This window comes from Dendrobates tinctorius, unplaced genomic scaffold (assembly GCF_039654945.1).
Source record: "Dendrobates tinctorius isolate UK_male_01 unplaced genomic scaffold, ASM3965494v1 ptg000164l, whole genome shotgun sequence".
In the NCBI taxonomy this organism is placed as follows: domain Eukaryota; kingdom Metazoa; phylum Chordata; class Amphibia; order Anura; family Dendrobatidae; genus Dendrobates; species Dendrobates tinctorius.
The window spans coordinates 4,381,411-4,642,242 of NW_027361831.1; the positions used below are offsets into that span (position 1 = coordinate 4,381,411).

The 260,832-nt window shown below is 45.3% G+C and overlaps 2 protein-coding genes across 2 annotated transcripts; one reads left to right on the forward strand and one right to left on the reverse strand.

The window, feature by feature from the left end:
- Positions 1 to 37,845: 37,845 nt before the first annotated feature.
- LOC141052993 (uncharacterized) lies at positions 37,846 to 174,666 on the reverse strand. The gene is given in 15 exon segments (XM_073550316.1): positions 37,846 to 42,197; positions 118,083 to 119,084; positions 135,639 to 135,747; positions 135,939 to 136,033; positions 136,117 to 136,240; positions 136,319 to 136,498; positions 136,628 to 136,772; positions 136,774 to 136,815; positions 137,429 to 137,474; positions 168,374 to 169,534; positions 173,537 to 173,645; positions 173,837 to 173,934; positions 174,018 to 174,141; positions 174,225 to 174,404; positions 174,534 to 174,666. Coding segments are annotated over 15 exon segments (4,593 nt in total). The 5' UTR covers positions 174,612 to 174,666; the 3' UTR covers positions 37,846 to 41,097.
- A 54,867-nt stretch (positions 174,667 to 229,533) lies between these two features.
- Positions 229,534 to 232,301, forward strand: LOC141052912 (uncharacterized). Its single transcript, XM_073550238.1, has 3 exons — positions 229,534 to 229,881; positions 230,587 to 230,746; positions 230,853 to 232,301. The coding sequence occupies exon 3, from the start codon at positions 231,072 to 231,074 to the stop codon at positions 231,984 to 231,986; it is 915 nt and encodes a 304-aa protein (XP_073406339.1). The 5' UTR covers positions 229,534 to 229,881; positions 230,587 to 230,746; positions 230,853 to 231,071; the 3' UTR covers positions 231,987 to 232,301.
- Positions 232,302 to 260,832: the final 28,531 nt, after the last annotated feature.

The following is a 260,832-nucleotide window of genomic DNA, read 5'->3' on the forward strand; positions in this document are numbered from 1 at the left end:
CTGCTGGTGATTTTTCCTGCCTCCTGAGGTCTTAGTTTCCTGTTCAGTCCCTGCCTTCTCAAGCTAAGTGTTCTTTGCTATTGTTCACATTTGATTTGGTTTTGTCTATTCAGTTTTGTGTGCTCAGCCAGCCCCGGCTGGGGCTGTGCTGAATTTCCATTCTTATGTTACTGTTTGTGCCAGTTTGCTTTTTGTCCCTTATTAGATTGGCCTCTTTTTGCTCTGTTTTCAGAATATGCCAGAGTGCTGATATAGTGAGTGAAGTCGTGACTTCAGGGTTTTTTGTTCTATCAGAAGTGTTGGACATTTTTGCAGGGTTTTTTGGCGTGATTGCAGACAGTATCTTTCCTTACCTGTCCTTTCTAGTTAGTGTGGGCCCCATCGTTTGCTCAGCCTATTTTCCTACCTGTGTTTGTGTTTTCATCTTGTCTCACCGACAATACATGTTTGGGGGCTATTTCTTTGGGGTCTGCTCTGGGGCAGTTTAAATTTCCCCTTTTCTTGCATTAGGCTTATTTAGTCCTCCAGCTGTGTTGAGGCGTCTAGAATCATCGTAGGTACGCTTCACTGCTACTGTTAGTTGTGTGGCTAGGATCAGGTGTCTGCAATCCGCTTAGTTACCAACCTCTCTACTTTTCTGTGGCTTATCAATCATAACACCCACCTCTACGGTTAATATGTCCTTGCTGTGGAGAACTTAGAGCAGTGGTTCCCAAACTCTAGTCCTCGCGGACACCAACAGGTCATGTTTTCAGGATTTCCTTAGTATTTCACAGGTGATGGAAGTATCATCAAGGCATCAGGAATTCTCTCACATGTGTAACACTACGGAAATCCTGAAAAAATGACCTGTTGGGGTCCGCGAGGACTGGAGTTTGGGAACCACTGACTTAGAGCTACCTTCAGCATTCGATGATTCTACATCCGAGGATGATATAGCCGTTGGAATGTTGTTTTTACTAGCTAAAGCAGGATATGCTCTTTTTTCTCTGAATTCAATAGTATCCCTCAAAAAAACTCTTATGCTTCCTCTCTTTTATAGTTGATACTTTTCAACTGCAGTTTTAAGCTTTTCTTCCTTGATAGAGAAGTCCGTAGCCGTTTTAAATTTGAGGGTATTCTCTGTGAGCTCCTTTACTTTCAGAGAAGTTCTCTCCAGAGTTTGTTTTTCTTCATCCAATAATATTTGCATCAGACATAGTGAGGATGTGGTTAATTCCTCCTCCCACTTGTTTAACAGTGTTGGAGTCATACACCTGGGAGCGGGCGCATGTGTCAAATGGATCCTCAATCCACGTAGGACATTTTTTTGTTTAATATAATTTTCCAATGATTGTACCCCTCCCACCAAGACTTAATATTATCCTTAAATGCCTCAAGTAGTTCTCTTACATCTATGGCTGATAAGTATTGGCTTATTTTTTGTTTTTTGGCCGACAGACAGACTATTTGCAAAATGTATATTATTTCATAAGTTTATTTGTTTGGTGGGAAACTTTAACCTCTATGGGGTACATTAGAGACCTCTTTACTGTTGCAATATGTTTCTAGATCGACTATTATGTTCAAAAATATAGCTGGTTGGTTATTATGTTATTATGTATTGCTGTGCTATCATCCACCTGGTGGGTTTTGGACATTTGATTAATAATGAGTGCTTTATTGTGCGTTGCTTGTTCTAGTTTTTGAGACTATTGTTTGGTTTTATAAATATTGGAATATTCTGTCTCATGACATTTGACTTTTTTCTGTATACTTTTTTTTTAGATTTCTTTGGTGTGGACATTTATTCCACGGTCTGCCTTGTTTGCAGCACATAAGTATTTTTTACTACAAGATAAGGTTTGCTAGCTGCATGAATAAGAATTTTTCACTACGATAAGTTTACCCCATAATGATCCTCTATTACGAGATAAGTTTACAGCACTTGGGCACTTTTATTTGAAGAGACTTATTTAAGTCTCCCCACTAGGGGATTTCCTTTTTCGGGTGTATATTTATGGATGTTTTTTTTCTTTGTATCCTTCTGTGTTTGTGTAGGGTGTTTCAGGGTTTTCTAAGGCTACCAACGTTGAGCGGGGGCGCCACATCGTCAACAACTAGGGTGCCCACCTCCGCTGTCAGGAAGGGACGTGTTAGGGCCCAATAGGGTAAGCATAGCTTCCCCTGGTAATTTGATTATATTCATTTTGTGATTTACTGTTCTAGACCCTGTGAGTTGGGATTGTCTACTGTTTTTAATCATTGAATTAAAAGGTATTTTTTAGGGGTCATAATTGCTGTGCTAGCTTGGTGTGGGTTTTTTTTGCCGTAATTGTACATCCCAGTTATGGTGGCGCACAGGAGATGTGCAGGAGCCGCCTGTGAGTGGGCCCCTAGAGCCCATTCCCCTGGAGGCCCCAGACACCACAGTCCAACCATGTCCCCAGATGTAAGGGTTATCACAGTAATTCAGTGTTCCCCAACTCCAGTCCTCAGGAGCCACCAACACATCATGTTTTTAGGATTTCCTTAGTATTGTTGAGATGAGGAAATTATCATCTGTGCAGTACTAAGGAAATTCAGAAAACAGGATCTGTCGGTGGCTATTGAGGACTGGAGTTTGGGAACACTGCTGTAATTGTACATTTATTACTGAGAGATAACAGAGGAGCGGCCGTCTGTCTCCTGCTCACCAGATATATGTTAGATACTGGATCTAAATGTGCAGCTGGCAACACTGAGATCCATAGACAATATGGAAAGGAGTCTTCTGCTCACTGAGCAGATGCTCAATGGGATAGATGAGGGGGGGGATGCTAGGTTGGAGCTGCAGGACAATGAAGCAGCTAGCTGGGTGACAGTTAGAAGGTGGGGTAGAGGGAAGAGCACCAGGGAGGCTAGTCCTGATCTGGCACACCCCAATAAGTTTGCTAAGTTGGCAGATGAGGGGAGTGTTAGTGCAGGAGTAGCACTGCTGCAGCAAGGCATGTCCTCTGAAAGCCGGAGGAGTGTCTGCTCCAGTAAGGGGGGAAATAGGAGAGCAGGGCAGGCCAGACAGGTTCTGGTAGTGGGAGACTCAATTATTAGGGGAACAGATAGGGCAATCTGTCACAAAGACAGGGATCGTCGAACGGTGTGCTGCCTACCTGGCGCTCGAGTCCGACACATCGCTGATCGGGTTGACAGATTACTGGGAGGGGCTGGAGAGGATCCAGCGGTCATGGTGCACATTGGCACAAATGACAAAGTTAAAGGTAGGTGGAAGGTCCTTAAAGATGATTTCAGGGAATTAGGCTGTAAGCTTAAAGCAAGGACCTCCAAGGTGGTATTTTCGGAAATACTTCCTGTACCACGTGCCACGCCAGAGAGGCAACGGGAGATTAGGGAGGTTAATAAGTGGCTCAGGAATTGGTGTAGGAAGGAGGGGTTTGGGTTCCTGCAGAACTGGGCCGACTTCTCAGTTGGCTACAGGTTCTACGCTAGGGACGGGCTGCACCTCAATGGGGAGGGTGCAGCTGTGCTGGGGGAGAAAATGGCTAGAAGGTTGGAGGAGTGTTTAAACTAGGGACGGGGGGGGAGGGTATTCCTTTTATAGGAGGGGAAGACAGTGCAGATAGAGACCTGGGCACAAATAATGACATTGTGGGTGGAGGTGGCATGGGGGGTGGGGTTAGAACAGTTAATAATTTAAGAAAGAATAGAGGTACAGAGAGATACATAAAGTGCATGTATACTAATGCCAGAAGCCTCGCCAACAAAATGGAGGAATTGGAGTTAATGTTGTTGGAACATAATTATGACATGGTGGGGATATCTGAGACATGGCTGGACGAGAGCCATGACTGGGCGGTTAATTTACAGGGCTATAGTCTGTTCAGAAATGACCGAACAAATAAGCGAGGGGGAGGCGTGTGTTTATATGTAAAATCATCCTTAAAACCCATCCTTCGTGATAATATATATGAATCTAATGAAAATGTAGAGTCCCTGTGGGTAGAGATAAGGGGAGGGGGGAAAAATAATAAATTACTGATAGGGGTTTGTTATAAATCTCCAAAAATAATGGAAGCTACAGAGAATATCCTCATAAAGCAAATAGATAAAGCAGCGACTAAAGGAGAAGTCATTATTATGGGGGACTTCAACTACCCTGAAATACATTGGGGAACCGAAACCTGCAGTTCCAGCAAAGGTAATAGGTTTCTGACAACGATGACAGACAATTACCTTTCACAACTGGTTCAGGACCCAACAAGAGGGGGGGCACTGCTAGACCTAATATTAACCAACAGGCCAGACCGCATATCAAATGTAAGGGTTGAGGGTCACTTGGGTAATAGTGATCACAAATTAATAAGTTTTCATGTATCCTTTAATAAGATGTGTAGTAGAGGGGTTACAAGGACACTAAACTTCAGGAAGGCAAATTTCCACCGGATGAGAGATGATCTTGGTGCAATTAACTGGGACGATATCCTGAGACATAAAAATACACAAAGAAAATGGGAGACGTTTATTAGCATCCTGAATAGGACCTGTGCACAATATATACCGTATGGGAATAAACATGCGAGAAATAGGAGGAAACCACTATGGCTAAATAGAGCTGTAAGGGGCGCAATAAGAGATAAAAATAAAGCATTTAGAGAATTAAAGCAAGTAGGTAGTGATGAGGCATTAAATAAATACAGAAGAGTAAATAAATTATGTAAAAAGCAAATCAAGACAGCAAAGATTGAGACAGAGAGACTCATTGCCAGAGAAAGTAAAAATAATCCCAAAATATTCTTTAACTACATAAATAGTAAGAAGCTAAAAAATGATAGTGTTGGTCCCCTTAAAAATAGTCTGGGTGAAATGGTGGATGAGGATGAGGAAAAAGCCAATATGCTAAATGACTTTTTTTCAACAGTATTTACACAAGAAAATCCCATGACGGATAACATGATCAGGGATAAAAATTCTCCATTAAATGTCACCTGCTTAACGCAGCAGGAAGTACGGCGGCGTCTACAAATCATTAAAATTGACAAATCCCCGGGCCCGGATGGGATACACCCCCGAGTACTGCAGGAATTAAGCACAGTCATAGATAGACCACTATTTTTAATCTTTAAAGATTCCATAATAACAGGGTCTGTACCACAGGACTGGCGTATAGCAAATGTGGTGCCAATATTCAAAAAGGGGACAAAAACTGAACTTGGAAATTATAGGCCAGTAAGTTTAACCTCAACTGTGGGTAAAATCCTGGAGGGTTTTCTAAGAGATACTATACTGGAGTATCTGGAGAAGAATAACCTCATGACCCAATATCAACATGGGTTTACAAGAGACCGTTCCTGTCAGACTAATCTGATAAGCTTTTATGAAGAGGTAAGTTCCGGACTGGACCAAGGGAATGCAGTGGACGTGGTGTACATGGACTTTTCAAAAGCTTTTGATAAGGTGCCACACAAAAGGTTGATACATAAAATGAGAACAATGGGGATAGGGGAAAATATGTGTAGGTGGGTTAAGAGCTGGCTCAGGGATAGGAAACAAAGGGTGGTTATTAATGGAGCACACTCGGACTGGGTCACAGTTAGCAGTGGGGTACCACAAGGGTCAGTTTTGGGCCCGCTTCTTTTTAACATATTTATTAATGACCTTGTAGGGGGCATAGAGAGTAGAATTTCAATATTTGCAGATGACACTAAACTCTGCAGGGTAATTAATACAGAGGAGGACAATTTTATATTACAGGAGGATTTATGTAAACTAGAAGCTTGGGCTGATAAATGGCAAATGAGCTTTAATTGGGAAAAATGTAAGGTCATGCACTTGGGTAGAACGAACAAGTTGTATAATTATGTGCTTAATTGTAAAACACTGGGCAAAACAGTCACTGAAAAAGACCTGGGTGTATGGGTGGACGACAAACTCACATTTAGTGGCCAGAGTCAAGCAGCTGCTGCAAAGGCAAATAAAATAATGGGATGCATTAAAAGAGGCATAGATGCTCATGAGGAGAACATCATTTTACCTCTATATAAGTCACTAGTGCGACCACACTTAGAATACTGTGTACAGTTCTGGTCTCCGGTGTATAAGAAAGACATAGCTGAACTGGAGCGGGTGCAGAGAAGAGCGACCAAGGTTATTAGGGAACTAGGGGGTCTGCAATACCAAGACAGGTTATTACACTTGGGGTTATTTAGTTTGGAGAATCGAAGGCTTAGGGGTGATCTTATTACAATGTATAAATATATGCGGGGACAATACAAAAACCTTTCTAATGATCTTTTTACTCTTAGACCTTTGACGGGGACAAGGGGACATCCTCTACGTCTGGAGGAAAGAAGGTTTAAGCATAATCACAGACGCGGATTCTTTACTGTAAGAGCAGTGAGACTATGGAACTCTCTGCCATATGATGTTGTAATGAGTGATTCACTACTAAAATTTAAGAGGGGACTGGATGCCTTTCTTGAAAAGTATAATATTACAGGGTATATACACTAGTCTCCTTAATATTGCGTTGATCCAGGGAGCTAGTCTGATTGCCGTATGTGGAGTCGGGAAGGAATTTTTTTCCCCAATGTGAAGCTTACTGTTGCCACATGGGGTTTTTTTGCCTTCCTCTGGATCAACATGTTAGGGCAGGTTAGGATAGGATATGGGTTGAACTAGATGGACTTAAAGTCTCCCTTCAACCTTAATAACTATGTTACTATGTTATTAACAGTTATCAGTGCATTATATAATGTTACTGCCCCCTGTGCCCAATAATGGAGGGGTTACTGCCCCCTGTGCCCAGTAATGGAGGGGTTACTGCCCCCTGTGCCCAGTAATGGGGGGGTTACCGCCCCCTGTGCCCAGTAATGGGGGGGTTACCGCCCCCTGTGCCCAGTAATGGGGGGGGTTACCGCCCCTGTGCCCAGTAATGGGGGGGTTACCGCCCCCTGTGCCCAGTAATGGGGGGGTTACCGCCCCCTGTGCCCAGTAATGGGGGGGTTACTGCCCCCTGTGCCCAGTAATGGGGGGGTTACTGCCCCCTGTGCCCAGTAATGGGGGGGTTACTGCCCCCTGTGCCCAGTAATGGAGGGGTTACTGCCCCCTGTGTCCAGTAATTGAGGGGTTACTGCCCCCTGTGCCCAGTAATGGGGGGGTTACTGCCCCCTGTGCCCAGTAATGGGGGGGTTACTGCCCCCTGTGCCCAGTAATGGGGGGGTTACTGCCCCCTGTACCCAGTAATGGAGGGGTTACTGCCCCCTGTGCCCAGTAATGGAGGGGTTACTGCCCCCTGTGCCCAGTAATGGAGGGATTACTGCCCCTTGTGTCCAGTAATTGAGGGGTTACTGCCCCCTGTGCCCAGTAATGGAGGGGTTACTGCCCCCTGTGCCCAGTAATGAAGGGGTTACTGCTCCCTGTGCCCAGTAATGAAGGGGTTACTGCTCCCTGTGCCCAGTAATGGAGGGGTTACTGCCCCCTGTGCCCAGTAATGGAGGGGTTACTGCCCCTTGTGCCCAGTAATGGAGGGGTTACCGCCCCCTGTGCCCAGAAATGGAGGGGTTACCGTCCCCTGTGCCCAGTAATGGGGAATCTCCAGCACCTACCTCCACCTGCAGAGCCGCACTCCACATATATGGCTGCTCTGTGCGCACAGGACCTGGGATGAGGTCACAGGAGGGGAGGAGTCAGGGGTCACATGATCAGGGGCCTCAGTGTATGCAGGACTCTGCTGTGCTGGTTGTCATGGTGCTGGATGAGGGGAAGTTTCTGAGTGGGGTCAGGAGGGGTTTACAGGGGGGATGTAGCAGAGCCGTGTGTGTACGAGGTGTACGAGGTGTACGAGGTGTACGGAGCGGAGCCGCGTGTGTACGAGGTGTACGGAGCGGAGCCGCGTGTGTGCGAGGTGTACGGAGCGGAGCCGCGTGTGTGCGAGGTGTACGGAGCGGAGCCGCGTGTGTGCGAGGTGTACGGAGCGGAGCCGCGTGTGTGCGAGGTGTACGGAGCGAAGCCGCGTGTGTACGAGGTGTACGGAGCGGAGCCGCGTGTGTACGAGGTGTACGGAGCGGAGCCGCGTGTGTACGAGGTGTACGGAGCGGAGCCGCGTGTGTACGAGGTGTACGGAGCGGAGCCGCGTGTGTACGAGGAGTACGGAGCGGAGCCGCGTGTGTACGAGGTGTACGGAGCGGAGCCGCGTGTGTACGAGGTGTACGGAGCGGAGTAGCGTGTGTGCGAGGTGTACGGAGCGGAGCCGTGTGTACGAGGTGTACGGAGCGGAGCCGCGTGTGTACGAGGTGTACGGAGCGGAGCCGCGTGTGTACGAGGTGTACGGAGCGGAGCCGCGTGTGTACGAGGTGTATGGAGCGGAGCCGCGTGTGTACGAGGTGTACGGGGCGGAGCCGCGTGTGTACGAGGAGTACGGAGCGGAGCCGCGTGTGTACGAGGTGTACGGAGCGGAGCCGCGTGTGTACGAGGTGTACGGAGCGGAGCCGCGTGTGTACGAGGTGTACGGAGCGGAGCCGCGTGTGTACGAGGTGTACGGAGCGGAGCCGCGTGTGTACGAGGTTTACGGAGCGGAGCCGTGTTTGTACGAGGTGTACGGAGCGGAGCCGTGTGTGTACGAGGTGTACGGAGCGGAGCCGCGTGTGTACGAGGTGTACGGAGCGGAGCCGTGTGTGTACGAGGTGTACGCAGCGGAGCCGCGTGTGTACATGGTGTACGGAGAGGAGCCGTGTGTGTACGAGGTGTACGGAGCGGAGCCGTGTGTGTACGAGGTGTACGGAGCGGAGCCGCGTGTGTACGAGGTGTACGGAGCGGAGCCGTGTTTGTACGAGGTGTACGGAGCGGAGCCGTGTGTGTACGAGGTGTACGGAGCGGAGCCGCGTGTGTACGAGGTGTACGGAGCGGAGCCATGTGTGTACGAGGTGTACGCAGCGGAGCCGCGTGTGTACATGGTGTACGGAGAGGAGCCGCGTGTGTACGAGGTTTACGGAGCGGAGCCGCGTGTGTACGAGGTGTACGGAGCGGAGCCGCGTGTGTACGAGGTGTACGGAGCGGAGCCGCGTGTGTACGAGGTGTACGGAGCGGAGCCGCGTGTGTACGAGGTGTACGGAGCGGAGCTGCGTGTGTACCATGTGTGCGGAGCCATGTGTGTATGGAGCGGAGCCGTGTGTGTACGACATGTACAAAGCGGAGCTCTGGCATTTGAAGTTACACAGGCCCACTTGTCACATGGTGACTGTATAATATCTTTGTACACTTGTAGGTTACAAGAAGTGAGGGGAGTGTAACACGACTATATAACATATAATCACAGCTGTATCCAGTATTACATCAGTCCTATTTATTGCTTTTAGTTGCAGGACCAAGAAAAGCCGCTACTTCACCTACATAACTGGATCTCGTAGATCAGGGTTCCCCAACTCCGGTCCTCAAGGCCCACCAACAGGTCATGTTTTCAGGATTTCCCTTGTGTTGTACGGGTGATGCAATTATCACCTGAGCAATACTAAGGAAATCCTGAAAACCAGACCTGTTGGGGGGCCTTGAGGACCGGAGTTGGGGAACCCTGTCGTAGATAATGAAGGGACTCAGATGACCAAAGGCTCTGGAATCTCATTCTGATGCTCCATAACCTTTACCTACAGCCACTTTTGGTTCCGCTGCGTACGGTGACTCTGAAGAGCGGTGACATCAGTAACTCCGTAACGTCACCGCTCTTCAGATATTCTGGGGCTTGCGCTGCTCTCGGCGACTGTGAAGAGCGGTATTATTACTACCGTCACCGCTCTTCACAGTTGCTGGGTCTCGCCCGGTCTGGGTTAGTAGTGGGGGTGTCTGATAGACCCTTCTCCATTACTTACACCAGGGATAGATGGCAGCTGACATTATGCAGCTTACCTCAACCCTAAAAACCATTACACATACCAGAAATAAAAGCTCTGGCGGCTGGGAAAAGCAGAACAGTTAGCTCTATTCCCAGGCGCCGGGTGCTAACTACAACTGTGATCATCCTTGCCTGGTCTCCCTGCGATCAGCAAGCCTCGGCAACGCTGATGACAGTTGTAGGCTGGAGTCACACTTAATGTATAAAAAAATCGGTCCGATTTTGACGGAAGAGAATCGCATCAATGTTCCCTGAACAGTGATCCGTATGTAATCCGTTTGCAATACGAGGATGCGATTTCCTCGCATCTAAGTATCCGTGTGACATCCGTATGGTGTGATCTTCTCGCAGCCTTGTAAAATGGACATACAGTGGGGAAAAAAAGTATTTAGTCAGTCAGCAATAGTGCAAGTTCCACCACTTAAAAAGATGAGAGGCGTCTGTAATTTACATCATAGGTAGACCTCAACTATGGGAGACAAACTGAGAAAAAAAAATCCAGAAAATCACATTGTCTGTTTTTTTTTCATTTTATTTGCATATTATGGTGGAAAATAAGTATTTGGTCAGAAACAAGCAATCAAGATTTCTGGCTCTCACAGACCTGTAACTTCTTCTTTAAGAGTCTCCTCTTTCCTCCACTCATTACCTGTAGTAATGGCACCTGTTTAAACTTGTTATCAGTATAAAAAGACACCTGTGCACACCCTCAAACAGTCTGACTCCAAACTCCCCTATGGTGAAGACCAAAGAGCTGTCAAAGGACACCAGAAACAAAATTGTAGCCCTGCACCAGGCTGGGAAGACTGAATCTGCAATAGCCAACCAGCTTGGAGTGAAGAAATCAACTGTGGGAGCAATAATTAGAAAATGGAAGACATACAAGACCACTGATAATCTCCCTTGATCTGGTGCTCCACGCAAAATCCCACCCCGTGGGGTCAGAATGATCACAAGAACGGTGAGCAAAAATCCCAGAACCACGCGGGGGGACCTAGTGAATGAACTGCAGAGAGCTGGGACCAATGTAACAAGGCCTACCATAAGTAACACACTACGCCACCATGGACTCAGATCCTGCAGTGCCAGACGTGTCCCACTGCTTAAGCCTGTACATGTCCGGGCCCGTCTGAAGTTTGCTAGAGAGCATTTGGATGATCCAGAGGAGTTTTGGGAGAATGTCCTATGGTCTGATGAAACCAAACTGGAACTGTTTGGTAGAAACACAACTTGTCGTGTTTGGAGGAAAAAGAATACTGAGTTGCATCCATCAAACACCATACCTACTGTAAAGCATGGTGGTGGAAACATCATGCTTTGGGGCTGTTTCTCTGCAAAGGGGCCAGGACGACTGATCCGGGTACATAAAAGAATGAATGGGGCCATGTATCGTGAGATTTTGAGTGCAAACCTCCTTCCATCAGCAAGGGCATTGAAGATTAAACGTGGCTGGGTCTTTCAACATGACAATGATCCAAAGCACACCGCGAGGGCAACGAAGGAGTGGCTTCGTAAGAAGCATTTCAAGGTCCTGGAGTGGCCTAGCCAGTCTCCAGATCTCAACCCTACAGAAAACCTTTGGAGGGAGTTGAAAGTCCGTGTTGCCAAGCGAAAAGCCAAAAACATCACTGCTCTAGAGGAGATCTGCATGGAGGAATGGGCCAACATACCAACAACAGTGTGTGGCAACCTTGTGAAGACTTACAGAAAACGTTTGACCTCTGTCATTGCCAACAAAGGATATATCACAAAGTATTGAGATGAAATTTTGTTTCTGACCAAATACTTATTTTCCACCATACTATGCAAATAAAATGAAAAAAAAACCAGACAATGTGATTTTCTGGATTTTTTTTTCTCAGTTTGTCTCCCATAGTTGAGGTCTACCTATGATGTAAATTTCAGACGCCTCTCATCTTTTTAAGTGGTGGAACTTGCACTATTGCTGACTGACTAAATACTTTTTTTCCCCACTGTATAACAGTTTCTTGGCCTGCAATTAATTAAAATCAAAATCAGCAGCCCTATTTATTGGCTCTACAACAGGTGACAGCCTCCAATCTGTACATTAGAGTCCGTGCTTGTGTTGTGGTATTTCTGCTTTGTGTCAAACATGTCAGACAGGCTTACTTTCAACACTACTGAGCAAGTTCTTTCCACTGGGTTATCTCTCGACATTTTGGGGAGCCATACCCAGTGATTGTAGATCCGAGGTGGCGGAAAAGAATGTGGGTACATCCGCTTTTGAGGCGACGGCTGACTAAATGGCATTTCCACCGTCTATATGCTTCTCTAGGTAGCCATCCTGACAAGTTCTACCAGTATTGTCGGATGAGCATGCCCACATTTGACATTCTGATGGAGATAGTGCGCCCTTTAAGGACACCAAGATGTGCAAGTGTATTTCTGCAGAGGAGCGCCTTTTACTTACATTACGTTATGTATTCATTCTCTATGTTGATGATGTATTCTCCTTGTTTTAAATTTAATGCTCTCATCCATTCAATTTTTTTCCATGTTGTTTCATTATTTTTACTTATTTTTCATTATTTATTTTACATTATTTTTTGCGGTGCACCTTACGAAGACTGGAAAGCATGTATTTGGAAGTCGCCTTGCTACACTCTTCAGGAGAGATTTAAACTAGAACAATGTGGGAAAGGAAGCAAAAGGCCAGTAAAAGCCCTACACCTGACAAATGCTAGTGAGAACTCTGCTATTGGAAGTGGGAGGAAAGAACTGGGTCACCCTCCCAGGGATGTGGGGTACTCCGTACCGGGCCGGTCTCTCAGAGGGGATTGTCACAGAAGCGGTGACCCGGTCCGTGGCCCTGGGCGCCCATGTAAAAGGGGTTGAGTTGGGAATAAAGTTTATAAGTGATTCATGACGCCACCTGTGGTGTTCGGCAGGGGAGGTGTTAAGCCGACGCTGCAAGCAGATCCTCTGGGACAGATGGTGTAATGCAGCAATGATGGTGTAGCCTCCACAGGCAGGGCTGTAGTCCCAGGGCAGTGAGAATAGGTGTTTAGGAAGAGGGTGCAGTGTTTGGCACAGAGATGTAGCAGTGCTGAGGATGTTGCACGAAGGAGGCAAGGACACAACAGGGTGCAGTTTCTTTACCTTTACTTAGCAAACGCAGTCCAGGGTCCTGGTTACAGATGGCACAGGAGCAGGCTAGCCTGGAAGCAACTCAGGAATCTCTCTATCAGATGGGTTGTGTAGTCTCCTTCCTAGTGCTGGCTTGAGGTACAATCAATACTGTGTTACACTGAAGTTCCTCCTTCTTATCTTCTCTTAGAACTACCTGGTATGGCAGACAGCTGTAGCCCTCTATCTCTCTTGGCTCACCAGTCGCTGTTGTGCCTCCGAGTCTTAGTTGGGAATAGAGCATTTACAGCTTCCTATTCCTCTGTTTTCTGTTGCAGGACCTTCAGTATCCGTACAACCGTGGAGACCAGGCTCTAGATCATGTGCTATCACTGGGAGGGAGCTCTCTATCCTCAACTCAACCTCCAGCTTCTCTCCTCACACTAACTTATTAATTTCCCCTCCTGGCCCCCAGAGAAAAACTCTTCCCCTTAGTATTGGTTCAGAGCTCCCTCTGCTGGCCCGGAGTGGGAACTGTGTTGTATGTTATGGTTAACTGCTAGAGAGACCCTTCATTGCATCCAAGCCTGACATCACCCTCCCTGGAGGAAGGCAATGCAAGTGTGGCGACCTTAATCCTGGGGGCGCCACAGAACAAAGACATAAAAATCTAAATAATAAAAATATTGGAGGAAGAGAAGCCAATCACAAACTAAAATGTTTCTATACTAATGCACAAAGCATGGGCAACAAACAAGGAGAACTGGAACTACTAACGCATGAAAAGAAATATGATGTCATTGGAATCACTGAAACTTGGTGGGACAATACACATGATTGGAATACAAGGCTAGAAGGATATAACTTGTTTGCAAGAAACAGACTTGATAAACGAGGAGGAGGTGTCGCATTGTATGTTAGAAACGCGTATATCTGCACAGAGATTGAAGCTTCAGAGACTGGGAGTTCGGTGGAAACTGTTAGGGTAAGAATACAAGGACAGAACAATGGAAAGGACACCATTGTAGGCATTTACTACAGCCCGCCTGTGCAAGCTGAAGATATGGATGAACTCTTTATGCATTAAATGGCCAAGTTCTCCAAAAAATATGACATAGTTGTCATGGGAGATTTCAACTATCCAGACATTTGTTGGGAATCTCTCTCAGGCAAAACTAACAGGTCAAGGAAATTCTTATCCTCTCTTGCTGACAACATTATCTTCCAAAAAATAGGGGAGAAAACAAGGGGAACTGCTACCTTGAATCTAATCCGTATTAACAGGGAGGAAATGGTTGAAGAGGTAAAAGTGGCTGGGACCCTAGGAGGAAGCGACCATGCTATTTTAGAATTTTGGATAACTAGAGGAAGAAGACCTGTGAAGACTTAGACATCAAGGTTAGATTTTAGAAAGGCAGATTTTAAAGGATTCAGAAAAAGAATTGGAGGGATCCAATGGCTGGATATCCTTAAGGACAAAAATGTCCAGGAAGGATGGGAAATCTTGAAAAATGAAATCTCAAAGCACAATTGTTAACAATTCTGAAACGAGGAAAAAAGCATTTAAGGAAACCAGGATGGATGAACACAGAACTTAAGCACATGCTCAAAAGGAGGAAAGAAATGTTTATAAAATGGAAAGAGGGAGGCATATCTAAAGAAGAATATAATGCTGTCTGCAGAACTTGCAGGGCACAAATCAGATTAGCTAAAGCTGACAATGAATTGAGGCTTGCAAGAGATGTCAAAAGCCATAATAAAGGATTTTGGGGATATGTCAAAAGTAAAAGAAAAGTCAGAGATGCTATAGGATTTTTACAGGATGAAAATAATGAAATGGTAAGACAGGATGTTGAGAAGGCCGAACTTTTAAATTCCTATTTTGCATCTGTTTTCTCTCTGAAAGGAAATGTAACATCAACTGTTCTTCACTGTCCTATTAAGGGAATAGAAGAATCCGGGATATCTATAAACAGAAATATAGTGAGGAAACACTTAGCTAACCTAAATTAATTCAAGTCTCCAGGTCCAGATGAATTACACCTTTGAACAAATTATTAAACAACATGTATGTAGGTACCTGGATAAGAGTGAAGTGATTTAACAGAGTCAGCATGGGTTTATAACTAATAAGTCATGTCAGACTAATTTAATTTCCTTCTATGACAGAATCACTGACTGGGTGGATCAGGGAAATGCTGTAGATATAGTATATCTTGACTTCAGCAAAGCATTTGACAAAGTATCTCACACAATCCTTATTGAAAAAATGGCTAAGTATGGAATGGACAAGGCAACTGTTAGGTGGATTTATAACTGGCTTAGTGATCAGACCCAAAGAGTGGACGTAAATGGCTGCACATCGAGAATGTCTCAAGTGGGGCACCACAGGGCTCTGTCCTGGGCCCTGTATTGTTCAACATCTTTATCAACGATTTAGATGAAGGAATTGAGGGTAAACTGATTAAATTTGCTGATGACACAAAGCTAGGAGGGTAGCTAAAAACTAGAGAAGAGAGAGAGAGGATTCAAAAAGATATAAATAAACTGGAGCAGTGGACAGCAACTAACTGAATGGTTTTTAACAGCAAAAAATGCAAAGTACTACATCTGGGCAACAAAAATGAAAAAAGCATATACAGAATGGGAGGAATAGGGCTAAGCAACAGCACATGTGAAATGACTTGGGTATAATAATAGATCACAGACTGAATATGAGCCAACAGTGTGATGCAGCAGCAAAAAAGGCAAATGCAATTCTAGGATGTATTAACAGAAGAATACATTCTAGATCACGTGAAGTCATTATTGCCCTCTACTCCTCTTTGGTCAGACCTCATCTCGAATACTGTGTCCAGTTTTGGGTGCCACATTTTAAAAAAGACATCAACAAACTGGAGCAAGTTCAAAAAATAGCGACCTGTTATGATTGAGTCACCGTAGGAGGCAAAAACAGAAATGCTAGCTAAGTCCAGAAAACCAGAGAAGTTGGCAGCTATTGGATTGCAGACCCCTGAACCTATCAACACAACTAGCAGTAGCCGTGGGGGGTTCCTACGATGCCCTAGACCCCTCGATCACAGCCGGAGAATTAAATAGGCCTAAAGAAAGAAAGGGGAAATCTAAACTGCCCCAGAGCAGACCCCAAAGCAATAGGCAGCCCCCAACATATAATGGCGGTGAAGCAAGATAAAAATACTAACACAGACAGAAAGATAGACTGAGCAAAGAGGGGCCCAAGCTAACTAAATAGAAAAGGACAAGAAGGCTGCTGTCTGCAATCCTTGAAAACCCCTATGAAAATAAGAGCCAACAGACTGACAGTGAAAAAGGCCCTGAAGACGCTAGGCTTCAAAAAAGCTATGTCAGTACTCAGGAATATACTGAAGACAGAGCTACAGGCAAAAGGAGATTCAGCTCACCCCAGCAGGGAATGGCAGAATACTGAAAAGCAAGGGAAACAAAAAACAAAACAAAAAGCGAACAGGCAAAACAGAAACTTAGCTTTAGAGGAGCAGGAATCAGACTGGTGTCCTAGAAGTCCACAGAGAAATCACCCACAGGGCAGAAGGGCGCCGGCAGCCTTATATCCAGTCCGTGACTCCACTCGGCCAGTCATCCTCATTAGACTCAGGTGCCTGATAATCAGGCTCATTACCTTCCTTTACCAAAGGGGAAAATGAACTCACAACAGTACCTCCCCCTTGAGGAGAGGTCACCGAACCCTCAACCACGCCACCAGGGCTATCAGGGTGAGCCCGATGAAATGCACGCACCAATCTTTTGGCATGAATATCAGAGGCAGAGACCCAGGAATTATCCTCCTGACCATAACCCTTCCACTTAACCAAATACTGGAGTCTCCGTCTAGCCAGACGGGAATCCAGTATTTTCTCTACCTCATATTCCATGTTACCTTCAACCAATACAGGGTCTGGAGGTGCCACCCCAGGAACAACTGGTTCAACAAACCTCTTCAACAAGGACTTATGGAACACATTATGGATTTTAAATGTGACAGGAAGAGCCAAACGAAAAGAGACCGGATTAATAATCTCCAAAATCTTGTAAGGTCCAATAAATCTAGGCTTAAACTTAGGAGAAGCCACCTTCATAGCAATATTTTTTGATGATAACCACACCATATCACCAATCTTAAACTGGGGACCAATGGTCCTATGTCGATTGGAAAACCGCTGGGCCTTTTCCTGGGAGAGAGATAACTTATCCACCACTTGGTCCCAGATCTGGTGCATTCTCTCCACCACAGTGTCAATACCTGGGCAGGCAGAAGGCTCCACCTGCCCTGAAGAAAATCGAGGATGAAACACAAAGTTACAAAAAAAAGGTGACATCAAAGTGGCAGAACTAGCTCTATTATTTAAAGCAAATTCGGCCAAGGGCAAAAACGAAACCCAATCATCCTGATCAGCGGAAATAAAACATCTCAAATACGACTCCAAGGTCTGGTTTGTTGTCTCTGTCTGCCCATTGGTCTGAGGGTGAAAAGCAGAGGAGAAGGACAACTGAATTCCCAGCTTGGAACAGAAAGTCCTCCAAAATCTAGACACAAACTGAACTCCTCTGTCAGACACAATGTCCTCAGGAATCCCGTGTAAGCGAACCACCTGTTGCAAAAACAGGGGCACCAACTCAGAGGAAGATGGCAACTTAGGGAGTGGTACAAGATGAACCATCTTAGAGAACCTATCACAAATCACCCAAATAACAGTCATTCTTTGAGAGACCGGCATATCAGAGATGAAATCCATTGAAATATGGGTCCATGGCCTCCTGGGGACCGGCTAAGGCATCAACAACCCACTAGAGCGAGAACAAGATTTAGACCGGGAGCAAGTCCCACAGGACTGCACAAAATTCCTGACATCATGAGACAAGGTGGGCCACCAAAAAGAGCGACTCACCAGATCTCTAGTACCAAAAATACCTGGATGACCAGCCAATGCAGAGCAATGAACTTCAGACATCACTCTCTTCTTCCACTGGTCAGGAACATACAACTTTCCACTGGGACAACGCTCAGGTTTGTCCTCCTGGAACTCTTGCAGAACAAGTCTCAAATCGGGCGAGATGGCATAAAGAACTACCCCTTCGCCTAAGATGGTAGCAGGCTTGGTCACCACAGGTGAATCAGCATAGAAACTCCTAAAGATGGCGTCTGCCTTGACATTCTTAGTTCCAGGAAGAAGACAGTCAACAAAATCAAAACGTGTAAAAAACAAGGCCCACCTAGCCTGTCTAGGGTTCAAGCGTTTAGCGGACTCTAGGTAAATCAAATTCTTGTGGTCAGTGAGGACCACGACTTGATGCTTAGCTCCCTCCAACCAATGCCTCCATTCCTCAAATGCCCATTTCATGGCCAACAGTTCCCTATTCCCCACATCATAGTTACGTTCAGATGGAGAGAACTTTCGGGAAAAGAAAGCACACGGATTCATTTTAGATGTTACAGGATCCTTTTGGGACAAAACAGCTCCTGCACCAATCTCAGAAGCATCCACCTCTACCTGGAACGGGAGTGAGACATCAGGTTGCCGCAAAACCGGGGCGGAGGTAAATCTTCGCTTCAGCTCCTGAAAGGAAGCAACAGCCTCAGGAGACCAATTCAACACATCAGCACCCTTCTTAGATCAGTCAATGGCTTGGCAATACTAGAAAATTTTGCTATAAATTTCCGATAAAAATTAGCAAAACCCAAAAACTTCTGGAGGGCCTTCAAAGAAGTGGGCTGAACCCAATCATAAATGGCCTGTACCTTGGCCGGGTCCATTTCAATAGTTGACGGAGACAAAATAAATCCCAAAAATGAAATCCTCTGTACTCCAAAAAAGCATTTCGATCCTTTGACATACAGGGAATTCTCCCTCAAGATCCGGAACACAGTCCGAATATGTTCCACATGAGAATCCCAATCCTTGGAGAAGATCAAAATATCATCCAGATAGATAATCAAAAATTTATCGACAAAGTCTCAGAAAATATCGTTCATGAAGCACTGGAAGACAGAAGGGGCATTAGTGAGCCCAAAAGGCATTACCAGGTACTCAAAATGTCCCTCCAGAGTATTAAACGCCGTCTTCCATTCATCCCCCTGCTTAATGCGGATAAGATTATACGCCCCCCTGAGGTCAAGCTTGGTAAACCAGCAAGCACCTCTAACTCTAGAGAATAGATCCGAAATCAGGGGTAACGGGTACTGATATTTAATAGTAATTTTATTGAGGGCACGATAATCAATACAAGGCCTTAAAGAACCATCCTTTTTGGCCACAAAAAAAAAACCGGCACCTAAGGGTGAAGAGGATGGTCTAATATGACCCTTCTCCAACGCCTCCTTAATATAGGACCGCATAGCCTCGTGCTCGGGTACAGATAAATTGAAGAGCCGACCCTTGGGAAATTTACACCCCGAGCTTAGTTCAATTGCACAGTCATAACTCCTATGAGGAGGCAAGGACGCAGACTCATTCTCACTAAATACATAATAAAAGTCCGCCAAATAGTCAGGAACATCATGCGACTGAGGAGAGGTGGAAAACACCGGAGCCTCACTAAAGGCACACCGACAACCCCAACTCACCACAGACACAGATTTCCAATCCAAAACTGGATTATGAATTTGCAACCAGGGAAACCCCAGAACAACGGCATCATGCAGACCATGCAATACCAAAAATCTGCAATTTTCTTGATGGTCTGGGGCGACCCGCATGACCACCTGGGTCCAAAACTGAGGTATATTTTTAGCCAAAGGAGTAGCATCAATCCCCCTCAAAGGGATAGGCGTCTGCAGAGGTGTCATCGGAAATCCACAACGTTTAGCAAAATCCAAGTCCATTAGGTTTAGCGCTGCTCCCGAATCCACAAAAGCCTTGGCGGAAAATGTGGACAGGGAGCAGATCAGAGTAATTGCCAGAAGAAACTTAGGTTGAACACCACCAACAGAAAACGTGTGTGCAAAGCGTTTCTCTCGTTTAGGACAAACAGAAATAATATGCGAGGCATCTCCACAGAAAAAACACAGCTAATTACGCCTTCTGAACTCCTGAAGTTGCGCCTTAGACAAAACTCTATCACATTGCATAGGTTCAGACGTCTGTTCAACCGGTGGCAACACCTCTCGTGCAATCCTGCGTTCACGTAAACGCCGATCAACCTGAATGGCTAATGACATAGAATCGTCCAGACCAGAGGGAACAGGAAATCCCACCATAGTATCTTTTACGGCTTCTGACAAACCCTTCCGAAAGAGAGCAGCCAAGGCATTATCATTCCAGGTAGTAAGGACCGCCCACTTTCGGAACTTTTGACAGTACAACTCTGCAGAATCTCGACCCTGGTTCAATGCCAACAGGGTCTTTTCAGCCTGATCAATAGCATTAGGTTCGTCATACAACAACCCCAAAGCTTGAAAGAATGCGTTCACATTAGTCAGAATAGGATCATCTGGTTTCAAAGAAAACGCCCAATCCTGGGGATCGCCACACAGCAAAGAGATGACAATTTTAACCTGCTGCGCGGAGCTCCCTGACGAGTTAGGCTTCAAGGCAAAAAATAATTTACAATTATTTTTGAAACTCAAAAATTTAGATCGATCCCCAAAAAATACATCAGGTGTAGGGATCTTTGGTTCAACAGCATGCGAACGAGCAAGGTAGGCGGAAATTCCCCGCACTTCCGCAGCGAGCTGCTCCACACGATCAGACAATTGCTTTATCTCCATTGAGAGAGAAAAAAAAATTCCCCCTACGGCCTCAGAGATATAGAGGAAAGAATATACACACACCTTTTTTTTTTTTTTTTGTTTAAACACAATTCTTTCCTGCTATTGAGTACCCTAGGATCTGCGGTATGGCGGGTGATTCTGTTATGATTGAGTCACCGTAGGAGGCAAAAACAGAAATGCTAGCTAAGTCCAGAAAACCAGAGAAGTTGGCAGCTATCGGATTGCAGACCCCTGAACCTATCAACACAACTAGCAGTAGCCGTGGGGGGTTCCTACGGTGCCCTAGACCCCTCGATCACAGCCGGAGAACTACATAGCCTAAAGACAGAAAGGGAAATCTAAACTGCCCCAGAGCAGACCCAAAGCAATAGGCAGCCTCCAACATATAATGACGGTGAAGCAAAAGGAGATTCAGCTCACCCCAGCAGGGAATGGCAGAATACTGAAAAGCAAGGAAAACAAAAAACAAAACAAAAAGCGAACAGGCAAAACAGAAACTTAGCTTTAGAGGAGCAGGAATCAGACTGGTGTCCTAGAAGTCAACAGAGAAATCACCCGCAGGGCAGAAGGGCGTCGGCAGCCTTATATCCAGTCCGTGACTCCACTCGGCCAGTTATCCTCATTAGACTCAGGTGCCTGATAATCAGGCTCATTACCTTCCTTTACCAAAGGGGAAAATGAACTCACAACAGCGACCAGAATGGTGACCGGTCTGCAAACCCTGTCTTATGAGGAAAGGTTGCAGGATTTGGGAATGTTTAGCTTGCAGAAGAGAAGACTGAGAGGAGACTTAATAGCTGTCTACAAATATCTCAAGGGCTGTCACATTGTAGAAGGATCATCTTTATTCTCATTTGCACAAGAAAAGACTAGAAGCAATTGGATGAAACTGAATGAGAGGAGACACAGATTAGATATTAGAAAAAACTTTTTGACAGAGTGATCAATGAGTGGAACAGGCTGCCACGGGGGGTGGTGAGTTCTCCTTCAATAGAAGTCTTCAAACACAGGCTGGACAGTCATCTGTCTGGGATGATTTAGCAAATCCTGCTTTGAGTAGGGGGTTGGACCAGATGGCCCAGGAGGTCCATTCCAACTCTACGATTCTATGATTCTATAAACCAGATGACGGCAAAAAATTGTTGTATGTGATGAATATAATTTTTGAAATCCCTAAGATTAGAGAGTGGAAAGCAAAGTGCATGTAAAGTCAACAAAAATTATTATTCTGAACATGTACAAGACTATCCAGTTGCCGTCAACTGGTTTATATTTGTCTTTTCTGTAGTGTAATCATTCAATATATATTGTGCTCTCTAAAATCTGCATGTTCTAATATCCAGGCAATTTTAAAGACTTTTCTTCTGTGACCCATTTAAATATTATTGGGATAAATGGATTGGTTCTTTTTCTATTTTCTTGTTTCTTTCTATATTGGTGATTCTAAGATTACTAGTTTACACTAGCACGCATGCGACTAATACCCCTTGCGCGGTGTTGTTTATCTTTTTAAGCGTCGTATCAGACATGCATCATACATGTGAGTGGTTAGCGGTACAAATTCAGAGTTCCTTAAATGCTTACCATGCATGCGTGGTCACTATTCCTGGAACACTGTCTTTGTTTAGCCTTTATGCACGCTGACTAATAGTGGAGCCATCTCAGCCATAAACTTACAAATGCGCGTACAATCAGCTTATTGTGGCTTCTTATATATAGCGATCTCTATGTGTGGCGCATGCGTGATAACATTTGGACCATTACATTCATGAATGTATACAGTTTCAACATGCGTATTATTAGCTTATTTTTTGGCTTTCTTGTATACAGCGTTTCCTTATTGTAGCGCATACGCGTTGAATTTTTGATTATTATAGCCATGAATGTATGTAGCCTCTACGTAATGTGGCCTTCCTGGTCAAGATACAATACTTCTTTTATTGTGCATGCGTGGCGAGTGTTCACAGATACTGGCATCATGTTCTGTTCGGTCCACCTATTTGAGAGTGATCTACATCCTGTGCCATTGTGCATGTGCGTATTTTGCTCTCATTTCACTTTGTGAGATGTAGCATCTTTGGCTTTTTCCACTGAGCATGCGGAGTCATACTGGAGCTATAATAGCCATGAATATGCAATGCGCATGCGTGCAGTGTGTTCACTTTGGTTTCGTAGGTTACAGCGTGTTACAGAACCACTCAGCACCCAGAATTTGTTTTGCAGTTATATGTATATATAATAGGTTCCATGTGAGATGCATCAGCAGTGTCCGCCCTCCCCCTACCTTTGTAATTCCCACAGTAAACATACGCAGGCTCCAGCCACCTGCTGCTTTTGTAATGCATGTCTGGCCTGACGCTTGTCTATTGGCCGGCCATCTGTATCTGTGTGATATATTCTGTGTCCTGTGAGTAAAGTGTTGTCAGACTGGAAATACATGGAGAAGCAGTGATCTTTTATATGCGCCCATGCACTCAGAGGAATTCCAGCCAGCATCCTTCATTCAGACTCCAGCCAACGCAGAGCGGACCTCCAAAAACACGGGGTGGTACTGAAAGAGGTACCCCAGCTTGGAAGACCCCGTTACACTGGGGGCAGCCAGCGGGATTTGATACCCCTTCTACAGGAGGAAAGGAATGAATGGAAAATAATTACCAGAAGTTAAAGAGGACTAAATTAAAAGACCTGGTGGAAGCCCGAGGGTTGATCGCCAGCAACAAAACAAAAGCGGATTTGATAGCAACCATCATGGAACACGACAGTGCAGCGCCCCCCAATGTGAATGTGGAGGAGACCGAATTCCAGAGGGAGGTAAAGAACAGACTGGCGTTCTATGGCCCAAACCCTGCAGTAGAGATCATACGAGAGGTGATGGCTGATGTGCGTACTGATCTGAAGGAAAAGATGTCCGAGCGGACCAGGATAGAGCTAGCCAAGATGGAGATGGCAGAGCGGACCAAAGAGGAGCTGGCCAAGATGGAGATGGCAGAGCGGAGAGAGGAGAGTCAGCGAGCAGGGGGAGCTCTGGCCTTCGACCAGGTACTTTCAACAGTAAGCCACAAACAGATCCAGTACAATGCCTTCCGACAGTTGGGGGAGGCAGAGGAAGACATTGATGGCTTTCTGCAGGACTTTGAGCGGCAGTGTGCTCTTCATCAAGTAAAGCCGGAGGAACGGGTTCAGATTCTGGCCAGCAAACTGACAGGCCGGGCAGCGGACGCCTATCGCACGGTACCTGATGAGGACTGTATGGACTATGAGCGGATCAAAGAAGTGATCTTGGCCCGGTATGCGCTGACACCAGAGGCCTACCGCCAAAAGTTCCGCGGACTTATAAAACGCGTAACCGATACCCACGCTGAATGGGCCTGTAAATTACGGCGGTCACTGCTACAGTGGGTACAAGGGAGCCAAGCAACCACTAAGGAGGACGTCCTCCAGCTCTTCCTGTTAGAACGATTCTTTAATGGACTAAACCCCGAGACACAGGAATGGCTTCGGGACAGGCGGCCAACGACTCTTGAGGAAGCCGCTCGTCTGGCCGATGAACAGTCATGATGCCAGGAGGCCGCAGTTGTCCGGCTCAAAGGTGGTCACTAGGGGCCCGCCCATGAACCTGGAGGGCCCCAAACCACCGAAGATTGTAGGGGGACCAGCTAGAAACCCGGCCTACAACAGTTCCCCTGGGGCACGATGCCACACCTGTCGTCAGCTGGGCCACCTGCAAAGACAATGCCCCAACCGGACTCAGCATACCCAGTGGCCAAAGGCGGGAACAGCTACCTTCAGCCGGGCTGCTGTACACTGCTACCAAGGTGAAGCTGACCCGGCATTGGGAGCTACGATTAACCAAGGGGTGGAAGAGATGGAGGAAGTGCTGCATGAAGTAGACCCCGTGCAGGCAGCCCGGGCAGATAATCGACAACAGCATCGACAAGTCGTGTGGGTTAATGGGAAACGTATGCAGGGACTAAGTGATTCCGGGGCAACTTTGACCCTTGTGAAGCCTCATCTCGTCCGGGACCAAGAGAAGACGGACCGGACAGTGGCAGTCCGTGTAGCAGGGGGAGCCATACATCGACTACCCACTGCCAGGATTCACCTGAACTGGGGAGTTGGGGATGGCCTTATTGAGGTCGGCTTGATGGAGGATTTGCCTGCAGACGTCTTGCTGGGAAATGACTTGGGGCCCATGTTGTCTGCATTCTCGGTGGCCCCTCTGGCTGAGACATATCCTGTGACCACCCGGAGACAAGCTCGAGCTGCGGAGGCGGAATCACACTCAGAGGCCCAGGTAAGACATTCCAGCCCTACACGTATTCCTATAGCCAGACACATTTCATGGGCCACCCCAGATGAATTTAAGAGGGAGTTACTTGAGGATCCTTCATTAGAGGGATATCATGGGAAGGCACAGGAGGGGAGAGGGGTACTGAAAGGGGAACAGTTTGTATGGAAACAGGGACTCCTCTACCGGATCACAGAGCAGCACCACACAAGGACGAGCCCCACTATAAAACAACAGCTGGTAGTTCCCAAGAAGTATAGGCAGGAGTTACTGCGAATCTCTCATGATATACCCTTGGCCGGGCACTTCGGCGTCAGTCGCACCAGGCATCGTCTGACACAAAACTTCTTTTGGCCGGGGGTAACCTATGATGTTCATCAGTACTGCCAGACCTGTGACAGTTGTCAGCGCATTGGCAAGAGGGGGGATCGATGCAAGGCCAGATTACGCCCCCTCCCCATTGTGGAAGAACCATTTAGCCGAGTAGCGGTCGATCTGATAGGGCCGTTAGCCAAACCCAGTCCGTCCGGGAAAAAGTATATATTGACAGTGGTAGATTATGCCACACGGTATCCAGAGGCGGTTGCGTTACCTAACATACTGGCAGAGACGGTGGCGGCCGCCCTGCTCCAGGTTTTCTCACGGGTTGGATTTCCCCGGGAGATTATCTCGGACCAGGGTACCCAGTTTACAGCAGAGGTGACCAACCAACTGTGGAAGCTGTGCGGCGTAAAGTCCATTAGAAGCGCCCCATACCACCCGTAAACCAATGGGTTGTGTGAACGCTTTAACGGGACATCAAAACAGCTCATTGGGACTTTTACCAGGACCTACAGGGACTGGGAGAAATTCTTGCCACACCTCCTGTTTGCCTATCGGGAGGTGCCCCAAGAATCCACGGGGTTCTCCCCGTTCGAGCTGGTATACAGGAGACGGGTAAGGGGACCCCTAGACTTAGTGCTGGAACACTGGGAAGGGGAGGGCCTCATAGAAGGGGTACCTGTTGTACCCTATGTGCTGGAATTCCGGGACCGCCTACAGGAGCCGACCCAGGTTGTGCGTGAGAACCTGCAGGCGACACAGCGGCGACAGCGCTTATGGTATGATCGGAGGGCCAGAGAGCGCACTTTGGAAATAGGACAGAAGGTCCTGGTGTTAGAGCCTACTAAGCAGAATAAGTTTCAAGCTGCATGGCAGGGGCCCTACCAGGTAGTAGGGAAAATAGCCGACACAACCTATAATGTCGCCGATTGTAACGACCCCAGGGTTATCCGCATGTTCCACGTGAATATGCTGAAGCCCTACCAGGAGCGCCCTGAAGAGGTAGTGGCCATCTGTGCACCTGAAGCAGAGGATTTAGCCGGACTTCCCTTGCCGGATGTCTTAGGGGAAAGGACTCAGTCTAAAACATGGGACCAGGTACACTTGGGCGAAGACCTAGGCCCCCTGGAGAGACAGCAGGCGGAGGCGTTGTTGAGGCTGCGACAGAGGATGTTTTCAGAGAGACCGGGGTACACTCGCCTGGCACAACACAAGGTTGAGACCCAGGATCAGACCCCCTGCGACAAAACCCCTTCCGCGTCCCTGAGTCTGTACGAGAGGGGATGCGACAAAAGATTCAAGAGATGCTGCGTTTAGGGGTCATTGAAGAGTCAGATAGTCCCTGGGCATCCTCCGTAGTGTTAGTGCCCAAGAAGGATGAGACTACACGGTTTTGTGTAGACTATCGTAAGCTCAATGAGAAACAGTGACGGATGCATATCCCATGCAGCGTGTGGAAGAGTTGTTAGACCGGCTGGCGGGGGCAAAGTATTTGACCACCATCGATCTATGCAAAGGCTACTGGCAGATTCCCCTTAGTCCTGACGCTATTCCCAAGTCGGCATTTGTCACCCCGTTCGGCTTATTCCAGTTTCGAGTTATGCCATTCGGGATGAAGAATGCCCCGGCGATCTTTCAAAGGCTGGCTGACCAGCTTCTGAATGGTCTCCAGGACTATGCTTGTGCCTACCTGGACGACATCGCCATCTACAGTGCGACATGGGAAGAGCATCTAAATCACCTATAGACAGTATTGGACAGTATCCACCAGGCCGGAATCACCCGGAACCCAAACAAGTGTCACGTGGGCAAAGCAGAGGTTCAGTATTTAGGGCATTGGGTGGGAAGTGGGAAACAGCGACCAGAACCAGCCAAGATTGAGGCCATAGCCAAATGGCCCATCCCACGCACTAAAACCCAGGTCATGGCATTTCTAGGGACAGCGGGGTATTACAGGAAATTCATTCCCAATTACAGCAGCGTAGCCAAACCCCTCACTGATCTGACCCGTAAGAACCAACCCCGCCAGGTAACCTGGACCTCAGAGTGTGAGGAAGCCTTCCGCCAACTAAAGGACGCCCTCACCAATACCCCTGTATTGGCCGCACCTGATCCAACTAAACGTTTCCTTGTTCACACAGACGCTTCTATGTTTGAATTGGGGGCAGTACTGAGCCAAGTCGGGCCGGACGGCCAAGGACACCCGGTAGCTTACCTGAGTCGGAAACTACTGCCCCGTGAACTAAGCTATGCGGCCATCGAGAAGGAGTGCCTGGCGGTAGTATGGGCACTCAAGAAGTTGCAACCATATTTGTATGGACGACAGTTTTCCCTCCTAACGGACCATAATCCCCTAGCCTGGCTTAATCGGGTCTCCGGAGACAACGCCAGATTGCTGCGGTGGAGTTTAGCCCTACAACCTTTGGACTTCACCATCCACTACAGACCCGGCAAACAAAACGGTAACGCCGATGGACTAAGTCGACAAACGGAACTTGTACCAACCCCATAAACTTCGGTCATCCCCAAACCGATCCGTTGAGGATCAGACTGTGTATGCCGATCACGTCGCTGAAAAGGGGGAGCCGTGTTACAGAACCACTCAGCACCCAGAATATGTTGTGCAGTTATATGTATTTATAATAGGTTCCATGTGAGATGCATGTCCCTAGTGTATCAGCAGTGTCTGCCCTCCCCCTTCCTTTGTAATTCCCACAGTAAACATACGCAGGCTCCGGCCACCTGCTGCTTTTGTAATGCATGTCTGGCCTGACGCTTGTCTATTGGCTGGCCATCTGTATCTGTGTGATATAGTCTGTGTCCTGTGAGTAAAGTGTTGTCAGACTGGAAATACATGGAGAAGCAGTGATCTTTTATATGCGCCCATGCACTCAGAGGAATTCCAGACAGCATCCTTCAGTCAGACTCCAGCCAACGCAGAGCGGACCTCCGAAAACACGGGGTGGTACTGAAAGAGGTACCCCAGCTTGGAAGACCCCGTTACACAGCGTCCTTCACTTTATCTACGGCGCATGTGCAGCAGCTACTTCTAGACGCCGACTCCATGCTTCAATTTGTCACATCACGTGTAAGTAATTTTTAGCCATTTATACGCATATAAAAGACACTCGTTGGGACTACTGGTCCACTTGCACTTCTTTTTCCTGAGGAAGCCACACTGGTAGGTGGCGATACGCGTGGGGTACGCTCTCCCCCTCCTTTTTACATCTTGCTGGCAATTGGTTTCTCTTGATGATTTCTTGAGCATTTGATCCACCGATTTCAGTGGTTTGTAGTTTATTGGCTTTTTATTCTTTATATTTCAGCACTTTTTGTGCTTGTGCCTTGTCCTTTTAGGATCTTTAACCATCACATAGATTTTGTCATCGCATCATTCTGCTAGTCAGTGCCTTTTGTATGGTTTCATCTGTGATATGTGTTTGTGACCATCTGTCAACTGCATGTATTTTTTGGTCTTATTTATCATCTGGTTATACCTTACGGGTCTGTATTTTTGCTGTCATTAGTCATCATAACATTGGACAACAGCATGTGTGTATATCAAAATCGCCATTATATGTACAATTCACAGACCAGAGGTGTTAATTCATGATCAGTCTATATTCTCTATTGCCTAGCACATTAGAGGAGGTGAGCTTTAGGTCCTTACATGGACCTGGGGTGGTTTATCTATGGGGCCAATTTTTGGCTTTTTAATTGTTTTAAAATGTGTCTCTTTTGTGTGTCTTGTGTGTATCAATAAAAAAATATTTTTTTCTAATTATTGTCTCTATTGTGTGGTTGACCATGACCTTTTTTGGCACAATACTTTTTCTCGGTCTCTAGTCTATATGCATTTGTGTGTGATCTGTGATCCCCTTTAATATTTAGTAGTGCCCTCAAGTTTCTATTTTCCCAAGTTTGCAATTTTCAGAAGTGGTAATAGGAGAAAATGAACAGTACAATTTGTTATGCAATTTCTCCTGAGTACACCAATACCCCATAAGTGGTCGAAAACTACTTTTGAGGCACAGTGCAAAGCTCAGAAGGGAAGGAGCGCCATATTGTAGTGCAGATTTTACTGTTATAGTTTGAAGGTACCATATCACATTGACAGAGCCTCTGGAGTTCCTGAACAGCATAAACCCCAATAGGTGACCCCATTTTACAAACTACACCTCTCAATTAATTCACCTAGAGGTAGAGTGATCATATTGACACCACAGGTGTGTCATAGAATTTTACATCATTGGGCAGTGAAGAAAAAATAATTTACATTTTTACCACAAAAAATTATTTTAGCCCCAGATATTACGATTTTACATTGTCACATGGGAAATAGGTAAAAATGGTGGCACAATCTGTCAAACAATTTCTGCTATATTTGACAATGCCCCATATGTGGCTGTACAGTACTGCTTAGCCACCCGACAAACCTCGAGAGTGACAGAGAGCTTTTTAACTCTTAAAGAACAAATTATTGTAGAATAGTTTGTGGACTCCATATACAAAGCCGCAGAAGAGCAGAAGTGACTCCATTTTGGAAATTACACTCCTCTGGGAATTTATCTACAGGTATAGTGATGGTTTTGACTCCATAAGTGTTTCCCAGTGTTAAATAATAATCGGGTGTTAATTTCTTATTACACTCTTATTACAGTTCTGTACTGAACAGTGCCTTCCGCTGACACTGCATGTGTTATTTTTGAAAGTTTAACTCATGGTAAAGGTCAACTCCATATATATAGAGACCACGTGCTTTGAAAGACATATATAATTCATGGCTTACTCTAGGGGGGGCTCTCTCCTTCACCACCATGAGACACACTTGAAGAGTCATCTTTGCTCGAGGCACTATGGACAGCTGGTATGTAACTTGATCACTATGTGTAACTTCAAGAGAAGCCTAACAGAGACAGAAGCCATTTTACAATGCGGGATCCCAGGGAAAGATGGATACATGTTGCTTTGCTATGAACAAATGGACAATCTCTTTTTCACCTATTTTTATGTTTTTCTGTAATAATCTTTTCTTTGATGGAAGAATCCAAATAAACCACTACATTTTTTATAAGAACATTGTCATCTGGTAACTAGTCCTGAATGATATATAAGAATATGCTTTTTTTTACATTGGAGAGCTAGCCAGATCTGAATTTTTGCACTTTTTTTGCGGATTTCCCTCAACTTGCCCAAAAGGGGGAATGAACTTTGCTAACGTCATATGTGCAAGTTATCAGGAACTCCACTATTATGGACAAGTCACAAGAATCAGACAGAACCTAGAAGTGAGGACTAAGAATTGCTAGATGGATTGAGAAGTACTACAAGTGCCTGACGTGCTGAAGGTAGACGTGTGAAGACAAGAGCCCAGCGTTGTCCATCACAGGAACTACAAGCTGAGATATTTCAAGGTAAGAAACATGGATGTCATTACTTCTTTTTCTAAGCAGAGTAAACTGATATTTAAGTCTGTAGACAAGTCTAATGTAGACGTTTTATGGCTCAGCTTATATGCAGAATGTGAAGTGGAAAATCTAAAGTTAGATTCTAAGCTATTGACCTTTAGTAGAGAAAGAGAGAAATTAAAAAATATTTTACAAATGGTAGATGTATTTCACAAATTTGTGTCAGAGAAATCCAAAAATGATTGTTGTGTAAAGGAAAATAGTGATGTTCCCAAGATTCATTGTAATGTAGAACAGCAGTTACAAATAGCAGCAGCCATTGAAGGTGACCTTGCAGACGTGCAATAAGATGGAGAAGTAGGAAGAGACTTCAGAACTGACCTAGATGCCATACAAGGGAAAGACGTACCACTAAAAATAGACCACTCACAGGCCCAATTCCGAAGCAAAGTAACAAAAAATTTGTTAAAAATATGCAAAATCATTCCTGCATATGATAACAAAATCCATGTTTGTAGAAACTCTGAGGTTTTTGAAAGCTGTGTTGACAAATTTAATTTGAGCAACGAGGAAAGGAATCAGTTATTTAAAATGTGGATCCCTGTAAACTTTTCCAGGCGGTTATCTTTAATTATATATGGTGAAAAACATGAGAATTTAAAATGATAAAGACAGATTAAAAATTCTGATTTTTTGTGCATCAAATGAAAATTATCCAGATATTGATATTCTTCAAAAAATTACGGATTGGTCGGAAAGAATGTACGTTTACATTCATGTCTATATATGATCGCTTGTACAGAATGCTCTTTGAAAATGTCAAAACACAGTCACTGATTAAGAGTTTTGTAAACAAATTTTGGTTTCTAAATCCTGCATCTCGTGTTATTGCGTCACAAAAAGATTCTTTATTTGAATGTGCGCAATCCCTTGATTTTGCTAGAAGACATGAGAATTGTGCTAATTTTGTAAAGACAGGCAGAGTAAAATGTTATCAGAAGCCTGTATCAAAGCCTTCTAAATTGAGTTTTCCCCCAAATCAAATCTATGAAAAACAAAGAAAATCACATGTTTGCTTTAAGCCTTATGGAATGATGAGTTCTGATCTTTCTGTAAAAAAGATGGCAGAATTTGACTGTGAGCTGAAGAGTCCATCGGAATCGGACGGACAGAAGCAGGTGGTTAGTGACATCATGGCCTGTAAGCTGAACACTTTGCTCATAGAATCCATCAGCTTCAAAATCGCAAGAATTTTTCAGGACATTTTTTACAGAGAAATAAGATTGGGCTTAGGAATTGGCTAGAAAAAAATGTAATTATATGTTGTGTAAATGTGTTATACAATGTATTAGTCAGTTATATTTAATTATTTTATAGAATATAATTCTGTAGTTCTATAGTTTTGTAGATATGCATATTCATACAGTATATATAGAGTGTTTGTAGAAGTAGAGATTGTAGAACTGTATTTTTTAGTGAAAATTAAAATCTACTCCAGTAATAATATTTAGAATTATGAATATGATATTAACCTTATCTTTTATTTTTCCTTAGAATTTTCATTTCAAAGCAGGACTTAATCGGGAAAAATTCTCTTACAAGGATTTATGCCTTTATTTACACAGGAAGTTGTAATAATTGCATGATTTCATGTATTTAACACTTAAATATATTCATATAACTAACTGCATCTTAAATGTTACTATGATGTCTTTATTGCATGGCTTGACATGACAACCACAGCAAGTGAAATCTGAATCTTGTTCTAATAATAAATATACCATGTCCCTGTAGCCTTAGTGAAAAGAATTTTTAAGGAGTCTCAGCTTTTACAAATCAAATGAATTTTTTTACTAGGCCTAAAGTTTCAAGTGTATAGCTAATTCAGCATATATTTATGTTATGTGTATTTGGGGAATATTCAAAGAAATATTAAGATACTAAATTTAATAGTTTACAATGCGCCTTGATAATTAGGATAATTTTTTGGGTTATATTCATCACACCTTCGTATGTGGAATAATTTGGTTTGAACTTATACTGTATGTGACACAGTCTGAGTGACAGATGACAGATGCGTGTATGAGCAGCTGCTAAGCAAGTAATGTGATACGTGTGATGTATGAGAGGCCTCAGGATTCTGTATGCAAGAAAAAAAAACTTTGTCTTTATAAGAAACTAGCTGAAGAGCCCGGCGCTGGCTGGGCATAGTAACAAACTGTGGTTAGTTATAGCAAATTATAATTGTCCTCCATCCCATAGTCCCGTGCCCATATACCCATCATACATATCCACGATCCCATAGGCCCGTGCCCATATACCCATCATACATATCCTCCATCCCATAGTCCCATGCTCATATACCCATCATATTCGCCATCCCATAGTCGAGTGCCCATATACCCATCACACATCCTTCATCTCATAGTCCCATGCTCATATACCCATCATACATATCCTCCATCCCATAGTCCCGTGCCCATATACCCATCATACATATCCACCATCCCATAGTCCCGTGCCCATATACCCATCATACATATCCTCCATCCCATAGTCCAGTGGCCATATACCCATCACACATCCTCCATCCCATAGTCAACCATTATGACATCATAATGAGCGGCGGCGGGGCTTGCAACCTATGATGACATCAGCGTCGCCATGGCAACCATTGTGACATCATAATGAGGGGCGGGGCTTGATACGCACACAGTTTCCCCATTATGCAAATATGGGCATTATGACATCATAATGAGGGGCGGGGCTTGACGCACAAACACTTTTTCCCCAGTATGTAGAAAGGGGCAAAATTGTTTGGTGAATTGGAACGCGCGGGGTTAAAATTTCGCCTCACAGCATAGCTTTGGATGCTCTCGGGGTCCAGACGTGCGACTGTGCCAAATTTTGTGGCTGTAGCTGTGACGGTGCGTGTTGTGAGTTCATTTTCCCCTTCACTACTGAGGCCCGAGGAACTCCCTCTTCTGGTAAAGAAAGGTAGTGAGCCTGATTATCAAACACCTGAGGCTGATGACTGGCTGAGTGGAGTTACTGACTGGATATAAGGCTGCTGACGCCCTTCTGCCCTGTGGGTGATTTCTCTGTGGGATCCTTGGAGACCAGTCTGAATTCCTGCTCCTCTAAAGCTAAGTTTGCTGCTCGGCTTTTTGCATTGGTGCTTTGACTTTGTTTTGCTTTGCTTTTCTGGATTTCTGCCATTCCCTGCTGGGGTGTGCTGAATTCCTTTAGCTCTGTCTTCTGAAAATACCTGAGTGCTGATTTAGTTTTTGAAGCCTAGCTGCTTCAGGGCCTTTTTCATATCAGCTTGTTGGCTTATGTCTTTGATAGGGTTTTGGCAGATTGCAGACAGCAGCCTTCCTGTCCTTTCCTATCTAGGTAGTTTTGGGCCCCGTCTTTGCTCAGTCTATCTTTCTGTCTGTGTTAGTGTTTTCATCTTGCTTCACCGTCATTATATGTTGGGGGCTGCCTATTGCTTTGGGGTCTGCTCTGGGGCAGTTGAGATTTCCCCCTTTCTTTCTTTAGGCCTATTTAATTCTCCGGCTGTGATCGAGGGGTCTAGGGCATCGTAGGAACCCCCCACGGCTACTGCTAGTTGTGTTGATAGGCTCAGGGGTCTGCAATCTGATAGTTGCCAACTTCTCTGGTTTTCTGGACTTAGCTTGTATTTCTGTTTTTGCCTCCTACGGTGACTCATTCATAACAGGCGTGGATGCCTATCCCGGACATACACACACACACACACTTTGAGCTTTATATATTAAATAAACACTTTCTCGACTTGGTCTGAAATCCAATATGTTACACTGGATTTCAGCATTATATTCAAAACCAACCGCTTATGTAAAAGTCCTTTCTAAGGATTTTAGTATATTTAACGGCACGCAACAAGGGTGTCTGCTTTCCCCTCTAATTTTCAATCTCATATTGGAACCCTTTCTTGGAAGAATAAGATCTAACAAGAAAATAGCGGGTCCCTGCATTCGTGGCTCTCCTTACAAGATTGCGGCCTATGCAGACGACCTGCTTTTCTTCATCAATAAACCGACTAATTCTTTACCTAACTTGATGACAGAATTAAGTACATATAATAGCCTTTCAAACTCCAAAATTAACTTTTCCAAATCGTCAGCCTTGAATATTAATATTCCACATTCCGTCTTGACAGCCTTCAAAACAGCCTTTAATTTTAAATGGGCTAAGACAGCCATACAATATTTAGGAATACTGCTATCGAGTTATATAAAACTAACGTACTCTCTTAATTTTCCTAGGTTACTTAAAATCGGTGCAGGGGGGACTGCTCGAGATGAATGAGGAGTGCCTTTACATGGTTTTACAAATATGCATTTCCTCATCCTTCTTTTAAATGTCCAAACCAAATTCATATGGTCGGGTAAAACTCCACGTATTGGTAGGGCCACACTGTATTGTCCAAAGTCCTCAGGGGGTATATGGATACCTGATTTCAGATCATCATATATTGCCTCTCACCTCTCTAGAGTTCTGGATTGGTGTAGGAATGGATCTGGGAAAGCATGGGTTAGGATTGAAGAAAGTTTTACAAACATCCCTCTAATAACTACCCCTTGCCTTGATTTATCTACAATTTCTATATCCAAAACTTATCCCGTTAGTTGAGACCACTCTGACATGCTGCAATAATCCCTCGGTTTGGTCATCAATTCTGCCCCCATATTCCTCTATGTACCCTATCTTGGATAATCCACTTTTTCCCACGGGAACAGGGGATGACATTTTTCGTTCCTGGTTATAGAAAGGTAATTTTAGAGTGACACACTTTGGACAGGGAAACTTGTGGCCTTCAGAAGAACATCTTCAGGGTCTCTTAACTACTTCTTCCTTGGGACACTGGAGAATTGGCCAACTTTCATTTTTTTCAAATCTCTCACACCTAGAGCCATTTATAAAAACGATAAAACAATATTTGAAGTGGAATGTTCTAATACCGGCCCATTAAGAAATACTTTGTCATTCTCGTATTTTCTACTGATTGACCTCCTGAATCAGTCTAAAACATGCTTCCAATCTCATTGGGAGAGAGATCTGGGATGCACCTTAATGAGGGATCAGTGGAAGCGTATATTCACCTTGGCACATAAATCAGCCATCAGCTTGAGATTTCAGGAGGCCAGCTATAAACTGTTTTCTCGGTGATATAGGGTCCCAACTGGCCTATACTCTACTTCCAGATGCTAGTCCCATGTGTTGGAGATGTGGGAAGGAGGAGGGTGACCTATTACATAATTTCTAGACCTGTAAACTCCTTTCTTGGGAAAAGTACAACTAGTGATTTGTAAATTCACTGATCTTATGTCAGACCTTGACCCAGCTCTCATCCTTCTCCATCACAGCAACATCCCTTTAAAAACACAAAAATTCAATATTGAGACACTTGATCACTTCTGCTAGAGCATGTATTTCTTTGCTATGGAAAAGTAACACTATCCCGACAATCTCACTTTGGTTCTCCAATATAAATGAGATTATGTTAATGGAGGAGCTCATCTCCACGATCAAAAACTAACATAATAAATTTTATAAAATATGGTTCTACTAACTGGAGTTTAAATCTTCTGCCGATTACCTTGACTTTATAAGGGAGAACTAAAGGCCCCGTCTCACTAAGCGACATACCAGCGATCCCGACACCGATATCAAGGTGTCAGGATCGCTAGTAAGTCGCTATGTGATCGCTGGTGAGCTGTCACACAGACAGCTTCACCAGCGATCAGCACAGCGATGCCGAGCGCCCGGCATCGCTTGCCATCCTGTAAAAAATAGAATCAAAATAAAAAATAAGTTATTCTCACCTTCCGACGTCCCGTTCAGCCATCCCGCCTCTCTCCACGCTCCGGTCCCAGTGATCCTTTGCACGAATGACCGCGAGATGTCACGGTCTCGCGGGATAACAAAGTCTCGCGGTCATTCGTGCAAAGGATCACTGGGACCGGAGCGTGGAGAGAGGCAGGATGGCTGAACGGGACATCGGAAGGTGAGAATAACTATATTTTTTTTATAATTTTTTTACACCTGATCGCTGGTCTCCCGCTGTCACACACAGCGATGCGTGCTGGCCAGCGGGAGACCAGCGACCAAAGAAATGTCCAGAGATTTCTTGCAGCGATCAGCGATACCGGCAGGGGGGCCGCTCGCTGATCGCTGTCACACACAGCGATCTCGCTGGCGAGATCGCTGTTGTGTCACAAAAGTTGTGACTCAGCAGCGATCTCGCTACCGAGATTGCTTAGTGAGACGGGGCCTTTAGTCTACACGTCAGGAGCCTCTCTGAAGTTTCCCTTATCTTCTTACCCATACATCCCCTCCCCCACTTCCCTTTTTCTTTGTGTGTATTTATGTTTTTGGTTTTAACTTCTTCTCGTATTTTGTTTTATTACCCCTCAATGTTAATTCACATGAATATGTAATGACTTAATGTTTAAGTCTCAGTCACCACGTCGGCATATCCTAAAACACTGTGAACCAATGTACTACCAGTGACCAGTGATTGCGTTTACTTCTTTCATTTCATTTCCAAATGTTTTGGAAATACTGTTTTACCTACTAATTGTGACACAACTAGTACCCAGTGTTCACCTTCATATTTGTATTCCCTTTTCAAAAACTTATTAAAGATAAATTTATAAAATAACAAAAAACTATAGAGCTGAAATTTATAGTGCTGATTTTATTCCTGACAGTATCTGCTATTCACAGTGATGGTGAAGGTGCTATATTGTGTTCCCCCTCCATTCTGGGATGTTACATCACAGATTAGGGGAATGGCCTGCTCCTGGCTTCTAGCAACAGCCATCCCCTTGATAACATCTTCTTCTATTTAGTAGGCGATCAGGGTGTGTGGACAGCCTCTGACTAGCTACAGACATTTGTCTGTGCTGTGGTTGTCCTACCCTTTCCCTTGAGGAGGAATTTAATTTTTGTCAATATATTCAGGTACAACACACCTTCGTTGCTCAGAGTAGATTTTTTATGGAGTAAAATTATTACAATTGTATAATCATACTCGGCATGTTTGGCTGGAAACTACAAGGTTTTTATTAGGGTATGTAGAAGAACGGACACTGGACACACACGGTAAAACTGCGGTAGGACGTTTATTGTTTCTTGCACATAAATTTATAACATTTAGATGGATTTAGACGAACCCTCCCACAAAACATGATTAACAAAGTCATTACTACAGGACTGAATGATAAAATGATTTATTCTAAAAAAAAATGCTAGAACCAAAAATGAGAGACTACGGACACCATGGGTGGATACTCCAGGCCTGGCCTCCAGCATGTTAGTACAAGATGGGCTCTTAGTCCTTGGAGCTTCTCTACTCGGTATAAAGAGACACTGATCTTCTTCATATAAAGAGCATTTCAGAATAATAGAAACTACCTGAATAGGAGACTGATCTACATGTATAAAGAACTATGGAGATAGCGCCATTTATTATGATTAGGTAACCATGGAGGATAGCAGGGGAATAGGCTAGGCAACCAGATAACCAGAGAGGTTGGTAACTTAGCGGATTGCAGACCCCTAAACTGACAACACAACTAGACTTAGCCGTGGGACGTACCTACGATCCCATTGACGCCTCGGCACAGCCAAAGAATTAACTAAGCCTAACGAGAGAAAGGGGAAAGCTAAACTGCCCCGGAGTAGAACCCCAAAGTAATAGATAGCCCCTGAACATATATTTCCGGTGAGACAAGATGAGGCACAAAACACAGGCAGAAAATAGAGTAAGCAAATAAAGTAAGCAAATGATGGGGCCCAAACTGTCTAGATAGAACAATACAGGAAAGGATACTGAGTACAAAAATACTGAGGCCACACGACCTCTCCCCCACTAAATCAGAACTCTGGTGTGAACTGGACGCAAAACAAAAGATACTGATATAACAGGGGATTAGAAACACTGAAAAGACTGACATGAGCTGTGGCATATGGAACAGAGTCCAGCACAGGTCCCAGCAGGGAACAAGGCTGAACTCACACCAGCAAAGCAGAAATCAGAGAAAAGCAAAAAATGGATCAAATGCAAAAAGATTCAAGCAGACAAATAACTTATCTGAAAGATGCAGGACAAAGCAGGAGGCAAGCAGACTTCCAAAATGCTCAGGAAGAAAACCAATTCACCAGCAACAACTGAAGGAAGGTTGCTCACTTAAATCTCTCCAGTCTAACACCTGACCTCCAATCATCCTCCTCAGGTGATTGCCTTATGTCAGCCAGACCAGCTCCATTACCAGCAGCAACCACCAGAGGGAGCCCAAATTCAGAAGCAAGGTCAAAAGTGTTCGAAGCAGCCATTACTCTGTATAAAATATGTGATGTTGCTGTAGCCCTAATACTTTTGTACAGTGGTCTCTGTTTATATAATCTTACCCCAGAATTATGGATTGAGATTATGGAGATGGGGAGAGTAAGACATCCTATTTTAATTGTAATGGATCACACCAGATGTTCCTACAAAGAAGGAATTGATCATGTATGTAAATAATATTTTAATATGAACATGCTTATCACTGTGGTAAAGAAAAGTTAAATTAATTGTCAAACTACTGTGTTTTCGCTTTTTAAATCATAATGACCTTTTTTAAATGGCCTTTTTACTAGGTTCACTAAATGCTAAAACTGACCTGCCATTATGATTCTCCAGGTCATTGCGAGTTGAAAGACACCAAACTTGTCTATGTCCTTTTTTATCTAAGTGGTGATTAAAAATGCCAAACTTAGTGAAAAAAAAAAATGCGCCATTTTCTGATACACGTAGAGTGTCCATTTTTTTTAGTGATCTCGGGTTGGGTAAGGGCTTAGTTTTTGCGCATTGAGCTGTTGTTTTAATGTTACCATTTTGGTGCAGATATGATCTTTTGATCGCCCATTATTGCATTTTAATGCAATGTTGCTGCAACCAAAAAACTGCAATTCTGGCGTTTTTACTTTTTTCTCGCTACGCCGTTAAGCGATCAGGTTAATCCTTTTTGTATTGATAGATCGGGCAATTCTGAACACGGTGATACTAAATAAGTATGTTTGATTTTTTTTTTGTTTTATTTTGAATGGCAAAGGGGGGTGTGATTTAATCTTTTATTTTTTTATATCAAAAACATTTTTTTTCCTCTTGGTATGCTTCAATAGTCTCCATGGGAGACTAGAAGCTGCCACAACCCAATTGGCTGTGCTACATAGAGGTGATGATCAAATCGCCTCTATATAGCAGATTTACTCACTTGCTATGAGCGCCGACCACTGGGTGGCGCTCACAGCAAACCGGCACTGACAACCATTGAGATCTCCATGAGACCTCTCGTTGTCATGCCAACGAACCGGTGACCCACGATCATGTAACAGGGTAAAAGGTGGGCGTGTTTACGGCCCAAAGGTCAGAAGCGCTTGTTAAATGCCGCTGTCAACATTTGACAGGTTAATAGCCGGGGGTGGATCACGATTCCACTCGCAGACATTGCGGGCACATATCAATTGTTCAAAACAGCTGACATGTCCTAGGAAAGATGTGGGCTCACCGCCGGAGCCCACATCAAACAGAGGGAGTCCGGTGTCGGCGTACTATTACGCCTGACATCGGAAAGGGGTTAAAAAAAGACAATGAAAAACTGGAGCAAGCTCGAGAAAAGCTACCAGGATGGTATGCGAACTATAAAGTATGCCCTATGAGGAAAGGTTAAAGGATCTGGGAATGCTTGCAAAAAAGAAGGCTAAGAGGAGACTTAATAGCTGTCTACAAATATCTGAAGTGACAGCAGTGTAGAGAGATCATTAATATACTCATTTGCACATGGAAACACGAGAAGCAATGGAATTAAACTGATAAGAAGATACTAATTAGATATTAGAAAAAACTTTTTGACAGTGAGGGTGATCAATGAGTGGAACAAGTTGCCCGAGAGGAGGCAAGTTCTCCTTCAACGGAAGGCTTCAAATAGAGAGGCTGGACAGACATCTGTCTGAGATGGTTTAGTGAATCCTGCATTTAGCAGGGGGTTGGACACGATGACCACTGAGGTGCCTTCCAACTCTAACATTCTATGATTCTGTGAACAAAATATGATTTGAGTTATATATTTACCACTTAGGTATGAGAATGACTTCTCCCTTTGTGAGATATTTGATGTTTAGTAAGACTACTTTTATTGGTTAAATATTTCTCACATTCTGAACATGAAAATGGCTTCTCCCCTATGTGACTTCTCTGATTTGGTTTGACTCTCTGCTACGTATTTTCTTGTACAGTTTGTAAAAAATACACGGTTTCTCTCTGTGTGAGTTTTCCTTTGGTCAACAAAATGTGATTTTGGAGTAAAATATTTCATACTTTGTAGGTATGAGAAGGACGTCTCTCTTTGTGAGATATTTGATGTTTAGTGAGACTCCTTTTGTTGGCATAATATTTCCCACAATCTGAACATGAAAATCTTTTCTCCCCTGTGTGAGTTCTCCAATGTGCTAAAAGTTGTGATTTACGTGTAAAACATTTTCCACATTCTGAACATGAAAATGACTTATCCCCAGTATGAGTTTTTTCATGTGCCGCAAGATTTGATTTATCTGCAAAATATTTCACACATTGTGAACATGAAAATGGCTTCTCCCCTGTGTGAAATCTCTGATGTTTAATAAAATGTGATTTATATGTAAAACATTTCCCACATTTTGAACATGAATATGGTTTCTCCCCTGTGTGACTTCTCTGATGTACAACAAGATTTGATTTATCTGCAAAAGATTTATCACATTCTGAACACGAAAATGGCTTCTCCCCTGTGTGAGTTCTCTGATGTGTAAAAAGATGTGATTTCTGTGCAAAACATTTCCCACATTCTGAACATGAATATGGCTTCTCCCCTGAGTGACTTCTCTGATGTGTAATAAGATTTGATTTATCTGCAAATGATTGCGCACATTCTAAACATGAAAAAGGTTTCACCCCTGTATGATTTCTCTGATGTGTAACAAGCTTTGATCTAGATGCAAAACATTTCCCACATTCTGAACATGAAAAAGGTTTCTCCCCTGTGTGATTTCTCTGATGTGTAACAAGCTTTGATCTAGATGCAAAAGATCGCTCACATTCTGAACATGAAAAAGGCTTCTCCCCTGTGTGACTTCTCTGATGTGTAATAAGATTTGATTTATCTGCAAAAGATTGCTCACATTCTGAACATGAAAATGGCTTCTCCCCTGTGTGACTTCTCTGATGTGTAACAAGCTTTGATCTAGATGCAAAAGATTGCTCACATTCTGAACATGAAAAAGGTTTCTCCCCTGTGTGACTTCTTTGATGTGTAACAAGCTTTGATCTATATGCAAAAGATTGCTCACATTCTGAACATGAAAAAGGTTTCACACCTGTGTGAGTCCTTTGATGTGTAACAAGTTTTGACTTATTTACAAAACATTTACCACATTGTGAACATGAATATGACTGCTCCCCTGCATGAACTCTTTTTTGTCTATGAAGCTCTAATTTTTGGCTAAATGAATCAAAATATTGGACCTGTTTAAAATTATCAAATGATGGATCTTGGCTGTGAAAGGATGTTGGTATTTCTGGAATGGTGGCATAAACATCAGTTATATCTTGTGTGATATTAAGGTCATCAGATTTAAAAACTGAAGATGTCAGTAGTCCCTCTGATCTCCTGGCGCAGTCATCTGTCAAGAGTAAAGATTATTTTTAAATCAAATATCCTGAATTAGATTTTAAAATATCCATAAAAACTTATATTGATGTTATTTATCTAAATCCATTTTCTAAGACAAAAACTATGCACAATCTAACAGTAAACCTCAGAGCAGAAACCAGTAGAATAATATAGCTCTCCACCTCTTTGTTTATTCTTCCTCGCAGATATTGCAATAATTAGCCTCCAAAAAGTATTATGTAGAATAAAATATCAATAAAAGACTTCCAGTCCACCCCACCCCTAAAAAAGACTACATCTACACTCACCATCTGTCAATGGAAACATGGATTTTTGTGATAACTCACCGTAAAATCTTTTTCTCCGAGACACTCATTGGGGGACACAGGACTGTGGTGTATGCTACTGCTGTCAGGAGGCTGACACTAAGTGAATGAAAAAAAGGTTAGCTCCTCCTCCGCAGTATACACCCTCGCCTCGATTGCAGGCGAAACCAGTTCGGTGCAAAAGCAGTAGGAGATCACAACAAGACAAAATCAACCTCAATGCAGGTAACAAAATGCCTAGAACACCCACCTGGTATCATAAATACCTATTAATAAACAAAAAGGAGCCAATTGGCTAGCAGGGTGGGTGCTGTGTCCCCCAAAGTGTCTCGGAGAATTGGATTTTACGGTGAGTTATCACAAAAATCCATGTTTCTCCTTCGCCTCATTGGGGGACACAGGACTGTGGGACGTCGTAAAGCAGTTCCTGGGTGGGAAGTTGACTCACCAGTCCAAGCTACACGCACCTCCTGTCTAAAGGTGCGCCACCGCTGCTTGGAGAATCCTTCTACCCAGGCTTGCGTCTGCTGAAGCCTGAGTATAGACATTGTAATATTTGGAGAACGTGTGCAGGCTGGCCCAGGTTGCCGCCTTGCATACCTGCTCTGCTGATGCCTGGTGCCGAAGAGCCCAAGAGGCACCCACTGCTCGAGTTGAGGGCGCTCTGATCCCTGCTGGAACAGCTGCGCCTCTGATACGGTAGGATTCCTGGACCGTCAGCCGAATCCACCTGGCTATGGTCGCTCTTGAGGCAGCAAGTCCTTTCCTGCGACCCTCGGGGAGCCCGAACAGCGTGTCTGTCTGACAAAAGGATCCCGTCCGTGACACATACCGCCTGAGAGCTCTCACCAGGTTCAACGTATGAAGAGCTTTTTTCACCCAGTGTACCGGTGCCGGGCAAAAGGAGGGCAAGAAAATGTCCTCATTAATGTGAAATGAGGAAACGACCTTTGGCAGAAAAGGGGGAGCTGGCCTGAGAACCACCTTATCCTTGTGAAACATCAGGAACGGAGCTCGGAATGATAGAGCTGCCAGCTCCGAGACCCGCCTGATTGATGTTATTGCCACGAGAACACCACCTTCCAGGAAAGGTATGTCAAAGAGACATTTTGTAGTGGTTTGAAAGGAGCTTCCTGCAGAATGCTTAGGACCAGGTTAAGGTCCAAGGTGTCCAGAGGGGTCCCATAGGAGGGTGGATGAAGGTCTTTACCTGCAAATTGGTAGCAATTCTAAGCTGGAACAGGACGGATAAGGCAGATATCTGTCTCCTGAGGGAACTTGGAACTAAACCCGAGTCTAAGCCAGACTGGAGAAACGCCAAAATGTTGGGAATAGAGAATCTCTGTTGAGAACAACCGTGGTCCCGACACCATGAGAAGAAAATCTTCCAGGTGTGGTGGTAAATACGTGCTGAGGCGGACTTCCGGGCGCTAACCATTGTAGCAACCACATTGCGTCCGAACCCAGCCTGGGTCAGAATCCAAGATTCAATGGCCAAGCCATCAAACACAGGGCCCCTGAGTTCGGGTGGTAGATCGGGCCCTGGCAAAGTAGGTCTGGGTGCTCTGGCAGTCGCCAGGGAACATCGGTGAGTAGCTGCACCAGGTCTGCGTACCACGCCCGACGAGGCCAATGTGGGGCCAGCAGAATCACTGGAACCCCTTCTGCCTTGATCTTTTTGATGACCCTCGGGAATAGCGGCAGTGGGGGAAATAGGTATGGGAGGCGAAACTGGTTCCATGTCAGAACCAACGCATCCACATCGATTGCCTGGAGGCCATCAGGTCCACATCCAGCGTTCCCCAACGTCGGAAAATTTGCTGGAAGACCTCGGAGTGTAGTGACCAGTCTCCGGACGCAAGACCCTGCCGGCTGAGGAAGTCTGCCGCCCAGTTCTCTATGCCGGAATGTGGACTGCCGAGATCACTGAGTGGTTCTCTCGGCCCAGTGAAGGATGTGCCTCACCTCATGCATGGCAGCCCTGCTGCGGGTGCCCCCCTGATGATTTATGAAAGCCACGGCGCTGTCCAATTGAATCCGGATGGGGCAGCCTGCTAGAAGATGATGAAAACGTTGCAAAGCCAGCCGGATCGCTCGTATCTATAGCAAGTTGATCGGGAGGCGTGCCTCCTGCAGAGACCACCGTCCCTGGGTCGCGTGATGGCGAAAAACCGCTCCCCAGCCGAGGAGACTGGAGTTGGTTGTGACCACCAACCAATGGTCCGGGGGAAAGGGTTTCCCCTGAAGGGAGGAACTGTCCACCACCCAAGTGCCTGTCTGACCTGCACGGACAACCGGCACTGGTGGTCGAGTGTAAACGGGTTCTTGTCCCACGATGCCAAGAGGGCGTGCTGCAGGGGGCCAAGATGGAGTTGGGCAAATGGAATTGCTACCATTGCTGCCATCTTCCCTAAGACCCTCATGCAAAAACGAATGGTATGAGGGACTGGCTGGCGAAGTACCTGGACTCCCTGCCGAGGAGATAGGGCCTTGTCTCGAGGGAGAATTACCAACCCCCGGGAGGTGTCGAAGATCATCCCTAAAAAGGAAATCATCTGAGCTGGGACCGGGAATGATTTCTTCAGGTTGACCAACCACCCTAAGCGGGGAAGAGTATCTAGTGTTATGTTGACACTCTCCTCGCAGGCTCGATATGAAGGGGCCTTGATCAAGAGGTCGTCCAAATAAGGCAAGACGACTATGCCCCGGGAGTGCAGGATGGCCATGACATTTGTGAACACTCTGGGGGCGGTAGCTAGCCCGAAGGGAAGAGCTGCGAACTGAAAGTGTAGGTCGTTGATAGCGAAGTGTAGAAATTTCTGATATGTAGGGAAAATGGGGATGTGCAGGTACGCGTCTTGGATGTCGATAGAGGCCAAATATTCTCCCTGTTCTATGGCAGCTACAACCGAGCGGAGACTCCATCCGGAAATGTCTGACCCTGACAAATCTGTTCAGAAGCTTTACGGCCAGAATGGGCCTGACAGTCCCATCCTTTTTGGGGATCGTGAACAGGTTGGAATAGAACCCCTGACATCTTTTGTTTTCCGGTACGGGGATGACAACACCGTTTTGCCGGAGCAATTCGATGACCTTGAACAAGGCCTGTGCCCAGGATTCCATTTTGGGAGGACAAGAAAGAAAAAATCGTCTTGGGGCTGTTTGACAAAGTCTGATTTGTACCCCGAGGATACCAGCTCCCCTACCCATGTGTCTAGAACGACGGAGAGCCAGGAACTTGCCTCGAGTCATTTGGCTGAAGATCTTTGGGACCTAGGTCCCCTTTATCTGGGCGGTTGGGATCGCATTCTCCAAAATGGGTTGGCTCTATATGAGACCTGACGATCCCTGTCCTGGTTGGGGCGACCTGCAACGGCGGAGTTGGTTGCTGAAGCCCACCCGGGGTTGCGAAAGGACTGAAACCGTGTCTGAAGCTGGTGACGAAAAGGCTGTTTAACCCTTTGTTGAGGGAGAAAACTGCTCTTTCCCCCTGTGGAGTCAGAGATAAGCTGGTCTAACTTCTCAACTTCTCACCGAAAAGGCGGCCGCTCTGATAAGATAAAGAAGTTAAGGACTTCTTGGAGGTTGATGCCAAGTTCTCAACCACAGCCCTTCTAATAGAAATTGCATTTGCGGCAGCGAGTGCTGCACAGCTACAGTTAGGTCCATATATATTTGGACAGAGACATTTTTCTAATTTTGGTTCTAGACATTACCACAATGAATTTTAAACAAAACAATTCAGATGCAGTTGAAGTTCAGACTTTCAGCTTTCATTTGAGGGTATCCACATTAAAATTGGATGAAGGGTTTAGGAGTTTCAGCTCCTTAACATGTGCCACCCTGTTTTTAAAGGGAACAAAAGTAATTGGACAGATTAAATAATTGTAACTAAAATGTTCATTTCTAGTACTTGGTTGAAAACTCTTTGTTGGCAATGACTGCCTGAAGCCTTGATCTCATGGACATCACCAGACGCTGTTTCTCCACATTTTTTATGCTCTGCCAGGCCTTAACTGCGGTGGTTTTCAGTTGCTGTTTGCTTGTGGGCCTGTCTGAAGTTTAGTCTTTAACAAGTGAAATGCATGCTCAATTGGGTTGAGATCAGGTGACTGACTTGGCCATTCAAGAATATTCCACTTCTTTGCTTTAATAAACTCCTGGATTCCTTTGGCTATATGTTTTGGGTCATTGTCCATCTGTAGTATGAAACGACGACCAATCAGTTTGGCTGCATTTGGCTGGATCTGAGCACACAGTATGGCTCTGAATACCTCAGAATTAATTCGGCTGCTTCTGTCCTGTGTCACATCATCAATAAACACTAGAGACCGAGTGCCACTGGCAGCCATCCATGCCCAAGCCATCACACTGCCTCCGCCATGTTTCACAGATGATGTAGTATGCTTTGGATCATGAGCTGTACCACGCCTTCGCGATACTTTTCTCTTTCCATCATTCTGGTAGAGGTTGATCTTGGTTTCATCTGTCCAAAGAATGTTCTTCCAGAACTGTGCTGGCTTTTTTAGATTTTTTTTAACAAAGTCCAGTCTAGCCTTTTTATTTTTGATGCTTATGAGTGGCTTGCACCATGCAGTGAACCCTCTGTATTTACTTTCATGCAGTCTTCTCTTTATGGTAGATTTGGATATTGATACGCATACCTCCTGGAGAGTGTTGTTCACTTGGTTGGCTGTTGTGAAGGGGTTTCTCTTCATCGTGGAGATTATTCTGCGATCATCCACCACTGTTGTCTTCCGTGGGCGCCCAGGTCTTTTTGCATTGATGAGTTCACCAGTGCATTCTTTCTTTCTCGGGATGTACCAAACTGTAGATTTTGCCACTCCTAATGTTGTAGCAATTTCTAGGATTGTTTTTTTCTGTTTTTGCTGCTTATGGATGGCTTCTTTCACCTGCATGGAGAGCTCCTTTGACCGCATGTTTCCTTCACAGCAAAACCTTCCAAATGCAAGCACCACACCTTAAATCAAGTCCAGGCCTTTTATCTGCTTAACTGAGAATGACATAACGAAGGGATTGCCCACATTTGTCCATGAAATAGCCTTGGAGTCAACTGTCCAATTACTTTTGGTCCCTTTAAAAACAGGGTGGCACATGTTAAGGAGCTGAAACTCCTAAACCCTTCATCCAATTTTAATGTGGATACCCTCAAATGAAAGCTGAAAGAAGTCTGAACTTCAACTGCATCTGAACTGTTTTGTTTAAAATTCATTGTGGTAATGTCTAGAACCAAAATTAGAAAAATGTTGTCTCTGTCCAAATATATATGGACCTAACTGTAAGTGCCTCCAAAGATGCATTAATCAAATAGTCTGCGGCCAACGCAATCTGATTAGCAATATCTGCTACCTCTGCAGGCAGGTCCATACCCTGCAAGGCTCTGTTTAATGATTTAGACCAAGAACCCACGGCCTTAGCTACCCAAGTTGCTGCGAACGAGGGAGAGAGTGCTGAACCCGACGCCTCAAATACTGAGCGAGCCAGGGTCTCTATGAGACGGTCGGTGGGATCCTTGATAGAGGAACCATTAGGTATGGACAACAGGGTTTTAGAGGCCAAGCGCGACACGGGTGGATCTACCGCCGGGGATTCCGCCCACCTTTTACGGAGATCAAGGGCAAACGGGTATCTTGCCTCGAGCGCTTTCTAGCCTGAGAAACGCCTGTCCGGCCATTCCCTGTGTCGTTGTACTATGTCGTCAAACTCTGGGTGAGCTGCAAATATTCTATGAGGCCGCTTGACCCGCTTAAATGACACCTTGTGCCCTGAGGCCAGGGTGGATTCATTGTCAATCCCCAGGGTCTGGTTGATGGCCTCGATAAGGCTGTTTACTGTTTCCTGGTAACCCGGAGTAACTAAGTCAAGGAGCTCATTCGAGTCGTAATCTGAGCTTTGCTTGTTATCGACTACTGGCGAGGGAGAGAGAGGCAGAGCTCACGGATGCCAAGGCACCGGACGGACCGGGAGACGCTGTGTGGGTTCGTTTCACCCGCGTCTGCCTAGTGAGAGAGCGGCCCCTGCAGGCCGGAGGCTCCTGTGAGGTGGAGGACCCCTCTAAGACAGGCGAGCTGCTATCCCTGCCCCTATCTGGGGGTCAAAGGGCCTCGATTGCTCTCGTAAGCGATGCAATGGACTGCGACAGAGACAGAACCCATTCCGGGGGGGCTAGGAACACTGGACTCGGTCGCAGGGGAAGGCTCCTGGGCACGTTCGGACTCGCAGGCCTCACAGATTGGAAGGTGGACCGACAGGAGGTGCACGCAGTATACAGAAACATGTGCGTCTTAGCCTTTCTGGAACTGGTAGCCCCTGCTTAGGTGATGTCTGCAGGGGGGGGGCTACTGCTTAGCCTCTGGCAAAACACAGAGGGTGGCCTTCCTCCTTCAGGGGTAGCACTTACCCCAGTCCTGTGTTCCCAGTCCTGGATCCCCTTAGGTGTCCAGCCTGCCGAACAGCTGCACCTTTTTTCAGGCGTGTGGGCGGTCCTGCCGGAAGAGGCACCACTGGTGATGTCATATGGGCGGAGCTTCTGCCTGCGGCCTAAATTTTTTGGCGCCCGCCCGAGACTCCGGGGGCGGGTCCGCCTGAAGTACACGCATCACGGGAGCGGGACTTCCACCCACGACCTAGTACCGGCAGAATCCGGGGACTAAATTTACGGCACCCGCTCGGACACGGGGGTGGGACCGCGAGAAACAGAGGCCTGGGCAGGACATGAACTCGAGCGCTACAGCTGTGGGGGCACATGCTGGAGCCCGAACCCGTGATGCAGCCCAGGGATCCACAATGTGCTGACCCTGGAGGTCTCAGGAGCCCTCCCAGCCCACCTCCTTCCGCGCCTCACCCCTGGAGCTTCAGCTGTTCCTCAGGTTAGGGGGGGGAAGGGGGGTTTCATCAAAAAATCAAGGACGGTGCAGGCACCCTAACTCCATCCTCCCTCCAAGGGACGAGGATAGGGACCGTCCGCCTCTTTCTACTACCACAGTCCTTGCATTGGTGGTGCAGTGGGAGGCCGCACGGACTACCTGTGCCTCTGTACAGCCTAGGGTTTCAATACCCTAGTGGTCAGGTGGTCAGGGCGAGACGGCATCATGTCCTACGTCGAGGGAGAGGATACGTGGAGGCGACACTCACACATGCTCGCCCGTTGTTGGTTTGGGGAGATCGGACCCTTTCAATAGGGTCTGTCGCCCCTGTCTCATGTTCATGGGAAAAACAGAAAAAATGAAAAGAGTCTGGAAAAAGACCAGATGTGTGTGCCTCCTAGGACACTAAGCAAGAACTGGTTTCGCCTGCAATCGAGGCGAGGGTGTATACTGCGGAGGAGGAGCTAACTTTTATTCATTCACTTAGTGTCAGTCTCCTGGCGGCAGTAGCATACACTACAGTCCTGTGTCCCCCAATGAGGCTAAGGAGAAAAATACAGGGTTTCCACATGATTAGAAAATGGAGGACTCTTGGAAGAGCAGTACGATAGCATCTGCAAGAAGTTTGCATGTTCTCCCCGTGTTTGCATGGGTTTACTCCGGGTTCTCCAGTTTCTCCCCACACACATACTGACAGGAAATTTAGGTTGTGAGCCCCATTAGGGACAGCAATAACAATGTATGGAAAGACTGTGGAATGCAATAGAGCTATATAAGCAAAGCATAATAAATAAATAAAATAGATGGAGGACTCTTGAAAAGCAACATGGCTTCAATGATCCAGTCCAGCAAAATTTGTGCTTTCAAACTTAGCCAAATGTCCCTCTCGGCCTGAGTCCTGCAGTTTGCCAGAACACTGTTAGCGTCCAGATGTTAAGCATTGTAGTAACAGCAAGAAACCACTTAAACATTTACAGTGTGCGTGTCTCCAGAAGCACAAGCTTTCTTTATGACATATTAGACATTTAGAGAGAATTTTTCAACCATGTCAACTAAAATGGAGTTACATTAATTTATGATGGACCATTGGAGCTCCTATAAGTCCTGACTAGAAAGGTAGAAAAAGTATTAGTGCTCCTCGTTTCAGGAGAGATTCTACAGTAATTTTCATTCATTAGGATCGAAAAAATCATGAAATTCATGAAGAGTCATCAACCACACACAGAGACATATCAAGGCATAAGTATAGTGGGTTTTTCTGTTGCTTATTGTGAACTTATTTGAAGTGAATCCATTTGTTTCTAACAGAAACTGCTATAAAGCTATTGCTTTCAAAAAAGTCCCAAAACCCTGGAGTTTGTACGGAGTTGAACCCTTTTTGTATAGTAATTACCCTGATGTGACTTCTCTGCATTTTATGGTTATTACTCACCTGGATAGTCATATGTAGGAATCTCCTCTTTACAGTTATAGGTTTCCTCTTTACATCGCACATCATCCATCACACATGGCTCTATAGTAATTTTGCTCATATCGTTACCCTGAAATAAATATTGCAAAAGTCGCTTGAAATGATTCAGAATAACTGAAAAGATAAATTATTAACAAAATGTTTCTAATAAAATGGCCCTTCAGTGTGTAATTTGGGGGGATAAAACGAGACTGAATACAAGAACATCACAGCTGTCTACACATCATGGGGGAGATCTCATGACACCTTCTCTCCATCTACCTGATGATCCTGAGGAACATCAAGATTTTCTTGTTTACAGTCCCTTGGGAGAAGAGGACGGGGACATCTCTCTGGTGTTGTCCTCTTACTGGAGAGATCTGGAGGAAACAAATACAGGGACTGAATTCATTCTTTACATACAGATAATTATAGGCCGTATGTATTTAGTCCTGTCTATTACCTGGTGATGTGAGGGGCTGGGGAACCTCCATCATGAAGTCCTTGTACAGATCTTTGTGTCCTTCTAAATACTTCCACTCCTCCATGGAGAAATAGATGGCGACATCATGACACCTTATAGGAACCTGACACATACAATGATACCGTCATCCCCCGATACCTTCATACCATTACTGTATAATGTTCCAGCATTCCCAGCAGTGTCACCTCTCCGGTCAGCAGCTCAATCATCTTGCAGGTGAGTTCTAGAATCTTCTGGTCATTGATGTCCTCATGTATCAGGGGGTGGGGTGGAGGCCCAGTAATGAGACTCAGGGATCTTCCCCATCCCTCAGACACAGGGGCCTGACAGCGCTCATTAGAGATCTTCTTCACTACTGTGTAATCCTGGTTATGGAGAGACACATTAATAAATCTCACTACAGACATTTCCAGAGTCCTCACCTCTCCAGTTCTGTCCTTCTGTTATTCCCATAGATAAGAATGCTGTAATGTGACATCATCAGAATCTCTCACCTCTCCAGTAAGCCGGAAGAGGATCTCTAGGGTGAGTTGTAATATCCTCTCGGCCATCTTGTCCCTGTCCATATCCATCCTTGATGGATCAATAAGGAAAATTCTGTTATATAGAAGCTATTCACTTAGAGGATCCGATATTGTAGAGACCTGAATGGGAAGAAGATGACGATGTCACATCATAAAGATCCTGTGTAATAACACAATAACTGGGGAAAATAAGAGGAAACAGATGAGGAGATGTGACGTGAAGATTTTGCATTTATTATTTCTCCATTGTTGGAAGATCCCTTTCTTCTCCTCCTGATCTTTGCCGTTACTGTACAGCATGATGCGGAGGCCGTTTTCTCACTGTCACATACTGTTACATTATGCCAATTGCACGGGTTGTTTAACTCCTTGGATGCTGTGGTCAACAGCGACCGTCTCAACCAGATGGATAAACGTTACATCAGTATCTCGCTATGTGATCGCTGGGCGTCGATTCTTACCATGGCAACCACAAAAAATAGCAAATGTTCTGGTATTTGGAGACTGATGACATAAATATCATATTTCCTCCTAAGAAAAGAGATATTATTGTGGAAAAGTCGTACAACAAATATTCCCGAAAAAGGGTCCCTGGGACACCGGTGAAATGTCAGGTGTGCCCCAGAGAGAGAAGGAGGCAGCAGGCCCTTTAAAAGTGCAGGAGCGCATGCTGACCCGCTGCCATGACTAGGCCCGTGAGTCGGGGGAGCCTGGTGCTAGCGTTGACTCTGCAACGTCAGGGCAAATGGCGTGATGACGATTTGCAACATTATGGCTGGTCAGAACAATAAAAGCAATTGTTAGCTTCTAACTTTTGTGTCTCCCCTATTTCCTCATACATCAACAGATACCAAGAGGAATGAGGGCCCTGCTTGCAAGCTTACAATCTATGTGTTTATTGTTATGCTTAAAGTCTATTGTCTGTACAAGTCCACTCAAAAATGTAAAGTGCTGCGGAATATGTTCGCGCTATAGCAAATTATTATTATTATACTTTATGGAGCATTATATGGGGTCATTATACTGCATGAAGCACTATGTGGGGCCATTATTCTGCATGGAGCAATATATGGGGCCACTATACTGTATGGATAACAGTGTGGGGCCCACTATACTGTATAGAGCATTATATGGTGACCATTATATACTGTATTCAGGAGTATTATATGGGACCCATTATATACTGTATGGAGCAATATATGGGGCTCATTCTAAACTGTATGGGGCAATATATGGGGCCCATTATACTGTATGAAGCACTATGGGGTGATTATTCTGCATAGAGCAATATATGGTGCCACTAGACTGTATGGAGCAATATATGGGGCATACTATACCGTATGGAACAAATGAGGCCCATTATACTTTATGAAGCATTATATGGGGCCATTATACTGTATGGAGCATTATATGGAACCATTATACGGTATGAAGCATTATATGGAGCCATTATTCTGTATGGAGCATTTTTCTGGCCATTATACTGTATGGATAATTATATAGGGCCATTATACTGTATGGAGCATTATATGGGGCTCCTTACACTGTATAGAGCCATATAAGGGGCCCATAATACTGTATTGTAGGACTATATGGTGGCCATATACTGTAGGGAGGACTATGTGTTGCCCATATACTATATGGAGGACTATGTGTTGCCCATATACTGTATGGAGGACTATGTGGTACCCATACACTGTATTGAGGACTATGTGGTGCCCTTATATTGTACTATATCTGTATTTCTTATCTATGCATCAGGAATCGTGGTATATGTTAAAGGGGCTGAAACTCTTTCACCCGAGGTCAACGAAAACCTAGAGCTGGCTCTGGTGACAACGCACATCAAGATTAATGCCTGCTGCAGCTGTGACAGGGCACTGTGCTCTGTGACAGGGCACTGTGCTCTGTGACAGGGCACTGTGCTCTGTGACAGACCGTGCATCGACATCACATATCAGTTATGTTTAATAGCTGCCAGCCCATCAGAGGCCGCACGCTGACTCCTGCAGTCTTTGATGGGCCGGTGGCCTTTCATTGTTACTGCATTGTGACATCAGCGCACGTTCTGTCACAGAGTAAAGAACCCTGTCACAGCTGCAATCCAATTTAACCACCACGCCGAATATGAAACCACAAGAAGACGCCGGGGAGCACAGGAAATTGAGGCGAATCCCCCCTCTCTGATTGGAAAAGGTAGTGGACATAGGGGCTCACGTAAGGGCCCAGAATGGGGACATTATTAAAGTGGATAAAGGGGCCCATGACGGGGCGACAAAAATGGGCCTGAGATAGGGACATTGAATAAAGGGGCCCAGGATGGGGACATTATTACTGAAAGGGGCCCAGGATGGGTACCTTATTAAAGTGAACATTGGGGTCCAGAATGGGGACATTAAATAAAGGGGCACATGATGACACATTATTAAATAAAGGGGTGACATAATTACTGTTTGGTTTATGGTGGCAAGTGGGGACATAATTACGGTAGGGGCCAACCAGGTAACATTATTACTGCTGCAATCTAATTTACTTATGAAGCTACTGTCTTCCATGCGGGGGGAACAAAAGGGGAATTGTGTTTCTGTGCAGGGCAGAACTACGTCTCTTTTTTCTTCATATGACCTAGAGTAGAAGTTGGGGAAAAAAGTGGGGAATGTGCTCTGGAAGCAATTAGCTCTAGATAACTGCCTAATTTTCTGCAGAGATGAGTCCTGACTGGAAGAATTGATGGTGGTCTGCACTGAAAGAAAAAGTCAAGTGAAGATGAAGTACTTCAAGTACAGACCTCACTGCCGAGTCAGTGTCTTACTTATACACTTACACTATACACTGTATACTATGTACAGAGCTCCTATGTCACTGATAGTCACTGAATTACCTGTACATTATATTCAGAGCTCATATGTATAATGGCACTGGTGATCACAATCACTGTATTATCTGTAGGCTGACACTATATACAGAGCTCCTGTATATAATGGTCACTGGTGATCACAGTATTACCTGTACACTATACACTATATACAGAGCTCCTGTGTATAATATCACTGGTGATCCACGGTATTACCTGTACATTGATACTATATACTCTATGCTATATACAGAGTTCCTGTGTATAATGTCACTAGTGATTACTGCATTACCTATACACTATATACATAGCTCAGGTGTATAATGGCCCCAATGATAATATTAGGGTTATTAGTACTGTGGTTTTTATCATTATTGTCGTACTCAGTCACTATGTGGTGGTAATATGTGATCTGGAGGTATTTCTACCTTGGATGTGGTATTATTCAGTTACTATGTGGTCTGGTTATGATGTGACTGTATTTATCCCCTGTATATGGTATTATTCGGTCACTATGTGGTGGTAATATGTGGTCTGGTCATGGTGTGGCGGTATTTGTTCCTTGTATGTGGTATTATTATTATTTATTTATAAAGCACCATTGGTTCCATGGTGCAGTACATGAGAAGGGGTTACATACAAATTACAGATATCACTTACAGTAAACAAACTAACAATCACAGACTGATATAGAGGGGAGAGAGGACCCTGCCCTTTCGGGCTTGCATGCTACAGGATCGTGGGGAAAGAGACAGGAGGTTGGGGGGTTGCAGCAGTTCCAGTGATGGTGAGGCGGTAGCGCCAGTAGTGGTGAGGAGGCAGCGGGGATCATTGCATGCTGTACGCTTTCCTGAATAGGTGGGTTTTCAAGTTCTGTCTGAAGGATCCGAGTGTGGTTGATAGCCGGACGTGTTGGGGCAGGGAATTCCAGAGGATGGGGGCTATTCGGGAGAAGTCTTGGAGGCGGTTGGGTGAGGAGCAAATAAGTGTGGAGGAGAGAAGGAGGTCTTGGGAGGACCGGAGATTACGTGAGGGAAGGTATCGGGAGATTAGTTCAGAGATGAATGGAGGAGACAGGTTGTAGATGGCCTTGTAGGTCAGTATTAGTAATTTGAATTGGATACGCTGAGTAAATGGGAGCCAGTGAAGAAATTTGCAGAGGGGAGAAGCGGAGGAGTAGCGAGGAGAGAGATGAATTAGTCGGGCAGCACAGTTGAGGATGGACTGGAGAGGTGAAAGGGTGTTAGCAGGGAGGCCACATAAAAGGAGGTTTCAATAGTCGAGGCGAGAGATGATGAGGGCATGCACAAGCCTTTTAGTAGATTGAGGGTTGAGGAAGGGATGGATTCTGGAAATATTTTTGAGCTGGAGGCGACAGGAGGTGGAAAGAGCTTGGATGTGCGGTTTGAAGGACAGGGCAGAGTCAAGGGTTACTCCGAGGCAGCGGACCTCCGGTACGGGGGAAAGCGTGATGTTGTCAATTGTTATAGAAAGGTCGGGTAAGGAAGATCTGTGAGATGGGGGAAAGATGATCAGTTCAGATTTGTCCACAATGAGTTTGAGGAAGCGAGAGGAGGAGGATATGGCTCATAGACACTCTTGGATTCTGGAGAGCAGAGAGATGTCTGGGACAGAGAGGTAGATCTAAGTATCATCGGCATAAAGGTGGTACTGGAATCCGTGGGACTTTGAGTTGCCCCAGGCCAAGTGTGTAAATTGAGAAGAGTAGGGGTCCTAGAACAGAGCCTTGGGAGACTCCAATAGAAGGTGGAATGAGGAGGTAGTGTGGGAGTGAGAGACGCTGAATGTGCAGTTGGAAAGGTATGAGGAGATCCAGCATAGGGCGAGGTCTTTAATGCCAAAGGAGGAGAGGATCTGTAGTAGGAGGCAGTGGTCAACTGTGTCGAATGCAGAGGACAGGTCTAGAAGCAGGAGTATAGAGTATTGTCCGTTAGCTTTGGCTTAATGTAGGTCGTTGGTAATTTTGGTCAGGGCTGTCTCAGTAGAATGATGGGGGCGGAAGCCAGATTGTAGATTGTCAAAGAGCAAGTTAGATGAGAGGTGGAAGGAAAGTTCATTGTGGACATGCTGCTCCAGGAGTTTAGAAGCGAATGGGAGCAGCGATATTGGGCGATAGCTGGACATGGCTGTTGGATCGAGGGTTGGCTTTTAAAGGATAGGCGTGATTGTGGCATGTTTGAAAGCAGAAGGGAAGGTACTAGAAGTTAGTGATAGGTTGAAGAGGTGGGTTAGGGATGGGATTAGAGTGGTGTTGATGTTGGGAAGGAGGTGAGATGGGATAGAGTCAAGTGCACAAGTGGTGATGTGTGATTTGGAGAGAAGATGAGCAAGCTCCCCTTCAGTGATGTTAGATATGGAGGTTATGGGGTTTGGGCATTGGTCTGGTATACAAAAGGGTTGTGATGGTTGAGCAATAAAGACTTGCCATGTTTGGTCTATCTTGTTTTTGAAGTGTGAGGCAAAGTCCTCGGCAGAGATTAGGGAAGTCGGAGGGGGCAGTGGTGGGCGGAGGAGGGAGTTAAAAGTATTGAACAACTGTTTGGGGTTGTGGGATAAGAAAGATACAAGGGATGTAAAGAAGGCTTGTTTAGCAGAGGTGAGAGCTGATTTGAATGCAAGTGTTGCTTGTTTGAGTGCAGTGAATTCGTCTTGCAAATGCGTTTTCTTCCAGCGCCGTTCTGCAATTCTGGATGCTTGCCAAAGCTTTTTAGTGGTGTTATTGTGCCAGGGTTGTCTATTGATTCGTTGCACTCTGTTATGCATGACAGGGGCGACTGAGTCGATGGCTGATGCAAGAGTGGCATTGTAGAAACTAGTGGCAGTGTCGTGGAGGGAAGCTTTGGAGGACAGTGGAAAGATAGAGTCAGAGAGTGTGCGAGTGTCTAGATGTGCAAGGTTTCTGCGGGGGTGGCATGCTGTTGGACATGGGTAACAGGTGAGGAGGACAGGGATGAGAAAGTGAGTAGATGGTGGTCAGATAGAGGGAGAGGGGAGGTGGTGAAGTTAGAAAGAGAGCAGAGGCGGGAGAAGACCAGGTCTAGTGTATGTTGAGGTATTATTGGTCTTGGTATAGGGGATTGTATGGTGTATAGAGGTCACTTGTTCTCTCCGATATCAAGATTCTTGATTTCCAGTAGAGATTAAATACTTGGACCTTGCCCTGTCCTGTGACTATGATACAGAAGCAAATATGCACTTACAGGGGTTCTACGGTGAAAACAAGTAATGACCTATCCTAAGGCCATGGTCACACATTTAGTATTTGGTCAGTATTTTACATCAGTATTTGTAATCCAAAACCAGGAGTGGGGGATAAATACAGAAGTGGTGACGTGTTTCTACTATACTTTTCCTCTGATTGTTCCACTCCTGGTTTTGCACTTACAGATACTGATGTAAAATACTGAAAGTGTCCAAAGGATAAGTGATAAGTTATAGATTGGTGGGGTCCGATCTGTGGATGTGCAACTTATAACCCCATTAGAATGGAGCGGCATGTACAAATCAATATCTGAGCCATTCATTCTCTAAGGGGCTGCGCTTAGCTTTTTATGGAAGCCCCCAAAGAGAATGAATGGATCTGCGGTCAGACATCCCATCTGCTGCTCCATTTTAAAATGGGGATAAAAGTGTCCTGTGAGGGATGAAGATTCCCAGTTCTTCCTATCGGTGCGAATTCCAATGGTCAATAAATTATCACCTACCTAACCTGAGGATCAGTGATCACTTGTTTTCAAGAACTCTTTAACCCCTTAATGACAGCCAATATATCTTTTTACTGACCTTTCAATAAAGAACTCTTTAAAGAGAATCTGTCACCAGTAGAGTTGAGCGATACCGTCCGATACTTCAAAGTATCGGATCGGAATGGATCGGCCGATCTTTAAAAAAAGTATCGGTATCGCCGATTCCGATACCGGAAGTCCCATTCAAGTCTATGGGACTTCCGGTATCGGAATAAGAAAAACCCTGTTTTTGCCTTGTACAGCCTCTCTGGGGTCTGTACGGGCCTTTCGGGGGGCTGTGCCGGCCTGCCAGGGGGTCTGTGCAGGCTCCGGTGGTCTGTGCCGGCCTGCCGGGGGGCTGTGCCGGCCTGCCGGTGGTCTGTGCAGGCTCCGGTGGGCTGTGCCGGCCTGCCGGTGGTCTGTGCAGGCTCCGGGGGGCTGTGCCGGCCTGCCGGGGGGCTGTGCCGGCCTGCCGGTGGTCTGTGCAGGCTCCGGGGGGCTGTGCCGGCCTGCCGGGGGGCTGTGCAGGCTTCGGGGGTCTGTGCAGGCATCGTCCGATGGGACTACAAGTCCCATCGGGCGATGCCTGCTACCATGACAGTGATTGACACATTAGCCAATGATGGGACAGTAGTAGTCCCATCATCCGGCTAATGTGTTAAATGTTAAAAAAAAAAAAAAAAAAATACTACATACATACTACATGCATGCTACATACATACTACATGCTACATACATACTACATATATACTACATGCATGCTACATACATACTACATGCTACATACATACTACATGCTACATACATGCTACATACATACTGCATGCTACATACATATTACATACATACTACATACATACTACATGCATGCTACATGCATGCTACATACATACTACATGCATGCAACATGCATACTACATGCTACATACATACCACATACATACTATATACATACTACATGCTACATACATACTACATATATACTACATGCATGCTACATACATACTACATGCTACATACATACCACATACATACTACATACATGCTACATGCTACATACATACTACATATATACTACATGCATGCTACATACATACTACATACATACTACATGCTACATACATACCACATATATACTACATACATACAATACATTCATACAATACATACATAGACATACAGTACATATAACATAGAGTAACATACTTACCAATACTTGTCACATTGTTCCCCGAAGCCATTGTCTTTTCCGGAATAAATATTAACATAACAAACCACAAAAATACTCACCCACGATCCGAAGCAGTCCACGAGTGTGTCCCACGACGATCTTGGGTAGAGAACTGCAGCATCAGATGATGCTGCCGTTCTCTACGGGCTGCAGGAATCCAATGACGGAAGGTAGGTATCCTTCCGCACTGTATTCCTCCGCCACTTAAAAAAAAAAAAGTCCCTAGTCTCACTTTATGCCATTGCTGCGTGGGAAATGCAGTTCTCTACCCAAGATCGTCGTGGGACACACTCGTGGACTGCTTCGGATCGTGGGTGAGTATTTTTGTGGTTTGTTATGTTAATATTTATTCCGGAAAAGACAATGGCTTCGGGGAACAATGTGACAAGTATTGGTAAGTATGTTACTCTATGTTATATGTACTGTATGTCTATGTATGTATTGTATGAATGTATTGTATGTATGTAGTATATATGTGGTATGTATGTACCATGTAGTATGTATGTAGTATGTATGTAGCATGCATGTAGCATGCAGTATGTATGTAGCATGCATGTAGTATATATGTAGTATGTATGTAGCATGTAGTATGTATGTAGTATGTATGTAGTATGTATGTAGCATGTAGTATGTATGTAGCATGCATGTAGCATGTATGTAGCATGCATGTAGTATATATGTAGTATGTATGTAGCATGTAGTATGTATGTAGTATGTATGTAGTATGTATGTGGTATGTATGTGGTATGTATGTAGCATGTAGTATGTATGTAGCATGCATGTAGTATGTATGTATGTAGTATGTATGTAGCATGCATGTAGTATGTATGTAGTATGTATGTAGCATGCAGTATGTATGTAGCATGTATGTAGCATGTATGTAGCATGTATGTAGCATGTATGTAGTATATATGTAGTATGTATGTAGCATGTAGTATGTATGTAGCATGCATGTAGTATATATGTAGCATGTAGTATGTATGTAGCATGCATGTAGTATATATGTAGTATGTATGTAGCATGTAGTATGTATGTTGTATGTATGTAGCATGTAGTATGTATGTAGTATGTATGTAGTATTTTTTTTTTTTTTTTTTAACATTTAACACATTAGCCGGATGATGGGACTACTACTGTCCCATCATTGGCTAATGTGTCAATCACTGTCATGGTAGCAGGCATCGCCAGATGGGACTTGTAGTCCCATCGGACGATGCTTGCACAGACCCCCGGACATCAGCACAGCCCCCCGGCAGGCCGGCACAGCCCCCCGGCAGGCCGGTACAGACCCCCACAGGGTGCACAGACCACCGGCAGGCCGGCACAGCCCCCCGGCAGGCCGGTACAGACCCCCACAGGGTGCACAGACCACCGGCAGGCCGGCACAGCCCCCCGGCAGGCCGGTACCGACCCCGGGCAGTCCACACAGCCCCCCGGCAGGCCGGCAGAGACCCCCGGAAGGCCCGCATCATGATGACGTCAGGCCGTCAATCAACTTTGAACTTCCGATTCCGATGCCGAATTCCGATATTGAAAAAATATCGGAAGTCGGTATCGGAATTCCGATACAGCAAGTATCGGCCGATACCCGATACTTGCGGTATCGGAATGCTCAACACTAGTCACCAGTTATTTGGCCTATATCAACTAAAAATATCATCTAATAGAGTGTGAGGTATACATTCCCTAACTACTTGTGAAACGCCCTGACTCCCCATGAATAACCCATAAAAACCTTTTATATTGCCCTGCGAGGTATGGTAATATCCTCCGTCTGGTCTGATGGGCGTTGGTTCTGGTCCCTCTCTGCACCCCAAATCGGCGTGCTGTACACATTCTGTTCTGTGAATAGCATTGTCCGCATACAGGTCCTTCACGTGTGCATTCAAATTGCCTCCCGCGAGTGTGCTGTAAGCTTTGCCCATCTGCGGGCAAAGCCGAAAAGCATTAGTGCGCATGCGCCAGTGAACTATGTCCTGGAACACAGCCTAATACTTCCGGGACATAGTAAATCCAGCACATGCGCACTAATGCTTTTCGGCTTTGCCCGCAGTTGGGCATTGGATACTGCGCACGCGCGGGAGGCAATTTGAATGCGCACGCGCGGGACCTGTATTTCAATTTGCGTGTAAATAGACTGATATCCTTTATCCATTCAAACGAAAGTCCTCTAATAAGGACAATTATCTCCACATCAGACAAAACATGAGATGACAAATTTATAATCTGATTATCATATCCTCTGATTCCTCTTTCTTCTAAAGATGTACTCATTTGGGGTTTGTTTGATTGGTACTTTCCCGTAGTCTGTATGGGACCAAACCCTTGGATTCTAAAAAAGAAGAGGATGATGAATGATGAACAAGCCGAAGAAGAGGGCTGATTTGTGGTCGTAGGAGGGATAGTTTCTTGTGTTCTTGCATATGTTCTTGCATAGAACAGGTCTGTTTCTTGCAATCTTCTAAACCCACCTGTTGTGAATTCACTTTCTGGTCTGCCTCTGGTTGCTGGTGAGGGTGGTGGAGCTGGTTGTATTGACAGAGGAGTTGTGAGTTTTCTTTCTGGGCTCCGTCTGGTGGTTGCAGGAGGTAATGAAGCTGATCTAATTAACAGAGACCTGCCACCTGATAATGAGGACGAAGATTGGACATCTGGAGTCTCTGACTGGATTTAAGACAGCCGATTCCCTATACCCCCTGCTGGTGATTTTTCCTGCCTCCTGAGGTCTTAGTTTCCAGTTCAGTCCCTGCCTTCTCAAGCTAAGTGTTCTTTGCTATTGTTCACATTTGATTTGGTTTTGTCTATTCAGTTTTGTGTGGTCAGCCAGCCCCGGCTGGGGCTGTGCTGAATTTTCATTCTTATGTTACGGTTTGTGCCAGTTTGCTTTTTTTCCCTTATTAGATTGGCCTCTTTTTGCTCTGCTTTCAGAATATGCCAGAGTGCTGATATAGTGAGTGAAGTCTAGTGACTTCAGGGTTTTTTTTGCCATCAGAAGTGTTGGACATTTTTGCAGGGTTTTTTAGCGTGATTGCAGACAGTACCTTTCCTTTCCAGTTAGTGTGGGCCCCATCGTTTGCTCAGCCTATTTTCCTACCTGTGTTTGTGTTTTCATCTTATCTCACCGACAATACATATTTGGGGGCTATTTCTTTGGGGTCTGCTCTGGGGCAGTTTAGATTTCCCCTTTTCCTGCATTAGGCTTATTTAGTCCTCCGGCTGTGTCGAGGCGTCTAGAATCATCGTAGGTACGCTCCACTGCTACTGCTAGTTGTGTGGATAGGATCAGGAGTCTGCAATCCGCTTAGTTACCAACCTCTCTGGTTTTCTGTGGCTTAGCTTGGTCTTGTTTTCCACCTCGGTGACCCAATCATAACACCAACCTCTACGGTTAATATGTCCTTGCTGTGGAGAACTTAGAGCAGTGGTTCCCAAACTCCAGTCCTCGCGGACACCAACAGGTCATGTTTTCAGGATTTCCTTAGTATTTCACAGGTGATGGAAGTATCATCAAGGCATTAGGAATTCTCACACATGTGTAACACTATGGAAATCCTGAAAAAATGACCTGTTGGGGTCCGCGAGGACTGGAGTTTGGGAACCAGTGACTTAGAGCTACCTTCAGCATCCGATGATTCTACATCTGAGGATGATATATCAGTTGGAATGTTGTTTTTACTAGCTAATGCGGGATATGCTCTTTTTTCTCTGAATTCAATAGTATCCCTCAAAAAACCCTTATGCTTTCTCTCTTTTATAGTTGATACTTTTGAACTGCAATTTTAAGCTTTTCGTCCTTGATAGAGAAGTCCGTAGCCGTTTTAAATTTGAGGGTATTCTCTGTGAGCGCCTTTACTTTCAGAGAAGTTCTCTCCAGAGTTTGTTTTTCTTCATCCAATAATATTTGCATCAGACATAGTGAGGATGTGGTTAATTCCTCCTCCCACTTGTTTAACCGTGTTGGAGTCATACACCTCGGAGCGGGCGCATGTGTCAAATGGATCCTCAATCCACGTGGGACATTTTTTTGTTTAATGTAATTTTCCAATGATTGTACCCCTCCCACCAAGACTTAATATTATCCTTAAATGCCTCAAGTAGTTCTCTTACATCTATGGCTGATAAGTATTGGCTTATTTTTTGGCCGACAGACTGACTATTTGATTGCAAAATGTATATTATTTCATAAGTTTATTTGTTTGGTTGGAAACTTTAACCTCTATGGGGTACATTAGAGACCTCTTTACTGTTGCAATATGTTTCTAGATGGACTATTATGTTCAAAAATATAGCTGGTTGGTTATTATGTATTGCTGTGCTATCATCCACCTGGTGGGTTTTGGACTTTTGATTAATAATGAGTGCTTTATTGTGCGTTGCTTGTTCTAGTTTTTGAGACTATTGTTTGGTTTTATAAATATTGGAATATTCTGTCTCATGACATTTGACTTTTTTCTGTATACTTTTTTTGAGATTTTTTGGTGTGGACATTTATTCCACGGTCTGCCTTGTTTGCAGCACATAAGTATTTTTTACTACAAGATAAGGTTTGCTAGCTGCATGAATAAGAATTTTTCACTACGATAAGTTTACCCCATAATGATCCTCTATTACGAGATAAGTTTACAGCACTTGGGCACTTTTATTTGAAGAGACTTAATTAAGTCTCCCCACTAGGGGATTTCCTTTTTCGGGTGTATATTTATGGATGTGTTTTTTCTTTGTATCCTTCTGTGTTTGTGTAGGGTGTTTCAGGGTTTTCTAAGGCTACCAACGTTGAGCGGGGGCGCCACATCGTCAACAACTAGGGTGCCCACCTCCGCTGTCAGGAAGGGACGTGTTAGGGCCCAATAGGGTAAGCATAGCTTCCCCTGGTAATTTTATTATATTCATTTTGTGATTTACTGTTCTAGACCCTGTGAGTTGGGATTGTCTACTGTTTTTAATCATTGAATTAAAAAGTATTTTTTAGGGGTCATAATTGCTGTGCTAGCTTGGTGTGGGTTTTTTGCCGTAATTGTACATCCCAGTTATGGTGGCGCACAGGAGATGTGCAGGAGCCGCCTGTGAGTGGGCCCCTAGAGCCCATTCCCCTGGAGGCCCCAGACACCACAGTCCAACCATGTCCCCAGATGTAAGGGTTATCACAGTAATTCAGAGTTCCCCAACTCCAGTCCTCAGTAGCCACCAACACAACATGTTTTTAGGATTTCCTTAGTATTGTTGAGATGAGGAAATTATCATCTGTGTGGTACTAAGGAAATTCAGAAAACAGGATCAGTCGGTGGCTATTGAGGACTGGAGTTGGGGAACACTGCTGTAATTGTACATTTATTACTGAAAGATAACAGAGGAGCGGCCGTCTGTCTCCTGCTCACCAGATATATGTTATTAACAGTTATCAGTGCATTATATAATGTTACTGCCCCCTGTGCCCAGTAATGGAGGGGTTACTGCCCCCTGTGCCCAGTAATGGAGGGGTTACTGCCCACTGTACCCAGTAATGGAAGGGTTACCGCCCCCTGTGCCCAGTAATGGGGGGGTTACCGCCCCCTGTGCCCAGTAATGGAGGAGTTACTGCCCCCTGTCCCCAGTAAGGGGGGGGTTACTGCCCCCTGTGCCCAGTAATGGAGGGGTTACTGCCCCGTGCCCAGTAATGGAGGAGTTACTGCCCCCTGTGCCCAGTAATGGAGGGGTTACTGCCTCCTGTGCCCAGTAATGGAGGGGTTACCTCCCCCAGTGCCCAGTAATGGAGGGGTTACCGCCCCCTGTGCCCAGTAATGGAGGGGTTACCGCCCCGTGCCCAGTAATGGAGGGGTTACCGCCCCCTGTGCCCAGTAATGGAGGGGTTACTGCCCCCTGTGCCCAGTAATGGAGGGGTTACTGCCCCCTGTGCCCAGTAATGGGGAATCTCCAGCACCTACCTCCACCTGCAGAGCCGCACTCCACATATATGGCTGCTCTGTGCGCACAGGACCTGGGATGAGGTCACAGGAGGGGAGGAGTCAGGGGTCACATGATCAGGGGCCTCAGTGTATGCAGGACTCTGCTGTGCTGGTTGTCATGGTGCTGGATGAGGGGAAGTTTCTGTGTGGGGTCAGGAGGCGTTTACAGGGTGGATGTAGCAGAGCTGTGTGTGTACGAGGTGTACGGAGCGGAGCCGTGTGTGTACGAGGTGTACGGAGCAGAGCTGTGTGTGTACGAGGTGTACGGAGCGGAGCCGTGTGTGTACGAGGTGTACGGAGCGGAGCCATGTGTGTACGAGGTGTACGGAGCGGAGCAGCGTGTGCGCGATGTGTACGGAGCGGAGCCGCGTGTATACGAGGTGTACGGAGCAGAGCCACGTGTGTACAAGGTGTACGGAGCGGAGCCGCGTGTGTACGAGGTGTAAGGAGTGGAGCCGCATGTGTACGAGATGTAAGGAGCGGAGCCACGTGTGTACGGAGCGGAGCCGTGTGTGTACGAGGTGTACGGAGCAGAGCCGCGTGTGTGCGAGGGTTACGGAGCTGCGTGTGTACGAGGTGTACGGAGCAGAGCCGCGTGTGTGCGAGGGTTACGGAGCTGCGTGTGTACGAGGTGTACGGAGCGGAGCCGCGTGTGTACGAGGGTTACGGAGCTGCGTGTGTACGAGGTGTACGGAGCGGAGCCGCGTGTGTACCATGTGTGCGGAGCAGAGCAGTGTGTGTACGAGGTGTACGGAGCGGAGCCGCGTGTGTACGAGGTGTACGGAGCGGAGCCGCGTGTGTACGAGGTGTACGGAGCGGAGCCACGTGTGTACGGAGCGGAGCTGCGTGTGTACCATGTGTGCGGAGCCATGTGTGTATGGAGCGGAGCCGTGTGTGTACGACATGTACAAAGCGGAGCTCTGGCATTTGAAGTTACACAGGCCCACTTGTCACATGGTGACTGTATAATATCTTTGTACACTTGTAGGTTACAAGAAGTGAGGGGAGTGTAACACGACTATATAACATATAATCACAGCTGTATCCAGTATTACATCAGTCCTATTTATTGCTTTTAGTTGCAGGACCAAGAAAAGCCGCTACTTTACCTACATAACTGGATCTCGTAGATAATGAAGGGATTCAGATGACCAAAGGCTCTGGAATCTCATTCTGATGCTCCATAACCTTTACCTACAGCCACTTTTGGTTCCGCTGCGTACGGTGACTCTGAAGAGCGGTGACATCAGTAACTTCGTAACGTCACCGCTCTTCAGATATTCTGGGGCTTGCGCTGCGCTCGGCGACTGTGAAGAGCGGTATTATTACTACCGTCAGCGCTCTTCACAGTTGCTGGGTCTCGCCAGGTCTGGGTTAGTAGTGGGGGTGTCTGATAGACCCTTCTCCATGACCGCATATGGCGAATCCAGTTTTTCTCTCTTCTCCCAAAAAACCTCCCCGCCTCCTAGTATCCCCTATTCTTAAAATAACACAGACTACCATTTTTTCTTTGGATAATTATGGCCACAGCGGCCGATTTATTAACAAACAATCAAACATTAACAATAAACATCCAAATATTAAATGCAAATAATATGAGGGGAGGGTTCTTGGAGCTAAAAGATCTGGCTATAAAACCTTTTTGGCCCAAGACCAAAAACTAAACCACCATGTTACCCTCAGCCGTCCAACCCAGCTCAAGGGCACCGTAACTCCCGTTCCGGGAGACTCACCACCAGAGCTCCCGAGGTAAAAACCCCATCCAGAGCCCATAACCAAAAAGCCAGATCCCCCATACCATTTTTTAAAACTGTCGGGAATATTACATCCAACTCCTTCCTCGACCAATCACCGTCAACTCCAAGAACCCCACCCCCCGCCCCTTAGCCACTGTGACGACAGCAACAAGCAGCGCCTCGTATAGATTCCCACCAAAATGCCTCTGCTACTTTCTTCTTTTTTTTTTTTTTATCAATTACATAAATCCCCTAACACCTTTAATTCATTCCTGCTGCCTAAAAAAGGGAGGGTGGGTGGGTCTTCTCTCCTTCAGATTCGTTGGTGAAGTGTGGCTTTCCCGCACTTTTCCCTGACCAGGCTGCCCCCCCCACCCCAAACCCCTCCCCTGGCCCATCCCAGCCAACCATTATTGCCCGGCCATAACAAATTCAAAAAACCTACCCGCCCATTGCAGTCATGGGGGGCTTCCTTTAGGCTGTGCCCCCTCCAGCCCCCTTCTTTACTTACACCAGGGATAGATGGCAGCTGACATTACGCAGCTGACTTCAGCCCTAAAAACCATTACACATATTAGAATTAAAAGCTCTGGCGGCTGGGAAAAGCAGAACAGTTAGCTCTATTCCCAGGCGCCGGGTGCTAACTACAACTGTGATCGTCCTTGCCTGGTCTCCCTGCGATCAGCAAGCCTCGGCAACGCTGATGACAGTTGTAGGCTGGAGTCACACTTAACGTATAGAAAAAATCGCATCAATGTTTCGTGCACAGTGATCCGTATGTAATCCATTTGCAATACGAGGATGCGATTTCCTCGCATCTAAGTATCCGTGTGACATCCGTATGGCGTGATCTTCTCACAGCCTTGTAAAATGGACATATAACAGTTTCTTGGCCTGCAATTAATTAAAATCAAAATCAGCAGCCCTATTTATTGGCTCTACAACAGGTGACAGCCTCCAATCTGTACATTAGAGTCCGTGCTTGTGTTGTGGTATTTCTGCTTTGTGTCAAACATGTCAGACAGGCTTACTTTCAACACTACTGAGCAAGTTCTTTCCACTGGGTTATCTCTCGACATTTTGGGGAGCCATACCCAGTGATTGTAGATCCGAGGTGGCGGAAAAGAATGTGGGTACATCCGCTTTTGAGGCGACGGCTGACTAAATGGCATTTCCACCGTCTATATGCTTCTCTACGTAGCCATCCTGACAAGTTCTACCAGTATTGTCGGATGAGCATGCCCACATTTGACATTCTGATGGAGATAGTGCGCCCTTTAAGGCACCAAGATGTGCAAGTGTATTTCTGTAGAGGAGCGCCTTTTACTTACATTACGTTATGTATACATTCCCTGTGTTGATGATGTATTCTTGTTTTAAATTTAATGCTCTCATCCATTCAATTTTTTTCCATGTTGTTTCATTATTTTTATTTATTTTTCATGATTTATTTTACTTTTTTTTGGGGGGTGCACCTTACGAAGACTGGAAAACATGTATTTGGAAGTCGCCATGCTACACTCTTCAGGAGAGATTTAAACTAGAACAATTTGGGAAAGGAAGCAAAAGGCCAGTAAAAGCCCTACACCTGACAAATGCTAGTGAGAACTCTGCTATTGGAAGTGGGAGGAAAGAACTGGGTCGCCCTCCCAGGGCAGTGGGGTACTCCGTACCGGGCCGGTCTCTCAGAGGGGATTGTCACAGCAGTGGTGACCCAGTCCGTGGCCCTGGGCGCCCATGTAAAAGGGGTTGAGTTGGGAATAAAGTTTATAAGTGATTCGTGACACCACCTGTGGTGTTCGGCAAGGGAGGTGTTAAGCCGACGCTCCAAGCAGATCCTCTGGGACAGATGGTGTAATGCAGCAATGATGGTGTAGCCCTCCACAGGTAGGGCTGTTGGTCCCAGGGCAGTGTAGCGGAATGTTTAGGAAGAGGGTGCAGTGTTTGGCACAGAGATGTAGCAGTTCTGAGGATGTTGCAGGAAGGAGGCAAGGACACAACAGGATGAAGTTTCTTTACCTTTACTTGGCAAACGCAGTCCAGGGTCCTTGTTACAGATGGCACATTCTAGCCTGGAAGCAACTCAGGGATCTCTCTATCAGATGAGTTGTGTAGTCTCTTTCCTAGCGCTGGCTTGAGGTACATCCAGTACTGTGTTACACTGAAATTCCTCCTTCTTATCTTCTCTTAGAACTACCTCATATGGCAGACAGCTGTAGCCCTCTATCTCTCTTGGCTCACCTGTCGCTGTTGTGCCTCCGAGTCTTAGTTGGGAATAGAGCATTTACAGATTCCTATTCCTCTGGTTTCTGGTGCAGGACCTTCAGTATCCATACAACCATGGAGACCAGGCTCCAGATCATGCGCTATCACTGGGAGGGAGCTCTCTATCCTCAGCTCAACCTCCAGCTTCTCTCCACACATCTACACTCTTTGCCCTCCTCACACTAACTTACTAATTTCCCCTCCTGGCCCCCAGAGAGAAACTCTTCCCCTTAGTATTTGTTCAGAGCTCCCTCTGCTGGCCTGGAGTGGGAACTGTGTTGTATGTTATGGTTAACTACTAGAGAGACCCTTCATTGCATTCAAGCCTGACATCACCCTCCCTGGAGGAAGGCAATGCCAGTGTGGCGACCTTACTCCTGGGGGCACAACAGAACAAAGACAAACAAATCTAAATAAAAATATTGGAGGAAGAGAAACCAATCACAAACTAAAATGTTTCTATACTAATGCACAAAGCATGGGCAACAAACAAGGAGAATTGGAACTACTAACGCAGGAAAAGAAATATGATGTCATTGGAATCACTGAAACTTGGTGGCACAATACACATGATTGGAATACAAGGCTAGAAGGATACACCTTGTTTACAAGAAACAGACTTGATAAACGAGGAGGTGTAGCATTGTATGTTAGAAACGCGTTTATCTGCACAGAGATTGAAGCTTCAGAGACTGGGAGTTCGGTGGAAACTGTTAGGGTAAGAATACAAGGACAGAACAATGGAAAGGACACCATTTTAGGCATTTACTACAGGCCGCCTGTGCAAGCTGAAGATATGGATGAACTCTTTATGCATCAAATGGCCAAGTTCTCCAAAAAATATGACATAGTTGACATGGGAGATTTCAACTATCCAGACATTTGTTGGGAATCTCTCTCAGGCAAAACTAACAGGTCAAGGAAATTCTTATCCTCTCTTGCTGACAACATTATCTTCCAAAAAATAGGGGAGAAAACAAGGGGAACTGCTACCTTGGATCTAATCCTTATTAACAGGGAGGAAATGGTTGAAGAGGTAAAAGTGGCTGGGACCCTAGGAGGAAGCGACCATGCTATTTTAGAATTTTGGATAACTAGAGGAGGAAGACCTGTGAAGACTTAGACATCAAGGTTAGATTTTAGAAAGGCAAATTTTAAGGGACTCAGAAAAAGAATTGGAGGGATCCAATGGCTGGATATCCTTAAGGACAAAAATGTCCAGGAAGGATGGGAAATCTTCAAAAATGAAATTCTCAAAGCACAATTGCTAACAATTTCGAAACGAGGAAAAAAGCATTTAAGGAAACCAGGATGGATGAACACAGAACTTAAGCACATGCTCAAAAGGAGGAAAGAAATGTTTATAAAATGGAAAGAGGGAGGCATATCTAAAGAAGAATATAATGCGGTCTGCAGAACTTGCAGGGCACAAATCAGATTATCTAAAGCTGACAATGAATTGACGCTTGCAAGAGATGTCAAAAGCAATAATAAAGGATTTTGGGGATATGTCAAAAGTAAAAGAAAAGTCAGAGATGCTATAGGATTTTTACAGGATGAAAATTCTGAAATGGTAAGACAGGATGTTGAGAAGGCCGAACTTTTAAATTCATATTTTGCATCTGTTTTCTCTCTGAAAGGAAATGTAACATCAACTGTTCTTCACTGTCCTATTAAGGGAATAGAAGAATCCGGGATATCTATAAACAGAAAGATAGTGAGGAAACACTTAGCTAACCCAAATGAATTCAAGTCTCCAGGTCCAGATGAATTACACCCCAGAGTACTGAAGGAGATAGCAGAAGAAATTTTTGAACCCCTCTCCATAATCTTTGAAAATTCTTGGAGAACAGGAGAAGTCCCAGAAGACTGGAGAAGAGCAAATGTTGTTCCTATCTTCAAAAAGGGGAAGAAGGTGGACCCAGGCAACTATAGGCTGATGAGTCTGACTTCTATACCAGGAAAGATCTTTGAACACATTATTAAACAACATGTATGTAAGTACCTGGATAAGAATGAAGTGATTAAACAGAGTCAGTATGGGTTTGTAACTAATAAGTCATGTCAGACTACCTTAATTTCCTTCTATGACAGAATCACTGACTGGGTGGATCAGGGAAATGCTGTAGATATAGTATATCTTGACTTCAGCAAAGCATTTGATAAAGTATCTCACACAATCCTTATTGAAAAAATGGCTAAGTATGGAATGGACAAGGCAACTGTTAGGTGGATTTATAACTGGCTTAGTGATCGGACCCAAAGAGTGGTCGTAAATGGCTGCACATCCAGAATGTCTCAAGTGGGGTACCACAGGGCTCTGTCCTGGGCCCTGTATTGTTCAACATCTTTATCAACGATTTAGATGAAGGAATTGAGGGTAAACTGATTAAATTTGCTGATGACACAAAGCTAGGAGGGATAGCTAATACTAGAGAAGAGAGAGAGAGGATTCAAAAAGATATAAATAAACTGGAGCAGTGGGCAGCAACTAACAGAATGGTTTTTAACAGCAAAAAATGCAAAGTACTACATCTGGGCAATAAAAATGAAAAAAGCATATACAGAATGGGAGGAATAGGCTAAGCAACAGCACATGTGAAATGACTTGGGTATAATAATAGATCACAGACTGAATATGAGTCAACAGTGTGATGCAGCAGCAAAAAAGGCAAATGCAATTCTAGGATGTATTAACAGAAGCATACAGTCTAGATCACGTGAAGTCATTATTTCCCTCTACTCCTCTTTGGTCAGACCTCATCTGGAATATTGTGCCCAGTTTTGGGCGCCAGATTTTAAAAAAGACATCAACAAACTGGAGCAAGTTCAAAAAAGAGCGACCAGAATGGTGACCGGTCTGCAAACCCTGTCTTATGAGGAAAGGTTGCAGGATTTGGGAATGTTTAGCTTGCAGAAGAGAAGACTGAGAGGAGACTTAATAGCTGTCTACAAATATCTCAAGGGCTGTCACATTGTAGGAGGATCATCTTTATTCTCATTTGCACAAGGAAAGACTAGAAGCAATGGGATTAAACTGAATGGGAGGAGACGCAGATTAGATATTAGAAAAAACTTTTTGACAGAGTGATCAATGAGTGGAACAGGCTGCCATGGGAGGTGGTGAGTTCTCCTTCAATAGAAGTCTTCAAACAGAGGCTGGACAGTCATCTGTCTGGGATGATTTAGCGAATCCTGCTTTGAGCAGGGGGTTGGAGCAGATGGCCCAGGAGGTCAATTCCAACTCTACGATTCTATGATTCTATAAACCAGATGACGGCAAAAAATTGTTGTATGTGATGAATATAATTTTTGAAATCCAAAAGATTAGAGAGTGGAAAGCAAAGTGCATGTAAAGTCAACAAAAAATTATTATTCTGAACATGTACAAGACTATCCAGTTGCCGTCAACTGGTTTATATTTTTCTTTTCTGTAGTGTAATCATTCAATATATATTGTGCTCTCTAAAATCTGCATGTTCTAATATCCAGGCAATTTTAAAGACTTTTCTTCTGTGACCCATTTAAATATTATTGGGATAAATGGATTGGTTCTTTTTCTATTTTGTTGTTTCTTACTATATTGGTGATTCTAAGATTACCAGTTTACACTAGCACGCATGCGACTAATAGCCCTTGCGCGGCGTTGTTTATCTTTTTAAGCGTCGTATCAGACATGCATCATACATGTGAGTGGTTAGCGGTACAAATTCAGAGTTCCTTAAATGCTTACCATGCATGCGTGGTCACTATTCCTGGAACACTGTCTTTGTTTAGCCTTTATGCACGCTGACTAATAGTGGAGCCATCTCAGCCATAAACTTACAAATGCGCGTACAATCAGCTTATTGTGGCTTCTTATATATAGCGATCTCTATGTGTGGCGCATGCGTGATAACATTTGGACCATTACATTCATGAATGTATGCAGTTTCTACATGCGTATTATTAGCTTATTTTTTGGCTTTCTTGTATACAGCGTTTCCTTATTGTAGCGCATACGCGTTGAATTTTGGATTATTATAGCCATGAATGCATGTAGCCTCTACGTAATGTGGCCTTCCTGGTCAAGATGCAATACTTCTTTTATTGTGCATGCGTGGCGAGTGTTCACAGATACTGGCATCATGTTCTGTTCGGTCCACCTATTTGAGAGTGATCTACATCCTGTGCCATTGTGCATGTGCGTATTTCGCTCTCATTTCACTTTGTGAGATGTAGCATCTTTGGCTTTTTCCACTGAGCATGCGGAGTCATACTGGAGCTATAATAGCCATGAATATGCAATGCGCATGCGTGCAGTGTGTTCACTTTGGTTTCGTAGGTTACAGCGTCCTTCACTTTATCTACGGCGCATGTGCAGCAGCTACTTCTAGACGCCGACACCATGCTTCAATTTGTCACATCACGTGTAAGTAATTTTTAGCCATTTATACGCATATAAAAGACACTCGTTGGGACTACTGGTCCACTTGCACTTCTTTTTCCTGAGGAAGCCACACTGGTAGGTGGCGATACGCGTGGGGTACGCTCTCCCCCTCCTTTTTACATCTTGCTGGCAATTGGTTTCTCTTGATGATTTCTTGAGCATTTGATCCACCGATTTCAGTGGTTTGTAGTTTATTGGCTTTTTATTCTTTATATTTCAGCACTTTTTGTGCTTATGCCTTGTCCTTTTAGGATATTTAACCATCACATAGATTTTGTCATCGCATCATTCTGCTAGTCAGTGCCTTTTGTATGGTTTCATCTATGTGATATGTGTTTGTGACCATCTGTCAACTGCATGTATTTTTTGGTCTTATTTATCATCTGGTTATACCTTACGGGTCTGTATTTTTGCTGTCATTAGTCATCATAACATCATGTGTGTATATCAAAATAGCCATTATATGTACAATTCACAGACCAGAGGTGTTAATTCATGATCAGTCTATATTCTCTATTGCCTAGCACATTAGAGGAGGTGAGCTTTAGGTCCTTACATGGACCTGGGGTGGTTTATCTATGGGGACAATTTTTGGCTTTTTAAATGTTTTTAAAATGTGTCTCTTTTGTGTGTCTTGTGTGTATCAATAAAAAAAATATTTTTTTCTATTTATTGTCTCTATTGTGTGGTTGACCATGACCTTTTTTTGCACACTACTTTTTCTCGGTCTCTAGTTTATATGCATTTGTGTGTGATCTGTGATCCCCTTTAATATTTAGTAGTGCCCTCAAGTTTCTATTTGCCCAAGTTTGCAATTTTCAAAAGTGGTAATAGGAGAAAATGAACAGTACAATTTGTTATGCAATTTCTCCTGAGTACACCAATACCCCATAAGTGGTCGAAAACTACTTTTGAGGCACAGTGCAAAGCTCAGAAGGGAAGGAGCGCCATATTGTAGTGCAGATTTTACTGTTATAGTTTGAAGGTACCATATCACATTGGCAGAGCCTCTGGAGTTCCTAAACAGCATAAACCCCCATAGGTGACCCCATTTTACAAACTACACCTCTCAATTAATTCACCTAGGGGTAGAGTGATCATATTGACACCACAGGTGTGTCATAGAATTTTACATCATTGGGCAGTGAAGAAAAAATAATTTACATTTTTACCACAAAAAATTATTTTAGCCCCAGATATTACGATTTTACATTGTCACATGGGAAATAGGTAAAAATGGTGCCACAATCTGTCAAACAATTTCTGCTATATTTGACAATGCCCCATATGTGGCTGTACAGTACTGCTTAGCCACCCGACAAACCTCGAGAGTGACAGAGAGCTTTTTGACTCTTAAAGAACAAATTATTGTAGAATAGTTTGTGGACTCCATATACAAAGCCGCAGAAGAGCAGAAGTGACTCCATTTTGGAAATTACACTCCTCTGGGAATTTATCTACAGGTATAGTGATGATTTTGACTCCATAAGTGTTTTCCAGTATTAAATATTAATAATCGGGTGTTAATGTCTTATTACACTCTTATTACAGTTCTGTACTGAACAGTGCCTTCCGCTGACACTGCATGTGTTATTTTTGAAAGTTTAACTCATGGTAAAGGTCAACTCCATATATATAGAGACCACGTGCTTTGAAAGACGTATATAATTCATGGCTTACTCTAGGGGGGCTCTCTCCTTCACCACCATGAGACACACTTGAAGAGTCATCTTTGCTCGAGCCACTATGGACAGCTGGTATGTAACTTGATCACTATGTGTAACTTCAAGAGAAGCCTAACAGAGACAGAAGCCATTTTACAATGCGGGATCCCAGGGAAAGATGGATACATGTTGCTTTGCTATGAACAAATGGACAATCTCTCTTTCATTTCACCTATTTTTATGTTTTTCTGTAATAATCTTTTCTTTGATGGAAGAATCCAAATAAACCACTACATTTTTTATAAGAACATTGTCATCTGGTAACTAGTCCTGAATGATATATAAGAATACACATTTTTTTACATCCAGAAACTAGCCGCAGTGGATGTTGAGATGTGAAAAATGCAAACTGCCGCTGCAGTGACGAGTACGTTGTAATGACCAGTACGTTGTGCCGAGCTCATGCTTCTGGAGACATGCACTCATAAATTAGGTGGGTTATCCTCACTACAGAAATGCCAAATCTGTGATTTAGGTACATTCTGGGGCTCAGAAGGGAGGGGGGCATTTGGAATTGGGAGCGCAGAATTTCTTGGAATTCTTTTTGTGGGGCGAGGAGCTATAGCGCTTTTACAGAGCCTTTGTGCTACCATCGTGGAAGTGCCCTATGTTTCTTTCAACAGATGACGGACCTGAGTGAGGACTTGCTTTTTTTGTGGATTGAGTTGAAGCTTATATTGGGAACATTTTGCATAACATTTTGGATCACATTTATCTGGCGCTCTACACTGAGCACTCTGAGTGATGTGATTCAGATGAAACCCAAGAGGGATCCATTCACTATAATGAGACAGCAGAGTTACCCTGGACTCCATCTGGCCTCTGCTGCATTGTCTTTCTTTACAGAGGTGCAAGCCTAAAAGACAGACACCGCTGGAACACAGGTCGGACAGCGTCCATAGTGCCTCCATCTGCCTCATTATAGGGAATCTTCCGCCAGGGGTTCCATCTGAATCATGTATTTCAAAGATTTACACGGAAACCCTGATGTAAGTGTTCAGTGCAGAGCGCAGGATAAATGTGAGCCAAGACTTACTGGGATCTTTGGGAGGCAGAATGAACAAATCAACAGTCGGTGAAGAATTGGTTTTATTTACTTTTTACACCACTCTTCGTGCGATATAAGTGATTGGACGACTTTATTCTTCGGGTGGGTGCGATTACAGAGATACCAAATTTATACTTTTTTTATGTTTGGCTGCTTTCACACACAAAAAGACGCTTTTCTAAACAAAAACAAGTTTTTGCATCGCCATATTTAGATATAATTTTTCCATATTTTGGCTGACAGAGTCAAGTAAGGTATTGTTTTTTGCGGGACGAGTATACATACCATTCTGGCACATGACATTTTTTGATTGCTTTCTATTCAGATTTTTGGGAGGCAGAATGAATAAAAAAACAGAAAAATTAGAGAAACACTGGCGCTTTTTTTATTGCAGTTCCGTGTGTGGTAAAATTGATAAGGGAGCTTTATTCTTTGGGTCAGTATGATTACAACGATTTGTTTTTGCATCGCTTTATTCTGATAGCTATAACTTTTTTATTTTTCCGATGACGGAGCAGTATGGCGGCTTGTTTTTTGCGAGACAAGATGACGTTTATTTCATTGCTACCATTTTATTTCCATTTGAATTTTAGATTGCGTTTTATTCCACTGTTTGTTCAGCGGCATGATAATAAAGCATAGTTTTTTTACTTTGTGTTGTTTTTTTTTTACGGTATGCACTGAAGAGTTAGCTAGTGTGACAGTTTTATAGATCGGGTTGTTACGGATGCGGCGATACCAAATATTTGTTGGTTCAATATTTATTCTTTTCATTTATTTTGTGATATATATTTTTTTTTTCTATAAATGTGTTTATTAAACTTTTCAAAATAAGGTACAACAATCCAGAAAGATGATATACATATTAATACATCAGAATAGACAGACAGGTAAGATACAACATTGTGAGGGACAAAACAAGCTTGTAATCCTAGATATCTCAAATCAGACACGTTTTAGTAACCTTTGGACTAATCACTCTGAGATTGTGTAGGAAAAAGGCAGATATAGAGAAATAAAGTCAAGAAGAGGGAAAGAGAATAGAGAAAGTGTGTAAGAAATGGGGGAAGGGGAGGGGGAAATAAACCAACCTCGGTCCCAGCTACCCTACGAAAACTATGGAAACTCTGTTAACCAGTCCGGAAACTCCGAACTCTCCTTGAATGTCTCCCAGAGGAACCACATTTGTCCCCGCTCGGTCACAGATTCATCATCTTGAGCCATCAGCGACTCCATTCGGTTCACTCTATCCATCTCGGACACCCACTCCACCGCAGACGGAACCCTTGTCGCTCTCCAGTACCGGGGGAATTGTTCTGGCCGCTATTAAGCAGAACCTCATAATTCCTTTCTTTATGGTTGTTATAGACCCAGGAATCAATGAAAGGAGAGCTATTTGAGGGGATGGCTCACAGCGAACGCCCGTCATCAAGTGAAAGGCTCCAAAAACAGCTTCCCAAAATGGACGTAGAAGTCTGCAAGACCACCATATATGAAACATAGACCCCTCCTCATTGTCACATCTCCAGCATAAGTTTGAAATTGCAGGATTTATTTTATGGAGGAGCACAGGACACCTATACCAACGCGTTAATATTTTATAATTTTTCTCTTGTGATCTGCAAGATATAGAGGTCCTGTGGGTAATGATAAAGATTTTCAGATGGTCTGCCTCAGAGAGGGTGATCCGCAGATCTCTCTCCCAAGCTGTAATAAAGCTGGGGGTGTCAATAGATAACGTTTCCAGGATCAAACTGTAAAGCAAGGAGACTGTGTGAGTAGGACCCTCCGCAGCCAGCATCATGGACTCAAATCGGGTCGATGTGTTAAAGGAAATTCCCGAAAGGAAGTCCTTCAACTGTGCGAATTCAAGCCAAGATAGCGATTTGCTATGGCAGGTGTCCCACAACCCCCCCCCACAGTGGAGAGCCCAGGTTCATGTCAGGTTCCAAACCAAGCTGTGTCAAGGCAGATCTCATAAAGGTCCATCCTAGACGATCAAACGCCTTTTCCGCATCAATGGACAATAGATATGCTGGAATTTTATGTTTACGCATATGAGAGGCAAGGAGCAATGTTTTCACAGTATTATCTCTAGCCTCCCTGCGTTGTACAAAACCAACCTGATCCCTGTGAATGGAGCCAGGGAGTAGGGGGCTTAGTCTTTTTGCAATTGCTTTGGCGAATACTTTTACATCAACATTAATTAGGGAGATAGGCCGATAATTAGCGCATAATAAGGGGTCCTTTCCTGGCTTGGGAATAACGACAATCGTGGCAGCTAAAGTTTGGGGGGCAAAAGGGCAATTCTCAGAGATAGAGTTGAAGAGTTTCGTCATAAATGGAATTAAATTTGATGCAAATATCTTATAAAAGTTAGCCGGGAATCCATCCGGACCGGGGCTTTTGCCATTTGCCAGAGACCTGACTGTATCCAGTATCTCCTGTTCCGAGAGCGGGGTCTCAAGGGCCATTACGTCCTCAGATGGAAGAGTGGAAGAGGAGGAATCGGAGTGCTATTTACATAGTTATCCACTCTTTCCTGGAAGTCGGACACAGCCATGTCTGCCAGAGGTCCTCTAAGGTTGTAAAGGGAGTTGTAATAACCCCTAAATGAGTCTGCAATCTCCAAGGGGGAGTGGAGGGATTTACCTGACCCAGACTTAATGGTAGGTATATAGGTAGTAGTAATTCGTGGGTGTAAAAATCATGCTAAGGCCCTACCAGGCTTGTCAGAGTATTCGTATAGGTATCTGCGGAAGTGGTCTCTCTGTCTTGCTATTACTGTATCTAGCAATAAGCTTAAGTCGGTTCTAACTTTCAACAGGTCAGTCATGACGTGTGGATTTTGTGACCTTTTGTGTTCCAACTCTAAAGCTTGGATGTGTGTCAACAAATTAGGAATGGCAGAAGCCCTTTCTCTCTTTAATCGTGCCCCCTGTTGGATGAATACTCCCCTTATAACTCCTTTTAAGGCCTCCCACTGATATGACAAAGCTGTGGGGTCATCTTTGTGAATACTGAAAAAATCTGTGATGACCATCCTGATTGCCGCCTGACAAGAGGGATTTTTGAGAGGCCCCGGGTGTAAGGACCAAGTCCATTCGTTCGATGTGAGTTCTGGAACTGTCAAGGATAGTAAGACTGGGGCATGGTCCGACCAAATCATCGTGTCAATTTGTGTTGTCGGGTGAAACGAGAGCAGCCTATGACTAATTAAAAAATAATCTATCCTACTATACGAATCATGTACCGCAGAATAGAAAGTATAGTCACGTGTAGTTGGGTGGATCAGTCTCCAAATGTCAACCAGTCTATATTCCGTTAGCTTAGATCTCAGACTCTCCAACTGGGAGGGGGTGACGGACGACCTACCCGAAGATGTGTCCAGGACTCGATCCAATGTAAAATTGAAGTCTCCTCCGACAATTACCGCACCCTCTGCGAATGCCGAGAGGTCACGTAGGTAAGCTTTACAAATTCTGATCTGATCCTGGTTAGGGAGACAAAAACTAGCAATGGTAAATACATCTCTGATAATTTTAATCTTTAAAAACAAATATCTTCCTTGCGTATCAGATTTAGAGGCAATTGCTTGAGCCTGTAGCGAGTTGTGTAAGGCAGTACTAACTCCATTGGATTTTGAGTCTGGGTTGCCGCTATGGTACCAGTGTAAGTAAAATTTATGGTTAAGTGAAGGTATCCGATCTGATCTAAAGTGGGTCTCCTGCAGAAGCAGCACATGAACCCGTTTCTTGTGCGTGTGATAAAGAACCTGCAAGCGTTTTTCAGGAGTATTAAACCCTCTGATGTTCAAGAGGTTCAAGGTGGCCATCGTAAACTAGTACAAGTATCAGTAGTGGGACTAGGTGGTGGTAGGGGGGAAGAGGTGTTGGGTAAAGAAGAGAAAGCACTTTAGAAAGGATGTAGAAGGATGTTCTGAGGGAAGAATAGAAGAGAGCAGAATATATTGTATGAAGAAATATAAACAAAAATTTCAGACGGAGCAGAATATTCCGTCTTATTAGACCACAGGTAGCTACTCCTATGGGCTAAGAATTAAGCAGAGAAATTATCTGAAGAAAGTGTCAAAGACACACCCTAACTTGGGAGGTGACTGGACTCTAAAACAGAGCGAACAGCCAGGCCCCCATAGCAAGACATGTTAAACAACCAAACAGATTCAGTGCCCCAGGCCTCAAGGCTATACTATGTATTGGATCCAAACAAATACCCCACAAACACAACATAATACCAGAGGCAACTCGGAGGTGATGAGGATCCTTGTAGACTATTTTTCTAGTTATATTAAACCACTATAATGCATAATAAGGCTCCACCCCGAGGACACAAGGCCCCCCGTTAGAAAACCACCAATATTCCCCGACCCAAGGAAAAGGACAGTGGAGAGAGCAAGTGATTAATATAGGACAAACTCCTCAGTGCTCAGGCGTCACCCGAGGGACCACCGGAATCACGGCGTAGATTTCTTCTCCTCTTCTTCCCACGTTCCGATGGTACTCTCCCACCTCCTCGAACTCCCCAGAACCCAAAAGAGAAAAAACGGGGCCACTCCCCCAGGGTGACCGGTGGCAACCCCAGAGCCGATGAGAAATCCAGGAGATCCGACGGGGATCTCAGGATCATCGTGCCACTGTCCCCCCGAGCTTGTAGCTGAAAAGGGTATCCCCACGTATAGGCAATGTTTTTCACGCGCAGAGCCTCCAGGAGAGGTCGCAGGGCCCTTCTCTTAGCCAGAGTTATAGGGGAGAGGTCCGCTAGAAGTTGAATATTTAAGCCATGAAAGTCTATACCGTCTTTCTCCCTAGCTTTACGCATAATATCCTCCTTAATTTGGAAACAATGGATCCTGCAAATTACATCTCTCGATCTAGATGGGTCAGGGTGCCTTGGGCCCAGGGATCGATGAGCTCTGTCCAATTCAATACGTTCATCCGTGGATCTACTCAGCAATGAATTAAAAACATGCTGTAGGGCTGAATTCAGGTCCTGTGGGGCCACCGACTCTGGGAGACCACGCAGTCTAATGTTGTTTCTCCTATTTCTGTTTTCAGAGTCTTCTAGCATGTCCATAACTAGATCAAAATTCTGTGAATGCTGATCTAAGAGTTGCTGCTGAGTAAGAAGCTGGGAAGATAGCTCATCTACTTTAGCCTCTAACACAGTGATGGCAGAATTTATGTTGGAAACGTCCTCTTTGAGGGAGCCAATTTCTCCCTTGCAGACTGCCTCCAAACGCTGGATATAGCCTTCCATGTCAGTCTTGGTGGGGATGGCACTTAAATGGGCACGTAGTTCCCCTACATTCATAGTCAGGGACGAGGAATCCCCAGAACCCGTAAGTAGAGTTGAGCGATACCGTCCGATACTTCAAAGTATCGTATCGGATGGTATCGGCCGATCTTTAAAAAAAGTATCGGTATCGCCGATTCCGATACCGGAAGTCCCATTCAAGTCTATGGGACTTCCGGTATCGGAATAAGAAAAACCCTTTCCTGCCCTTGTACAGCCTCTCTGGGGTCTGTACGGGCCTTTCGGGGGGCTGTGCCGGCCTGCCAGGGGGTCTGTGCAGGCTCCGGTGGTCTGTGCCGGCCTGCCGGTGGTCTGTGCAGGCTCCGGGGGGCTGTGCCGGCCTGCCGGGGGGCTGTGCCGGCCTGCCGGGGGGCTGTGCAGGCTCCGGGGGGCTGTGCCGGCCTGCCGGGGGGCTGTGCCGGCCTGCCGGTGGTCTGTGCAGGCTCCGGGGGTCTGTGCAGGCATCGTCCGATGGGACTACAAGTCCCATCGGGCGATGCCTGCTACCATGACAGTGATTGACACATTAGCCAATGATGGGACAGTTGTAGTCCCATCATCCGGCTAATGTGTTAAATGTAAAAAAAAAAAAAATTACATGCTACATACATACAACATGCATACTACATACATGCTACATTCATACTACATACTACATACATGCTACATTCATACTACATATATACTACATGCATGCTACATACATACTGCATGCTACATACATACCACATATATACTACATACATACTACATGCATGCTACATGCATGCTACATGCTACATACATAACACATATATACTACATGCATGCTACATACATACTACATGCTACATACTACATATATACTACATGCATGCTACATACTACATGCTACATACATACTACATATATACTACATGCATGCTACATACATACTACATACATACTACATGCTACATACATACTACATATATACTACATACATACTACATACATACAACATGCATACTACATACATGCTACATTCATACTACATACTACATACATGCTACATTCATACTACATATATACTACATGCATGCTACATACATACTGCATGCTACATACATACCACATATATACTACATACATACTACATGCATGCTACATGCATGCTACATGCTACATACATAACACATATATACTACATGCATGCTACATACATACTACATGCTACATACTACATATATACTACATGCATGCTACATACTACATGCTACATACATACTACATATATACTACATGCATGCTACATACATACTACATACATACTACATGCTACATACATACTACATATATACTACATACATACTACATACATACTACATGCATGCTACATGCATGCTACATACATACCACATACATAACACATATATACTACATGCATGCTACATACATACTACATGCTACATACATACCATATACATACTACATGCATGCTACATACATACTACATGCTACATACATACTACATATATACTACATGCATGCTACATACTACATGCTACATACATACTACATATATACTACATGCATGCTACATACATACTACATGCATGCTACATACATACTACATGCTACATACATACCACATACATACTACATATACTACATGCATGCTACATACATACTGCATGCTACATGCATGCTACATACATACTACATACATACTACATGCTACATACATACTACATATATACTACATACATACTACATACATACTACATGCATGCTACATGCATGCTACATACATACCACATACATAACACATATATACTACATGCATGCTACATACATACTACATGCTACATACATACCATATACATACTACATGCATGCTACATACATACTACATGCATGCTACATACATACTACATGCTACATACATACTACATATATACTACATGCATGCTACATACATACTACATGCTACATACATACTACATATATACTACATGCATGCTACATACTACATGCTACATACATACTACATATATACTACATGCATGCTACATACATACTACATGCATGCTACATACATACTACATGCTACATACATACCACATACATACTACATATATACTATATGCATGCTACATACATACTGCATGCTACATGCATGCTACATACATACTACATACATACTACATGCTACATACATACCACATATATACTACATACATACAATACATTCATACAATACATACATAGACATACAGTACATATAACATAGAGTAACATACTTACCAATACTTGTCACATTGTTCCCCGAAGCCATTGTCTTTTCCGGAATAAATATTAACATAACAAACCACAAAAATACTCACCCACGATCCGAAGCAGTCCACGAGTGTGTCCCACGACGATCTTGGGTAGAGAACTGCAGCATCAGCTGTTGCTGCCGTTCTCTACGGGCTGCAGGAATCCAATGACGGAAGGTAGGTATCCTTCTGCACTGTATTCCTCCGCCACTTAAAAAAAAAAAAAGTCCCTAGTCTCACTTTATGCCATTGCTGTGTGGGAAATTCCCACGCAATACATTGTAGTATGTATGTAGCATGTATGTAGTATGTATGTAGTATGTATGTAGCATGCATGTAGTATGTATGTAGCATGCATGTAGTATGTATGTAGCATGCATGTAGTATGTATGTAGTATGTATGTATGTATGTAGCATGTATGTAGCATGTATGTAGTATGTATGTAGTATATATGTAGTATGTATGTAGCATGTAGTATGTATGTAGCATGTAGTATGTATGTAGCATGCATGTAGTATGTATGTAGTATTTTTTTTTTTTTTTTAACATTTAACACATTAGCCGGATGATGGGACTACTACTGTCCCATCATTGGCTAATGTGTCAATCACTGTCATGGTAGCAGGCATCGCCCGATGGGACTTGTAGTCCCATCGGACGATGCTTGCACAGACCCCCGGACATCAGCACAGACCCCCGGACATCAGCACAGCCCCCCGGCAGGCCGGCACAGCCCCCCGGCAGGCCGGTACAGACCCCCACAGGGTGCACAGACCACCGGCAGGCCGGCACAGCCCCCCGGCAGGCCGGTACAGACCCCCACAGGGTGCACAGACCACAGGCAGGCCGGCACAGCCCCCCGGCAGGCCGGTACAGACCCCGGGCAGTCCACACAGCCCCCCGGCAGGCCGGCAGAGACCCCCGGAAGGCCCGAAATGACGGCGCATCATGATGCGCACACACCGCGCATCATGATGACGTCAGTCTGTCAATCAACTTTGAACTTCCGATTCCGATGCCGAATTCCGATATTGAAAAAATATCGGAAGTCGGTATCGGAATTCCGATACAGCAAGTATCGGCCGATACCCGATACTTGCGGTATCGGAATGCTCAACACTACCCGTAAGGGTTTCAGGACCGTCCTGGGTAGCCTCACTGCTGATCCCACTATGCCAGTGTCAAATGTAAAGGATCCATTAAGTGTGCTGTCTGCAGTCCCTGCTCTCCTCAGAGATTCGTCTGGAGCAGAGGAATGAGTTAATTGTTTAGCAGCAGGAGCTGGCCTGGAGGGGGAGGGGAGGGTCAGGGAGTCTTCCACTCTCTGGATGCCTGTGACCTTATCTCCAGTTTTGTTCTGTCCAGCTTCACACTTTGTGTGTTTGTTTTCTCTGTGTGCGTCCTCCATGTGATGATCCGGCTGCAGCAGCAGCAGATAAGCGTGCACCCTTCTGGCCTCGCACATCAGATCTCTCTTCAGAGGCTGCCATAGCTGCACGTGTGGTCTGTTTTCCCGCGCTGCTTGGGGCTGTTAGATACCGAGTAATTCCAGGGTCAGCAGGTCTGGAGGAAGGCTCCCGTGGTGCCTGAGAGCGAAGACCGGCTTTATCTCTCATGTAGAGGCCGGGGGACTGCCTGTGCTTGCTAAATCTTTACTGTAAGGGCTCTGGGAAGGAAGAGCTCTCTCTATGTGTGTCTGCCCTGCTCCATGACCAGGCCACGCCCTCGTGATATCTTTTTTTAATAGTTTTACAACATTTTTTCACTTTTTTTTTTTTACTTAGTCTCTGTATGGGTCTTCCATTTCTATGATCACTGGTCTCATGCATTGCATTACACATGTATTGCATTGTATGAGAGCTTACAGTGTTGCACAGGCAGATCGCTTGTTAGACTCAGTTGCTGGCTGAGGCCAACAAGCCACTGTACCTGGCAGACCTGGAGGTCATCATGTGATCTCTGGGTGCCATGATAACGCTAAGATCTCCCATGATTTGTTGGTTGCGTCTAGATAGGAGTTGATTTTTTTGTCATCCTCATTTTAGCCACTCTGATCTAGACAGTTTAGTAGTGAAGTGACTAGATCAGAGTTGATTTTTTGTGATTCTCATTTTATCAACTCCGATCTGGATGGTTCAGTACTGAGTGACTAGATCGGAGTTGGTTTTTTTTTAGGGATCTCATTTTACCAACTCAGAACTAGACGGTTCAGTACTGAAGTGACTAGATCAGAGTTGATTTCTTGAGCTCCTCATACAGATTCAATGCTATTCCCCTCTTCTGGCTTTTACATGCATTTTTTATGGAATTTCTCAAGGTTTTAAAGCCACAGACATCACTGGTCAGACAGGAAGGTTCATTGCAATGGTCTATATTTTATGTATTTGATTAAAATAAAATTGTTTCCCTGATTTATAAATCTTACATTTTTATTGACACTTTCTGTAATATAAATAATTACATTAAGCGCTGATTGTTCAGTGTCACCAGAATGTGATGTTTCCCGTCTGTCACCAGTCCTGTCTGCAGCCGCGACATTGTGAGGAGTGGGCGTTGCTTCACGGGGAGAGGCATATAAGAACGAAACCAACTGTCATCATAAAAGAGGGCAACTGACAGTCTTCATAAAAGAGCACAACAGACAGGCATCATAACAAAGCGCAACTGACAGGCATCATAACAGAGCGCCACCGACAGTCAAAATAACAGAGCGCAACCGACACATTCATCATAACAGAGCGCAACTGACAGTCGCCATAAAAGAGCGCAACTGACAGTCACCATAATAGAGCACCACCAATAGTCATCATTATAGAGTGCAACCGACAGAGTCATCATAATATACAACACAGTGGTGATATGAATTATTACATTTTTACAGGAATGTCCAGGGTCAACGGAGAACATTTCTGGTGCAATTTTCAACACTTTTGTGATGTAGATTCTGGCAACTCTGTCCGCTGCGCCCCATCACTTGCCGAGACTTGTGCACATATAGGAAAATTTGAATTCTATCAAAACTGAACAATCAGAGATTTGTGTATTGTTTTATATTATGAATAGCGATAATCAAATAACAAACTTTATTAATTAAAAAAATACACAAAGTGGCTGCTGCTTGCTCTCTCTAACCCTTTGCTAGGCCTCTTTCAGACATCAGGGTGTCAGGTACGTGTGGTGACAGTTTTCACACTTACCGGAAACACTTATACACGTAGACCACAGGTCTCAAACTGCATTCCTCAAGGACCGCAAACAGGTCATGTTTTCAGGATTTCCTTGTATTGCAAAGGTGCTAATTTAATCACCTTCACAGATCATGATTCCAGCACCTTGTGCAATGCTAAGGAAATCTTGAAAACACGCATGGTTTGCGACCCTCGAGGAATGCAGTTTGAGACCCATGACAGCGAATGGATCTGTGCACACGTCAGTGTGTTTCCATGGACCGTGTGTCTGAGTGCAAAATACGCTGATATGTCCGGTTTTAACAGCAGCACGGGCCGCAAAACGTTGTGCACATTGATGACACATGGATGATATCTGTGTGTCATCAGTGTAACATGTACCGGTGCCTGGGAGCAGCACTACAGTTAGCTCTGTTCCCCGGCATCGGGTGCTGAAGATAGCTCACATCATTCTCCCCTGCTCTACCAATGATCAGCGCAAGCAGAGAAGATTGCTGACAGTTATATTCCTGTCATGGTTAGGACATGGTTAATGTCCTGTCCTCACAGGGTTAACTTTTGCCGGCCTCTCTTTGGATCTGGGAGGGGTATTTATACTCACTCCAGACTAGCATTCTCTGTCAGCTATACTGTTATTCTGGCTGTGTGTCTGACCGACACCCCTGGTGTGCGTGTATTCTGCATTGCTTGTTTGACTCCTGTGTATGACCCGGCCTGTTCCCTCACTCTGTACTCCGTCTCTCGTTTTGGTACTATTGTCTTCTCTGGTTCTGACCTCCTTGCTTGGCTATTGTTACTCCGTTGCAGTTTGTCCCTATTGTACCGTCCATTGCCCGTTCTGGTTTTCTGATCTATTGCTACGTCCTGACTATTCGCTCTGTCTAACCCTTTGGTACTGTCCTGCTATCTCGTGCTTTGACCCGGCTTGATCTGGTTTCTGTCTCTGTCTATGCCCCTTGGCAACATTGTCCTGTAGTTACCTTTCTAGGAGTTTCCCTGCAGCTCCTAGCTCTGTGGAGCTTAGGCCACGCCCCCAGCAGTCACGTGCTTTAGGTCCTGGAGCATGCATCGTCACCGCTGCTGCCCGTTCCACAGGTATCTTTGAGCACTGTTTTTGTACTCAGGACACGCGCACTGGGTCAGTGAGCAAGTGCAGTGCGGTGTTCCTGACAATTCCACTGAAAACGGCAAGAGTAGGCGGCAGCTGGTGGGACTACTACTCCCATCATCCTACACCTGCTGCCACTAATAACATTGAAAGCAGGAGGCAGCAGATGGGAGTATTCATCAGCCACAGCCTGCGCTATAAATAAATTTAAAAAAGGTGTGGTTTCCCCTGTACATTTCATAACCAGTCGGGTAAAACAGGGAGCTGGGGGTTGCAATCCCCAGCTTCAGCAAAGTTTGACATCAAGAATAGAGGGGTCCCTACACCGTATTTTTTAATTTAAATAAATCATTTAAAAAAATGCATGGGGTCCAACCCATTTTTGATAACCAGCCAAGCTAAAGCAGACAAAAGGGGTCCGGCGTTCTCAGGCTGGTAAAGGGCCAAGGAAATTAGCCCCCCAGCCTAAAAATAGCAGCCCGCAGCCACCCAGAAAAGGCACAACTATTACATGCGACAATTCTGGCGCTTTGCCCAGGCTCTTCCCACTTGTCCTGTAATGGTGGCAGGTGAGCTAATATTTGTGGGTTTGATGTCACCTTTGTATTGTCTGGTGACATCAAGCCCATGGGTTAGTAATGGATAGGTGTTTATAAGACACCTATCCATTACTAATCCTATAGTTATATTGTAAATAAAGACACAGCAAGTAAGAAGTACTTTATTTTAAATCAAAAGTTCCATTTTTATTTAAAATTAACAAAAGGTTATACTCACTTAACACCCATTCCTTTGAAGCCAATGTTTCCAATAATTAAACAAAAATGAAAAAACAACAATATCCCTTCACCTGTCCTATGTTCTGTCCCATACCGTAATCTATGTCTGAGGATAAATAGTTTTCAACCACGACAGTGCCAAAATGCGACCGTCCGGGCTGAGAACCTCTGATGAGTGAGCTGCTATGAGCACAGCATGAGTGACTATCGGTGACATCACTGAGGTTTCCTCCGGTCACTGAGGGTACGTTCCCAGCCAGGTTGAACTGCAACGACCTCAGCACCGTGAGAAAAAAAATCACCGAGTTCACCGTCATAATCTCAATGATTTTTTTCACACCGCGTTGAGGTCAACGCAGTTTAACATGCCTGGGAACGCATCCTCAGTGATCTGCAGTAACCTCGATGAGGTCACTTCTAATCACTGATGCTGTGCTCTCTGCAGTTCATTCCTCAGTGGTTCTCAGCCTGGACGGTCTCACCTTGGGACCATCCAAGTTGAAAACTATTTATCCCCAGACATGGATTGCGGAGTGGGACAGAATGTCAGACAGGTGAGGGATTTTTTTATTATTATTACAGGAGACGTTGGGTTCAGTGGAATTGGCGTTAGGTGAGTTCAACTGTGTTTATTTTTAAATAAAAGTGGAAAAGTGTGTTTTGTTTTGATTTCAAGTAAAAGACTTTATTCTGGCGGTGCCTTTATTTACAATATAAATATAGGATTAGTAATGTATAAGTGCCACAAATATTACCCCACTTGCCACTGCTACAGGCCAAGTGGGAAGAGCCGGGCAGAGCGCCAGAATTGGTGCATCTTATAGATGTGCCTTTATTGGGTGGCTGCAGGCTGCTATTTTTAGGCAGGGGGTCAATATCCATGGTCCCCTATCAGCCTGATAATACCAGCCCCAAGCTGTCTGCTTTACTTTGGCTGTTGACAAGAATGGGGGGAACCCCATGCTGTTTTTTAAATGTATTTAAAAAATAATAAAAAAAACAGCATGGGGACACCTCTGTACTTGATAACAAGCCTTTCTGAAGCTGACAGCTGAGGGTTGCAGCCCACAGCTGTCATTCTTGCCTGGCTGGTTATCAAAAATACAGGGGAACTCACAATTTTTTTTTAATTTATTTATAGCGCAGGCAGTGGCTGATGAATACTCCCATCAGACATCACCTGCTCCCACTCTTATTAGCGACAGCAGATTTAGGCTGATGGGAGTAATAGTCCCATCAGTCGCTGCCTGCTCTTGCTGTTATCAGTTGAATATAACTCTCATAATTCTCCCCTGGTCTGCCGGCAATCATGGTAGCAGTCTTCAGCACCCATATCCGGGGAACAGCGCCAACTGTACTGCTGCTTCCCAGGCGCAGGTACATGTGGTACTGATTCGGCAGACGTGTGGCACACGATTGCCACACGTGTACCCCAAGAATTAAACACACGGACACCGATATCGCTGGTACTAGTTTTTCCAGTATCGGAAATATCAGGACGTGTGAAACCATCCTTAAAGAGGATATCCATGACTATATGAAAAAACAAAAAATGTACCTAAGCACAAACATGCAGAAAATTGCTACTTACCTGCCTGTTGTGCACGGCACCGTTTTTCCCTGGCACAGAGCGGACACAGGTTGCTTCTCTGCTCGACTCTGTACATGGGGCAGGACTGACAACATCATTCTGATTGACAGCTGAATTTCCACTGCCTAACTGGAGGAGCTGGCTGTTAATCAGAATGAGTCGGAAGTCACACCCCGTCGCTTCAGCAGAGGCAGCTGAATCACTGGTAGGAGCTGTCTGTGACCGCTCTGTGCTGGGGAAGAACGGCGCTGACCACAACCGTCAGCTAGGTAGCAATTACCTGCTTGTTAGCGCATAGGCACATTTTTTGTTTTAAAATAAAGTTACGGATATACCCTTTAATACTGTCATACAAAATTCTGTTATTCATCAATTCGGATTGTAATCTTGTGTAACTTTTTGCCAAGAAATAATTAAATTGCATACAGCAAAACCATTCTAGCTGTCTCACTATAGAGATGAGTAGATCGGAGTTCCTGCACTGAGGCTCATGATTTCTGTGCACACAGCACTGTCTATAAGGACGTCCTCTATACAGCAACGCCATTCTAGCTGTCTCACTACAGAGATGAGTAGATCAGAGTTCCTGCACTGAGGCTCATTTCTGTGCACACAGCACTGTCTATAAGGGCGTCCTCTATACAGCAACTCCATTCTAGCTGTCTCACTACAGAGATGAGTAGATCAGAGTTCCTGCACTGAGGCTCATTTCTGTGCACACAGCACTGTCTATAAGGGCGTCCTCTATACAGCAACTCCATTCTAGCTGTCTCACTACAGAGATGAGTAGATCGGAGTTCCTGCACTGAGGCCCATGATTTCTGTGCACACAGCACTGTCTATAAGGGCGTCCTCTATACAGCAACTCCATTCTAGCTGTCTCACTACAGGGATGAGTAGATCGGAGTTCCTGCACTGAGGCTTATGATTTCTGTGCCCACATTACTGTCTATAAGGACGTCCTCTATACATCAACGCCATTCTAGCCGTGTCACTACAGAGATGAGTAGACCGGAGTTCCTGCACTGAGGTTCATGATTTCTGTGCACACAGCACTGTCTATAAGGACGTCCTCTATTCAGCAACACCATTCTAGCTGTCTCACTACAGAGGTGAGTAGACCGGAGTTCCTGCACTGAGGCTCATGATTTCTGTGCACACAGCACTGTCTATAAGGACGTCCTCTATACAGCAACGCCATTCTAGCTGTCTCACTACAGAGATGAGTAGATCGGAGTTCCTGCACTGAGGCTCATGATTTCTGTGCACACAGCACTGTCTATAAGGACGTCCTCTATACAGCAACGCCATTCTAGCTGTCTCACTACAGAGATGAGTAGATCGGAGTTCCTGCACTGAGGCTCATGATTTCTGTGCACACAGCACTGTCTATAAGGACGTCCTCTATACAGCAACGCCATTCTAGCTGTCTCACTACAGAGATGAGTAGATCGGAGTTCCTGCACTGAGGCTCATGATTTCTGTGCACACAGCACTGTCTATAAGGACGTCCTCTATACAGCAACGCCATTCTAGCTGTCTCACTACAGAGATGAGTAGATCGGAGTTCCTGCACTGAGGCTCATGATTTCTGTGCACACAGCACTGTCTATAAGGACGTCCTCTATACAGCAACGCCATTCTAGCTGTCTCACTACAGAGATGAGTAGATCGGAGTTCCTGCACTGAGGCTCATGATTTCTGTGCACACAGCACTGTCTATAAGGACGTCCTCTATACAGCAACGCCATTCTAGCTGTCTCACTACAGAGATGAGTAGATCGGAGTTCCTGCACTGAGGCTCATGATTTCTGTGCACACAGCACTGTCTATAAGGACGTCCTCTATACAGCAACGCCATTCTAGCTGTCTCACTACAGAGATGAGTATATCGGAGTTCCTGCACCGAGGCTCATGATTTCTGTGCTTACAGCCAATGAAAACCCAAAAGTCACTATCTCAGTAAAGTAAATTAGAATACTTTTTAACACCAGCTTGAAAAATGATTGTAAAATCTGAAATGTTGGCCTACTGAAATGTATGTTTATTAAATGCACTCAATACTTGGTCGGGGCTCCTTTGGCATCAACTACTGCATCAATGCAGCATGGCATGGAGGCGATCAGCGTGTGGCATTGCTGAGGTGTTATGGAATCCCAGGTAGCTTTGATAGCAGCCTCGTCTGCATTGTTTGGTCTGGTGTCTCTCATCTTCCTCTTGACAATACCCCATAGATTCTCAGGCTAGTTAACTGGCCAATCAAGCACAGTGATACTGTTGTTTTTAAACCAGGTATTGGTACTTTTGGCAGCGTGCACAGGTGCCAAGTCCTGCTGGAGAATGACATTTCCATCTCCAAAAATTTCCTGGTAGACGGCTGCGCTGACTTTGGTCTTAATAAAACACAGTGGACCGATACCAGCAGATGACATGGCTCCCCAAATCATCACTGATTGTGGAAACTTCACACTAGACCTCAAGCAGCTTGGATTGTGGCCTCTCCACTCTTCCTCCAGACTCTGGGACCTGAATTTCCAAATGAAATGCAAATTTTACTTTCATCTGAAAACAACACCTTGGACCACTGAGCAACAGTCCAGTTCTTTTTCTCCTTGGTCCAGGTAAGACGCTTCTGGCGTTGTCTATTGGTCATGAGTGGCTTGACACAAGGAATGTGCCACTTGTAGCCCATGTCCTGGATACGTGTGTGTGTGGTGGCTCTTGAAGCAATGACTCCAGCAGCAGTTCACTCCTTGTTAATCTCGCCCAAATTTTTGAATGGCCTTTTCTTAACAATCCTTTCAAGGCTGCGGTTATCCCGGTTGCTTGTGCACCTTTTTCTGCCATACTTTTTGCTTCCACTCAACTCTCCATTAATATGCTTGGATACAGCACTCTGTGAACAGTCAGCTTCTTTAGCAATGACCTTTTGTGACTTACCAATCAGGTTTCCTCTCTTTACGCTCTACTGAAACTGCCCTCACTAAAGCCTCTAATGATCTACTAACAGTTAAGTCTAATGGTCACTACTCCATGCTAATTCTTCTAGATCTCGCTGCAGCATTCAACACTGTGGATCATCAGCGCCTCATCACTATGCTCCGCTCTATCGGCCTCAAGGACATCGTTCTCTCCTAGTTTTCCTCCAGTCTCTCTGACCGCTCCTCCTCATCTCATCTTCCCCTTACTGTTGGGGTTCCTAAAGGATCATTCCTAGGCCCCCTCCTCTTCTCCTTGTATACTGCCCCTATTGGACAAACAATCAGTAGATTTGGTTTCCAGTACCATCTCTATGCCGATGACACCCAATTATACATCTCTTCTCCTGACATCATGCCTGCCTTTTTAGTAAACACAGTAATTGTCTTACCACTGTCTCCAACAGTATTTCATCCCTCTTTCTGAAACTGAACCTGTCAAAGACTAAACTCCTTGGGTTTCCTCCCTGTACTAACCTATCTATGCCCAACATTGCCATTTCCGTGTGTGGTTCTACCATTACCCCCCCAGAAACATGCCCGCTGTCTTGGAGTCATACTTGATTCAGAGCTTTCATTCACCCCACCACATCCGATCAACACAATAATCTAACTATCCCTGTGTTGCCCATTCAAAATTTTTACCATAACCAGGTTCCTCACATCATGTTCTCATGCGCTTTATGCATTTAATAATAGCCCTCTTACACTATGGATGGTCCAAACAATGAGAGCAATTGTTACCATCCACCTTTCGTGTCTCCCCTATTTCCTCATAGATTGTAAGCTTCCGACCAGGGCTCTCATTCCTCTTAGTATCTGTTGATCTATGTGTTTATTGTTATGCTTAATATCTATTGTCTGTACAAGTCCCCTCTAAAATGTAAAGTACTGCGGAATACGTTGGTGATATAGAAATAAAATTGTTATTATTATTACCCTCCTTGTGGAGTGTGTCAGTGACTGTCTTCTAGACATGTGTCAACTTAGAAGTCTTCCCCATGATTGTGGAGCTACTGAAACAGCCTAAGGGACGTTTTTAAACGCTTAGGAAGCCTTTGCAGGTGTTTTTTTGTTAATTATTCTAATTTAATGAGATAATGACTTTTGGGTTTTCATTGGCTGTAAGCGATAAGCATCAACATTAATAGAAATAAACACTTAAATAGATCACTCTGTTTGTAATGACTCTAGACTGAAAACACACATGAGCCATGCACAAAAGTGAACAAGTCGGTAGGACAGTGTTCACACCACCCAAAGACTGAAACAGAAAAAAAATTCAGAAAGGCAATGCTTGATGTGGATACGCTGTGCAAGACGGCTTTTTATGTGCATGGCTCAAAAGAGAGCGGCGAGGATCTCCCAAAACTTGCAAAAGCAAGAAACTAATAGATTAAAAACACACGAGCCATCAAGAGAATACCAAGAGTGTGCAAAGCAGTAATCAAAGCAAAAGGTGGCTACTTTGAAGAACCTAGAATATAAGACATATTTTCAGTTGTTTCACACTTTTTTGTTAATTATATAAACACACATGTGTTAATTCATAGTTCAATCTACAATTTTCATAGTCATGAAAATAAAGAAAACTCTTTGAATGAGAAGGTATGTCCAAACTTTTGGTCTGTACTTGTATGTATGTATGTATGTATGTATGTATGTATATATATATATATATATATATATATATACACACTCACTGGCCACTTTATTAGGTACACCTGTCCAACTGTGTGTTAAGACTTAATTTCTAATCAGCCAATCACATGGCGGCAACTCAGTGCATTTAGGCATGTAGACATGGTCAAGACAATCTCCTGCAGTTCAAACCGAGCATCAGTATGGGGAAGAAAGGTGATTTGAGTGCCTTTGAACGTGGCATGATTGTTGGTGCCAGAAGGGCTGGTCTGAGTATTTCAGAAACTGCTGATCTACTGGGATTTTCACGCACAACCATCTCTAGGGTTTACAGAGAATGGTCCGAAAAAGAAAAAAAATCCAGTGAGCGGCAGTTCTGTGGCTGGAAATGCCTTGTTGATGCCAGAGGTCAGAGGAGAATGGGCAGACTGGTTCGAGCTGATAGAAAGGCAACAGTGACTCAAATTGCCACCCGTTACAACCAAGGTAGGCAGAAGAGCATCTTTGAACGCACAGTGCGTCGAACTTTGAGGCAGATGGGCTACAGCAGCAGAAGACCACACTGGGTACCACTCCTCTCAGCTAAGAACAGGAAACTGAGGCTACAATTTGCACAAGCTCATCGAAATTGGACAGTAGAAGATTGGAAAAACGTTGCCTGGTCTGATGAGTCTCGATTTCTGCTGCGACATTCGGATGGTAGGGTCAGAATTTGGCGTAAACAACATGAAAGCATGGATCCATCCTGCCTTGTATCAACGGTTCAGGCTGGTGGTGGTGGTGTCATGGTGTGGGGAATTTTTTCTTGGCACTCTTTGGGCCCCTTGGTACCAATTGAGCATCGTTGCAACGCCACAGCCTACCTGAGTATTGTTGCTGACCATGTCCATCCCTTTATGACCACAATGTACCCAACATCTGATGGCTACTTTCAGCAGGATAATGCGCCATGTCATAAAGCTCGAATCATCTCAGATTGGTTTCTTGAACATGACAATGAGTTCACTGTACTCAAATGGCCTCCTCAGTCACCAGATCTCAATCCAATAGAGCATCTTTGGGATGTGGTGGAACGGGAGATTCGCATCAGGGATGTGCAGCCGACAAATCTGCGCCAACTGTGTGATGCCATCATGTCAATATGGTCCAAAATCTCTGAGGAATGCTTCCAGCACCTTGTTGAATCTCTGCCACGAAGAATTGAGGCAGTTCTGAAGGCAAAAGGGGGTCCAACCCCTTACTAGCATGGTGTACCTAATAAAGTGGCCAGTGAGTGTATATATACACACACACACACACACACACACGAGTTTGAATATATAAGTTTCACTTTTTGTATTGAAGAACTGAAATAAATTAACTTTTTAATTATATTCTAATTTTGTGAGAAGCACCTATATAGAGCCGACCGTTATCTAATATGGTTGAGGGTCTTAGGCCATGGTCACACTTTCGGTATTTCGTCAGTATTTTACCTCAGTATTTAGAAGCCCAATCCAGGAAAGGAACAATCAGAGGAAAAGTATAATAGTTTCGTGGTAGCCCCTTCCAAGAAGAGCTAATTTGGGTTGAGGTACAAAATGATTGCCAAATTAAAATTGGTTCAAAGGAAATAGATATGGTGCATCGGAGGCAAGAAAATAACACACAGCCTAATGGAATTCTGCTTCACGCCGCAGCCCTCGTTGCAACCACGGATTCTTCTTCCACTCTCATGTGCATACCCCAAAAGGGACTCTGTCTGCACGGAATGACTGTTGAAACCAAGCCCAGGCGCTCAATACAGCAGTCTTGGTGCAGCCAAACATTTTAGTGCTCCTCCCCACCTACTTGTTTTCCCATCTATCTCCGACCTTCTCTGGTTCTATAAAAGCAGAGCTGTCAATCAAAATAGAGGGAGGGCAGAGATAGAGAAAAAAACAAGTCGATGGGAAAGAGCTATTAAAGGGGTTGTCCACTACTGTATGATGCCCCCACAGGCTCAGCCACACAGTACGATATCCCCACAAAGTACAATCCTCTACAGCCCCAGCCAAACACAGCAACTTGCCCCTGTTTTGGTCCCTGTGGGAGACCAGGGTAAACCCTCTCATGGTAAAGGTTCTGCCGGGCGTAGCACCCAAAGATCTTGAAATACCTGCCAATGGGGTTGCCAACCTAGGGACAGAGTGTAATCCCGATAGGTACGCCCTAGAGGTTTTGGCAGGAGAGGTGAAGGATGTTGTTTCAGACGTAGAACCCAAAGATGTTGAGTCAGAGGTACCTGCCATTGGGGTTGCCAACCTAGGGACAGAGTGTAATCCCGATAGATACCCCCTAGAAGTATTGGCAGGAGAGGTGAAAAATGTTTCGGTCATAGAACCCGAAGATATTGATATATCTGCCACAGGGGTAGCCAACTTAGGGACAGAGTGTAACCCCGATAGGCTTCCAATAGAGGTTGTGGCAGTAGAGGTCGTGGAGACCCCATGGAACCCCAAGCTGGAGGTGTCCCCTTGTAAGTTTGGGACAGCTCAGTTCCAGGGTCCCACGCAGAGAAGCAGGTGTAAAAACCGCAGATTTAAAATGAACGCCGGGAAGAACCGGGAGTGTGTGGTCGCGGAGGCGACTGGGGACATACGCACAAGGAACCCTCTAGTACAGCCCAAGGATGTGGCTGTAGTGTCGTGATGTCGGCGATAAAGAATTCGGAGACGTACACTGATGTGCTGGTGCTTGGCTGCCAGGCCGTGCTTTTTCTTTATTGCTTACTTCCTCCTTCCTCTCCGCGTCCCTCCCCCGACTCCTCCTCTCCCCTACATCACTGTTACTAAGCAAAGAATGCAAACAAGGGCAACAGCCCACAAACAACAGGAGATGTGACAACATCACACCTCTTCTTTTCTCACAACAAAAAAAAACAAACATTTGAAGAATATTGTCGTTCAAACATTAAGTCTCACTGCAGAACATAGTCTGTAAGGTGGGCAGGTGGTCTTCGATAGGTCCTAGTCGGATAGCGGTGAGACAGCCCATCACCAGATGAGCCCTGAGTATCCCCGGGGACATCCCCTGTTAGGCTTACGGCATCTCCAGTCTCTGGCAGGAAGTCGTCGCTCTCCGCGTCCTCAATAGGCGTGGTTTTTGGGATGTGGCCCCGGAGTTTTTTAAAGTGGGACACATTTCGTGTGACCTGACGACTTTGATTCCGGGCAGTAACCATGGTGCCCTTAACGTCTATAACTTGAAAGGGTTCCGGATAGTACGGTGACGCAAACTTGCTAGTCGCTTTTAACCTTTGTGCCAGGACCCAATCACCCACCTGTATTGCCGGCTGTCTGCCTCGATGGTTGCGCTTATCTGCATACCGTTTCATCTTTTCCTTTGATATGGAGTCATTAATAGAAATCGGGGTCTGGACGGAGATTGCTGGAATGCTTGGAAGTTTGACCCGTAAGGGCCTGTTGAACAGTGCCGTTGCAGGTGGTATTCCCGTTGTAGAGTGCGGTGTAGCCCTGTCTGAGGAATGCGTTCAACTCTTGCTGTAAGTCCTTGTGCTCCATGGTAGCAATCCTTAGGGTCTTGTTGAGCGATTGCATGAATCGTTCGACTTCACCGTTGGCCTGAGGCCAGCAAGGAGTTATTTTCCGGTGTGTGAAACCCAGGTAGGTTGCGAAGGACTGAAAGTCTGTGCTATTAAAAGGCGGTCCATTGTCAGATTTCACGATCTCAGGTATGCCATATGCCGAGAAGATCTTGTCTAATTTTGGTAAAACAGCCTTGGCCGAGGTTGTAGAAACATGTTCGATGACTGGAAACCTTGAAAAGTCATCCATGATCACCAGCAGATAGGAGCTATCTGGTAGACTGCAGAAATCGATGCTAACAGCTATCCATGGGCCGGCTGGCAGGGGTGTCATTTGTAATGGTGCACGTCTATGGGCAACTGTAGTGGCTTGGCACGGTATGCATGTTTCAACGAGTGCCTCTACCTTTTTGTCAAGTCCGGGAAACAACACTTTCTCCCGAAGTAGCTGCTTCGTTTTCACGACCCCTTGATGAGCTTCATGCGCCAGATCCAGTACCCTGCTCTGAAGTTTCTGAGGTATCACCAGGCAATTATCTCTTAAGAGCATATTTGAGTCTGATACTGATAGTGAATGTCTCGCGTTAAAGAAAACCTCCAGGTACCCAGCCTGATCAGGAGGGTGAAGGCGGGCCTCAGCGAGAAAACTGCTCCAGTTCTTGGACCGAACCGTCTCTATCACAAATTTAAGTTGGTGATCGGCATCCAGCGCTTGCTTAATTTCCTGTATGGTCATAGCTTTCGGTACCGAATGGGCGACGACAAAGTTGACATGCTCCTCCGCCAGAATCGTCGCGGGGATGTCGTCTGTGGTGGGCTGTGGTGCTGGGTGTCTCGAGAAATAGTCTGCGGGATTTCCGAGGCTTTGACGAGGGCTTATTGAAAATTGGAACGAGTGGCTTGTGGTCAGTTATCACTGTGAATTGATGTCCAAAAAGGTATAAATGGAAATGAAGGCACCCCCACACAACTGCCAGGGCTTCTCTCTCAGTTTGTAAATATCGCTGCTCTGTATCCGTTAGTGTCTTGCTGGCATATGAGATTGTGGATATGTCGCCTGCGCTAGACACTTGTGTGAGAATTGCCCCTAGGCCTACTGGACTAGCATCCACCAGTAGCTGTGTGGGTTTTGACGGGTCAAAATAGGCCATGACAGTGTCGCTGGTTAGGTTGGTTTTCAATGCGTCAAAAGCTGCTTGCTGCTCAGTACCCCATGTCCACGGAGAGTCTTTCTTTGTGAGCTTTCGCAGAGGTTCAGAAACAGTGGCTAGGTCAGGTATAAATCGCCCACAGTATGTGACCAGTCCTAGGAAGCTGCGAACATCTGACACATTTTGCGGTGGGCTAGCCGATTTTATGGCAGCCACTTTCTGTGGGTCAGCTGAAACTCCTTGTTCAAAAAAGATGTATCCAAAAAAAGTTAATGTTTTTTGGTTAAATTCACATTTTGACGGATTGACAGTGAGATTGCAGGCTTGGAGTCTTTGAAACACTTGTTCTAGGCGATTGTCATGTTCCTCTTGGGTTGTGCCATAAATGAGAATGTCATCACTGACGTTGAGGACTCCTGCAATGCCAGACAGAACCTGGCTGACGATATTCTGAAAAATTTCTGCGGTCGATGAGATGCCAAAGTTCAATCTCTTAAATCTGCGCAGGCCCACATGCGTGCTAAAAGTTGTAATGTATCTGGAGTCTGGATGCAATTCAAGTTGATGATAGCCTGAGTTTAGGTCAATTTTTGAAAATACCTTCGCACCATTCAGGTCTGTGAGAATGTCATCAATAGTGGGCGTGATGTGCCTTTCTCTTTGGATCGCCCGATTGGCGTGGCGCATATCCACACATAGTCGGATTTTACCTGGCTGCTTCGGTTTAGGTGCAACAACGATTGGTGAAACCCAGGGGGTCGGGCCTTCAACGCGTTCGACGACATCGGACGCCTCCAGGTCTTGCAGTTCTTGCTCCACAAGCTTGCGGACATGGAATGGAATGCGCCTGTGGGGCTGAATAGAGGGCTGTACTGACGGATCTATATGCAATTTTATTTGAACATCCTTTAGCTTACCTAGGCCTTTAAAGAGATTTGGGTACTTCTGCATAATGTGGTGGGCCGAAGGACCTGTAATGCTGTTGACAAGGTTCACAAGGCCCAGAGATATTGCACTGGTACAGCTGAGAAGTGTGTCCGCAGAGCATTCTACCACATAAAAGGTGTCAGTGATGGACTTTCCTTCAGCTGCAACTTCTGACTGAAATTTTCCGCACAGGGGCAGTGCAGCTGCTGAGCCATAAGGAAAAATCTTTATATTAGTACTTTGTAGAGTAGGTTTGTTTAGGAGCTGGTTGTAGACTGTATGACTGATGACGTTGACTGATGCCCCCGTGTCCACCAGGGCTTCTATTGGATTGCCATTCACTAGGATTACTCGTTTTGGATTAGTAACTGCGTGCACAGTATTAGATCCCTCTTCCGTCACGGAGAATAAATAGGTGCTGTGGGACTCGTCAGTAATCTGCAGTGTTTGGATCTTCGGTGGCCTAGGTTGTGCGGTGGTATGAGGAGATTGTGGCTTGAATCTACACACCTTTGCAAAATGATTTTGCTTTCTGCAATTATGACAAGTTCCTCCCTTTGCTGGGCAGACATTCTGGTGAGGATATGATCCACCGCAGTTGTAACATGTGGCTGCCTGCGTGCGAGGCACATTTGGTTTCTGTGTAAGCTTTGCTATAGAAGATGTCGCGTCTGGCTCATGATCGATGTTCTCTATCAGTTTAGCTTGTTTGTCTGCAGCATCATTTATACGCGCTGTATCTAGCAACTTCGCTAACGTCATGGTGGGGTCTCTGAGTGCTTGTCTCCTTAACTTGGAGGAAATACATCCTTGTACGATCTGCATTTGGATTTCTTTGTCTACTTCCGCAAATTCACAGTGCGCTGCAAGGTGTCGTAGCCGGACATGATACTCAGCCATGCTTTCTGTTGGCGACTGCTTTGACTGCCTGAACTTAAAAATTTCAAATGCCGGATTTCTGTGAGGGGAGAAGTGCTTGCTTAATGCAGCTTTGCTGAGCTCATAGTCCTTGTCCTCCCCTGTATTCGGCAGAGTAGTGAATATATCGTAAACCTGCTCCCCTGCGTAGTGTAACAGCATGGCTTTTTTCCGGGTATCATCAGAGACATTCATGGCTTGCAGAAATATCTCGAAACGCTTTAGCCATTTATCCCAAGATACTGCCAGGTTTGCTTGGGACTGATGCACATCAAAAGCAGGAAATGCGGGTAGACAAGCCATAGTGAGTGCTGATAGCCTTGTAGACTTCGTGGGACTGAAATACCTGTGGCTGATGAATGAACGCTTCCTCGTCGCCAGTTGTAGTGTCGTGATGTCGGCGATAAAGAATTCGGAGACGTACACTGATGTGCTGGTGCTTGGCTGCCAGGCCGTGCTTTTTCTTTATTGCTTACTTCCTCCTTCCTCTCCGCGTCCCTCTCCCGACTCCTCCTCTCCCCTACATCACTGTTACTAAGCAAAGAATGCAAACAAGGGCAACAGCCCACAAACAACTGTAGATGTGACAACATCACAGTGGCCGGGGGTCAGGGTAAAGTAGATAGAGCACTCACAAGCAGTGGCGGATTAAGTGGACTATGGGCCCGGGGCTGTTCATAAAACCTGGGCCCCTGTACCACCCTTCCCACCTGAGCGCTGCGGTCCCCGTGCGGGAATTGACAGCCGTACGGACCGCAGCACTTGGGTTTGCTGCGGGTCCATACGGAAAACCCGCCACCATTCCACCACGTGTGGACATGGCCTAAAAAGACGTTGCACATAAGCTGTAGGCCTACGGCCAATACGCACAAAATCGCCCAACGTGATCCTGGCCATAGGGGATCTACTTTAATGTCCCCACTTTAATTTGAAGTCCCCTTACTTCATCCATTGCAGTCCCCTATCACCCACTCACTTCATCTGCAGTGCCACTTCATCATTTGCAGCCCCTTATCCCCCCTTCCATTTCATCATGTGCAGTCCCCTTCCCCCCAACTTCATGTGCAGCCCCACTCCCCCATCATCATGTGCAGTTAATTTTACCCCCACATCATGTGCAGTCCCCCTTACCCCCACATCATGTGCAGTCCCCCTTACCCCCAATTCATCATGTGCAGTCCCCTTACCCCCAATTCATCATGTGCAGTCCCCCTTACCCCCAATTCATGTGCAGTCCCACTTACCCCTTAATTCATCATGTGCAGTCCCACTTACCCCTTAATTCATCATCTGCAGACCCCCTTATCCCCCACTTCATCATGTTCAGCCCCACTCACCCCCCCTTCATCATGTGCAGTCCCACTCACCCCCCTTCATCTTGTGCAGCCCCACTCACCGCCCTTCATCATGTGAAGCCCCCACTCATCCCCCCTTCATCCTGTGAAGCCCCCACTCATCCCCCCTTCATCCTGTACAACCCCAGCCACCCCCCTTCATCCTGTACAACCCCAGTCACCCCCCTTCATCCTGTACAACCCCAGTCACCCCCCTCATCCTGTACAACCCCACTTAACCCCCCTTCATCCTGTGTAGCCCCACTCACCCCCCTTCATCATGTGAAGCCCCCACTCATCCCCCCTTCATCCTGTACAACCCCAGTCACCCCCCTTCATCCTGTACAACCCCACTCAACCCCCCTTCATCCTGTGTAGCCCCACTCACCCCCTTCATGTGAAGCCCCCACTCATCCCTTCATCCTGTGAAGCCCCCACTCATCCCCCTTCATTCTGTACAACCCCAGTCACCCCCCTTCATCATATACAGCCCCCAGTCCCCCCCCTTCATTATATACAGGCCCCAGTCACCCCCCTTCATTGTGTACAGCCCCCACTCACCCTCTCCCCCACTTAATTCATTTTATAAATAAAAAAAAAATAAAAAAAAAGTTCCCCATACTTACCTCACAGCCGGCTCGCTTCCCAGCAGCGCCTCTGCTTTCAGCATCCTCCGGGACATGTCGGCGCGTGCACGATGACGTCATCGCGCACGCCCGACATCTGACCCGGAAGTACAGCCGGAGGGAGCCGGAGCTGAGCAGCCGTCAAGGTGACGGCCGTGCACAGCTCCCGGCCCCGGCCTCATAGAATGTGACGCGGGCGGCTGTCTGCTGCCGGCGGCGTCACAGCACAGGGCACGGCCGGCACTGTACAGGTGCTGGGGGAGCGGCCCGGGGGGCATTTGCCTCTCTGACACCTGGCCCAGCCCGCCCCTGGGCCCCCAAAAAACCTTGGGCCCGGGGCGACCGCCCCATCCGCCCCTATTAAGATCCGCCATTGCTCACAAGACAGTAGTATCGGGAGGCTTGGGTTTGGGTGCGACTTAATACGGATGTATGCCCGGAGTCGCCGAGGTGGACCACGGTGTTTCAGTGTGACGTAGAGGCACAAATAAGGTTATGGAGGAAACGGTACCAGGAGCCCGAAGGCAGGTACTTAGGTGACAGGATGAGCTGCGGAGTTGTTGAACCCAAAATAAACAAGGTCGAGACCACCCAAAACCAGCCCAAATCTACAGTTAAACATGAAAGTGGGCATGGTGTCTGCAATGGAGAATGGGGAGGTGGGTGGTCCCATAATGAAGTATGGAGCAGAAACGCAAAGGGGAGGGGTGCATGTGCCGATCGATGGTTCCAGTCCCTACTTTGGATTCTTAGTGCAGTGTCGAGCAGGGATGTCACAGGGTCATGCTGATGCAACCCTACAGTATGAACGGGGAGATATGTGAGGCAGTGACTGGTGTCACAGGTAGGGGTCACTGTGTTCTCCCCAGGAGATGCATGGAGGCATATGAAGGCCATAGGAGTGCATGGCAGTCACGGGCCTAGCGGTGACTGCAATGCAGACAAGAAATAATAAAAATAAGTGTAGTCTTGGACATGCTAGTGTCCAAGCCAAATGTAGAGAAAACATGCTCTGGGATGTTGTGTTGTGAAACAGACTGCAGGATGTTAGTCGTGCAGTTCGTTTCATTGCAGGCCCGGGTTTTTCATGTGGCTGAAGGCCACTGGTATCTTTGTTAAAAGCCCTGCAGGAAAGGGTTTGGGTGTGTTTGGGGTGTGGTGTTTGGAGGAGGACAGAGCAGTAGCCTCTGCAGCGCTCCACCTGTGAGAGGCAACACAGGCCGGCGGAGCCAAACAGCCAGGGTAGCTGAGACGCCTGGCACCCACAGCTTGCACAGCAGTGCGGTTGCCCACGGCAACAGGTCAAAGGAAGACTTGCATGTTTAGTGACTGTAAACTGGAGGCTATCGCGGACTGTGTAATGCTGTGAGTAGAACATTGCCACAGCAGTGCAGTCGCCCATGGCAACTGGTCAAAGGAGGACTAGCGTGTTTAGTGACTATAATCAAGAGGATATGTGCCCAGCTGTGATCTGGAGGATATTGTGTGCTGTGTTTATGTGAACTGTTAATTTATGTGAATTCTTTGGAATGCACTACCCAGGCTAGTACGATTAATCCCCAACCCCCAGAGTTTTAAGCGTGCCTTAAAAACGCATTTGTTCAGACTGGCCTATTGCCTCAACGCATTAACCTAAATATCCCTGTGTGGCTCATTTCAAAATTTTTTACCATAACCAGGTTCCTTGCATCATGTTCTCACATGATTTTTGCATTTAATAGCCCTATGTGTCTGTACTGTTACATATTTAGACTGTTAACTGGTTCATGCAGCAACAGGAACACCTGATTCTTACACTATGGCTGGTCCAAACAAGAAAAACAATAAAAGCAATTGTTACCATCCACCTTTCATGTCTCCCCTTTTTCCTTATAGATTGTAAGCTTGCGAGCAGGGCCCTCATTCCTCTTGGTATCTGTTTTGTTCTGTGTGTTTATTGCTATGCTGTAATGTCTATTGTCTGTAGAAGTCCCCTCTATAATGTAAAGTGCTGCAGAATATGTTGGAGCTATAGAAACAAAATTATTATTAAATTATTAACAGAACATTATTGCTATGCATTTGTACGAGTTGGACATTAATATTGTGTGAAGTAAACAAATTAAAGAGACTTTTGCTTGGAACTTTGCTGGGTCACTGCCTCCTCACTGCAAGTGTGCTACCACTGCACTACAGTTCATTACTCATACACAAAACGAAGGCTGACCTCACTAAATGCCATCGTCACTATTATGAACATGGCAATAAAAGTGGGAAGTCTGGCTCGAGCCCCAAGAGTACAGAGAACTAATAAATATGGAAATTTATCAATCACAAAGATCAATCGCAAAGACGCAAGCACCTCCTCTCTGACATTATGGAAATGTTTAAAAATTTCTACTCTTCACTATATTCTGTAGAAGCAACTAATCCTTCTACACAACGTGCTGACTTTAATTCACACATTCAAACGTACATTGAGGAGCCTGGTTTTCCTTCTTTGTCTGAAGCTGCAACAGACTCCCTCGAACTACCATTAACTATAGTGGAAATACAAACAGCTCTAAGGGAAACTAAATCGGGGAAGGCCGCCGGCCCGGACGGGTTTTCTTTACCATATTATACAGTAGGTTGTTATTAGATTCTCTTTCTCCCCATCTTATCTCTAGCCTCTATGCTTTGTCCAAAGGCTCCTCTCTCCCAGGAGATTCTCTGCGAGCACACACACATCAGTTATACACAAGGAGGGGAAACAAACACCCAATGTGCAAACTACAGACCTATTTCCCTTCTTAATATGAACATTAAGCTGTTCACAAAAATGATTGCATCCAAGCTATCTCCACTATTATCAGATATTATCCATTGGGACTAGACGCGATTTATGAGAGGGAGAGAGACAAGGGATAATACAGCCAAGGCTCTGAACCTAATATATAGAACTAGACTTAAATCTCAGCCCGTAATGCTTCTGTCCACCTATGCAGAAAAGACATTCGATAGGGTGAACTGAAAATTTATGAATTAAACTAGCTGAAGAGACCGGCGCTGCAAAGGCATAGTAACTAACTGTGGTTAGGTATAGCAAATTATAATTATACTCCATCCCATAGTCCCGTGTCCATATACCCATCATACAAATCCTCCATCCCATAGTCCCATGCCCATATACCCATCATACTTATCCGCCATCCCATAGTCCCGTGCCCATATACCCATCATACATATTCTCCATCCCATAGTCCCATGCCCATATACCCATCATACATATTCGCCATCCCATAGTCGAGTGCCCATATACCCATCACACATACTTCATCTCATAGTCCCATGCCCATATACCCATCATACATATCCTCCATCCCATAGTCCCGTGCCCATATACCCGTCATACATATCCTCCACCCATAGTCCAGTGCCCATATACCCATCACACATCCTCCATCCCATAGTCCCGTGCCCATATACATATCCGACATCCCATAGTCCCGTGCCCATATACCCATCACACATCCTCCATCCCATAGGCCCGTGCCCATATACCCATCATACATATCCTCCATCCCATAGTCCCATGCCCATATACCATACATATCCTCCATCCCATAGTCCCATGCCCATATACCCATCATACATATTCGCCATCCCATAGTCGAGTGCCCATATACCCATCACACATCCTTCATCTCATAGTCCCATGCCCATATACCCATCATACATATCCACCATCCCATAGTCCAGTGCCCATATACCCATCACACATCCTCCATCCCATAGTCCCGTGCCCATATACATATCCGCCACCCCATAGTCCCGTGCCCATATACCCATTCTCCATCCCATAGTCCCATGCCAATATACTCATCATACATATCCTCCATCCCATAGTCCCATGCCCATATACCCATCATACATATCCGCCATCCCATAGTCCAGTGCCCATATACCCATCACACATCCTCCATCCCATAGTCAACCATTTTGACATATGAGCGGCGGCGGGGCTTGCAACCTGATGACATCAGCGTCGCCATGGCAACCATTGTGACATCATAATGAGGGGCGGGGCTTGATACGCACAGTTTCCCCAGTATGCAAATAAGAGCATTATGACATCATAATGAGGGGCGGGGCTTGACGCGCACACACTTTTTCCCCAGTATGTATATAGGGGCAAAATGGTTTGGTGAATTGGAACGCGCGAGGTTAAAATTTTGCCTCACAACATAGCTAAGGACGCTCTCGGGGTCTAGACGTGTGACTGTGCCAAATTTTGTGGCTGTAGCTGCGACGGTGCGGATGCCTATTCCGGACATACACACTTTGAGCTTTATATATTAGATAAACACTTTCTCGACTGGTCTGAAATCCAAAAGGTTACACTGGATTTCAGCATTATATTCAAAACTAACCGCTTATGTTATGTGGAATAAGATTCTGCAGGTGAACAACTGGCTACGTCGATGGTGCCGTCAGCAACGATTTGGATTTCTGGATCACGGAGTGAACTACTTATACGATGGACTACTTGCTAGAGATGGGGTGCACCTTACGAAGACTGGAAAGCATGTATTTGGAAGTCGCCTTGCTACACTTGTAAGGAGAGCTTTAAACTAGAACAACATGGGAAGGGAAGCAAAAGACCAGAAAAAGCCATACACCTGACAAATGCTATTGAGAACTCTGCTATTAGAAGTGGAAAGGAAGAACAAAGACGAAAGAATCTAATTAATAAAAATATTGGAGAAAGAGAAACCAATCACAAACTAAAATGTTTCTATACTAATGCACAAAGCATGGGCAACAAACAAGGAGAATTGGAACTACTAACACAGGAAAAGAAATATGATGTAATTGGAATCACTGAAACTTGGTGGGACAATACACATGATTGGAATACAAGACTAGAAGGATACAACTTATTTGCAAGAAACAGACTTGATAAACGAGGAGGGGGTGTCGCATTGTATGTTCGAAACGCGTATATCTGCACAGAGATTGAAGCTTCAGAGTCTGGGAGTTCTGTGGAAACTGTTTGGGTAAGAATACAAGGACAGAACAATGGAAAGGACACCATTGTAGGCATTTACTACAGGCCGCCTGTGCAAGCCGAAGATATAGATGAACTCTTTATGCATCAGATGGCCAAGTTCTCCAAAAAATATGACATAGTTGTCATGGGAGATTTCAACTATCCAGACATTTGTTGGGAATCTCTCTCAGGCAAAACTAACAGGTCAAGGAAATTCTTATCCTCTCTTGCTGACAACTTTATCTTCCAAAAGGTAGGGGAGAAAACAAGGGGAACTGCTACCTTGGATCTAATCCTTATAAACAGGGAGGAAATGGTTGAGGAGGTAAAAGTGGCTGGGACCCTAGGAGGTAGCGACCATGCTATTTTAGAATTTTGGATAACTAGAGGTGGAAGACCTGTGAAGACTCAGACGTCAAGGTTAGATTTCAGAAAGGCAGATTTTAAGGGATTCAGAAAGAGAATTGGAGGGATCCAATGGCTGGATATCCTTAAAGACAAAAATGTCCAGGAAGGATGGGAAATCTTGAAAAATGAAATTCTCAAAGCACAGTTGTTAACAATTCCGAAAAGAGGGAAGAATAGGAAGCATTTAAGGAAACCAGGATGGATGAACACAGAACTTAAGCACATGCTAAAAAGGAAGAAAAAAATGTTTATAAAATGGAAAGAGGGAGGCATATCTAAAGAAGAATATAATGCTGTCTGCAGAACCTGCAGGGCACAAATCAGATTAGCTAAAGCTGAAAATGAACTGAGGCTTGCAAGAGATGTCAAAAGCAATAATAAAGGATTTTGGGGATATGTCAAAAGTAAAAGAAAAGTCAAAGATGCTATAGGATTTTTACAGGATGAAAATGATGAAATGGTAAGACAGGATGTTGAGAAGGCTGAACTTTTAAATTCCTATTTTGCATCTGTTTTCTCTCAGAAAGGAAATGCAACATCAACTGTTATTCACTGTCCTATTAAGGGAATAGAAGAATCCAGGATATCTATAAACAGAAAGATAGTGAGGAAACACTTAGCTAACCTAAATGAATTCAAGTCTCCAGGTCCAGATGAATTACACCCCAGAGTACTGAAGGAGATAGCAGAAGAAATTTTTGAACCCCTCTCCATAATCTTTGAAAATTCTTGGAGAACAGGAGAAGTGCCAGAAGACTGGAGAAGAGCAAATGTTGTTCCTATCTTCAAAAAGGGGAAGAAGGTGGACCCAGGCAACTATAGGCCGGTGAGTCTGACTTCTATACCAGGAAAGATCTTTGAACAAATTATTAAACAACATGTATGTCAATACCTGGATAAGAATGAAGTGATTAAACAGAGTCAGCATGGGTTTCTAACTAATAAGTCATGTCAGACTAACTTAATTTCCTTCTATGACGGTATCACTGATTGGGTGGATCAAGGAAATGCTGTAGATATAGTATATCTTGACTTCAGCAAAGCATTTGACAAAGTCTCTCATACAATCCTTATTGAAAAAATGACTAAGTATGGAATGGACAAGGCAACTGTTAGGTGGATTCATAACTGGCTTAGTGATCGGACCCAAAGAGTGGTCGTAAATGGCTGCACATCCAGTTGGAAGAATGTCTCAAGTGGGGTACCACAGGGCTCTGTCCTGGGCCCTGTATTGTTCAACATCTTTATCAACGATTTAGATGAAGGAATTGAGGGTAAACTGATTAAATTTGCTGATGACACAAAGCTAGGAGGGATAGCTAATACTAGAGAAGAGAGAGAGAGGATTCAAAAAGATTTAAATAAACTGGAGAAGTGGGCAGCAACTAACAGAATGGTTTTTAACAGGGAGAAATGCAAAGTACTACATCTGGGCAATAAAAATGAAAAAAGCATATATAGAATGGGAGGAATAGGGCTAAGTGACAGCACATGTGAAAAAGACTTGGGTATACTAATAGATCACAGACTGAATATGAGTCAACAGTGTGATGCAGCAGCAAAAAAGGCAAATGCAATTCTAGGATGTATTAACAGAAGCATACAGTCTAGATCACGTGAAGTCATTATTTCCCTCTACTCCTCTTTGGTCAGACCTCATCTGGAATATTGTGTCCAGTTTTGGGCACCACATTTTAAAAAAGACATCAACAAACTGGAGCAAGTTCAGAAAAGAGCGACCAGAATGGTGACCGGTATGCAAACCCTGTCTTATGAGGAAAGGTTGCAGGATTTGGGAATGTTTAGTTTGCAAAAGAGAAGACTGAGAGGAGACTTAATAGCTGTCTACAAATATCTAAAGGGCTGTCACATTGTAGAAGGATCAACTTTATTCTCATTTGCACAAGGAAAGACTAGAAGCAATGGGATGAAACTGAATGGGAAGAGACACAGATTAGATATTAGAAAAAACTTTTTGACAGTTAGAGTGATCAATGAGTGGAACAGGCTGCCACGAGAAGTGGTGAGTTCTCCTTCAATGGAAGTCTTCAAACAGAGGCTGGACAGACATCTGACTGGGATGATTTAGCGAATCCTGCTTTGAGCAGGGGGTTGGACCAGATGGCCCAGGAGGTCCCTTCCAACTCTACGATTCTATGATTCTATGATTCTATGATTCTATGTAAAAGTCCTTTCTAAGGATTTTAGTATATATAACGGCACGCAACAAGGGTGTCTGCTTTCCCCTCTAATTTTCATTCTCATATTGGAACCCTTTCTTGGAAGAATAAGATCTAACAAGAACATAGCGGGTCCCTACATTCGTGGCTCTCCTTACAAGATTGCGGCCTATGCAGACGACCTGCTTTTCTTCATCAATAAACCAAGTAATTCTTTACCTAACTTGATGACAGAATTAATAGCCTTTCAAACTCCAAAATTAACTTTTCCAAATCGTAAGCCTTGAATATTAATATTCCACATTCCGTCTTGATATCCTTCAAAACAGTCTTTAATTTTAAATGGGCTAAGACAGACATACAATATTTAGGAATATTGCTATCGAATGATATAAAACTAACGTACTCTCTTAATTTTCCTAGGTTACTTAAATCGGTGCAGGGGGGACTGCTCGAGATGGATGAGGAGTGCCTTTACCTGGTTTTACAAATATGCATTTCCTCATCCTTCTTTTAAATGTCCAAACCAAATTCATATGGTCGGGTAAAACTCCACGTATTGGTAGGGCCACACTGTATTGTCCAAAGTCCTCAGGGGGTATATGGCTACCTGATTTCAGATCATCATATATTGCCTCTCACCTCTCTAGAGTTCTGGATTGGTGTAGGAATGGATCTGGGAAAGCATGGTTTGGGATTGAAGAAAGTTTTACAAACATCACTCTAATAACTACCCCTTGCTTTGATTTATCTACAATTTCTATATTCAAAACTTATCCCGTTAGTTGAGACCACTCTGACATGCTGCAATAATCCCTCGGTTTGGTCATCAATTCTGCCCCCATATTCCTCTATGTACCCTATCTTGGATAATCCACTTTTTCCCACAGGAACAGGGGATGACATTTTTCGTTCCTGGTTATAGAAAGGTAATTTTAGAGTGACACACTTTGGACAGGGAAACTTGTGGCCTTCAGAAGAACATCTTCAGGGTCTCTTAACTACTTCTTCCTTGGGACACTGGAGAATTGGCCAACTTTCATTTTTTTCAAATCTCTCACACCTAGAGCCATTTATAAAAACGATAAAACAATTTTTGAAGTGGAATGTTCTAATACCAGCCCATTAAGACATACTTTGTCATTCTCGCATTCTCTACTGATTGACCTCCTGAATCAGTCTAAAACATGCTTCCAATCTCACTGGGAGAGAGATCTGGGATGCACCTTAATGAGGGATCAGTGGAGGCGTATATTCACCTTGGCACATAAATCAGCCATCAGCTTGAGATTTCAGGAGGCCAGCTATAAACTGCTTTCTCGGTGATATAGGGTCCCAACTCGCCTACACTCTACTTCCTGATGCTAGTTCCATGTGTTGGATGTGGGAAGGAGGAGGGTGACCTATTACATAATTTCTAGACCTGTAAACTCCTTTCTTGGGAAAAGTACAACTAGTGATTTGTAAATTCACTGATCTTATGTCAGACCTTGACCCAGCTCTCATCCTTCTCCATCACAGCAACATCCCTTTAAAAACACAGAAATTCAATATTGAGACACTTGATCATTTCTGCTAGAGCATGCATTTCTTTGCTATGGAAAAGTAACACTATCCTGACAATCTCACTTTGGTTCTCCAAAATAAATGAGATTATGTTAATGGAGGAGCTCATCTCCACGATCAAAAACTAACATAATAAATTTTATAAAACATGGTTCTACTAACTGGAGTTTAAATCTTCCGCTGATTACCTTGACTTTATAAGGGAGAACTAAGTCTACATGTCAGGAGCCTCTCTGAAGTTTCCCTTATCTTCTTACCCATACATCCCTTCCCCCACTTCCCTTTTTCTTTGTGTGTATTTATGTTTTTGGTTTTAACTTCTTCTCGTATTTTGTTTTATTACTCCTCAATGTTAATTCACATGAATATGTAATGACTTAATGTTTAAGTCTCAGTCACCACGTCAGCATATCCTAAAACACTGTGAACCAATGTACTACCAGTGACCAGTGATTGCGTTTACTTCTTTCATTTCATTTCCAAATGTTTTGGAAATACTGTTTTACCTACTAATTTTGACACAACTAGTACCCGGTGTTCACCTTCATATTTGTATTACCTTTTCAAAAACTTATTAAAGATAAATTTATAAAATAACAAAAAACTATAGAGCTGAAATTTATAGTGCCGATTTTATTCCTGACAGTATCTGCTATTCACAGTGATGGTGAAGGTGCTATATTGTGTTCCCCCTCCATTCTGGGATGTTACATCACAGATTAGGGGAATGGCCTGCTCCTGGCTTCTAGCAACAGCCATCCCCTTGATAACATCTTCTTCTATTTAGTAGGCGATCAGGGTGTGTGGACAGCCTCTGACCAGCTACAGTCATTTATCTGTGCTGTGGTTGTCCTACCCTTTCCCTTGAGGAGGAATTTAATTTTTGTCAATATATTCAGGTACAACACACCTTCGTTGCTCAGAGTAGATTTTTTATGGAGTAAAATTATTACAATTGTATAATCATACTCGGCATGTTTGGCTGGAAACTACAAGGTTTTTATTAGGGTATGTAGAAGAACGAACACTGGACACACACGGTAAAACTGCGGTAGGACGTTTATTGTTTCTTGCACATAAATTGATAACATTTAGATGGATTTAGACGAACCCTCCCACAAAACATGATTAACAAAGTCATTACTACAGGACTGAATGATAAAATTATTTATTCTAAAAAAAAATGCTAGAACCAAAAATGAGAGACTACGGACACCATGGGTGGATACTCCAGGCCTGGCCTCCAGCGTGTTAGTACAAGATGGGCTCTTAGTCCTTGGAGCTTCTCTACTCGGTATAAAGAAACACGGATCTTCTTCATATAAAGAGCATTTCAGAATAGAAACTACCTGAATTGGAGGCTGATCTACATGTATAAAGAACTATGGAGATAGCGCCATTTGTTATGATTAGGTAACCATGGAGGATAGCAGGGGAATAGGCTAGGCAACCAGATAACCAGAGAGGTTGGTAACTTAGCGGATTGCAGACCCCTAAACTGACAACACAACCAGACTTAGCCGTGGGACGTACCTACGATGCCCTAGACGCCTCGGCACAGCCAAAGAATTAACTAAGCCTAACGAGAGAAAGGGGAAAGCTAAACTGCCCTGGAGTAGAACCCCAAAGTAACAGATAGCCCCTGAACATATATTTCCGGTGAGACAAGATGAGGCACAAAACACAGGCAGAAAATAGAGTAAGCAAATAAAGTAAGCAAATGATGGGGCCCAAACTGTCTAGATAGAACAATACAGGAAAGGATACTGTCTGCAATCACGCAAAAAACCCTAAGAAAAAATCCAACACGTCTGATATGCAAAAATACTGAGGCCACACGACCTCCCCCCCACTAAATCAGAACTCTGCTGTGAACTGGACGCAAAACAAAAGATACTGATATAAAAGGGGATTAGAAACACTGAAAAGACTGACATGAGCTGTGGCATATGGAACAGAGTCCAGCACAGGTCCCAGCAGGAAACAAGGCTGAACTCACACCAGCAAAGCAGAAATCAGAGAAAAGCAAAAAATGGATCAAATGCAAAAAGATTCAAGCAGACAAATAACTTATCTGAAAGATGCAGGACAAAGCAGGAGGCAAGCAGACTTCCAAAATGCTCAGGAAGAAAACCAATTCATTGGCAACAACTGAGGGAAGGTTGCTCACTTAAATCTCTCCAGTCTGTAACACCTGACCTCCAATCATCCTCCTCAGGTGATTGGCTTCTGTCAGCCAGACCAGCTCTATTACCAGCAGCAACCACCAGAGGGAGCCCAAACTCAGAAGCCAGGTCAAAAGTGTTCGAAGCAGCCATTATTCTGTATAAAATATGTGATGTTGCTGTAGCCCTAATCCTTTTGTACAGTGGTTTCTGTTTATATAATCTTACCCCAGCATTATGGATTGAGATTATGGAGATGGGGAGAGTGAGACATCCTATTTTAATTGTAATGGATCACACCAGATGTTCCTACAAAGAAGGAATGGATCATGTATGTAAATATTTTAATATGAACATGCTTATCACTGTGGTAAAGAAAAGTTAAATTTATTGTCAAACTACTGTGTTTTCGCTTTTTAAATCATAATGACCTTTTTTAAATGGCCTTTTTACTAGGTTCACTAAATGCTAAAACTGATCTGCCATTATGATTCTCCAGGTCATTACGAGTTCAAAGACACCAAACTTGTCTAGGTCCTTTTTTATCTAAGTGGTGATTAAAAATTCCAAACTTTGTGAAAAAAAAATGCGCCATTTTCTGATACACGTAGCGTCTCCATTTTTTTAGTGATCTCGGGTTGGGTAAGGGCTTCGTTTTTGCGCATTGAGCTGTTGTTTTAATGTTACCATTTTGGTGCAGATATGATCTTTTGATCGCCCATTATTGCATTTTAATGCAATGTTGCTGCAACCAAAAAACTGCAATTCTGGCGTTTTTACTTTTTTCTCGCTACGCCGTTAAGCGATCAGGTTAATCCTTTTTTTATTGATAGATCGGACAATTCTGAACACGGTGATACTAAATAAGTATGTTTGATTTTTTTTTTGTTTTATTTTGAATGGAAAAGAGGGGTGTGATTTAATCTTTTATATTTTTTTCATTTTTTTATATCAAAAACATTTTTTTATCTCTTGGTATGCTTCAATAGTCTCCATGGGAGACTAGAAGCTGCCACAACCCAATTGGCTCTGCTACATAGAGGTGATGATCAAATCGCCTCTATGTAGCAGATTTACTCACTTGCTATGAGCGCCGACCACTGGGTGGCGCTCACAGCAAGCCGGCACTGACAACCATTGATACCTCCATGAGACCTCTTGTTGTCATACCAACGAACCGGTGACCCACGATCATGTAACAGGGTAAAAGGTGGGCGTGTTTACGGCCCAATAGTCAGAAGCGCTTGTTAAATGCCGCTGTCAACATTTGACAGGTTAATAGCCGGTGGTGGATCATGATTCCACTCGCAGACATTACGGGCACATATCAATTGTTCAAAACAGCTGACATGTCCTAGGAAAGATGTGGGCTCACCGCCGGAGCCCACATCAAACAGAGGGAGTCCGGTGTCGGCGTACTATTATGCCTGATGTCGGAAAGGGGTTAAAAAGAGACACTGAAAAACTGGAGCAAGCTCGAGAAGAGCTACCAGGATGGTATGCGGACTATAAAGTATGCCCTATGAGGCTTAAAGGTTAAAGGATCTGGGAATGCTTGCAAAAAAGAAGGCTAAGAGGAGACTTAATAGCTGTCTACAAATATCTGAAGTGACAGCAGTGTAGAGAGATCATTAATATACTCATTTGCACATGGGAATACGAGAAGCAATGGAATTAAAGTGATAAGGAGCAGATACTAATTAGATATTAGAAAAAACTTTTTGACAGTGAGGGTGATCAATGAGTGGAACAAGTTGCCCGAGAGGTGGCAAGTTCTCCTTCAATGGAAGTCTTCAAATAGAGGCTGGACAGACATCTGTCTGAGATGGTTTAGTGAATCCTGCATTAAGCAGGGGGTTGGACACGATGACCACTGAGGTGCCTTCCAACTCTAACATTCTATGATTCTGTGAACAAAATATGATTTGAGTTAAATATTTACCACTTAGGTATGAGAATGACTTCTCCCTTTGTGAGATATTTGATGTTTAGTAAGACTACTTTTGTTGGTTAAATATTTCTCACATTCTGAACATGAAAATGGTTTCTCCCCTATGTGACTTCTCTGATTTGGTTTGACTCTCTGCTACGTGTTTTCTTGTACAGTTTGTAAAAAATACACGGTTTCTCTCTGTGTGAGTTTTCCTTTGGTCAACAAAATGTGATTTTGGAGTAAAATATTTCATACTTTGTAGGTATGAGAAGGACTTCTCTCTTTGTGAGATATTTGATGTTTAGTGAGACTCCTTTTGTTGGCATAATATTTCCCACAATCTGAACATGAAAATCTTTTCTCCCCTGTGTGAGTTCTCCAATGTGCTAAAAGTTGTGATTTACGTGTAAAACATTTCCCACATTCTGAACATGAAAATGACTTATCCCCAGTATGAGTTTTTTGATGTGCCGCAAGATTTGATTTATCTGCAAAATATTTCACACATTGTGAACATGAATATGGTTTCTCCCCTGTGTGAAATCTCTGATGTTTAACAAAATGTGATTTATATGTAAAACATTTCCCACATTTTGAACATGAATATGGTTTCTCCCCTGTGTGACTTCTCTGATGTACAACAAGATTTGATTTATCTGCAAAAGATTTATCACATTCTGAACACGAAAATGGCTTCTCCCCTGTGTGAGTTCTCTGATGTGTAAAAAGATGTGATTTCTGTGCAAAACATTTCCCACATTCTGAACATGAAAAAGGCTTCTCCCCTGAGTGACTTATCTGATGTGTAATAAGATTTGATTTATCTGCAAAAGATTGCTCACATTCTAAACATGAAAAAGGTTTCACCCCTGTGTGATTTCTCTGATGTGTAACAAGCTTTGATCTAGATGCAAAACATTTCCCACATTCTGAACATGAAAAAGGCTTCTCCCCTGTGTGACTTCTCTGATGTGTAACAAGCTTTGATCTATATGAAAAACATTTCCCACATTCTGAACATGAAAAAGGTTTCACACCTGTGTGAGTCCTTTGATGTGTAACAAGTTTTGACTTATTTACAAAACATTTACCACATTGTGAACATGAATATGACTGCTCCCCTGCATGAACTCTTTTTTGTCTAAGAAGCTCTAAATTTTGGCTAAATGAATCAGAATATTGGACCTGTTTAAAATTATCAAATGATGGATCTTTGCTGTGAAAGGATGTTGGTATTTCTGGAATGGTGGCATAAACATCAGTTATATCTTGTGTGATATTAAGGTCATCAGATTTAAAAACTGAAGATGTCAGTAGTCCCTCTGATCTCCTGGCGCAGTCATCTGTCAAAAGTAAAGATTATTTTTAAATCAAATATCCTGAATTAGATTTTAAAATATCCATAAAAACTTATATTGGTGTTATTTATCTAAATTCATTTCTAAGACAAAAACTATGCACAATCTAACAGTAAACCTCAGAGCAGAACCCAGTAGAATAATAGAGCTCTCCACCTCTTTGTTTATTCTTCCTCGCAGATATTGCAATAATAAGTCTCCAAAAAGTATTATGTAGAATAAAATATCAATAAAAGACTTCCAGTCCACCCCACCCCTAAAAAAGAAGACTACATCTACACTTACCATCTGTCAATAGAAATATGGATTTTTGTTATAAGTCACCGTAAAATCCTTTACTCCGAGACGCTCATTGGGGGACACAGGACTGTGGTGTATGCTACTGCTGTCAGGAGGTTGACACTAAGTGAATGAAAAAAAGGTTAGCTCCCCCTCCACAGTATACACCCTCGCCTCGATTGCAGGCGAAACCAGTTCGGTGCAAAAGCAGTAGGAGATCACAACAAGACAAAATCAACCTCAATGCAGGTAACAACATGACTAGAAAACCCACCTGGTATCATAAATACCTATTAATAAACAAAAAGGAGCCAATTGGCTAGCAGGGTGGGTGCTGTGTCCCCCAAAGAGCGTCTCGGAGAAAAGGATTTTACGGTGAGTTATCACAAAAATCCATGTGTCTCCTTCGCCTCATTGGGGGACACAGGATTGTGGGACGTCTTAAAGCAGTTCCTGGGTGGGAAGCTGACTCACCGGTCCAAGCTACACGCACCTCCTGTCTAATGGTACGCCACCGCTGCTTGGAGAATCCTTCTACCCAGGCTTGCGCGTGCTGAAGCCTGAGTACGGACATTGTAATGTTTGGAGAACGTGTGCAGGCTGGCCCAGGTTGCCGCCTTGCATACCTGCTCTGCTGATGCCTGGTGCCGAAGAGCCCAAGAGGCACCCACTGCTCGAGTTGAGTGCGCTCTGATCCCTGCTGGAACAGCTGCGCCTCTGATACGGTAGGATTCCTGGACCGTCAGCCAAATCCACCTGGCTATGGTCGCTTTTCAGGCAGCAAGTCCCTTCCTGTGACCCACGGGGAGCCCGAACAGCGTGTCTGTCTGACGAAAGGATGCCGTCCGTGACGCATACTGCCTGAGAGCTCTCACCAGGTCCAACGTATGAAGAGCTTTTTTTACCCAGTGTACCGGTGCCAGGCAAAAGGAGGGCAAGACAATGTCCTCCTTAATGTGAAATGAGGAAACGACCTTTGGCAGAAAAGGGGGAGCTGGCCTGAGAACTACCTTATCCTTGTGAAACATCAGGAACGGAGCTCGGAATGATAGAGCTGCCAGCTCCGAGACCCGCCTGATTGATGTTATTGCCACGAGAACACCACCTTCCAGGAAAGGTATGTCAAAGAGACAACTTGTAGTGGTTCGAAAGGAGCTTTCTGCAGAATGCTTAGGACCAGGTTAAGGTCCCAGGTGTCCAGAGGGGTCCCATAGGAGGGTACCAAGTGTGAGACCCCCTGGATGAAGGTCTTTACCTGCAGATTGGTAGCAATTATGCGCTGGAACAGGACGGATAAGACAGATATCTGTCTCCTGAGGGAACTTGGAATTAACCCGAGTCTAAGCCAGACTGGAGAAACGCCAAAATGTTGGGAATAGAGAATCTCGGTTGAGAACAACCGTGGTCCCGACACCATGAGAAGAAAATCTTCGAGGTGTGGTGGTAAATACGTGCTGAGGCCGGCTTCCGGGCGCTAACCATTGTAGCAACCACATTGTGTCCGAACCCAGCCTGGGTCAGAATCCAAGATTCAATGGCCAAGCCATCAAACACAGGGCCCCTGAGTAAGGGTGGTAGATCGGGCCCTGGGAAAGTAGGTCTGGGCGCTCTGGCAGTCTCCAGGGAACATCGGTGAGTAGCTGCACCAGATCTGCGTACTACGACGAGGCCAATGTGGGACCAGCAGAATCACTGGAACCCCTTCTGCCTTGATCTTCTTGATGACCCTCAGGAATAGCGGCAGTGGGGGAAATAGGTATGGGAGGCGAAACTGGTTCCATGGCAGAACCAACGCATCCACGGCGATTGCCTGGAGGCCATCAGGTCCACATCCGGGATTCCCCAACATCGGAAAATTTGCCGGAAGACCTCGGAGTGTAGTGACCAGTCCCCGGACGCAAGACCCTGCCGGCTGAGGAAGTCTGCCACCCAGTTCTCTATGCCCGGAATGTGGACTGCCGAGATCACTGAGTGGTTCTCTCGGCCCAGTGAAGGATGTGCCTCACCTCGTGCATGGCAGCCCTGCTGTGGGTGCCCCCCTGATGATTTATGTAAGCCACGGCATTGTCCAATTGAATCCGGACGGGGCGGCCTGCTAGAAGATGATGAAAACGTTGCAAAGCCAGCCGGATCGCTCGTATCTCTAGCAAGTTCATAGGGAGGCGTGCCTCCTGCAGAGACCACCGTCCCTGGGTCGCGTGATGGCGAAAAACCGCTCCCCAGCCGAGGAGACTGGAGTTGGTTGTGACCACCAACCAATGGTCCGGGGAAAGGGTTTCCCCTGAAGGGAGGAACTGTCCACCACCCGAGTGCCTGTCTGACCTGCAAGGACAACCGGCATCGGTGGTCAAGTGTAAACGGGTTCTTGTCCCACGATGCCAAGAGGGCGTGCTGCAGGGGGCCACGATGGAGTTGAGCAAATGGAATTGCTTCCATTGCTGCCATCTTCCCTAAGACCCTCATGCAAAAACGAATGGTATGAGGGACTGGCTGGCGAAGTACCTGGACTCCCTGCCGAAGAGCTAGGGCCTTGTCTCGAGGGAGAATTACCAACCCTTGGGAGGTGTCGAAGATCATCCCTAAAAAGGAAATCCTCTGAGCTGGGACCGGGAAGGATTTCTTCAGGTTGACCAACCACCCTAAGCAGGCAAGAGTATCTAGCTTGATGTTGACACTCTCCTCGCAGGCTCGATATGAAGGGCCCTTGATCAAGAGGTCAACTAAATAAGGCAAGACGACTATGCCCCGGGAGTGCAGGATGGCCATGACGACCGCCATGACATTTGTGAACACTCTGGGGGCGGTAGCTAGCCCGAAGGGGAGAGCTGCGAACTGAAAGTGTAGGCCGTTGATAGCGAAGTGTAGAAATTTCTGATGTGTAGGGAAAATGGGGATGTGCAGGTACGCGTCTTGGATGTCGATAGAGGCCAAACATTCTCCCTGTTCTATGGCAGCTACAACCGAGCGGAGACTCCATCCGGAAATGTCTGACCCTGACAAATCTGTTCAGAAGCTTTACGGTCAGAATGGGCCTGACAGTCCCGTCCTTTTTGGGGATCATGAACAGGTTGGAATAGTGTGAAGTACAGTATTCAGTTGTACAGGACATCTTGTTCTCCAGGATCCATTTTTGTGCTTGCAACGCCATTTTGTTGTTTACAAGATAAATTTTGTAATTAGGTGAAAGTTCGCAGCTGTTATGAAACTACACTGTTCTAGCTTTTACATGATATGAGATATGAGACCCTAAAAGAATGTGCTATTGTTCTATTTTCTACGTCATGCAGCTAGGGACATATTCCGATTTTCTTGCAACACTATTGGCTTATAAAGTGAATGTATTACAATGATGTTATTGGTAGCTGAGTACTTTGCATAATTAAGCAAAATACTATAAAAAGGTGACATAATAAAGGGGGTTAGTGATCTGCCTGGATCCTCCCGTACAGAGACCCCCGTCTCCGTGTGGTCACTCCCAGTTGCTAGCAACGCCCTGTGAATTAATTTGGAAATCACTGGATCAACCGTGAAGGGTTAATTTAGCCCTCCCTAAATAGCTCCCTCAACAGCTTGGCGCCCACTGTGGGGCCCCTGAACAGGGACGCCTCTGCCACCGGAGGACAACAAGACAAAGGACCCTCGGAGTGGACACAGGTGCTGGAAAATTGGGACTGATCATCCCCCACGACAACCACGGTAAGTTGGCAGCTATACTGTTCAGACTGACCGTTGGTGTGGTTTTCCTGTGCTTGTTGTTGCAAAGAGGATCTGAGGTTTGTCCCCATGGTGGGGTGATTCATGGGTGGAATCATATAGAGGTGCAGTCCCGTTGGGGGCCCAGTGCTTGAACCGTACCTCATAAGGGACGGACACCCCGGATTGACCAGTGGTTGTGACTCTCTTTATAGTCAAAATATCCTGATGTCCTGATCATTGTTAGAAATCACGCGTGGTGAAGTGATTGAAGAATGGGTAGGATACGTTACTCAGGTATATATAGATATATATATGTATAATCAGAGGTGTCCGGAGGGATAGTCCGAGACGCCTTCCTCCTTTCACTGAGTACCGTGAATTTTGGGCTTCCCAGAGGGGGTTGACCCGGTGGAAAAAACTGAGACGGCCGCTCCAGTATTGTGCACAACTGAAGTAAGGATATTTAGCTCTAAATGAGAGAATCCATGGAAGGAAAAGAAGAATTTTGTGGCTTGGCATATGAATTGTGTAACGAAGGTGTTAGGAAGAACAGAGAAAGTGAATTCTGATTGTTTCTGTTACTGCTATGTTGAAGAAGGAAAAATTGTCTATTATTATGGCAAGGATGGGATGTATTGTGGTTCAAGAAAGTGACTGTGGTGTGAGAAAGTGATTAAAGAAGGAACTGAGATTAAGGAGACTAATGTGTCAGGCAGACAAATAGTTAAAAGTGATGATTTGAAAGAAGAGGTCTCCCTGCTAGATGACAATTGTACAAGGAGACCGGGAGTAGCAGCCCCCACCTTTGCTGATGGTACCTATTATTATCAGCCGTCAGCCTTAGTAGTGGTTCACCAGATCCAGAAAAAAAAAAAAAAGTTTTCAGAAGACTTTAACCCGCTCTGTTCAGCAGAGAGAGAGAGAAAAGAAAAAAAAAAACAAGCTAGCAGCCGTAGCTGCTCCAGCCCCCTCCCATCGCCCCCACTGCAGCTATGAACACACAGCTCCCCCTCAAACTCCAGCTCCCACGCTCCAATATCTCTTGAGAACCTTACTCCTCAGCCCCTCGCTGCTAATTCTCGTCAGCAATTCTGGCGCTGTGCCCGATTCGGACATTTTCAGAGAGATTGTCATACAGGCCGCTGTTTTAATCGGAGTAGATGGCAGACCCAATTAATATACTTTTATAAACCCCATAAAACCCTTCCCCGAGGTTACTACTCAGTTTGTAATCTTTCCCACATGTCCTGTAAATTTACTAGGGGCAGATTTATTATCACAGTTCCGCTCCGAAATACAATTTCAAGATGATGGTCAGATGGCTCTTACGTTACATAACCCCTATGCAGATGAAGACAGTGAAGAAATCTGTATTTTGCATGCCCTTCTTACGGTTATGATGGCCCTGATAGGCTCAGATCCACCCCCAATATTACTCTTTTGTCCCAAATACCCCAGGATGCTGCTTGGTTTACAGTTATTGATCTTACCAATGCCTTCTTTAGCATTCCGTTACACCCAGATTGCCAGTTTCTATTTGAATTCACTTATCAGGGACGACAGTTAACATGGACAGTTATGCCATAAGGGACCCAAAACAGTCCCAACCAGTTTGCAAAAAATATGAGCAGGTGTCTTTTGCCATTGTTGCCACTGTTAGCCTCCTTAAGTATCTGGCAGCACTGAACTGTCGGGTTTCGGCCTCGAGACTTGGGTTCTGCCTTGGTCAAGTGATATTCTTGGGTCACTGTCTCCTTCAGGGTGCCAGACACCTCGCAGAAGAAAGAAAAAATAGCTGTGAGCTTCCTTCCTTTCCCAAAAAATGAAAATAGATGAAACTGAACTCCAGCGTTTTCTTGGACTATGCACTTATTGTTGTCAGTGGATACCGGATGCATCCCGCATAATGCAACCCCTTTACAATGCCTTGAAAGACGGTATAATGAACTATAAGGAAAGATGGCAGTGATGAGGATTACCTCCAATATGATTGTCCCCAATTTCTGATAGAGGAAACAGCTACTCCACCAAATGTCAGTGAGAATCCACTCCCAAATCCCGATCTGGTGTTATACACGGATGGTTCAAGATATGCTGATGAGTTTGGTAGATTCCACACGGGATACGCTGTTACCACAGAGGACACTGTAGTGCATGCAGCTGCGCTCCCGCCCTCACAGTCAGCACAAGAAGCAGAACTCCAGGCTCTGTCTACTGCATGTACTTTGGCCAAGAACAGACAGGCTAATATATACACGGACTCACGGTATGCATTTGGTATTGCTCATGATTTTGGGGCTCTATGGGCCAATCGAGGGTTTATTACTACTGCCGGAACCCCAGTGAAAAATGCTGAAGCTGTTAAAACCCTCATGGACTCGATCAAATTACCTACTCAGGTGGCCATTATCAAAGTTAAGGCGCACGGTCCTAGGATCACTCCACAGACTGTTGGCAACACATTTGCGGATATGCAAGCAAAAGCCGCCGCTCTTTTACCCGTTGAACCAACCATACCAACTATGGTGACCACACGCTCTCAGCGTAAACAGTTACAAGAAGCATTAACCCTACAAGAACCTGATGATCTACAACAGACTGAAGTTTTCTGTTGGACCCCGCGAGACCACTTAATGACAATGCAGAGAATGTCTCCAAAGGAAAAGGTGAAGCAATGGAAGACTGATGGGGCACGTATGGATAATGGTCTCTGGAAAAAGGACCAACTCGTGTGTCTCCCTAAGCGGATGTACCCTGCTATTGCCACATGGGCGCATGGACCTATATATCAAGGAAATAATCAGGCCCTTGCACTGGTGCAAAAATTCTACTTGGCCCCGGTTCTCTAGTTGGCCGGAAGCATTCCCTGTTACCAACATGACTGCAAAGACAACAGCAAAGAAACTGGTGATGGAAGTCATATGCAGATATGGGGTTCCAGAAGTTGTTGAAAGTGATCAAGGCCCGGCCTTTTCTTCTCATGTGTACCAAGAAGTTCTGACAATGCTTGGATCCACTGTAGCCCTCCATATTCCGTACCACCCACACTCCAGTGGGAAAGTTGAGAGGCTGAACGGCACACTGAAGGGACAATTGACCAAAATGATGCAGGAGACTACAGCTGCATGGCCAGAGCTCCTACCCATTGTACTATACCACATCCGTACTACCCCTATTGCAAAACATGGCCTGTTCTCATATGAGATATTGTTTGGTGCTAGGCCCCCAGTTGCAAATTTCCAGCATCAGCAGTTATCAGAAGAAATTGACCATGCTGTTCAATGTGTTATTCAGCTTAGTAAAAATCTTGCTAACACCTATGTTCTAGTTTCCTCTTCTTTTCCAGATTCAGCAGAAACCGACACCTGTTATAACCTGAAGCCTAGTGATTTGGTTGTCGTGAAGAGGCATGTCAGGAAGCACGGACTAGAACCCTTGTATGACGGTCCCTATCAAGTTCTCCTCATCTCCCCTACATCAGTGAAACTAGAAGGAAGACTGACTTGTATTCACGCATCGCACTGCAAGCTGGTTAAACAAGCTAATAGCAAATAAAGGGGACATAATGTTTTAGTTTTTCGCATTTTCCATATTAATATTGGTGGAAGATAAAAGTTAAAGTTAGAAGATATTCAAAGACTCAGAGATCAATACGGTAAAGACAATGATCGTAATAAGGACAGTTGGTGGTCAGACACCTTCTCCTTTCTCAATCCAGCCAATTGGTTTAAGGGAATTGGGGGCTGGGTAGCTGGGATCTTACAAAGCTTATTACACATTGCTGCCTGTATCCTTGTTGCATATGTGATACTAAAACTTGTTTTTTGGTGTATTTCTGTATGTATTAGGAAATTCTGCATTAAAACAGCTAATGATGATACCAAAGGCGTCGTTGCCCCTTCTCTTCTCTGCACCGATCTTAAAAGGATACTTGATGAAGATGTTGAAGCCATGCACATGGCTACCTACAAAAGATCTCCACCACCGTTATCAAAAATTGTTATTCGTAAATTGTAGTATACAGGGGGGATGGGTGCGCCGCGACAGCCATGACTGATAACACGGCATCAGTCATGTGAAGACCAGTAAACCTCAAGCTGTTAGCTTGGGATAGCACCTCTGATGCTGCATATGTGTTAACAAAATTTATCTAGGGAGGACTGTGAAGTACAGTTTTCAGGTGTACAGGACATCTTGTTCTCCAGGATCCATTTTTGTGCTTGCGACGCCATTTTGTTGTTTACAAGATAAATTTTGTAATTAGGTGAAAGTTCGCAGCTGTTATGAAACTACACTGTTCTAGCTTGTACAAGATATGAGACCCTAAAAGAATGTGCTATTGTTATATTTTCTACGTCACGCAGCTAGGGACATATTCCGATTTTCTTGCAACACTATTGGCTTATAAAGTGAATGTATTACAATGATGTTATTGGTAACTGAGTACTTTGCATAATTAAGCAAAATACTATAAAAAGGTGACATAATAAAGGGGGTTAGTGATCTGCCTGGATCCTCCCGAACAGAGACCCCCGTCTCCATGTGGTCATTCCCAGTTGCTAGCAACGCCGTGAATTAATTTGGAAATCACTGGATCAACCGTGAAGGGTTAATTTAGCCCTCCCTAAATAGCTCCCTCAACAATAGAACCCCTGACATCTTTTGCTTTCCGGTACGGGGATGACAACACCGTTTTGCCGGAGCAATTCGATGTCCTTGAACAAGGCCTGTGCCCAGGATTCCATTTTGGGAGGACAAGAAAGAAAAAATAATCTTGGGGGCTGTTTGACAAAGTCTAATTTGTACCCCGAGGATACCAGCTCCCCTACCCATGTGTCTAGAATGACGGAGAGCCAGGAACTTGCCTCGAGTCATTTGGCTGAAGATCTTTGGGACCTAGGTCCCCTTGATCTGGGCGGTTGGGATCGCATTCTCCGAAATGGGTTGGCTCTAAAGTATATGAGACCTGACGATCCCTGTCCTGGTTGGGGCGACCTGCAACGGCGGAGTTGGTTGCTGAAGCCCACATGGGGTTGCGAAAAAACTGAAACCATGTCTGAAGCTGCTGACGAAAAGGCTGTTTAACCCTTTGTTGAGGGAGAAAACTGCTCTTTCCCCCTGTGGAGTCAGAGATAAGCTGGTCTAACTTCTCAACTTCTCACCGAAAAGGCGGCCGCTCTGATAAGATAAAGAAGTTAAGGACTTCTTGGGGGTTGATGCCAAGTCCTCAACCAGATAGCCCTTCTAATAGAAATTGCATTTGCGGCAGCGAGTGCTGCGCAGCTACAGTTAGGTCCATATATATTTGGACAGAGGCAACATTTTTCTAAATTTTGGTTCTAGACATTACCACAATGAATTTTAAACAAAACAATTCAGATGCAGTTGAAGTTCAGACTTTCAGCTTTCATTTGAGGGTATCCACATTAAAATTGGATGAAGGGTTTAAGAGTTTCAGCTCCTTAACATGTGCCACCCTATTTTTAAAGGGAACAAAAGTAATTGGACAGATTAAATAATTGTAAATAAAATGTTCATTTCTAGTACTTGGTTGAAAACTGTTGGCAATGACTGCCTGAAGCCTTGAACTCATGGACATCACCAGACGCTGTTTCTCTTCCTATTTGATGCTATGCCAGGCCTTCACTGCTGTGGTTTTTAGTTGCTGTTTGTTTGTGGGCCTTTCTGTCTGAAGTTTAGTCTTTAACAAGTGAAATGCATGCTCAATTGGGTTGAGATCAGGTGACTGATTTGGCCATTCAAGAATATTCCACTTCTTTGCTTTAATAAACCCCTGGATTGCTTTGGCTTTATGTTTTGGGTCATTGTCCATCTGTAGTATGAAACGACAACCAATCAGTTTGGCTGCATTTGGCAGGATCTGAGCACACAGTATGGCTCTGAATACCTCAGAATTCATTCGGCTGCTTCTGTCCTGTGTCACATCATCAATAAACACTAGTGACCCAGTGCCACTGGCAGCCATGCATGCCCAAGCCATCACACTGCCTCCGCCATGTTTTACAGATGATGTGGTATGCTTTGGATCATGAGCTGTACCACGCCTTCGCCATACTTTTCCCTTTCCATCATTCTGGTAGAGGTTGATCTTGGTTTCATCTGTCCAAAGAATGTTCTTCCAGAACTGTGCTGGCTTTTTTAGATGTTTTTTAGCAAAGTCCAGTCTAGCCTTTTTATTCTTGATGCTTATGAGTGGTTTGCACCGTGCAGTGAACCCTCTTTATTTACTTTCATGCAGTCTTCTCTTTATGGTAGATTTGGATATTGATACGCCTACCTCCTGGAGAGTGTTGTTCACTTGGTTGACTGTTGTGAAGGGGTTTCTCTTCACCAAGGAGATTATTTTGCGATCATCCACCACTGTTGTCTTCCGTGGGCGCCCAGGTCTTTTTGCATTGATGAGTTCACCAGTGCATTTTCTTTCTTTCTCAGGATGTACCAAACTGTAGATTTTGCCACTCCTAATGTTGTAGCAATTTCTAGGATGGGTTTTTTCTGTTTTTGCAGCTTAAGGATGGCTTGTTTCACCTGCATGGAGAGCTCCTTTGACAGCATGTTTCCTTCACAGCAAAACCTTCCAAATGAAAGCACCACACCTTAAATCAAGTCCAGGCCTATTATCTGCTTAATTGAGAATGACATAACGAAGGGATTGCCCACACTTGTCCATGAAATAGCCTTGGAGTCAATTGTCCAATTACTTTTGGTCCCTTTAAAAACAGGGTGGCAAATGTTAAGGAGCTGAAACTCCTAAACCCTTCATCCAATTTTAATGTGGATACCCTCAAATGAAAGCTGAAAGAAGTCTGAACTTCAACTGCATCTGAATTGTTTTGTTTAAAATTCATTGTGGTAATGTCTAGAACCAAAATTAGAAAAATGTTGTCTCTGTCCAAATATATATGGACCTAACTGTAGCTGACGCCAAAGACGCATTAATCAAATAGTCTGCAGCCAACGCAATCTGATTAGCAATATCTGCTACCTCTGCAGGCAGGTCCATACCCTGCAAGGCTCTGTTTAATGATTTCGACCAAGAACCCACGGCCTTAGCTACCCAAGTTGCTGCGAACGCGGGAGAGAGTGCTGAACCCAACGCCTCAAATACTGAGCGAGCCAGGGTCTCTATGAGACGGTCGGTGGGATCCTTGATAGAGGAACCATTAGGTATGGACAAGAGGGTTTTAGAGGCCAAGCGCGGCACGGGTGGATCTACCGCCGGGGATTCCGCCCACCTTTTACGGAGATCAAGGGCAAACGGGTATCTTGCCTCGAGCGCTTTCTGGCCTGAGAAACGCCTGTCCGGCCATTCCCTGTGTCGTTGTACTATGTCGTCAAACTCTGGGTGAGCTGCAAATATTCTATGAGGCTGCTTGACCCGCTTAAATGACACCTTGTGCCCTGAGGCCAGGGTGGATTCATTGTCAATCCCCAGGGTCTGGTTGACGGCCTCGATAAGGCTGTCCACTGTTTCCTGGTAACCCGGAGTTACTAAGTCAAGGAGCTCGTTCGAGTCGTAATCTGAGTTCTGCTTGTTATCGACTACTGGCGAGTGCGAGCGAGAGAGAGGCAGAGCTCACGGATGCCAAGGCACCGGACGGACCGGGAGACGCTGTGTGGGTTCGTTTCCCCCACGTCTGCCTAGTGAGAGAGCGGCCCCTGCAGGCCGGAGGCTCCTGTGAGGTGGAGGACCCCTCTAAGACAAGCGAGCCGCTATCCCTGCCCCTATCTGGGGCTCAAAGGGACTCGATTGCTTTCGTAAGCGATGCCATGGACTGCGACAGAGACAGAGCCCATTCCGGGGGGGCTAGGAACACTGGGCTCGGTCACAGGGGAGGGCTCCTGGGCACGTTCGGACTCGCAGGCCTCACAGATTGGAAGGCGGACCGACAGGAGGTGCACGCAGTATACAGAAACATGTGCGTCTTAGCCTTTCTGGACATGGTAGCCCTGCTTAGGTGATGTCTGCAGGGGGGGGGTTACTGCTTAGCCTCTGGCAAAACACAGAGGGTGGCCTTCCTCCTCCAGGGGTAGCACTTACCCCAGTCCTGTGTTCCCAGTCCTGGATCCCCTTAGGTATCCAGCCTGCCGAACAGCTGCACCTTTTTTCAGGCGTGTGGGCGGTCCTGCCGGAAGAAGAGGCACCACTGGTGATGCCATATGGGCAGAGCTTCTGCCCGCGGCCTAGCCCCGGCTGAAGCCGGGGACTAAATTTTTCGGCGCCTGCCCGAGACTCCGGGGGTGGGTCCGCCGGAAGTACACGCATCACGGGGGCGGGACTTCCACCCGCGGCCTAGTACAGGCAGAATACGGGGAATAAATTTACGGCACCCACTCGGACACGGGGCGCGGGACCTCCAGAAACAGAGGCCTGGGTAGGACATGAACTCGAGCGCTACAGCTGTGGGGGCGCATGCTGGCGCCCAAACCAGTGATGCAGCCCAGGAATCCACAATGTGCCGACCCTGGAGGTCCCAGCTCACCTCCTTCCGCGCCTCACCCCTGGAGCTTCAGCTGTTCCTCAGGTTGGGGGGGGGGGGGAGAGGGGCTTCATCAAAAAATCAAGGATGGTGCTGGCACCCTAACTCCATCCTCCCTCCAAGGGACGAGGATAGGGACCATCCGAATCTTTCCACTAATGCAGTCCTTGCATTGGTGGTGCAGTGGGAGGCTGCACGGACTACCTGTGCCTCTGTACAGCCTAGGGTTTCAATACCTTAGGGTGGTCAGGGCGAGCCGGCATCATGGCCTACGTTGCGGGAGAGGATACCTGGAGGTGACACTCGCACATGCTCGCCCGTTGTTGGTTTGGGGAGTTCGGACCCTTTCAATAGGGTCAGTCGCCCCTGTCTCATGTTCATGGGAAAAACAGAAAAAATGAAAAGAGTCTGGAAAAAGACCAGATGTGTGTGCCTCCTAGGACACTAAGCAAGAACTGGTTTCGCCTGCAATCGAGGTGAGGGTGTATACTGCGGAGGAGGAGCTAACTTTTATTCATTCACTTAGTGTCAGTCTCCTGGCGGCAGTAGCATACACTACAGTTCTGTGACCCCTAATGAGGCGAAGGAGAAAAATACAGGGTTTCCACATGATTAAAAAATGGAGGACTCTTGGAAGAGCAGTACGATAGCATCTGCAAGAAGTTTGCATGTTCTCCCCGTGTTTGCATGGGTTTACTCCGGGTTCTCCAGTTTCTCCCCACACACATACTGACAGGAAATTTAGGTTGTGAGCCCCAATAGGGGCAGCAATAACAATGTATGGAAAGACTGTGGAATGCGATAGAGCTATATAAGCAAAGCAAAATAAATAAATAAAATAGATGGAGGACTCTTGAAAAGCAATATGGCTTCTATGATCCAGTCCAGCAAAATTTGTGCTTTCAAACTTAGCCAAATGTCCCTCTCAGTCTGAGTCCTGCAGTTTGCCAGAACACTGTTAGCGTCCAGATGTTAAGCATTGTAGTAACAGGAAGAAACCACTTAAACATTTACAGTGTGCGTGTCTCCAGAAGCACTAGCTGGGCACCATTATTTGTACACCAAAATGGTATATTGGCAATTTTCGCTCTCCGACATCCACTGAGTGCTAGTTTCCAGAGAATACCTGTGGAGTCAAAATAGTCACTACTCCTATAGATGAATTGACTGAGAACAATTGAGTCAATTTTTTGACTCTTTCTGTTTTTCTGCTGTTCTGTCACAGAAGGTGATCTGCAAATGGTGCCGACAAACTATTCTAGCAGAATCTGCATTCCAATAGCCAAATGGCGCTCCTTCCCTTCCAAGCCCTGCCTTGTGCCCAACAGTAACATTTTGTCCGATTCAAAAGAAGTGGCAAAATAAATTATGAGCTCCAATTTTACTATTTCTCTTTGTTAAATTGAAAATAATTTCGTTAAATCAACAATTCAAGTTACATTTTCTTTTTTCATTCCAATTTTTGTTGATTATTGTGGTACACATAAAAGGGTAAAACTACCTGAATGTCTTTTTTATACTATGAGGGGTGCATTTTTCTAAAATCAGGCCCCTCCAAGTAGCTTCAAAAGTGATGCCAGTTTACGTAATGGTTGGGAAGGGTTTCCTGCAAAATGACGTAAACTTATCATTGCGATCATGCGGACAAAGGAGCAGTGCCTGCCTAATCTGTGCCAAGAGCACAGTGTTATCCGCAGCCGCCGGCTTCCTGCAGCTGCCCGGCTTTCACGTTTGCAGCTACTGAAGGGAATCAATATTCACTAAATTCCACGCCTATGGGAGTGGAGAGCAGTGAATATTTATTGCCTTAAGTAGCAGGCACACGCAAATGCCCGGCAGTTGCAAGAAGCCAGCTGCTGCGGCTAACACTGTGCTCCCTACTAAAGAGCCATTAATATTCACTGATTTCCAGTGAATATTTATTTCTCTATAGCAGAGGGCACAGGAGTTAGCCGCAGCCGCCAGCTCCTGCCTCCTGTGACCCACTGCTCCACCCCTTCCGCTCCCCCACCTCCCCGTCACAACAGCTGGAGCAGGTACATCCAGACTATAAGACACGCTCCCCATTTTCCTCCACATTTTTGCAGGAAAAAAAGAGCGTCTTATAGCCCGAAAAATAAGACTGATATCAGTGAAAACATCATATTGTCCAACAAAAAAAAACATACCTCTCGTGAAGAAACCAGATTGCATCTTAATTTCCCAGACAACCATGTCTTTGTAAACCCACAAGAATTGACTTTTTATCTGTCTATTGGCTTGTGGATTTAAGTGTTTATGTCTGGTGGGTCAAGAAGACAGACTTGCATACCATTTAACATACTGTGTAAAGGCCCCGTCACACACAGCGATTTCGCTAGCTAGGTGGCTTTGGACCTTGTATGGACAGTAAGGACTGTCACCTCCCTACGCTTGTCGTTATCTCTTCTCTGTGTGTATATCACAGATGGAATAGCGACCCTGGAGCTGTGATTTTGTGTCAACTGGCTTTGGACCTTCTACGGACTCTATGGACTGTTCTCGGTCATCTCCCTACGCTTGTCAATATCTCTTCTCTGTGTGTATATCACAGATGGAATATCGACCCTGGGAGCTCTGACGTAACATCTACTGTTATCCAGGTGAGTCAGCGGAAGGGTTAGGCCCTGTAATGTGCACCATGTTGGGGGTAATTGCTGGGATTTTTCTGTTTGCTATTGGGTGTAGTGGTTCAATAAAGTATTGCCACACTGTTTTACCCTAACCCTGTGTTGTCTGTGTAGTATGTTGCCCACGGGGAGATAGAGCGGGCGTTCAATGGTATGAGCCCTGGTCCATGCAGTCTTGCTAAAGAAAGCCAGGCCAGCGGACGAGAGTACCCACTAACCCTGTTTCTCCACACCTCTATAAAGCTCCATTAGAGGAGAAATAAAAACGTTTTAGCTCTCAAAATTTAGCGATGCAAAAACAATTCTTTCTTCTATAACATAGTTTTTATTGTGTAAAAGAGGTGGAAGATCTCCATTAACGAGGCAGATGGGAGTCACTTTGGATGCCGTCTGGCCTTAATGAACTCATTGAATGTGGTTTTGAGCGCTTTTAGGGGAGCAAGTTTTGAAATGGTGTCACTTTGGGGTATTTTTTGGAGTATTTTCTGTCATGTCAGTCACTTCAAATATGATCTAGACCCTAAAAAATTGGTTTTGTAAATTTTGTTAGCAAATGAGAAATTGAGGATAATCGTTTAACCATTCTAACCTCCTAAAAATTAGGTTTCAAACACGATGCTGATCTGAAGTAGACATGTGGGAAATGTTATTTTTCATCTATTTTGTGAGATATAATCTTGTATAAAGTCATAAAAATAAAAATATTTAAAATTGCAACATTTTCTACATTTTTGCCAAAACTCCAATATTTTCACAAATAAATGTAAAAAATATCATCCTACATTTACCGCTATCATAAGATACAGTGTGGGGCCTGATTAGGAACACAAAACTGTCTGCAATGGAAAGTTATTAAATCAGAGGATCTTGGGCAGTAACTACTGTAGACAAAAACTGTGACATCTCTGGGTAATTATAGTATGTGACAAGTTGGCAGTTGACAATCTAAACTATCATAGGTGCCAATATTTTGGGGCAGATGAGTTTCTTTATGACATATTAGACATTTAGAGAGAATTTTTCAACATTGTCAACTAAAATGGAGTTACATTAATTTATGATGGATCACTGGATCTCCTATAAGTCCTGGCTAGAAAGGTAGAAAAAGTATTAGTGCTCCTCGTTTCAGGAGAGATTCTACAGTAATTTTAAAAAATCATGAAATTCATGATATGCAGTCATAAGTGCCATCAACCACACACAGAGACATAGCAACGCATAAGTATAGTGGGTTTTTCTGTTGCTTATTGTGAACTTATTTGAAGTCAATCTGTTTCTTCCTAACAGAAACTGCTATAAAGCTATTGCTTTCAAAAAAAGTCCCAAAACCCTGGAGTTTGTATCTAGTTGAACCCTTTTTGTATAGTAATTTACCCTGATGTGACTCTTATCTGCATTTTATGGTTATTACTCACCTGGATAGTCATATGTAGGAATCTCCTCTTTACAGTTATAGGTTTCCTCTTTACATCGCACATCATCCATCACACATGGCTCTATAATAATTTTGCTCATATCGTTACCCTGAAATAAATATTGCAAAAGTCGCGTGAAATGATTCAGAAAAACTGAAAAGATAAATTATTAACAAAATGTTTCTAATAAAATGGCCCTTCAGTGTGTAATATGGGGGGATAAAGCGAGACTGAACACAAGAACATCACAGCCATCTACACATCATAGGGGAGATCTCATGACACCTTCTCTCCATCTACCTGATCATCCTGAGGAACATTGGGATCTTCTTGTTTACAGTCCTGTGGAAGAAGACGGGGACATCTCTCTGGTGTTGTCCTCTTACTGGATAGAACTGGAGGAAACACATACAGGGACTGAATTCATTCTTTACATACAGATAATTATAGGCCATGTGTATTTAGTTCTGTCTATTACCTGGTGATGTGAGGGGCTGGGGATCCTCCATCATGACGTCCTTGTACAGATCTTTGTGTCCTTCTAAATACTCCCACTCCTCCATGGAGAAATAGACGGTGACATCCTGACACCTTATAGGAACCTGACACATACAATGACACCATCATCCCCCTGATCATACCATTACTGTATAATGTCCCAGCATTCCCAGCAGTGTCACCTCTCCAGTCAGCAGCTCAATCATCTTGTAGGTGAGTTCTAGGATCTTCTGGACCTTGATATCCTCATGTATCAGGGGGTGAGGTGGAGGCCCAGTAATTGGACTCAGGGGTCTTCCCCATCCCTCAGACACAGGGTCCTGACAGCGCTCCATAGAGGTCTTCTTCACTACTGTGTAATCCTGGTTATGGAGAGACACATTAATAAATCTCACTACAGACATTTCCAGAGTCCTCACCTCTCCAGTTCTGTCCATCAGTTATTCCCATAGATAAGAATTATGTAATGTGACGTCATCAGAATCTCTCACCTCTCCAGTAAGCCGGAAGAGGATGTCTAGTGTGAGGTGTAATATCCTCTCCGCCATCTTGTCCCTGTCCATATCCATCCTTGACAGATCAATAAGGAAAATTCTATTATATAGAAGCTATTCACTTAGAGGATCCGATATTAGAGACCTGAATGGGAAGAAGATGACGATGTCACATCATAAAGATCCTGTGTAATAACACAATAACTGGGGATAATAAGGGGAAACAGATGAGATGTGACGTGAAGATTTTGTATTTATTATTTCTCCATTGTTGGAAGATCCCTTTCTTCCCTGATCTTTGCCGTTACTGTACAGCATGATGCGGAGGCTGTTTTCTCACTGTCACATACTGTTACGTGATGCCAATTGCAAGGGTTCCTTGGATGCTGTGGTCAACAACGACCATCTCAACCAAATGGATAAACACTACATCAGCATCTCGCTATGCGAGCACAGGGCGTCGATTGTTACCATGGCAGCCAGAAAAAAAATAACAAACGTTCTGGTACTTGGAGATTGATGACATAAATGTCATATTTCCTCCCAAGAAATTAGATATTATTGTGGAAAAGTCGTACAACAAATATTCCCTATAAAGGGTTGGACTGGCCCACCGGGACATCGGTGAAATGCTGGGTGGGCCCCAGAGAGAGGAGGAAGAAGAAACCAAAAACAATTTAGGAACGCAAGCCCTGTAAAACTGCAGGAGAGCATGCTGACCCGCTGCCATGACTAGGCGCGTGACTTGGGGGAGCCTGGTGCCAGGGCTGGCACCGGGACTCACCCTTAAATACTCACCTCTCCTCGTTCCCAACAGCTGCATTGTCTTCAGTGCCCTCTGACTCTGCGATGTCAGGGCAAAGGGCATGAGGACATCGCTACAGCGCGTTTAGCCTCTCTGTCCTGAGCACTGCATAGAGCAAGAAGAGAAGCTGAGTAGACGCTGAGTGGCACCACCATTGATTTCAGACAATTTTGCGTTCAAAAAGTCAAATGGTGCTCCCTCCTTTCCGTGTGCCCAAACAGTGGTTTACCCCAACATATGGGGCATCAGGGTACTCAAGACAAATTGCACACCACCTTTGAGGGTCTAATTTCTCCTGTTACCCTTGGGAAAATAAAAAAAGATCGGGGGCTAAAAAATCATTTTTGTGGAAAAAATTTTTTTTTTCCTTCACTAATCTGTGTTATAAGCGTCTGTGAAGCATTTTGGGGTTCTAAGTGCTCACCACACATCTAGATAAGCACCTTAGGGGGTTTAGTTTCCAAAATGGGGTCACTTGTGGGGGGTTTCTACTTTTTATAGGCACATCAGGGGCTCTGCAAACGCAACATGACGCCCGCAAAATATTCCATCAAAGTCTGCATCCCAAAACGGCGCTCCTTCCCTTCCTAACTCTCCCATGTGCCCAAACAGTGGTCCCCCCCCACATATGGGGTATTAGAGGTCCAATTTCTCCTGTTATCCTTGGGAAAATAAAAAAAGAGAGCTAAAAAAATCCTTTTTGAGGGAAAAAAATGATTTTTTATTTTTACAGCTCTGCGTTATAAACTTGTGTGAAGCACTTGGAGGTTCAAAGTGCTCACCACACATCTAGATAAGTGAAATGGCGCTCCTTCCATTCCAAGCCCTGTCGTGCGCCCAAACAGTAAATTACACATGGGGTATCGGCGTATTCAGGAGAAATTGCACAACACATTTTGTGGTTCATTTTCTCTTTTTACACTTGTGAGAATAAAAAAAATTGGTTCTGAAGTGAAATGTTTGTAAAAAAAAAACAGTTAAAGGTTAATTTTTTCCTTCCACATTGCTTCAGTTCCTGTGAAGCACGTAAAGGGTTAGTAAACTTCTTGAATGTGGTTTTGAGCACCTTGAGGGGTCCAGATTTTAGAATGGTGTCACTTTTGGGTATTTTCTGTCATATAGACCCCTCAAAGTGACTTCAAATGTGAGGTGGTCCCTAAAAAAATAGTTTTGTAAATTTTATTGTAAAAATGAGAAATCGCTGGTCAACTTTTAACCCTTATAACTTCCTAACAAAAAAAATTGGTTCCAAAATTGTGCTCATGTGAAGCAGACATGTGGGAAATGCTATTTATTAAATATTTTTGCGACATATCTCTTTGATTTAAGGGCATAAAAATTAAAAGTTTGAAAATTGCAAAATGTTAACATTTTTTGCCATATTTCCGTTTTTTCATAAATAAACGCAAGTCATATCAAAGAAATTTTACCACTATCATAAAGTAAAATATGTCGCAAAAAAATAATCTCAGAATCAGCGGGATCCGTTAAAGTGTTCCAGAGCTACAGTCATATGTAAAATTTTGGGCACCCCTATTAATGTTAACCTTTTTTCTTTATAACAATTTTGGTTTTTGCAACAGGTATTTCAGTTTCATATATCTAATAACTGATGGACTCAGTTATATTTCTGGATTCAAATGAGGTTTATTGTACTAACAGAAAATGTGCAATCTGCATTTAAACAAAATTTGACCGGTGCAAAAGTATGGGCACCCTTATCATTTTCTTGATTTGAACACTCCTAACTACTTTTTACTGACTTCCTGAAGCACTAAATTGGTTTTGTAACCTCAATGAGCTTTGAACTTCATAGCCAGGTGTATCAACTCATGAGAAAAGGTATTTAAGGTGGCCACTTGCAAGTAGTTCTCCTATTTGATTCTCCTATGAAGAGTGGCATCATGGGCTCCTCAAAACAACTCTCAAATGATCTGAAAACAAAGATTATTCAACATAGCTTTTCAGGGGAAGGATACAAAAAGTTGTCTCAGAGATTTAACCTGTCAGTTTCCACTGTGAGGAACATAGTAAGGAAATGGAAGAACACAGGTACAGTTCTTGTTAAGCCCAGAAGTGGCAGGCCAAGAAAAATATCAGAAAGGCAGAGAAGAAGAATGGTGAGAACAGTCAAGGACAATCCACAGACCACCTCCAAAGACCTGCAGCATCATCTTGCTGCAGATGGTGTCACTGTGCATCGGTCAACAATACAGCACATGCACAAGGAGAAGCTGTATGGGAGAGTGATGCGAAAGAAGCCGTTTCTGCAAGCACGCCACAAACAGAGTCGCCTGAGGTATGCAAAAGCACATTTGGACAAGCCAGTTACATTTTGGAAAAAGGTCCTGTGAACTGATGAAACAAAGATTGAGTTGTTTGGTCATACAAAAAGGCGTTGTGCATGTGCTGTATTGTTGACCGATGCACAGTGACACCATCTGCAGCAAGATGATGCTGCCGGTCTTTGGAGGTGGTCTGTGGATTGTCCTTGACTGTTCTCACCATTCTTCTTCTCTGCCTTTCTGATATTTTTCTTGGCCTGCCACTTCTGGGCTTAACAAGAACTGTACCTGTGTTCTTCCATTTCCTTTCTATGTTCCTCACAGTGGAAACTGACTGGTTAAATCTCTGAGACAACTTTTTGTATCCTTCCCCTGAAAAGCTATGTTGAATAATCTTTGTTTTCAGATCATTTGAGAGTTGTTTTGAGGAGCCCATGATGCCACTCTTCATAGGAGAATCAAATAGGAGAACTACTTGGAAGTGGCCACTTTAAATACCTTTTCTCATGATTTGATACACCTGGCTATGAAGTTCAAAGCTCAATGAGGTTACAAAACCAATTTAGTGCTTCAGGAAGTCAGTAAAAAGTAGTTAGGAGTGTTCAAATCAAGAAAATGATAAGGGTGCCCATACTTTTGCACTGGTCAAATCTTGTTTAAATGCAGATTGCACATTTTCTGTTAGTACAATAAACCTCATTTGAATCCAGAAATATAACTGAGTCCATCAGTTATTAGATATATGAAACTGAAATACCTGTTGCAAAAACCAAAATTGTTATAAAGAAAAAAGGTTAACATTAATAGGGGTGCCCAAACTTTTACATATGACTGTATAACCTCAAAGTGACAGTGGTCAGAATTGCAAAAATTGGCCTGGTCATTAAGCTGCAAATTGTCTCCGTCACTAAGGGGTTAAATACTGTATTGAGGAACATTATATGGGGCCCATTATATACTATATGAAGCATTATATGGGGCCAATTATATACTGTATGGAATATTATATGGGGCCTATTATACTGTATGGTGCATTATTTGGGGTTATACTGCATGGAGCATTGTATGGGGTCATTATACTGCATGAGGCACTATGTGGGGCCATTATTCTGCATGGAGCAACATATGGGGCCACTATACAGTATGGGGGATCCGTGTGGGGCCACTATACTGTATAGGGCATTATATGGTGACCATTATATACTGTATTCAGGAGCATTATATGGGACCCATTATAAACTGTATGAAGAAGCATTATACGGGGATCACTATATACTGTATGAAGAAGCATTATATGGGGCCCATTAAATACTGGATAGAGCAATATATGGGGCTCATTATATACTGTATGGGGTAAAATATGGGGCCTATTATACTGTATGAAGAACAAAAGGGGAATCTTGATACTGTGCAGGGCAGACCTATGTCTCTTTTTTCTTCATCTGACCTAGTGTAAAAGTTTGGGAAAAAGTGGGGAATGTGCTCTGGAAGCGATCAGCTCTAGATAAATGTCTAATTTTCTGCAGAGACCTGGCTGGAAGAAGTGATGGCGGTTTGCACTGGATGAAGAAAAGTGAAGATGAAGGACTTCAAGTACAGACGTCACTGGCGAGTCAGTGTGTTACTTGTACACTTGCACTATATACTATGTACAGAGCTCCTGTGTATGTCACTGATGGTCACTGAATTACCTGTACTTTATATACGGAGCTCCTGAATATAATGGTCACTGGTAATCACTGTATTATCTGTACACTACATACAGAGCACATGTGTATAATATCACTGGTGAGTCACGGTATTACCTGTACTCTATATACTCTATGCTATGTACAGAGTTCCTGTGTACAATGTCACCGGTGATTACTGCATTACCTATACACTATATACAGAGCTCCTGTGTATAATGGCACTAGTGGTAATATTAGTGTGATTAGTATTGTGGTTTTTATTAATGATCAGTATTGTCGTACTCAGTCACTATGTGGTGGTAATATGTAATCTGGTGGTATTTCTCTCTTGGATGTGATATTATTCAGTGACTATGTGGTCTGGTTATGATGTGACTGTATTTATTCCCTGTATGTGATATTATTCGGTCACTATGCAGTGGTAATATGTGATCTGGTCATGGTGTGGCGGTATTTGTTCCTTGTGTGTGGTATTATTGGTCTTGGCATAGGGGATTGTATGGTGTATAGAGGTCACTTGTTCTCTCTGATATCAAGATTCTTGATTTCCAATACAGATTAATATACTTGGACCTCGCCCTGTCCTGTGACTATTACACAGAAGCAAATATGCACTTACAGGGGTTCTACAGTGAAAAAAAGTAATCATCTATCCTAAGGCCATGGTCACACATTTAGTATTTGGTCAGTATTTTACATCAGTATTTGTAATCCAAAATCAGGAGTGGGGGATAAATACAGAAGTGGTGACGTGTTTCTACTATACTTTTCCTCTGATTGTTCCACTCCTGGTTTTGCACTTACAGATCCTGATGTAAAATACTGAACGTGTCCAAAGTATAAGTGATAAGTTATAGATTGGTGGGGTCCGATCGGCAGAATGTGCAACTTTTATCCCCATTACTATGGAGCAGCATGTACAAATCAATATCTGATCCATTCATTCCCTAAGGGGCTGCACTTGGCTTTTTCTGGAAGCCCCCAAAGAGAATGAATGGATCTGCGGTCAGACATCCCATCTGCTGCTCCATTTTAAAATGGGGATAAAAGTGTCTTGTGAGGGATGAAGATTCCCAGTTATTCCTATCGGTGTGGATTCCAATGGTCAATAAATTATCACCTACCTAACCTGAGGATCAGTGATCACTTGTTTTCAAGAACTCTTTAATGACAGCCAATATAGGGTTTACGAGTTTTCCAAAGATATCAAGCAAGGACAGTTCAAAGTTCCTAGAGCTCAGTGACCTGCTGTTAGAGCTCCAGCTGGCCAAGGCAGACACCCACCTACCTGGCCTTAGCTACCTGGACACTGCTCGTGGAGTAAACCCCATTATCTCCAAGCTACCATACAATGTACAAGAGAAGTGGACTGCAATAGGGTCAAAATACAAGAAAGACCATCAAGTGTCATTTCCTCTGTTCTCCTACTTCTGTGAGTTTATAAAAGACATTGCAGAACGTAAGAACGACCCAAGCTTTTCCTACGGAGAATCCAGTGGCCCAGCTTCACCTCCCTCTAAATACGTGAGCACACGCTCGAATGACAGAAACCGCAGGGGTCCAGTGTCAGTGAAGAAGACGGATATTCTTCCCTTACCAACATCAGCCCCAGGCAAGAGCAACAAGGGTGAAAAGATAGAGAACCCAAATCGTGAGTGTCCACAAGAAGCCACATCCCTTGAAAAAGTGCATCGGCTTCAGGAAGAAACCGCTCCAAGAACGCAAGGAACTTCTAAAGAAGTTCGGGGTATGCTACAGATGTTGTGCTTCTACTGAACACCTTGCTAAAGACTGTAAAACTACAATTAAGTGTATGGAGTGTGACAGTGAGGATCACGTACAAGCACTCCACCCATACCGTCCTGACTCTACACGTACTCCTTCCCCCACTACGAGCCATGGCGGGGAGGACGCAGCTCAAACTGCAAGTCATACCACAATATCTTCTTCATGCACAGAAGTCTGCGGAGAAGGTCTCTGGGACAAGTCCTGTGCGAAGATTTGCCTGGTGAACGTATATCCCAACGGTCACCCAGAGAAAGCCGTGAAGGTGTACGTCCTCTTGGATGATCAGAGCAACCGATCACTTGCAAGGTCAGAACTCTTTGATATGTTTAACTTAAAGGGAAATGCTTACCCTTACACCTTAGGTACCTGCAGCGGTGTTACAGAGGTCTCTGGGAGAAGGGCCAGTGGTCTTATAGCGACATCCCTCGACAACACCGTGGAGATACCCTTACCCACACTTGTCGAGTGCAACCAGATTCCATCCAATCGAGAAGAGATCCCAACGCCAGAGGCTGCTCTTCATCACCCACATCTCAAGGGGATAGCAAACAAGATACCAGCCCTCAACAACAGCGCAGATATCCTGATTCTGCTTGGCAGAGACATTCTCCGGCTGCACAAGGTATGTCAGCAAATTAACGGACCACACGACGCACCATTTGCCCAACTCTTTGATCTAGGCTGGGTAATTATAGGCGATGTTTGCATACACAAAATGAAGAGACCTAATAACATCTCCTCTTACAAAACACACATCTTGCCAAATGGTCGCAGCACTCATTTTCAGCCATGCCATGCCCACATCATTACTGGGTGAAAGAGAAAGTGAGCAACACCAAGAGGCAACAGGAATCCTTCAACAACATGAACATGCTCCAGCCCTGGGACGAAAACCTCGGGTCAACAGTGTTCGATTCCACAAGTGAAGACAACAAGTTAGCACCCACAAGGGAAGATAAAGAATTCATAAAGGTTATGGACAAAGAATTTGTTCAAGATGACTCCAACAGTTGGGTAGCTCCTTTACCCTTTCGTTTCCCAAGAGCGAGGTTGCCAAACAACCTGCAGCAAGCAACTGCAAGGTTCTCATCCTTAAAACGTACCCTAAAGAGGAAACCAGAGATGGAGAAGCATTTCATTGACTTTATGCAGAACATCTTTGACAAAGATCATGCTGAACCTGCGCCACCACTGAAGGAAGGAGAAGAATGTTGGTACCTTCCATCCTTTGGTGTCTACCACCCTCGCAAGCCTAACCAGATCAGAGTGGTGTTTGACTACAGTGCTCAGTATGAAGGTCTCTCTCTCAACAACCTGCTACTAACTGGACCCAACCTGAACAACAGCCTCCTTGGAGTATTGATCCGCTTCAGACAAGAACCTGTTGCTATAATGGCCGACATCCAGCAGATGTTTCATTGCTTCATCATGAAGGAAGACAGCAGAAACTATCTTAGGTTCCTATGGCACAAAGACAACAATGTCAACAATCAAGTCATAGACTACCGGATGAAGGTCCATGTCTTCGGCAACAGTCCTTCACCTGCTGTGGTGATCTACGGACTGAGACGGACAGCCCAGGAAGGTGAGAGAGAGTACGGATCCGATGCTCGTCAATTCGTAGAGAAGAACTTCTACGTAGACGACGGGCTCAAGTCTTTGCCCACAAGTGAAGAGGCAATTGACCTACTCTCCAGGACACAGGAAATGCTATCCACATCAAACCTCAGACTCCACAAGATCATCTCTAACAGTCAAGAAGTAATGAGCGCGTTTCCATCTGAGGACCATGCCACGAACCTAAAGGACCTCAACCTAGGTTCTGATGTTCCTCCCACACAGCGCAGCCTTGGTCTACTGTGGGATATCAAACAGGACACCTTCACCTTCCAAGTGTCGCCCTGTGACAAACCCTTTACCAAACGAGGAGTCCTATCTGTCATAAACAGCATCTACGATCCTCTCGGGTTTGTAGCATCCATCACTATTCAAGGCAAGATACTGTTAAGACAGCTCACTGCCGAGAACACTGATTGGGACACCCCGCTTCCGACTCAGAAACCGCAAAGGTGGGAGACATGGAAGAAGTCCTTGAAGTTCTTAGAGAAACTCCAAGTCCCACGTTGTTATTCTCCAAGATCATCTTTGGCTGCAACTAGAAGAGAAGTCCATATTTTCTGTGATGCATCTACAGAAGCCATAGCCGCAGTAGCTTATCTGAAGACCTTAGAAGCTGATAAGGTGCATTGTGGTTTCGTCCTGGGTAAGGCCAAATTAACTCCGAAGCCTCCACACTCTGTACCCAGACTCGAACTTTGCGCTGCAGTACTGGCAGTAGAAATTGATGAAGTTGTAAGAGACGAAATGGACATTGCAATTGATTCCTTTACCTTCTACACAGACAGCAGAGTGGTACTCGGGTACATACACAACCAAACAAAGCAGTTCTATGTATATGTGAGCAACAGAGTAGAGCGCATCAGAAGTTTTTCTACCCCCGAGCAGCGGCATCACATCTCCACCGATCTAAACCCAGCTGACCGAGGTACAAGACTTACATCTGCTTCTAAGTTTGGTGACAACATGTGGTTTACGCCTCCCAGTCTCCTGTACGAAGATTTCTGTGCGAGCAACACCAACAATGCTTATGAGCTGGTGGAACCAGAGTCTGATAAGGAAATCAGACAAACTATCTCTGTTCACTATACTTCAACGACACCTAGGCAAGGGTTGAAGTCTCACCGCTTCGAACGCTTCTCTAGCTGGTCCTCCGCTGTACGAACTATAGCTCGTCTCATCCACATTGCTCGCTGTTTTACAAAGGACAAGCCCTCAGGGTGCCATGGTTGGCATGTGTGTAAGAGTCGTCTTACTGCCGACCACATAGACCATGCTGAACAAGTCATCATCAGGTGTGTGCAACAAGAAGAATATTCACACGAGATTGACAGTATTACCAAGAGAGTCGGTATGTCTAGAAACAGCACTCTGCTTGACTTGAACCCAGTAGTCGATCATCGCCAGCTACTAAGAGTGGGTGGACGTTTAAATAAATCTGACCAATACGATAAGGAGCAGAACCCTATCATCATTCCAGGTCGGCATCACGTCACTACTCTGTTGATTCGGCACTATCACGAACGAGTGCAGCACCAAGGCAGACATCTTACTGAAGGTGCCATCAGGTCTGCTGGCTTGTGGATCATGGGGATGAAGAGGTACGTCTCCTCAGTTCTCCATAGATGTGTCAAGTGTCGAAGGTTACGAGGAAGACACCAACAACAACAAATGGCGAACCTTCCAGCAGATCGACTGAGCACAGACCAACCATTCTCATACGTTGGTGTAGACGTCTTCGGCCCATGGTCGGTTGTTGCCAGAAGAACCCATGGAGGAGCCGCAAACAGTAAGCGGTGGGCTGTCCTGTTCACCTGTCTCAGTATCCGTGCAGTTCACATCGAGGTAATTGAATCCATGGATACCTCTAGCTTCATCAACGCCCTAAGAAGATTCTTTTCCATCCGGGGACCTGCCAAGCAACTCCGGTCCGACTGCGGCACCAACTTTGTAGGAGCCTGCAAGGAATTGCAGTTTGACAATTTCTTGTCCGACAATGGATGCACTTGGGTATTCAACCCGCCACACTCTTCACACATGGGTGGATCCTGGGAACGCATGATTGGAGTTGCACGAAGGATCCTTGACTCCATGTTGCTGGACCATAAACTTCCTCTTACTCATGAAGTTCTGGTCACTTTCCTCGCAGATGTGTCAGCAATAATAAATGCTAGACCTTTGGTCCCAGTATCATCTGACCCTGATGCTCCAATGATTCTTACCCCAGCTACACTTCTTATACAGAAGATTGGAGCTGCTACAGTTCCTCTCGGGAATTTCGATAACAAGGACATTTACAAACGTCAGTGGAAGCAAGTACAACACATAGCCAATGTGTTTTGGCACCGTTGGAAGACCGAATACTTGCACCTGCTTCAAAACCGTCACAAATGGCAGACACCCAGTCCCAATCTCCAAGAAGGAGACCTTGTTCTCTTAAAAGACAAAGAGGCTCATCGTAACGACTGGCCAATGGGTCTTATCACCAAGGTCATGCCCAGCGAGGACGGAAAGACTCGTAAGACAGAAGTTAAGGTGACAAAAGGGGGCTCTACCCGAACCTTCCTCCGTCCGGTCACCGATCTCGTGCTGCTACTGCCAAAGGAGGACGTCACATGAACTGAACATTGCTCCTGGATGTTGCTCACGGCGGGAAGCATTCCTCCTCATTCCCCAGTTTTTTATTGAACATTGACATTTTCCATTGGATTGCTGGGTTGGTGGAAGAGTTGGCATGTTTCCGGCTTCCCCAAACCAAAGACGGGTTTATAGTCTTGGACTTATCTCCCGGTGTGATCTACGGGTCAACAACAACGAGTTGGACTTTAAAAAATGCTTGATGTTTATTATTGCATACATGTTTTTTTTCTTCTCTTTTCTCTTGTTTTTCAGGTTCGAACCACTTGGAAGAATTACGGGCATCGTGAAATCCAAGGATTTCAGACAGGGAGTGTCATGTCCCACGACTTGGGAAATCATTTAATATTTGCATTGTGTTGCATCATCTGTTGCTAGGCAGAAGTTTGCCTTTCCCTGTATTTTGTTCCAACTCTATCCCTGTAGTCCTGTGATGTATGTTTGTTCCCTCCTTTATTCTCCATTTTGTGATCGTCCCTCCATCTGTATGCATCCTGTTACATGACCTCTGAAGAGTATTCCTTTTTACCTGCTGCTTTCATCATAATACAAGAATTTCAGTTAAAGCATCCCTCTTTTCCTGGAGTCTTCTTACATGAGATTGTGGCTGAGTTAAGCTGTCTGATTAATCGGTATGAACGTGAGTACAGGTCGATACGGAAAGAACCCAGAAAGAGAGGTCTATCCAGGCACCATACGTTCTACATATCCATGAGTCAGAATAGTTACTGCCCCCTGTGCCCAGTAATGGAGGGGTTACTGCCCCATGCGCCCAGTAATGGAGGGGTTACTGCCTCCTGTGCCCAGTAATGGGGGGGTTACTGCCCCCTGTGCAGCCCAGTAATGGAGGGGTTACTGCCCCCTGTGCCCAGTAATGGAGGGGTTACTGCCCCCTGTGCCCAGTAATGGAGGGGTTACTGCCTCCTGTGCCCAGTAATGGAGGGGTTACTGCCTCCTGTGCCCAGTAATGGGGGGTTACTGCCCCCTGTGCAGCCCAGTAATGGAGGGGTTACTGCCCCCTGTGCAGCCCAGTAATGGAGGGGTTACTGCCCCCTGTGCAGCCCAGTAATGGAGGGGTTACTGCCCCCTGTGCAGCCCAGTAATGGAGGGGTTACTGCCCCCTGTGCCCAGTAATGGGGAATCTCCAGCACCTACCTCCACCTGCAGAGCCGCACTCCACATATATGGCTGCTCTGTGCGCACAGGACCTGGGATGAGGTCACAGGAGGGGAGGAGTCAGGGGTCACATGATCAGGGGCCTCAGTGTATGCAGGACTCTGCTGTGCTGGGTGTCATGGTGCTGGATGAGGGGAAGTTTCTGTGTGGGGTCAGGAGGGGTTTACAGGGGGATGTAGCAGAGCTGTGTGTGTACGAGGTGTACGGAGCAGAGCCGTATGTGTACGAGGTGTACGGAGCAGAGCCGTGTGTGTACGAGGTGTACGGAGCGGAGCCGTGTGTGTACGAGGTGTACGGAGCGGAGCCGCGTGTGTACGAGGTGTACGGAGCGGAGCCGTGTGTGTACGAGGTGTACGGAGCGGAGCCGTGTGTGTACGAGGTGTATGGAGCGGAGCCGTGTGTGTACGAGGTGTACGGAGCGGAGCCGTGTGTGTACGAGGTGTACGGAGCGGAGCCGTGTGTGTACGAGGTGTACGGAGCGGAGCCGCGTGTATGGAGCTGAGCCATGAGTGTACGACATGTACTAAGCGGAGCCTCATGTGTACGATTTGTACTGGGTTAGCTGTATGTATATGGTAGGAGCTTGCAGATATGTACAGGTGCGAGCCGTGTATGTGATTGCAGTGTGTACAGGGAAGCACCATGCATGTCCGCGATGCTTATGGAATGAAGTCAGGAGGAAATTTAACCCTGAAATCTCCCTCTCTCATCGCTGCTGCTCCATGATCGGCATCGGCATGATCCCCGACATCCTCTTCCGCCGGCGCCATCCTGGATCCAGACATTGTCCATGCTGGCGACATGTTCTTGCGGCGACGCCATCTTGGATCGGCAAAATCCCGCGATACTCAAGATGGCGTCGGCAAGATTTCGCCTACGCCATCTTGAGGATCGCAGGATTTCGCCAATCCAAGATGGCGTCGCCGCAAGAACATGTCGCTGGTGTGGACAATGTCGGGATCCAAGATGGCGTCGGCGAAATCTCGCGAGATTTCGCCGACGCCATCTTGGATCCCGCGGAATTCCGTCATTTACCTCACGCCGACTTGCTGTGCGGACGTGTTGCCTTGCTCCTCTGCCTGTGCACTGCCGGGGTCTAATTACAGGGCCAATTTGCCGCTACCACTTCATAACTACTGCTGGGCAATTACAGGGCCAATTTTGCCTCAACTAGTAGGACACCTGTTTTATCAAATGTTAAGTATAACTACAGGAGGACCCCAGTTTCAGTCTTCTGCATAATTACACCAGTTAATAAGTCATTTATCTCACGCCATTCATATGCCCTGTTTTGCTTTACCTCACTTCTATAAGAAGACTATAAATACTATAAGTATCTGTTTACACTACGGGCCGGGTTTTTGTGAACAGCTAAAGAGATAGGCGGGATGGCTGTTCACCACATCTCCTTCTCAAGGTGTGCTGCTCACAGTGCCGCACAACACATGGTCAACGCTACATCACTATCCTCCCGATGCGATAGCATCAGGCCTTAATCTAGTGTGTAATAATCTGGTCCGGACTGGAACTAAAATTCAGCCCTGGCATTTGAAGTTACACAGGCCCACTTGTCACATGGTGACTGTATAATATCTTTGTACACTTGTAGGTTACAAGAAGTGAGGGGAGTGTAACACGACTATATAACATATAATCACAGCTGTATCCAGTATTACATCAGTCCTATTTATTGCTTTTAGTTGCAGGACCAAGAAAAGCCGCTACTTCACCTACATAACTGGATCTCGTAGATAATGAAGGGATTCAGATGACCAAAGGCTATGGAACCTCATTCTGATGCTCCATAACCTTTACCTACAGCCACTTTTGGTTCCGCTGCGTACGGTGACTCTGAAGAGCGGTGACATCAGTAACTCCGTAACGTCACCGCTCTTCAGATATTCTGGGGCTTGCGCTGCTCTCGGCGACTGTGAAGAGCGGTATTGTTACTACCGTCAGCGCTCTTCACAGTTGCTGGGTCTCGCCAGGTCTGGGTTAGTAGTGGGGGTGTCTGATAGACCCTTCTCCATTACTTACACCAGGGATAGATGGCAGCTGACATTATGCAGCTTACCTCAACCCTAAAAACCATTACACCTACCAGAATTAAAAGCTCTGGCGGCTGGGAAAAGCAGTACAGTTAGCTCTATTCCCGGGTGCTAACTACAACTGTGATCATCCTTGCCTGGTCTCCCTGCGATCAGCAAGCCTCGGCAACGCTGATGACAGTTGTAGGCTGGAGTCACACTTAACGTATAAAAAAAATCAGTCCGATTTTGACGGAAGAGAATCGCATCAATGTTTCGTGAACAGTGATCCATATGTAATCCGTATGCAATGCGAGGATGCGATTTCCTCGCATCTAAGTATCCGTGTGGCATCCATATGGCGTGATTTTCTCGCAGCCTTGCAAAATTTACATAACGGTTTCTTGGCCTGAAATTAATTAAAATCATAATCAGCAACCCTATTTATTGGCTCTACAACAGGTGACAGCCTCCAATCTGTACATTACAGTCCGTGCTTGTGTTGTGGTATTTCTGCTTTGTGTCAAACATGTGAGACAGGCTTACTCATCATAACAGAGCGCAACTGACAGTCATCATAATATACAACACAGTGGTGATATGAATTATTACAGGAATGTCCTGGGTCACCGGTGTAATTTTCGACACTTTTGTGTTGTAGATTCTGGTGATTCTGTCGGCTGCGCCCCATTACTGGCCGAGACTTGTGCACATACAGGAAAATTTGAATTCTATTAAAACTGAACAATCAGAGATTTGTGTATTGTTTTATATTACGAATAGCGATAATCAAAAAAAAACTTTATTAATTAAAAAAATGCACAAAGTGGCTGCTGCTTGCTCTCTCTAACCCTTTGATAGTCCTCCTTCAGACATCAGTGTGTCAGGTACGTGTGGTAACAGTTTTCACACTTACCGGAGACACTTATACATGTAGACCCATTCAAGCGAATGGATCTGTGCACACATGTCAGTGTGTTTCCACGGACCGTGTGTCTGAGTGCAAAATACGCTGACACGTCCGGTTTTTAACAGCAGCACGGGCCGCAAAACTTTGTGCACATTGATAACACATGGATGACATCTGTGTGCCATCAGTTTGACACGTACCGGCGCCTGGGAGCAGCACTACAGTTAGCTCTGATCCCCAGCATTGGGTGCTGAAGATAGCTCCCTTCTCCTCTGCTCTACCAGTGATCAGCACAAGCAGGGAAGATTGTTGAGAGTTATATTCCACCGATAACAGCAAGAGTAGGCTGCAGCTGGTGGGACTACTACTCCCATCATCCTACACCTGCTGCCACTAATAACATTGAAAGCAGGCGACAGCTGATGGGAGTATTCATCAGCCACCACCTGCGCTATAAATAAATTTAAAAAGGCGTGATTTCCCCTGTACATTTGATAACCAGCCAGGTAAAACAGACAGGTGTGGGCTGCAATCCTCAAATTCAGCAAAGCTTGCTATCAAGAATAGAGGGGTCCCTACACCGTATTTTTTAATTATTTAAATAACTTTAAAAAATTGTGTGGGGTCCACCCCTTTTTTAATAGCCAACCAAGCTTAAGCAGACAAATGGGGTCTGGCATTCTCAGGCTGGTAAAAGGCCATGGATATTGGCCCCCCCGGCCTAAAAATAGCAGCCTGCGGCCACCCAGAAAAGGAACATCTATTACATGCGCCAATTCTGGCGCTTTGCCCGGCTCTTCCCACTTGCCCTGTAGTGGTGACAGGTGGGGTAATATTTGTGGGTATGATGTCACCTTTGTATTGTCTGGTGACATCAAGCCCACGGGTTAGTAATGGATAGGCTTTTATAAGACACCTATCCATTACTAATCCTATAGTTATATTGTAAATATAGACACAGCAAGTATAAAGTCCTTTATTTGAAATCAAAAGAAGTCACACATTTCCATTTTTATTTAAAAATAACAAACAGTTATACTCACATAACGTCCATTCCATTGAAGCCAACGTTTCCTGTAATTAAACAAAAATAAAATAACAACAATATCCCTTCATCTGTCCGACGTTCTGTCCTATACCGTAATTTATGTCTGAGGATAAATAGATTTCAACCTCGACAGTACAAAATTGAGACCGTCCAGGCTGAGAACCACTGATGAGTGAGTTGCTGTGAGTACAGCATGAGTGACTATAGGTGACATCATTAAGGTTACCTCCGGTCATTGAGGCTTTGTTCCCAGCCGGGGTGAACTGTGACTACCTCAGCACCGAGAAAAAAATTACCGAGTTCACCACAGTTCAGCTCAGTGATTTTTTCTCACCGTGCTGAGGTCACCACACTTTAACACGCCTGGGAACGCATCCTCAGTGACCTGCGGTAACCTCAATGAGGTCACTTCTAGTCACTGATGCTACGCTCACAGCAGTTCATTCCTCAGTGGTTCTCAGCCTGGACAATCTTACCTTGGGACCGTCCAAGTTGAAAACTATTTATCCCCAGACATGGATTGCAGAGTGGGACAGATCATCAGACAGGTGAGGGACTTTTTTTTTATTATTACAGGAGACATGTGGGTTCAATGGAATGGGCGTTGAGTACAACTGTGTTGTTTTTTTTTTTTTTTTAAATCAAAGTGGAAAAGTTTGTTTTGATTTCAAGTAAAAGACTTTATTCTGGTGGTGTCTTTATTTACAATATAAATATAGGATTAGTAATGGATAAGTGTTTAAGGGTGATATCAATCCCACAAATATTACCCCACTTGCCACTGCTACAAGGCAAGTGGGAAGAGACGGGCAGAGTGCCAGAATTGGCGCATCTTATAGATGTGCCTTTATTGGGTGGCTGCAGGCTATTTTGGGCTGGGGGTCAATATTCATGGCCCCCTATCAGCGTGATAATACCAGCCCCGAGCTTTCTGCTTTAAAGCATGGTCTTTAAGGACATCCTCTATACAGCAACGCCATTCTAGCTGTCTCACTACAGAGATGAGTAGATCGGAGTTCCTGCACTGAGGCTCATGATTTCTGTGCAAAAAATTAATCTGGCACTCAAAAAGATCAATGCTAATAATGATTATTTTATTTTATTTCAGAGGGCATAATCCAAAAAACATGACGTTTCGGTCTATTCATTGACCTTCATCAGAAGGTTTAAGATTAAAGCCCATTAGAAGAGAGAAATCACGGGAGAATCATGAATAGGTCATAGGAGACAATCTGATGCAGAAGCGCTGTGCAGTAACGGGTCGGAGCCGATGAAAAATGCGCTTTTTTCATCGGCTCCCACCCGTTACTGCACAGCGCTTCTGCATCAGATTGTCTCCTATGACCTATTCATGATTCTCCCGTGATTTCTCTCTTCTAATGGGCTTCAATCTTAAACCATCTGATGAAGGTCAATGAATAGACCGAAACGTCATGTTTTTTGGATTATGCCCTCTGAAATAAAATAAAATATTCAATATTAGCATTGATCTTTTTGAATGCCAGATTAATTTTTTACATTGATTAAGGATTGGTTACCCTTATCGAGGCACCACCATAATTTGAGGAGTGACGTGTCATTATATTTTGCATGATTTCTGTGCACACAGCACTGTCTATAAGGATGTCCTCCATACAGCAACGCCATTCTAGCTGTCTCACTACAGAGATGAGTAGATCGGAGTTCCTGCACTGAGGCCCATGATTTCTGGGCACATCGTAATGTCTATTCTGCTGGTTACACTAAGGTTTCCATGCACGTAAGGCTAAAGTCGGCAGATTCAGCTACAATGTGATGTGTATGGGGCCTCTGGACTTTCCTTCCATACTTTATGTGAGTTAAGGGAAGGATCCGGCGTGTTGGAATTCCAATGGTTGATACTCTTGTTCTCTCTCTCTCTCAAGATAAGCTGCCACCACAGTAGCCAGACATCTGCTCTCTAATATCCAGCACAACCACGTTTGTCAAAGTGCTCCTGCGTATGTAATAGTCTGGAGAGAGCTGTCAGCCAAACATACAGGTGCTTCTCACAAAATTAGAATATCATTAAAAAGTTAATTTATTTCAGTTCTCCAATACAAAAAGTGAAACTCATATATTAAATTGAGTCATTACAAACAGAGTGATCATGTGTTTATTTCTGTTAATATTGTTGATTTGGGCTTTCATTGGCTGTAAGCCATAAAGTCATTATCTCAGTAAATTAGAATATTTTATAACACGAGATTGAAAAATGATTGCAAAATCTGAAATGTCCTCACGGGGTATAGGGCTACCTGATTTCAGATCAACTTATAGTTTTGGATTGGTGTAGGAATGGATCTGGGAAAGCATGGGTTGGGATTAAACAAAGGTTTACAAACATCCCTCTAATACCTACCCCTTGCCTTGATTTATCTACAATTTCTATACTTAAAACTCATCCGTTAGTTGAGACCACTGACATGCTGCAACAATCCTTCGGTTCGGTCATCAATTCTGCCCCCATATTCCTCCATGTACCCTATCAGTCTAAAACATGCTTCCAATCTCAATGGGAGAGAGATCTGGGATGCACCTTAATGAGGGATCAGTGGAGGCATATATTCACCTTGGCACATAAATCAGCCATCAGCTTGAGATTTCAGGAGGCCAGCTATAAACTGCTTTCTCGGTGATATAGGGTCCCAACTTGCCTACACTCTACTTCCAGATGCTAGTCCCATGTGTTGGAGATGTGGGAAGGAGGAGGGTGACCTATTACATAATTTCTGGACCTGTAAACTTCTTTCTCGGGAAAAGTACAACTAGTGATTCATAAATTCACTGATCTTATGTCAGACCTTGACCCAGTTGTCATCCTTCCATATCACAGCAACATCCCTTTAAAAACACAAAAATTCAATATTGAGACACTTGATCACTTCTGCTACAGCATGTATTTCTTTGCTATGGAAAAGTAACACTATCCCGACAATCTCACTTTGGTTCTCCAAAATAAATGAGATCATATTAATGGAGGAGCTCATCTCCACGATCAAAAACTAACATAATAAATATTATAAAACATGGTTATACTGGCTGGAGTTTAAATCTTCCGCCTTTTACCTTGACCTTATGAGGTAGAACCAAGTCTATACTTCAGGAGCCTCTCTGAAGTTTCTCTTACCCTCTTACCCATACATCCCTTCCCCCACTTCCCTTTTTCTTTGCGTGTATTGTGAGAATCATGTGGGAATAGTGGATGAGGGCAGGTATATCTCGCCCAGATTCCTTTCCTATGTGGCCTAGTCTGGTCAGTATCGCACCTGCTTACTAATGGATAATGGGAGGTGGATATAAAAGGATGCCAGGTGGTTGTGTGAGTGTCTCAGCCTGGGAACACAGAGAGCCTGTCTGTGTGAGAGACACACATGTGAGTGGAAGCAGTGCCCACTGCAACTGTGGTTTGGCTGGACGGGAGAAGCCCGCCAGTTGGTAGTTAGGTTGTACTTTGTTTAGTTAGTGCCGGACAGGCAAGGATTTGTTTTATGTTTTATTTCCTTTTGCATTGCTTTCACCTTGAATAAACCTGACCCAGTGTCAGTTATACCCGAATCCAGCTCTGCGCCTGAGTTTCATACTGAACGCACGTGACCTTTGACCCCAGCAAAGGAGATCCCGGAGTGTTTTATCACATTGTGGTGGAGAACGCGGGCATCACGTTGCAAGCATGAGCATGGAGGACGTGGTGAAAGCGCTGGTACAGTCCACCGCCGTCCAGCAAGAAGCTAATCGGGTGATGATGGCCCAGCTGAAGGAGTTGGTGGACATGACAGCTACCGATCGTTCGCTTCTCCAGCAGGTGGCGCAGCGCCTGGCAAGCCTACATGAGGTTAACCTGGAAGCCGAGTCGAGAGTGATTCATGCGAGTCGGTACTGGCAGAAGATGACGACCGAAGATGACGTTGAGGCATACCTGACCACGTTTGAACGGACGGCGGTACGAGAAAAATGGCCGAAGGCACGATGGGCCGGCCTGATTGCCCAGTTTCTTTCCGGTGAGGCCCAAAAGGCTTATTATGACTTAGAGCCTGAAGCTGCGCAGGACTTTGACAAACTGAAAGCCGAGATCTTGGCCCGGCTGGGAGTGACGACCGCTGTCCGTGCACAGAGAGTGCATCAATGGACTTATCAGCCGGATAAACCACCGCGGTCACAGATGTTCGACCTGATCCACGTGACGAAGAAGTGGCTACAACCCAAGGTGCTGACAGCGCCAGAGATAATCCAGAGAGTCGTCATGGACAAGTACCTGAGAGCTCTACCGCCAGCCCTGAGGAAGTGGGTAAGCCATGGAAATCCTACGACGGCAGATCAACTGGTGGATCTGGTTGAACGTTACTCCGTGGCGGAAGGACTCCGAGACGACGTTACCCCACCTCGTTCTTCATCATCTCCACGTGGAACCGGTAAGACTGTTCCAGGGAGTAGGGGAGATGGAAAAATCCCTAAGACAGTGGGGGAGGAAAACGGGACTGCCCGCACTGCGAGGCCGAGAGTAACGAACTATGGTCTAAGCAAGGGGCCCGTTAGGTGTTTCCGCTGCCAAGAGATGGGACATATTGCTGCGAACTGTCCGGTCACTACTGAACCCATGCAGTGCGACATCACAGACTCTAAAAACCGCATGTCTATGGTTGCACGGGTAGTGAGTGTGAATGCCGGTCAAAAGGATGTGGAAAAACACCTGTGTGATTTAACTGTTGATGGCAAAAATGTGGTGGCATTGTTAGACTCGGGAAGTGTGGTGACTCTGGTGAAGGCCAGTCTGGTGTCAGCCCTGACTGGACCATCAGACAAATTTTCTGTAACGTGTGTGCATGGAGACACCTGTTCGTACCTCACCACAGTCATATGCATTACTACTTCCTATGGGTCTGTGCAACATAAAGTGGGACTCGTCCCGGCGTTATTGCATGATGTTATCCTGGGCCGGGATTTTCCCCACTTCTGGCAATTGTGGGAGAATCAGTTGATGCCCTCGGGTAATCGGGTACATGATTCTTCTCCCAGGGCGCGTGTGGGTCCCGAACCCCTGGAAGAGGTCTCCCCGAAAGACTCGGGGGAAGAGTCTGCGGGAGATGACCTGCAGTTCCCGTTTTCAGTCATGGCGGGTGATAATGAGGAGACCGGGGAAGAGGAGGAGGCAGACAGCCGTCCACCTCCCCGTTTGCCGGATTTAGAAGTTCAGAAAGATGACTTCCAAAGCGAGCAAATAAAGGATCCTACCCTTTCTCAGGCTAGGACAAATGTAAAAAGTGATAAATGGGGTACCCATAGAACCTGGCTCTAGGCTGGCATATCCTTACATGGTTCTGGAGAATGATTTACTCTATCAGATAGAGAAAAAGGGGGAAGATACGGTGCAACCATTAGTCGTGCCAAAACCCTACCGGCGGCAGGTGCTGGACCTGGCCCACGGACATGTGATGGGAGGTCACCTGGGAGTCCAGAAAACCACCGAAAGGATATTACACTGTTTTGTTAGGCCAGGCATGCATCACGATATTCGAGTATATTGTGAGTCTTGTCCTGACTGCCAAGCCTCTGCACCTAAGCCCCGGTTCTGTAGCCCTTTGGTACCCCTACCTATTATTGAAGTCCCGTTTGAGAGGATTGGGATGGATTTAGTTGGGCCCCTTCCACGGTCTGCACGTGGACACCAACATATCCTGGTCATCTTGGATTATGCCACTCGTTACCTGGAGGCCATCCCTTTGTGTAACACTGCCACCAAGACGATTGCCAAGGAACTGGTGCATGTGTTTAGTCGGGTCGGTATACCAAAACAGATACTCACCGACCAGGGGACCCCCTTTATGTCCAGGGTAATGAAGGAGCTCTGCCGGTTGTTACAAATTGAACCGTTACGCACATCCGTGTATCACCCTCAAACAGACGGGTTGGTCGAACGGTTCAATAAAACTCTGAAGCAGATGCTGAGAAAGGTGATAGACAAGGATGGGAAGAACTGGGACTATTTACTTCCGTATTTGCTTTTTGCCATCAGGGAAGTACCCCAGTCTTCCACGGGATTCTCGCCTTTCGAGTTATTGTACGCCCGACGTCCTCGCGGACTGTTAGACGTTGCAAAAGAAACCTGGGAGGGTCAGGTCACTCCGTTTAAAACAGTGATAGATCACGTCACACAAATGCAGGACCGTATTGCGGCTGTTATGCCTATCGTCAAAGAACACATGATACAGGCTCAAGGAGCCCAAAAAAGAATCTATGATAGGGGCGCCAAGATCCGTACGTTTGCACCCGGAGATAGGGTGTTGATCCTGGTCCCCACGGTGGACAGTAAGTTCCTGGCAAAGTGGCAGGGCCCCTTTGAGATCAAGGAAAGAGTTGGTGAAGTAAACTACAAAGTGTACCAGGCAGGTAAACGGAAACCTGAACAGATTTATCATGTAAATCTGATAAAGCCCTAGAAGGATCGGTCTGCCTTGTCAGCGGAGCTGGCCCGTCCTGTCTGCTCGCATACCGTACCGGAGGTACGGGTTGCAGAGACTCTCTCGGAGCGGCAAAAGTCTGAGGTCAGGCAGTTTCTACTTCACAACCAAAAGTTTTTCTCAGAAAAACCCAGGCAGACTATGCTAATGAAACATGACATCTTAACGGAACCTGGTGTCACAGTTCACGTAAAGCCCTACCGAATCCCGGAAGCGCGCCGTGAAGCCGTTTCCCGAGAAGTGAAGGCAATGTTAGAGTTAGGAGTCATTGAGGAATCGCACAGTGCTTGGTCCAGCCCGATTGTGCTAATTCCTAAACCGGACGGCACCATCCGGTTCAGCAATGACTTCAGGAAACTGAATGCGGTCTCAAAATTTGATGCCTACCCCATGCCCCGGGTCGACGAGTTGATAGATCGGTTAGGAAAAGCCCGGTATATTACGACCCTAGACCTAACAAAGGGGTATTGGCAGATCCCTCTGGCGGAGGCTGCCAGAGAAAAGACGGCATTTGCTACGCCGGAAGGTTTATTTCAGTATGTGTATATGCCGTTTGGACTGCACGGAGCACCGGCGACCTTCCAGAGACTGATGGATCGAGTCCTGAGGCCACATAGGCAGTACGCTTCGGCCTATTTGGACGACATTGTCATTTACAGCTTGGACTGGGAGACTCATCTCCAAAAAGTACAAGCTGTGATTGACGACCTGTGGGAGGCAGGTCTAACCGCGAACCCCAAGAAATGTCACATCGGGCTAGAAGAAGCCCGGTATTTGGGGTATGTAATTGGGAGGGGTGTTGTTAAACCCCAGGCTGATAAGATTCAGGCGGTTCAGGACTGGCCACAACCTGTCAACAAGAAGCAGGTGCAAGCCTTCCTGGGGATCACCGGCTATTATCGCCGGTTCATACCCAATTTTGCAGCCATCGCTACCCCCTTGACGGATCTTACAAAAGGGAAAGACTCCGTCATGATTAAATGGAGTTTAGCGGCTGAAGAAGCCTTCCATAGCCTAAAACGGGCACTTTGCTCTCAGCCCGTACTGGTGACTCCGGACTTCCGCAGCGAGTTTGTGGTACAAACGGATGCCTCTGATACCGGTATCGGGGCCGTACTCTCACAAGTGAGGGACGGAGTGGAACACCCAGTCCTCTATCTCAGCAGGAAGCTGAATAAACACGAGCAAAGGTATGCAGTCGTAGAAAAAGAGTGCCTCGCCATTAAGTGGGCTCTAGAGGCCCTCAAATATTACCTGGTGGGCCGAAAGTTCAGGCTGATCACTGACCATGCCCCTCTCAAGTGGATGCACTTGAACAAGGAACGGAATAGCCGGGTGACCCGGTGGTTCCTTGCCCTGCAGGCCTACACTTTTACGGTGGAGCACCGCCCAGGAGTACAGATGGGAAACGCAGATGCCCTGTCCCGAGTGCACTGTTTGGCGGGTGTCATTGCTCGACCGGAGTGGTCTGAGCAGAGGGGGGGGGGATATGTGAGAATCATGTGGGAATAGTGGATGAGGGCAGGTATATCTCGCCCAGATTCCTTTCCTATGTGGCCTAGTCTGGTCAGTATCGCACCTGCTTACTAATGGATAATGGGAGGTGGATATAAAAGGATGCCAGGTGGTTGTGTGATTGTCTCAGCCTGGGAACACAGAGAGCCTGTCTGTGTGAGAGACACACACGTGAGTGGAAGCAGTGCCCACTGCAACTGTGGTTTGGCTGGACGGGAGAAGCCCGCCAGTTGGTAGTTAGGTTGTACTTTGTTTAGTTAGTGCCGGACAGGCAAGGATTTGTTTTATGTTTTATTTCCTTCTGCATTGCTTTCACCTTGAATAAACCTGACCCAGTGTCAGTTATACCCGAATCCAGCTCTGCGCCTGAGTTTCATACTGAACGCACGTGACCTTTGACCCCAGCAAAGGAGATCCCGGAGTGTTTTATCACAGTATCTATGTTTTTGGTTTTAACTTCTTCTCGTATTTTGTTTTATTACCCCTCTATGTTAATTCACATGAATATATAATGACTTAATGTTTAAGTCTCAGTAACCATGCCGGCATATCCTAAAACACGGTGAACCACTGTACTACCAGTGACTCTACCTGGATTGCGTTTACTTTCATTTCATTTCCAAATTTTTCGGAAATACTGTTTTACCTACTAATTGTGACACAACTAGTACCCGGTGTTCACCTTCGTATTTGTATTCACTTTTCAAAAACTTATTAAAGATAAGTTTATAAAAAAAACAAAAAACTATAGAGCTGAAATTTATTGTGCCGATTTTATTCCTGACAGTATCTGCTATTCACAGTGATGTGAAGCTGCTCTTTTGTGTTCCCCCTCCATTCTGGGATGTTACATCACAGATCAGGGGAATGGCCTGCTCCTGGCTTCTAGCAACAGCCATCCCCTCGATAGCATCTTCTTCTATTTAGTAGGAGATCAGGGTGTGTGGACAGCCTCTGACTAGCTACAGACATTTGTCTGTGCTCTGCTTGCCCTTCCCTTTCTCTCGAGGAGGAATTTAACCTCCCTCATAGAAGTTTTTGTCAATATGTTGTGGTCCAACACACCTTCAATGCTCAGAATAGATTTTTATGGAGTAAAATTATTACAATTGTATAATCATACTCGGCAAGTTTGGCTGGAAACTACAAGGTTATTTTATTAGTGTATGTAGAAGAACGGACACTGGACACGCTCGGTAAAACTGCGGTAGGACGTTTATTGTTTCTTGCACATAAATTGATAACATGTAGATGGATTTAGACGAACCTTCCCACAAAACATGATTAACAAAGTCATTACTACAGGACTGTATGAGAAAGGGATTTATTCTAAAAAAAAAAAAAAAAACCGCTAGAACCAAAAATGAGAGACTATGGACACCATGGCTGGATACTCCGGGCCTCCAGCGTGTTAGTATAAGATGGGGTCTTTGTCCCTGGAGCTTCTCTACTCGATATAAAGAGACACGGATCTTCATATAAAGAGCAATTGAGATAAATAGAAACTGCCTGAATACGAGGACCTTGTCTGATCTACATGTATTAAGAACTATGGAGATAGCGCCATTGTTCTGTATAAAATATGTGATGTTGCTGTAGCACTAATACTTTTGTACAGTGGTCTCTGTATATATAATCTTACCCCAGCATTATGGATTGAGATTAGGGAGATGGGGAGAGGGAGACATCCTATTTTAATTGTAATGGATCACACCAGATGTTCCTACAAAGAAGGAATGGATCACGTATGTAAATAATATTTTAATATGAACATGTTTATTATTGTGGTACAGAAAAGTTACATTTATTGTCAAACTACTGTGTATTCTCTTTTTAAATCATATTGACAACCCAAAACATCCAAATGACCCTGATCAAAAGTTTTCATACTCTGGTGATTTTGGCCTGACAACATGCACAGAAGTTGACACAAATGGGTTTAGGCCCCGTCTCACATAGCGAGATCGCTGAAGCCTCACCGATTTTGTGACGCAACAGCGATCTCGCCAGCTATCTCACTACATGTGACACATAGCGGCGATCGCCCGCCCCCCCTATCGCTGATCGTGCTCGAATGTCCTGGGCCATTTTTTCATCGTCGGCGTCCCGCTGGCCAGCATGCATCGCTGTGTTTGACGCCGACGAGTGACCTCGTTGGCGATGCAGAACTCAGGGACGCAGGCTGGAATAGTTCAGAATAGCTGCTGTGTGACAACGCACCAGCGATCCTTACCAGGTCGTATCGTTGTCGGGATCGCTGGTGCGTCGTTGAAGAGATCTGCCTGTTTGGCAGCTTACTACCGACTTTGTAGCGACGCACCAGCGATCCCTACCAGGTCGTATCATTGTCGGGATCGCTGGTGCGTCGCTATGTGAAACGGGACCCTTTGAATGGCTACTAAAAGGTAATATCCTCACCTGTGAACTGTTTGATTGTAATCAGTGTGTGCACATAAAAGCTGCGTGAGTTTCTGGGATCCAGACAGACTCTTGCATCTTTCATCCAGCCAGACGTTTCTGGATTGTGAGTCATGGGGAAAGCAAAAAAATTGTCAAAGGAACTACGGGAAAAGGTAGTTGAACTGTATAAAACTGGAAAGGGATATAAAAAGATCCAAGGAATTGATGTCAGTCAGCAACGTTCAAACTGTGATTAACAAATGGAAAAACAGGGGTTCTGTAAAAACAAAATCACGGTCAGGTAGACCAAAAAAATGTCGCCCACAACTACCAGGAAAATTGTTTGGGATGCAATGAAAAACCCACAAATAACATTAGCTGAAATGCTGGACTCTCTGAAAACTAGCAGTGTGGCTGTTTCAAGATGCACAATAAAGAGGCACTTGAAGAAAAATGGGCTGCATGGTTGAGTTGCCAGAAGAAAGCCATTTCTGTGCAAATGCCACAAAGTATCTCGCTTACAATACGCAAAACAGCCCAGAGACAAGCCTCAAAACTTCTGGAACAAGGTCATTTGGAGTGATGAGACTAAAATGTAACTTTTTGGCCACAAGCATAAACATTACTAAGTGGAGAGAGGTCAACAAGGCCTATGATGAAAGGAACAACATTCCTACTGTAAAGCACAGAGGTGGATCGCTGATGTTTTGGGGATGTGTGAGCTACAAAGGCACAGGAAACTTGGTCAAAGTTGAAGGAAAGATGAATGCAGCACGTTATCAGCAAATACTGGAGGCAAATTCGCAGTCATAAGCCCGGAAGCTGCGCATGGGACGTACTTGGACGTGCCAACATGACATTGATCCAAAACACAAGGCCAAGTCGACCTGTCATTGGCTACAACAGAACAAAGTGATGGTTCTGGAGTGGCCATCTCGGTCTCCTGAACTCAATATCATTGAGCCAATCTGAGGAGATCTCAAGTGCACAGTTCTTGTTAGACAGCCCAGGAATTTACAAGAACTGGAGGTTTTTTGCCAAGAAGAGTGGGAAGCTTTTCCATCTGAGAAAATAAAGATCCTCATCCACAACTGCCACAAAAGACTTCAAGCTGTCAGTGATGTTAGAGGGGGCAATACACGATATTAAAAAAAGGGGTATGTGAACTTTAGATCAGGGTCATTTGGATGTTTTGGGTTGTCATTATGAATAAAAAGAGCAAACACAGTAGTCTAACAATAAATGGCTTCACCCAACCACTAAGCATGGGTGGAGAAAAAGTTTTGGTGTTATCATTCATATTCTCTGAAAAAAGGCCAAGAAATGAAAAAATTCTGCCGGGGTATGTAAACTTTTGAGCTCAACTGTATGTGAACAAATATAGAACCACCATTACCATAAATACTAACGGGATGATAAATGAGCAACAAGGGGCGTACAGTGCCTCACCCTACAAGGTCGCTGTCCTATTCCTGCCTTGCTGCGGAAGCTGGCACCCTACATCTGGTGCTCCCGCTCACTGATGGCTGACCCTTTTGGACCTGTTCAGCCCTGGTTAAGGGGGCTGGGACCACAATTCTAACGCCAAAAGATATCCCAGAATCACTGAACAATTCAGAAAAATTCCTGATGTATCCGCATAATCTATCCCATAATTTATACATGTAAGTGCTGGCATATAGATCATAACATTAGATCCAGCCGATATTTATCTGGTCTATACAAAGCTAAATTTTCAGCAACTTCAGATTAATATCCAACACAACACAGATAAATATGGAAGCAAACAGAAGCTACAAGGTCATTGTTGCCACCCTTCTACACAATATCACTCAAGAAAGGGATAGGAAAAAGTCTCCACCTAATAATACACTTTCAAGTCCCTATCTGGCTGTGGAGGCTGGCACCCTACAATGTGCAAATGGCGCCCCCGCTCCCCAAAGTTTGACCCTTCTGGCCCTGTTCATCCCTGATTACTATGGCCAATCACACAATGAATACAATTGTCAAACCAATGAAGATATCACAACAACAAATAAAGTGTCAAGTGCAGCTTATATGTCAGAATATGGTAGTCTGACAGTAATGTGCCTAATCAGGACAAGACAGTGCATCGTCAGCATAAGGTGATCTGACAAATGTGGCTAGTTAGTTAGGACGAGACAATGATGGCACATGATTGGAACGGGCCGTATCTTGTGCACTATGTACCTTATCACAGGCCATTCACATACAGCATATAGTCTTGCAATGAATGAGGACAACTACCAGCGGAGTGGTCTAAACTTTTTTTATTTTTTTATCAATTTGCCACTACCTTAACAAAACTCTTGTGCATCTGCTTTTGATATGACCTTTGTGGGCATTCATTTGTCAAAGGCAAACACACTGTCTTTTGATGTGAAGGGGGCTTCTGAGACACACACACAAACACCACCAACACTTCCCCTTTACACTCATTCACATATTGGTTGCATTATTTTGACTGTCTGCTATGTTTTCTTGTACAGTTTGTCAAAAATACATGGTTTCTCCCTGTATGAGTTTTACTTTGTGGTCAACACTTAGCTAAGTTAAATTAATTTAAATCTCCTGGTCCAGATGAATTACATCCTAGGGTACTGAAAAAGTTAGCAGAAGAAATTAGAGAACCACTAGCCAGAATATTTGAAAAATCCTGGAAAACAGGAGAAGTCCCAGAATATTGGAGAAGGGCAAATGTTGTCCCTAGCTTCAATAAAAGGAAAGAAAACAGAGCCAGAAAATTAAAAAATTACAGGCTATTGAGCCTTACTTCTATATCAGGAAAGATATTTGAACAAATTATTAAACAGCATGTATGTAAGTACTTGGATAAGAAAACAGTAATTAATCCAGAGCCAGCATGGGTTTGTAGCAAATAAGTCATGCTAGGCTAATTCTATGATGGAATCACTGACTGGGTGGATCAGGGAAATGTGGTAGATATAGTATATCTCGACTTCAGGAAAGCATTTGATAAAATATCTCATACTAGCCTTATAGAAAAAATGAGCAAGTATGGGATTGACAAGGCTATGATTAGGTGGATTCATAACTGGCTCACTGATCGTACTCAGAGTGGTAACAAATGGTTGCACATCCAATTGGAAAAGTCTTTCAAGTGGGGTACCAAAAGGCTCTGTTAAACATTTTTATAAATTATCTAGATAAGGGAACTGAAGGTACACTAATCAAACTTGCAAACAATGCAAAGCTAAGAGAGATAGCTAGTACTAGAGAAGCCAGAGAATGGATCTAGATTATGCTTCAACAAAGGGCAGCGACTAATAGAATTGTATTTAATATGTAGAAATGCAAGATTCTATATCTGGGCAAGAAAAACAAAAAATACATCTATTAAATGTGGGGAATAGAACTAAGCAACAGCACATGTGAAAAAGACTTGGGTATACCAATGGATCATATACTACACATGAGTCAACAGTGTGATGCAGCAGCAAAAAAGGAAAATACAGTTATAGGAGGTAGTAAGAGATGCATAGAGTCTAGATCATGTGAAGTTATTATTCCTCCTCTACTCCTCCTTGGTCAGGCCTCAGCTGGAATACCATATCCAGTTCTGGGCACCACATTTTAAACCCTTCATGACCTGAGCTTTTTTTCGGTTTTGCGTTTTCATTTTTTACTCCCCTTCTTCCCAGAGCCATAACTTTTATATTTTTTCATTAATATGGCCATGTGTTGGCTTGTTTTTTGCGGGACGAGTTGTACTTTGGAACGACACCATTGGTTTTATCATGTCATGTACTAGAAAACAGGAAAAAAATTCCAAGCATGTTGAAATTGCAAGACAAGTGCAATCCCACACTTGTTTTTTGTTTGGCCTTTTTCCAAGGTTCACTAAATGCTAAAACTGTCCTGCCATTATGATTCTCCAGGTCATTACGAGTTCAAAGACACCAAACTTGTCTTGGTTCTTTTTTATCTAAGTGGTGATTAAAAATTCCAAACTTTGTGAAAAAAAATGCACCATTTTCCGATACACGTAACGTCTCCATTTTTTTTAGTGATCTCAGGTTGGGTGAGAGCTTAGTTTTTGCGTACCGAGCTGTTGTTTTTAATGTTAGCATTTTGGTGCAGATACAATCTTTTGATCGCCCATTATTGCATTTTAATGCAAAGTCGCGACAACCAAAACACTGTAATTCTGGCGTTTTTACTTTTTTCTCACTACGCCGTTTAGCGATCAGGTTAATCCTTTTTATTGATTGGGCGATTCTGAACACGGCGATACTAAATAAGTCTATGTTTGATATTTTTATATTATTTTCAATGGGAAATGGGGGTGTGATTTAATCTTTTATATTTTTTTCATTTTTTTATATTAAAAGCATTTTTTTTTTTATTCTTGGTATGCCTCAATAGTCTCCATGGGAGACTAGAAGCTGCCACAACCCGATTGGCTCTGCTACATAGAGGCGATGAACAAATCGCTTCTATATAGCAGATTTACTCACTGGGTGACACTCACAGCAAGCAGGCACTGACAACCATAGAGATTTCCAGGAGACCTCTGGTTGTCATGCCAGCGTACCAGTGACCCACGATTATCTGATAGGGTCATCGGTGGGCGTGAATCCTGCCCGATGGTCAGAAGCGCTTGTTAAATGCTGCTGTCAGCATTTGACAGAGGCATTTAACAGGTTAATAGCCGCGGGTGGATCGCGATTCCACTTGCAGACATTGCGGGCACATATCAACTATTCAAAACAGCTGACATGTCCCATTGAAAGATGCGGGCTCACCGCCGGAGCCCACACCAAACGGAGGGAGTCCAGGGTTGGCGTACTATTATGCCTGACGTCGGAAAGGGGTTAAAAAAAAAAAGACATCGAAAAACTGGAGCAAGCTCGAGAAGAGCTACCAGGATGGTATGCGTACTATAAAGTATTCCCTATGAGGAATGGTTAAAGGATCTGGAAATGCTTGCAAAAAAGAAGGCCAAGAGGAGACTTAATAGCGGTCTACAAATATCTGAAGGGACATCAGTGTAGAGGGATCATTAATATATTCATTTGCACGTGGAAACACGAGAAGCAATGGAATGAAACGGATAGGGAGAAGATACAGATTAGATATTAGAAAAAAACTTTTTGACAGTGAGGGTGATCAAGGAGTGGAACAAGCTGTCACGAAAGGTTGCGAGTTCTCCTTCAATGGAAGTCTTCAAATAGAGGCTGGACAGACATCTGTCTGAGATGGTTTCGTGAATCCTGCATTAAGCAGGGGTTTGGATACAATGACCACTGAGGTGCCTTCGAACTCTACCATTCTATGATTCTATGAACAAAATATGATTTGAGTAAAATATTTACCACCTAGGATTGAGAATGACTTCCCTCTTTGTGAGAAATTTGATGTTTAGTAAGACTACTTTTGTAAGCATAATATTTCCCACAATCTGAACATGAAAATCTTTTCTCCCCTGTGTGAGTTCTCCAATGTGATAAAAGTTGTGATTTACGTGTAAAGCATTTCCCACATTCTGAACATGAAAATGACTTATCCCCAGTATGAGTTTTTTGATGTGCAGCAAGATTTGATTTAAGTGCAAAAGATTTCTCACATTCTGAACATGAAAATGGCTTCTCCCCTGTGTGAAATCTCTGATGTTTAATAAAATGTGATTTATATGTAAAACATTTCCCACATTCTGAACATGAATATGGTTTCTCCCCTGTGTGACTTCTCTGATGTACAACAAGATTTGATTTATCTGCAAAAGACTTATCACATTCTGAACACGAAAATGGCTTCTCCCCTGTGTGAGTTCTCTGATGTGTAAAAAGAGGTGATTTCTGTGCAAAACATTTCCCACATTCGGAACATGAATATGGCTTCTCCCCTGAGTGACTTCTCTGATGTGTAATAAGATTTGATTTGTCTGCAAAAGATTGCTCACATTCTAAACATGAAAAAGGCTTCTCCCCTGTGTGATTTCTCTGATGTGTAACAAGCTTTGATCTAGATGGAAAACATTTCCCACATTCTGAACATGGAAAAGGTTTCTCCCCTGTGTGACTTCTCTGATGTGTAACAAGCTTTGATCTATATGCAAAAGATTGCTCACATTCTGAACATGAAAATGGCTTCTCCCCTGTGTGATTTCTCTGATGTGTAACAAGCTTTGATCTAGTTGCAAAAGATTGCTCACATTCTGAACATGAAAAAGATTTCTCACCTGTGTGAGTCCTTTGATGTGTAACAAGTTTTGACTTATTTATAAAACATTTACCACATTGTGAACATGAATATGACTGCTCCCCTGCATGAACTCTTTTTTGTGTACGAAGCTCTAAATTTTGGCTAAATGAATCAGAATATTGGACCTGTTTAAAATTATCAAATGATGGATCTTGGCTGTGAAAGGATGTTGGTATTTCTGGAATGGTGGCATAAACATCAGTTATATCTTGTGTGATATTAAGGTCATCAAATTTAAAAACTGAAGATGTCAGTAGTCCCTCTGATCTCCTGGCGCAGTCATCTGTCAAGAATAAAGATTTTTAAATAAAATATCCTGAATTAGATTTTAAAAATATCCATAAAAACTTATGTTGACGTTATTTAGCTAAATTCATTTTCTAAGACAAAAACTATGCACAATCTAACAGTAAACCTCAGAGCAGAAACCAGTAGAATAATAGGTTTGACCCTCTTTGTTCATTCTTCCTCGTAAATATTGCAATAATAAACCTCCAAAAAGGATTCTGTAGAACAAAATATCAATAAAAGACTTCCAGTCCACCCCACCCCCCCAAAGACGACTGCATCTACATTCACCATCTATCAATGGAAAAATAGAGGGTGTCCACATGATTAGAAAATAAAGGACTCTTGGAAGGGCAGCACGATAGCATCTGCAAGGAGTTTGTATGTTCTCCCCATGTTTGAGTGGGTTTCCTCCAGTTTCTCCCCACACACATACTGACAGGAAATTTAGGTTGTGAGCTCCATTAGGGACAGCAATAACAATGTATGGAAAGCGCTGCAGAATACGATAGAGCTATATAAGCAAAGCATAATAAATAAAATAGATGGAGGACTCTTGAAAAGCAATATGGCTTCCATGAACCAGTCCAGCAAAATTTGTGCTTTCAAAGCCAAATGTCCCCCTTGCTTCTGAGTCCTGCAGTTTGCCTGAACACTGTTAGCGTCCAGATGTTAAGCATTGTAGTAACGGGAAGAAACCACTTAAACATTTACAGTGTGCGTGTCTCCAGAAGCACAAGCTGGGCACCATTATTTGTACAACTAAAATGGTATATTGGCAATTTTCCCCTCTCCAACATCCATTGAATGCTAGTTTCCAGAGAACACCTGTGGAGTCAAAATAGTCACTACTCCTAAAGATGAATTGACTGAGAACAATTGAGTCAATTTTATGAACCTTTCTGTTTTTCTGCTGTTCTGTCACCGTAGATGATCTGCAAATGGTGCCAACAAACTATTCTAGCAGAATCTGCATTCCAATAGCCAAATGGCGCTCCTTCCCTTCCAAGCCCTGCCCAAACAGTAACATTTTGTCCAATTCAAAAGAAGCTGCAAAATAAATTATGAGCTCCAATTTTACTATTTCTCTTTGTGAAATTGAAAATAATTTAGTTAAATCAACAATTTAAGTTACATTTTCTTTTTTCATTCCAATTTTTGTTGATTATTGTGGTACACATAAAAGGGTAAAACTTCCTGAATGCGTTTTTATACTATGAGGGGTGCATTTTTCTAAAATACAGGCCCCTCCAAGTAGTTTCAAAAGTGATGCAAGTTTACGTAATGGTTGGGAAGGGTTTCCTGCAAAATGACGTAAACTTATCATTGCGATCATGCGGGCAAAGGAGCAGTGCCCGCCTAATCTGTGCCAAGGGCATAGTGTTATCCGCAGCCGCCGGCTTCCTGCAGTGTGCCGCTACTGAAGGGAATGAATATTCACTAAATTCCACGCCTATGGGAATGGAGAGCAGTGAGTATGTATTGACTTAAAGAGAATCTGTCACCCCTTTTTTTGAATATGAGCTGCCGGCACCGACATCATTCTGTAATGCTGTAGATAAGCTCCCGATGTAACCTGAAAAACACGTTAATGCTGTAGATAAGCCCCCGATGTAACCTGAAAAACACGTTCGATCATACTCACCCTGGCGTTCGTTCCGGTCCGATGGGTGTTGCAGTCCGGCACCTCCCATCTTCATACGATGCCGTCCTCTTCTTTCCTTTCTGTTGTGGCTACGGCTATGTAGCACTGCTCTGCCCTCAACAGGGCAGAGCAGTACGCCTGCGCAGGAGCCACGACAGGAAGGAAAGAAGAGGACAGCATCGTATGAAGATGGGAGGCGCCGGACCGGACCACGACACCCATTGGACCGGTAAATCAACAGCCGCGGAGACACCATCACATGTTTCTCAACGCAAGCAATGACTAGCCAGGTCTTTCACCGGGAAGGAACAACCACGGGAAGGGCAGTCTCCAATGATGGAAACCACCTATGCCAAAACATGGTATCCATCCACAGACAGCTGTTTCGGGGTATTGCCCCTCATCAGTGTGGAGTAGGAAACTGGCTAGTAGGAGCAATGCCTAGTAAAGACTGTGAAAAATGAGGATGAATGACCTGGCTAGTCATTGCTTGCATTGAGAAACATGTGATGGTGTCTCCGCGGCTGTTGATTTACATGTTTTTGCATATTTCTCATAAGGGATGGGGGCAATGCTCTAGCCTCACTGCGTTGAGAAGCATGTGATGGTGTCTCCGCAGTGTTGGATGTTGATCTCCATGAGGTCATTCATCCTCATTTTTCACCCATTGGACCGGAACGGACGCCATGGTGAGTATAATCTAACTCTTTATTCTTCTCTTTCAGGTTTCAGCGGGGGCTCATCTACAGCATTACAGAATGCTGTAGATAAGCCCCTGATGTCAGTGCCAGAAGCTCATAATCGAAAAAAAGGGTGACAGATTCCCTGTAGCAGGCACACGCGAACGCCCAGCAGTTGCAAGAAGCCAGCTGCTGCGGCTAACACTGTGCTCACTACTAAAGAGCAATGAATATTCACTGCTTTCCAGTGAATATTTATTTCTCTATAGCAGGGGGCACAGGAGTTAGCCGCAGCCGCCAGCTCCTGCCTCCTGTGACCCACTGCTCCACCCCTTCCGCTCCCCCACCTCCCCATCACAGCTAGAGCAGGTACATCCAGACTATAAGACACGCTCCCCATTTTTGCAGGAAAAAAGTGCGTTTTATAGCCCCAAAAATACGGTAAATAAGACTGATATCAGTGAAAACATCACACTGTCCAACAAAAAAACCATACCTCTGTAAAGCTCCATTACAGGAGAAATAAAAACGTTTTAGCTCTCAAAATTTAGCGATGCAAAAACAATTCTTTTTTCTATAACAGTTTTTATTGTGTAAAAGAGGTGGAGGATCTCCTTTAACGAGGCAGATGGGAGTCACTTTGGATGCCGTCTGGCCTTAATGAACTCATTGAATGTGGTTTTGAGAGCTTTTAGGGGTGCAAGTTTTGAAATGGTGTCACGTTGGGGTATTTTTGGAGTATTTTTTGTCATGTCAGTCACTTCAAATATGATCTAGTCCCTAAAAAATTGGTTTTGTAAATTGTTAGCAAATGAGAAATTGAGGATAAACTTTTAACCATTCTAACTTCCTAAAAGAAAAAAAATAATGTTTCAAACACGATGCTGATCTGAAGTAGACATGTGGGAAATGTTATTTATTATCTATTCTGTGAGCTATAACCATCTTGTATAAAGTCATAAAAATAACGAAAATTGCTACATTTTCTACACTGCCAAAATTCCAATATTTTCATAAAATAAATGTAAAAAATGTCATCCTAAATTTACCGCTATCATAAGATACAGTGTGGGGCCTGATTAGGAACACAAACTGTCTGCAATGGAAAATTATTAAATCAGAGGATTTTGGGCAGTAACTACTGTAGACAAAAACTGTCACATCTCTGGAGTAATGATAGTATGTGACAAGTTGGCACTTGACAATCTAAACTATCATAGGTGCCAATATTTTGGCCCGGATGAGTTTCTTTATGACATATTAGACATTTAGAGAGAATTTTTCAACATACTGCAATAAACCGGAGTTGCACTCATTTATGATGGCACCATTGGAGCTACTATAAGTCCTGACTAGAAAGGTAGAAAAAGTATTACTGCTCAGGAGAGATTCTACATTAATTTTCATTCCTTAGGATCGAAAAAATTATGAAAATGCAGTCATAAGAGCCATCAACCACACACAGAGACATATCAAGGCATAAGTATAGTGGGTTTTTCTGTTGCTTATTGTGAACCTATTTGAAGTTAATCCTTTTTTTCTAACAGAAACTGCTATAAAGCTATTGCTTTCAAATAAGTCCCAAAACCCTGGAGTTTGTACGGAGTTGAACCCTTTTTGTATAGTAATTTACCCTGATGTGACTTCTCTGCATTTTATGGTTATTACTCACCTGGATAGTCATATGTAGGAATCTCCTCTTTACAGTTATAGGTTTCCTCTTTACATCGCACATCATCCATCACACATGGCTCTATAGTAATTTTGCTCATATCGTTACCCTGAAATAAATATTGCAAAAGTCGCGTGAAATGATTCAGAAAAACTGAAAAGATAAATTATTAACAAAATGTTTCTAATAAAATGGCCCTTCAGTGTGTAATATGGGGGGATAAAACGAGACTGAACACAAGACCTTCACAGCCATCTACACATCATAGGGGAGATCTCATGACACCTTCTCTCCATCTACCTGATCATCCTGAGGAACATTGGGATTTTCTAGTTTACAGTCCTGTGGGAGAAGAAGACGGGGACATCTCTCTGGCGTTGTCCTCTTACTGGATAGAACTGGAGGAAACACATACAGGGACTGAATTCATTCTTTACATACAGATAATTATAGGCCATGTGTATTTAGTCCTGTCTATTACCTGGTGATGTGAGGGGTTGGGGAACCTCCATCATGACGTCCTTGTACAGATCTTTGTGTTCTTCTAAATACTCCCACTCCTCCATGGAGAAATAGACGGTGACATCCTGACACCTTATAGGCACCTGACACATACAATGACACCATCATCCCCCCAGTCCCTTCATAGCATTACTGTATAATGTCCCAGCATTCCCAGCAGTGTCACCTCTCCAGTCAGCAGCTCAATCATCTTGTAGGTGAGTTCTAGGATCTTCTGGACCTTGATGTCCTCATGTATCAGGGGGTGCGGTGGAGGACCAGTGATTGGGCTCAGGGGTCTTCCCCATTCCTCAGACACAGGGTCCTGACAGCGCTCACTAGAGGTCTTCTTCACTACTGTGTAATCCTGGTTATGGAGAGACACATTAATAAATCTCACTACAGACATTTCCAGAGTCCTCACCTCTCCAGTTCTGTCCATCTGTTATTCCCATAGATAAGAATGATGTAATGCGACGTCATCAGAATCTCTCACCTCTCCAGTAAGCCGGAAGAGGATCTCTAGGGTGAGGTGTAATATCCTGTCCACCATCTTGTCCTTGTCCATATCCATCCTTGATGAGTCAATAAGGAAAATTCTATTATATAGAAGCTATTCACTTAGAGGATCCGATATTAGAGACCTGAATGGGAAGAAGATGACGATGTCACATCATAAAGAATCCTGTGTAATAACACAATAACTGGGGATAATAAGGGGAAACAGATGAGGAGATGTGACGTGAAGATTTTGTATTTATTATTTCTCCATTGTTGGAAGATCCCTTTCTTCCCTGATCTTTGCTGTTACTGTACAGCACGATGTGGAGGCTGTTTTCTCACTGTCACATACTGTTACATGATGCCAATTGCACAGGTTCCTTGGATGATGTGGTCAACAGCGACCGTCTCAACCAAGTGGATAAACGCTACATCAGCATCTCGCTATGTGAGCGCAGGGCGTCGATTGTTACAATGGCAGCCAGAAAAAATAACAAACGTTCTGGTACTTGGAGATTAATTACATAAATGTCATACTGCCTCCCAAGAAATGAGATATTATTGTGGAAAAGTCGTACAAGAAATATTCCCTATAAAGGGCCGGACTGTTCCACCGGGACACTGGTAAAATGCAGGGTGGGCCCCAGAGATAGAAGGAGAAAGAAGAAACCAAAAACAATTTAGGGACGCAAGCCCTGTAAAAGTGCAGGAGCGCATGCTGACTTGCTGCCATGACTTGGCACGTGAGTTGGGGGAGCCTGGTGAAAGCATTGGCACCGGGACCCCCCCCCTCAAATACTCACCTCTCCTCATTCCCAACAGCTATAGTGTCTTCAGTGCCCTCTGACTCTGCGACGTCAGGGCAAAGGGCGTGAGGACATCGCTACAGAGCATTTAGCCTTTCTGTCCTGAGCACCGCAGAGAGCAAGAAGAGAAGCTGAGTATATCAGACCTGCAGTAGGAACTGGAGAGGATTTTTTTTATGTATGCAGCATTATATTGGCCCCATTATATACTGTATGGAGGAACATTATATTGGCCCCATTATATACTGTATGGAGCATTATATGGGGCCCATTATATACTGTATTGAGCATTATATGCTGCCCATTATATATTGAATGGAGGAGCATTATATAGGGCACATTGTATACTGTATGGAGCATTATAAAGGGCCCATTATATACTGTATTAAGCATTATATGGAACCCTTTATATACTGTATGGCGCAATATATGGGGCCCATTATATACTATTTGAAGCATTATATTCTGCCCATTATATACTGTATGGAGGAGCATTATATGGGGCCCATATACTCTATGGAGGACTATGTGTTGCCCATATACTGTATGGAGGACTATATGGTGCCCATATACTGTATGGAGGACTATATGGTGCCCATACACTGTATGGAGGACTATATGGTGCCCATACGCTGTATGGAGGACTATATGGTGCCCATACGCTGTATGGAGGACTATATGGTGCCCATACGCTGTATGGAGGACTATATGGTGCCCATACGCTGTATGGAGGACTATATGGTGCCCATACGCTGTATGGAGGACTATATGGTGCCCATACGCTGTATGGAGGACTATGTGGTGCCCATACGCTGTATGGAGGACTATGTGGTGCCCATACGCTGTATGGAGGACTATGTGGTGCCCATACGCTGTATGGAGGACTATGTGGTGCCCATACGCTGTATGGAGGACTATGTGGTGCCCATACGCTGTATGGAGGACTATGTGGTGCCCATACGCTGTATGGAGGACTATGTGGTGCCCATACGCTGTATGGAGGACTATGTGGTGCCCATACGCTGTATGGAGGACTATGTGGTGCCCATACGCTGTATGGAGGACTATGTGGTGCCCATACGCTGTATGGAGGACTATGTGGTGCCCATACGCTGTATGGAGGACTATGTGGTGCCCATACGCTGTATGGAGGACTATGTGGTGCCCATATGCGGTATGGAGGACTATGTGGTGCCCATATGCGGTATGGAGGACTATGTGGTGCCCATATGCGGTATGGAGGACTATGTGGTGCCCATATGCTGTATGGAGGACTATGTAGTGCCCATATGCTGTATGGAGGACTATGTGGTGACCATATGCTGTATGGAGGACTTTGTGGTGCCCATATATTGTACTATATCTATATTTCTTATCCATGCATCATGATTCGTGGTATGTATTAAAGGGGCCCCCTTAGACTCTTTCGCCCGAAGCCCACGAAAACATAGAGCTGGCCCTGGTGACAACGCACATCAAGATGAATGCCAACTGCAGCTGTGACAGGGCACTGTGCTCTGTGACAGGCCGTGCATCGACATCACATATCAGTTACGTTAAATGACTGCCAGCCCATCAGAGGCCACATGCTCACTCCTGCAGCCTTTGATAGGCCGGCGGCCTTTCATTGTTACTGCTGTGTGACCTCAGCGCACGGTCTGTCAGAGAGCAAAGAGCCGACCCAGCTGCAATCAAATTTAACGACCACGCCGAATATGAAACCACAAGAAGATGCCGAGGAGCACAGGAAGTTGAGAAGAATCCCCCTCTGTGATTGGGAAAGGGGCTCACATAAGGGCCCAGAATGGGGACACAATTAAAGTGGACATAAGGGCCCAGGACGGGGTGACAAAGGGGCCTGAGATGGGGACATTATTACTGGAAGGGGCCCAGGATAGGTACCTTATTAAAGTGAACATTGGAGTCCACAATGGGGACATTAAATAAAGGGTCCCAAGATCTGGCACATTATTAACCCCTTCCTTACCGATGACGGAATAGTACGTCATTGGTAAGGATACCGCTTTGAGGTGAGCCCACCTCAAAGCTGCGACATGTCAGCTGTTATGAACAGCTGACATGTGCCTGCAATAGGCACGAGCGGAATCGCCACCCGCCCACGCCTATTAACTAGTTAAATCCCGCTGTCAAAGCAGACATGTACATTATATTCAGAGCTCATATGTATAATGGCACTGGTGATCACTGTATTAAATGTAGACTGACTATATATATAGAGCTCCTGTATATAATGGTCACTGGTAATCACTGTATTACCTGTACACTATATGCAGAGCTCATGTGTATAATATCACTGGTGAGTCACGGTATTACCTGTACACTATATAGTTTATGCTATGTACAGAGTTCCTGTGTATAATGTCACTGGTGATTACTGCATTACCTATACACTATATACAGAGCTCCTGTGTATAATGGCACCAGTGGTAATATTAGTGTGATTAGTATTGTGGTTTTTATTGATGATCAGTATTGTCGTACTCAGTCTCTATGTGGTGGTAATATGTGATCTGGTGGTATTTCTATCTTGGATGTGATATTATTCAGTCACTATGTGGTCTGGTTATGATGTGACTGTATTTATTCCCTGTATGTGTTATAATTCGGTCACTTTGCAATGGTAATATGTGGTCTGGTCATGGTGTGGTGGTATATGTTCCTTGTATGTGGTATTATTGGTCTTGGTATAGGGGATTGTATGGTGTATAGAGGTTACTTGTTCTCTCTGATATCAAGATTCTTTTTTTCCAACACAGATTAAATACTTGGACCTCGCCCTGTCCTGTGACTATTACACAAAAGCAAATATGCACTTACAGGGGTTCTACGGTGAAAACAAGTAATCACCTATCCTAAGGCCATGGTCACACATTTAGTATTTGGTCAGTATTTTACATCAGTATTTGTAATCCAAAACAGGAGTGGGTGATAAATACAGAAGTGGTGACGTGTTTCTATTATACTTTTCCTCTGATTGTGCCACTCCTGGTTTTGCACTTACAGATACTGATGTAAAATACTGAACTAGTCTAAAGGATAAGAGATAAATTATAGATTGGTGGGGTCCGATCTGCAGAATGAGCAACTTTTATCCCCATTACTAAGGAGCAGCATGTACCAATCAATATCTGATCCATTCATTCCCTAAGGGGCTACACTTGGCTCTTTCTGGAAGCCCCCAAAGAGAATGAATGGATCTGCGGTCAGACATCCCATCTGCTGCTCCATTTTAAAATGGGGATAAAAGTGTCCAGTCAGGGATGAAGATTCACAGTTCTTCCTATCGGTGCGGATTCCAATGGAGCAGCACGGTGGCTCAGTGGTTAGCACTGCAGCCTTACAGCGCTGGGGTCCTGGGTTCAAATCCCACCAAAGACAACATCTGCAAGGAGTTTGCATGTTCTCTTCGTGTTCGCGTGGGTTTCCTCCCACATTCCAAAGACATACTGATAGGGAATTTAGATTGTGAGCCCCATCCGGGACAGCAATGCTAATGTGTGCAAAACTGTAAAGCACTGCGGAATTTGTTAGCGCTATATAAAAATAAAGATTAATTTATTGACCATATAATATCACCTACCTAACCTGAATGCTTTTTGGCTTTGCACGTAGTTGGACAAACATACCGCGCACGAGCGGGAGGCAATTTGAATGCGCACGCGCAGGACCTGTACGCAGACAACACTATTCACAGAACAGAATGCGTACAGAACGCCGATTTGGGGTGGAGAGAGGGACCAGAACCAACGCCCATCGGACCGTACCGAGTATATTACCATACCGTGCGGAGGCAATATAAAAGGTTTTTATGGGGGATTCATGGGGAGTCAGGAGGTTTCACAAGCAGTTGTGAAATGTATACCTCACACTCTATTAGATGATATTTTTAGTTGATAGGCCAAAAAACTGGTAACAGATTCCCTTTAATGCAAACTACTGTAATTGTACATCCCAGTTATGGTGGCGCACAGGAGATGTGCAGGAGCCGCCTGTGAGTGGGCCCCTAGGGTCCATTTCCCTGTGGGCCCCAGACACCCCAGTCTAACCATGTCCCAAGACGTAATGGTTATCACAGTAATTCCGTGTTCCCCAACTCCAGTCCTCAGGAGCCACCAACACATCATGTTTTTAGGATTTACTTAGTATTGCCGAGATGAGGAAATTATCATCTGTGTGGTACTAAGGAAATCCAGAAAACAGGATCTGTTGGCGGCTCCTAGTATTTGGTCCGTATTTTACATCAGTATTTGTAATCCAAAACCAGGAGTGGGGGATAAATACAGAAGTGGTGACGTGTTTCTACTATACTATTCCTCTGATTGTTCCACTCCTGGTTTTGCACTTATAGATCCTGATGTAAAATACTGAACGAGTCCAAAGGATAAGTTATAGATTGGTGGGGTCCGATCGGCAGAATGATCAACTTTTATCCCCATTACTATGGAGCGGCATGTACAAATCAAATATCTGATCCATTCATTCCCTAAGGGGCTACACTTGGCTCTTTCTTGAAGCCCCCAAAGAGAATGAATGGATCTGCGGTCAGACATCCCATCTGCTGCTCCATTTTAAAATGGGGATAAAAGTGTCCAGTCAGGGATGGAGATTCCCAGTTCTTCCTATCGGTGCGAATTCTAATGGTCAATAAATTATCACCTACCTAACCTGAGGATCAGTGATCACTTGTTTTCAAGAACTCTTTAAACCCTTAATGACGGCCAATATATCTTTTTACTGACCTGAGATATAAGAGAATATCATCCCCACACAGGTGACAATCCAGCAGCTGTCGGCTGTACTCTATAGCTGACAACTTGCTGTTTCAGCCACAATCAGTGTGGCCAGATCTCTTTGGAAGAGAATATACAGAGCGGACATCTGTTTAACCCCTTAGTTGCTGCTGTCAAAAGTGACTACAGCAAATAAATGGTTAATAGATTGTGGAGGCTTCTGCTTTAATCTAATTGACACACCGGGATCATGATTGTGTGGTCCTGATGTTTGCAATAGCAGTTCATGTCCAAATAGCGGCCTTAGAGTCTCCCGGCTATAGCGGTCAGTTCAGAAGTTAGCGACATTTACAGTGGGGCAAAAAAGTATTTAGTCAGTCAGCAATAGTGCAAGTTCCACCACTTAAAAAGATGAGAGGCGTCTGTAATTTACATCATAGGTAGACCTCAACTATGGGAGACAAACTGAGAAAAAAAAAATCCAGAAAATCACATTGTCTGGTTTTTTTTCTTTTTATTTGCATATTATGGTGGAAAATAAGTATTTGGTCAGAAACAAAATTTCATCTCAATACTTTGTGATATATCCTTTGTTGGCAATGACAGAGGTCAAACGTTTTCTGTAAGTCTTCACAAGGTTGCCACACACTGTTGTTGGTATGTTGGCCCATTCCTCCATACAGATCTCCACTAGAGCAGTGATGTTTTTGGCTTTTCGCTTGGCAACACGGACTTTCAACTCCCTCCAAAGTTTTTCTATAGGGTTGAGATCTGGAGACTGGCTAGGCCACTCCAGGACCTTGAAATGCTTCTTACGAAGCCACTCCTTCGTTGCCCTGGCGGTGTGCTTTGGATCATTGTCATGTTGAAAGATCCAGCCACGTTTCATCATCAATGCCCTTGCTGATGGAAGGAGGTTTGCACTCAAAATCTCACGATACATGGCCCCATTCATTCTTTCATGTACCCGGATCAGTCGTCCTGGCCCCTTTGCAGAGAAACAGCCCCAAAGCATGATGTTTCCACCACCATGCTTTACAGTAGGTATGGTGTTTGATGGATGCAACTCAGTATTCTTTTTCCTCCAAACACGACAAGTTGTGTTTCTACCAAACAGTTCCAGTTTGGTTTCATCAGACCATAGGATATTCTCCCAAAACTCCTCTGGATCATCCAAATGCTCTCTAGCCAACTTCAGACGGGCCCGGACATGTACAGGCTTAAGCAGTGGGACACGTCTGGCACTGCAGGACCTGAGTCCATGGTGGCGTAGTGTGTTACTTATGGTAGGCCTTGTTACATTGGTCCCAGCTCTCTGCAGTTCATTCACTAGGTCCCCCCGCGTGGTTCTGGGATTTTTGCTCACCGTTCTTGTGATCATTCTGACCCCACGGGGTGGGATTTTGCGTGGAGCACCAGATCGAGGGAGATTATCAGTGGTCTTGTATGTCTTCCATTTTCTAATTATTGCTCCCACAGTTGATTTCTTCACTCCAAGCTGGTTGGCTATTGCAGATTCAGTCTTCCCAGCCTGGTGCAGGGCTACAATTTTGTTTCTGGTGTCCTTTGACAGCTCTTTGGTCTTCACCATAGTGGAGTTTGGAGTCAGACTGTTTGAGGGTGTGCACAGGTGTCTTTTTATACTGATAACAAGTTTAAACAGGTGCCATTACTACAGGTAATGAGTGGAGGAAAGAGGAGACTCTTAAAGAAGAAGTTACAGGTCTGTGAGAGCCAGAAATCTTGATTGCTTGTTTCTGACCAAATACTTATTTTCCACCATAATATGCAAATAAAATGAAACAAAAACAGACAATGTGATTTTCTGGATTTTTTTTTCTCAGTTTGTCTCCCATAGTTGAGGTCTACCTATGATGTAAATTACAGACGCCTCTCATCTTTTTAAGTGGTGGAACTTACACTATTGCTGACTGACTAAATACTTTTTTGCCCCACTGTAGGTGATAAACACTTTTTCATTCCTGCTATACCACTTTGCATTACTTCCTGAAAATCACCTGAAGAGTTAATAAACTACCTGACAGCAGTTTTCAATATGTCGAGGGGGGTGCGGTTTTTAAAATGGTATCACGTTTGGGGTTTTCCAATATATAGCACCCCCAAAGTCACTTCAAAGCTGGAAAAATACATTTTGTAAATGTCCTTGAAAAAATGAAAAATTACTGCAACATTTTTAAACCTCCTAAAAGGCTAATAAAATAAATTAGCAATGTAAAAATGATGAGATTACAATGAGAGAAAGAGGCATTTTTGGTACTTACCATAAAATCTCTTTCTTAGAGCCTTCATTGGGGGACACAGGTTACCATGGGTGTATGCTGCTGTCGCTAGGAGGCTGACACTATGCAAATAAGACAAAAAATAGCTCCACCTCAGTAGTATACACCTACCAACACTCACAAGGCAACTCAGTTGGTGCTAAAGCAGTAGCAGGAGCAAATATAAAAAACTCAGCCAACTAAAACAACGGCACATTGGCCAACACAGTACAACATTAAGGGAGGGTGCTGTGTCCCCAATGAAGGCTCCAAAAAAAGAGATTTGACGGTAAGTACAACAAATCCCTCTTTCTCTCTTCATTAGGGACACAGGTTACCATGGGACGTCCAAAAGCAGTCCCAAGGGTGGGAAAAGGTATGCAGAGAGAAGGGAACTTAGGTCGGCCGGCGGGATCAACCGAAGAATGGTAAGGAGGAGCTATGTGACCGACGCCCTGAAGAAAGGTCTTCACCTGGGGAAGGGAATATACAGAGCGGACATCTGACCCTTTAAGGTACTGAGGGAAAGGCCCGAGTCGAGACCCGTTTGTAGAAAACCAAGGACAGAGGGAAGGAAAAAAGTCATAGGAAACAATCTGTTGTCCTCACACCACCGGAAGAAGGCTGTCCAACATTTGTGATAGATGTGTGATGATGCCGGTTTTCTTGCCCTAATCATGGTCTGTATGACCTTGTGAGAAAATCCTGCGTCCCTTAGGACCGCGGCTTCAATGGCCATACCAATAAATTCAGAGAATGAGAATTCGGGTGGAAGAGGGGCCCTTGTGATAGAAGATCTGGATGGTCTGGAAGCCTCCAGGGGATGTCCGAGAGCATGTTCACTAGCTCCGCATACCAGGCCCTCCGTGGCCAATCTGGAGCTACTAACAGAACGGAGACCCCTTCTGTCTTTATCATTTTCATGTCCCTCCGGAACTGGGACAACGGGATCACTAGTGCATCGCAACCGACGGCCATAGGGTCCCGGGACCGGGCCACGTATCGGTGAATCTTGTGGTTCGTTCGAGAAGCCTATAGGTTGACATCCGGAACGCCCCACCTCTGACAAATTAGGTTGAAGACGGCAGGGTTGAGAGACCACTCGCCTGATGCAAGCCCCTGACTCAGAAAATCGGCTTCCCAGTTGTCCACCCCTGGAATGTGAATGGCTGATATGGCGGGGCATGGTTTTCGGCCCAGCGCAGAAACGTTGCTACCTCCACCATAGTCTGCTTGCTGCAAGTCCTGCCTTGGTGGTTTATGTAAACCACGGCTGTTGCATTGTCCGACTGAATGCGGACCGGCTTGCCTGCGAGGAGGGACTACCAGTGGAGGAGGCCAAGAAGGATTGCCCTTATCTCCAAGAGATTGATTGGGAGGAGGGCTTCCTGAACATTCCAGCGACCCTGCGCTGTGATATAGAGGAAGACCACTTCCCAACCCTGAAGACTGGCATCGGTGGTAATGATCTGCCATCAGAGAGGGAGAAATGACCTCCCGCGCAGGACAGAGGCGGATAGCGTCCACCAAGTGAGAGACTGCCTCACATTGAGAGGCAGGAGCACCGGACGATCCAGGGAAACTGTTCTCTTGTCCCAGGTAGATAGGAGGGCCAGCTGGAGAAGGCGGTTATGGAACTGGGCATAAGGCTCTACTTCCATGGAGGCGATCATCTTCTCCAGTACCCTCCTGCAGAACCGAAGGGGAAGAGGGACAAGGAAGAGAAGAAATGTCGGGGAGGGCGCTCAGGAAGAAACAGGGTGCGAAAATTCAAAGGAAGATTGCTCCCCAATGGACGGAGGAAGCGCTGGTGCTGAGTCCTATGAGGAAGAGGTAGGACTGCAAGAGGGCTGCAGGGGTTGGATGGGGGACATACATTCCTGCTATGTGTGTCCGGCTCCTCTTCAGAGATGAGGATCGCATCAGGAGCCCTCGGGAGAGAGAGGGTCCTGGGAATGAAGATCCTCCTTCCCGCATCATCTCCGGACGGTGCAGAAGAGAGCATCAACCCCTTACCATAAGGGGAGAGGCCACCACCGGTGACCACCGTCTTCCTCTGAGCCCTCTCCGAGGAGAGTGGTGAGGAGGGGAAAGGCAAGGACTGGCCACCGAGTCACCCTGAAACACCCATAAGGGTGACAGGGGACAAAGTCCTGCCTGTGGGTCCGAGAGTGGCCTATGAGGGTGACACCACACTGCTCTCTCGGTCGCATATTGTGGGAAAACAGGGTGAGAAACTGCATCCAGTTACCCTAGTGATGAATCTGGAAAACAAAAAGGAAAAGATTAAAAAACACACAAAACCTGTAAAAGAAAATAAAGCAGATCTGGTGATTAGAGCCAGGTCCGCCTCCTACAGACACTAAGCAAAAACTGAATTGCCTTGTGACTGTTGGTAGGTGTATACTGCTGAGGGGGAGCTATTTTTTATCTCATTTGCATAGTGTCAGCCTCCTAGCGACAGCAGCATACACCCATGGTAACCTGTGTACCCCAATGAAGCGAGAAAGAAATGTTATTTATTAATGTTTTTCTATGGTATGACGATCTGGATTAAAGGGATAATCATTCAAAGTTTGAAAATTGAATTTTTTTTTTAACATTTTTATCAAGTTTGTTATTTTTTATAAACACAAAACATATTGACCTAAGTTTACCATTATCATAAAGTAAAATGTGCCACGAAAAAACTCTCAAAATCAATGGGATTTGTTGAAGTGTTGCAGAGTTGTCATCACAGTGGTCAGAATTTTAAAAATTGGCCCCGTCACTAAGGGGTTAATGCACACTACCGTAATTGCACATCTCAGTTATGGTGGCGCACAGGAGATGTACAGGAGCCACCTGTGAGTGGGCCCCTATAGTCCATTCCCCTGTGGGCCCCAGACACCACAGTCCAACCATGTCCCCAGATGTAATTGTTATCACAGTAATTGTACATTTATTACTGAGAGATAACTGAGGAGCGTCCGTCTGTCTCCTGCTCACCAGATATATGTTATTAACAGTTATCAGTGCATTATACAATGTTACTTCCCCCTTGTGCCCAGTAATGGAGGGGTTACTGCCCCCCTTGTGCCCAGTAATGGAGGGGTTACTGCCCCCCTTGTGCCCAGTAATGGAGGGGTTACTGCCCCCCTTGTGCCCAGTAATGGAGGGGTTACTGCCCCCCTTGTGCCCAGTAATGGAGGGGTTACTGCCCCCCTTGTGCCCAGTAATGGAGGGGTTACTTCCCCCCTTGTGCCCAGTAATGGAGGGGTTACTGCCCCCTGTGTCCAGTAATGGAGGGGTTACTGCCCCTGTGCCCAGTAATGGAGGGGTTACTGCCCCCTGTGCCCAGTAATGGAGGGGTTACTGCCCCCCTTGTGCCCAGTAATGGAGGGGTTACTGCCCCCTGTGTCCAGTAATGGAGGGGTTACTGCCCCTGTGCCCAGTAATGGAGGGGTTACTGCCCCTGTGCCCAGTAATGGAGGGGTTACTGCCCCCCTTGTGCGCAGTAATGGAGGGGTTACTGCCCCCCTTGTGCCCAGTAATGGAGGGGTTACTGCCCCCCGTGCCCAGTAATGGAGGGGTTACTGCCCCCCGTGTCCAGTAATGGAGGGGTTACTGCCCCCCATGCCCAGTAATGGAGGGGTTACTGCCCCTGTGCCCAGTAATGGAGGGGTTACTGCCCCTGTGCCCAGTAATGGAGGGGTTACTGCCCCTGTGCCCAGTAATGGAGGGGTTACAGCCCCCCGTGCCCAGTAATGGAGGGGTTACTGCCCCCCTTGTGCCCAGTAATGGAGGGGTTACTGCCCCCTGTGTCCAGTAATGGAGGGGTTACTGCCCCTGTGCCCAGTAATGGAGGGGTTACTGCCCCCTGTGCCCAGTAATGGAGGGGTTACTGCCCCCTGTGCCCAGTAATGGAGGGGTTACTGCCCCCCTTGTGCCCAGTAATGGAGGGGTTACTGCCCCCTGTGTCCAGTAATGGAGGGGTTATTGCCCCTGTGCCCAGTAATGGAGGGGTTACTGCCCCCCTTGTGCGCAGTAATGGAGGGGTTACTGCCCCCCGTGCCCAGTAATGGAGGGGTTACTGCCCCCCATGCCCAGTAATGGAGGGGTTACTGCCCCCTGTGCCCAATAATGGAGGGGTTACTGCCCCCTGTGCCCAGTAATGGAGGGGTTACTGCCCCTGTGCCCAGTAATGGAGGGGTTACTGCCCCTGTGCCCAGTAATGGAGGGGTTACAGCCCCCCGTGCCCAGTAATGGAGGGGTTACTGCCCCTGTGCCCAGTAATGGACGGGTTACTGCCCCCCGTGCCCAGTAATGGACGGGTTACTGCCCCCCGTGCCCAGTAATGAAGGGGTTACTGCCCCCTGTGCCCAGTAATGGGAATCTCCAGCACCTACCTCCACCTGCAGAGCCGCACTCCACATATATGGCTGCTCTGTGCGCACAGGACCTGGGATGAGGTCACAGGAGGGGAGGAGTCAGGGGTCACATGATCAGGGGCCTCAGTGTATGCAGGACTCTGCTGTGCTGGTTGTCATGGTGCTGTTTGAGGGGAAGTTTCTGTGTGGGGTCAGGAGGGGTTTACAGGGTGGATGTAGCAGAGCCGTGTGTGTACGAGGTGTACGGAGCAGAGCCGTGTGTGTACGGGGTGTACGGGGTGTACGGAGCGGATCTGCGTGTGTACTAAGTTTACTGAGCGGAGCAGCGTGTGTACGAGGTGTACGGAGCGGAGCCGTGTGTGTACGAGGTGTACGGAGCGGAGCCATGTGTGTACGAGGTGTACGGAGCGGAGCCGCGTGTGTACGAGGTGTACGGAGCGGAGCCGTGTGTGTACGAGGTGTACGGAGCGGAGCCGTGTGTGTACGAGGTGTACGGAGCGGAGCCATGTGTGTACGAGGTGTACGGAGCGGAGCCGTGTGTGTACGAGGTGTACGGAGCGGAGCCGTGTGTGTACGAGGTGTACGGAGCGGAGCCGTGTGTGTACGGGGTGTACGGAGCGGATCTGCGTGTGTACTAAGTTTACTGAGCGGAGCAGCGTGTGTACGAGGTGTACGGAGCAGAGCCGTGTGTGTACGAGGTGTACGGAGCGGAGCCGTGTGTGTACGAGGTGTACGGAGTGGAGCCATGTGTGTACGAGGTGTACGGAGCGGAGCCGTGTGTGTACGAGGTGTACGGAGCGGAGCCGTGTGTGTACCAGGTGTACGGAGCAGAGCCGTGTGTGTACGGGGTGTACGGAGCGGATCTGCGTGTGTACTAAGTTTACGGAGCGGAGTAGCGTGTGTACGAGGTGTACGGAGCGGAGCTGCGTGTGTACGAGGTGTACGGAGCGGAGCCGTGTGTGTACCAGGTGTACGGAGCGGAGCCGTGTGTGTACCAGGTGTACGGAGCAGAGCCGTGTGTGTACCAGGTGTACGGAGCGGAGCCGTGTGTGTACGGGGTGTACGGAGCGGATCTGCGTGTGTACTAAGTTTACCGAGCGGAGCAGCGTGTGTACGAGGTGTACGGAGCAGAGCCGTGTGTGTACGAGGTGTACGGAGCAGAGCCGTGTGTGTACGAGGTGTACGGAGCGGAGCCGTGTGTGTACCAGGTGTACGGAGCAGAGCCGTGTGTGTACGGGGTGTACGGAGCGGATCTGCGTGTGTACTAAGTTTACGGAGCGGAGTAGCGTGTGTACGAGGTGTACGGAGCGGAGCTGCGTGTGTACGAGGTGTACGGAGCGGAGCCGTGTGTGTACCAGGTGTACGGAGCGGAGCCGTGTGTGTACCAGGTGTACGGAGCAGAGCCGTGTGTGTACCAGGTGTACGGAGCGGAGCCGTGTGTGTACGGGGTGTACGGAGCGGATCTGCGTGTGTACTAAGTTTACCGAGCGGAGCAGCGTGTGTACGAGGTGTACGGAGCAGAGCCGTGTGTGTACGAGGTGTACGGAGCAGAGCCGTGTGTGTACGAGGTGTACGGAGCAGAGCCGTGTGTGTACGAGGTGTACGGAGCAGAGCCGTGTGTGTACGAGGTGTATGGCACGGAGCCGTGTGTACGAGGTGTACGGAGCAGAGCCGTGTGTACGAGGTGTATGGCACGGAGCCGTGTGTACGAGGTGTACGGAGCGGAGCCGTGTGTGTACGAGGTGTACGGAGCAGAGCCGTGTGTGTACGAGGTGTATGGCACGGAGCCGTGTGTACGAGGTGTACGGAGCGGAGCCGTGTGTGTACGAGGTGTACGGAGCGGAGCCGTGTGTGTACGAGGTGTACGGAGCAGAGCCGCGTGTGTACGAGGTGTACGGAGCGGAGCCGTGTGTGTACCAGGTGTACGGAGCAGAGCCGTGTGTGTACGGGGTGTACGGAGCGGATCTGCGTGTGTACTAAGTTTACTGAGCGGAGCAGCGTGTGTACGAGGTGTACGGAGCAGAGCCGTGTGTGTACGAGGTGTACGGAGCGGAGCCGTGTGTGTACGAGGTGTACGGAGTGGAGCCATGTGTGTACGAGGTGTACGGAGCAGAGCCGCGTGTGTACGAGGTGTACGGAGCGGAGCCGTGTGTGTACGAGGTGTACGGAGCGGAGCCGTGTGTGTACCAGGTGTACGGAGCAGAGCCGTGTGTGTACGGGGTGTACGGAGCGGATCTGCGTGTGTACTAAGTTTACGGAGCGGAGTAGCGTGTGTACGAGGTGTACGGAGCGGAGCTGCGTGTGTACGAGGTGTACGGAGCGGAGCCGTGTGTGTACCAGGTGTACGGAGCGGAGCCGTGTGTGTACCAGGTGTACGGAGCAGAGCCGTGTGTGTACCAGGTGTACGGAGCGGAGCCGTGTGTGTACGGGGTGTACGGAGCGGATCTGCGTGTGTACTAAGTTTACTGAGCGGAGCAGCGTGTGTACGAGGTGTACGGAGCAGAGCCGTGTGTGTACGAGGTGTACGGAGCAGAGCCGTGTGTGTACGAGGTGTACGGAGCAGAGCCGTGTGTGTACGAGGTGTACGGAGCAGAGCCGTGTGTGTACGAGGTGTATGGCACGGAGCCGTGTGTACGAGGTGTACGGAGCAGAGCCGTGTGTACGAGGTGTATGGCACGGAGCCGTGTGTACGAGGTGTACGGAGCGGAGCCGTGTGTGTACGAGGTGTACGGAGCAGAGCCGTGTGTGTACGAGGTGTATGGCACGGAGCCGTGTGTACGAGGTGTACGGAGCGGAGCCGTGTGTGTACGAGGTGTACGGAGCGGAGCCGTGTGTGTACGAGGTGTACGGAGCAGAGCCGCGTGTGTACGAGGTGTACGGAGCGGAGCCGTGTGTGTACCAGGTGTACGGAGCAGAGCCGTGTGTGTACGGGGTGTACGGAGCGGATCTGCGTGTGTACTAAGTTTACGGAGCGGAGTAGCGTGTGTACGAGGTGTACGGAGCGGAGCTGCGTGTGTACGAGGTGTACGGGGCGGAGCTGCGTGTGTACGAGGTGTACGGAGCGGAGTAGCGTGTGTACGAGGTGTACGGAGCGGAGCCGTGTGTGTACGAGGTGTACGGAGCGGAGCCGCGTGTGTACGAGGTGTACGGAGCAGAGCCGTGTGTGTACGAGGTGTACGGAGCGGAGCTGCGTGTGTACGAGGTGTACGGGGCGGAGCTGCGTGTGTACGAGGTGTGCGGAGCTGTGTGTATGGAGCTGAGCCATGTGTGTACAACATGTACTAAGCGGAGCCGCTTGTGTACGATTTGTACCGGGGGTTAGCTGTATGTATATGGTAGGAGCTTGCAGATATGTACAGGTGCGAGCCGTGTATGTGATTGCGATGTGTACAGGGAAGCACCATGCATGTCCGCGATGCTTATGGAAAAGAGCTGTGCATGTGTTCAGCATGTGTAATAATCTGGTCCGGACTGGAACTAAAATTCAGCTCTGGCATTTGAAGTTACACAGGCCCACTTGTCACATGGTGACTGTATAATATCTTTGTACACTTGTAGGTTACAAGAAGTGAGGGGAGTGTAACACGACTATATAACATATAATCACAGCTGTATCCAGTATTACATCAGTCCTATTTATTGCTTTTAGTTGCAGGACCAAGAAAAGCCGCTACTTTACCTACATAACTGGATCTCGTAGATAATGAAGGGATTCAGATGACCAAAGGCTCTGGAATCTCATTCTGATGCTCCATAACCTTTACCTACAGCCACTTTTGGTTACGCCGCGCAGCACGAGACACGGTGACTCTGAAGAGCGGTGATATCAGTAACTCAGTAACGTCATCGCTCTTCAGATATTCTGGGTCTTAGGCTGGAGTCACACCCAACCATTAAAAAATTGGTCCGATTTTTACGGTACGAAATCGCACAAAGATTTCTTGTCCAGGGATCCGTCTCTCATACGAATTTCCGGCGATGAACCAATTTTATTTGCATCTAAGCATCAAATTGACATCCAATGCCTGATGCTCTTTCCTGTTGACCTGGAGAAGTCTTGCGATTTAATCGCGTCACACGTGTGGTGCGTTTTCAATGCGATTTTTTAATCGCATCCATAGACTTGCATTGTCGAATCCCATCCGAAAATCGGTGACAATAGCTGCATGCTGCGATTGTCTCGGTCCGAGGAACGGATCCAATAAAAAAACGGATGATGGGAGCAGCACCATAGAATAACATAGGGACAACTGCAATGTGATTTTTTATCGCATTGCATTCGTCCGATTTAATCGCTAGTGTGACTCCGGCCTTACGCTGCTCTCGGCGACTGTGAAGAGTGGTATTGTTACTACCGTCACCGCTCTTCACAGTTGCTGGGTCTCGCCAGGTCTGGGTTAGTAGTGGGGGTGTCTGATAGACCCTTCTCCATTACTTACACCAGGGATAGATGGCAGCTGACATTACGCAGCTGACTTCAGCCCTAAAAACCATTACACATACCAGAATTAAAAGTGGCTGGGAAAAGCAGTACAGTTAGCTCTATTCCCAGGCGCTGGGTGCTAACTACAACTGTGATCATCCTTGCCTGGTCTCCCTCCGATCAGCGAGCCTAGGCAATTGCATCAATGTTTCGTGAACAGTGATCCGTATGTAATCCGTTTACAATGCGAGGATGCGGTTTCCTCGTATCTAAGTATCCGTGTGACATCCGTATGGCGTGATTTTATCGCACACTTGCAGAATAGACATATAACATTCCTAGGCCTGAAATGAATTAAAATCATAATCAGCAACCCTATTTATTGGCTCTACAACAGGTGACAGCCTCCAATCTTTACATTAGAGTCCGTGCTTGTGTTGTGGTATTTCTGCTTTGTGTCAAACATGTCAGGCAGGCTTACTTTCAACACTAGTGAGCGGGTGCTTTTCCACTGGGTTATCTCTCAACGTTTTGGGGAGCCATACCCAGTGATTGTGGATCCGAGGAGGCAGAGACGAATGTGGGTACATCCGCTTTTGAGGCGGCGAAGGCTGACTAAAGGCCATTTCCACTGTCTGTATGCTTCTCTACGTAGCCATCCTGACAAGTTCTACCAGTATTGTCGGATGAGCATGCCCACATTTGACCTTCTGATGGAGATAGTGCGCCCCAGGGTCACCTTTAACCCCTTCACGACCTTTGACGCCACATAGGCGTCATGAAAAGTCGTGACAATAAGACCCATGACGCCTATGTGGCGTCATGAATTGATTGCCCCCCTGCGGGTCGGGTGACCGGGGTCACTGAAAGGTCACCCGACCCGCACACAAAGGACCCTTCAGAGTTAACACCTGTGGGTGTGGCTTAGCCAATGAAAATTGGTGAAATATTACAATCCAGCCATGGCCGATGCTGAAATAGCATCGGACATGGCTGGATACCGAGACCCGACCCCCCCACACCGACTGACGGCACCGATCGGCTGCCGCCACCGTCTGACGGCACCGATCGGCAGCCGCCATCATAATCTGCCCCCCCGCCTTCCCTCCGCCCCCCCAGCCCTCCGATCATCCCCTCTCACCCTCCGATCAATCACCCCCTCACCCTCCTTTGTGCCTCCGATCTCCCGCTATCCGTCCCGGTGTCCCGCCGTCCAGCATCATGGGCGCTGCCATCTTAAAAGATGGCGGGCGCATGCGCAGTGCGCCGAATCGAATCTGCAATGCTGCAGATTCATTCATTTATTTTGATCACTATAATAAACTTTCATAGTGATCAAAATAAAAAAAAAGTAAATCACCACCCCCCTTATCACCCCCATAGGTAGGGACAAATAATAAAAAAAACAAAATATTTTTTTTTATTTTTCCATTAGGGCTAGGGTTAGGGCTAGGGTTAGGGTTAGAAATAGGGTTAGGGTTGGACTAAGGGTTAGGGTTGGACTAAGGGTTAGGGTTGGACTAAGGGTTGGAATTAGGGTTGGGGTTGTAATTGGGATTAGGGTTGGGATTGTGGTTACGCTTGTGGTTAGGGTTAGAGTTGGGATTTCGTTAGGGGTGTGTTGGGATTAGTGTTGTGGTTAGGGTTATGATTAGGGTTGGGATTAGGGTTAGGGGTGTGTAGGGGTTGGGGTTGGAGATAGAATTGAGGGGTTTCCACTGTTTAGGCACATCACGGGGTCTCCAAACGCGACATGGAGCCACCATTTATTCCAGCCAATTTTGCGTTCAAAAAGTCAAATGGTGCTCCCTCCATTTCGAGCCCCGACATGTGCCCAAACAGTGGTGTACCCCCACTTATGGGGTATCAGGGTACTCAGGAAAAATTGCACAACAACTTTGGGGGTCTAATTTCTCCTGTTACCCTTGGGAAAATAAAAACATGGGGGCTAAAATAATTATTTTTGTGGAAAAAAAATGATTTTTTATTTTCACGGTTCTGCGCTATAAACTTCTGTGAAGCACTTGGGGGTTCAACGTGCTCACCACACATCTAGATAAGTTCCTTGGGGGGTCTAGTTTTCAAAATGGGGTCACTTGTGGGGGGTTTCCACTGTTTAGGTACATCAGGGGCTCTGCAAATGTAACATGACGCCCACAGACCATTCCATCAAGTCGGCATTTCAAAACGTCACTACTTCCATTCCGAGCCCCAACGTGTCCCTGAACAGTGCCCCCCCCCCCCACATATGGGGTACCAGTGTACTCAGGACAAACTGGACAACAACTTTTGGGGTCCAATTTATCCTGTTACCCTTGTGAAAATAAAAAATAGTGGGCTAAAAATAATTTTTTGAGGAAAAAAAAATATTTTTTATTTTCAAGGCTCTGCGTTATAAACTTCTGTGAAGCACTTGGGGGTTCAAAGTGCTCACCTCACATCTAGATTAGTTCCTTGAGTGATCTAGTTTCCAAAATGGGATCATTTGTGGGGGGTTTCCACTGTTTAGGTACATCAGGGGCTCTGCAAACGTAACATGACGCCCACAGACCATTCCATCAAGTCTTCATTTCAAAGCGTCACTACTTCCCTTCCGAGCCCCAAAGTGTGCCCAAACAGTGGTCCCCCCCACATATGGGGTACCAGCGTACTCAGGACAAGCTGGACAACAACTTTTGGGGTCCAATTTATCCTGTTACCCTTGTGAAAATAAAAAATAGCAGGCTAAAAATTTATTTTTTGAGGAAAAAAAATATTTTTATTTTAACGGCTCTGCGTTATAAACTTCTGTGTAGCACCTAGGGGTTCAAAATGCTCACTATGCATCTAGATAAGTTCCTTAGGGGGTCTAGTTTCGAAAATGGGGTCATTTGTGGGGGAGCTCCAAAGTTTACGCACACAGGGGCTCTGCAAACACGACATGGTGTCCGCTAACGATTGGAGCTAATTTTCCATTCAAAAAGTCAAATGACGCTCCTTCCCTTCTGAGCCATGCCGTGCGCTCAAACAGTGGTTTCTCCCCACATATGGGGTACCAGTGTACTCAGGACAAACTGGACAACAATTTTTGGGGTCCAATTTATCCTGTTACCCTTGGGAAAATAAAAAATAGCGGGCTAAAAAATCATTTTTGAGGAAAAAAAAATATTTTTTATTTTCATGGCTCTGCATTTATAAACTTCTGAGAAGCACTTGGGGATTCAGAGTGCTCACTACACATCTAGATAAGCTCCTTGGGGGTTCTAGTTTCCAAAATGGGGTCACTTGTGTGAGTTTCTACTGTTTAGGCACACAGGGGCTCTGCAAACGCAACATGACGCCCGCAGAACATTCCATCAAAGTCTGCATTCCAAAATGGCGCTCCTTCCCTTCTGAGATCTCCCGTGCTCCCAAACAGTGGTTCCCCCCCACATATGGGGTATCGGTGTACTCAGGACAAATTGCACAACAACTTTTGTGGTTCAATTTCTCCTGTTAGCCTTGTGAAAATAAAAAATAGCGGGCTAAAAAATCATTTTTAAGCAAAAAAAATTTTTTAATTTTCACTGCTCTGCGTTATAAACTTCTGTGAAGCATTTGGGGGTTCAAAGTGCTCACCACACATCTAGATAAGTTCCTTCGATGGTCTAATTTCCAAAATGGGGTCACTTGTGGGGGAGCTCCAATGTTTAGGCACACAGGGGCTCTCCAAATGCGAAATGGTGTCCGCTAACGATTGGAGCTAATTTTCCAATCAAAAAGTCACATGGCGCTCCTTCCCTTCCGGGCCCTGCCGTGCGCCCAAACAGTGGTTTATGACCACATATGAGGTATCAATGTACTCAGCAGAAATTGCCCAACAAATTTTAGATCCATTTTATCCTGTTGCCCATGTGAAAATGAAAAAACTGAGGCTAAATAAAATTTTTGTGAAAAAAAAAGTACTTTTTTTTTTTACGGATCAATTTGTGAAGCATCTGGGGGTTCAAAGTGCTCACTATGCATCTTGATACGTTCCTTGGAGGGTCTAGTTTCCAAAATGGGGTCACTTGTGGGGGAGCTCCAATGTTTAGGCACAAAGGGGCTCTCCAAACGCGACATGGCAACCGCTAAATATTCAAGCATATTTTCCATTCAAAAAGTAAAATGGCGCTCCTTGCCTTCTGAGCTCTGCCGTGCGCCCAAACAGTGGTTTATGACCACATATGAGGTATCGGTGTACTCAGAAGAAATTGCCCAACAAATTTTAGGATACATTTTATCCTGTTACCCATGTGAAAACGAAAAAACTGATGCTAAAAGAAAATTTTGGTTGGAAAAATTAAAATGTCCATTTTTTCATTCCATGTTGCTTTAGTTCCTGTGAAGCACCTGAAGGGTTAATAATCTTCTTGAATGTAGTTTTGAGTAGCTTGATGGGTGCAGTTTTTAGAATGGTGTCACTTTTGGGTATTTTCTGCTATATAGACCCCTCAAAGTGACTTCAAATGTGAGGTGGTCCCTAAAAAAAATGGTTTTGTAAATTTTGTTGTAAAAATGAGAAATTGCTGGTCAACTTTTAACCCTTATAACTTCCTAACGAAAAAAAATGTTGTTTCCAAAATTGTGCTGATGTAAAGTAAACATGTGGGAAATGTTGTTTATTAACTATTTTTTGTCACATAACTCTCTGGTTTAACAGAATAAAAATTCAAAATTTGAAAATTGCAAAATTTTCACCAAATTTCCATTTTTTTCACAAATAAACACAAAAATTATCGACCTAAATTTACCACTATCATGAAGCCCAATATGTCACGAAAAAACAATCTCAGAATCGCTAGGATGCGTTGAAGCGTTCCTGAGTTATTACCTCATAAAGGGACATTGGTCAGAATTGCAAAAAATGGCCAGGTCGTTAAGGTCAAAATAGGCTGGGTCATGAAGGGGTTAAGGACAAAAAAATGCGCAAGTGTATTTCTGCAGAGGAGCGCCTTTTACTTATATTACATTACGGTATGTATTCATTCTCTATTTTGATGATGTATTCTCTTTGTTTTAAACTTAATGCTCTCATCCATTCAATTTTTCCCATGTTGTTTCATTATTTTTACTCCCACATTTGTACTTTCACATTATATGCTGCTATTAATACAAGCCGAGGCCTTGCATGTTTGTTTTTCTAGGCAGAGCTTCTTAGCTGTTGGGCCTAAATTTTATGAAGGACTAAACTTGTTTATGGCGGCATGGGTTTTAATTGTTTTTAATGTTGTATCTTCCCTTATAGATTCCTTTCCTCTGGCCTTTCTTATGCGGCACCGCATCTTGAATTCTTAATTGGAAGATCCACCATCTCAGGCGTTCAATGTGCTTGGAAGTATAGTCCTGACTACATCAATGGGTCATGCCTGAACCAAAAATAGAAGACTGGCTGCGTGTAGCCCATGGGTTTGAGGAAATGTGCCAGTTTCCCAACTGTAATGGCACACTGGATGGCAAGCACATCCGTGTGCGTAAGCCGCCAAACTCAGGGTCCCAATATTTTAATTCTAAACAGTTTTTTTTCTGTAGTGCTGTTGGCCCTGGTTGACCGTGCCTACAGGTTTATCATTGTAGATAATAAGGCCTATGGAAGAACTGGAGACTCCTGAGTCTTCATTTCTTCCATTATGGGTTTGTGGCTGCACAATAATGATTTGGACATCCCACCCCCACATCAGCTACCAGAGTCCATTATGGAAGCGGTGCTTTATGTGGTGGTTGCAGATGAGGCCTTTCAACTAACACGCATAAGGCCCTATCCACGTAGAGCCCTGGACCACCGACGCAGATTATTTAACTTCCACGTATCCCGCGCACGACGACTGGTGAAGTGTGCCTTTGGTATTCTTTATGCCAAATGGCGGGTCTTGCAGTCAGCCATTTAACTTAGTAAAGGAAATGTGATTGAGGTGATTAAAGCCTGTGTAAGGCAATGTGCACACGCTGCGGATTCACCCACGAATTTGTATCTGCAGATCCGCAGGTAAAACCGCAGCTAAAATGACCTGCGGTTTTACCTGCGGACTGGCCAGCGGTTTTCCCCTGCGGTTTGACACCTGGACAATGGAATAGGTGGCAAACCGCAGCGGAATCTGCAGAAAGAATTGACATGTCAATTCTTTCTGCAGATTCAAAACCGCAGCTTTTCCGCAGTTGAAAAACCGCAGCATGTGCACTGCGGATTGTAAATCACATAGACTTACATTGTACTGTACACTGTCTGTGGAACTGCTGCGGATCCTCAGAGTGTGCACATACCCTAATACTTCACAAGTTCACTAGAATCCTTGACTGTTCCTCATATGATGGTGATGAAGATGCGCAATATTGTCAGGCCTATTGTTAGGAGTGGCGGAAGACACTAAATAAAAAATAAATAAAGTGCCTTCGCCACCCGGGGTCCACCGTGCGGTGGATGGAAAAACCGCTGCTAGAGAGGCAGAGCACAAGGCGGTAATGTGCACAAGGGTTAGACGGCACCCAGTGCACAATAGCAAGCTCTGTTAAACTCACAGAGCTGCAGGCAAAATAAACTCAAATCACCCGCTGAGTCTGTTCAGAGTCACAGACACACAGCGATACAGTCGCGGTATTCGCGGTCACAGGAGTAGCCATAAACAGCAGGACTACTCCGTCTAGACCTACCATCAAATAAGGTGAGAAGCATCGCAACCGCAGACGCAGAGAAAGCTGCAACTGCAGCATGGGAAGAACTGAGCCGCAGGCAAGGCGCTGCAATAACGCAGGCGCAATGCAGACGCTAAGCTGCTGAGCAAGATGGAGCATATGCGCGCTGGCGCTAGCGCTGCTACTGGCTGAACCCAAACACTCACACAATCGTATTATCAGAGGGAAGGGGTTTCTTAATAATTCAGTCATCAGTCCAAGCATCCGTCACCATACATACAGCAGCAAGTATGAAATACTAGCGCATGGCGGAACAGCCATGCGCGCTTTTTATACCAAACGGGACCTTCCGGAAGTCTCCAAGGCCCCAGGAGGAGCCAATAGGATTAGACACAGGACCTGAGCATGTGACTCCCGAACTCCAATGGGAGCTCGTCCCATGAGCATGCTCAGTGGAGGGAACAGAGGACTTAGCCTCTGGAGAGAGTTGCCGCAAGGTACTCTCCTCTGCAATCTCCTCTACCGCAGATGAAACGCAGGAGACTGCAGCATGTAAGGGTCTAGATTTCATCATAGGGAAGGAAGAAATCAGACTCCTAACACCTATTACACACGTAATTCCTCCATGTCGTCAGCTCTCTGGACTAAAAGTGCGGGATACTTTTTCAAATTATTTTGTTTCACCAGAGGGATCTACTCCATGGCAAGACAATGCTGTTTCTATGTTGTGATTACTTTATTTTTAACAAAAAAATGTTAAAGTTTGCAGTGTGTTTTGTTTGTGCAATAATTTATGAAATAGGTAAAGCAACACATCACCTAGCACGTCATAACATCACAAAAGACTCATATTGAATTACCTGTTTTAAATTAAAATATATTATCTTTCTCTCCCAAATACCATATTTTAGCCATATGGTATATTGGCCATATCAAAGTTGGCCTATATTACATGTAACCAACAAAGATAAAAAAAAAAAATTACAAAACAAAAAAAACCTACAAGTTATGGTAGGTTGGGGGTGGTGGTGGATGGAGTCCCGCTTGTGTGGCTTGCCTTGCTTGTTGGCCAACCTCAATGTCACCCGGTGTGATTCCAGATGCAGAGGCAGGATGGTGAACCATGTCAGGCTCCTTTTGGGGATTATAGTAGAGGTAAGATGGGTATGGTGGTGGGTACTCCTGGCTAGAGGCATGCCCAATTGGTTCATACCCCCCAATATGGCCATGTCGAACATACCCATGTTGGTACCAGCCTCCAACAATGGGTCTGATAAAGTGGCCATATTGGGCATGTGCTGTATGCTCCAGAAATCGGACCTGTGGAGTCCGATGTTGGGTTGGGGTGGGCTGTGGCTGAGGCGTAGACATCCGGGGAGGAGGTGGCTCAGAAACTGATTGAGCCTGCACTTTTGGTAGTCCCAGCATTTGCAGATGGTTATTGCTAGAAAGCTGCCACCTTTCCAAAAAAAGCAAATACTGGGGTTGGATTATTGGGTGGTGTGCAGGCGTCAATCAGGATCTGGATTGCCCCTCTGGCAAGCAGTCTGACCTCACCGTGCCAGACTGCGGGCCTAAGCTTAGTCCCCATCATCATTTGCAGTCCTGGCCAAACTGTCCACGTGCCTCCTGGTGCCTGTAGCTGGTACTTCTCCTGCGCCGGGCATGGCATGTGATGGCTGCAGCCTGGGGAGAGGTATTCATATGCAAGGTGGGGCTGCTACTGTTGCCCTGATTCTCTGGATTAGCGTCCTGTGTTGCAGATGCCGCTGGTGGTGGTTGGATGCAGCTTGAAGGTGTAGAAGATGGACCAGTCACTTCTTCACCTTCCCCCCACTGGATCGATAGGGATTTTGGAGTCGGAAGCTGTCTCCCTCTCTATAAGGCTTGACTCAGTGCTGGTTTTTGTAAAAAAAACAAAAAAAAAACATATTAAGATTTCAGCCTAACAGCATGTATAAAATATTGTGTAATGCATGCACTTACAGTCTCAGATCCAGAATCGGAGCAAGAAAATTCAGTCGGTCAAAGTAAATGTATTTTTCTTTGCTGGGTGCTGCATCCCCACTCCTGGCCCGCTGCTGTCCCTACAGCTGCGCCACCATCTTGTGACATCAGTCACTGCAACGTAACACAAAACAAGTTTTAATATTCTAACAATGTGTTTGTATTGCAAGATGTATTTTACATTATAATGTGGCCTGCTACTTGGCAAGTGTTAAGTATAAAGTAGGCCACATATTCTGCAGTAAAAATACCACATGATTGTAGTAGGGTGGGCCGGACTGGGGGGTGGTCCCCTGCTCACCGCGAACAGACGATAAAGACACGAGACGGAGGCAGATTTTAGGTACAACAGGTCCGAGTTAATTGGCTGTCTCCCTGATAACCTCAGCTATCCACCGCAGTACTTCCACAGCTCTCCGTATTCACGGTACCTGCACTTCTTTTCAGTCGTAGTGATGTTTCTTTATGGCTCAACTACTGGGGCTGCCCTAGGCCTTTCCACCGCCAGCACTTCACCGGTCAAAGGTCGTCGTCAATTTGGTACCCCCAGGGCCTCGTCTGTTCTGTTCTGCGGTTCTTCATGTCGGGGCCACCCCCTGACTTCCCTTCTCCTCAGTCCCCTTAGTTAAGCTCTCCAGACAGCACACACTTCGTCACAGACTCCTCTCCTCTTGAGCTCCTCCCAGGACTGAAACTTTCTGGAACCCTCCTGTCCTATTTATAACTTTCCCGGTTCCCTATAACGCCGCCCCCCCATGACCAACGGTTTCTCTAGCCATAAGCTGCTGTCAAGTCCTGAACTCATACTCTCCCCTGCCATCTTGTGGTCAACCCAAGATACTGCACTCAATCTACACTTTTTCCAGATGTTTCCCTAGTGTAATTACAAACATACGCCTACAGTGCACAAACCATCCCTTCTTGCTGACAAGTTCGTCCGTCAGGTCACCTTCCCCACACTCCCCCTTCCTTTGTCTATTGTCGTCCTCGACAATCATATTCCCTACCTTCGTCATTCTGAAACTTTTCTACTGTCTGTTGTCGGACCGGTTGTTGGGCCAAACCCGCCATACGCGGGGGCCGAACCAAACCGGGAGCACCATGCTCCGAGCAGCCTACTGTTACTCGCCGGCGCGCACACCACATGATTTCTGTCCAGTTGGGCTAGGTACACCCGGATTTCTCTACGGCGTGTACCTCCCACTACTCTCCCCTTCTGTCACCCTCAACTGTCCGGAACGCCATGACCGAGGCCTTACGCCTACCAGGTCATTGTCAGCGTCCGCCTATTCTCCTGGGGTGTCCGTGGTGTCAGGGACCTGGCTTGGGACCACTGTCTGATTCCATATCTTCCGTCTCTTTATCCTTCACTTTAAAACAAGTCATGGTCAGCGTCTCGGTCACACAGACCCTCTGTCACACAGACCCCCATACCCGGGACCTGTTGCATATTTCTTATGCATATTATACATTAAACCAGCTTTCTAATAGCATAAGTAACCTATTTTTTTGTGTTTTCTTTTTCTTTAACCCAACATAAAAACAAAACAGGCATACTCCCCCTTCCTTTGACATAAGTACTCCCCTGTTATGATTGAGTCACCGAGGAGGAAAAACAAAAACAAGCTAAGCCACAGAAAACCAGAGAGGTTGGTAACTAAGCGGATTGCAGACCCCTGATCCTATCCACACAATTAGCAGTAGCCGTGGAGCGTACCTACGATGATCCTAGACGCCTCGTCACAGCCGGAGAACTAAATAAGCCTAAAGCAAGAAAAGGGGAAATCTAAACTGCCCCAGAGCAGACCCCAAAGCAATAGACAGCCCCCAAACATGTATTGTCGGTGAGACAAGATGAAAACACAAACACAGGATAGAAAAATAGGTTGAGCAAACGATGGGGCCCACACTTACTAGAAAGGACAGGAAAGGAAAGATGCTGTCTGTAATCACGCATAAAACCCTGCCAAAAATGTCCAACACTTTCTGATAACAAAAACCCTGAAGTCGCTAGACTTCAATTCCCTATATCAGCACTCTGGTATATTCTGAAGACAGAGGAAAAAGTGACCAATCTGATCAGGGACAAAAAGCAAACTGGCATAAACAGAGACATAAGAATGGAAATTCAGCACAGCCCCAGCAGGGGCTGGCTGACCACAATAACTGAGTAAACCAGACCAAATCTCATGAAAAAAAATAACAGAGCACACTTAGCTTGAGAAGGCAGGAACAGAGCTGGAAACCAGAACCTCAGGGCAGGAAAAAATCACCAGCACAAAATTAGTCGGCTGTCTTAAATCCAGTCAGAGATTTCTGATGTCCACTCACAGTCCTCCTCCTCAGGTGGCAGGTCTCTGCCATTAGATCAGCTTTATTACTTACTGTCACCACTAGAGGGAGCCCGGATGGAGAACTCACGACTCCTCTGTCAACACAGCCAGCTCCACCACCCTCACCAGAAGCCAGAGGTAAACCAGAAAATGAGTTCACAACACTCCCCCGTATGCGTCCCGGCTGTGTCAGGAGAAAACATCTTTCAACACAAAAAAAAACATTTCTCAACATTGATGTAGAACTGCACAACGGTGCATCGAATTCCCGGTAGTCCGGGCCATCTCCTGACGGCCGGTGTTCCGTCAACTCAGCAAGGGACTCCCCAGCCGTGAAGTCCCAGGATTCTTGGGGTAACATAGTAACATAGTTATTAAGGTTGAAGGGAGACTTTAAGTCCATCTAGTTCAACCCATATCCTATCCTAACTTGCCCTAACATGTTGATCCAGAGGAAGGCAAAAAAAAACCATGTGACAAACAGTAAGCTTCACATTGGGGAAAAAAATTCCTTCCCGACTCCACATACGGCAATCAGACTAGCTCCCTGGATCAACGCAATATTAAGGAAACTAGTGTACATACCCTGTAATATTATACTTTTCAAGAAAGGTATCCAGTCCCTTCTTAAATTTTACTAGGGAATCACTCATTAGTTACAACATCATATGGCAGAGAGTTCCATAGTCTCACTGTTCTTACAGTAAAGAATCCGCGTCTGTGAGTATGCTTAAACCTTCTTTCCTCCAGACGTAGACAGGTCTAAGAGTAAAAAGATTATTAGAAAGGTCTTGGTATTGTCCACGCATATATTTATACATTGTAATAAGATCACCCCTAAGCCTTCGATTCTCCAAATAACCCCAAGTGTAATAACCTGTCTTGGTATTGCAGACCCCCTAGTTCCCTAATAACCTTGGTCGCTCTTCTCTGCACCCGCTCCAGTTCAGCTATGTCTTTCTTATACACCGGAGACCAGAACTGTACACAGTATTCTAAGTGTGGTCGCACTAGTGACTTACATAGAGGTAAAATTATATTCTCCTCATGAGCATCTATGCCTCTTTTAATGCATCCCATTATTTTATTTGCCTTTGCAGCAGCTGCCTGACACTGGCCACTAAATGTGAGTTTGTTATCCACCCATACACCCAGGTCTTTTTCAGTGACTGTTTTGCCCAGTGTTTTACAATTAAGCACATAATTATACATCTTGTTCGTTCTACCCAAGTGCATGACCTTACATTTATCCCCATTAAAGCTCATTTGCCATTTATCAGCCCAAGCTTCTAGTTTACATAAATCCTCCTGTAATATAAAATTGTCCTCCTCTGTATTGATTACCCTGCAGAGTTTAGTGTCATCTGCAGATATTGAAATTCTACTCTCTATGCCCCCTACAAGGCCATTAATAAATATGTTAAAAACAAGCAGGCCCAAAACTGACCCCTGTGGTACCCCACTGCTAACCGTGACCCAGTCCGAGTGTGCTCCATTAATAACCACCCTTTGTTTCCTATCCCTGAGCCAGCTCTTAACCCACCTACACATATTTTCCCCTATCCCCATTGTTCTCATTTTATGTATCAACCTTTTGTGTAGCACCGTATCAAAAGCTTTTGAAAAGTCCATGTACACAACGTCCACTGCATTCCCTTGGTCCAGTCCGGATCTTACCTCTTCATAAAAGCTTATCAGATTAGTCTGACAGGAACAGTCCCTTGTAAACCCATGTTGATATTGGGTCATGAGGTTATTCTTCTCCAGATACTCCAGTATAGTATCTCTTAGAAAACCCTCCAGGATTTTACCCACAGTTGAGGTTAAAGTTACTGGCCTATAATTTCCAAGTTTAGTTTTTGTCCCCTTTTTGAATATTGGCACCACATTTGCTATACGCCAGTCCTGTGGTACAGACCCTGTTATTATGGAATCTTTAAAGATTAAAAATAATGGTCTATCTATGACTATGCTTAATTCCTGCAGTACTCGGGGGTGTATCCCATCCGGGCCCGAGGATTTGTCAATTTTAGTGATTTTTAGACGCCGCCGTACTTCCTGCTGGGTTAAGCAGGTGACATTTAATGGAGAATTTTTATCCCTGATCATGTTATCTGTCATGGGATTTTCTTGTGTAAATACTGTTGAAAAAAAGTCATTTAGCATATTGGCTTTTTCCTCATCCTTATCCACCATTTCACCCAGACTATTTTTAAGGGGACCAACACTATCATTTTTTAGTTTCCTACTATTTATGTAGTTAAAGAATATTTTGGGATTATTTTTACTTTCTCTGGCAATGAGTCTCTCTGTCTCAATCTTTGCTGTTTTGATTTGCTTTTTACAGAATTTATTTAATTTTCTGTATTTATTTAATGCCTCATCACTACCTACTTGCTTTAATTTTCTAAATGCTTTATTTTTGTCACTTATTGCACCCCTTACAGCTCTATTTAGCCATAGTGGTCTCCTCCTATTTCTAGCATGTTTATTCCCATACGGTATATATTGTGCACAGGTCCTATTCAGGATGCTAATAAACGTCTCCCATTTTCTTTGTGTATTTTTATGTCTCAGGATATCGTCCCAGTTAATTGCACCAAGATCATCTCTCATCCGTTGGAAATTTGCCTTCCTGAAGTTTAGTGTCCTTGTAACCCCTCTACTACACATCTTATTAAAGGATACATGAAAACTTATTATTTTGTGATCACTATTACCCAAGTGACCCTCAACCCTTAAGGTACTGTCACACTTAGCGATGTACCAGCGATCCCGACCAGCGATATGGTGCGGTCAGGACCGCTGGTACATCGCTGAGTGGCCGCTAGTGAGCTGCCACAAGGCAGATCTCACCAGCGACATCGCTGGGGACGGGGGTCGCTACTTACCTGTCACACTAGGCGATCCTGCATCCTCCCGCCCGGCTCCACACTCGTCGCTCGTCTCTCCACAGGAAGCGCCGCAGGAAGCTGACGATGAGAAACAGTCCTGGAGGTTCTCGCGCAATCAGCGATAACCAGCAGGGGAGCGGTCGTAGGTATCACACACAGCGATATCGCTAGCAATATCGCTATAACGTCACAAGCACCTTTACATTTATATGACAGCACCTTTACATTTGATATGCGGTCTGGCCTGTTGGTTAATATTAGGTCTAGCAGTGCCCCCCCTCTTGTTGGGTCCTGAACCAGTTGTGAAAGGTAATTGTCTCTCATAGTTGTCAAAAACCTATTACCTTTGCTGGAACTGCAGGTTTCGGTTCCCCAATGTATTTCAGGGTAGTTGAAGTCCCCCATAATAATGACTTCTCCTTGAATCGCAGCTTCATCTATTTGCTTTATGAGGATATTCTCTGTTGCTTCCATTATTTTTGGAGACTTATAACAAACCCCTATCAGTAATTTATTATTTCCCCCCCCCCTTATCTCTACCCACAGGGACTCTACATTTTCATTAGATTCATATATATTATCACGAAGGATGGGTGTCTCTGTGAGTCCTTTTACGGGGGCACGTAGTCTTCAGGACAAGCGATCACTGCAATGGCGTAGTAGCCTCGAAGGCAGTACTCCTTGTAATAAGAGACCCAGTCTCCTTCCTGCAGAGCCCGGTCGTGACGGATGGAAGCCACATTCAGATACACCTTTTGCCCAGGGGCGAGGTCCCGTATGAACCCATAACCTTTCTCCCTGTTCGTGTGCATCAGCCGCCCGATGGAACGTGGAACCGCCATGCCAGCCTCCCGTTTCTCATGAAGCAGCCCCCAGATCTCCCGCTTTCTGGCCTTCTTTTTCTCGATGACCTCCGCAACCCAAGCGGAGGGTCCGGTATAGGCCGCAGAGTCCGGTGGGCGGGCCGCGGTCGAGGGCGGGGCAGAAGCGGCCGCAGGCTCCGATGGTGAGTAGGCCACAGCTAGCTTTGACAGTGAAGATGGCGGGGCCGTGGGGGAGGCCGCAGCTGGAACCAAGGCGGCCACAGGCTCCGGCAAATCAACCGCAGGCAGGGCCGCAGATGGAGCAGCGAACACAGACCCCGGTGAGTCAACCGCGGCGGCTGACGATCCGATTACAGCAGTGACCGGGAGTGGGGCCGATGTAGCGGCAGTCAGCTTGACGGGGGCCACGCCGTCGTCCAGAGCGGGAGACACCGCAGTGTGAGGAGTCGGGCGGGGAGGCCGAGGGCCGGTGTCGGGGTCCCGAGGTCTGTCTGGTACATGGAACGTGGGGATGGGGTTAGCCTGGGGTGCCACCTGTGGGGCCGGGGACACGCTCACATCCCAGCCGCCGCGGCTCCCAGCAGGTTTTCCCACCGCTCCTTCCCCAGCCGTTGGTTTTCACCCCGCCGTCCAACAGGGCCGGCCTCCAGTCCCGACAGTTCCTCGGGGAGGCTCCCTGGGCAGGTCTCCCGACGAGTCTCCATTTCCTGGCGCCACCGCCATTCCAGGCGTCCGATACCACGACAGCCGCAGCGTCTCATTCTGTCCAGTGTTCAGTAGCTGAATGGCGCCAAACAGCCGCAGCAAGTCTCTCCACCCGGGCCACTCCCGTTCTTGGGTGGGGCGGTGGTCGGCTTCTCCACCCATTTCCAGGGTCTAATATGAGGGGCCGGTCTCTTCCAATTGAACAACGCTCCCCCCAGGGACGGGTTTGATATAGTCCCGGATCATCCGGTTCAAACTTGCTTTGACCCCAAGTTTGCAATTTTGAAAAGTGGTAATAGGAAAAAACGAACAGTACAATTCGTTACGCAATTTCTGCTGAGTACATCAATACCCCATAAGTGGTCGAAAACTACTTTTGAGGCACAGTGCAAAGCTCAGAAGGGAAGGAGCGCCATATTATAGTGCAGATTTTACTGTTATGGTTTGAAGGTACCATATCACATTGGCAGAGCCTTTGGAGTTTCAGAACAGCAGAAATCTCCATAGGTGACCCCATTTTACAAACTACCCCTCTCAATTAATTCACCTAGGGGTAGAGTGATCATATTGACACCACAGGTGTGTCACAGAATTTTATTCCATTGAGCAGTGAAGAAAAAATAATTACATTTTTACCACAAAAAATTGTTTTAGCCCCAGATTTTACTATTTTACATTGTCACATGGGAAATGGGTAAAAATGGTGCCAAAATCTGTCAGAAAATTTCTGCTGTATTTGACAATACCCCATATGTGGCTGTACAGTACTGCTTAGCCACTCGACAAAACTCGAGAGTGACGGAGCGCTATTTGACTCTTGAAAAACAAATTATTGTAGAATAGTTTGTGGACTCCATATTCAAAGCCGCAGAAGAGCAGAATCCCCCATCAAGTCTCCCCATTTTGGAAATTGCACTACTCAGGGAATTTATCTACAGGTGTAGTGATGATTTTGACTCCATAAGTGTTTTCCAGAAACTAGCCCCAGAGGATGTTGAGGAGTGAAAAATGCAAACTGCCGCTGCAGTGACCAGTAAAGACCAGTATGTTATGCCGAGCTCATACTTCTCGAGACATGCACTCGTAAATAAGGTGGGCTCTCCTCACTACCGAAATGCCAAATATGTGATTTAGGTACATTCTGGGGCTCAGAAGGGAGTGTGGCATTTGGAATTGGGAGCGCAGAATTTATTGGATTTCTTTTTGGGGGGCGAGGAGCTATAGCACTTTTACAAAGACTTTGTACTACCACTTGTCATGATCCCAGTGCAGGTTTTTGAGCTGCACACCGGGGGTTAATGTCTGGAGCTCTATGCAGGTTTAGACCTGCACACTTGGGGTTAATGATTGTGGCTTTAATCCGCATTTTGGGGAGTTTTCTCGGGTGGATTCCGGTTGTCCAGGAGCAGAGGGGTCCGTTCAACGGTTAAAAAACCTCTGGGCTGAAGTCCGGCGTAATATCTCTCGGGCCCAGGGGAGATACAAATATTTTGCGGACAAAAAGAGAGCCTCGGGAGACATGTTTCAGGTGGGAGAGAAGGTTTGGCTCTCCACGCGTAACATCAACTTAAAGGTACCATCAGTTAAGTTGGGACCAAAGTTCATTGGTCCGTACGAGATTATGGAGATAGTCAACCCTGTGGCATATAGGTTGCGTCTCCCCGCCTCCTTAAAAATATCTAATGTGTTCCATAAGTCTCTGTTGAAACCAGCAGGATCTGTCAAAGAGAACTCTGAGACTGTTGTTCCTCCAGTGCTGGTGGAGGGTCAATTGGAGTATGAGGTCGGACATATTGTGGACTCTCGGCGGGTGCGCCGCTCTTTGCAGTACCTGGTCCACTGGAAGGGATATGGACCAGAAGAGCGCTCATGGGTCCCTGCTCGCTCGGTACATGCAGATCGCCTGGTTCAGGCGTTCCATGCCAAGTACCCGGGGAAGCCTGGGGATCCAGAGGCCCCCCGTTGAGAGGGCGGTACTGTCATGATCCCAGTGCAGGTTTTTGAGCTGCACACCGGGGGTTAATGTCTGGAGCTCTATGCAGGTTTTGACCTGCACACTTGGGGTTAATGATTGTGGCCTCTTTTTGGTTCTGGGAGAGCTTCATAAACCCCTGGGTAGCTTCAATCCCTGCCAGTTATACTTTTGCCTTTGGCCTAGTGTGCTGACCCCTGTGTGCCTGTTTGTTGCTATAGCTTGTTTATATGGTTCTGACCCGGCTCTGTTTCCCGTTGTGAGTTTGCCTGTTGATTTTGTACTGCGTTATTATCTGTGTATGACTCATTGCCTGTGACCTGACTACTCTCTGCTTGCCCCTCTTGTACCTTACAGCTATATCTGTGTGTGACTCATTGGCTACGTCCTGACTATTCTCACTGTCTATGCCCCTGGGTAACTTTGTCTCGCAGTTACTCTGCTAGGAATTGTCTTGCAGCTCCTAGCTCTGTGGAGTTTAGGCCACGCCTCTAGCAGTCACGTGCTTCAGGTCCTGCGGCTCTGAAGTACGCATCTACGCGGTTGCTGCCCGCTCCACAGGTATCTTTGAGCACTGTTTCGCTTTACTCAGGACACGCACACTGGCTCAGTGAGCAAGTTCAGTGCGGTGTCTCTGACATTATAACTGGCCTACAATTTTTTTTTCTCTCCTCACTTCTGCAGCATGGACCCAATGTGTGCTTTATCTGAGCAGGTGAAAAGCTTGACTCAGTCACTGCAGATGCTTAGTTTGGAACACCAAGCTCTGGCCCAGTCCCAACGGCAGGTTGAGGACTCAGTTTAGGGGGTACTTTTTGCAGGCTTCCAGCAGGTGGGGAATAGAGATGTCATTTTAGTCCCACCTGAATCCCCGGTTAAATTGCCAGATATATTTTCTGGTAACAAGGATGACTTCAGGGCATTTAAGGAGGGCTGTAAGCTTTTTTTTTCTTTGAGACCCCGCTCCTCTGGGGATGAGAAACAGAGGGTGGGGGTGGTGATGTCCCTGCTTAGGGGGTCCCCACAAGCCTGCGCATTCTCGCTTTCCTCTTCTGCCCCTGAGAGAATGTCTGTGGATGCATTTTTTGAAGCCTTAGGGCTTATTTATGATGAGCCTGATAGAGTGCGGTTGGCTGAGGACAAAGTGATGAGTGTCTGTCAGGGGGAGCACTCGGCCGAATGGTTCTGTACTGAATTCAGACGTTGGGCAGCGGAGATTTCCTGGAGTGATGCCGCCCTTTGGGGGCTGTTCCACAGAGGCCTGTGTGAACGTCTGAAGGATGCTTTGGCACTTCATCCTCCGCCTGACTCCCTGGAGGATGCCATGGTCCAAGCGGTTCGCATGGATCGCAGGCTGCGGGCTAGAGGCATTATGCAACGGGAAACGCCCTTATTCTTCAGTGGAGATCAGACCCAGACTCTTCCTATGGCTATGGAGGTGAGCGCTGTCACCTGTGAGGGAAAGGAAAGAAGACGCCGCCGGGAAAAGCAGTTGTGCTTCTATTGTGGGAAATCTGGACATTGGAAGAAGGACTGCCCCTCCTGTCCGTCATCCTCCAAGATGGCGGGAAACGACTAGGTCTGGGTAGTAATCGAGGAGGCTACCCAGACCTTCAGGTACAATTTTCCTCATGTGCAAAAATGGTGCTGCAGGTGGAACTGGAACTTGGTTATGGTCCTGTTCAGACTACTGCTTTTATTGACTGCGGTTCGGCTGTGAACCTGATTGATACCAAGGTTATGACTCTTAATAAGATAGGGACAGTCAGGCTTCACGATCCTGTTAAACTTGTGGCAATTGACTCATCTCCTCTTACCCAAGACGGTATCTGTTGCAGGTCTGAACTTTTTTCTCTAAAAGTGGGTTCCACTCATGTGGAGAAACTAAGTTGTCTGGTGCTAGATAACTTGCCTGCAGGACTGGTACTGGGGATGCCTTGGCTTCAACGCCATAATCCTACCATTGATTGGGTTACAGGGGAAATCACTCAATGGGGATGCAATAATAAATGTGGTAACCGGGGACATCTTGTTAACGCTGTTAAATCCGTGTCTGTGTCGTCTGTCGATCTGGAAGGTATTCCGGAGTACCTGAAAGATTTCAAAGACGTTTTTTCCGAAAGTGAGGCTGAGGCGCTGCCACCACATAGACCCTATGATTGTGCCATTGATTTAGTACCCGGAGCCAAGTTACCTAAGGCTCGATTGTTCAATTTGTCTGGGCCTGAGCGCCAAGCCATGAAGGAGTACATAGCTGAGAGTCTCCGCAAAGGGCATATCAGGCCTTCTGTGTCACCTGTGGCAGCAGGGTTCTTCTTTGTGAAGAAAAAAGATGGTAGTTTGCGGCCGTGCCTCGACTTTCGGGAACTGAACAAGATAACGGTTAGGAACTCTTACCCGCTTCCCCTCATCCCAGACTTATGTAACCAGTTAGCTGGGGCCCAATGGTTCTCCAAGTTAGATCTGCGGGGGGCCTACAATCTGATAAGGGTTCGGGAAGGGGACGAGTGGAAAACGGCATTCCTCACATCAGAAGGACTCTTTGAGAACCTGGTAATGCCATTTGGGTTAACTAATGCACCCGCTATTTTCCAAAATTTCATCAAAGTTGTGTTTTCTGATCTGAGAGGCCGTCTTGTTATCATTTATTTGGATGATATTTTGGTGTATTCCCCGGACAGTCAATCTCACTTGCAACATCTAAAGACAGTTCTCCAGAGACTCAGGGAGAACCAATTGTTCGCCAAATTGGAAAAATGTTCGTTTTTTGTACAGGAGCTGTCTTTTTTGAGGTTGATTGTGTCCTGTGAGGGGTTTCGTATGGATCCTAAGAAGGTGCTGGCGATCGCTGACTGGGTTCAGCCTCGAGATCTCAAGGGGCTCCAGCGCTTCTTAGGATTTGCGAACTATTACCGGAGATTCATTAAAGGTTTCTCACAAGTGGTTAAACCACTCACGGATCTTACCCAGAAGGGAGCTGATGTAAAAAATTGGTCTGTACTCGCTAAGGAATCCTTCTCAGCGATTAAGAAATGTTTTATGTCTGCCCCGGTGTTGGTGCAACCTGACCCGTCCAAACCATTCATTGTGGAGGTGGATGCTTCTGAAGTGGGGGTGGGGGCTGTGCTGTCCCAGGGTCCAGCCACCCTTACCAATCTCAAACCCTGTGCCTTCTTCTCCAAGAAGTTCTCTTCAGCTGAGAAAAACTATGATGTAGGCAATAGAGAACTCCTTGCGGTCAAGCTGGCGATTGAGGAATGGAGGCAATTTTTGGAAAGGGCAGCTCACCCTATCACGGTTGTCACGGATCACAAAAATTTGGCATACCTTGAATCTGCTAAGAGGCTTACTCCTAGACAGGCCCGTTGGTCACTTTTTTTTTCACGATTTCAGTTCTCAATTACTTTTCGACCGGGGTCCAAAAATGTTAAAGCGGATGCCCTGTCCAGAAGTTTTGATCCAGTGTTTCCCCCTGAGCCGCCGTCCTCCATTCTTCCCCCAGGGGTGGTAGTGGCGGGGGTCTCAACTGAGTTGGAACAAGAAATCCTAAGAGCTCAGGCAACCAGGCCAAGCGATAAACTGTTTGTTCCAGATTCATTGTGACCTAGACTTCTGCAGGAGTTTCATGATTCTAGGCTGAGTGCTCATCCAGGTATCACAGCCACTAGAGAGGCAGTAGCCAGGGGTTTTTGGTGGCCTTCATTAAGGTCCGATGTCAAGGAATTTGTTTCTGCTTGTGGCATGTGTGCCCGTTCCAAAAGCTCGCATAACCGACCGGCTGGGGAACTCATACCTTTACCGGTTCCTGATAGGCCATGGACTCATCTTTCCTTGGATTTTATTACCGGTCTTCCACCTTCCAGGGGCAATACCGTGATCTGGGTGGTGGTGGATAGGTTTTCTAAACAGGCTCATTTCATTCCCTTGGCAGCATTACCTTCAGCAGAAACATTGTCAAGGTTGTTTGTGCAGCATGTGGTCTGATTGCATGGGGTACCCCTGAATGTTGTGTCTGACAGAGGTGTGCAGTTTGTGGCCAAATTTTGGAGGGCGTTCTGTATGAAATTGGGCATCTCACTCTCCTTCTCGTCGGCATATCACCCGGAGAGCAATGGTCAGACAGAACGCACCAATCAATCCCTGGAACAAATTCTCAGGTGTCTGACCTCCGCCAGACAGGAGGATTGGTGAGATGCATTACCGTTGGCTGAATTTGCTTTTAACAACCGGGTGAGTCAGTCCACCAACATGTCCCCATTCCTGATTAACTATGGCTTTAATCCGCATTTTGGGGAGTTTTCTCGGGTGGATTCCGGTTGTCCAGGAGCAGAGGGGTCCGTTCAACGGTTAAAAAACCTCTGGGCTGAAGTCCGGCGTAATATCTCTCGGGCCCAGGGGAGATACAAATATTTTGCGGACAAAAAGAGAGCCTCGGGAGACATGTTTCAGGTGGGAGAGAAGGTTTGGCTCTCCACGCGTAACATCAACTTAAAGGTACCATCAGTTAAGTTGGGACCAAAGTTCATTGGTCCGTACGAGATTATGGAGATAGTCAACCCTGTGGCATATAGGTTGCGTCTCCCCGCCTCCTTAAAAATATCTAATGTGTTCCATAAGTCTCTGTTGAAACCAGCAGGATCTGTCAAAGAGAACTCTGAGACTGTTGTTCCTCCAGTGCTGGTGGAGGGTCAATTGGAGTATGAGGTCGGACATATTGTGGACTCTCGGCGGGTGCGCCGCTCTTTGCAGTACCTGGTCCACTGGAAGGGATATGGACCAGAAGAGCGCTCATGGGTCCCTGCTCGCTCGGTACATGCAGATCGCCTGGTTCAGGCGTTCCATGCCAAGTACCCGGGGAAGCCTGGGGGTCCAGAGGCCCCCCGTTGAGAGGGGGGTACTGTCATGATCCCAGTGCAGGTTTTTGAGCTGCACACCGGGGGTTAATGTCTGGAGCTCTATGCAGGTTTTGACCTGCACACTTGGGGTTAATGATTGTGGCCTCTTTTTGGTTCTGGGAGAGCTTCATAAACCCCTGGGTAGCTTCAATCCCTGCCAGTTATACTTTTGCCTTTGGCCTAATGTGCTGACCCCTGTGTGCCTGTTTGTTGCTATAGCTTGTTTATATGGTTCTGACCCGGCTCTGTTTCCCGTTGTGAGTTTGCCTGTTGATTTTGTACTGCGTTATTATCTGTGTATGACTCATTGCCTGTGACCTGACTACTCTCTGCTTGCCCCTCTTGTACCTTACAGCTATATCTGTGTGTGACTCATTGGCTACGTCCTGACTATTCTCACTGTCTATGCCCCTGGGTAACTTTGTCTCGCAGTTACTCTGCTAGGAATTGTCTTGCAGCTCCTAGCTCTGTGGAGTTTAGGCCACGCCTCTAGCAGTCACGTGCTTCAGGTCCTGCGGCTCTGAAGTACGCATCTACGCGGTTGCTGCCCGCTCCACAGGTATCTTTGAGCACTGTTTCGCTTTACTCAGGACACGCACACTGGCTCAGTGAGCAAGTTCAGTGCGGTGTCTCTGACACCACTATCGTGGAAGTGCCCTATATTTCTGTCAACAGATGACGGACCTGAGTGGGGAATTGCTTTTTTGTGTGGATTGAGATGAAGCTTATATTGGGAACATTTTGCATTACATTTTGGATCACATTTATCTGGCGCTCTACACTGAGCACTCCGAGTGATGTGATTCAGATGAAACCCAAGAGGGATCCATTCACTATAATGAGACAGCAGAATTACCCTGGATGCTGTCTGGCCTCTGCTGAGTTGTCTGGCTGCTTTCACACACAACAAGACCCTTTTTTTTTAACAAAAACAAGTTTTTGCGTCGCCATATTTAGATATAATTTTTCCATATTTTGGCTGAGAGTCAAGTGAGGTATTGTTTTTTGCGGGACGAGTATAAGTATGTATTGATACCATTCGGGCACATAACACTTTTTGATCGCTTTCTATTCAGATTTTTGGGAGGCAGAATGAATAAAAACAGCAAATCAAGAATAGTTTTTTTTGGGCTTTTTGTATTGCAGTTCCATGTGTGGTAAAATTGATAAGGGAGCTTTATTCTTTGGGTCAGTATGACTACAACGATTTGTTTTTGCATCGCTTTACTCTGATAGCTATAACTTTTTTATTTTTCCGATGATCATGATTGTATGGCGGCTTGTTTTTTGCGAGACAAGATGTTTTTTTTCACCGCTACAATTTTTATTTCCTTTTTAATTTTAGATTGCGTTTTATTCCACTGTTTGTTCAGTGGCATGATGATAAACCATAGTTTTTTGCTTTGTGTTGTTTTTTTTTACAGAGTGCACTGAAGAGATAGCTAGTGTGACAGTTTTATAGGTTGGGTTGTTCCAGATGCGGCGATACCAAACATTTGTTGGTTCAATTTTTTTTTTTTTTTTATTTTGTGATTTTCTTTTTAATAGTTTTAAAACAATTTTCCCTTTTTTTTTTTTTTTTTTTTTTTACTTAGTCCCGGTAGGGGACTTCCATTTCTATGATCACTGGTCTCATGCATATCCAATACACATGTATTGCATTGTATGAGAGCTTACAGTGTTGCACAGGCAGATCGCTTGTTAGACTCAGCTGCCAGACAAGCCACTGTAGCTGGCAGACCCGGAGGTTATCACAACGGAGGTCATCACAACGCTAAGATCCCCTATGATGTGATGGTTGGGTCTAGATCGAAGTTAATTTTTTTGTCATCCTCATTTTAGCCACTCTGATCTAGACAGTTCAGTAGTGAAGTAACTAGATCAGAGTTGATTTTTTGGGATTCTCATTTTATCAACTCCGATCTAGATGGTTCAGTACTGAAGTGACTAGATCGGTGTTGATTTTTTGAGGACCTCATTTTACCAACTCAGATCTAGATGGTTCAGTACTGAAGTGACTAGATCGAAGTTGATTTCTTGAGCTCCTCATACAGACTCCATTCTAATCCCTTCTTCTGGCTTTCAAATGCGTTTTTTTATGGAATTTCTGAAGGTTTTAATGGCACAGACATCACCGGTCAGACAGGAAGGTTCATTGCACTGTTCCTGTTCTATATTTTATGTGTTTGGTTAAAATTATTTTTTTTTCCTGATTTATAAATCTGACACTTTCTGAAATATGAATAATTACGCTCAGCGCTGATTGCTCAGTGTCACCAGAATGTGACGTCTCCCGTCTGTCACCGATCCTGTCTGCAGCGAGGAGTGAGTGGAGCTTCACGGGGAAAGGCGGATAAGAGCGCAACCAACTGTGATCATAAAAGAGCGCAACCGACAGTCCTCATAAGAGTGCAACCGACAGTCCTCATAACAGAGCGCAACTGACAGTCCTCATTGTCACGCTCACGCCCTGACTGGTGGGAGTGAGCCAGGGGGTTGTGGCCCCTCTGTGCCACAAACCAGACTACCCTGGAAGGGGCATGACTAGGACAGCTGCCTTGGTTTTCGCTGGAGCTTCTGATGGTGAGGTCAGGCTTGTGCGGCAGGCAGCTGCCAGGTGCCACTCCAGGGTGGTGTCCGGCTGTGGCTGCTGATCCCACTGGGGAACAGGACACTTGATCAGGTGCGACAGACAGGCAGGTGGGCACGGCAGGCACGGCTGGTACCCGGGCAGGCTGTCACGGCTGAGAGACACAGGGCAGGCTGGCATGGCTGAGAGACACAGGGGTGGCTGTCACGGCTGAGAGACACAGGGCAGGCTGGCATGGCTGAGAGACACAGGGGTGGCTGGCACGGCTGGGAAACACTGGGTAGGCTGGCACGGCTGAGAGACACAGGGCAGGCTGTCAGGGCAGAGACACAGGACAGGCTGGCAGGGCAGAGACACAGGGCAGGCTGGCACAGCAGAGACACAGGGCAGGCTGGAGTAGTATATGAAGGAACAGGTAGAGACCTGTTCACACAGCAGGTGCAGGTACTGGAACAGGCAGAATGGAGTGGAGTATGACGAAACAGGTTTGCACCTGTTCACACAGGAGATGCAGGTATGGATACAGGCATGAAGGCATGGAGTATGAAGGAACAGGTTTGGACCTGTTCACACAGGAGGAGAACCGCAAGGCTGCGGAGAAGAATAGTAGAGCAGCAAGAGGTTCTGCAGCAGCAGAACTGGAACCAAGCAGAACCGCAAGAGTACGGAGCACAGGCAAACAGGGAGGACACATGGAAAGACACAGCAGGGAAACAAGCCAAAGACAAGGAGACAGACAAACAAAGGCAGGATAGAGTTCAAACAGAATAACAGGACGAGACAAGGTACAGGGCCAAGGACACAGGGACCAGAGTATACACAGATACAAATCAAGGCTAGGAGCAACAGCACAGGGACCAGGAAATACTGCCTCCTGGAGGGCAGCAGGACAAGTACAGGACAAACTAGGACAGAGACGCAGAGACCAGGATATACTGCCTCCTGGAGGGCAGACAGAGAGTACCAAGCAAAGCTAGGAGAAAGACCTCCTGGGAAGGAGGAACACAAAAGCAAGACCTGGCAGCTCAGTAGCAAGAGACTAACTGAGTTAACACATTGCACAGGCAAGGTTCCTGTGGGTGGAGCTGCCCTAAATACTAGAGGGTATTTGGTCAGGGACAGATTAGACAGGTGCACCCTGACTCCATAAGAACCACAGAGTTCTGGCACTGCCCCCTATGCACACAGCCAGGAAAACATGCACAGAGCAGACAGGAGACAGAGCATGGAGCTGGCAGTAGACAGAAATCACAGCATGGCCTGGAGCAGTGAGAAAGTTGGTGAGTGGGGAATGGGAGGCCATGCAGCCATGCCAGCAGGGTTGTTACACTCATAAAAGAGTGTAACAGAGAGTCATGATAACAGAGCCCCACTGACAGTCATCATAATAGAGAGTAACCGACAGTCATCATAACAGAGCGCAACCGACAGTCATCATACAAGAGAGCAACCGAAAGTCATCACAAAAGAGCGCAACTGACAGTCACCATAATAGAGCACCACCAAAAGTCATCATAACAGAGAGCAACCAACAGGCATCATAAAAGAGCACAACTGACAGTCATCATAATATACAACACAGTGGTGATATGAATTATTACAGGAATGTCCAGGGTCAACGGAGAACACGTGTGGTAACAGTTTTCACACGTATCGGAGACACTTATACACGTAGACCCATTCAAACGAATGGGTCTGTGCACATGTCAGTGTGTTTCCACGGACCGTGTGTCTGAGTGCAAAATACGCTGACATGTCCATTTTTTAACAGCAGCACAGGCGGCAAAACATTGTGCACATTGATGACACATGGATGACATCTGTGCGTCATCAGTTTGACACGTACCGGCGCTTGGGAAGCAGCACTAGATTTAGTTTCCCTGCATCGGGTGCTGAAGACAGCTCACATCATTCTCCCCTGCTCTACCCATGATCAGCGCAAGCAGGGAAGATTGTTGAGTTATATTCCACTGATAACAGCGAGAGTAGGCGGCAGCTGGTGGGACTACAACTCCCATCATCATACATCTGCTGCCACTAATAACACTGAAAGCAGGCGGCAGCTGATGGGAATATTCATCAGCCACTGCATGTGCTATATATAAATTTTAAAAAGGCGTGGTTTTCCCTGTATTTTTGATAACCAGCCAGGTAAAACAGACAGCTGCGGGCTGCAATTCCCAGCTTCAGAATAAATAGGTGATAGACATATTAATGTGGAGGCCAAAAAAATCAACGATTATAATGGCCATAAATGATGATCAATAATATATATTGTATACCATGATCCACATGAATAGAAACAGGACAATGTAGGAAAACTGCACATTTACTAGACTACCCAAAAGAACCAGCAGTCAAAAAATCCATAAAATACAAGATTTATTGAATATTAATAGAAATTATGGACATACAGTGCATGGATAGGGAGGAACAGCAGATGTAAAAGCACAGTGGTCATAGGACCAGCCACATTGCAAGCACAACACCACGAAGAAATGGTATGCAGAAAATGATTGCAAAATACTAATGATAGGTCAGGGACACACAAAAGATAATATAGCAAGGAGTGTTATAAAACATCACCATGTAGCAAGTGCTACTGCCCTTATGTAAGCTGGAAAAATTCCCTGACAATTAAGGACACACATCATGACTAAACTGATGCTCAAAGAGCATCACAAAAAGAATAGCTAATAGCTACACTAATGTACCTGGAAGCAGTAGTGGCAGTGAGGTCGGTCCTGTCCCCGACGCGCGTTTCGGAGCCAAGAGGCTCCTTCCTCAGGGGGCAAAGACAGCTCACATCATTCTCCCCTGCTCTACCCATGATCAGCGCAAGCAGGGAAGATTGTTGAGAGTTATATTCCACTGATAACAGCGAGAGTAGGCGGCAGCTGGTGGGACAACAACTCCCATCATCATACATCTGCTGCCACTAATAACACTGAAAGCAGGCGGCAGCTGATGGGAATATTCATCAGCCACTGCATGTGCTATTTATAAATTTTAAAAAGGCGTGGTTTTCCCTGTATTTTTGATAACCAGACATGTAAAACAGACAGCTGCGGGCTGCAATTCCCAGCTTCAGCAATGCTTGCTATCAAGAATAGAGGGGTCCCTACACCATATTTTTTAACCTGAGCACCTTGAGAAAAAAATCACTGAGTTCACCGCAGTGAGTTCATCGCCGTAAACTCTGTGATTTTTTTTCTCACCGTGCTGAGGTCACCACAATTTAACACGGCTGGGAATGCGTCATCACTGACCTGCGGTAACCTCAATGAGGTCACTTCTAGTCACTGATGTTGCGCTCACAGCAGTTCATTCCTCAGTGGTTCTCAGCCTGGACAATCTTACCTTGGGACCGTCCAAGTTGAAAACTATTTATCTCCAGACATGGACTGCAGAGTGGGACAGAACGTCAGACAGGTGAGGGATTTTTTTTTTTATTATTATTATTACAGAAGTTGCATTCAATGGAATGGGGTGTTAGGTGAGTACAACTGTGTTTATTTTTAAATAAAAGTGGAAAAGTGTGTTTTGTTTTAATTTCAAGTAAAAGACTTTATTCTGGCGGTTTCTTTATTTACAATATAAATATAATATTAGCAATGGATAAGTGTCTAAAGGTGACATCAACCCCACAAATATTAACCCACTTGCCACTGCTACAGGGCAAGTGGGAAGAGCCGAGCAGAGCGCCAGAATTGGCGCATCTTATAGATGTGCCTTTATTGGGTGTCTGTAGGCTGCTATTTTTAGGCTGGGGGTCAATATCCATGGCCCCCTACCAGCCTGATAATACCAGCCCCGAGCTGTCTGCTTTAGCTTGGCTGGTTGACAAGAATGGGGGGGGGACCCATGCTGTTTTTTAAAATTATCTATTTAATAATAAAACAAACAGCATGGGGACACCTCTATACTTAAAAACCAGCCTTGCTGAAGCTGACAGCTGAGGGTTGCAGCCCACAGCTGTTATTATTGCCTGGCTGGTTATCAAACATATAGGGGAACTCACAATGATTTTTTAATTTATTTATAGAGCAGGCGGTGGCTGATGAATACTCCCATCAGCCATCACCTGCTCTCACTGTTATTAGTGGCAGCAGATGTAGGCTGATGGGAGCAATAGTCGCATCGGGGCGCATTACATTGGCACACCGCTTCCCTCACTGTTTGCAGGTAATTTGCAATTTATTGCTGTGATCATCAGCTTTACATACATTCTCTTATCGTGACCACTAGTGCTATATTCTGGCCCGCCTGCAGCATATGTATCTCTATAGTACCACACTTTGTCTTTAGTGCTGGGACCGCTCAGTCTCACTTTTTTGTTATGACCGCAGCACATCTATGCATATGCGGTTTTTCTAGTATAGCTCCCTGCCATTTTTTGTGCTGCTATTATTGAGATCAGTAGCCTCATACTTTGGCTTAGCCGCAGTACATCTATGCATATGTGCATAAATCAATAACACATTTATAATTACTGTTTGGCGCACATTACTTTGCCTATTGTGAGTTTTACACATATACTTTGTTGGTAAATCTGTGGTGCATATTCACTTGCACATCTTAGATTGTATATTTTTGCACAGTTTTTGCAGCTTTTGCACACTCTTTTGTGGTTTTTGTAATCTTTGCGCATTTTTGCAAGTTTTTGCACAATTTTGCATTTTTTGCACTTTACAACACTTTCTAATAGGCTTGAGCCTAATATATGTAATTGTTTCATATTTATATTTATTTATTGCACATTTAACGCACTTTTGAGTGTATTTTATTGCATTGCTGCCTTATTTCAGGCCTTTCACTTTCAACAGTATTGAGTGGTATTATTAATTCTTATTATACAGGTGGATCTATTACTTGTATTTTGAAAAATCCTATATCTTTGTTCTCATTAAAGAGGTTTAATTTGCCATATGCACTAATATTGTATCTATAATCTTACATTGTTGTGCCAACTTTTATAATAAAGGCTATTTTAATACAGCTTTTTTACTCTTATTTTTTGCACAATCCCCACCAGGTTTATCTCTCACCATCTTTGGTTTGGTTTTACTATTTACCGGATGGTCTGCCATCCATTTCCTTGAGAGGGCACATTCATCACAAAATTTTTTTTGCCAATTTATGTATTAGTTTCTGAGATCATTATTACAATTGTGCTCCCCTTTCTAATTCTCTAATAAACAGCACAAGAACGCTTGTCAAAGTGCTCCTGCGTATGTGATTGTCTGGAGAGAGCTGTCAGCCAAACATACAGGTGCTTCTCACATAATTAGAATATCATTAAAAAGTTAATTTATTTCAGTTCTTCAATACAAAAAGTGAAACTCATATATTATATAGAGTAATTACAAACATAGTGATCTATCTGAAGTGTTTTCAGTTGTGGCCAAAAGTATTGACACCCCTGCAATTTTGTCAGATAATACTCAGTTTCTTCCTGAAAATGATTGCAAACACAAATTCTTTGGTATTATTATCTTCATTTAATTTGTGTTAAATGAAAAAACACAAAAGAGAATGAAGCAAAACATTGATCATTTCACACAAATCCAAAAATGGGCCAGACAAAAGTATTCGCACCCTCAGCCTAATACTTGGTTGCACAACCTTTAGCCAAAATAACTGCGACCAACCGTTTCCAGTAACCATCAATGAGTTTCTTACAATGGTCTGTTGGAATTTTAGACCATTTTTCTTTGGCAAACTTCTCCAGGTCCCTGATATTTGAAGGGTGCCTTCTCCAAACTGCCATTTTTAGATCTCTCCACAGGTGTTCTATGGGATTCAGGTCTGGACTCATTGCTGGCCACCTTAGAAGTCTCCAGTGCTTTCTCTCAAACCATTTTCTAGTGCTTTTTGAAGTGTGTTTTGGGTCATTGTCCTGCTGGAAGACCCATGACCTCTGAGGGAGACCCAGCTTTCTCACACTGGGCCCTACATTATGCTGCAATATTTGTTGGTAGTCTTCAGACTTCATATTGCCATGCACACGGTCAAGCAGTCCAGTGCCAGAGGCAGCAAAGCAACCCCAAAACATCAGGGAACCTCTGCCATGTTTGACTGTAGGGACTGTGTTTTTTTTCTTTGAATGCCTCTTTTTTTTTCTCCTGTAAACTCTATGTTGATGCCTTTGCCCAAAAAGCTCTACTTTTGTCTCATCTGACCAGAGAACATTCTTCCAAAACGTTTTAGGTTTTTTCAGGTAAGTTTTGGCAAACTCCAGCCTGGCTTTTTTATGTCTCGGGGTAAGAAGTGGGGTCTTCCTGGGTCTCCTACCATACAGTCCCTTTTTATTCAGACGCCGACGATAGTAAGGGTTGACACTGTTGTACCCTCGGACTGCAGGGCAGCTTGAACTTGTTTGGATTTAGTCGAGGTTCTTTATCCAACATCCGCACAATCTTGCGTTGAAATCTCTTGTCAATTTTTCTTTTCCATCCACATCTAGGGAGGTTAGCCACAGTGCCATGGGCTTTAAACTTCTTGATGACACTGCGCACGGTAGACACAGGAACATTCAGGTCTTTGGAGATGGACTTGTAGCCTTGAGATTGCTCATGCTTCCTCACAGTTTGGTTTCTCATATCCTCAGACAGTTCTTTGGTCTACTTTCTTTTCTCCATGCTCAATGTGGTACACACAAGGACACAGGACAGAGGTTGAGTCAACTTTAATCCATGTCAACTGGCTGCAAGTGTGATTTAGTTATTGCCAACACCTGTTAGGTGCCACAGGTAAGTTACAGGTGCTGTTAATTACACAAATTAGAGAAGCATCACATGATTTTTCGAACAGTGCCAATACTTTTGTCCACCCTCTTTTTTTATGTTTGGTGTGGAATTATATCCAATTTGGCTTTAGGACAATTCTTTTTGTGTTTTTTTCATTTAAGACAAATTAAATGAAGATAATAATACCAAAGAATTTGTGTTTGCAATAATTTTCAGGAAGAAACTGAGTATTATCTGACAAAATTGCAGGGGTGTCAATACTTTTGGCCACAACTGTATTTCTGTTAATGTTGATGATTATGACTTACAGCAAATGAAAACCCAAAAGTCATTATCTCAGTAAATTAGAATACTTTATAACACCAGCTTGAAAAATGATTGTAAAATATGAAATGTATGTTCAGTAAATGCACTCAATACTTGGTCAGGGCTCCTTTGGCATCAATCACTGCATCAATGCAGCGTGGCATGTAGGCGATCAGCGTGTGGCATTGCTGAGGTGTTATGGAAGCCCAGGTTGCTTTGATAGCAGCCTTCAGCTTGTCTGCATTGTTGGGTCTAGAGTCTCTCACCTTCCTCTTGAAAATACCCCATAGATTCTCTATGGGCTTAAGGTCAGGCAAGTTTGCTGGCCAATTACGCACAGTGATAATGTTGTTTTGTAAACCAGGTATTGGTACTTTTGGCAGTGTGGACAGGTGCCAAGTCCTGCTGGTGAATGAAATTTGCATCTCCAAAAAGCTTGTTGGCAGAGGGAAGCATGAAGGGCTCTAAAATTTCCTGGTAGACGGCTGCGCTGACTTTGGTCTTGATAAAACACAGTGGACCTACACCAGCAGATGACATGGCTCCCCAAACCATCACTGATTGTGGAAACTTCACACTAGACCTCAAGCACCTTGGATTGTGGCCTCTCCACTCTTCCTCCAGACTCTGGGACCTTGATTTCCAAATGAAATGCAAATTTTACTTTTATCTGAAAACAACACCTTGGACACCTGAGCAACAGTCCAGTTCTATTTCTCCTTGGCCCAGGTAAGACGCTTCTAGCGTTGTCTATTGGTCATGAGTGGCTTGACAAAAGGAATGCAAAACTCAGGGCGGTATTTGCCACTAGGCACTCGCGGGCACTTGCCTAGGGCGGTACAATTGTGACGGGCGGCACCTGAGCAAGGTAAGTTTTTTTTTTTTTTTTTGTCTTATAGTCCGGGGGCCAGCCCGCCCTCCCGCCCTCCTCCCCACCCACCTCAGTCTTCTGGCTGCTGCGGGGGTCTCGGTTGCAGCGCTGTCACGTGAACTGCACAGGGAGCAGAAACACGTCACACTGCAGGCCCCACCCCCTCCTCACTGTAGCGCCAAGTTGAAGTTCAGTTCCTGCCTCAGTGTTCTGGCAGTGGCTGCTGGGGATCACAGCCCGGATCACAGGCTGAAGCCTTCTGCCCATCGGGACCTGCAAAGGGCGGTGGGGGGGCGCTGGCGGTAGGGAGCGCCATCCTGGGTTATGGGAGAAGAGCAGCTTGGGAGAAGCCTCCACCTGGATACGGGCACTTTACTGCGAAGTGCTGAAGCCCAGGACAACCATCAGCAGGGCACTGCAGCCTTGGCACCAGCATGCCTCTCTCCAAGATGCCAGGCTGGGTGATCCTGCCCATCACGCTGCCAGCCTTCTCCATTACCTGGATGAGGATAGTGTAAGTGCACGGCTGGGGCTCAGGGCTGCTTTATGATGGGGACGGTATAGCCGGTGAGCACTGATCAAAGGAGTTTTTGTGTTGGAGAGAAAAGTAATGACATGTGTGCAACATCTTGGGGGAGGAATGGGGGCTGGTACTGCTCTGTGCACCTCCAGGGGATACCATGGCCCCAGCAATCCCTGCAAGTCCTGGCACCTTCATCATGTCACTGTGCTGTCAGCAGGTGATCTGCAGCCGCCTGTCATGTAGGGGTCACTATGGGTATACTAGGCGATCCCTAGAAGGTCATACACAGGTCCAATATGAGCCCTGCCATCCAGAATGGCGCTGACACAACCCTGGCATATGGTCTGCGCCTACAGAATTTATGACTGATTGTTATTGTGACACTTCTGAAATCTCATAGACTTTCCTAACACTGTAAAATGCAGCTTAAAACTTGCATAAAAAAAAGCAGCACAAAAAACCTGCAAAAATGCAATGTGTGAACACAGCCTTATTAGATATGTTTTGTACTACTAGTAATATTGTCCTTCTTAAGTCAGTCATCCCCTGAACAATCTGTTCCTGGTAATGTTGCCAATGAGGTTGAGCATCAATGAAAGGGTTAAATAACTTTGGGCCACTGATCCCACACTGCATACACATAGATCATGATGCCCGACATCAAATTCAGGTCCCTTTACCCTGTCTTATGTGTTCTGGGTATCAGAACTGGCATCAAAGTGGGCAGACGGGCGATTTTGATTTGGTTAAGTGTTATTTTTCAGGGGTTAAATGACTTTGAGCCGCTGATCTCACATTAGCATTGCATACATAGTGATGGCCTGCATCACATTCAGGTCACTAGACTGGCCCAAATGGGCTCTGGGCATCAGACCGACGGGCAAACAGCCAGTTTTCACAGATTTGAATAAGGAACTGATGTTTTTAATAATAATGATAGTAATAATTATTATCATTATTATTATGTTTTTCAGGGGTTAAATGACTTTGGGCCACTGATCTTATAACACAAGCACAAAACGGGAAGATCCACATGAGCCGTTTCCTTTCAGGCTGGCTGGAGTGGCTGCTGACCAAAAAAGCTGGATCTAAGTTGTTAAATTGCAACTTAGTACTGACCTGAATAAGTTGGTTATTTCTTTTAAGACTGTGTTCACACACAGCGTTTTTTTCGTGGTTTTTCCCGCGGATTTGCATAAAAATCTGCGGGAAAAACGCGAAAAAGAAGCTTCCCATTCATTTCTATGCATTTAGCACTTTTTGTGCACATTGATGCGTTTTTTTTTTACCGCGAAAAAACCGCATCGCGGTAAACGCAGCATGCTCTTTAATTTTGCGGGTTTTTTTCCGCGTTTCTGGATTTTTCCAAGTGTCTAGAAACCGCACGGAAAAAAAACGCAAAAAAAACGCACAAAAATCGAGGTAAAAACGCGCAGAAAAAAAACGCGTGGTTTCTGGGAAGGGAATCCTGTTTTTCAGCAGAAAATTTCTGCTAGCCTAAGGGTTAAAGCCTAGGAATCCTTAGGTTCTGCGCACATGTTGTGGATTTGTCTGCAGATCCGCAGTGGATTTGGCCCTGCGGATCCGCAGCAGTTTTCCATGCGGTGTACAGTAACCATGTTATCCTATGAAAATGAAAAAACGCTGCGCACATGCTGCGGAAAATTCTACGCGGAAACGCAGCGGTTTATTTTCCGCAGCATGTCAATTCTTTGTGCGGATCATTGTACCGTGAAGTGATTTGTGGCTAATACACAGCACAGATGGGTTGATAATGAAGGTTTCTGCCATACAAATTCACACACTCAGCTATAGTGCCTAGGTAATATCACTATGATAGTACTTACGGGGTCACAGGTTGAGTGTAGCTAGGGGAGTCGCCCTTATTATTAAAACATATCTATTAATACAACGTATTTTCATAGTGGGTCCACTTTTTCATGAGAAGGGGAGGGGATAGGACAGGAATAATTTTCTCTGACTCCCCGTTGTGCCCCTGCATAGCTCCTGGGCACGCCAATGGCCCACACATGGGCTGAGGCACAGACAGCCACATTGGCTCTAGGGACCTTCTGCCACTGCCGGGCCCTATAATGAAGACGGATATACAATAATAATGCTACCACAGAATTCATTTGGGCAGTTCCCCGATGAATCCCCAGAAACGGGGAGGAAACGCGTAGGGAAGTTGCAATCTATCTGTGGATGGTGGGTTATCCAGAGTAGGGCACACTTGAGGCCTGTCCTTGTAAGGACAGGAGCTATACAGGGGCCCGACAGGGAGTCAGAGAAAATTATTTCTGCCCCCCACAATGCGCACCGGACCGGAACGGACGTCCGGCTGCGCTTCATACTATGAGGAGGAGGCGGGAATTTCAACATAGGGGGCGAGAAGAGAAGGAATGGAGACCCAGAGACTGCCCATCCCAGTCTACGCCGTAGCCCTCATCATAGGAATATGTAAGTTAATTGTTTTCCTAAAGCTTTATAGTGTAGTTTTAGGTCAGAGAGGGAAGGTTAGGGATGAGCTAGTAAGGTGCAGGGACAGGTAGTGATGGTTACTTGCGGACATGAGCTGTACTTACATTGCTAGCAGCATTTTTTTCCATTGCTGCAAGTACCGTATTTGCAGGATCGCGGGAAAACCGCAAGTGCCGCACATGTCCGCAAGTCCCATAGGGAATGAATGAGGCCGAACGCAGTGTTGCCGTAAGTGATCCGTTACGTGGCAGATGCGGAAAAACTGCAGGATCTGCCGCGAATGGCAAAAATCGCTGATGTGAAAGTAGCCTAAGTCACTGCCGACAGTGTATGCATTAGTCATACTCGCCAATGGGGGGGGCAGCACGAAATGTGCCTAGGGCAACACAATCTCTAAATACGGCCCCGGCAACACTTGTAGCCCATGTCATGGATACATCTTTGTCTGGTGGCTCTTGAAGCAATGACTCCAGCAGCTGTCCACTCATTGTTTATCTTCCCCAAATTTTTGAATGGCCTTTTCTTAACAATCCTCTCAAGGCTGCCTTTATCCCAGTTGCTTGTGCACCTTTTTCTACCACACTTTTTGCTTCCACTCAACTTTCCATTAATATGCTTGGATACAGCACTAACAGCTAAATCTAATGGTCACTACTCCATGCTAATTCTTCTAGATCTCACTGCAGCATTCGACACTGTGGATCATCAGCTTCTCCTCACTATGCTCCGCTTCGTTGACATCAAGGACACCGTTCTCTCCTGGTCCCATCTTACCCCCCACCCTCACCTGACAAAAAACTCACTTCTCTCCCGATGCATCCGGTCTCTCAAAGCTACAGTTTTCAGGTTATATCCTCAGCGATCTCATCCATGTTAATAGAAGGCGCAAACCCGGGTGTATCCAACCAAGGCGCCCACATGTCCTCCCATTCCTTAATTGTACTTCTCTTTTGATACACATATTTCTCCATATCTATATTAACTGCATCGGTAACTTCCGTGATTGTGGGTACTGAAGATCCCCTCCAGTGAGCCGCCACTCTCTTACCGCTGACGTTCTTTCTGATCGAATCGGTCACTTTTCACGTCTTTTCCATCTGGCCCAGACCGACATGACAACTCCTCCAGCCAGGACTCGGCTACAGAGAATACAACAACGACACGTTTCACTTCTCATATTCCAGCCCCATCACCATGTATCCCCAACCTGCACAAACCCATCATCCTGCTGATACCCCAATACTGAGCCGCTGCTGCCGTATGTGTCCCTATTACAGCACCTGATACCCCAATACTGAGCCGCTGCTGCCGTATGTGTCCCTATTACTGCACCTGATACCCCAATACTGAGCCGCTGCTGACATGCGTCCCTATTACTGCACCTGATACCCCAATGCTGAGCCGCTGCTGCCGTATGTGTCCCTATTACTGCACCTGATACCCCAATACTGAGCCGCTGCTGCTGTATGTGTCCCTATTACTGCACCTGATACCCCAATACTGAGCCGCTGCTGCTGTATGTGTCCCTATTACAGCACCTGATACCCCAATACTGAGCCGCTGCTGCCGTATGTGTCCCTATTACTGCACCTGATACCCCAATACTGAGCCGCTGCTGACATGTGTCCCTATTACTGCACCTGATACCCCAATACTGAGCCTCTGCTGCTGCCATATGTGTCTTTATTACTGCACCTGATACCCCCTATACACACACGGCTCTGCTCCACACCCCCTATACACACTCGGCTCCGCTTTGTACACCCTGTACACACGGCTCTGCTCCGTACACCTCGTACACACGCGGCTCCGCACCATACACCTCGTACACATACGGCTCAAATCCGTACACCTCGTACACACGCGGCTCCGCTCCGTACACCTCGTACACACGTGGCTCTGCTCCGTACACCTCGTGCACACACGGCTCCGCTCCGTACACCTCGTACACACGCGGCTCAGCTCAGTACACCTCGTACACACACGGCTCTGCTCCGTACACCTCGTGCACACACGGCTCCGCTCCGTACACCTCGTACACACACGGCTCCGCTCCGTACACCTCGTACACACGCGGCACTGCTCCGTACACCTCGTACACACACGGGTCCGCTCCGTACACCTCGTACACACGGCTGCGCTCCGTACACCTCGTACACACACGGCTCCGCTCCGTACACCTCGTACACACGCGGCTCCGCTCCGTACACCTCGTACACACGTGGCTCTGCTCCGTACACCTCGTGCACACACGGCTCCGCTCCGTACACCTCGTACACACTTGGCTCAGCTCCGTACACAAACGGCTCCGCTCACCCCATACACACACGACTCAGCTCCTCCGTACACCTCATACATGCATATCTCTGCTCCGTACACCTTCTACACACATGGCTCCGCTCCGTACACCTCATACACACACGGCACTGCTACATCCCCCCCTGTAAACCAATCCTGAGCCCACACAGAAACTTACTTCACCTCATCCAGCACCATGACAACCAGCACAGCAGAGTCCTGTGCTGAAGCCCCTGATCATGTGACCCCCTGACTCCTCCCCTCCTGTGACCTCATCACAGGTCCTGTGCACACAGAATGACATTGCTGACTGTGAATGGGGGGCGCACTGCTGGCACCGGGGCCCCCCACCGCCTTCTCAGGGGCCCATAACGGCTGGGCGGCAGAGTAGGGAGATCGATTCTCCCTGCTCTGCCGCAGAATGTAACTGTATGGGCGCGCTGTGCATGCCGATACAGTTACAGTAGCGTAGCTCAGTGGGCCCCTCAGAGCTCGGGGCCACCGCCCCCTCTGCCCCCCCCCGGTAGCTACGCTACTGGAGAGATCTAAAAATGGCAGTTTGGAGAAGGCACCCTTCTAATATCAGGGACCTGGAGCAGTTTGCCAAAGAAGAATGGTCTAAAATTCCAGCAGAGCATTGTAAGAAACTCATTGATGGTTACCGGAAGCGGTTGGTCGCAGTTATTTTGGCTAAAGGTTGTGCAACCAAGTATTAGGCTGAGGGTGCCAATACTTTTGTCTGGACCATTTTTGGAGTTTTGTGTGAAATGATCAATGTTTTGCTTTTTGCTTCATTCTCTTTTGTGTTTTTTCATTTAAGACAAATTAAATGAAGATAATAATACCAAAGAATTTGTGATTGCAATCATTTTCAGGAAGAAACGGAGTATTATCTGACAGAATTGCAGGGGTGTCAATACTTTTGGCCACAACTGTATAGTCTTGCATTAAAAACACCAATGCCATGTGGAAAACAGTGATTGCTTTTTTGTCTTCAACTGCTGCATTGATTTATGGTCCTTATGGTGCTGGTGTTTTTTTGGCAAGATATATTCTTGCATTAAAAATAACAATGCCATGTGGAAAAAAAGTGATTGCTTTGTCAACTGCTGTCTTGATCCTCTTTTCACTCTTGCTCCGGATGATACTGTTGTTTTCGCTGCTACATATATTCTAGCAGGAAACATAACAGTGTGCTCAGTATCAACAGTGACTGCATTGTGTCTACAATTTTATTTGTGCTGCAGCATTGACTGTTTGCAAAGTTCTATCCGGTGCGTGTGCTGATAATTAAGTTGCCTTCAGTGCATTTTCTATTTTTTTTTTTTTTTTTTCCCCCAACAGTGAACAAAATCCGCACACATTGGCGCTCGATGAAGGACCGCTTCAACACTGATGTTCGTGCTGAGGGACAGGTTCGGAGTGGTTCAGCGGCAAGGCGCAGAAGAAAGTACCGCTATCATCGCGAGTTGGCTTTCCTTAGACCGGTCCTTGCCAGCAGAGCGCAAGTTTTTTTTTTTTTTGGTTTGTTATTGCTATGTGCTTTTCTATTCCACAGCTGATGCCTCTTGTTAACGCATGATACTAATGGTTTCCCTTTCTTTCCACAGCACTTGGAGCAGCACCCTGCAACCTGTCCCGGGAGCGGTTCTTCATCAATCGACCTCAGACCCGTCCCAGCCATCCGACAGCCAGGAAGCATCTTGCAGTTCAGCAACACAGCTGGTGACCAGGAAGCTGGTCCATCAGGTGTTCCCCTGTCCCAGGTCTCTGTCACTGGTTATGCGGGCACTACCCGCCAGCGGCAGAGGGCCTCGGACAGGCCTGTCATGCCCGAGTTCATGTTCTTGAGTGAGGCCTTTCAGGACAGCCTCAAGGCGCTGTCCGCCAGAATGGAAAGCGGTTTTTCCCTGATGGAACGTGGTTTTAACCACATGGAACACCACTTCCACTCTGTTGACCAGCGCCTTGACCGTCTGGAGGCCGACCTCAACAGACCAGCGCACCATTTTTTCAGTAAAATTGAACAGGGCATGGCGGAACACCTTAGTCCTGAGCAACAGCTGAGTGTGTTACAGGCCTGCAACACTGCTTACTTGCAAGCTATGCAGCAGAATCGGTATGAGCAGCAGTCAGTGGTGTCATTTCCAACAGTTCCACCGCTGACTCGCTACACCTCCCTACCGACTTCTGCTGCATACCACTGCACGGTCACCTGCATTCCCAGCGAAGCCGGACACCACTACACCACCCCAAGTCTGAGTGCTGCTGGACACTCCTCCGCCACCACCACAATGGCAAGCCCTGCTCCTGTATGGAGCACCACCACAGCACCACCAGCTTGGAGCCAAACCACCACAGAACCTGCTTGGGCCACAGACACCACCAGTCAACAACAAAGGAGCACCGCCAGCACTCCTCAGCAACAGAGCACCGCCAGCACTCCTCGGCAACAGAGCACCGCCAGCACTCCTCATCAAAGGAGCACCACCACCACTCCTCATCGTAAGATCACCGCCACCAATACTCCTCCTCGGAGTCCCCCAAGAACTTTGGCTGAGATACCAGACAGGCAGCCTCCTGCTCGGAGCACCGACCCAACTTTCTCCCCTTCTAGGAGCACCGCCACTGCCACTTCTATCAGCACCGCAACCGCCCCACAGAGCAGCAAAGGGGTGATCCGCATTCCCTATTTTACGGGACAACGACAGAGTCCACCATCACCAGGCGGTCAACCAAAGTAAGGCGGTCACAGGCTGCAAGTCGCTCCGGGCAGGATCTTCCTGCGACAAAGAAAAGAACAAAAACAAAACTTTGTTCGTCCATCCACCCTCTCCTCCGAATGTGTCTCAACCTGCCTCCATGTCCATTCCAGAACTCCCTTCCCCCAGTACTTTCGTCGCCCCTTCTCCTAGAACCCCTTCCTCAACCTCCAGTTGTTCCTCGTCTCTCCACACACCCAAAGTATCCCAATCTTCCCCCAAACGTCATTCCTAATGAAAAAAAAATTTTTTTTATTTTTTGTTAAAAAATAAATGTGCAATTGTGCTTTCAAAATATTTTGATTGGCTACTGTGTCAATCGCCGACTACACACACTGCGCCGTACACACACTGCGCCGTACACTTAGCGTTTTTGCCACCAGATAGCTCCATTCCTGAGACATGTTTCTTGTGTCAGTCTTGGAGATATGTGTTGTCAACTAAACAAATCTACATGACTTGTCTTTTCAACAACAATCTCTACATTCTTGTAATATTGCACAGACTGGATCCAGCAGGGTTCCACAACTCTAGTCCTCAAGATACACCATCAGATCATGTTGTATGGAATTCTCTTTTTTTTTGTGCTCTTGTGAAGCAGTTAGCAAAGGAGCTAGGGATTTCATTACAACATGATCTGTTGGTGGCCCTTGGGGAGTGGAGTTGGGGAACCCTGCTGGATCCAGTCTGTGCAATATTACTAGAATGTAGAGACTGCTGTGGAAAAGACAACTCATATAAATATGTGTTGTCCAAAAAACAAAACCAATCTACATGACTTGTCTTTTTCACAGCAGTCTCTACATTCTTTTAATATTGCACAGACTGGATCCAGCAGGGTTCCCCAACTCCAGTCCTCAAGGTCCACCAACAGATCATGTTGTATGGAATCCTCTTTTTTCTGGGCTCTTGTGAAACCGTTATCAATGGAGATATGGATTTCATTACAACATGATCTGATGGTGGACCGTGAGGAGTGGAGTTGGGGAGCCCTGCTGGATTCAGTCTGGGCAATATTAAAAAAATGTAGAGACTGCTATGAAGAAGACAAGTCATGTAGATTGGTTTCGTTGACAACACATATCTCCTTGACTGACACAAGAAACATCAGTAATGGAGATATCTGGTGTATTGCACACACTAAATTATGGAAGGGTTCCCCAACTACAGTGTTAAAAGCCAACAAACAAATCATGTTTTTAGTAATTCGATGTGAGTTACAAAAAAAAAAAAAAAAAAGGGAAACATGATCTGTTGGTTGACATTTAGGACTACATTTTTGAAACCCTGGCATAGAGGATGGTGTTGAGTGCAAGGCATATCTATTGTTACCTGATACAGTTGTATTATCTCCACCATCGCTGTTAATTGAACACACTGTAGAGATTATAAAGGTAATACAACTTGTGTGTGTGTGTCACCTACTCAGGAGTATTAGTGAATTCATGATGCACAAAACACAGCATCATAAATTCACTGATACACCTGGCTACTTGCTAATGGTATTGGGAGTGTAAAAACAGAGAATGCACTCAGTACAGGTAGCAAAACAGTTTTTTTATTAACATACCAACAACATGCAATAACATTTTTTTACACCATTTGCTCTTGCCATTCCACCCGTCCTACATCTGAGTTGAAGTAGGCCGCAAATTGGTCCCTCATTTGGCCAACTTCGACGGATGACCTGAGAGGGTGCTGTGTAAATTCAGGCAATGGATTAGGAGCAACATCATCAAGATCAAAGCTCGGGTGTTCTTGAGAAATTACAAAATTATGTAGAACAACTCAGGCCTTGACCACCTCATCCACTGTTTCCAGTTTCAGATTAATAGCTGTGCCAAGAATGCGCCATCTAGATACAAGTATACCAAATGCACACTCTACTGTTCTCCTGGCCCTGGTGAGCCTGTAATTATAAATTCTTTTGTGGAGGTCCAAGTCCCAGCTGGAGTAGGGTTTGAGCAGGTTTTGGCACATCTGGAACGCTTCATCACCAACCATTACAAATGGCTGTGGCGGACCTTTGATGTTGGGAAGAGGCCGTGGCATGGGGAAATTGAAGTTGTTGCCATACAACCTCCTGCCCATGTCCGAGGTCTTAAAAGCCTGGGAGTCATTCCCACGGCCAAATGCTCCAATGTCCACTGTAATAAACATAGTCTGCAACCGCAATGGCCATCAGTACAGTAGAAAAGTACTTTTTGTAGTTATAGAACTCAGAGCCAGTTTTTTTGGGCTTGATAATCCTGATGTGTTTCCCATCCACCGCTCTCAAACAGGGAAATTGCATACAGTCCAGAATCTGTCGGCGATTTCCAACCACTTTTCTGCAGTTGGCATGGGCATGAATTCGGGACAAAGAATGTTCCACAAAGCCCGGCAGGTGTCCACAACAATTCCAGACAAGGTGGATATTCCAATCCGGTACTGGAAGTGCAGTGACGAGAGGGTCTCTCCAGTAGCCAGGAATCTGTGACAGAAAGAAAAAATTTAGAGTACATGTCACAACAAAGAAAATTCTGCATTGGTTTTGCAAAACTACATACCGTAATGTGACCAGGAGCCGTTCCTCAGGAGTAATCGCACGCCGGAGCTGCGTGTCCTGTCTCCGGATGACTTCTTTTACCTGACCAAGCAAATAGTGAAAGGTTTCTTTGGTCATCCGGGTATAATCAGTAAATTTCTCCGGGTTTGCCTGGAGCTCGCTGTAGAGGGTGTGGAACGCTCCACGGCTCTCCCGGAGTTCAATAATGGGATGTATCCACAAACGCCGCTGCTGCCGTCTTCGCTGCCTCTCTCCCTCTGTTCATGGCAACCAACTGCATAAGCCTGAGCCGTCCTCGTGTCCAGATCCAAGTAAAAGTCAAAGCTCTTCCAGCGCAGATCCATGTTTCTCAAGTCAAATGCAAGCAAATGTGAAGAATTCAGCTGTAAACAGGGGCTATATAAAGAATTTCAATACGCCCACTGCTGTCCCATTGGTGGAATTTGTTGCAAGAATTTTTCAAGGATTTTTTCTCCGGTTTATTGCGCATAAAAAGTGTAAACGCATGAAACTATAGGCCGGTGAGTCTGACTTCTATACCAGGAAAGATCTTTGAACAAATTATTAAACAACATGTATGTCAATACCTGGATAAGAATGAAGTGATTAAACAGAGTCAGCAAGGGATTCTAACTAATAAGTCATGTCAGACTAACTTAATTTCCTTCTATGACGGTATCACTGATTGGGTGGATCAAGGAAATGCTGTAGATATAGTATATCTTGACTTCAGCAAAGCATTTGACAAAGTCTCTCATACAATCCTTATTGAAAAAATGACTAAGTATGGAATGGACAAGGCAACTGTTAGGTGGATTCATAACTGGCTTAGTGATCGGACCCAAAGAGTGGTCGTAAATGGCTGCACATCCAGTTGGAAGAATGTCTCAAGTGGGGTACCACAGGGCTCTGTCCTGGGCCCTGTATTGTTCAACATCTTTATCAACGATTTAGATGAAGGAATTGAGGGTAAACTGATTAAATTTGCTGATGACACAAAGCTAGGAGGGATAGCTAATACTAGAGAAGAGAGAGAGAGGATTCAAAAAGATTTAAATAAACTGGAGAAGTGGGCAGCAACTAACAGAATGGTTTTTAACAGGGAGAAATGCAAAGTACTACATCTGGGCAATAAAAATGAAAAAAGCATATATAGAATGGGAGGAATAGGGCTAAGTGACAGCACATGTGAAAAAGACTTGGGTATACTAATAGATCACAGACTGAATATGAGTCAACAGTGTGATGCAGCAGCAAAAAAGGCAAATGCAATTCTAGGATGTATTAACAGAAGCATACAGTCTAGATCACGTGAAGTCATTATTTCCCTCTACTCCTCTTTGGTCAGACCTCATCTGGAATATTGTGTCCAGTTTTGGGCACCACATTTTAAAAAAGACATCAACAAACTGGAGCAAGTTCAGAAAAGAGCGACCAGAATGGTGACCGGTCTGCAAACCCTGTCTTATGAGGAAAGGTTGCAGGATTTGGGAATGTTTAGTTTGCAAAAGAGAAGACTGAGAGGAGACTTAATAGCTGTCTACAAATATCTAAAGGGCTGTCACATTGTAGAAGGATCAACTTTATTCTCATTTGCACAAGGAAAGACTAGAAGCAATGGGATGAAACTGAATGGGAAGAGACACAGATTAGATATTAGAAAAAACTTTTTGACAGTTAGAGTGATCAATGAGTGGAACAGGCTGCCACGAGAACTGGTGAGTTCTCCTTCAATGGAAGTCTTCAAACAGAGGCTGGACAGACATCTGACTGGGATGATTTAGCGAATCCTGCTTTGAGCAGGGGGTTGAACCAGATGGCCCAGGAGGTCCCTTCCAACTCTACGATTCTATGATTCTATGATTCTATGAAAAACGCTGCGATTTTTTGTAGTTATGCGCACAATAATGCTACAAAAAAACGCAGCGTTTACATGTGCTTTTGACATGCGTTTCATGTGCGCTCCAAACGCAGCGCAAAAAAACGCTAGTGTGAAATTAGCCTAAGAAACACTAAAAGAAATCATGAAAAAAAATGGGGTAGTCAGTAATGCTTACTATTTTAAACCAAGCATAGGGGAAACATTATGGGAGTCACTCAATTCTGAGGGAAAAAATTATGGCATCATGAAAAACAAAGACATGCAATCAATTTTTAGATTTACCCAGTGTCCCTCAGTCCACCCTCACAGTTAAGGAGAAAAATGGTGATGACCAAGTTGCCTTCTTTGATTATGTAATCTGTTGGCATACACAGTCTGTTTTCTTGACACACCAGAAATCAACACTTAAATCCAAAAGCAAACATACAGATAAAAAGTCAATTCATCTTGGCTTGCTAAACATTGTTGTCTGGGTAATTAAGATATAATCTGGTTTCTTCACACTAATGTATCTGTAAAAATCTGATGCCATACTGGTGGTCCATATACTGATGGTCCGTACACTAGTGTTCCATATCCTGGTGGTCCGCATACTGATGGTCCATATGGCATCTGATTTTTTTTTGTGACATCCATCACATTTCAGAGTGAAATTGTGGCATGCCGAATACAGCTGAGAAAAAAAATACAAAGATCTACCCGGGCTTATTATAACATTGGTCTTAGAGCAATCCGATTTTTTTTTATTGAATTGCACTTACACAAGTCATATGCCAGTGTGAGCGCGGCCTTACAGAGATAAGTGTGCCTCATTCTGCCGATCAGTGCAGTTCCCAATCACCTTGGATAGGTGATAAAGGGGTCGTCTGATGAAAACAAGTTCTCTATTCATACATGGAAGCATCGTTATAAGATCCAGTTTCCCCTCATAGTGAGATTTTAGTATTCTTTACACCAGTGGTGGCCAATTTACTTTCCCGAGGGGCCACCTGAGAGTCTGTGACTGTTGTGGAGGCCAAACCAATAGGATGAAATTCTGCTCAGTATTAATATATTACTATTTTATTTTATTTGCACCACTTAATACTGAGCAGAACTAATTCCACTGACTCGCTGCTACATGCTGATAGGGATTGTCACTTGTTTCCTTACTTGTAGCTGAGAATCCACTCCATTTAATTCACTGTTTTTTATAAAATCTATAAATCTGTTGGTCCCATTAGTCAGCCATTGTACCTTCATAAACTGCTACACACAAGAAGATGCCCCCATAACCCTCCCACAGAGTACAATGCCCCCACACAGTACAATGCAACAACGTACGATTCCCCAACAGCCTCAGCCATACACAGTACGATGCCCCCACAGCCTCAGCCACACACAGTACGATGCCCCCCCACAACGTACAATGCACTACAGCCCCAGCGACACACAGTACGGTGCCCCCATACAAAGCACAATGTCACAAAGCTGGGTGCCCCCACAGCCCCAGCCACACACAGCATGATGGCCCCACACACAGTAAATGCCACACATGTAGGATGCCCCCCACAGCCCCAGCCCGTACAACGCTCCCACAATGTACGATGACCCCACAGCCCCAGCCACACACAGTACAATGCCCCCACAACGTACAATGCTCTACAGCTCCAGCCACACACAGCACGATGTCCCCACAGCCCCAGCCACACACAGTACAATGTCTTCACATTGTACGATGACCCCACAGCCCCAGCCACACACAGTACGATGACTCCATAGCCCCAACCACACACAGTAAGATGCCCCCACAGCCCTCCCGAAGTACAATGCCACCAAAATGTACGATGCCCCCACAGCCTCAGCCACACACAGTATGATGCCCCCACAACATACAATGCTCTACAGCCCCAGGCACACACAGCAACTTGCCCCTGTTTTGGTCCCTGTGGGAGACCAGGGTAAACCCTCTCACGGTAAAGATTGTGTCAGGCGTAGAACCTGAAGATGTTGAGATACCTCCAATTGGGGTTGCCAACCTAGGAACAGAGTGTAATCCCGATAGGCTTCCCCTAGAGGTATTGGCTTGAGAGGTGAAAAATATTTTGGGCATAGAACCCGAAGTTGTTGAAATATCTGCAACAGGGGTCGCCAACTTAGGGACAGAGTGTAACCCCGATAGGTTTTCCCTAGAGGTTGTAGCAGTAGAGGTCGTGGAGACCCCACGGAACCCCGAGCTAGGAGTTACCTGGTAAGTTCGGGACAGCTCAGTATGTCCTGCATGTGAAGACTTCCGGTGCATAGACCGCGCTGAAAAATACAGGCGCATGTGCTGTACCGATTATATGCTTTGCCCACAGTTGGGAAAAGCATACTGCGCAAGCACCGGAGGCCTTTTCAATGAGCAAGCGCGGAAAAACTATGGCATCTGTGATATTCACAGATGAAGATTACGTTCAGCAAGCCGAGGGGGGGAGGAAGGCGAATGAGTCCCACCCATCGGACCGGACTGTGGCGATTTCCATACATCTCCACCAAGATAAAAAAGGTATTTATGCATCAAAGGTGCGGGGTCGTGGGGAATCAAAAGTCACAATAGAATCCTTATGGGATGCACAATTGGGTGATATCTTTACATGATATCACTAAAAATGGGTGACATATTCCCTTTAAACAACAACCACAAGACTGAATTCATCAACCAAGGTATCATTTTAAACAGTATAACAGTGCCAATCTGACACTGTCTGTAGGTTACTGTGCACAATCCTGCTGACAGGTTACTTTTAAAGATGTTTGTTCACACACGGTGATTGTGGATTGAAAGAGATTGATGAATGGCAGATCGCTGAAATTGGGATTTAGGAAGAAGATCGAAGAGGAAATGTTGGGTAATTTTTGGGAGGTTTAGGGGGAGGTGTAGCAATATTTCACCTCAAAAAGCTCTGTACTTATAAGATACATTAAAATGTAACCTTTAACAGTTAATCAAAAATAACACCTATACAGTTGTGCTCAAAAGTGTACATACCCCAGCAGAATTTTTGCTTTCTTGGCCTTTTATCAGAGAATATGAACACCAAAACTTTTTCTCCACTCATGGTTAGTGGTTGGGTGAAGCCATTTATTGTAAAACTACTGTGTTTTCTTTTTTTAAATCATAATGACAACCCAAAACATCCAAATGATACCGGTTCAAAAGTTCACTTAAAATTCCGTTGGCAACATGCATGTCTCATCTCCCCCTTTGAAGTGAGCTCCGGCGGTGAGCACACCTCAGAGTCGGGACATGTCAGCTGTTTTCAACAGCTGACATGTGCCTGCAATAGCTGCAGGCAGAATTGCGATCCGCCCGCGGCTATAAACTAGTTAACTGCCGCTGTCAAACTGAAAGCGACAAGCTCTTTCGGCCGTTGGGCAAGAAATACACGCACTGCTGACCCCCGTCACAAGATCGGGGGTTATCGGTCCTTCGGCTTAACAACCAGAAATCTCCTCGAGACCTCTATGGTTGTTGATGCTGGATTGCTATGAGTGGCACCTGGTGGTCGGCGCTCATAGCAATGCAATAATTCAGCTACATATAGGCGATATGCTCATTGCCTGCATATGTAGAAGAGCCGATCAGGCTATGGCAGGTTCTAGCCTCCCATAGATGCTATTGAAGCATGCCCAAAGTTAAAAAAAAGTTTTTAAAAATATTAAAACAATAAAAAATACAAAAGTTCAAATCACCCCTCTTTTGCCCCATTCAGAATTAAAAAAAAAAATATCAAACATACACATATTTTCTATCCCCGCGTTCAGAATCACCCGATCAATAAAAAAAAGGATTAAAGGATTAACCTGATTGCTAAACGGCGTAGTGAGAAAAACATTTGAAATGCCAGAATTACGTTATTTTCGTTGCCTCGACATTGCTTTAAAATGCAATAACAGGCGATCAAAAGATCGTATCAGCACCAAAATGGTATCATTAAAAATAGCATAGTTACTCACCGACAACGGTGTTTCTCGGAACCCATGACAGCACCACGGAGAGAGGGGATCCGCCCATCCTGGACAGGAACCTACAGATAAAAAGGGCGGTACCTCCCCTCCGCCTTCAGTTGGTTACAGAGCATCAGAGGGTCTCCAGATTAGTTAAACAGAAATATATACACAACATTATAATATTGCTTATTATCAAGAAGCACCGTGCCTAAACGGAAACACTCCACAGACAGTAAACCGTGCTCACCACACTCGTGAAGAGGGGGAATAAGCGGGTGCTGTCATGGGTTCCGAGAAACACCGTTATCGGTGAGTAACTAAGCTATACTCTCTCACCCATGACAGCACCACGGAGAGAATTACAGAGACTGGTAGCTTAGGGAGGGACCACCGCCTGAAGGACCCTTCTTCTGAAGGTCAGGTCAGACATAGAGGCTAGCTCTAAATGATAGTTTCTGAAAAGAGGTAGAAGGTGTTGGCCGGGTGGCCACCTTACAGATCTGTTCTATCGATACCTTGGATCTTTCAGTCCCTGAGGTCGCTACTGCTCCAGTGGGATGAGCTCTCAACCCCTCCGGAATGGTATTCCCACTGGATGTATATGCCAATCGTATCCCTTACCAATCTTGCCAGGGTACTCTTAGATGCTTTGAGTACCCTCCGAGGTCCCTGGAAACACACAAAAAGAGAGAAAGAGAGACAGAGAGCCTTCCTTCCTATATCCTTTGGTGGCCTCTAAATACTGAACTAGGCACCTCTTCACATCTAGGGTGTGAAATCTTTCTTCTCCCCTATTCCTGGGATTTGGGTAGAAGGAAGGAAGGACTACCTCTTGGGACCTATGAAAAATGTGATGCCACTATAGGTAGATATGCCGGGTCAGGCTTCAAGATGACTATCTTCTAGAATTTTGGTCAACGGTGGCGCAGTTGATAGAGCCTGAATATCGCTCACCCTGTGAGACGATGCTAGCGCCGCTAGGAGCACAGTTTTAATGATATTAAGGGGAGCTGACTGGATAGGTTCAAATGCGGGACCTGTTAGAGCAGATAGTACGAGATTCGGGTCCCATGATGGTAATTTCAGGCTAACTATTGGCCTAGACCTGGTTGCAGCCCCGATAAACCGTGCTACCCAGGGAATTGCCTGCCACATCCTGGTTATAAAAGGCACCTAAGGCCGCTATCTGTACTTTCAGTGTGTTAACCACCAGTCCCTGCTCTAAGCCCCTCTGCAGAAATTCAAGAATTTTGTCAATCTGGACTCTATCCTGGACCCTGGAGGTGGACAGAAACTTCCTTCAAGTTCTCCCATAGGCTCTTGTCGTGACTGGTTTCCTACTCTTTTGTAGGTAGAAACTAGGCATTCAGAGAACCCCCTTTCCCTCAGCAGTGCCCTTTCAAATTCCATGTGTTAAATGGAGGTTCACTGCTCGAGAGTGTAACACTGGTCTCTGAGACAGTAGGTCTGGGAGATCTGGTAGGACCCAAGGGTCGGTTATTGAGAGCATTCTCGGCCAGGAGAACCAAGTTCTTTTTGGCCAGACGGGAGCCATTAGTATCATTCTCGCTCTGTCCTCTCTGACTTTCCTTATGGCTGCCGGAATGAGAATGATCGGGAAAAGGCATACATTAGGCTCTGTGTCCACGGGAGCATAAGAGCGTCCAGGGCCCGAGGATTCCCCCTGGGGTCTAGGGAACGAAAAAAGGTTTCACTTTTTTGTTTTTGTAGTTGGCATACAGGTCTATGTCTGGGGTTCCCCACATTTCTACAATCTGCAGAAAAAAGGACTGTTTTAGGACCCATTCTCCCTGGTGTAATATGGTGCGACTCAGAAGGTCTGCTCTCCAGTTCTCTGCTCCCCGTATGTGCAGTGCCGAGAGAGATACTCGGATAGGGTGAGGATTTTGGAAGACGTGTTCATTAGGGCTCGGGACCTGGTTCCTCCGTGATGATTTATATAAGCCACCATCACCTGATTGTCCGAAAATATGCGGACATGATGACCTCACAGTACGGTTAGGAAGTGTGTTAAGGCGTTGCCTACTGCCCGAGTTCCTTTTGGTTCGAGAAGGCTTCTAATTCCTGGCCTCCCCCTTCCCTCTGGGCCACCCTGCTGTTCATGTATGCTTCCCATCCTGTGGGACTGGCATCCGGGGTAATTATATGTGTGATTTTTTTTTTTACCCAAGGAATCCCTTTGGATAGGTTGTCTTTGTTTCCACGCCAGGCTAGGAAATGAATAGTTTTAGAATCTAGGGCAATGTGGCCCCCTAAGTGACCCTGTAAAGCTAACTGGCTGGCTAATACATCCCATTGGAGATGTCTTGTATGTAACTTTGCCCATTGGACCGCCCGTAGGCAGGCAGAGAGAGACCCTAGTAATGACATTGCTATTCTTAGTGTCATGGAAGGGTTCTGAATCGCTCTTGCTACCATTTGAGCGATGCTATCTTTTTTGCGGTCCGTGAGGTATTGCTCTTGGGTGTTTGAGTCCAGTGTTAGTCCTAGGAACTCCCGAACGTGCTGGCTCCAACCTCAATTCTCTCAGGTACAGAAGACAGCCGAGGTTCTGTAGCGTGTTCATCACTCTGTCCCTCTGTTCCTTGCATTTTAGGGGTGAGCCGCTATTAAAAGTCGTCCAATATGGGATTATTAATTTGTCCTGCTCCCTTAGGCGGGCCATCATTTCTGCTACTAGTTCTGTGAATACTCGTGGGGCTATAGCTATTCTGAATGGCAAGGTCCCGTATTGGACCCTTTTTATCTCGCCCTCTATAGCGACCGCCAGTCTGAGGTATTTTCTGGAGTCTTCGTGGATGGAGACGTGATAGTACACGTCGCTGAGATCTAATACTGTCCTGAAGCAGTGTGGGAACAAGATTTTGGTAGTTAATTTGATTGACTCCATTTTGAATTTTTGTTTTTTTGACAAAAACGTTTAGACTTTTCAAATTTATAATTATCCGGAAGGTGCCGTCCGGTTTGGTCACCAGAAAAAGAGGGGAATAGAAGCCCCTGCCCCTCTCCTGCAGGGAAACCTCATGGAGGACTCCTTTCTTTACTAAGCTTAGGACCTCATTTTCGAGAGCTTTTTTTCTCGTATAGAGGATCTTAGTGGAGTTACTACGTATTTTTTGAGGTGGGAGAGAGAGAAAAAGTCTATCCTTAGGCCCGAGGCGATCAGAGTTAATAACCAAGGGCTGTCCGAGATTTCCTTCCACAAACTGTTAGTTAGAAGGTTTCTTGTCTCGGGATAAGTTACCGAAGAGGACCTCCCCTCGGTGACCTCCTCTGAAAGAACTTTGTTATGAAAGGACCTTTTTAAAAGCTATAGGCTCCAGGTTTGGGCATCCCTTCATTTTATCCCCTGCCTTTGGAGGATGTGATCCAATGTCTCCCCGAATAGGAACTTCGTTTCGCAGGGGATCGAGCATAGCTTAATTTAAGCTTGTAAATCCCCGGCCAACATTTGAGCCACAACTTTCTCCGGGCTGCGTTTTGACAGGGCTGCCGCTTTGGATAATCTGAGTCGGCTGATAAGTCCGCTGAGAAGGCCGCCTGCTCCCCTTATTCTTGGAATAGATTCCCGAATCTTTTCCCCTGGGTGTACCTTCCCTCAACTATTTATCTAGTTGATCCACCCACACCTTAAGGCTCTGGAGATACATGTTGCCGCTATAGCTGGCCTATTGCTTCCCAAGCACCCTTGAGGAAGGTATCGGCCTTTTTATCTAAGGGGTGATTCAGAGTACCCCTGTCCTCAAAGGGGAGTGCAAACTTTTTTTTTTTTTTTTTTGAGGCCTTGGCGACAGCTACTTCGGATTTCGAGGCCTTGTCCCAAGATGTGGATGCCCCTTCGTCAAAGGGATATTTCATCTTAAGGGAAGGGAATGCCTATCCGGCTTTTCCTTTTTTTTTTCCCGTACATTCTCGTTTAGCAGGAACACCCTGCGTTTCTTTTGGCCCAGTCCCCCAACATTATGTCCTGGACTGGCCTATCAGGGCGAGGGTCTGCCACCCCCAAGGTAGATCTTACTGCCTTTACCAGCGTGTCTACCTCCTCTAGGGGAAAACAATGACGGCCTCCCGTTTGCTCGTTTGAGGATGATTAGCCGGTGTCCAAGGTATGTGAGGTAATCTCTGACGTCGAGACATGTGACTGGGAACCCGCTATGGCGTCCCTCCCTTTAACTTTTCCTCCCCCATGTCAGGGATGAAAAAGGGGGGTACTCTGAACTGATTACAGCTCTTAGGTCCGCGGGATTCATGGAGCCTCTTATCTCATGAGATTGGTAGGGCTCTGCTACCAGTGGGGCATACCCCGTTCTTTGTTTTCCCCCTTCTTATTTCCCTGATAAGGGAAAAGAAGTCTGTTACTATGGTAAACATTCTCGAAGGTCACTCACCAGGTATGCGCGGTTGCAGGTACCAGTTCGGGAGGTAGATTCAGGTCCCGTACGGGCTGATCCAAGGATGGTGACTGCTCCTTGCAGCCGATCAGCTGCGCTGCGTGGAGTGGCTACTAGACCGGTCACGACGCCTGTCCGCTCTTTTTTGCCGGAGATGGTGGTGTCGCTGCCTGGCTCCTGCTTGGGCTGCTGCTCCCCTGTCCCCCACTTCCGGGACACTTCCAGCCAGGAGCACTTTCAGTGCTTTCATTTTCGAATCTCCCGGAGTGTGACGTCACCTCCTCTCCCAGGATGCACCGCTCTTTGTCCGGGGAGTGCGCCGTGCGCATGCGCCGACCGCGGGGACCCGGGAGTCGTTTGTTCATTTCCGGGGCATCGCCGCATTGGTACACCTCTGTACCATAGCGCTACCCTCGCGTGCCCTGGGTCCCCACCAGCCCCAGCATCCTTTCCGGAGCGGCGGCTCGGTCCTCTCCCCCCCCGCCCACCCTGTCGAGCCTGTCGGCTGCAGCGGTGGCGGCTTCAGGAACCGACCCCACCGTGACAGGGGCCTCCCCGCTGTCAATCCTCGGACGGGACGGCCCTGGATCTCCTCTTTGGTAAGCTGCTGCTGCTGGTTCTGTAGGTCACCCGTCAAGGACAGGAACCCAACTGAAGGCGGAGGGGAGGTACCGCCCTTTTTATCTGTAGGTTCCTGTCCAGGATGGGCGGATCCCCTCTCTCCGTGGTGCTGTCATGGGTGAGAGAGAAAATCAGCTCGGCTCCCAAAAATAAGCCTTCACCCAACTCCAGATCACAAAAATAGAGACGCTACGTGTTAGGGTTGCGGATCGCACTAAATATAAAATATAAGGAAGTGCGATCGCAACCCGGGGTCCACCGTGCAGAGATGGAAAACTGCTGCTCAGTAATGGCAGAGCACTAACTAAACACCGGCGGGATAACCGCTGACCCGGTGTGTACAGGGGCGAACTCTGTTACCTCACAGAGTCGCTGGAATAAGTGCCAGAGCTTGTTTATCCTTACAGGACTCAGCAGGGGAGAGCTAGTGCAAAGACACAGGAATCTACCCCAAGGACACAGGGTTAGAGTCCCTCTAGCCCCACTAGCGTTCAGCACCGCAACAGCGATGCCTAGATAGACACTTATAGAATGCTGTGCCCTGTTAATAGTCATAGGGTGCAGATGAGTAGTTGCTTACCGCACTAAGTGCGTACAGCGCAGCTCTGGCAGATGCCACTAACCAGCATAGGCTTAGGACTGGAAAGCGCATAAGACACGCACGGCGCTGCTCTAACGGATGCTGCTGTACATGCAGTAGTGAGATGCCCAAATCAGGATGGCACCGTACGGCGCTGAGTGAAGTGCTGTGAGATGTAGCACAGTGGCGCAAGGCGAAGCCACTAATAGGCGCTGACTCCAAACCCTAAACCAGTGCTTCCCAAACTCCATTCCTCACGGCCCCAACATGTCATGTTTTCAGGATTTCCTTAGTATTTCAGAGGTGATGGAAGTATCATCAAGGCATCATGAATTCTCTCACATGTGTAACACTATGAAAATCCTGAAAACCTGACCTGTTGGGGCCCGCGAGGATTGGAGTTTGGGAACCACTGCCCTAAACCCTACAAACATGCGTATCCAGGGGAGTGGTGCTATAATGAGTCACCAGTTTCATGCATCCATCATCACTCACGCAAATAGCATAGAGTCTATACTAGCGCATGGCCAAGCAGCCATGCAAACCTTTTATGGCAGCGTCCTTCCGGGACCTTCCTGATGGTCCACTCCAAGCTGCTTAAGGACCTGAGCATGTGACCTCCGACCTCCAATGAGAGGTTGTCCCGCGGGCATGCTCAGTAGCCTGAAAGAATGACAGTCCCAGAAGCTGCTTGATGCTGACCAGTGCAGGCTGCTATCAAGCGCTGGCCTGATCAAGATGCTGGGAACGATGTCTTTGCTGAGCAGCCTTTTCTGCGGCTGGGACTGAATGGGAGACCGCAGAAGGCAAGACTCGGGATTCCTCCTGTGCAGAGGCAGGAACCCGACGCCTAGCACTGTGGGTATCGGAATATGGCTCAATTATTTATTATTTTTTTTATTTTTTTTTAACAAAGTTTGGAATTTTTTTTCACCACTTAGATAAAAATGAACCTAGACATGTTTGGTGTCCATAAACTCGTGATGACATGGAGAATCATAATGGCAGGCCAGTTTTAGCATTTAGTAAACATTGGGGAAAAAAAAAGAAAAAAACAAATGGGATTGCCCTTTTTTTGCAATTTCACCGCACTTGGAATTTTTTTTCTCGTTTTTGAGTACACAATATGTAAAATCAATGGTGTCGTTCAAAAGTACAACTTGTCCCTCAAAAAACAAGCCTTCATATGGCCATATTGACTGAAAAATAAAAACGTTATGGCTCTGGGAAGAAGGGGAGTGAAAAACAGAAATCTAAAAATGAAAATGGGCTCTGGCGCGAAGTAAATCATAATGACAACCAAAAACATCCAAATGATACCAGTTCAAAAGTTCACATAAAATTCTGCTGGGGTATGTAAACTTTTGAACACAGCTGTATGTGAACAAAAATAGAACCGCCATGACCAAAATTACTAAATGATGACAACAAATGAGCACCAAGGGGGGTACAGTGCCTCACCCTACAAGGTCACTGTCCTATTCCTGCCTTGCTGTGGAAGTTGGCACCCTATATCTGCGCAAATGGTGCTCTCGCTCACCAATGGCTGACCCTTTTGGCCCTGTTCAGACCTGGTTAAGGTGACTGGGACCACAAATATAACACCAAAAGATATACCAGAATCACTGAACAATTCAGAAAAATTCCTGATGCATCCACATTATTTTTTTTATAATTCTTTATTAATGGAATTTTACTTCAGAAAAATCAGAACAATATAACAAATACTACACAGCAATAAAAGTCAGTGACTGGACCATCAATATTCTTACATATTGTGTGTATAAACAATACCAAATAACTAATCACCTTTACACGGTATTAGAAGAAATAAAGAAAAGAGATGGAAAGAGAAGATAAACTACTCAATAAAGAAATTTAATAAGAAGAGAAGAGAGAAGTAAAAAAGGAAAAAAAGGATAAGAGAGGGTAACAGGGGGAGGGAAGAAGACCACTGTTCAATGCTCGCTGTCTTCTTTCTTTTGATAATCACTGTTCATACAATCTCTCTACGATAAGATCTATATTCCTCTGATTGTTGATATTCTAGCCAGCTAAACCAAGTATCTCTGAACTTTGCATAGGTATCATGTAAGGACGCAGTTAGATCTTCCATATGCATTAGTTCATTCACCTTTGTGATCCATAAGCCAACCAAGGGACATACTGTTCTCTTCCACGCCAAGGGAATACAGGTGTGAGCTGCCATTATCAGGAAACTTAGAAGAGAGCGCCTGAAAGTGTTAGTGGGGATCCCGCAGTGATGCAGCAAAAACAGAGCCACACCCAACTCGCCCTCGTAATCTGTAACTTTACGTATGATGCTACTAACCCCAGACCAAAAGGGATTGAGCACTCTGCACTCCCAGAAAATATGAATAAGTGAGCTTTTTGCCTCGCCACACCTCCAGCACAAAGGATTTAAGGATAGAAACATTTTATGAAGGCGAGTGGGGACTCTATACTAGCGTGTCAACAATTTATAGTTTGCCTCCTGAAACCTGGAACTGATTGATGTATGTGCGAGAGTGAATATTCTAGCCCCAAGTCCCTCTCCCACTGTGTCATGTAAGAGGGCGGTGCCGGTTCTGACGACGCGATTAGCTTTGCGTATATTCTAGACAAAGCATGTCTGTATGTGCCAGAACCAATGCAGATATTTTCAAATAGGGTTCTAGTTTTACAAAACCTATTTTTAGGAGGGAGCCTACTAAAAAAGTGTTTGAGCTGTAACCATCTCCAAAACCCAAGAGGGACCGGAGCAGACATAGCTCCAAGAGATTCAATTGATGGCCACTCATCCCCATCACCCCAACTCTCCACTCTGTCAATTCCTGCCTCGATCCATGACTTGAATATTGGGTCTGAAACACTTGGTTTAAAGGTCAGGTGACTTAGTATTGGTGTGAGTGCCGAGTCATTAGGGATTACATTTGATCGTATCAAGTAACTGTCACAACTATATACTGTAGGCCCTATGATAGGATGGTTCCTCAAGCCTTCAAGGTCCTTTATCGCCACCCAAGGGAGAGAATGTAGGGGGCAGGGAGTAAAGCTCTATTCGATCTGTACCCATAATTTATTTTCCCCATTTCTGCACCAGTCTACAACCCGTGTGAGGTGACTCGCCAGATGATACAACTTAATGTCAGGGATACCCACTCCACCCTCCACCCTAGGCCTACATAACACCGAACGTCTAAGTCGTGAACCTCTTCCATTCCATATGAATGTAGTTTGGATCCTACTGATCGACTTAAAAAAGGAAGATGGTATTTTAATAGGCAAAGACTGTAGATAGTACAGAATTCTGGGCAGTACATTCATTTTAAACAACTGGCATCTGCCCAACCAAGTGAAGGTTAATTTTGCCCATCTGTCACAATCTGTACAAATAGAATTAATAAGGTTCGGGAAATTAAATTTGTATAATGATTGAATATCTGCTGTAATGCGTAGACCCAAATAATCCAAGGCCTGTGAGGACCACCTATAACCAAAAGCAGCCCTTAGTCGGTCCACAAGTGGGGGGGATAAATTGATATTCAAAGTTTCCGATTTAGATTGATTAATCTTAAAATTTGAGATTGGAATATTCCTCCAACTCCCTCGTGAGATTAGGGAGGGAAATCTCAGGTTTAGTAATGAAAAACAGCAAGTCGTCTGCATAAGCTGCGATTTTATGCATGGTTGATCCCACTTATACTCCCCCTATATCTATATTCGCTCTTATGCGTTGAAGCAGGGGTTCAAGAGTCAAAACAAATATTAATGGGGAGAGGGGACAACCCTGACGGGTGCCATTTTTAATTCTGAAAGAGTCAGAGAGGATGCCGCTCACCCGCACCCTAGCAAACGGTGTCGAGTACAGGGACAACACCCATTGTAGCATCTTCCCTCCCAGACCTATATGAATCAGAGTTTCTTACATAAATGTCCAATCAACTCTATCAAACGCTTTTTCTGCGTCCGTCGAGAGCAACATTAAGGGGGAGCCAGAGAGTTTAGCTTTATATATTAGATTTATTGCTTTGATGGTGTTGTCCCGAGCTTCTCGCCCCAACACAAAACCAGCCTGGTCAGGATGAACGACATTACACACTAGGGGAGACAATCTAGCTGCCAAAATCTTAGCGAAAAGCTTAGTGTCTACATTTAGTAACGAGATTGGGCGGTAATTGATGATCGTGTAAGGTACGTCGCAGACTGCGTAAGGCAGCATCAGACACCAATGTTTCCCTACAGATGTGTCAAGGGCAGGCTCCAGAGCCACATTAAAGTCGCCACCCAGTATCAGAGTCCCCTCAGCAAAATCATCAACATGTTCCAAAAAATTCACTAGTGTAGAAATCTGACCAGTGTTTGGGAGGTATAGCAAAGCAAAAGTGTATGTCTGAGAGGCAATCTTACCCTTTACCAACAGCATCCTGCCTGCATCATCACTACGAGACTCCCCAAACTCCCACGGAACAGAGCGCACCACCACTATACTGGTACCACATGACTTGGTATCTGTTGAAAAGGCATGATACGCCGTGGGGTACCATTGATTCGTAAGCTTGAACAGTTTGGCCGCACATAGGTGTTTCCTGCAGGAAGGCAATATGAATCACGTTAGACTTCAGATAGTTAAACATGATTGACCTTTTACATGCATTATGAAGACCCTTCACATTTAGCGAGCCTATTTTCAGCTCTGATTGCCAACTGAGAGACATTGCCCAGTGGGGGGGGGGGGGGGGGAGAGAGAAAAGGGAGAGAAAAGTATGGGATAAATTAAAAGTTTTTAAAGAAATACAGTAAACTCAAGCAAATAGGTTTATGATAGATAAGTGAAAGGATAAAGGCTAAGAATAAGTTAAATGCACAGATAGAAGGAGGCTTAATAAGCCTTGTCCGGACTTAGCTGGAGTACCATATCCCCGCTGAAAAGTCAGGGGGGATCCTAGGGGACGAAGTCAACCACGTGGCGAAGCCCCGCAGACCCAGGAGTAACCAAAACACAGTCAACTTTAATATAACAGGTTCCACCCTCACCCATCCAACACATCAGGGAGACAAGACCCTTTTTACTGTATCCTATTCATCCTTTTTCTCATCCCAGTCACCACTTATATCTTGTGAATAAAGGGCTGCATATAGAAAGCACAACATTAACACTATCAGCTCTGGAACAAAAAGAAAAGCAGTTACTGTAATTTACTAGGGAGATCAAACTCCCAGGTAAGAACGATTGTATGGAAGTAGACCATATATTAACCCCAAACTACGCCGTCAGACTCGCCCCACCACTCGAAGCCCACTTTATGACCCACAGGTGCGTACCAAAAAAAAAAGAAAAAAAAAAAAAAAAGGAGTGTCTGATCTTCAAGTTGGGGATCTCCCCGGAGGCTCCCATGGACCCCGACCTGTTTTCTCTCCCAGCTGCCCTCTAGGAAGTGTTTGACTTTCAGATCTTCGACGTCTCCGAGTGGGAATTCTAACAAAGTCCTCCATGGACAGCCAGTCGGGGATCGGAATAGGTGGAATGTTTAAGAAAGCAAACAGACCCTCCAGATCTTCCTTTCTCCATAAATAGTACAGGCGACCCTTCAGTCTTACAATCAGGTGAAAAGGGTGCCCCCATCTGTATGAGGCACCTGTTTCTTTAATCTTCAAAAGGAGGGTACGGAGCTGCTTCCTCATGAAAAGTGTGCAGCTGGACACATCAGGGAATAAGCGGATCTCAGTGTCCTCCATAGAGATTGAGCCATGAGGCCATGCAGCACGAATGATGGCCTCTTTATCCGTAAAATAGTGTAGCCTGCATAAGACATCACGTGGGTTAGCGCTGTCGATTGGGCCTGGGCGAGATACTCTGTGCATCCTGTCAATCTTATAAACAGATCCTGGAGATTTCTGTGTGACCATATTGAAAATGTCCATTGTCTTCTGTAGGAGGGCATCTGAGGAGATGGACTCAGGAATGCCCTTAAGACGGATGTTATTTCGTCTCTCCCTATTCTCTTGATCATCAGCTTGCATAGTAAGCGACAGAATATGAGCCTGAGACCACCCCACTTCCCTCTCCAGGGCTGCCACTCTGCTTTCTAGTGAGGACACAGCTTCATCATTAGCCACAGCTCTCTCTTTCAGAGAATCTAAGTCCTCATTTATAGAACTCACGGCCCGCTCCTGGGAAGCTTTAAGCCTCTGTATCAGAGCATCTAGGTCTTGTTTAGATGGTAGGGCTTGAATTAAGTCTCTGATGCACTGTAACTCACTCTGAGTAGTAAGTGTAGAGGGGAGGGGAGGCGGCTGCATCGTGTCCACATAACTCATGTTTGGTGACTCACCTCTCTCCCCAGTTTCTCCAGTATGCTGCTTCTCCGTTCCTGTCTCACCATAAGGGGAACCTTGTATGTCCACTTCTCCAAGAGAGAGTGATGCACGCTTGGAATCTTGTGCACTCAGTGTCTGTGGTGGGGAATCACGAGGCGGCGTCCTCTGCTGCGGTCCCGGAGCCAATACTGAGGAATCCTTACCATGCTTCCCTGAGCTCCCAAAGAGCCTGGTAATAACAGATTTAGTGCTTCCTGGTCGCAGACCAGGAGTGTGACAGGGCTTTAGATCTGGCTTCTTTTTCCTGGACATCTTGGGTGTCTTTGTGAACGATAGGCAGAGCTTCTAAGTCCTGAGTCTATAGAGCTACAGAGTCCTGCTTCTTCACACAGCCATGGTCAGGCCACGCCCCACATCCGCATTATCTCATAATTTATACATGTAAGTGATGGCGTATACAGTGGGGCAAAAAAGTATTTAGTCAGTCAGCAATAGTGCAAGTTCCACCACTTAAAAAGATGAGAGGCGTCTGTAATTTACATCATAGGTAGACCTCAACTATGGGAGACAAACTGAGAAAAAAAAATCCAGATAATCACATTGTCTGTTTTTTTCTCCTTTTATTTGCATATTATGGTGGAAAATAAGTATTTGGTCAGAAACAAAATTTCATCTCAATACTTTGTGATATATCCTTTGTTGGCAATGACAGAGGTCAAACGTTTTCTGTAAGTCTTCACAAGGTTGCCACACACTGTTGTTGGTATGTTGGCCCATTCCTCCATGCAGATCTCCTCTAGAGCAGTGATGTTTTTGGCTTTTCGCTTGGCAACACGGACTTTCAACTCCCTCCAAAGCTTTTCTATAGGGTTGAGATCTGGAGACTGGCTAGGCCACTCCAGGACCTTGAAATGCTTCTTACGAAGCCACTCCTTTGTTGCCCTGGTGGTGTGCTTTGGATCATTGTCATGTTGAAAGACCCAGCCACGTTTCATCATCAATGCCCTTGCTGATGGAAGGAGGTTTGCACTCAAAATCTCACGATACATGGCCCCATTCATTCTTTCATGTACCCGGATCAGTCGTCCTGGCCCCTTTGCAGAGAAACAGCCCCAAAGCATGATGTTTCCACCACCATGCTTTACAGTAGGTATGGTGTTTGATGGATGCAACTCAGTATTCTTTTTCCTCCAAACACGACAAGTTGTGTTTCTACCAAACAGTTCCAGTTTGGTTTCATCAGACCATAGGACATTCTCCCAAAACTCCTCTGGATCATCCAAATGCTCTCTAGCAAACTTCAGACGGGCCCGGACATGTACAGGCTTAAGCAGTGGGACACGTCTGGCACTGCAGGATCTGAGTCCATGGTGGCGTAGTGTGTTACTTATGGTAGGCCTTGTTACATTGGTCCCAGCTCTCTGCAGTTCATTCACTAGGTCCCCCCGCGTGGTTCTGGGATTTTTGCTCACCGTTCTTGTGATCATTCTGACCCCACGGGGTGGGATTTTGCGTGGAGCACCAGATCGAGGGAGATTATCAGTGGTCTTGTATGTCTTCCATTTTCTAATTATTGCTCCCACAGTTGATTTCTTCACTCCAAGCTGGTTGGCTATTGCAGATTCTGTCTTCCCAGCCTGGTGCAGGGCTACAATTTTGTTTCTGGTGTCCTTTGACAGCTCTTTGGTCTTCACCATAGTGGAGTTTGGAGTCAGACTGTTTGAGGGTGTGCACAGGTGTCTTCTTATACTGATAACAAGTTTAAACAGGTGCCATTACTACAGGTAATGAGTGGAGGAAAGAGGAGACTCTTAAAGAATAAGTTACAGGTCTGTGAGAGCCAGAAATCTTGATTGCTTGTTTCTGACCAAATACTTATTTTCCACCATAATATGCAAATAAAAGGAAAAAAAAACAGACAATGTGATTTTCTGGATTTTTTTTTCTCAGTTTGTCTCCCATAGTTGAGGTCTACCTATGATGTAAATTACAGACGCCTCTCATCTTTTTAAGTGGTGGAACTTGCACTATTGCTGACTGACTAAATACTTTTTTGCCCCACTGTAGATCATAACATTAGATCCAGCCTATATTTATCTGGTCTATACAAAGCTATAATTTTCAGCAACTTCAGATTAATATCCAAGACAGCACAGATTAATATGGAAGCAAACAGAAGCTACAAGGTCATTGTTGCCACCCTTCTACACAATATCACTCAAGAAAGGGATAGGAAAATGTCTCCACCTAATAAAACACTTTCAAGTCCCTATCTGGCTGTGGAGGCTGGCACCCTACAAGATGCAAAGGGCGCACCCGCTCCTCAAAGGTTGACCCTTCTGGCCCTGTCCAACCCCAATTAGTATGGCCAATCACACAATGAATACAATTGTCAAACCAATGAAGATATCACAACAACAAATAAAGTGTCAAGTGCAGCTTATAAGTCAGAATAAGGTAGTCTGACAGTAATGTGCCTAATCAGGACAAGACAGTGCATTGTCAGGATAAGGTAATAAAACAGAAATGTGGCTAGTTAGGATGAAACAATGATGGCACATGATTGGAAGGGACTGTACCCTGTGCGCTAGGGACCTTATCACAGGCCACTCACATACAGCATGTAGTCTTGCAATGAAGTAGGACAACTATCAGTGAAGTAGTCTAAACATTTTTTATCAATTTGCCACTACCTTAACAAAACTATTGTGCATCTGCTTTTGATATGACCGGACTGGGCATTCATTTGCCAAAGGCAAACACACTGTGATCCTGTCTTTTAATGGGAAGGTGGCTTCTGAGACACATACACACACCTTCAACACTTCCCCTTTACACTCATTCACTTATTTGTCGCTACTTTGACCTTCTGCTATGTGTTTTCTTGTAATGTTTGTCAAAAAATAAATGGTTTCTCCCTGTGGGAGTTTTACTTTGTGGTCAACACTTAGCTAAGTTAAAGTAATTTAAATCTCCTGGTCCAGATGAATTACATCCTAGGGTACTGAAAAAGTTAGCAGAAGAAATTAAAGAATCACTAGCAAGAATCTTTGAAAATTCCTGGAAAACAGGAGACGTCACAGAAGATTGGAGAACGGTAAATGCTGTACTTAGCATCAAAAAAGGAAAGAAAACGGAGCCAGGAAATAACAGGCCAGTGAGCCTTACTTCTACACCAGGAAAGATATTTGAACAAATTATTAAACAGCATGTATGTAAGTACTTGGATAAGAAAACAGTAATTAACTAGAGTCAGCATGGGATTGTAGCAAATAAATCATGCCAGGCTAATCTAATTTCCTTCTATAATGGAATCACTGACTGGGTGGATCAGGGAAATGCGGTAGATATAGTATATCTTGACTTCAGGAAAACATGTGATAAAGTATCCCATACTAGCCTTATTGAAAAAAATGAGCAAGTATGGGATTAACCAGGCTACAATTAGGTGGATTCATAAGTGGCTCAGTGATCGTACTCAAAGAATGATATTAATGGTTGCACATCCAATTGGAAAAGTTTTTCAAGTGGGGTACCACAAGGCTCTGTCCTGGCCCTTGTCATTTTTATAAATGATCTAGATGAGGGAACTGAAGGTAAACTAATCAAATTTGCAGACGATGCAAAGCTAGGAGGGATAACTAACACTAGAAAAGACAGAGAAAGGATACAGAAGGATCTAGATAAGCTTGAACAAAGGGCAGCAACTAATAGAATTGTATTTAACGTGGAGAAATGCAAGATTCTACATCTGGGCAAGAAAAACGAAAATTACATTTATAGAATGTGAGGAATAGAACTAAGCAACAGCACGTGTGAAAAAGACTTGGGTAATCTAATATAGCATATACTACACATGAGTCAACAGTGTGATGCAGCAGCAAAAAAGGGAAACACAGTTCTAGGATGTATTAAGAGAAGCATGGAGTCTAGATCATGTGAAGTAATTATTCCCCTTCTACTTCTCCTTGGTCAGGGCTCAACACCGTATCCAGTTCGGGGCACCACATTTTAAAACAGACATTGAAAAACTGGAGCAAGTTCAGAGAAGAGCTACCAGGATGGTACGGGGACTATAAAGTATGTCCTATGAGGAACGGTTAAAGGATCTGGGAATGTTTAACTTCCAAAAAAGAAGGCTAAGAAGAGACTTAATAGCTGTCTACAAATATCTGAAGAAATATCACAATGAAGAGGGATCATCATCATTCTAATTTGCACATGGAAACACGAGAAGCAATGGAATGAAACTGAAAGGCTGAAGATACAGATTAGATATTAGAAAAAAACTTTTTGACAGTGAGGGTGACCAGTGAGTGGAACAAGTTGCCCGAGTGGTGGCGAGTTCTCCTTCAATGGAAGTCTTCAAATAGAGAGGCTGGACAGACATCTGTCTGAGATGGTTTAGTGAATCCTGCATTAAGCAGGGGGTTGGAAAAGATGACCACTGAGGTGCCTTCCAACTCTTAACATTCTATGATTCTGTGAACAAAATATGATTTGAGTAAAATATTTACCACCTAGGTATGAGAATGACTTCTCCCTTTGTGAGATATTTGATGCTTAGTAAGACTACTTTTGTTGGTTAAATATTTCTCACAATCTGAACATGAAAATGGTTTCTTCTCTGTGTGATTTCTCTGGTGATTAATAAGTTGTGATATCTGTTTAACCCCTTTCTGACATCCGACGTACTATCCCGTCCATGGGACCTGGGCCCCTATGCCCATGGACGGGATAGTACGTCTCAGCGATAAGCGGCACCCACGTGGTGAGCGCCGCTGATCGCGGCCGGGTTTCAGCTGATTATCACAGCTGACACCCGGCACAATGTGTGTCAGGGGCGGTCACGGACCGCCCCCGACACGTTAACCCCTTGCACACCGCGATCAAACACGATCGCGGTGTACCGGGGGTTAAAGGGAAGCATCGGCAGGGAGGGGGCTCCCTCCGTGCTTCCCTGAGCCCCCCACGGCAGCGCAATGTGCAGCGCTGCTGCGGGGGGCTCCTTTCCTGCAGGCCCCCGAATCCAAGATGGCGACGGGGGCCTTCGGGGGCCTGCAGGAAGCTGGCTTCCTCAGTGCCTGCAAAGCGCAGGCAAGAGGAAGCCTTCTTCAATGCCTGTGACGGATTGCTGATCTGTCACAGTGATCTGTGATGTGACAGATCAGCGATCTGTCACAGGACAGTGATGTCCCACCTGGGACTATTTAATAAAGTTAAAAAAAAAAATTAAAAAAGTGTTAAAATAATTAAAAAAAAAAATCGCCAAATAAATTAGAAAAAAAAAAAAATATTCCCCCAAATAAATCCATTTTTTGGAAATAAAAAAAACAATAAAAGTACACATATTAGGTATCGCCGCGTTAGGGTTAGGGTAGGGTTAGGGCTAGGGTTAGGGCTGAGATTAGGGTTAGGGGTGTGTTGGGGTTTGGGTTGGAGTTAGAATTGGGGGTTTCCACTGTTTGGGCACATCAGGGGCTCTCCAAATGCAACATTGCATCTGATCTCAATTCCAGCCAACTCTGAGTTGAAAAAGTCAAATGGTGCTCCTTCCCTTCCAAGCTCTGCCATGCGCCCAAACAGTGTTTTATCCCCACATGTAGGGTATCAGCCTACTCAGGACAAATTGCAAAACAATTTTTGGGGTCCAATTTCTCCTGTTACCCTTAGGAAAATAAAAATTGGGGGCAAAAATATCATTTTTGTGGAAAAAATGATTTTTTTATTTTCACGTCCGAGCGTTATAAACTTCTGTGAAGCACTTGGGGGTTCAAAGTGCTCACCACACATCTAGATAAGTTCCGTGGGGGGTCTAGTGTCCAAAATGGGGTCACTTGTGGGGAGTTTCAATAGTTTAGGTACATCAGGGGCTCTCCAAACGCACATGACATCCGCAGACCATTCTATCAAAGTCTGCATTCCAAAACGTCACTGCTTCCCTTCCGCGCCCCGATGTGTGTCCATACAGTAGTTTTCTCCCACATATGGGGTGTCAGCGTACTCATGACAAATTGGACAACAACTTTTGGGGTCCAATTTCTCCTGTTACCCTTGGGAAAATGAAAAAATTGGGGACTAATTGATCATGTTTGTGGAAAAAATACGATTTTTTTATTTTCATGCCCTGGCATTATAAACTTCTGTGAAGCCCTTGGGGGTTCAAAGTGCTCACCTCACATCTAGATAAGTTCCTTAGGGGGTCTAGTTTTCAAAATGGGGTCATTTGTGGGGGGTTTCCACTGTTTAGGTACATTAGGGGCTCTCCAAAGGCAACATGACACCCGCAGACCATTCCATCAATGTCTGCATTCCAAAACGTCACTACTTCCCTTCCGAGCCCCGACGTGTGCCCATACAGTAGTTTTCTCCCACATATGGGGTATCCGCATACTCAGGACAAATTGGACAACAACTTTTGGGGTCCAATTTCTCCTGTTACCCTTGGGAAAATAAAAAAATGGTGACTAAAAGATCATGTTTGTGGAAAAAATACGAATTTTTTATTTTCACGCCCGGGCATTCTAAACTTCTGTGAAGCACTGGGGGGTTCAAAGTGCTCACCACACATCTAGATAAGTTCCTTGGGGGGTCTAGTTTACAAAATGGTGTCATTTGTGGGGGGTTTCCACTGTTTAGGTACATCAGGGGTTTTCCAATCGCGACATGGTGTCCGATCTCAATTCCAGCCAAAAACGTCAAATGGTGCTGCTTCCCTTCCGAGCTCTGCCATGCGCCCAAATAGTGGTTTACCCCCACATGTGGGGTATCAGCGTACTCAGGACAAATTGCACAATAACTTTTAGGGTGCTGTTACCCTTGGAAAAATAAGAATTGAGGGTGAAAAGATCATTTTTGTGGAAAAAATATGATTTTTTAATTGTACGGCTTTATGTTATAAACTTCTGTGAAGCCCTTGGGGGTTCAAAGTTCTCACCACACATCTAGATAAGTTCCTTAGGGGGTCTAGTTTCCAAAATGGTGTCATTTGTGGGGGGTTTCCACTGTTTTGGTACATCAGGGGTTTTCCAATCGCGACATGGTGTCTGATCTCAATTCCAGCCAAAAACGTCAAATGTTGCTGCTTCCCTTCCAAGCTCTGCCATGCGCCCAAATAGTGGTTTACCCCCACATGTGGGGTATCAGCGTACTCAGGACAAATTGCACAATAACTTTTAGGGTCCTGTTACCCTTGGGAAAATAAAAATTGGGGTGAAAAGATCATTTTTGTGGAAAAAATATTTTTTAATTGTACCGCTGTACGTTATAAACTTCTGTAAAGCCCTTGTGGGTTCAAAGTTCTCACCACATATCTAGATAAGTTCCTTGGGGGGGTCTAGTTTCCAAAATGGGGTCACTTGTAGGGGGTTTCCACTGTTTAGGTACATCAGGGACTCTCCAAACGTGATATGGCGTCCGATCTGAATTCCAGCCAATTTTGCATTGAAAAAGTCAAACGGCGCTCCTTCCATTCTGAGCTCTGCCATGCGCCGAAACGGTCGTTCCCCCTCACAAATCAGGTATCAGCGTACTCAGGACAAATTGCACAATAACTTTTGCAGTCCAATTTCTCCTGTTACCCTTGGTAAAATAAAAAAAATTGAACCTGAAGTTTTTTTTGTGAAAAAAAGTTAGATGTTCATTTTTTTTTAAATATTCAAAAAAATTCCTGTGACGCACCAAATGGGTTAATAAACTTCTTGAATGTGGTTTTGAGCACCTTAAGGGGTGCAATTTTTAGAACGGTGTCACTTTTGGGTATTTTCTATCATATAGACCCCTCAAAGTGGCTTCAAATGTGATGTGGTCCTAAAAATAAAATGGTGTTGTAAAAATGAGAAATCGCTGGTCAACTTTTAACCCTTATAACTTCCTAACAAAAAAAAATTTTGGTTCCAAAATTGTGCTGATGTAAAGTAAACATGTGGGAAATGTTAGTTATCAAGTTTTTTGTGTGCCGTATCTCTGTGATTTAAGGGCATAAAAATTCAAAGTTGGAAAATTGCGAAATTTTCAAAATGTTTGCCAAATTTCCGTTTTTTTCACAAATAAACGCAAGTTATTTGAATGAAATTTTACCACTAACATGAAGTACAATATGTCACGAGAAAACAATGTCAGAATCACCGGGATCCATGGAAGCGTTCCAGAGTTATGATCTCATAAAGGTACAGTGGTCAGAATTGTAAAAATTGGCCCGGTCATCAACGTGCAAACCACCCTTGGGGGTGAAGGGGTTAAAAGGTTTCCCACATTCTGAACATGAAAATGGTTTCCCACCTGTGCAAGTACTCAATTGTGTAAAAAGAGGTGATTTCTTGTCCAATATTTTTATTGCCAAATTTTAAAACCATACAGTAATGACAAAAGTGTTTCACAGCTGGATATTAAAAGACGTGATTTCTTAGCAAAACATTTCTTACATTCTGAACATGAAAATGGCTTCTCCCCTGTGTGACTGCTATGATTATTTTTGACTCTCTGCTACATGT

What these genes read in the sequence shown, in the direction of transcription:
- LOC141052912 (XM_073550238.1), top strand. Translation starts at nt 231,072, where the DNA reads ATGCCCGAGTTCATGTTCTTGAGTGAGGCCTTTCAGGACAGCCTCAAG.